We start from the raw sequence: 288,358 nt of genomic DNA on the forward strand, positions 1-288,358 counted from the left end.
AGTTCTGCTTTATTTATAACTACCCATTTAAATATAAACTTTGACTCTCAAAATATTTAAAAGTAATCTATTAGTAGAAGATTTGAATTACTACAATACTATAAGTCAGTAACATTTCCTTTTACACACACACACGCACACACAGATACACACGTACACCCACGCAGCATAGTTACATCCATAGATTATACACTTATATACTGGTTACATCACTCTCCTGTGTGTCTGCACACACGTGCAATAGGGCGCAGCCTATGTGTCACTAAGACGAAATCTAGATATGTAAATATAACTTAGATATTACAAAAACATTAACAATTAAATTTAGACTATTAAAACGTAAGGCATGAATCCTTTATTTTTTATGTCTTTTATGTGAAAAAGGTTATTCTAATTTGACTTTAATTGGCTTCAATATTTAAAAAAAAGTAACCGAATATTTTTTTTTACCAACTAAACAAAAGTGCATGTAATTATATTTCATATTATTAGAAATATTAGGTACTACCTATAATAAATAGGTACCTAACAAAAAATAGAAGCTTTGTTGAATGTCGAACAATCAAACTTTGCATTACCGACTGATTTCAATAATTACATAGAATTATGTACTACAACCTTACATTTATAGTATTTTATGTTACGAATTAATTTAAATAATTAAATAATAATTTCCTCCTTCTTCGCCCATTGTATAGCTTGAATGTTGCGTTTGGGACAAGTAAAAAACAATGCAATTTTTGACGAATTTTTTAATGAATGACTTTGTTTTTGACAATATGTTATCACATGATTGTTTCATTTTTTTTCTGTCATTACAAGTGAATACTGGGTATGCAAAAAAGAAACCCACATTAATAATGTTTTTATGGAAGTAGCGAGTAAATAAATGACTTCTATGATTTAGCCGCCTCTGAACATTTGCAGCACCAGGAAGTATCTTTAAGTACTATAGTAGTTATTATCTCTGGAATTATATAAAAAATATTTAAATCCAATGCTATCTTCCACAATTTAATCTTAATACTTATTCAAATAAATCTTTGAACATTTAATACTCATTGAAATTGTCTTTTGCTGTATTTAACTGAATGACAATGACATTAATTAATTTAATTGAATGAACTTATCATGTCGTATTATTTTGTGACTGTGCGAAATCATTCGCTAGTGTTAGATAAAACGCTACACGCTTAACACTTATGTTTAAAATAGGCGTTGGCTAAAGGTCGGTTACATTCCAAAATTGTGAGTCCAGTCCAGTCACCACCTGGTACGGCGCTAGTTGTTCTAAAGCTGTTGTAGGAACTCCATATTATTTACTGGCCTTTACCGGTGAATATTAACATATCGATTTAAGCGTAGCTCGGTCACTGATTGGATTTTTAGGAATATCTACTACATCTTTTTTAAGCTAAGGAAAGTGATAATCAAAATAATTTGAATGTCTAGCAGCTATTTACCTAATAAATTCTAATTACTATATTATTATCGCATGGGCCGCGTTGGCGCAACGGTGACAGCCATGGATTGTATCTTTTGCGCTGGCGGTTGCGGGTTCGATCCCCGCACATGACAAACATTTGTATTGGCCATACAGGTGTTTGCCGTGGTCTGGGTGTTTGTGCAGTCCTTGTGGGTTTCCCCACCGTGCCTCGGAGAGCATGTTAAGCCGTCGGTCCCGGTTGTTATCATGTAAACCTGATAGCGATCGTTACTCATAGTAGGGAATATATCCGCCAACCCGCATTGGAGCAGCGTGGTGGATTAAGCTCTGATCCTTCTCCTACATGCGGAAAGGGGCCTATGCCCAGCAGTGGGATATTACAGGCTGAAGCTTATCGCAGGGGAACCCATGGGTGACCAGGGGTGATATCCAGGAAGCCTGGGTAGGCAGTCCTAGACCGTATGTTGGCCTCAGCACTTGGGGGTGCAGTACCGACCGAACCTCTACGGGAGCCTTCAGCCGCTTTAGTTGGAGGGTCCCGGATCTGCAGGCAACAGAATCTCTCCAGCGATAGACTGGCCTCGGTGAAAAGGCCAGACTTTTCCTCCATGGGGACTGTCCGGCTCACCTCTGAACAAACCTAACGACGCCATGTTTAGCAGGACCGGTTCCATCCTGGCCCGACACGGGCACAGGGGCGTTACTGGAGGTGCATTAAGTAGTGAAGGGCTTGCGCATCCACCGCTCAAGGACCGGGCGCAAGGCAACCGTTACACGTTTGCCATATGGCTGCTCCTCTCCCCTCATTAGTGCTTCTTTCCCCATCAAACTAAATTAAAGTTAATTAGTTTTTTTTTTCTATTTTTTCTACTACTTAAAGTAGTCAAAATAAATAAAAGTTCCTTAAAATAAAACACAAGCTGTAAAAAATAATTTAAGAATTTAAAACTAATAGTGGTCGCCCAGTAGTCGAAATTCGACCATAATTCAATTAAATTATAAGTTTGCATTTAAATTATAAATTATGAGTTTTCAAATATAAAATGATGATTTGTATGGAAGTTATTGTAAACTAGGTGTTTGTTTGAAACAGGGATTCCAAAATTTTCGTACTGTTTTCATACAATTTTTATCTGAATCCAGATAGCACATAATGAAAACACACAATAGTAAACACAAAAAAAAATCTTAATAGTCAACAATATGGTTTTCGTTCAAAATCGAGCACTCTTACCGCCGCCATAGACTTAGTTGAAGAAATAAGGTCACAAATCGATAAAAAAATAATTTGTATTTGGGGACCTTTATCGACCTGAAGAAGGCTTTCGATACGGTAAGCCGCAGTAAACTACTGTTGAAATTAGGGTATATGTGAAAAGAATTAGGGTATATTGGTATCACGGTCAGGGCTTTCAAAATCTTCGAATCATACTTACAAAACAGGTCGCAAGTTGTAAAAATAGATAACTTTACCAGTTCTATGAAAAGTGTTACGTACAGAATTCTACTAGGCTCCATAGTTGGTCCCTTACTGTTTTTAATTTACGTTAACAATATTATTAACATTAATCTAATTGGAATACTAACTCTATACGCGGATGACACATGTCTTTTTTATTACGGCAGCTCTATTCAGATCTTAATAAGCAAAGCTCAAAATGATCTTGACAGCCTGAGTGAGTGGTTACAGTACAATTTGCTTACAATAAATATAAATAAAACTTCATATATGACTTTTTGTGCAAAAAATAAATGTATACCTAATTTCACACCCCTTACAATTAACACTAAGATCATACGATGCTCAGCAAAAGAAAAATATCTGGGCTTATGGATAGATGATAAATTGACCTGACACATAGAACATGTTAGAACCAAACTACTACCTATACTGGATGCATTGAGAAATGTATCAAATTGCATACCAAATAAAGTATGAATGACAGTTTATAACACCTTAGTTAAATCTAACATTGAATATTTAATAAAAGTGTGGGGATGTGCCGCTAGGACAAATTTAATGCCGTTACAAAGCATTCAAAATAAATTTATCAAAGTACTATTTCGCTATCCCTATTTCACATCAACCAATAAATTGTATCAGGAAACAAAATTGTTAAATATAACACAGTTATACACCTATTACACCTGCATACTGATCAGGAACATTATCAGCAATTGAGTATACTCCAACATAAAAATTGATAAAAAAATACTAAACATAATTTTTAAGAAACAAGGATAAATTAATGCTGACTAGTGTACTTACAAAGTATGGTAAGAAAACAATATTGTTTGAAGGAGTGCAGCTATATAATAATTTACCAAATCATCTTCGAGATTCGGATAGCATGAATATTTTTAAATCAAAATTAAAAGAACGCGTATATACAATGTAATTGTAAATATTTCAATTAGGCGCTCCAGAGGTAAAAATTGTTACATCCTATAGTATATTGATTGTATCTCATTATAAGTTATGTGAACGTTACGTTTTTATGAGAAATAAATTCTTAAAATTTTTGAATATCATATCAAAAATTGACCGCTCCAGCGGGGTTCGAACCCGCGCCTCCGACATACCGTGTCGGCGCTCTAGCCAATTAAGCTATGGAACGATGCACCCGCTCGAGCGAAATTTTCGATATGATAATTTTTAATTTCGGTTTAAGCGAACCGTGGCGCCGTCTATAGTGAGCTCTTTACAGAATAAATTCTTTAAACCTAAGACTATACTTCTATAATGATAACCAAAAGAGTATATAAAATATGCATGTGTGTCAAATACATGGTTGTGTGTGTAATGTTTTCTTCTTAATGATTTGATGTATTTTTATGCATAATTAAAAAAAAATTAGCATTCTGCACTCCTTCTAATAATATAACTATAAACTATAAGTGTGCGAAATTTCATACTTCTTCGTTCGCGCAGTTTTTGTAAAAGGGGATACAAAGTTTTTGCTTCACGTATTAATATATATGTAGATTACATCGTTAATATACGAATCGTCTTACAAGTTGTACCGTCGGCCAAGAAAGTGGTGTACCACCCTAAGGTTGAATGCCGCTTGTAGATTCATAGGTGATAAAGATTAGTTTCGCTTGCAGATCGATCTGACAACTTCTGTTTCCGTCTTTATCTGATTATTGACAACGATATTATTTATATCTAATAGAGTTTAAAATGTTATGTATAATAATGACGTATGACGAATATACTTATGAAATAGGTTTACGTCATTATTATATGTCTCTTTCAGTAATATCTTTTAATAACGAACCTTGTTGCAATTTTCGATGACCAGGAAACTAAATCAAAACTAGTACACCACTTTCTTGGCCGACGTACCTATATAATCTTAATTCAAACTATATGACGTAAAGTTTGAAGTAAGTTTAAATTTAAATTAATTTCATTCATTAATTTTATTAATATCAAATATAATATATAACTATATTTATATATTAACAACGGCTATTATTTTATATTACAAATCTAATTTATACAATTAAAAACATTAAATTTTCGTAAAAACATCGCAAGTAGTAAAATTATTTAACTAATCCGTGGAACGAAACGCATGTTTTGGAATGACGTCACGATGACGTCATTGGCGATTGACATTTGATATTTAAGTACTACAAAGTTCCTTTGTTTTTAATCTGAGCAAAGTTATTCTAAGATGTATAAAAATAGTAAAAATGTTACAAACTATGTAAAGGCGTAAACAAACATGTAAATAAATATAAGTTATATTAATACTAATTTAGTTTATTAGTTTACATCGCGGGTCATTTGAATAATATTGTGTGTGGGTGTTAGATTTATTAAATATGAAGCCAGGAAAGAGCGTAGAAACGAAGGAAGAGATAGTAGAAGTCCATACGACGGCTCGTTCTCCTTCTCCAAACCAAAAAGGCAAGGAAAGCTCAAGAAGTCGTTCAGGATCACGTAAGTTATCCAACGGTCATGTCCATCAGGAAAAACCAGAAGATAATACTGAAGGACCCTCAGATAAGTCAAAATCGCGAGAAAACTGGACGAAATCTGAACAAGAATCTCTCGATACAGAGTTACCAATTCACGATCAAATTAAAATGGGCATATTAGGTTTTGTTGAGAAGGAAATCAAGAAATCTGATAAGAATCCATCTTTCGTGTTTTATTCCCACGATCCTAATGGCTTGGATGAGAAGTTCATGAAGACGTTATCCAGACCTTCGAGCGGTCATAAGGAGAAACGTAGTCCGTCTTACAGAAAAAAGAAACGGCATTCATCCAAACATAGGGATAGAGATTTGCATGATTTTGAAATACCCGGTTCCAGTCTTATTGCTTTAGAAAAAGTAAGAACTAAGTTATATTCTAATGTATATTTTTATGAAATATAACTAAAATTATCTATATTTTTATATTAATGCTAAAATTGGTTAAAAATTGACATGAAACTTTTCTCAATTTTATTACTATGTAAATTATTAAATTGAAAATATATTAAATTCCAATTTTATTAATGTTAAATATTTTAAAAACTTCTAAGAAATAAACTTTTCTTAAGAAACGATACATATTACTTAAAAAATATTTACATTTTCAGGTTGACGACTACTTAAAAGAATATAATAAAGAAGAAGTGGTAACACTGAGCGGAGAATTGGAAATTGAGGCAAACGATCTTGAAAATAACAATGGTATGTCGAAAGAGTTACGTCACAAACCAAGAAAGACTCGCCGGAAAGTGAGAGATGAGAAGCAGGACTCTAATGCTAACGGCAGGGAAGTCAGCCCAAAAGTATTTAAGACTGGTACCCGAGCTAAGACAGGAGCTAAAGCAAGTGAGTTCGTTTTAACAATTATTACAATTTTGTTCATTTTGAATTATAGCATTAAGATATTTAAATAAGAAAATTAAGTTAATTTTAAACAGTTTAAATAAAAAAAGAATTATAAATTGAAAAATTAAAATACATTAAAATAATAATATATATGTATTTAAGAAGTTACAACATTAACTAATGTTTACAAGAAAAAAATATTTAAACTTGAAATTATATTAAAAATGTCCCTTTTTATTATTTGTATTATACTATAAAACTTGACATCATAAAATTGTTTGAAGTAGTTTTAATTTGTTTAATAAATTATATTTTTTGCATGAAATTGTTTCAAATAATTTATATTTTTGCATAATACTTTCCAGCCCGCCCAACTGATCTAACGACAATGCTAGAAAGCCTGGAAGCAAGCGTTCCTTATCATGATCAGTACATAGATAATCCGTTTTCATCACCATCACCTCTTACATCACCCAACGATGAACGAATAGACCCATTCAGCCATAGACCTGAGAAAATATACTTGCAAGGTGGTGGTACGTTCAGAGCTGTGTCTCGGGATAGAATATTGGAATCGCAGCAATCCAGGGAGGGTGATAAGTACTTAAGGTAATTTTGGTTTTATCTCAACTTACCTTTGTTTTTGTCTAAGTAAAACGTAATAGCAGCATAGGATCCACACCTTTACAAAAATAAAGCCAGCCTTGTAATACCATCTGAAAGTTAATAACGGTCAAAAGAAAATCTTTTCTAAATTGATTTGTTCTGACCTGAATTGTTTTGGAAATTAGCCATAACCGATAAATGAACACTTACAAAAATATTATTATGTATTAGATTGTATAAACTTTGTACAATTACATATTTAGGATAAATATAACTTATTTGACTAATTAAAATAAAATAAAATAATTATCTTGTTTTTGTTAAAAAAACTTTATCTTCAAGCATTTTAATTATTATTATGCATGAATTTTCAATTAAAATGTTAGATTTTTACTTCATAGTGGTTTCATTTTGAAATATGGTAGAAAACTTTCCCACATTCATTTTGATTATTGTATTACATTACTTCTCAATTAAAATGGTATAATGTTTAACCAAGACTGTCAAAAAAGGAGGAGGCTCTCAATTCGATTGTATTTTTTTAAATATATATATAAAATAAAAAATATATGTATTATTTGTCGATGTATTTGAAGTCTGTTTTCATTTGCGAGCAAACACAACTATTTAAATTATTCACTATGAAAACATGTTATAGTTACAGGCTCGGTGACCTAACGCCGTTGGACGTAGCGCTGACAGTACAGAAAAGTTGGCGTAATTTCTCACCAGCGTGTCACGGTATACTCGGTGGACTATCTCTGATGCACTTACTACTGATTAGTTATTCAGATAGTCTGGACGCTGGACATTTGTCGTTCCACGCTGTGGTTACAATGCCATACGTAGCGACGTATTATTTATTCTGTGTGCTGTGTTTGTTGTCTGTTCTGGATAGGTGAGTTCTTGTGATTTTTTTATTATATGTTATATAATAATGTGGCAGTGGTGTGACTAATATACTTATATATTGTAATATTAAAATAAACGCTTTTTACTAAATGCATATGGATGTATACACGGTACATATACCAAAATAACATTTTTTTTACAAGTTTTGTCTGTCTGTCTGCTTGTTCCGACTAATCTCTGAAACGGCAGCACCGATTTTGTCGGGACTTTCACTTTTCACACGCGGACGAAGTCGCGGGCACAGCTAGTAAAGAATATATAATTATTATTTTTTATTTAATAAACTCTGAAATAAGCAACGTTGTGTAACACAATATTACAAATTAATATTACATAGGATATCACAATTTGGTAAATTAACTTTGGGGTGAACTCTGTGTATATATGCAGTACTCATAACGAAGAGCTTTCCATGTAATTGTGTCAAATGCCTAATCTGAAGAAAAAATGTGTGTATGTGTGTCAGCTGTGCATTTAATAAAAAGCGGTTATTTTAATATTACAAACAGACACTCCAATTTTATTTATTTGCATAGATTACTAGATTACCAATAAAACTTCAACTTGACCAATAAAAGACACAAAAAAAGTTAGTATAATTAGAGAAAGATGTACAAAGGCAGTCTCATCGCTAAAGACAACCTTTTAGTATATGTAAAGGCATAGAAAAGCGGTTAGGAAGTGTACAAATAATTGTTATATAAATCAGAATAAAAATAAAATAGACAAGGAAATTATCCATTGCTTGATTTCTCTCCTTTCTAATTTCTAACATTTTCTTCTGAACTTCAAAATAAAATCATATACAAAGAGTATATAATATATAAATATGTCTTTACAGTAATTTTTTATGAAACTTAAATTTCTTGTATAAAGTTAATATTTCTTTTCAGGCTAGATATAACCAGTATAGATTTAACCCGTGGTCTGCAGCCGTGGTTCCAACCGATAGTTCTTGTTATACTGTACACAGCATGTTTGTTGGTTTGTACAGCTGCAAGGATGTATGACGAATTAATGGTATACCAGTACACACCCCTGGTGGCCAATTTGACTGGTAATGTTACAACTGTGAGTATTTTTATGTTTTACTGTTTTTTCTTCATATGTTTCTTTCCAAAGGGACGGAGTTTCTACCTTTATCGCTAAACCAATTTTTATTAAAATGGGCTCTATAGTTTTTGATCTTTGACTAAATAGGTACATACCTAACAATATGAAAAAAAAAAAAAAAATTGCTTCTTCAAAAAATGTCAATAGGACATTAAAAAATATTTTGTTGAAGACTAGAGTGCAAAGAGAGTAGAGTGAAATAAAATGAAGAAATAAAAATAATTTTTTTATGTATGTTTTTGTTGTATGTTTAATAAATATTTATTACATCTGTAGCTGTAGCATCTGTAGACACGCGTTAGCACAACAATCACAGCCATGGATTGTACCTGTTGCGCTGGCGGTTGCGGGTTCGATCCCCGCACATGACAAACATTTGTATTGGACATACAGGAGTTTGTGGTGGTCTGGATGTTTGTGCAGTGCTAGTGGGTCTCCCCACTGTGCCTCGGAGAGCACGTTAAGCCGTCGGTCCCGGTTGATATCATGTACACCTGATAGCGATCGTTACTCATAGTAGGGAATATATCATCACATACGTCAACGTCAAGTCGCGCGAAGTATTTCCGTATTTTGTTCGTTATTACAATTAAATTCATAGCGTAAATAATAAAACAGTGTTCATAAAGTGTTAATATAGTTCTAAAGCCTAAGTATAAATGCTATCTCAGTGTGAAATTAGGGGGAAGTACGTTTAATTACGAAGTTGTATCAGTGCAAGTGAGTGTCAATAAAAACTTACATCGAACTTCTCAAGCCCTGTTATTGCGCACTATTCGACTTAAATCAGAGCATTAACATCAATATCACTCCTAAAACAATAGAAAAATAAATAATCTGCTAACAATAACACTCAAATAAACAGTGACAAACAAGATTTTTTTGTGTACCCTCAACCTTAATAACATTCATCTAGCGTGCAGTGTGAGCGGGGCGCCTGCAAAAAAATTAAGGCAATACCGTATATGCGCACATTTGTCTAAACAAATCTTCAGGTTTCGTCCTACGTGTAGTATAAAACGGCGCCTACCTATCCTACAACTTACAAGAACATCATAGGAGTTCAAAATGAGCACAAAAATACCTAAAGCTAAGAAATGTGCTGCCTGTCTAAAGGACCTCTCAACGGCTGAACAACTTAAATGCGTTACATGTGGCCTGAAATATCACTTTGATTGCATCAATGCGCCAGGCAAAAAATTCAAGGAGCTCACCAATGAGTTCAAATCCGAATGGATGTGTCCTTCCTGTCGCCCCAAACAACCAAGGGGAGACAATACTAATACGCCTGTGCATGCCCCGGCTGGCATGTCTTTCGATACAAGCCCATCGGCCAATATCACGCTGAGGCGCACGCAGGCATCGTCTCAATCCCAGACACAGGAACTCATTGCGATCGAAAACGTCAAGCAACTAATAAGGGAAGAATTAGATATCTTACTGGTGAAAATGGAAAAAAAACTGGACGAAAATACTTGAAGATAAAACTAAAGAAATGGTTAACGAAATAAACCAGATAAAAGATTCCGTGAATTTTATTAACAACCAATACGAAGACTTAAAAAACGAGATACAAGGAAAATTAACCCAGATTAAAGAACTAAAAAAGGAAAACGAAACTCTTAAATCTACAGTTAAAGACCTCAACAGCAGACTAGGTATAATGGAGCAACACTCGAGAATGTGTAACCTGGAGATACAATGTTTGCCGGAGCATAAAGCTGAAAACCTCCCAAACATCATTCAACAAATTGGCAAAGCAACCGGCAGCAGCATTATGGACGCCGACATTCATAAATGCACCAGAATCGGTAAATTAAATCCTGAAAATGCGCGCCCGCGATCTGTCATTGTTAAGTTCTCGAGTCCACGTATCCGGGACACATTTCTAGCCGGAGTTATTAAATTTAACATGAAAAACAAAGAGGATAAACTAAACACGAGTCATGTTGGAATAGGAGGTGATAAAAGACTAATTTATGTAGTTGATCACTTAACCCCAGAATTGAAGAAAATACACGCACTCGCCAGGTCAACAGCTAAAAAATTAAACTATAAGTTTGTATGGATAAAGAATGGACGTGTCTTTCTGAGGAAATCGGTCGACTCCGAACACATCGCTGTGAGAAGTATCGAACAGCTGGAACAGTTAAAATCTTGATTCAGCTATCTTTTTTTATTTTGTTTTTTATTTGGTGTCTAGTCTATTTTTACGATACTGTTAGCATACGATAATTTAAAAATATATTACCAAAATGTTAGGGGAATCAAGAGTAAGACACAAGATGTAAAACTTAATATTTTATGTAATGATTATGATATCCTTATATTCACTGAGACATGGCTCAACGATGGGGTTTTAGATGGAGAGTTTATCGATGGCCGCTACAATGTGTATCGGAGAGATAGGGAACAAACAGATATTAATAGGTTAAAGAATGGAGGTGGCGTCATGATTGCAGTCAATAACAACCTTAAATCTAATCGGGTATCACATTGGGAGAGCAAATGCGAAGACTTGTGGGTGACAGTAGAAATACTCGTTCAAAATAAGCCAAGCCACTTAGCCATTTGCTCTGTGTATCTGCCACCACCCGTTAAAAAAGATACACTCAATGATTTCCTTTCAAATACCTCCAAAATTATCAACACCAACAAACACGTGCTTATTATAGGAGATCTTAATATGAGTGGTCTATCATGGTCCAAATTGCCGGAATTAAACTACTTAAATCCATCGTGTAGTTGTTGTCTGGATTCCACCTTCGTGGACTTTATTGAAGAACACGATCTGAAACAATTTAACTCCATACCCAACACTAATAACAGAATACTTGATCTGGTCTTATCGAACAACGCCCAAATTACAGTCAACAATACTCCCAACCCCATCAGCACAGTCGATAATCACCATCCACCTTTACTTATAAGCCTAAAGCTAGGTATGATATCTAACATTAATGAAAAAGTTGTGGAAAAGTATAATTTCTATAAAGCCGATTATGATGCTATCTCAAAGGATTTGAACAGCACGCCATGGTTAGATCTATTTCAAAATTGCGACAATAATAAACTTACGCGTATAATAATAAACTTACTTCGTTGTTGAAACTCAAAAACAAATATAGATTAAAAGTCAAGATTTATAAAAATCCTCTAGACATATTGAAGTTTCAATCCTTAAGAACCGAATGTAATAATCTAATCAGGGAGTGCTACAATAGTTACATTGAATCAATCAAAAATAATCTGACAAAGAATCCAAAATATTTCTGGACTCATTTAAAAAATTTAAAACAATCAACTAACACGTATCCAGCCAGAATGGTTTATAATGATAAGGTCGCTACTGATGGCCCCAACCTGTGCAACATGTTCGCTGATTACTTCGCCTCAGTCTACGATACTAATGATCCTCCCTACGCCAATACGTATGTACCTTCCAATTCAGAAAACTCCCTCTGTCATGTTAATATCACCGTGAAGGAAGTTATTATAAAATTAAAAAGACTTGATACGAGCAAGGGGGCTGACCCAGACGAGCTCCCCCCATTACTTATTAACAAATGTGCTATCTCATTTTCAAAGCCAGTCTGCATGATATTTAACAAATCATTGTGCACTGGATCATTCCCGGATTTATGGAAACGAGCAAGGATAGTGCCAATCTACAAAAAGGGTGGTCGCGATAACATTACCAACTACAGGCCAATTTCAATATTGTCAGCTCTGTCGAAGGTTTTTGAGTCTCTCGTGCACCCAATACTCTCACGCCATGTACTGCATATGCTTTCTGAGGCTCAGCATGGTTTTATTAGTTCTAGATCAACTGTCACAAATTTATCAAATTTCATAAATTTCGTCACAGCCGCCGTGGATTCTAAACTAGAAGTAGATGCTATTTACACCGATCTCTCAAAGGCCTTCGACAGAGTTAATCATAAACTGTTAATAAAAAAACTATCGTCTTTTGGACTCGGTGGATCGCTCCTATCGTGGCTATCGTCGTATCTCGTCGATAGAAAATCTTATGTAGCTATAAAAGGATATTCTTCCCAGTTATATAACGCACTGTCAGGTGTCCCCCAGGGTTCTATATTGGGGCCACTTCTATTCAACATTTTTATAAATGACGTCACGGATTGTATACTTAATTCTAAGTGTTTAATCTTTGCGGATGATCTAAAACTAGTAAAGCAGATTGTGAAAGATAACGACGCTCTTTCCCTTCAGGAAGACGTAGATAGATTTGCTAGTTGGTGCAAACTAAATGGCATGGATCTAAATCCCTCTAAGTGTTCATATATCAGTTTTAGTCGCAAACGCTCTGTAATAGAAAGAAAGTACACTATTAACAACTGCCCACTGCAGCGGGTTGAATCTGTCCGGGATCTGGGGATAACTATAGATGCAAAATTACGTTTTAATGTATATATCGAAAACATCTGCAGATTGGCACGTAAAATGCTGGGGTTCGTGATCAGAAATACTAAGCCTTTCAAAAAACTCAGCACCATTAAAACTCTTCGCAACTTTAGTAAGAAGCAAACTTGAGTATGGCACGGTGATATGGAACCCTAGCTATCAGGTACATAAAGATCGTATAGAAAGCATACAGAGGCGATTTACCCAATTCTATTCCATTGGAAAACATAAAAGATCACCTTATTGTACTCGTATCAAAACCTTCAAATTGCTCTCACTGTCAGATAGACGCAAAATTCACGACATGGTCTTTTTGCACAAGCTCGTAAACGGTACATCGAACAACTCAGAGTTGTTGGGCCAAATCTCTTTAAAGGTTCCCATCCGAACACCGCGCTACCCTGTTCCACTCTTCACCCACCGATTCTGTAGAACCAATCTTGGGCGTCACTCTTTGATACCCAGATTAAGTAATTTATACAAACATTTTGTTGATAAGGATAACTTCAATTGATATATTTAAAGACAAACTGCCAAATTTCAAAGATAAAATACTAAAAACTCTTGGCTAGCCAGATTCTAATTATAATTTATTGTACTGCTTTTTTCCATCATTCTTTTTTTAAATTAATATAAAGTTCTTTATTGTTACTTTTGTTTGATTAGTTTTTATTTGTTTTATGTACTATTAGTTACTTTAAGATGATGTAGTTTTTAATTTCACTCAGCGTCGACTTGAATAATTACTATGCATGCTGTAGCTACCTTTAAGTTGAATCATATGTTTATATAGCACCTAAGGCTACTATATATATTATGTTTGTATTATATATGATTCTGTTGGTGGCGCTTTAAATAAATAAATAAATAAATAAATAAATAAATAAAATATCCGCCAACCCGCATTGGAGGAGCGTGGTGGATTAAACTGATCCTTCTCCTGGGAACATGGGGAAAGAGGCTTGTGCCCAGTAGTGAGATATTACAGGCTGAAGCGTAAGCGTACATCTGTAGCTTGTTATAATATGAAATTTAAATTTACTAGCATTCATGAAATAATTAATATGAAATTCAATTATGTAGTACTGAAAAGGAAATAAAAGTCTAAGATTTGACTGAAAATCAGTAACTATTCGGTGACATTACATCAGCTTATGTTTTGTTCTTGGTATCTGTTTACTGAAGTAAAACTTCTTTACGCACGCTTTATTTGGGGAGTAAGCTGATGAATGTGTGACGAGAGCGTTACGAAAAGCGTGATCGGGTGAGGCGAACGGAAGTTGAGAGGGAGATATAAGTTATATGGACCTAGTTATATGGACCTAAAGAAGTTTTACTTCAGTTGTGTGGTCTAAAGCACACTCGCTGATTTAAGGCTTAGTTCCTAAATAAACCCATTTATTATTAATTGATTTAATTTTTTTTTCAGCCGACAATACCAACGTTTTACCATACATGGACGCACTTTTCAATATGGCGAGCGGTCTTGTCTATATTGGGGTTAGTTTATTTCATAATATCTAATCCTCCGGACTTGGTTCACATGAATCTCAGTAAATTGTTACAATTTAAACCTACGTTACAAAGTATTGGATGATCGATTCATATATTGGAAAAACTATTACTTCTTTAGATATAAGGCTTAACAGAGTGCCTAGTGCGGGTTTTGTTTAATCCGTCTCGCAATAACGGGCGTAAATTTTAACTTTATTTTGTATGGGAAATTCGGCATTTCAACCTAGTTCTCGCGTTTGCCGCTAGATGACTCTGTGTCGATTGTATCGTATACTATTCTTTATCGTCTAGGCTGCACTGTTTAAATTCCCATGCAAAATAATCTTCACGTATAAACGCGTTTCTGTCATGTTTCTGTGAATAAAATCGCACTAGGCACTCAGGAATAAATATGACGGATTTTTTATTTTTTAGGTCTTATGTTTTGATTTTAAAAAGAGAACAATTTTTTTTTTAAATCCGATCTTTAATTTTAATTGACAGTGCAATATAAAATATGCGAATAATATGCTTATTGTGATAAGTTTATATCATTCTTAGTAAAAAGAGTATTCAGTACTTTTCTGAATAATCGACACAGTATTAAATCACTTCATTTAAACCGCATTTAAATTTGAGTTTACATAATTATATAAATTAAAAAATGTCTAAACGATTGCACGAGTACCTGAATAAATAAAATACATTTTTATCTCCATATCTTTATATTAAAATACTCAGGGCCCGTTTCACCAATTGTGTATAACGCTATTTGACGGATGAAAGTATCCGACAGTAAATAGTTTTTGATTCATTATTCTTTTTTTACCTCTAAATTCTACTTTATTTATGACATATTTCTATTCGCATATATTAATCTTAATGTCGCAAATGTTGTAAATGTTGATGTTTATTAATTGAGGAGAAACAACCCTACTGGCTTATTTTACCTCCCGCTGTCAAAGTCTATTAGTATCGTCATCCGTCAAATAGCGTTATCCACAACTGCTGAAATAGCCCGTAAGAATCTATTCAAATGCAAATTTAAACCTCATGTACTTAAAAAAAGATTCATTTTACATTCCTACTGTAATATTATGCTTGATTTTCCTTATATTATATTAAAAAATAGGTATAGTTAATGGCAAAAGTTAAATGAAATATTTAATAAAATAATAAATGTTAATCAATATTTTACATAAATTTAATATTATCACTTATATTACAAGAATATAATAAAAATACATTCCATAGATCGTCAAGGCTGATGTACATTCAAAATAATTATTTCAGTTAAACAGGCATATCAGTTCTTTGTAAATATAAATGTATGAATAAAAAGTGTGTGTGTCAATTTCAACACGCGACTGTAGTTTACTCTTTAAAGAACGAGTAAGTTTGAGACCACACAATTAGAGTAAAACTTTTTTAGCAATAGGTCTGCATTGTGTCTTAGATATACGAAACGTAACTAGCTTCGAGAGGAAGAGAGAAAGAAAATGTGTGCTGGCATCTCTCTCTCTCTCTCTTTTTTTATATCACTAGGTCTGCAAACAAGCGTACGGCTCACCTGATGGTAAGCGATTACCATAGCTTATAGACGCCTGCAACACCAGAAACATCGCAAGCGCGTTGCCGACCAAATCCCCAATCCCCCCAGGAGCTCTGGTCACCTTACTCACCAACAGGAACACAATACTGCTTGAAAACAGTATTATTTTGCTGTGATCTTCTGCAAGGTCGAGGTACTACCCCAGTCGGTCTCTTGCTCCGTTCGATCAAATTCAGTACCGATATTTCTAAATGAAGGGCTTATATCGTTTCTTAAGTAGTAAACACCAAGAAATAAATATCTTTCACACACACACACGGTCGTCTGTTACTAAGGTAGGCAACTTAATACCCGTTATGGGTAACAGTCAACTGATATATCACTATAGTATGAAAATAAATATATTAATATTAGCCATTTTATATTAAGCGTCGGTTATACGCTCATTGATGTATACCGGGAGGCGATCGAATAAGTATTGTTACTGCGTTTTTCTCGCAACAATCATTGGATGTTCGATGTTGTGTTGGTGGCTAGCGTTTGTATAGGCCATACAGATATTTGCCGTGATCTGAGTGTTTGTGCTTGTGTATTGTGTGTGATTCCGGATCTCTGACACAGGCGGGAATCCTTGTGGGTGCCTTTAGTGTGTGTCGTTTATTTATTTATTTCTAGGGTTTTCTAACTAAATTACTATTCGTATCATTTGCTTGTCTGTTATCCACACATTAGGGAATTCTAAACATTATTTGAATATCATATCAAAAACGACCGTTCCGTTCGTAGTTTGATATGATATTTCAAAAAAAAAAATTATATTAATATTTTTTGAAGTAAAATTTCTTTACGCACGCTTGACTTGGGGTGTAAGCTGGTGAATACGTGACAAGAGGGTTACGAAAAGTGTGATCAGAAAAAAGCGAACGGAAGTTAAAAGGAAGATATAAGTTAGATGGAGATAAAGAAGTTTTACTTCAGTCGTGTCGTCTGAAGCACAATCGTTTTTTTTTTTTAAACTAGTGTGACTTTAATCAAGATGTCAGGCTTAAACTTTGGGAGGTCTATGTCTTGCACTGGGCTGCGATAGGCTAAACTGATGATGACTGACTGAATGTGACGTAGATTGAACAATTATTCTTTTATTTCAGTAATTTAACGAATGCTTAAATTTATATACTAAAATTCAAAGAAATTTATATAATTGTTAATAAATTAAATAACCCGTCGGTATTAAGGTAACAATAAAATTATGATACATTTTTAATTATCAAGTATGGTTGAAAAATACATTTTTTTTAACTTTTCATCGCCTCTTGGATTGTTTTGACTGAAGAAAAAACGTGATTGTTTGTTCGAGAAATGTTTCAATGAGCATATACTGGTCATTATTAAATGTGGCAATAATTATACTTAAGCTTATATATTACATGTTTATATTACAATACTAAAATTATATTAAATTAGATAAATCTACTTCCACTAATATATATATGAAAATTATATTTAAGGACCAGATAATGTAAACATGCCAAAACTTAAACAATATATTTATTTTCAAAAATGCTTTTCTGTCCATATTTTTCATGACAATATATATGAATCCAAGTTTGCCACATCATATTTTTATATGCAGTGAAAAAAAAAATTATACATAAAAAAAATATAGTCGCAAAATATGCAATATATTATAGTAGAAAATTATCTATCATTAGCACAAAAATGAAATGTACCAAATTACCTCCTTAAAGCACAAAGCACTATAAAGCACAATCTCTGTGTTTTTGAATGCTGTTATTATTAACACTTAATTTTTTAAATTTCATTTACAGTGTTGCAATAGAAAATAACCGTTAATGCTTCCCGTCCATTATTTTTAAAATTATTTTGTAAAATGTGACACACGAAAGCTGTTTCTATAAAATTTGTGTGATATCCCAAAATTTAGTACACCGCTTAATATCTGAGAATGTTAATTATGAATGTTATTATAGTTCGCGTCATGTAAAAAGAACGCTGGCCTTGAAGCTGCACAGAAGCGATTTATCGGTCTATTTGGTGGTACGGGGTAGGGGGACGGGAGAGTTTATCACATGTCGCATGCTTGCCGGTGTGCTATTGGTTGAACAGTTCGAGTAGTTCGACGTCGACTCAAAATATTATCGCGCACAAAAGTTTTAAATTACAAAATTCTCCATTTACTATTTATTTCACTAAAAACAAATATCAATTTATCATTTTAAATTTAAATACATAAAAACTATTAAGATACGAATATCGAGAGTACAGATAATTAATATTTTTGAATACGACATTTCAATAAGTAAAAAATTTGTTATTGCTTTTGTTTGTGATTTTTATTCTTTGTTATCTTTATGTATTTAGCTGATAATAAATAATGCTTTTAATTTGATTAAGTGTCTGTGAAAATGTATTTGAATAAAATACATACAGTAGATAATATAGATTTGAGCTATAAAAATAATATAATAAAGTCTTAGAGGTTATTCGTGAAACTGTACAGTAACGATATATACTGTACATTACTGTCTTTTGTACCAATATATATTCTAAAGATACTCGTTTTTGTGACATTATTTTTAATATTGCCATCATTTATTATCTCACAGTAAATTTTCGTGTGTCAGTCTTCATTTTTTTTTTGTGCAAAATAAACAGAAAAAAAAGTCACTTTCATGCAAAGTTTATATTTTTGAGCTGAGAATATAATTTCTAGTCACATATAACTAATATAAAAGATTATAAATTCCAATCGAATTTTGAAGAAACCAAAGTAAATTTTTGTACTAGACAAAAATACTAAATAAGTCTTGTGCGATTACATTTTTTTTATTCAAGATTATGTTTCAACACATAATCTATAAATCCTATGTTGACTTCAAGTATTCATTATTTGTAGACTATAAATGTATGATCTAAACAGCTGGAAAAATATTTTTTGGTGTATGTCTGGTAATTGCACAGAAATCTAAATAATAAGTCAATATTATTTAGATTTCTGTGGGTAATTATATTTGTTTTGTTCTAATTTGTGTTCCATAAGATACATTCTAGTCGTAGATTAAAAAATAAAAATGTATGTATTCATATATTTACCGTTATAAAAATAAATATTTCTGGTAAAAATTTTGTCTTTTCATTTACTGTTTATTAATACCACCTTTAAAACAGAAACAGAAAAAAAATTAAAGAAAATAATAAAATTTGCATTCCCTAACTACTTAATTTCATAAAAACTAATAAAAACACTACAATAAATTTATTTATTAAATTAAAACTCGTTCATAATTTTATCAAGATATTCGTAAAATAGAAGTTATTATTAAAATTTACAAAACGAAACAATTATTGTTTCACTCAATTAGGAGTTCTTAACTTAAATAAACAATTCGACAACAGTTCATTGACCGTCTGTTTAATGGCTGTTATTTTTAGATATGATTTCAGTAAATTGAAATTAGTTTCTTACGAATTATCTAGATAATTTTAATAATAAATTAATACAAACATTTGTTAAATTTTATGATAAATAAATTACTTTTGCTAAACTGGAAATGAACGTTGTATTTATTTATAATAAAAAAAAATCCAGAATGAATGAAATGACCGTATTATTAAAATTTTTTATTAATCATGTAAATACATATTTAAATAATTATACTATAGATTCTTATAAAATTCAAGAAAACCGCGTAATAAGTTCCGTTACTGACGAGTAACATCCAGATATTAATACTATCAAGTAAAATATAATAAGAAAAATATTTTTCCATAGAATATAGTTACACTTTCCTAGACCTCTATCCCACTTGTGCACAGTTTGCACAATAACTGGTATGAAAAGGCCAAGAGTTGAAAAGAAAATGGCACCCACTAGCCCAATAAGCATTTCCAAGTCTGGTACAGCTACTGCCAAAATTACTGGAAACAAAAAAAAATATGTTTTATAATTTATGTGATAGTTATTTATGTATATGACCGTTTTATAGTAGTGATAAAATTGTCATTAATAGAGCAGATTGTATTTGTATAAATATTTTTCCCGTCTTACTAAGCAGTAAGTCTTAGTTAGTATTACGAAAACTAAACTCTTTTATAAAGAAGAAGAGCTGTTTGTTCAAATGAAAAGTTACAACGTAAATCCAAAACAATACATGGTCACATAGTGACAAACTTCCGTAATACGTATATAGATATTGTGTCAGTGGAGAATGCGCCTTCGACTTGTGTAATATTTGAAATTGGAACCATGATAAATACATACATGTCTGATTTTTTTTTTTACCAGAAAATGATTATCAATAGCACTAGCCCCTGATAATCTGACTCAACTTATTTGAATTCTATGTAAAGTTGAAAATTAAGTTATTAACCCGGCACAAAGTTATGGCATAATTAGAATTTAAGTTGGAATTCCAGAAAGGATTTTGGTCTGTCCATATTGTTTTCATTTGGTACAACGTTTATGGTACGCAAACTTTATTTCTTCGTGTATTACTAATGTTTGGTAAATTATTCTCAAGTGACGATTTTCGAAGATTAAAAGAATTTCCTTTTTCCACTTACAATTAATTTTCGCATCAATGAGCTGAACAGCTTATATTTATATGAGGTAATGATGCTTCAATTGTGCCTAAAAATTATTTTAACTTGTTAGGTGAAATGTATAGCCATTTCGGGTTCCTATCAGAATGATATTAGTAATATAGTATGATATAATTTTTTTAATTTAACATCGTAAGATGAATGCGTAAGAAATAAAGCATATCCATGTTCATTCGTATACCGTTCGATATGTGATTTATAAAGAAAGGAAATTTATATAGTAATTTTTCTTACTGGAGACCTTTTCTTTCGCACGAATAACTTACGTATTTGAGTAACCATACATTAAGATTCACCCTGTGTTTTTCGCGAAATACGTGCTCAGAGAAACGAATAGATACATCGCATCCAAAACTAATATGAAATAGAAATTTAACAATCAAAGGCTACTTCCATTACAGTTTGTGTGTAAAAATATTCAGTGGTAAGGTGAGAAACGTCAAAGAAAATATAACAATAGGAATGAGAAAGTGTGAAATTAGAAAAAAGGGTCATCTTTGATACTTAATATATGTTTATTTTGTTTACAGTAGTCCTTGGAATTATTTTTTGTGAGATATTCATGGACGAGTTTTTTGTATTTGGTTTTTCAAATAATGTGTTGACTAGATAGAAACAATTTGAAATAAATAAGAGACTCGTAGTTTGTTTAGTTTCTGTATTTATATTGATAAATTATATTTTGGTATTTTTGTATTTCATGCTATTAAACAGTTTAAAATCAAATTCAAAAATTAAATTATTCAAGTAGGCTTCAAAATCATTTTTTAATAGTCATTTTAAAAAATAAAAATATTTTTTTAATTGTCCGCCAATCCGCAGTGCAGCAGCGTGGTGGATTAAGCTCCAATACTTCCTTACGGAGAAAGGTCTATGCTTAGTTGTTATTTATTTATAATGTTACAGGCTGAATCGTTGTTGTTGTTAACTTGTTTTAATTAATTAATTGTAGTTAAAAGTGATAATTTCTCGTGTCATCTTAGTGTCAATTTATGTAAATTCAAAAAAACAAAAAACGAAATAATCCATAATCCTTGTTGAGTCTGGTTAAAAGTACTACTACATAGCACTTTTTCTTTGTGGGCCGGTGTAATTCTAATCATGTGTTAACTGTAATGTGCACATTAAAATTAGAAAATGTTTCAACATGAGAATGCTATGCCATCACTGAATAATGGTGACATTTTAAGGGGAGAAAATGGGACAGTCAAATCGTGTAGTCAACGAAGCCGCAGCAAAAAACTAGTATGTACAAAATCATTGAAAAGTTTGTGTATGTATGATGACGGATGATGCGTCATTGTGCTAATAGGCTATCGTTGATGTGACAAATGTCTCTAGGCTGAAACTAAATATGTTTGTGGTGGTCTGAGTATTGCGCTTCCGGACTAGCTGACATAGTACCCTATTTATCGGGAGGCTTGAGTGTAATTTATATATATTGTTTGTTTGATTAACTTCCTCATTTTTTTTTTCTACAGAATGTCACATTTTAATTCATAGGAGCGTAACCATAAACGTCAAGATATACCAAATGTGAGTTTCAAAAATCAAGATTTCATATATTACAAAGTTAAACAACATTCTTAGAGACAGCTATTAACCCTGGGTTGTACTGTTTGGTTACATCTACAGATTAACTCTTCATACAATAAATAATGTTGAAAATTATTTTTGTCAAAAACCAAATTCATCAGTATTTTACAAAGTCGTTCTTACACGAATAAAAAAAAGAGTGTATTAGCTCCGATGCACAACTGGAGTTTACTCCTTCAGATTGACTGTCTAAATAGGAACAAAAGGCTTACTAATCTAAGAAAAAGATTAATACGATATCAAATGGTAAATAAACGTATCAAATAACGACATCTATCAGAACCCTAATGGGCTCCGATAGATGGCGTTAACGAAATCGTAACGAGGTCATTCGTTCAGCAGATTTTACCCTTCATATTTTTTTCATACCGGGAGCCTTATATGAAAATCGATTCATAAAGAGTAAACTTTTTAAAGTTAAGAAACTACATTAAACATTATTCAGACTAAATGGTTTCTTACATATACAAATTAATCGACCTTCAAAGCCATCAGTTTCGTTACAAATCATTATTTTCACAAACATTATTGTTGTAAAAATGACAATTTCAGTATTTATAGCGATTTACTTAAATAAATTATGTCATAGCTTACCAGTGAGCACAACACTTAAAGATCTCATCAAAATCTGTCCTCCATTTTGGAACCTCTGACTTATTTTGCTCTTTAGTCTTGTCCACAATATATCCATTGGCGCATACATTTGTAGAAAATATGTGAAGAAAACTGCTACAGCAACAAGAATTTTTGCTGCTAGTGCTAATCTGTGAATAGAAATATTTAATACATAATAATACATATACATAACATGTTCTTAAGTTAAAAAAAGCAAAATTTTCAATTAAATAATGAATGAATTTCTATTTAAAAATACTTTATACATAATATAGTGAACTAATTATATGTATTGAATATATACAACAAAAATAATATTTTGATAAATAGCAATAATGCGTGTATGTTATAGAATATTATTGTGTAGGTAAAAGTGACATAGGCTATATTTTAACTGGAGAAAACTGGTCATTCAAAATCGTGTAGAATACATGAGCGAAGCTGCGTGGTAAAGCCTTTTAATAACAAGCTACATGCGCCAGATATTCAATTTAGATTTTCTTTTATTATAAAATCTCGCGGCAATATATCTTTCTTTTTTACTTCATACATATGTTGGATACTAAAGTAATATATTCGTCGTAAGCGTTTTCCACATATTTTATGTAGCCTCATTCGAAATCAATATTCTTTGGCTTAGTATTCGTTGAATATTAAAAAGTACTTTTACATTCAAGAGAGATTTAGATATCAAGCGATTTATTACATATGTGATCCAGTCTTTATTTTAGTTTTATGACCTGAAAAGTCACACTTACATGTGACATGTTGATCTTTATATAATATCAATTTATAACGCTGTACGTTACTCTACTTCACACGGCGTGCTTCCTATATAGCGTAATAGTAGGTGAGATGTCTGATGTATGGGAGTGTGAGGTGGTCTTAAAAAATAAAAAAGTTTTGTTAAACTTAACTTGATCTAAAGAGATTAGATACTGCTCAGTTATAACTTAATTTAAAAGTTCTATTTAAGGGGTAAAAGTTTATCTGTGGTTGATAGCTGCTGTCATCTCGTGATAATTTGACAGTTCGTGAATAAATTACGTGTATGAAACTACACTCACGGTATGGACGGAAGAGGGAGGAAAATCATCTCATATGGGAGAAAAGTTGAAAAAGTGTCCAGCTGTACACTATTAATAGCATTTCGAAAACCTTCCACAATCGCGCTGGTGTAGACAAAGGGTATTATACAATTATTATAAGGAAGCGTGCACCGAGAGTGATTTTATTTCGTAAGCTGTGAATAGTACGCTTATTTATTTATTAACTTTCAATTTTATGAACAAGTATCTGAATAACAGAAACCTAACTCTAATAATATTTGTCACTTCCTTTAAGATTGACCTTTATGTTAATGTAGCGTCACCCTAATTCAATGCAATTCGACGGATACTTTCTGATATATAACGATGATTATCCTCCCCTCTACTTTTTTAGAAATCGTTAATTTTGTATTACATTTTATGAGAAATAAATAAAATGATGAAGTCTGCAAAAGAGTAGGTACCGCAGTTACCAGTTAGAAATTTTATATGCAGGTAACAGGGCTTTATTTTAATTGAGCTCCAAGACATTTCTTCGAACACGTCAGACAAAACTCAATTAAAATAAAGTTTTAATGAAATACTACGTAAACTGTTTGCAATGAAAATTGTTTGGTAATCAAAAGCCGCAATTCATCGAATATTTTATTATAAAAATATCCAAAATATAACCAAAAGCAGGAACGCTTACGACTGAAAACTTAATTTCTATGAATTAAAAATAATTAATCGTGCTAAGTAACAACATTATTATTTTCTATAATTTATAATTATGTTTTTATTTTAATAATTTCTTGTATACTAGCTGTAATTGAGACTTTGTGAGTGATTGCCATTATTTTCATGAAGCCTTTAAAATTACGTACCTAATCTAGTTTGAGATGGGCCGTTGCATTCGAGGGATTTGTATATTCTGGATTTCAATGTATTTGGATTTTAATCGGAGGGTCAAGATTGCAAGCTATTTCTGAACTAATAAATCAAAGACATTGAAATATTGAAACTTTTAATACCTACTCACACTTCATCTTCTGGCAGGTTCAAGGTTATGCTTCCAAGTACATCGTTTCCATACTTCAAATACCCAAATAGTCCGACCACAGAGTAGAGACCGGCAACAAGACACATCGTTATGTTGAGGACTCCAGGGCAGCCCAAGAAATGTTTAGGATTTGCCATTTCATTCTCAACGGGCATTACAACATTAATGCCTTCCATTGCAAATATTGCTGTGCTGGAAATAGAAAAATTAAACATGATTATGAAGACGGTTTAACTAAATTTCTTTTTATTAGATGTCCTACCGTATTATTAGTTACTAAAAAAAGTTTATGTTAAACTAATGTCTTTGAAACAATAAAAAACGATTCGCAGAATTTAAGAAAAAAAAATATTTAGCTTTGTTTAATCTCAGATAACTAATTCTTAGTAAAATTATTTCGAATTAATCTTTCTGATAATGATAATAATTTCTGAGCTTCGCGGTTTCACCCTCGTAATTTCTAATCCCGCGGATTTGTTGAGATAAAAAGTAGCCCATATGTCAATCTAGATCTCAATCTAAGTATCAATTCATTACGATCACTTCAGTAATCAGGTTTCGCGTGAAAGAGTAGAAATAAAAAAAATTGGATATCTGTAAAGTTGGCTTACGGATGATAGTTTAACGTGACAACGTGATAACAAAACATCTCTTCGGACGTCTTCGCCAATTGAGTGGAAGAGATAGATGCACTATGTGTCATTCTTTTTCGTATATGCCACTGGCGTTCATCGATTTATTAGATGTAGTTACGTTAAAAAAATGAATGTATATACATTTATCCATCCTCACAAACTTACACACACTAATATTGTTTTTTACATCAAATAAAAAATAAATATTATAAATGCTGACATCGGATATCACTTGATATCATAATATCTAAAATATTAATATTTATATTAATGTTTAGGTTTAATGAACCAGTAGCTTTGATGAAATTTTTATGAAATTATACCGACTATAAAGTTGTTATTCTGTTATTAAAATCTCGAGTTACTTTTAATTTAAAACATGAAATATATTATCGTAAATATAAAATTGAAAAGTATTTGAAATTTTCTTAAGATTCTGCAAATTTGTTTTATAATGTGAGTGTTGGCTTTTATATTTAAAGACATGCCGTTTGATTATTTGCTGTGGCCCACGATTTCGTTCAACAACCTCTATTAAGAGGAGTGACATAATTTTCAACAAATTCACCAGCCTATTTCATAGGTAAAAAAGCAGATCTTTCGTAGAACGAGGGTAAATTTATTGGTTTTTGGGAAATTTGGCAAGCCAAGTCAAATTTGCATAAAAAATTACGTTTTCTAATAAGGTTATATTTAACCTTGACAAATAAAAGTGTACTTCTGTGGTTAAAAGCAAAAACTTTTAATTTTAAATTTTTATTACAAATACTGAAACACTAAACTTTAATAAAATTATATAACTTATTTGAAAATTTGACTATCATGGAAGTGCGATGTGGGTCCAAATATTGTACGAAAGTTACGTTAATTTTGACTTCTGCTGTATCAGCTTCTCATGAATTTGTATTTTCAACACTAACTTTTAGTGTCACATTTGTGTGACAACAAACAGAGGCTTTTTGATATAGGATCGTCATTTCATCACACTGGATTTTCATATATTTTTATATTAATCAAAAAAGAGATTACCTTAAAAATAGAGGCCACTCCATTACATTTGTCACCAACTCCTTATCTGACGTATCCGGAATATCAACGAAGGTATAATAACAGGTGATAGCAAATGTTAAAAGAAGGCAAATGTTAGCTAGCATTGAGAAAGGGACGAGAAATTTGAGATGTCGCACTTGGGTAAACACGATTAATGGTAACATGAGAATTGCACAGTAGACTTCGACTGGAAGAACGTGAGATGGGCAGAAGTAGTCGAAAATCTAAAAAGAAGAAAAAGCTCAATAAGCTCATAGTATTAATAAAATAAGAAAATTTACCACAAAACAATAACAACTAAATTACACAATATTTTATTTCAATATATATTTAAATTTAGTCTTACAGTAAAAACCTACTTAAGGTTTAAAGTGTAATGTATTATAACAATAACAATAATAACTGAGGTCAGCCACAGCAGGAAATTTCCTGCTCAAAATCTGGAGCAGCCCGACTGGGGAAGTACCTCGACCTTAGAGACGATCACATCTAAATAATACTGTTTTCAAGCAGTAATTTGTTCCTGTCGTAAGTAAGGTGATCAGAGCTCCTGGGGGATTGGGTGTAGGGTCGGCAACGCGCTTGCGATGCTTATGTGTTTTGCAGGCGTCTGTAAACTACGGTAATCGCTTGCCATCAGGTGAGCTGCACGAGTGTTTGCCCACCTAGTTGTATTAAAAAAAGAGATAAATATAAGTATTCAATATATATTATGCGCTATTAGCTTTATTATAGTTTTAACTATTTTATAAGTAAGTAAAGCCAAGTGGAGATGAAGTGCAGGGAAAGCAGTAAATGTTTTATAACTGAATAAAACTTAGGAGTTTATTCGCTTAAGCGCGTTAGTGCACCATCAGTTTTATTTGGTAAAACTCTTTTAACTTTAGAATTCTTGTACAAAGAAAAAAAATGTAAAAAAGTATGAAAACATTTTAGGATTTGTGTAGTTAAAGAATAAAACAAGTTAAGAGGTATAATTAAATATGCTAAATAACTTTAATTTATTCGTATCTGAGAGGACATCACGCAAGGTCGACGTTAAGATGCGTTTTTAAAGGAGTCAAAATATCATCTGAAAATATAAATGAATAAATAGTCGACGTTAAAATGCGTTTTTAAAGGAGTCAAAATATCGTAAATATAAATGAATAAATATAAATAAATATCTTATAGCACATACACGGGCGTCTGTTCCTAAGGTAAGCAACTTAATGCTTGTGTTATAGGTAACAGCCAGCTGATACAGCTAAATACTTTTTTTAAATAAATATACATAGAAATATATGAATATACTAGCTGACCCCGCAATCGTTGTTTTGCCATATATGTTATTAACCCCCTTTAATCCCTCCCCCTTATAACTTAGGAGTATGAAAAGTAGATGTTGGTTGATTCTCAGACCTATCCGATATGCACACAAAATTTCATAAAAATCAGTCCAGCCGTTTCGGAGGAGTATTGAAACTAACATTGTGACACGAGAATTTTATATATAAGATAAATACAAATATTACATCCAGACTAAGGCGGGAATCGAACCCGTAATCCACGGAGCAGAAAGCAGCGTCACTACAAACTACGCTAACGAGCTAGTTATAGTAATATTGACTTCATCCTACGAATTTGTAACACAGTAAGTATGACTATTTTTTGAAATATCGAAATAAAACACTTATTAGTTATGCTTATTTTTATAGTCTGTATATATTATTCAGACTTATTCATTCGAAATTAAGAGAAAGAAAATACTGTGAAATTTGTACTATTGGAATTATAATCCTTGTACAGTTGTCGTGGTCAGTTATCATTTTATTATGATAATGTAGGCAACTAGGATAAAATTAGTGTTATTATAAAACTTTAATGAATATTGAATTTGTATTAATTCACGATAAAAGTGTTGTTAATTGTACATAATTACAAACAACATTTGTTCCTAAATTGCTGTTAACTATTTCGTTAATTTTCTCGCAACAATTTACTTTTTAGGTTACACAGTTACTGTGATCATTATTACAAAAATTCTTTAAACGAAATTGCGCAAAATGTGCGTTGAATCGTATTTTGGTATTTATTATAAATTTAGGTAAAATAAATGTTTATGTATGTTATTTTTGCTATTCATGTGTAGTATTGGTGTCGCAAGAGGCTACTATGGGATAACAAAGTTCGACTACACCGTGGAACATATGAAGCCGACCGATGGCGGGGTAACCAACTGCTGGCTTTGAAGTACACAGGCCGAAGACGCGCAGCATCGTCTTCGGTGCGACAAAGCCAGCCCTGCGTTCGCCAACTCGCCTGCCCAGCGTGGTGAATATGGGCAAAACACACGAGTTCACGCCATAATGTCTGTCGCGAACTTGGGAAGGCCTATGTCCAGCAGTGGACTGCGATAGGTAGAAGTGATGTGATGATGTTATATTGTACTGATGACACAAGCCTATTAATGAAATGATTTTAATATTATTCCTAAAATCTATATTTATAAGTTTTGTGTCTTATAACAGTAGTGTTGTGACCATTTAGATGATAGTTGATTAGATAATTTTCTAATCAATTAATCTAATATTTTATAAGTATTTTTTTATAATTTTTTTTTTTCGTATTCTTTAGCTAGCCTTTATCCTCATGGTCATCAGAAACCATGGTAATTTAAACCTTGCGCGCAGAATCTTTCAGTTCAAAGAATATTCATTGTTCCATCTTTTATTATTAATGAAACTCACGAACTTCTCCACGAGTTGAGACAAATTTTGTGACGCGTGCCCACGTAATACATCAACGAACGTGGCTGTTTATTTCCATTCTCTTTACTTGGAGGCCTTTACCCCAAGGTCTTAATCAATCAATCAATCTATTGGAAAAAATTAGTACAAGTACAAGTATTGTTTTTTTTTCATACAACCAGGTTGGAAGACAAACGTACGGCTCACCTAATGGTAAGCGATTACCGTAGTTTATAGACGCCTGCAAACAGAAGCATAGCAAGCGCATTGCCGACCCCAATCCCTTGATCCCCAAATATGAGCTCTGGTCACCTTACTCACCACCGGAACACAAAACTGTTCGAAAGCACTGAATATTGTTTTGTTCGTTATAAAATCGTATTTATGTGTATATGTTAAGATAATTTATAATTCAATATATTTAAAGATACCACAACTGCAGGAAATTTTTAACAATTTATCAATAATCCAAAAACAGCCTTAGCTTTCTGGTTTTAGCATCTTGGTTCATACAGTTTTACTAACATCGAAATGGGTAAGATACTTTTAGCCAGTACTGGGATATTAGAAATCGTTTCAGTTAAGCTTATTATTTATTACTTTAAATTTTATGTTACTCTTCGTAAATAAGGAAATTAAGTGCTACATAAGAAAACATCTTCCTAAAATCTTGAGTAGCTCGACTAGCGAAGTCGATACCTCATCTCCACAGAAGCCTAAGAATACTTCTTTCAGGAACTGTTGTCTAAGGTGAGTAAGTCAGAGCTCATGTGCGTATACTCTGTTATTACAAGCATTCATAGACTTCGGAAGCGCTTGCAATAAAGTGTACTCTAAGATTGATGTAGTAAGCAATATTAAAAATTTCCTAGTACGTAGTGTTTTAATATTAGATATAAATTACTTACATTTTTCAAGGAAGCAGCGATAAAAATAACGTAGACACTTGTGCCACCAAGGCAGACTCCAGCCATCGCGTAATCTACAAAGTGCCTGAGAACAAATGAGATGCATTACAAAATAGCATAAATTTTGAATAATTTATTTGAAGGGAAAAAGTTTTCCATAAACAATTATTATGATAACTGCATTAGCGTTTCCTGTGATAGTGGTAAAAGTATACTTTATGGTTCTATTAGGTTATTACTCAAAATTTAATTATCTAGAATATAAATAAAACATTACGCTTCTCCGCCAAACTACTCCAATAACATTAAAATCAAGGCGACCAAGAACGTGTTAATTGACGAGTAATAAAGGACATATAAGTGTTTATGCGTCTTTTTCTCTTTATTAGCAATTAGCTGGACCCTGCGCGCGTTGCTACGCTTTTTTTGGTCGTACCAACTCAGAAACCTTTGTGGGCTCATGCACAACACTTTGCTGAAGATCATGAGATGATCAAATGCATAGTTTACGATTCTATAAAGGACATACTGACAAACATTCATTTTATCACTAGATCGGTAAATAAGCGCACGGCTCACCTGATGGTAAGAGATTACCGTAGCTTATAGACGCCTGTAACACCAGAAGCATCGCAAGCGCGTTGCCGACTCAATCCCCAATCCCCCAGGAGCTCTGGTCACCTTACTCACCAACAGTAACACAATACTGCTTGAAAACAGTATTATTTAGCTGTGATCTTCTGTAAGGTTGAAGTACTACGCCAGTCGGGCTGCTCCAGATATATATAGATAAAGCATTATAAAAATACATCAAGAATATGTACAAAAATTTTATTTTATTATTTTTGTAGTTAATGAAACGTCAAAAGATCAGAAGGAAATTAATATCGGTACTAAAATGTTATTATATTTTATTCTATATAAAGAATAAACGCCCCCTCATTTTAATAAAGTAATAAGCGTGCGCGCGACTGATTTACCAAAGACTAGTAAACGATTACGATATGTTGCTAGTGATACAGACTCAACATTATCGGTAAATACAGACAAATCTTCGTCAAAGTTCTAACACAAAATATGTTAAAATTGTTAACTTTTCGGGTTAGAGATTTTACAGTTACTACTTCTGTAAAATACATTAACTTAAATCGTTACTGTGCAACCCGGGCGACTTACACCAGTCGTCGTTTCATTTGATTTTGTATTATCTCCTAAATCATGCGTCAGAAAGTTTTTTTCATTCGTAAGGATTCGTACATTAAGAGTAATTCCATAAAAAACGTTTTAATTTTATGTGATTATTAATTTGTTGCAGAGTTATTTCAAAACTAATTATATCCTAATGTTAATCAAAATAAAATTATTGATGAACATAAGCCTCTTTTCCCGTGTAGAAGAAGAATCAGAGCTTAATCCACCACGTTGCTCCAATGCGGGTTGGCGGATATATTCCCTGCTATGAGTAACGATCGCTATCAGGTGTACATGATAACGACCGGGACCGACGGCTTAACGTGCTCTCCGAGGCACAGTGGGGAGACCCACAAGTACTGCACAAACACCCAGACCACGGCAAACACCTTTAATTGTATTTGTATGGCCAATAAAAATATTTGTCATGTTCGGGGATCGAACCCGCTCCCGCCAATAAAATCATGTCAAGGACAATTTTGTTAAGCTGGAAATAAGTTGGAAACACTTTCTCTTCAAATTTACGTTGTCATTTTATTCTAACTTTTTGGACACTTACAAATATATGTATAACAATTTGGGGATTTTCAATAAATATATAATTCTGAAATAAAACTTTTGAAATTAGCATATATTACTTCAACTTCTTTTGGTTTGATTATGGCTTTCGATCGCGATTTTTTAAATAAGAATAGACCCCAGAAGGTCTGGCCACCTCACTCATCATAGGAATATAACACTGCTTGAGAGTATCGTTAATTAGTTTTGATCTTCTGTAAGGTTGTGGTACTACTAAAGACGGGCTGTTCCAGAATTTGAGCAGGACCTACCTAAAAACCAATGAGGCTAAATGCAATGATATATTATTATTATTTATTTTGATTATTGATATATTATAGCATATTTACAATTGCAAAACAAATCTCCACCACCATCAGCTCAGGTTTTTTTTTTTCGTATAAAGAGTAATCAGGATTAATTTACTCACACATCACGCTATAAGAATTAATTTCAATATTATAAATGGAATAAAAACGAAATTAAGGAAATTCAAAATGGTATAGAAAACGAAGAATGTATTAATACGGTATTTAGACCAAAAAAAAAAAAAAAATACCTGACGAATTCCGTATACGGTCTCAAATTTTTCGGTCCATGTTTGAAGACCTTCACACAAGTGTCGGTATAGCTCAAGGATCCTACACGGCGTTCCTTGCATATATCCCTTGAAGTTTGTACCTGGAACATTTACCTTTTGTTTTAACCAAAATTAAAAAAAAAGAAGATCCTATTTCACTCGTTGCTGATAAAGGGTTTCCTATTAGGTAAAAAATTAGAAAGTAGCAAAAAAGTAGGCTTCCAAAGTAGGCTCTACTAACAGGTTAAACAGATCCTTAGATTCTATTATTACCTAGACTGATAAATTAACTTCCTACTATACTTCCATGCCTATTGTATAATTCTATAATAGTTTGCCTGTTTATTGAATTGTTACTGGTTATAAGTGGATTGATCCGAATATAAGTAGTAGTACTAGTAGTTCAAGTAAATAAAATAGAGTAAAGTAGTTACTACTACTATTGAATTACTATTCAAGTTCGAGTTTTTGTTTTTGCCGGATATATTTATTCCCTACTGTAAATAACGATCGCCATCAGGTGTATATGATAACAACCTGGGGAGACCCACAAAGACAGACATATTTGTACCGCCGGTGTTTAGGTGCGTCCATTGCACAGGCACCACTACACAAGACCGGTTGTTATTATTTTGTCGTAAAAGACTTATTATGTTGTCGATGACACAATAATCATCTATTGTTTTGTTAAATCTTCATGGCACAAAGTCATCATTCATATAGTTAAAAGAAATTACAATTTTCTCTGTACAGTTCTTTAAATATCCTTTAAGTAAAAACCTTAAAAGGTAAAGTATATGGATCGTTAAAGTCAGCTTTTATTTAAAAAGCATTTTAGCCGTATTAAAAACTTATTATTAGCTTTTTTATGTCTGTTCGAGGGAAAATCGTGTAAAAAATTTATTATTTATGAAAGCATAATTTATGACATTCATAAACAGTATCCAATTATTTCCTTATTATACCCATTAAATTCAGGTAATGTATCGCCTATTAAATAACACGAGTATTAATAATCTTAATTTTATAAATGATTATAAGTCGCACCTAATTTACGGCTATTAATTTCAATTTTATAGAAAGAAATACTAGACTTATTTGCGAATTCAGCTGTTATAACTTAGCAGTATGTATAATACATAAAAATACAAAATAAATACATTCAATATCAAGGTCAGTGACCTTTTAAGGTAGGCGATTTAAAGCTTATGATTTACTACCGGCTGATACAGGTACATACTATTTGAAAAATGTTCGCTTAAATTATATGTATCATAGCAAGAAAAAAGCTATAATAACGCCAATTACACTAACGTGCAGACAAAGTAAAGTAAGTATAGCGGTAAAATGACCAAGTGCGTTCTGAAGTAGTTTTTGATGAGGCTGTCTGTCGGGTCAGTTGGCATTGAAATAACATTGAAAATATATCAACGACCGTATGCTTTGATCTTAATGTACAGTTGTTCATTTTTTATATAAGTTATTATATTTCTTTATATACTAGCCGACCCGTGCCCACTTCGTTGGGCGTTAATTATTATCTTTACGATGCAATTATGTTGTGTTTCAATTTTGTCGACGTCTGCTAACGCGTGCACGTTAAGCCGTCAGTCCCGGTTGCTATCAAGTACCTGATAGCGATCGTTACTCATAGTAGAGAATATATCCGCCAACCCGCATTGGAGCAGCGTGGTGGATTGAGCTCTGATCCTTCTCCTACACGGGGAAAGAGGCCTATGCCCAGTAGTATATACAACCCATGTGTTCACAAAAATTATTTTACATCATAGTTCTTCTTCTTCTTCTTAAGGGTTAATGGCTTTCGATAGTGCCAAATGAGCACAGTTGATTTCGCCAATGTCACGTAGAATGGAGAATATACGAAGGAGATTGATCGGTGCGGTCGAGATTACAACCTTCGTTAGTTTATTTAAAAAGTATATCGGAAATAGTAGCAGTTAGTGTGAAATAAAATATCTCTTCTACCTCATAGTTGTCTATGTTCTGTATACGGTGACACTATATTTTAGTGACACAGTATATTATTAAGTGCCATAATTTTTTATCATTATCCTATAAAAACAAATATACTAAATTGCCATCAGTACAAAAAGAAAACGTTATTATATTTAAAAAAATGAATCAATTTACGAATTTATCAATCTCAACGTATGCAAAGATAAATTCCGCCGGCTGCGGCGCGATAGAATGACACGGCAAAACTAGACCGTGAAATTTGGCTACCAAATTTAACTTAGGAGGCCTTTGTCCAGCTGTTGTCTGCGACGGACTGTGAAATGTGAGAATGGGTGTGTTTTTTTTTTTTTGTTTAAGTACAGCATTTTAAGCAAATTTTATTATACATATATATACGTAGAGCCCATTTTAATTTTATAAATTATGGCTTTAGTGGTTAATTAATTTTTTTTTTACATAATCAGTTAATTTAGTTGTATAAAATTGCACTATGGGACGGGGCTATTGATACATTTCGACAATCAACGTGGATTATGAAACGAAACTATTTTTGTTCAGAAAATAAATAATATTTTGCGTTGAGGATTACGTGTGAAATGAAATTCACTACACACACACGTGTACACTACACCCGTATGGCCATAGCGTCAAAATTACTTCATCAAAATGATCGCAGTATTAGTAAAAGCATACATACATTTATACTTTTACATACATATAAATGTAAATTTATTTTTAAGTAAAAGGTCTTTACGCACGCTTAAATTAGGGAGTAAGCTAGTGAAGGCGTGACGAGAGCGTTACGAGTAATGTGATCGGGCGATGCAAATGGAAGTTGAGAGGGATATAAGTTAGTGAAGATAGAAAGAGATAGAGAGAGAGTTACGTTTCGTATATGACTAGCCCGTTGGCGCAGTTTGTAGTGACCCTGCTTTCTGCTCCGAGGGTTGTGGGTTCGATTCCCACCCCGAGTCTGGGTGTAATATAAATATTTATTTATATATTTATATATGTATTATTTATAAGTATGTTTATCGAAAAAAAAAATATGTAGCTATATACCAGTCGGCTGTTACCTATAACACAAGCATTAAGTTGCTTACTTTAGGAACAGACGACCGTGTGTGTATTGTGTAAATATTTATAATATTATTATATTACTGTAGGAGCTAAAGAAGTTTTACTTCATTCGTGTGGTCTAAAGCACACTCGTTCGAAAATATTTTTTTAGGCATTTTGAAGAAAATTCTATTGTTTACTTATATTATATACGTTATACAAAATAAAGTAGGGAATTAATTTCTTGTACACGGTCATTCTCCAATTCGGCGTTCTTTGCCTAATTACCGTGACGTTTTTTATTTTTCACTGATTTGACTTAAACACATTAAAATATGAAACAAATCAAAAATACGAATTCAATAATTAATTTGGCATGTAACAGTTAATTGTGGTTTTCTAGATAATGAGACTTAAAAAATTTATGGGTACGGTAATTAGAAATTTTTTATATTTAATGTAACGGTAATTAGAAAATATGCTGTGTGGTTACGGCAGTAAGAATATAGCCACTCCCTCTCTTCCCGTGAGTATCGTAACAGGCGACTAAGGGATTACACAGTTCCACTACCACCCTGGAACTTGAAAGTGCCGACCGATGGCGGGATAATCATCCAACTACTGGTTTTGAAATACACAGGCCGAAGACGGGCAGCAGCGTCTTAGGTGCAACAAAGCCAGCCTTGCGGTCTCCAACCCGCCTGCCCAGGGTGGTGACTATGGGCAAGACAAGACAAGACACATGAGTTCACGCCACGTTTTTCTTGAAATATATTCTCTCTTGCCAGGACAAATGCGACTGTTCTCATCTTGCTCTACAAAAATTTGGACGTCTTGTTTGGTTTTCTCTACAGTAGTCCCTATATTATTATTATGTAAATACTTTGGTTCTATTTCTTTATCATGACTTTGTTTTGGTTTTGGATGTAGCGTGTAATATTTCAGTCTTAATGCTTGCTTCCTGTACTTTTCTTTTGCTCTTCTTAGCTCTATTGTTTTGTCTCAAATATGAAATTTCTTTATTTGTTTTCTATACATGCCTTCTAAATAACAATAAGAGTGAGATTTTTTTACGTATCTATTTCTCGACAGTTATCTTTGAAGATGGTGAAGTTGGTGTTGAACACAAGGAAGACGCTCGTTCCGTAATATTCACACTTGTATCTTTATTTTCGGTCAAATGCTCATTATTGATTAATAATAAAATAACATACTTTCAGTAGAAGATGATGACAGAGCACTAGATGGACGCGGCGTTGATGTGGTTAAAGAAGGTTTAAAATTTGGTGTCTTTTTTAAGGGAACTAATTCTTTTTCAAAAGAAGTCGACTGCAGAAAAATTTCGTCTTGCTGATTATCCTCTTTTTTTGATTTGGGATTTTCGGGACAATTTTGTACTCTTTTAGTGTACTTTTTAGCGCAGCGAGTATGATAAATCATTAAGATGTGGTGTGACAAAGTTTCAAGAGGATCTGTTATATTGTTATCAAGCACCTCTATATCTAAGGTCACTTCTTCCTCGATTGTTTTCAATTTTCCCTTTTCCTTTTGTCTTTATAGTAAGCTCTGAAATTTTCTCTACTTCTTTTTTGAGTTTTCTTCCGGCTTTTGGTGACATTTCGCAGATAGGCAGTATTTTTTTATTTTTTTCATTGTACCCTTCTTTCTCCTTTTTTTTTGATTGCTAATACAAAAAGGGGCATTTTTAATTCGTTCTCGGCATTGTCGCGCGGCAAGCCTTCTATTTTCTTTAACTTCCTCTTTGGTCTTTTTAGGTTTTCCTATCTTATAAATTAAATAATTTGACGAATATAGACATATTTACGGACAATAATAATAATAATCTACGAAAACCGCGCTAAACAAGTATTACTTTTTCATACAACGGTAATTATAAACATATGGTAATTAGTATACGGTAATTAGAAAACGATAAATTTTCATAAAAATGTTTAAAACCGACACAGTTTACAAATTCTAGCTTATTACAACGTACGGAGGCCAAAGTACTGTCTCCATTTACATGATTAACTTGGTTCTATCTTAAAAATCTAGTATTAAAATAAGAACAACGGTAATTAGAAAAGTTTTTAACCAAGGCTACGGTAATTATATACTCACGTGCTTCATTGGCGGTACACTAACATGAGAGTCATACAACTGCTGATGGACCTCGGTACACACTGAGGAGACGTGATGCGTACGGTAGTGATATGCCAAATACTTTTATTTAGGGATGTGCACTCGAGAACAGCAGAAGTTACGGCAATTAGAAGTTTCCATTGGACATACGATTACTTCATAATAATTATTTGTAGACTGGTTCTATTGAGTTGATATTTTGTTATGCGATACACGCTGCTTAATATCGTTTAAAACGTTGAATGGATCAAAGTAAATCTATACGCTATAAAAATTACAAGCAAGTTTTAAGATTAAGTTGGTGTGTGGACACGCCACGGTAATTAGAGAACAGAGGTTTTTTGAACATAAGTTAAATTAATTTAGTCTTAATTACTTAAAACAGAAGCCAATATTTTTTTTACAGCTAGGTACGGATGCTATCTAAAATATATAAAAAAGTGCATGATTGAATATGATGATATAACGGTTTAAACAAGCCCGGAAACGAAAAATTTGCTAATCGGAGAATGGCCGTACAATGCCAGCGTTCTTATTTCAAAAATTTGCAGTACGCGTCAAAGACGAATTAAGGAGGAAATTTATGTTACTTTTTTGACGTCCAGCATTTTTTTTTAATCGTATGTTGACACTCAATAGCAATAAAGATTTTATATCTTGCGATAAATCAAATGATTATGAATGTTCTAAAGATCTCGAATAAAAACATTATTATTACTCTTTTCGATATAGGGTATGACATTTATAGTGAATTGAGTCGGACATAATCTTCGTATTCGTTAAGGAAATTTGAATGATGTGCCTGCTATTAAATACACTGTGGATTATAATGAAAGTTTTTTTTATACAACTAGGTCGGCAAACAACTATACGGTTCACCTTCAGCGGTTATCGTGGTTTATACACGATATACTTATACAACAGAAGCATAGCAAGCACCTACCCCTAATATGCTGGAGCTCTGGTCATCTTACTCACCGCAGTAAGCAAATACTGCATAAAAACAATATTATTTAGCTGTGATCTTCTGTAAGTTGCATAAATATTATATATAAATATTAAGTAAAATGTGACAATATTATTTCATTTGGGTTTATTCTTTCGTTTTTGTATTATTCAATTTTTATTTTTATTTATATTTATTTTCATTAAAAAATGCAAATTGGTTAAGAATGTTGAACACATTTTTTAATATTAAATCTTAAAATTGATACATTCGTTTACTACATAATTCAAAAAGAAGATATAACCAATACTTTTATGAAATTGTGAAATACATGTCTGTTCAAATTAGTTATAGATTGAACTGTAACGATCCGAATCAAAGTAATAAATCATGTATGAAAATATTCCGAATCTCAGAAACAATAAACGAAATAAGGCACCAGAATATATCGATATGGTAATGAGGCGTTCAACCCCAGCAAACGCAATAAAGCTAAGCTCAAATCGAAAAAGTACTATTGAGTTGAGCGAGGACGTTGTCAAATATACACACGCAATAAAATCATTATGATGTTAGTTTTATATATTGAATACTTATATATAACCTTAAATAAAAAAATATATCTGTAAAGTTGTTTTACGGACGATAGTTTAACGTGACAACGTCATAACAAAAGATCTCCTCGGACACATAGACCAATCGAATGGAAGAGAGATAGTTGCGGCGCAAGCGTAAAATGAGCGTAACGCTACAATGTGTCATCCTTTTTCGTGCGTGTATTCGGCCTTCACCTATTTATTAGACGTTGTCACGCCAAAACTGTGTGGCTACGGCATTAAAGAATACAGCCACCCCCTCTCTTCTCGTGGGTGTCGTAAGAGGCGACTAAGGGATAACACAGTTCCACTACCACCTTGGAACTTATAAAGCCGACCGATGACGGGATAACCATCCTACTGCTGGCTTTAAAATGCACGGGCCGAAGACGGGCAGCAGCGTCTTCGGTGTGACAAAGCCAGCCCTGCGGTTACCAACCCGCCTGCCCAGCGTGGTGACTATGGACAACACACATGAGTTCACGCCATTTTTGGCGAGAAGTTGTGGAGGCCTATGTCCAGCAGTGTACTGTAGATAATGCAATAGGCTGTAGTGATGATGAGTGATGTCACGCCAAAATGTTTTGTCATATTTTGTAGGTACTTATGTCACTATTGGCAGAATAATGATAACCTATTGGATTTTCGTCTATTTCTGTATACTAATGGGATATAAAGTACACTGACGTGTAGACATGATTCATACAAGCATTGAAAATATGAGTAAAAATGCGTGGCTAAGCAAGTATTATTTAAAAAGATAAACAAGTATAAGCGGCATATTATATCTGTGTTGTAACACGTGCATTTGATTTATCTTCCAATAGATATAATCGCATTCGTTTACATAAAGCAATGAAATTTAAACTCGTATAAATATTTTTTAAAGATTTATTGTGTCATTTTCATTGATATAGGGATTACTATTTTCTATTTTATTTTCGCCTGTCATATATACTCGTATTTACCTTCATTTAACATTTAGTGTTTGGATCACGTTGAACATGTAGATACCCAAACGGCATATCCAAAATATGTCGTTATAATCGACGATATAATCCAAAATAAACAATATGTGTATATATATATATATATATATATATATATATATATAATAATAATAATAATAATAATACACTTTATTGTACACCAAAAACAGAAATAATATATATCAAAGAAAGAAAGAAAATATTGACAATATATTCATTAGGTACAAAGGGCGGCCTTATCGCTAAAAAGCGATCTCTTCCAGGCAACCTTAGGGCAAAGGAAATGGTCTAGCGTCAGCATAGGTGTACAAGTTACAAAAAAAAAATTATTATAAATATTCAAATAATTAAACATATACATACATACATACATAAATAGATACATAAATACATACATACATACTACATACTATACTAGATACATAAATACATACATACATACATACATACATATATGTATCCATTATAATTATGAATTACTTGTTTATTGTTGAGTTTGAAGAAAATGCTTCCAAACAGTCTTTTTAAAAAGTGCAGGTGTTTGTACACGTCTGATATTCAAGGGCAAGGTATTCCATAAGCGAGAGGCTTGAACTGTAAAAGATTTGTCATAAAAGGAAGAGGAGTGAGAAGGAATTTCAAGAAGAAAATTACTGTCAGAACGAAGACAGCGTTCGTGAGAATCACCAAGGAATTTGAAACGTTCTTTCAGATAGGAAGGGGTAAAGGGATTAAATAAAATGGAGTAAAGTAGGGTAAGGATATGAGTATTCCTGCGAAGGCGAATTGGGAGCCACTTGAGTTTTTTGCGAAATTCCGAAATATGGTCATATTTGCGTAGTCCAAAGATAAATCTTATACATACATTCTGAATGCGCTCAAGCTTATTAAGCTGCTCCTCTGTAATGTCAAGATAGCAAGTATCAGCATAATCAAGAATTGGTAATAGGAGACTATGTGCAAGAGCAATTTTAGTAGGAATGGGCAGAAGATTACGCAATCTGCGGAGAGACCCAACCGAAGCGAACAGTCTGCGACTAATTTCACATATTTGAGGACCCCAAGAGAGATGTTGGTCAAAGATAACACCTAAATTTCTCACGCTTTCGCTATATGGAATGGTGAATCCATTAAATGTAACAGGAGATAGCTCAGATTTATCAATGCGGCTGAGCAGTCTGGAGCTTCCTATAATAATAGCTTTCGTTTTATTTGGATTTATATTTAGGCCATAGGCTTTACTCCATTTACCAATGGCTAAAAGGTCATTGTTTATACGCGATACACACTGAGATAGGTTATAAACAGTGGAGTGAGAGTATATCTGGAGATCATCTGCATAGAGGTGGTAGAAAGAAGATATTACATTACAGATAGAGTTTATAAATACTGAAAACAAAAGAGGGGAGAGCACGCCACCTTGCGGGACACCGGTATTGACCATTGACCAATTGGAGTATGAGTCATTCAATTTAACTCGCTGCCGGCGACCCTGCAAGTAACTAAGAAACCAATCAGCAACTTCAGGAGATATGTTAAGAGAACGTAAAATATCACATAGTATATCAAAGTCCACGGTATTAAAGGCGTTACTAAAATCGAGTAACGTTAATACCGTGACCTGTTGGTTTTCCATATTTGATCGTATATCATCAGTTATTTTTACAAGCGCAGTAGTCGTACTGTGACCAGGACGAAAACCGGATTGCATGGGATTCAACAGACGGTGTTTTAAAAGGAAACTGCTGAGCTGTTGATGCACAAGCCGTTCGAGTGCTTTGGACAGAAAAGGGAGGATGGAAATAGGACGATATTCGGATAAGGACGTCGGATTAGTTTTTTTTGGGAGAGGTACAATTTCAGCATCTTTCCACATCGATGGGAAAGTGCAGGTAGAGATGGAAGTATTAAAAATGGATGTAATTACCGGTGTTAGTATATCAAGGAGAGGAATGATCATTTTCCGACTAATGCTATCAGAACCAACGGAATTTGAAGTTATTGCTAATATATTCTTCTTAACATCACATTCAGAAAGCTGATCAAGAAAGAAAATGGGAGAATCAGGAACTGACAAAGCTGAAAGTTGATTTCTTGTATGGGCTTTAGTTGCACTATCTATGGCAACAGACGAAGAGAAGTGGAGATTTAACTCGTCAAGATTAAGATTTTGAGAACTATTATCCAGACGCGCTTTGCCAATTCCAAGAGATTTAAGAAAATTCCAGACTTTGCTAGAATCTTCTATATATATATATACACATACAAATACATAATATACATTATATATAAATAAAACGGGGATCTGATGATAGGATCCCAGAGAAATCGAGGGAAACTCGAAAATCCGCATAACTTTTTACTAGGTGTACCGATTTTGATGATTTTTAACTTAATCGAAAGCCGATGTTTATCATGTGGTCACATTTCATCGAGATCTGATTACAACTTTATATATATACGGTCGAATTGAGTAACCTGCTCATTTTTTGAAGTCGGTTAAAAAAGACTTCATCCAAACCGGTAGCGAATCATTTTAACTCTCTCTTCTACTAATCCTTCATTCTAAAAATACCAAGCTAAGCTCGGTCACCCAGGTACTATCATATTATACTATTAACAACCGCTTTTAAATATGTAGTGGTCCGTGCGCCCTGTAGGAGGTGATTCGCGGGTTCGATTCCCGGTCGAAATGTATATTTGTATTCGTGCAAGTATTTGTTTCCAGTTTGGATGTCTGTTCTTGTCGTTGGTCCGGTTGTTATCAAATACTCACATACACTCGTTACTCAAACTAAGGAATGTATCCGCTAACCCGTAGTGGAGCAGCGTGGTGGCTGATTAAGCTCCGACCCCTATCTCCTACATGGAGAAATCGGCCCAGCAGTGGGATGCTCCAGGCTGAATCAATCAATCAATTATAAGGGACGCTTTTCTTTATTTTAGGATTTGAGATAGTATTCCAAAAGCGCTTACTTATTTATCTGTGCTGGATGTCAGTTTAAAAAATAACTTTAATTGCCATAATTTATACTTCATAGTTTTAATACGACTCGAAAATATTTTTATGAACTTGGTTGTGTAACCTACATTAAGTAAAAACTTGTCCACACTGATAAGATCAGTAGAAATACGAATGAACATAAACAGACACTATGTAAATTTCTTATCTAAAGATATTTAAGTTTTACCATTAAAGTTTACTTTAAGACTGGTTTAAGGACCTAATGAGTACACGCATTCACTAATAAAATACAGTGTTTTTAAGTAACTGCGCAGTTTCTTGCCGATTCTGGTCTGCAGAATCTACATCTGAATTGTTGATAGTTTCACTTTTAACTATAGTTAATTAATTAAAACAATATACAACGATAATATATATAAACGAAAAATTACAAAAGTTTATTAAACATTATACATATTTACAATTCAAAACTTAAGAACTAAATATTTACAGATAGTTTTGGTACAAATCATGTCCGCGTGGAATTGTGCCAAGAATGCTGGCAGCATGTCCCCGTTGAATCGCTATGCCGATTCTCTGGGATAAACACACACACACACACAAACACAAACACACATCGGGCAAAATGAGTATAAACGTTCTCATGCTTGACATTTATTTTATTTATTTATTTATTTACAGAAGAAAAAAAGATACAATTTATGTGATAAACAGTGCAGCAAAAACAATGAATAGTTTAACAGTGCACTGTGTTTCTAAAGTAATAATACTAAAGTACATACTATATTATTTACTAACATAAAAATATGATATAAAGCTATACAAATATAGATTATTATACATGTGAATATAATTGGAAAGAAAAAAAAAATAACATTAAGTGGTTAAAAAAAAAAAAAGTAATAATCATAATAAAAATAATAAATGTGGTCATGTCAATCTCTCTCTTTAAGTTGTTCTAAAAAGAATTTTTTAAATATGTTTTTATAGTTATTATTTTGAATTTTTTTTTTAAATTCTATGGCAGATTATTTATTAGGAAAGGAATAATATATTCAAGCGTACGTTTTCCATAAAAATTACTATGCCTAGGTATTTTTAATGTGTGATTTGTAATATTTCTTGTTAGTTTATAGTGACTCATTTTTATTTGAATGTTTGAATTAAAATATTGTTCTATTAATAATGTATATTTTATTTTAGTGTGTATTGGCATTACTTTGCAGTAGTTAAATAATTTCAAGGCGTTGTTTTTGTATTTATTTCTTATGTATATGGGTACGATTGTTTTTAAGATTCGTAATTGGAGATGATAGATTCTATCGAGATGTGATTTAAATGTAAGACCGTAGGTGCTTAGTCCATAAGATATAATAGATTCACCTAAAGATTTATAAAACATTAATAGTATTGAGAATGGAATTTTGGGTTTAATTATGGTTAATTTGGCTAAAAGGGCACGTAATTTGTCACAGACATTGTTTATATGTTCTTTCCAATTGAGGTTAGTATCTATAGTAATACCAAGGTAACGCTGAGTTTTAACAAAGTCAATGTGGTTACAGTTGCAGGTACCAGTATATGAATTATGAAAACATTGATGGCTATGTGCAGTGATTTGTATGTCCCCAGAGAATCTATTTTGCGTTGAGCTTATATAGATGGCTTTTGTTTTTTCTCTATTTATTACTAGGCCAACATCATGGGACCATTTTGAAAGTTGGTCAAAATCATATTGAATTTTTTTAATTGCTTGTTTTATATCATGATGGGCCAACAGAAGACATATATCATCCGCATATTGATACATTTCACAGGTTTTTACAACGTTTTTAAGATCGTTAACATATGTTAAGTAATGAAGGGGTCCTAAAACTGAACCCTGTGCAGTTCCTTCTGTTATTGCTATTTCGTCACTGAGGGTATCAGTAATTTTAACGCGATATGTTCTATTTGAAAGATAATTATAACACCAATTTAGAAGTGGGCCCCTGATTCCGTTATTTTCTAATTTTTCAAGAAGAATGTTATGTTGTAGAGTATCAAATGCTTTGCTATAATCTATAAATATTACTAAAATGTGCTTTTTATCGTTCAAGTGTTTATTTACAGAATTTGAAAATATTGATAAAAGTTGTGTAGTACTTTTTTTTGGCTGAAAACCGAATTGATTACTATATAATATGTTATTTTTATTATAGAAATTTTGGATTTGTTGATGAATGTATTTTTCCGTTATTTTATCAATTATTGGTAAAATAGTTACAGGTCTATAATTATCATATGAGTCAAAGTTTCCTTTTTTTATTATAGGTCTTACAGTACCTGTTTTTAAATATTTAGGGTACATTCCTGACATGACACTACCGTTTATAAATTTCACAAGAATTGGAGTTAATTTTTCACATAGTTCTACGATATCAACTGCGCGAATATTATCTATCCCGGGTGCTTTTTTAGTATTGAGTGATTTTATTATTTTAGATATATTACAATTGTCGGCTTTAATGAATCTACATGTAACATCAATTGAATTTTTATAAATATTTTTGTCAAGTAACGGTACTTGACATGTATTTAATATATTTTTAACGTTATTATTAAAAGATTTTGCGAAATTATTAGAAATATCTTTGATCGAGGCATGTTTTTTATCGAAGGCTTGCAGTATAAATTCATCTAAAGATTTTTTTATCCTACCGGTAAGTGTATTTAACAATTGCCATAGTTTTCTGGGGTCATTTTTATTTTTAATAATTTCATTTTTATAGTATTTATTTTTAAAGTGATTTATTTTATAATTAGCATAATTTCTTGCTTTTTTATACTCAATTCTTAATATCATATTATTAACATCTTTTTTCCATTTTCTATATAATTTATCTCTAAATTTACATGCTTTGATTACACTTTCATTTATCCAATTATTATGAGTACGCTTCGGATTGGTGTTTAATTTTATTTCGACTTTTGATTTATCATAACAATCATTAATTCTTTTATTAAGTTGTGTGTAGATTTCTAATGGGCATTTTATATTTTCAATCGCTTTCCAATTAATATTTTTTAAAAGGCGTTTTAGGCGGTCGTTTTTAATAATAGTGTTTTTTTTTGTTTTTTTAGTGTTTGCTTGTATATATTTGTATAATATTGATGCACAACTTGTAACATCCCACTGCTGGGGATAGGCCTTTTTCTCTAGGTAAGAGAAGAGTCAGGGCTTAATCCATCACACTGCCCCTATTCGAGTTGGTGGATATATTCCACACTATGATAAACGACCCCGATCAGTTGCCTGAATTTTTGCTTACTAAAAATAGAATTTGACATATAAACTCAAACTAGATTATTGAAAACGGCCGTATGATGACAGCTTTTATTGGGATGCATTGTTGTATCATATCGACATTGGATTTCTTAAGATAATAGTTTTTGCGTTATAAAACTCAGCACTAAATAATGCAACTCTAAAGACATTATGCAACGTATGATGAATTCACTCAAACTCGTTTAGAAACACTTATATAATAGAAGCTGTTCTCTTTGGTGTTTACATTTGTATGTAGTAGGCACGTTTTATATCCTTTGACCTCCCTCAATAAACTTGTTGTCTATTCGAGAATTTTTCTAATCCCAACAATCAATATTAGCGCGATTAAATAATAAAACATTTTTCTATTATACTGGGTGTAAAACGTTTTATTTATTACGATAGGAATATATTGTTTGTAAAAAAATCCTGAATAAAAACTTAAAAAAAACGAGTGTGCTTTAGACTACACGATTGAAGTAAAACTTCTGTACAGTAGGCCTGCACTGTGTTTTAGATATACGAAACATAACTAGCTATGATAGGAAGAGAGAAAGAAAATGTGACAAACCTCTCTTGCTCCGTTCGCTTCGCCTGATCATACTTTTTGTGACGCTCTCGTTACGTATTCACCAGCTTATTCCCTAAGTCGTAAAGAAGTTTTACTCGAATATAGTACCGATTCTTCTTCGGTTACAATAACCAATATGCGTTAACTTAAACTTACCAATATATGAACGCAATGAGCTGCAATTACAGCTACTAGAAACGTCCCGATGCAGCCTGGTATCAATCCCGTGTGCTTGAAGGCAGCTGGCATCGCAAGCAGTCCTGTTCCTAGCGATGACTTTAATAAGTGGAAAAAGGCACCTGAAGTCCTGTGAAATAAAAAGTCCGTATAAATACTATAAATAAGGCAATAAACCGTAATAACCAGTAAAGACGTCGTTACTGCTTAATTTTTATATTTTATAGCCAGCTTTAATGTTCATTTTATTTGACTTCAGTCACTTTTTAACAGACTTCCAAAAAAGGAGGAAGTTCTCAATTTGATTGTATTTTTTTTTTAATTCAAACATTCAAGTTAAGTTGACATAGTAATTAATTTATTCTATAAAGCTACATATTAAAAATTTCATTTAATTTCCTTCGTAAAAATTGTAAAAAAAATGTTTGAAAATCTTTCTATAAATAATATCTAATCTCGCGACGTGCATATTGTGAGGAAAAGATAAAAAAATATGTGTTCAGTAAAAAAAAAAAATTAACGATACGTAATTCGCGAGGTCAGCTAGTTCACAATTAATTACACAATGTGATTTACGTAATATTAGGCATGGATACTACTTACGATGTTGGATGTGTAACTTTTCTGTGCTCAAAGGGATTGTAGTCGTCATTTTCTTCCACGCTGGCATCCAGAGTGACGGTCGACTCCATTCGTAAAACATCATTCTTTTTATCCGAACTGTTAAAAAAAAACAATATATGACTCGTATTTCCTTACTTTAAAATATAACATAGTCAAAAGGCCTTGATTTGATTCGTTGGATGAAGGTAGTAAATGATTTCCCCAAAATAAGGAAAAGGATAAAAAGAGCACATTTCGTTTCGACTTCTTACAAAGAAATAGAGAATGAATGTAAAGAATGCTGATTTCCCATTTCTTAACATCCTCAAGCTTTCTCATAAATAATAAAAGACATTTTTATGACCAAATAAGCCACAAAACTTGACAACAACCCACATTTTCCTCCCTTTCTCATCTTTAACTTTTAGTATCTTTAGTTTTCTTATAGTATATTTAATTTTAGTTATAATTTCTGATCATTGTTAGGATAGATTCACGTAATCGTTGGTGATGTCTTGACATCAAGTGACCAACCATCTATTTTTGACATGGTTCAACACAGTGACAAACCTCCGGACTTATCCTTCTCATTGTAGATAGACAAAGTGAAAAAAACACGTTTTCAGTTACAAAACTCCGATTACTTTGTCGCGGTATTTTTATTATGTTTTTACTAGCTGACCCCGCAAACATTGTTTTTCCATATATGTTATTAACCCTCTTAATCCTTTATTTCTTAGGTGTATGAAAAATAGATGTTGGCCGATTCCCATACCTATTCGATATGCACACAAAATTTCATAAAACTCGGTCCAGCCGTTTCGACGAATAAATAATTTAACACAATAACACGACTGAAAGAAACAAATTAAAAATTATAAATTGTTTATTTAATGTCTACATTATTCTCTAGTGAAGGATATGGGTGGACCATCGAGTGCACTATAATCTTTACTAATATTATAAAGCTGAAGAGTTTGTTTGTTTGTTTGTTTAAACGCGCTAATCTCAGAAACTGCTGTTTCGATTTGAAAAATTCTTTTTGTGTTAGATAGCCCATTTATCGAAAAAGGTTATAGGCTATATATCATCACGCTAAGACCAAGTGGAGCAAAGCACCAATGAAGAATGTTTCAAAATCGGGGGTTCTTTTTTCCCTTTTGAGAGTTTCCGCTGCGTGCGCTGTGAAAAAAGTTAAAGTTTCGCAAATATCGTGTATGACTGAATTAATCATCTTTAAAAGTTCTAAAAAAAAGTCTGCGACCAACGCGATCTTTTAAGGTTGGCTCACTATAACCTTTTTTATGCTAACCAAGTTTGTTCTAAAATAATGCATTATTTGCGAAGATGCTATTATAAACATGATATTAATCCTTATCGTGAACTCATGTGTTTTGCCCATAGTCACCACGCTGGGCAGGCGGGTTGGTGACCGCAGTACTGGCTTTGTCGCACCGAAGACGCTGCTGCCCGTCTTCGGCCTGTGTATTTCAAAGCCAGCAGTTGGATGGTTATTCCGCCATCGCTCGGCTTCTTAAGTTCCAAGGTGGTTGTGGAACCTTGTTATCCCTTAGTCGCCTCTTACGACACCCACGGGAAGAGAGGAGGTGGCTAAATTCTTTAGTGCCGTAGCCACACAGCACATGAGTTCACGTTATTTTTGGCGTAAACTTGTGGAGGCCTATGTCCAGCAGTGGACTGTATAGGTAATGAAGTAATCCTTATCTAAATAAATACGTTATTCATCACAATAATTTAATTTAAAACATAAGAGCCTTTTACATAATTCGATTTTAATGAGTATCTCAAGAGATATCGCAGTTTTAAAATAACATCGCAGCAAAATAATGATCAAGTATTGCGCGCGCCTCTGTTCCACGCGGACGAAGTCGCGCACAGAAGCTATACCTAATAAAAAAGGTTTTTACTAGCTCCAGTATACGAACAAATTTCTTTGGGCACGCGTAGTGCCTGCATTTCCTGGTCATTAGATGCTAAAAATCAAACTTGACGTTCTAGCTTTACGTGAAAAATTGTGTGCACCGTCAAACCCTTAGATTCGACAAGTCGCACAGCCACGATATTATCTATTTCGAAATGTCGAGCTGTATTTAGGACCAAATCCTATTTATTGCACATGTCTTGAAATGCACGTTTTGCATGCCACACTGCGACACGTTCTCTGACGATCTGTTCTTTTCATTTTCGTAGTTACTATTATTATTATAATCATCATTTCACGTATCGTACTGTAGTCTCTGATTTTTGTCTGTCTATCTCTCTTTCTGTTGGCTTATCTTCGGAGCGGCTGAACCGATTTTTATGGGATGGTCATTAGAAGACAAAAAAGGTTGGGGGGCAAAACATAGGCTCCTTTTTATTCCAAAATTTCCTCTAAATCGGGGTTTTACGCAAGAAAAACCATATTTACCGTATCCGAGTACCTAACGCCCAGATAGGTAGATATGGAATACCCAATCATTTTTTATTAAATAAGACAATTTTTACAATAATTGTGTTGAATTTTTATGGGACAATCATAAGAAGGTATAAAGATATAGTGATGAAAGTTATAGGCAACTAGTTTCCTCAAATTAACGCGGGCGAAACCGTAGTGCACAGCTAGTAATTAATAATACGCCACATCGATATTTAGAATTGTAAGATATGTGACATTGATCTCGTCATAGCTTCGATTATTAACTCACAGGCATGCATGTGAGATAGGCGGAATGAGTACGCACTGAGATGGAAGAATTGCTTTGAATAGTACTGTCTACTGAAAATGGCATGCTCAACGTGCTATACACATGTACGTTCTAAATTTAAATCTACATTTCACCACTAGATACTAGAAAATGTATAATTAAGATAACCGGTTATAATGCATTCAAGGGTTTTATGTGACTTTTTCAGGTTCTGTACAAAAGTGGCAGCAACGAAACGTCCTTATTAAGCTAATTTTCTAACTGCCATATTCTTGCAAATGCAATATATGAGATGCTTAGACTAGCACTAATGGAAAGCATTACTATCACTGCTATCGTTATAAATAATATATTTTTTAAATTAAAAAACAAAAACCCGTCTGCAACAAATAACCACTAAAAAAAAGGAAAAACAAGCTTAACAATTTAGTGTAAAGTGTATTCAGTATCAGTCAGTACAGCCTATTGCAGTTCGCTGCTAGACATAGGCCTGCCCAGTTCGTGACAGACATCCCGGCTTTCCAAAATTTTCATCCAGCTTACACTGGAAATCTTACGGAAATCGTCGGTCCAACGGGTCGGAGGATGTCCCACACTGCGTTTCCTAAGACGCGGTCTCCACTTCAGGGCACGTCTGCTCCAAAGGCATCGGTTCCGCGACACAGGTGGCTAGCCCACTGGCACTTCAACTTGCTAATTCTGTGGGCTATACTGGTTACTTTCGTTCTCTCGTGGATAGTCTCATTTCTAATCCAACTCAAATCATCTAGTGATATGTATTCAATTTTGTACCCACATTTTTTTTTTATTTATTTACATAAAGCAAGTGGTTGAATAATTTTATGATTGGGTCAAAAATACTCAAGCTTATGTCAATGTTAAGTCTACGTGATGAATATCCCAAATAGGATCAAATGAAACGAGGGACTGAGTGAATAAATATTAATTCAGTATATTTCTGGAATTTTGAAAGTAATGTAGATTTTAAGTATTTTTCAGACACTTCTCTAAATAAAAATGAAATATATATATCAGCGATTACCTAATTACGTTTATAATCCGTTGTAGGTATAATTAAAATAAAGTAAGTTATACTAACTACAAAGAAGATGGCACTGCGGTCGCTTAGAACTGAATACAAAATCATTTCAATCAAAAAAATTTCAACCTAACGGTTACATCGTTCCATAGCTTAATCGGCTAGAGCACCGACACAGTGAGTCGGAGATGCAGGTTCCATCCTCACTGAAACGGTAGATTTTTGATATGATATTAAAAATGTTTAGAATTTCCTTCCAATGTGTGGGTACACAAAAAATAAATAATACGAACTACAAAGAAACTTCATATGTACGTAACAAACAAAACGACGTGGTGTGAAACCGATATACAGTTTTAAATTTGCTTCAATTTAACACTAAGTTCATAACAAAGATAACATACCTAATGTATTCAGCTACCTTCATTTATTTACATTTTATTTCCATTCCATTAAAATATTCGAGGAACTAAGCTAATCTAGAGATTATTTACGCTAGAGCGTCTTGGTAGACATCAACTTTTATTAAGTCATCGGCATTATTAAATTTTGATGATGTTATTGTTCCAACCTGTAATATCATCCTGTTGAACATGGGCCTCTTTCTCCATGTGGGAGAAGTATTAGTAGCTTAATTTACCACGCTACTCCACTGAGAGTTGGATATATTCTATAGTACGAGTAACGATCGCTGTGAGGTATCTATGATAGCAACCAGGACAGTCAGCTTAATATGCTGGTTGTACAGAAGAGATACCCGTAAGTGCAGACATTCAGACGGGAATCAAATATTTTTACAAATACAAATATTCACTTCGAGCGGGAATCGAACCTGCGACCACCGATGTTTAGACACTTAGGCGCTTACATGGCATGCGCATCACTACACCAGAAGGGTCGTTAAGCGTGATAAATATTACTTAAGTGTTAATCTGTTTAAGAGAGAGTGTAGTACAGTTCAGTTACACGTGACTTAACCGTATGTATTACATTTTTAATATACCTCTGTTCTATGACTGATAGCTAAATTCCTACATATTTTATACTGTTTCAATACGTTTAACATCTTGGGAACAAGTATCTGGTTACGGACAAGATTACTATTACGATCTGTTTACAGTCGACAAATACGTGACTCGCTACTCGCTATGAATACCTGTCGGTTATTTCAATACCAAGAGCGTATGCCTTCTAATCAGTTATTAACCCTGTTTGTAACATTTCCCTTTTGTATAACCAGGTCGACAAACAAGCGTACGGCTTGTCTGATGGTAAGCGACTACCGTAGCTTATAGACATTTGCAACACCAGAATCATCGCAAGCACGTTGCCGACCTTATTCCCAATTCCCTCCAGGAGCTCTGGTCACCTTACTCACCATCAGAAACACAACAATGCTTAAAAACAGTACTGTTTAGCTGTGGTCTTCTGTAAGGTCGAGGTACTTCCCAGTTCGGCTGCTCCATGTTTTGAACAGGAAATTTCCCGCTCTGCTCTACCTCAGTTAAGGTTAGGTTACTTCAAGTTATCCTTTGGTATACTTTTCTTGACATGTAACTATTTACAAAACCAAGTCACTTTCACTATATATAATAACTGTCACTTTTACTATAGGTACTGATAATATTTTATACTGAGTTGTAAACAATAATAATTATTTTTTGATGGTTAATTCAGTTTGTAAAGTCCCATTGTTGGGCATTGGTCTATTTCTCCATGTTGGAGAAGGGTATTTCTTACTATTTTTGTGTTTTCATTACCATCACTATCACGTGGGGAGACCCACAAGGACAGGCAGCCCAGACCGCGAAGAAATAATTATACCAATATTTCCCCACCGAGCGGAAATATAACACGCAACTGCTAGTATTTAGGCACCTTCAAGCAACTCTATAGCAGAGTGGTGTCATTAAATAATGTTTAAGGATAAAACACGCTCTACCAGTTGACCTTAGAACGTGCAATAGCGAACGCTTACAAATGAAAAAATCGAAAACTAACAATAACACATAAAAAAAACTGACAAAAGAAGATAACAATTAACAGACAGAATTAAATTAAATACACGAGAAATAAATACATATAAATAGATTTATAAAAACAAATATAGGCACATAAATATAATTTAAAAATATAATATAAAAATATAATATTGTTGAACACTTTTGTAAAAATGAAATTCAAACATTTGTAAAGATGAATTTCAATTGTTTTTTTTCCTAGTAATATTGAAATTACCTCTCTTCCTTCATATTGATGTTAACATGTAAAATAAATCCTGTAAATTAATTATCACTTTTTACTATAAGGACACTCAAATAACTATAACAACACACTATAATCACTTAAACATTGCAAATAAACGTGTTGTTTACTATAAAGGTAAGAAAGGACTGAGCGTATTTGTGTTATAACTTACAATCGTCATTGAGATTTAATTGTCAGTAGAGTGACTAGAATCTACAAGTCTTTAAGATAATCCAAGTAAAAAGGTAAGTACACTTTTAATTTGAAAGTTTTAATGCAGGAAATGAAACCGGTTTTTTGTTTTTAACTTGATTTCGAAATTGGAATACCGAATTAATGTTAAATAAAACGGACATATCGACTTTTTATTTAACACGTTTACTATGTAAATAATACTTAATAAAAAACTTTGTACAAAAAAAAGAACGGTTATCTAAATTTGATATATAGATTATAGGGAGTTGGCGCGATAGTTATATGGAGATCACGGTCATCCGTGCCTATGGCGTAATGTTGACAAAATATCGGGAATTTCACAATAACAAACACGGAAAATCCTATACATCCAAAACATTAGTAGATCTATATAAATAAAAATGAATGTTGCTAAGCGCATAACTCGAGAATGGCTCGACTAATTCGGTTAATTTATGTTTTTGGATGTTCCTTAAGGCCCACGAAAAGTTTTAATACAAAAAAAAGAATAATTAATAAAAATATTTGTACTATTAACTTTTGATAGAACGAAGTCTGTCCGGGCAGCTAGTTATAAATAAAACAGTCAATTGTAAAGAGTTGACATTGTAGTGTAACTAATGACTTACTAATACTAAATACTAATTAATGGAGAACCGGTTTTTTTTTGTTCATTTATACTGCGAAATACTGAATCGATCGGAATAATACTTATACCATAACATGCAGCGTATTTCTGAGAAGGTTTTAGTATATAATATGTTGGTTATTACTTATCGCGTAAGAGAACATAGACGGACAGAGGTCGCTAGTTACAAATAAAACTAATTATTACGAATGTTAAGAGGTATTTTATGTCATAGCACTGTGGTCAACAAATTATGTATGTAATTAGCAATATCAATGTAAGTGTTGCTTGAATGATATTAAATATACGCTTAGAATTATTGAAGTATGGCTATGCTATTGGCGCAGTTTGACCTTGCTGTCTGTTCCTACGTTGTGGGTAAGATTTATTCCCTAGCCATGTAAAATTTAATTGTTTGTTCATTCACACATGGTCGTGTGTTCCTAAGCTAAGCCACCTAATGCTTGTGTTATAGGTAGCAGCCGACTGCCATAGCTATTTTTTTGGATAAATATACATGGAAATAATACATATATACATAAATACTAATATTACAACCCAGACTAAGTCGGGAATCGAAACCCACCACCCGCGGAACAGAAAGCAGGGCCACTATAAACCGCGCCAACGGGCTAGTTGTTTATATATGTATTATTACGAGTACGTACATTTATTAATGCCGACTGTTACTTAATACTCAGACACTAAAATGCCTACCTTAGAAACAGACGACAATGTGTATGTGCTTAATTTATTTATTAACTTGTAGTCTTTCGACTTTCGGAAGCTCGTTTTCTATATTCGCAGGGCGCGGGCGTAGGTTATACTCGCACTCTTTACAATATTATGTAGGTAGTACTTAAAATGATTATAACAAAATTGTAATACGATCCGATCCAATCTATCGTGTGGCATAGGGAGTAACTCAGAGCAGTGCCTAGGACTTGCGACCCAGGTGTAGGTTTAAGGAGATCTCCTTTGGGATACGTATCAACGCTCACCTTCACTGCTCGAGTTATCCGCCATAATATGTAACAATTAATTCGTATGCACAAATTAATTATCGAATGAGTCTAGGTTAAGCTACTAGCAGGATACAACAAGTGCATCGTGCCAAGCCAGAGCCAGGACTGCCTTAGCGGCGGTTGCACTGTTCATTTTATACACGTCAGAATAACTCGAGTAATATAATAAATGAGGGTAGATGACTATCGAACGATGTGCTAGGTGGCGCGATCGTTGCATCTGTTGTTTACAAATTCCTTTGTAATTGCGTATGACAGTACTAGTGTTGACAAACTAAATATTTAATAAGCTGTTTTCATTTACTTGTATATACTTTGAAATAACATCACGTCAATGCTATTTTACTTTCATATCAACAGTTTTAGATCATTGTTGTCAAGCCGTTGTCAGTCGTTGACAGGCGTTATCATGATAGTAATAATATCGTATATATTCGCATTCGCATTCGCATGAAGCCTGTAATATCCCACTGTTGGGTATAGGCCTCTTTCTCTACGTAGGAAGGCTAAAAAGCGTCAACTGGTATAGGCGTAGTTTTGTTCTTTTTTTACTATATACATCCATTGTATCTGTATAAATGGAAAAATATTAAGTTAATTTATAATATCAAAAAAAGTATTTTGTTTAGTAGTAAAATTTATTTTAAAAGATTTACTTACTGTTATTCTTTAATGTAAGTAGAAAGCTGTATATTTTCATAGAATAATTTAATTTAAATATTCCGTTTTGGGATATGCTCACTCTACTCGATAAACAGAGATAAATATACGTTTCAACGCCGTGAATGATCTCTATCGCACAGTTTCTTGATCTATGTCAATAGCAAGAAAGATAAAACAATTGTAAAACAAAAAAAATACAGTATATGTAAAAATCTACATCGTTCTATTATAACGTATAAATATGCCATCTATTTTTATATATTTTTTTATAAAGTGATGTAAAATGTATGTTAGGCGTTTTATTGTATTTTCCTTACGGAATAACCTTGCTTATACTTTTATAAACAGGGTCATTAATTAGTTTTGGGCTAAAAAAATTTATATTTTACGTAATACTAGTACAAAGATTATGTTTGTCAGATTTTTATAAATGCTTATAATATAGTTACTTATGTGAAATTCGACCTTTAATAATAAAATATAATGGTGTACACTTTCCGAGCTCAAGTGTCTCTTTGGATCGTTTTTAGTACAATGGATAATTACGGTACGATAATATAATTTATATCCACGAAGTAATGTATGTTACATTCATAAAAATAAATATAAAATACAAGTAATGATAAAATTTATATTTCAAGTTTTCGACATCTTAATTAAACGTTTTTTTTTCTGGGACAAGGTGAACGTGTGTAAAATTAGATGGCAGAAGCCACTTCACAGTTATAGACATACAAATTCAAATATTATTATTAACTTTCCATGATATGCAAAATATTTTATTAATTATTATTATAATATAAATGTTATATGTGTTATCCTTATGTGTAGAACGATAAGTTTTGTAATAATAAAAAAACTAGCTTTTAATCCGGCTTCGCCCGCAAAGATCTAGATTTGAAAGACCAGAAACATGTAGACCTATCTAGATATAATAGACCATACGATTTTAAGATGTTAAGTCTAAAAATAATAATTACTTAAAATTAGCAAAATTTTTATATTTTGTAAATTATCGTTAAAACAAATGTTAATGTTAGACATAGTTTATAGAGAGTACGTTAAGACGTCGGTTTCGGTTGTTATCGTATACACCTGATTGCGATCGTTACTCATAGTAGGGAATATATCCGACAACCCGTATTGGAGCAGCGTGGTGGATTAAGCTCTGATCCTTCTCCTACACGGGGAAAGAGGCCTATGCCCAGTAGTGGGATATTACAGAATGAGGCTGGCTGAATTGTTTACAGGACCTACAGTAAAGCTAGCGTCTTTTCTATAACGTAAAATCAAGTGATTCAACTAAAATTAGTGAATAAACATATCGTTTTGGAGTTCTAAGCTATGCGCATGCCAAATTTCATTGTGATTGATACTAATAGTTAATATATGTGTTACGTGTGAGTGCTATATGTGTTATGTATGTATAAACTAGTTGTGCCTGCGACTTCTTACGCGTTGAATAAAAAAAAATAATAATTGTTCAGTTCGCAGAGTTACAAAATTAATAAATTTCTAAAATAAAAGTAGCCTAGTAAACTACGCCTCATTGCTTGCCAGTGAAAGTCCCGTCAAAATCGGTCGAGCCATTTCAGAGACTAGCTGGAACAAACAGACAGACAGACAGACAAAAAATGTAAAAAATGTTATTTTGGTATATGTACCGTGTGGTCCGGCCATATGCATATCCATATGCATATATGCATATCCATATGCTGCCATATCCATATGCATTTAGTAAAAAGCGGTTATTTTAATATAACAAACAGACACTCCAATTTTATTTATTTGCATAGATATAATATACATAAATAAATAATTAATGATAGGTACCTACTGAAACCTATATTATATTATAACAAACAACCGAAACAGGTACATTGGTACACCTTGCCCAAAGATTGTCTGGAAGAGATCGCTCTTGTAGCGATAACTTTTTATACTTTGGTTTATTTTGTTATTATTTTATTTTTTCTATGTTTATTTATCAAATCCTGTATCAAATGACGTTTACAGTATAAAAAATCAATTAATATAAAATTTTCAAACTTTGTCTTAGGAAGTGAATTGATATGTCAGTCGTAACATTGCATTATGCTCAATTTTGATTTTGTAAATGTTTATTTTCTGAGTAGACCAGATAAAGAGAAGGTTGAAGATTGTTGTAATGACCCAGCGAGCATTGTCATAGTTTTTGTGTTAATTTTAGAATATTGATATTGGGCACTTACTACATTAAATTTCTTGTATTTCTTAATGAATTCAAGCTAAGAAAGTCCTTGCACTAAAAGAAATCACGAGATTCCTAATGAAACGCATCGTGTTACGCTCGTTAACTCACTTAAATGTATCTAGTGGAAGCTATTGGGCAAAAAAATAAATTTGGTTCGCGATTTGAGATAGTGTGATAATAATAATCGATAAACGAGAAATTAAAACAGCAAATACACTTAACGTCATGCCTACAATTAGATTGCTTATTCGTTGCAGTATTATGATTATATTATTCTTTCTTTTTATTTCTATATAATTTTGTACATTGTATTTCTCAGCTGTTGTTCCTCCCAAAAAATAAATAAATAAATAAAATAAATAAATAAATTATTATGATGGACATTGAACTAGGTTATTAATAATTGATTAAATTTATTTTTGTCAGCATCGTTTGAGTCTATGTTCAATCTTTTCTCTTTTAAACTTAGTATTACATTAAACTGTATTTTAGTAAATGTTACTACTCATTACAGTTTTAGTATACTTAAATGGATTTTAATCTAAAATAAACGACTTTGAATATTCCACGGTGGACAGTTACTATTTATAACGTCATTAACTCTCTGCATGCGGCACCACAGTTTCTTTGTCACCATTTGCATAAAGTTTTAAATAAGTTAATAAGGAATAGTTTGCAGAACTCATCGAAATCGGTCCCCCCAGTCAAAAAGTATGAGGTAAAATACATGAAAAAAAAAATACTGTCGAATTGAGAACCTTCTTTTTTTAAAGTCCGTTAAAAATATAATTTTTTGTCATCCTACATACAGGTACAGGTTGCTGTGTGGTTACGGCATTAAGAATATGTCACCCTCTAGGCGACTAGGGGATAACACAGTTCCACTACCACCTTGGAACTTAAAAAGCCGACCGATGGCGGGATAACCATCCAACTGCTCGCTTTGAAATACACAGGTCGAAGACGGGCAGCAGCGTCTTCGGCGCGACAAAACCAGCCCTGCTGTCACTAACCCGCCTGCCCAGCATGGTGACTATGGGCAAAACACATGAGTTCACTCCATTTTTGGCGCGAAGTTGTGGAGGCCTCTGTCCAGCAGTGGACTGTAATAGGCTGAAATGATGGCGATGATGATGACATACAGGTCATGAGCAATAGTTTTTGGTATTTTCTTTTTGAAAGTTTGAGATTCACCCGAAAAAATATTCTTTTTTCTTGATGTTTTTCGAAGCTTCTAACCCAAACCTCCTAGGATTAGGTAAACTTTCCGTGTACAGCATTTTAAAAATCGAATATCAGGATTTGAAGTAACTCGCTTTATTCTTTAATTCGTCTTGAGTCTGTTTCTACTTTTCTAATTAAAACGACAATCTTTATACCTGTTCTCTGATAATATCGATTGACGTAACTTATCTCGCATTCTTGCAATTTTACGCCGAATTTCCTCCGAAAAGCATATTTTTGCTATTTATTTCATATAAATATCACGTCTGTGTATTTTGATAATAATGCTTGTTTGGTAGTCGTTCGCAAATGTTATAAAACGAAAATTCGAGTTCGTTAATTTCGTTAAGTCCAATTCCAGGAAGGCCATATGGTTCTCGAAAATTCTGCGTATAAATTTAAGTGGCATTTACAATGCGGAGGCCACGCTGTAATTAGATCTCACGATTGTCTTTGCGTGTTTCTTTGAATGAGTAATAAGTATGAATTAAGTTAGCTTAAATAATAGTAATTTATTAAAAACTAGCTGTGCCCGCGACTTCGTCCGCGTGGAATTTAGCAAAATAATTATTGTTCAGTTTGCAGAGTTATAAACTAAAAAAAAACCGGTCAAGTGCGAGTTTAGATTCCCTTGCGAGTGTCGAAATTTGAAGCATAAACGACTGTTATCTTTTGATTCCGTTAGTTTAAAAGTTTGATTTTTTCATAGCTCTAAGGGACAGTAGACCTAAGTATTGTGTATGAATTTCAGCTTGATACCTCCACGTGTCAGAATAAGGGTCTTGACAGACAGACAGACAACAAAGTGATCCTAAAAAGTTCCGTGTTTTCCTTTTGAGGTACAGAACCCTAAAAATATCTAAAATAAAAGTAGCATAAGTTACTCCTTATCACATCAGCTATCTACCAGTGAAAGTCAAAAATGTTCACCTTACTCACCACACAACACTCCTTGACAACAAAGATATTTGATTGTAATCTTCTATAAGGTTGAGGTCCCAGTCGGGTTGCTCTAATTTTTGAGCAAAATATGTATTTCTCGCTCCTACTACTGGTACCTCAATAAAAAATATACAAAGGGGGCTCAATAAAAGGGGCTAATGCTCAAATGCTTCCCCTAGCCAACCATAGGGTGTAAACAGGCAATCGTTAGATGCATCGAATAAAAAGTGCGGTAAGTCAAAGTACAGAACAGAAAGCATAAATGAAGCAGTTAAGGATTCTAGTATTTCAGTAGATTCAACACGAAAATAACTTTAAAAATAAAACACTAGGTACGTGTACAGCTCTACGTAAAAAAAAATTGTGGTTGCTTTTCCAGATGTTATTGCTCCTGTTAACAGTATTAAACAAATTCGGTCACTTCATAATTTCACTCACAAAGAATTACGGACGCTACTTATAAAGCGCAATAATAGGAAAATGGAACTCAAAATTATTTGAGTTCGTTAAGTAAATAAAATGAGAAATTGAATCATTGGTTCATTTTAGTTTAAGATATAAAATTATGAATTAATAGGTTGAATCATCATCATCATCATTTCAGCCTATTACAGTCCACTGCTGGACTGGTGTTTTAATAGATTGAATGTAATACGAATATTAACAATACCAAATTTTTCTTCTCATTGAGGAATATCAATTATAAAGATAACTAGTAGTTTCCCGCGGCTTCGCTAGCATGAAAATTGATAATATTTATATGTGTATATTCTTATAAGGATAAAAATAGTGTATAATCATTATATTATAGCAATCATGACCTCTTTGAACTTGTATTTCGTGCATTAGAACTACCAGATCACGTTTCATGGAACAGTCATGCGAAAAGAAGTCTTCCCATAGATTTCTCTAACCGTTTTTAGGTAATTTTAGTAATATGAACTAATCTTCATTTTGCCCATTTTTTAAATTTAAGACTCTAGCATTTAAAACCCTAAAATAAAATTATATTCTTCTAATATTTTCTACTTTACGTTGAAGCAGACGTCGGATCGACGATATATGTAAGATTGCGGATTTAGGCTGGATGAGGATTGCGGAAAAGAGGGATGTGTGGTGTGAACTTGCGAGGCCTATGTCCAGCAGCTGACTGCAATAGGCTAAAGTGCTGATGACGATATGATGAAAATTTCTACTTCCGATATGACTAGAAAACGAAAATATATTGAGGCGTAAAAATTACACCAATACTATACATATTACAACATTTTAACTAATACTGCGTCACCAATAACCGCGCGTATAACCGCGTTTAAACATAAGGGTAAAATAATATTTATACAAAAATAAGACGCCCTTTTATACGAAATGTCAATAGTTTCGATGTGAGTGATTTTCCGTCAATTTCATAAATGCTGATAAAACGTCCATGGAAAAAGTTTAAGGCGACTCCAGAAATAACGGATTTCCATACAAATTTCCGGCTTCAGTCATTTAATGTTAGAATTTTCACACGTGTTTACTTATTTTTAATTAGTAGTCTAGAACTAAAATTTGATGTTTTCACCTCCAAAAATGACGAAATTCTTATTTGAATTTTCAATCCTTATTTCATCAATCAAATACCCCGGCCGAAGACAGGCAGCAGCGTCTTCGGTGTGACAAAGGCAACCCTGCAGTGACCAACCCGCCTACTATTTTTGGCTCCAACTTGTGGAGGCCTATGTCCAGTAGTGGACTGTGATAGGCTGATGTGATGTGATGATTTCATCAATCATTAATGGTAGATTGTCCACTAATGCTGAAATGCATATTTTTTCGTTTTTAATCAATAGTACAAAAATTAAGTTTATGTTTATAATTAAAAATAAAATACGGATGGACGGATTTTTCTGCCCTATTTGACGCCCTTAGAGGTATAATTTTTCAAAATCTGTTCTTATTGAACGTCTATTACAATCAATGTGTAACGTTTGTAGTACAAAAATGAAGGACTTTTATGCAAACTTCTTAAAGCCCTTAGACCTTTAAGAAGACCTTTCGAAAAATTCGTTATAAGCGAAAGTCAACAAACTATATACTACCTACCTGCAAAATTTCGTCTCTATACATCCAGCGGTTTTTGAGATTTCGTAATGAGTAATTGACCTAACGATATTCTATATATATAGACTAGCTGAGCCCGCAAACGTTGTTTTGCCGTATATGTTATTAATCCCCTTAATTCCCCATTCTCCTATAACTTAGGGGTATAAAAAATAGATGTTGGCTAATTCTCAGACCTACCCGATATCCACACAAAATTTCATAAAAATCGGTCCAACCGTTTCGGAAGAGTATGTTAACTAGCACTGTGACACGAGAATTTTATATATAAAATAACGAAAATTAAAGACGGATTCATCGTTTAAGAGCAATTCGTTACTTTATTTTCTTCTTAAAACTGAATGTTCTAAAATTCATCAGTAAAGGTAATTTTACACAAATGTACTGTGCTATATTATTTGAGATGTAAAACAAAAACAATAACACCAAGACACTAGCTTTATTTAAAAAAGTAATAGTTTTATGAGTATCATTTAATTATTTTTTTATTTTATTTATTCACAACATCGTGTATTGTCTACGAACTATAAAAGTTTTATTATGTGACGCTCCTTCGAAAGCCCCATAAAAGATGCTTTATGGTTTTTACTGATATTATTCCTAATGCTTTCTATTCACGTAGTAAATGTTACGTTTAATTTTCATGGCTATGATTTAGAATTTTCTATATGGTGACATACAGTCATTTAACATAATCAAAAAATTTGGACTTAAACTATATCGCGATAGTAGTAGAAAAAACTATTCTCATAAAATACCGTTGAAATAAATCAGTTTTAATAAAAAATATTGGTATAAGCATTTGCGTTTACATTGATTGATCGATTCAGAGTGTAACGTCCCACTGTTGGGCATAGTTGTCTTCCTCCATGTAGGAGAAAGCTCGGAGCTTAATCCACCACGCTGCTCCTATGCAGTTTGGCGCATGTGTCCCTACTACGAGTAATGATTGGATCGCAGGTGTCTTTGATAACAAACCGGGGCCTACAACTTAATGTGCTCTCTGAGGTACGGTACTCACCAGAACAGGCACTAAGATCGAAAAAAAAAAATTGTAAAAATACAAATATTCACTGCAACATGCACACGCTTCACCGATTGGTGGTCATTGTATTTATCCCTTATTATCTTGTAAGAAATAAACGTAAATTAACAAAATCGGCACATTTCTTGTAATTTCAATCTTTCTTCAGCATACATTAAATAATTCTGAATTGTAAACATGTATAATGTTTATTAAACTATTGTTATTAAAAAAAAATCAATTTCTAGCATTGAATAGTTTTACATATACATAAATGCGATTGCAAATAAATCTACGCCATTTTTCATTAAAAAAAAAAACGAATGTAAAAGACATGCCAGTCACGTACGTATATGTATATAAAAAGTTACTCAGAATATATACTCATCATTACATCATTACAGCCTATACAGTCCACTGCTGGACATAGGCCTCCACAAGTTTACGCCAATAATACGTGAACTCATGTGTTTTGCCCATAGTCACCACGCTGGGCAGGCGGGTTGGTGACCGCAGTACTGGCTTTGTCGCACCGAAGACGCTGCTGCCCGTCTTCGGCCTGTGTATTTCAAAGCCAGCAGTTGGATGGTTATCCCGCCATCGGTCGGCTTCTTAAGTTCCAATGTGGTTGTGGAACCTTGTTATCCCTTAGTCGCCTCTTACGACACCCACGAGAAGAGAGGGGGTGGCTAAATTCTTTAGTGCCGTAGCCACACAGCACAAAATATAATATAATATATACTCAGTTTATATGAAAAAATATAGTCTATACAATTAACGTTTCGTACCTTTATATATATACTAGCTGCTGCCCGCGACGTCGTCTGCGTGAGCGCTATACAGCACCAAAAATCCCTTCGATTATACCTTTTAAAATTACATTCATTTACCCGTTTCTTATTTACATTTCATATCTACAGAAAAATTTCATAGATGGCGCTGCTTTAATATTGCCTTGTCTACTTATATTCATTTAATTATGTTTATCGGCTTAGTTACTTATATTGCGTGATTTTTATAGTGTGAAGCTAGCTTATATAGCATGGCTATTAACATAATAACAACATTAAAATATGCGTCATTAGATTACACGTTGTTACAGAATGCGTTGAGGAAATAAAGGTTCATTGCTCGTTCCCGGTAGGTGATAGCATGATAATATGTAGCCTATATGTTGACCCGACTTCTTAATAATATTCGCGCCAAATTTGAAGTAAATCCATGCGGTACTTTTTGAGTTTATCTCGGACATACATACAGACAAACAGATAAACAGACAAAAATTCTAAAAACTATATTTTTGGCATTTCTGGAAGAAATAAAAGGCTTTTTTATATATATTACAGTACTCATAAAACTGTTTAATATTCTACAAGCTCGGACAGTGGCATGTGTCTCGAAGGATACATTTATAACTAACTAGCTGACCCGGTGAACTTCGTATCGCCTAACACAAACTTTATCGTAAGGTATTAAAGTTCAAATTGACTTTTAAGTATTATCACAAATCTTTTGTATGGGAGTATAGAAAAGTGTTGTTTTTAGACTTTTTCAGGAAATTTAAATTTTATTTTTGTGTTACCCTCACGTGAGGAATTCTAAACATTTTTGAATATCATATCAAAAATTGACCGCTCCAGCAGGATTCGAACCCGCGTCTCCGACTGACCGTGTCGGCGCTCTAGCCAATTAAGCTATGGAACGATGTACCCGCCAGAGCGAAATTTTTGATATGATGATTTTTATTTTCGGTTTAAGCGAACCATGGCGCCGTCTATAGTGAGTTCTTTACAGAGACCCGTAACTATTTAAAGTTTCATATTACAATGAAAATATTTGACAGGAGACGACACCATGCTATTTATAATACGTACGATTTTATTTTTGTGTTACCCTCACATTAGGAATTCTAAACATTTATGAATATCATATCAAAAATGGACCGCTCCAGCGGGATTCGAACCCGCGTCTCCGCCACGGTGGAGAACTCACTATAGACGGCGCCACGGTTCGCTTAAACCGAAAATAAAAATCATCATATCAAAAATTTCGCTCTGGCGGGTACATCGTTCCATAGCTTAATTGGCTAGAGCGCCGACACGGTCAGTCGACGCGGACAGTTCAGACGCGGGTTCGAATCCCGCTGGAGCGGTCAATTTTTGATATGATATTCAAAAATGTTTAGAATTCCTAATGTGAGGGTAACACAAAAATAAAATCGTACGTATTAAAAATAGCATGGTGTCGTCTCGTGTCAAAGATTTTCATTGTAATATGAAACTTTGAATAGTTACGGGTCTCTGTAAAGAACTCACTATAGACGGCGCCACGGTTTCGCTTAAACCGAAAATAAAAATCATCATATCAAAAATTTCGCTCTGGCGGGTACATCGTTCCATAGCTTAATTGGCTAGAGCGCCGACACGGTCAGTCGGAGACGAGGGTTCGAATCCCGCTGGAGCGGTCAATTTTTGATATGATATTCAAAAATGTTTAAATTTAAATTTTTTTTTTAGAATTTTTCTCTCCGTAAGAACCATCCTCGTACTTCAAGGAATATTTTAAAAAAAGAATTAGCGAAATCGGTCCAACCGTTCTCGAGTTTTGCGCTTAGCAACACATTCAGCGATTCATTTTTATATTATAGATATTCAATAAAAGTTCCCTAAATGTTGGTTGAGAGATGAGTAGCTCACAATTGTGTTTTAGGGTTTTATAAATGTTTTATAACTACTTTCATTTCAAAATTTAAGTTTGTTTAAAACGTGAGTTGCTAATGTTGAGGTAGTTTTAATATTTCTGAGTTATTTTCTAAAGCTCCACCTTTGTAGTGTAAAATTTGGACCATGTATTCAACATCATCAGTACATCCATTATATACACCTATGTACGGTCAAGCATAAATATATATTATATTAGTTATTTATCTAGTTATAAATGCTATTTACAATGTCATAGGCGTAGAGTACAAAACAAGAGTAAGTGAAAATAGAATTCTTCTTTGTCATAAAATTAATTGAAATATTTGAAGAATAGAAATTTGATAATATTTGAGAGTTAACTTCTAAATATTTTGTTTTTATTCTAATGAATCTAATTCTTGGAGTGGACATTTCTTAATAAGATTATAATCAAAAGTTTAAAATAATAGCAAAATAACATTATTATTCTATATTCAATATAATTATATTTTTAATTGCCTTTTAAAAACACTCGTCAGATAACTCTGGAACTATATAAAAGCGATTCTATGACATAGTAATTATTTAAATTTTTAACGTAATTATTTAACACTTCACTGATATTTTATAAGGTACCGCATTCCCATCATATCTCAACTTCAGCAGTAAGGAACAAAAAATTATGCATGGAATCAATCAAATATGGAAAGCAGTGACTTTTTTAAAGGTAAATGACTGTGATTTTAAAGTAGAGCGGTAAATTTTCCAGTATTATTTACTTAAAATTTACAAACAATAGTCACCAACAATGATATCTTTGTTTCTTCCCAATAAAAAAAGAAAAAAAAAACTAGTTAACTGCAGCATACAAAGATTACGGTAGGCGAAAACTGCTTCTCTGCTTATAGAAATAGCTCTGAGATACAGAGAAGTATCTAGTGACATTATACAGTGTTTCGAAAATCTTTGTAAACTATTATTTAACTTTTTTATTTGAATGCAATCGTTCAAGTATTTTCAAGTTTATACCGAAGCTTACTAGACTGCAAAGTTTTCAACTGTAAATAGTAAAGTACTCGCAATTTACAAAGTTAATAAAGACTCTTTTCAATGGGTTTATTTGAAAAGAAACCAATGGCTCTATTATACAAGTACTGGATTGAATAAAAATGGAAAATTTCCATTTATATATACAGTAAAGTATAGTTTCTTAGATATATTAAACACATTAAATTAGTCCTAATATATTTAAAGAGACTTGTTGATTTAGTTAAGAACGTGGTCGCTGTGTGACAAAACCTCCTATTTTTTTTAAGAATAAAAAAAAAATTAAGCACATTAGCAGTTTGAAGAATCACTCATACAAATTTGGTTGTACTATAAAGTCCAGACGATAACAATCAGAAAAGTGCTCTTCGATGTAATGGTTAGCTGTTCGACATTTCGACATCGTAAAATTACGCTTAATTCGAACTGAAATGGCATAATGGGACACTTAAGAATTAAGTGTCGATAGTTAACTGAGAGTAATGCAATATGTAACAAAATTTTGTGTCTAAAATTGATAATATCGTAGAACTAATTTATGTTAAGTCTATATTTAGATAAAAAAACCTACTTTAATCTAGGAATTTCAAAGAACTGCATTCGTTTTATCCAGTTACAATATAATTATGTCTGTAGCAATTGCTTGACTGAGAACTATTGTATGTTTGGAGTAGAACTCTCTTGGAGTACGGCGACTTTGGAACTATTTAACCAAAAGATTATCAATAAATATTGCTTCTTAAGTACTGTTGTGTCTCTGTGAGTTGCGGCAGACGAGCGGCGGAGCTTCTAAAGATGCGTTGTTTTAACAGCGAAGATATGTTTGGCAACGCGCAGTGGCGTTCATATGCTATGGTAACTCTAGTGAGGATTGTGTACCACCCTAGTGGTATAAAAATTAAACATAAAACGAGATAATTTCTTTATTTCGCTTATAACGATATCCTACATTACTTCTTCTCATGACCAAGACCACATAGGCTTTCACATAGAATCCATAAAAGCCTGTCGACGTCGAGATGATAGTCTTATTTTTCACATTATAAATGCGAAAGGAATCTGTTTCGATTCTTTGATTTTATTTCTTTGTTGGAATGAAACATGTGATATAAAATGTGGTCTCGATATTTCGCCGTATCGGAGAGGATTTTTGTGTAGAAAATGATGCCGTTATCCGCTACATATTTTATCGTTTTCATATTCGTACATTTTTCGTTTTTTTATTTCCCGCGATCGTTTTGTGAAAATATTGTATTGTATAAGTCCGCCTTGCAGATTACCATTGTAACTTTCAATACGTATGTATATTAAGACGTATATCTATACATCCTAATTGTATTATCCATAAAACAATATTTTTTTCATATTAATACATAAAAAAAAACAAAAAAAAAATATTATGATCAATCACCAATTGATTGTAAGCTATTTTATTAAAAAAAAAGATAAAAACATTTACAAATGTAATAGATTAAAAAAAAAAAAATCGACAAATAAAGTGCTACACGGTTTTATAGTTTTAGCAACTTTCTCTTCAAATATTGTCAAATCCAAATCTGATAATGAATAAATATAAATTAAGGATGATAAAAATATAATGATAGTAAAAAAAATAATCTTATTACGTAACGATCTTGCTGCAATAACCAAATATATGTATGTATAATAAAATCTGAGCTACACTCTGTCGATGTATATCAATCACGCAAAGATTCCAATGTATCCAAGAATGTTCGATGTGAAAATTAAACAAGAAAGCTTTATTTATTGTCAGGAATTCACAAAAGTAAATGAGATATATTCTTTTAAACATTCTTTCAATAAAATTTGTATACTATTTAATACTGCACATTCTATCTTTATTTTTTATATCGAGCTAAGAATGAGCAGTCATAAACAAAAAACAAAAATGGAGTTCAATAAAAAAAAGTTTCCATAAAATTGTGACATTTATTTTTTCATAGTACATACAAATACAAGAGAAATGGACACGCTTAGTACTAATATTATAAAATGGACATCATATATAAAAAAATAAAACGAGTGTTCCTTAGACCACACGACTAAAGTAAAACATCTTTAGCTCCATCTAACTTTTATCTCTTACTCAACTTTCGTTCGCCTCACTCGATCACACTCTTCGTAACGCTCTCATCACGCATTCACCGACTCCCCAAGTCGTGTGAAAGGAAGTTGTACTTCAAAAATTAAGCATACTCAATAAATGAATTAATCGATTCATAATCGAAATTACAATATGGGCATTGCCCTTAATAAATATAATCATAAATTTTACTGTATTATAACTTAGTGTCAACAATAATTTAAAAAATGTAACACAGTCGATCAAAAACTTTTTTCCTGAGAGCGCGTTCAAACAAACGAAAAACAAATTCTTAAGCTTTATAATACTAGTATAGATTTAAAATTCACAATAACAAGGAATTTATTATAAATCTTAATAACAAAATACATATAGTTTTAAAAAAATTTTGACTAGCCCGTTGGCGCAGTTTGTAGTCACCCTGATTTCTGCTCCGAGGGTTGTGGGTTCGATTCCCACCCCGAGTCTGGGTGTAATATAAATATTTGTTTATATATTTATATATGTATTATTTATAAGTATGTTTATCGAAAAAAAAAATATATATATGTAGCTATATACCAGTCAGCTGTTACCTATAACACAAGCATTAAGTTGCTTACTTTAGGAACAGACGACCGTGTGTGTATTGTGTAGATATTTATTTATTTATTATTTATTTATTTATTAAATTACAGTGTTGGTCAAAAAGATGCGTTGTTCACATATAATGCTTTTATAGTTTAATAGCTGACCCCGCAAACGTTGTTTTGCCATATATGTTACTAACCCCCTTAATCCCCCCCCCCCTATAACTTAGGGGTATGAAAAATAGATGTTAGCCGATTCTCAGACTTACAAAACATGTACACAAAATTTCATAAAAAAAAATCTCCACCCGTTCGGAGGAGTATTTTAACTAACATTGTGACACAATAATTTTATATATATAAGATAAGCGACAAGTATATCTTAATAATAGTAACCTGTAACTTTACACACTTTAGAATCACGAAAACGAGCATCTAGTTTACCATTCGAACTCGTTTGTCAGGTCTGTATATTCCTTAATATGTTACAATACAAAAAAGTAAGGATATTAAATTACAAATTAAACATAGTTATACACGCTTGTTTTTCATACACACACTACAAAAAAAAAAAAACAATCATTCGCAACATAAGAATCATAATACAATTCTTAATTAAAATAAAACAACATAATTATGAAGAAAATAAAACAACATATTATTAAAAGAAATCCGGTAAGCTGGCTCATATCATCTCATATCAAGCATAGGTACCCTATTACATTATAATAATTTTGGTCTTAACCAGATCTTAAATATATTTTCTTTTAAAATATAACACACAAATATGAATGAAATTTCTCACATCAATATAACAATTTTGAGTGTTTATAACATGACACACGAAACTTAAAACAAAGTTAAAACTTTACGTGGTAACAAAAGCGCGTCATAGATCATTCAACCATAGATCATAAAATTTTGACATTCAAATAAATAAACTCTTTCACTCCCGGTTAACTCTACAAGTACTTACAATAATAAAAATAGTTATTAGGTACTGTATTATGTACATCCTTAAAATAGATAAAATTAATTAAAAAAAAATACAAGTATCAAACTTAAGTAAACGTATAACAGTGATTTTAATTTTCCCTATGAAAGATGTTCTTTAATTTTTATATAGTTTTTAAAATTTCTCTTTATTATATTTTTTACAATTTCACCCACATAATAATTTATAGTCAAATACCCACTTTTAAATCTTTGTACACATAAGTTACACATAGCTATATACAGCAATATAATTACAGGATTTTTCATTCAAAGATTTCTGATTTACAACATCAAATCGATGTACATATATTAAAAATATTCTATTTAAAATTTTTTATATTACACTAATTCGTAAGTAAAATATTTACAGTCTAAATTTTTTAACGCAATGAAATTTTCGTTGTATATTCATCGAAAGTATATTTATATTTTTTTATTACATTACACATATTTTATAAATCAAAAAACAAAAAAAATTAATACATTATCATTAGACTGAGTTCCTAGGTTAAAATGGTAGAGCACACATTTGGTGTAGAACCCTGGTGGATAACGGTGTTAAAGTCTCGTCAAAGTTAATAATATATAAATATATGTATTTATAGATAAAATAAATACATAATTAGTAGGTAGTGTTTATGGATATGTGATTATATTCCATTAAATACATATGAATAGTTATCCAAGCTAACTACACCTAATCAATTTTATTTACTTTCCAAAGGGATTCAAAGTCGACTTTTCAAAGGGCTTTTTGAATGCATACCAATTTTTCTTTGGTTCCCATTTTAATAATCCAGTATTTATTTATTTTAATTAGCAATTCATTTAATTTAATTTTTAATATAGTCGATATATTATATGGTTTTTAGTATAATATCAATTTATTAACATTTTGAAATTTTCTTACGTAGAGCCTCGCTAATACGTACGTATAATAAATATATAGCTTTGTACCACTTAGTAGGGATTACAAACATATCATACAAAATTGGCTTTTACCAAACAACTTAGTTTAAAGCATTTAGCAGGTCAAACCTGTTGTATTCGTTTTATATTCATATATATGTCAATAATAATTAAAAATTAATAAGAAAATACATTTTAATTGTTGAAATTGTATTGATTCTTTACTACTATAATTTTAAAATAGAGTTATTTACATAAATACTTAATATTTGAGCTCGAGTTTAAGAATAAAATAAAAAAAGAGGTTAAGAATGTATGCATGAGTATTTGTCGTTATAATGATATCACGGTAAATTCAGAGTAATAAAATCATTAATACAGGAAGAACGTTTTAGGCCTAAAAGTTAATATCTCTTGTCTAGGTCAAGATATATATGAAAAAAGTCTCAAAAACAGTTTCTCAGTAATAAATCATTACAAAGTATAAAAAAAGTCGCTTCCCGCTGTCTGTATGCTTATATCTTTAAAACTACGCAACGGATTTTGATGCGGTTTTCATTAGTAAATAGAGTGATTCCAGAGGAAGGTTTATATGTATAATACATGCATAATATAGTAGAGGAACACTAATAGTTTGCAACCAAGCGAAGCCGGGTCGGGTCGCTAGTAAATAAATAAATAAATTATATTAATATCATTTAATTATTCAAAGTCAATTCAGTACAAGATTAAATAAATTAAAAAAGTGCGTGAGCTTCGTAGCGCTTGTTTAAATTATATCTGTAGTTAGTTATAAGAATTTTAATTAATTTTATAAAGAAAAAAATTGTCCTTTTGAACGTGCTTATCTATGGATCAACGGAACCGACTTTTTTTTCGCGCTACAAAGCCTTTGCGTCGATCGCATAAGGTTTATACAACTTATAACACAGTAAAATTTGACCACTACCGCACTCTTCCACTTTACAGTTACATATAATTATCTGTACGGGAGAAGCCATGAGCGTTACACATTTATTTTATACCGTACATATATATTTTATCATAAAATTATTAAGTTTAAAGCTCATTTCCAAAATCGTTTGAAAACGTGTAACCGCTACTTATATATGACATTATGACGTATTATGACATTATTTGTCTTGTCCTGCCATTACTCTAAATTTAAATTAAAAAAAAATGGTCAGTCGGTTAAGTGAACCCAGTTAGTATTAAATTTGATAAATGTTTATATATCCTATTTTACTTATGAGTTTTTATTTTTGTATTATTTACATTTTTTTAAATAAATCGATAACTAATTTTTTTTGTAAAAACAAATATGATCTTATTTATTAATTTTATTACTTTATTTACATAATAGATTAGTAAACAAGCGTACAGCTCACCTGATGGTAAGCGATTATCATAGCTTATAGACGCCTACAACATCGCAAGCGCGTTGCCGGCCCTATATTTGGAATGCTTATGTCTTGTGTGCGTTACTTTTTTAACTATGATTGAAGAAATTGAAGTAAAAAAAAAGAAAGGTTAATCTGACTTAATTTTATCATTTCATTATTTCATCTAGTCAAACAGATGAAATCAGATTTTCCTTTAGTATTAGATATTTCAGCAAATAGGTAGATAAAGCTGGGGCTAAGGGTAACTTTATAATTCACATTTTTTTATTAGATAACTACAATTAAACTTCTAAAATAAGCCGACCCAAGTATTATATATGATTATTATATATTTTTAGTTACAATATGTAGAAATGGTAAAAATTTATTAACATCGAGATTCTTATATCACTATATCATATACGCACATTTACCGCATAAATCACACGATTCAAAGAAACTCAAAAAGTTTCGTTATAGTAAACAACTTTAGTTCACTTTTCACATAAAATCTTACTCATATAGAGGCTGGGTCGGTGCAGTATTCTTTGCCTGCCCTGTCCTGGGCCACGTGATGCGGTACAGGAACTGGCTTCCTTCCTCGCCTGTTTCGATGACCTGCGCAACGTGAATAGATATTTAAATAATAATAATTTGTGAGTGTTTGTTTGTAAATATAAATCATATTTTATTTTGATATCATCATTAATTCTACTGAACAAATTTGGATTGTAACGTGTGGTGTTTTCAAACATCGTAATATTTGTAAATTTTATTTTTAGGAAGGATATTTTTTAGGATATTTAACCGTATCTAATAAATTATATTGCAAAAAAAAAATGATATAAAATAAGAAAAATGTTATTGTATCGTATGTGTATGCGTGTATGTATAAGTATCATATTATTACATCTACGTGTGTATACATTATTATGTGTGTGTGTATTTATACATTGTATAGTTATGTATTTATTATATATTATATTTTTATTCTCAATACGTTTAGATTGTTCACGCTAATTTTGCGATTGTTTTATAAGTTTCCTGTAGCAGGACTACTAGAAGAGATTCCATCATGGGTTAAGTAGTGCCTTTGTACCAGCATTGTTTATAAGAGCTATTTCCTATTGCTATCCTAGTGTACATAAATTGTTAAATAAAATAATAAAAAGAATAGCACGAAAATCACTTCAAATCTATCACACTAATATAAATGAAAAATATTTTACAATTCACAAATCTTTACAAATTGAATAGGCACTGAAACTCAAAATGTTTTCAATTGAAGTAGGTCTCTACAAGTACTTTTAAGTCATCACTTTACGGAGCTGTTATATTATTCCTGCACGAAGATACCGACATCTTTAAAATCAGATAGTAAAATACAGCCAACTGCCTTTTTTGAAGTCTTTTCAATACATTAATTCATCGTTCATTTCTACTTCTAACTGCTATTAACCCAAAAAAGATAGCAGACGTCTGAAAGGCGCACATTTTTAATGTATTTTTAACTTTAATTTAGTTTTACATTATCAATTATTTTAATTAGCAAAAAAATAAAAAATAAAAAAATAAATTAATATGTAATATTATTAATTTATTGTTAGAAATTATGTTGACAAAGCCTATACACTTGTGAGGTATGCGGGTGATAAGTCGTCCAACGTTACATACACGTGTTTGCGCTTTGACGAAAGATAATCAATCGTGTGTTGTCATTGAGTGATTACGTTTCACATGGTGCTTTCATTTTAAACCAACATGCACATACGAATACCGCGAATACAAATATTTACGTATGGCTGAAAAATAAAGTTCTTAACAAGTAAATTTAATTAACGTTTAATTTACGTATTGCCGTAAATTAAAGTTTTTAATAAGTAAATTTATTTTCGAATAGGCGAATGGGCAAACGATTTCTTTACCACAAAAGTATTTTTATGAACGAAAAACAATCCTTGCGTTTTCGTTAGCATAAGCAGTTAAATGCTATGACGATAATACCAACATATCAATAAGTAATGGAATCAGTACATAGCGAATATCATATTTTCAATACTTATGAATCTAGACATTTTATATTATATAAAAATAATTGAATGCAAACTCATCCTACATTTATTTATATAGACTTCTTCATACCAATCCAAAAGCTGGCTCGTTGCGTGGACACAGTCTACAGTGGCCCGGTGCTGTTTAAACTTTATATAACAAATTAAATTAGAAAAATTCTTACTTGAGTGACGGGCCTTGAGACGACCAGGACGGGTAAGGCGGGGTGGGCACCGCTTCCCAAAGCAGTACTTTGAGAACCGCTGCTAAACACAATCCTCTCCTTCCAGCTCTGTGGACAATATTTCGTTTTAGATCTTTGAATTAAAAGCAGGAAGAAAAAATATATATTAATTTTAATGTCTGGTGACGTAAACTTTTCTTACTTAAATAGTTCTGTGGTTGCTTTCTGATAAAAGTTTTGTTTTTTGTAAAAAAATTAACAAAATAATTGGTCATTGCAAAATCCAATCCAATCAAAATAACTAGGGAGCGTCCATAAATTACGTGAGGTGTTTTTTTAAATTTTCTGTCCCTCACTGAGATATCGTGTGATTTTATTCAACCCCCTCCCCTATCCCCAATCTCACGTGAGATTTTTCAAAATGTGGGTTTATAATAAAAATTTCTTGAAATTATTTTCTTTCGAATCTATTAGTGAATGATCTTAATCGTATTACGATTACGCTTAAGATTAAATCTTAAGCATGTACAATCTCGATTAAATGTACCAAAATAGTATTATTATTTTTTTGTTTTAATCAGAAAAAAAATTGCGTGATATTTGCCGAGCCCCTCCTCTCTCCAACGTAAGATTAGATGATAATTGACTCGACCCCCTCCCCCCCTTAAACATCTCACGTATTTTATGAAAGCCCCTACAACGCATATTGTAAAAAATTTACTACGCCCTAAGAGATGCAAGCTAAAACTTAAGTAAAATCTGTTTTTGATTAACGTAACGAGTAATTTTTTTTTTGAAATTAGCTTTTAAGAGAATCAATCTATATCTAACATATTATGATAATGAAAGAATCTCAGCGGTTGTAAAATTAGAATCAGTATATATCAGTCATTATATAATTATCAAATATTAATTACTAGCGACCTCTGTCCGTCAATATTTTTGTACGCGATAAATTATCACCATCATATCATCTATTAAAACCTTCTTCGAAACACGCTGCATCTTATGGTATAAGTATTATTGCGATCGGTTCAGTAGTTTTCGCAGTATAACCGAACAAAAAAAACGGCTCTCCATTTATTAGTATAGATAAATTATAATCATTACCTATATCAATATATAATAATCGAATATTAAATCAGTATATAATTATCTTATTTTTGACAAACGATTTTGAATTTTAGACAATTTGAATTTTTCTTGCTGTATATTACTAAGCTAATAATAGAATATTTTGCCGCAGCAAAAAAAAAACGAACTATATGTGTTTAAAGATGAAAATAAGAGGATATAAACAAATATTTTACAATTACTTTATACTGACATTCATTCATAGTAGGCAATTAAGTATGGTATGTAGAAAGCAAAATCCATTCTATATATTTTAACAATAAAATACAAATGTATCTCTTGACGATTCACGACCACCATCACAATTCATCCTGCAATATCCCACTGCTAGGAATAGGTCTCTTTTTCCATGTAGGAGAAAGATTGGAGCTTAACCCACCACGCTACTCTATTGCGGGTTGGTGGGTATTCCTAAAATGAATAACGATTGCTATCAGATATTTATGATAACAACCGAGACGGACAGCTTAAAGTGCTCTCCGAGGCACGGCGGGAAGTTCACAAGGACAGAAAACCAAATCGGAATGAAATCTTTACAGTTACAAATATCCACCCCGAGCGGAATCGAACCCGCAAACCGTCGGTGATGGTAATTTTAGGTGCCTATATGCACCACTACACCACCGCGGCTGTTGAACCGGAGCTCTTGAATTGAGTCAATAATTACTAGGCATGCTAAAAATAATTTTTCCTTCAACATTTTCTACAAAATAATATCAATCTATTATTCAAACGAAGAGTTGTGAATAATACAATGCAATAGAAATGTCTATTGTTTAATTAAGTAAATGCCGACTTAAACTTATATAGGTGTATGGCTTTATAAATAAAGAATAAAAAAAAAAATAAGTAAATAAATGAGAATACAATATGTACTATTTCGAGCATGATTCTAGGAAGGAATTTAATTAAACAAACACTCGAAATTACGAAAATTAAATGGTTTATGAATATTTTAATTGGCATTGGTTTTGTTTAGATGTTGGGAATTCTATTCTTGAAATTTATTAATTTGGCCTCATGTGTAAAGCAAAATGTTAAGATATTTTTTCATAGTTACGTTTTAGATAAAAATTTTGAAAAATTATCTATCACGTTTTTAATATGAATAATTTTTTTTTTCGATTAAATTAAAAATCATTTGCAAAATTATTTATTCAAATATTTTTTTTATAAGCTGTAAAAGTTTTGTGTATTTATTCATTAACTTATTTTTTTTTAAGCAACCAGGAAGGCAAACATGCGTTCGGCTCACCTGATGGTAAGCGCTTACCGTAGCTTATAGACGCCAGCGACACTAGAAGCATCGCAAGTGCGTTGCCGATTCCTTCCCCCAATGCCCCATAGAAGTTATGGTCAACTTATTCATCACAGGGACACAAAACTGCTTGAAAAAAGCTTTTTAGGATGACATTTAGTGTTGTGCTCTGCTTTTGTTAGAATTCTTGTGTTAGAACGAGAACAAAGGGTTTCGCGGAAAGTGTGCTACAATGAAATTTTTTTAATTTTCCAGCATGGGTTGCCACGTTTCTTCCTAGAAATATCCTAGCACATTTTCATACGGTTTATCTAGAAATATTAATAAGCTTCGCTAGCTTTAAAAGAATATAAAATCTATTTTAAAAATTGTTAATTAATATCGATTTTTTTATATCAAATATATTGTCAATATTACATTGTAATTATCATTGAAAAAAAGAATCAGTCATCACGGTTTTGCCTGGGTAAATATCAAATTAATAGAAAAGATGATAAAAAATAGTAAAAAAAATAGTTATGCAGGTATAAAAGATATAATAATATAATAAAGATATAATCAATATTTTATGAAATGTCTAAAAATATTGAAATAGTTTTTTTTAAAAACCAGTAACTTTGATATAAATAATATAATTGCTTTCTTTGAGTTGCTTAAATCGAAGCTTTATTATAAAAGCATAATTAGAATTCAGCACAAAAAAAGTAATGTAAATGAAATATTCCTTTTCTGTAAGAAGCTTAGGACTATTAGAGGTATTCTTTGTGTTTTTAATAAAATTTAAATCAAAAATAGTTATAATTTATACGATTTAAGAAAAAAAAGTGTATTATGCGGATAAAAATGATAATAACTTTCGCTATATTATGTTATTAATAACCGAAGTTCAGTAATTATTAATTTAAGTTAATTTATTTTAAATTTAACCAAGTTACTATTTATTATGACGTTATTTTTTTTACTGACTTAAGAAAGAGGGTTGGCAATGTGGTGGATTTAATCCAATTTTATTTATTTGTATAGATTTTGTTAAGAGACACATTTTTATCACGAAAAGACACATTTTTAGCGTTCAGGTATAGGTTGTTGTTATACGTATTTTTAGTAAGTTTATATTGAAAATTGTGTTTGTTTTAACACCAAGGCGCATACTTAATACAAATATAGAAATATAAAACGGTAAGAAGTTTATTTAAACCCTTACTAGTGGGATCTGAGCGTATAGAAATCTTCTATGTTGCAAAGCTCGTAGAACGTCGATATCTACTACAGGCAGGAGATTAGAATGCTACTACTAAATTGCTTCCGAAATCTGAATAAGCCCATACATTCGTTTATGCTAGACGCGAAAACAAAATGGAAAATGTGTCATCATCATCATCATCATTACAGCCTATACAGTCCACTTCTGGACATAAGCCTCTACAAGTTTACGTCAAAAATAACGTGAACTCATGTGTTTTGCCCATGTAAAATGTGTTGGGAAATGTGTAGCAAAGTAAAAAAAGACATAATAAAGGATAAACACCGTTGGAATCAGGACCACCTCCTAGCTTTTCTATTTTAACTTAGAACTATAGATATATGCAGTCATTTGAAAAATGGCCTAAAAAATATTCGAGCAGTTAATAGCTTGTGAAAGTCGTTTATTACAAACTTTGCCATGAGCTGGCGTCGACAGGATTACAGGTAACTCAATAAAAAATATTTGTACCTGTGCGTCCGGTGTGGCTGCCCCTGATTACGCACGCCGTGACCTCCTGGCTCGACGGCGGCGGGGTCACCTGCTTCCCACTCTCTGCTCTCTGCGGGAAACAGCACCTGAAATACTGATAATATTTAATTGATCCCCTTTTTATCAATATCATTGATTATGTTCAGAAATATTTGATTTTAATTTTTCTATTCACTGTCTCAACAGTATTCTACGGATTGCTAAGATCAATTTGTAATCTTAGTTTTTATAATAGATTTGATGATATTAATTAATAGTAGTAAGATAATTTTAATCTAATTGGTTACGTTTTCGTTTAAATAAAGTGTCCGTCAGATTAAAGACGCTTTGAGAAAATCAATCGCTGGTTAGATTTTTATTAAATTATAACTATCGGTAATATCAGAAAAATACTAGGTAATACTTAATCATCTGAAGTAAGCTCCAATCCTTCTCCTACATGGAGAAAGAGGCCTCCATAGCAGTGGGATGTTACAGGCTGAATCGATCTATCAATCGGTTTATTCAGACAAAATTAAGTTCTTGTCCTATTTCTAATGACATCTTTTGACCATTTCTAGCTGAAACTTTTTAGTCAGATCTAATAAAGGTAAAGTTTTTGGAACTTTTTCCATTTTCCCCAGCGGTCACAAATATATAAGCTCATTTTCAGTCTAGTTCGAGTATAGTGTTTCAGCAACGAAAACGATGATAAGTTTTTTTTTTCATTACTATATATGATAACAAGATTTTTATACTACAAAAATATGATTTTTATGTACAAGACACGTAATCGTTATGTAATGTTGATATTTAACGTAACATCAGTTAATATTGATAAACAATCAAAAAAATATTCAACCAAAGCAAATTTTACACATACGTTGTTTCACAAATTCCAATATATAGCAATTTACATGATATGTGTTTTTTTTTTGTATCGCAGGGGAACCCATTTACGGGTGATATCCCGGGTAGGCACTCCTAGACCGTATGTCGGCTTTAGCACTTGGGGGTGTAATACTGACCAAACCCTTGCGGGAGCCTTCAGCCGCTTTAATTTGAGATCCAGATCTGCAGGCAAAATGATCCCTCCAGCGAAATTATGTGGTTTTATTCTGTTCAATCCATACTAATATTATAAATGTTAAAGTGAGTTTTTTGCTTGTTTGTTTGGTTGACTTCCATGACATAGAACGGATATAGGCTATCTTTCGTCTCGGAAAAATACTTAGGTCCTGTGGGATGGCGAAATATTTTCAGAGGCCCAAAAGGCACACATTTCTATGAATGGAAAAATATGGTCTTATTGTCTTATTGGTTAATCATTTTCATAATTCCAAGAACATGTACTTACCTATTATTAATAATATTGTTAAGAGCCAATAAAAATTTAATGATAATATTTAGAGTGTAGATATAATAAATATTTATTTATTAAACTTTTTAATATTTCAAATAAACTCAACAAATATTTAGTACTTGTTTTTAAACTGAAACTCTTAAAATCTTATGATTTATTCTCTTTAGATAGATCTCTTTGCTCTTAAAATACAAATTGTCACGGGCGAAGCCGCGATAAAAGCTAGTCATAAATAGTAAATCGCCGAAATTTATGGTGTTCCTAAATTCTAAAGAACTATACCAAGTTGTAGAATTCTCTATTTTTGTGTTCATTTTCACGTATAAGCTTTGTTAAAAATTGGTACATTTATACAATTTCTTATTATTATAGTGACTTAACTACAGCCTAGCCTTAATTATACTTTGCCCTCTAATGTCCATTGAATAAAAGGTAGAATGACTCATTTGAATTCAATGAATCTCATTTTTCTTATTTTTAAGAGAAAGAGACTGATTCTTTATAAAAGACGGAATTGAGACAAAGTTAATAAGTGGCCATAATATCTGGAGCTCAGACTGAAAACTGTAAGAATTTTTTGTAAGGAATTTTAATGGCATTTAAAATATTGTTATTTTAGGATTTCTGTCATTTCTAACATCAGAATGTTATTAGTTTGTCTTACGTAAATTGACTATTTGAAAAAGAAAAATCTTTGTTGAACGTGACATTTTACTTTGAGAAAAATTATCATTATAATAATTGAAATGTACGAGATACTTTAGGCTTTCCTCAGCTACAACGTCAATTAGGAAAATGTGGAGAAACATTTTACTTGTAAAAATTATCTTTTACTGACTACCACCTGATTCTCTACTACAAAAACTATTACTGCTACTATTAGTTGATTCACTGAACTAGAGGAACGATCTCACACCAAGCATCTTAAAACACTTTCTAAAAAGTATTTCGAGAAAGCACGTCGAACGACAGTCTAACCCTCGTGTAGCAGAGACACCTACGTAGGTATGATAGACGTCCAATGCACGTCCTGGCAGACTCCGACGATAGAATAACCACCAACATTGCCCTCTACACAGGGAAAACCGCACACACAAACTGTTTCCGCCGGCGAGGACGAGGTCCCTGCGTTAGGATGGCTCAAACACGTTTAGGCGTATCGATCGACAATAACTCGTCACAGCGGCGGTGCGGCGCACCGTATAGCTCCTCGTCTATTCCGACGATGTCCAGGGCCAAGGTGTGATCTCGCTAGGAGACACCCTTAGAACTAGCGTCTTCCCTGAGCCCTCTTAAAGGGCTCCCATTTTACTTCGCGGCCGGAGTCTATAGTACCCGACCCCTCTCACCGATGACGCTGCAAAGTCAAGTAGCGTCAACAGCAACAATCATTTAAAAAAAAAAACTTTGTATAACCTTTTTTCGCAGGAATGTATCCATTTTTTTATTTCTTTCACAAAAATCAGATAGTATTTAAAAAATAATAAAAGTACCCAATTTCGTGCAGTCATTTGAAAGTTATGCGTGCATACATTTCAGCGATATATTTATTTTTCAATAAATTTTAAAGCTATTTTACTTACCGCAACAGTTTGCAATTCTTGAAGAGGCAGATGAAAGCTTGGCGAAATTTTCTATTCATGAAACAATAGGTGATGGGGTTGCAGCATGATGAGCAGTACGCGAGTAGCTGCAAGGAGACGATACCCTTGGACCCGATGTAGTAGTACAACTCCTCAGGATAAAAGAGGTATATCTGCAACAAATAATCTTTTTAACCGAGTTAAAAAAAGACGAGGTTCTAGATTCTGTACTTTTTATGTTTATACTGATTTCGATGATTCATTTAATTTTGATCAAGATCTGAAGATTAGTTTATCTGTGTAATTACTCACGACGGATTAAACGAGTACCATAAAATGGATTTTAAGTGGGTCCTAAAATGTTACTAAAATTAAACCGTCTTTTTTAAACATTGATTAATTTTAAACACTTAATCCTTAGAAGCTGTCAACGTTTGGAAATATTTTAGACTAGTAATTTATTCGGTAATTTTATACGTGTTCTGAATTTTTAGTTTAAGGGCTAAGTTGTCTCATAAGCCAGACTAAAAAACTCTGTCTATAGTTTAAAATCTTTTATAAATAAAAATTACCGTTACTTCAGAAAACAAAATCTAGAAGTCGGCTTTAAAGCTCATTAAAAGTACGTTTTACGTAGACTTCTAATATAAAATTATCATAATTACAATTTGTTATCAATACATATAATTAAAATGTATGAAATGTATAAAATATTATTAGGGCCTATTATCAACGCGGATAGCACCCAAAACAGTGATTGTCAGAATTTTTGTCTGTTTGTCTGTGCGTTTGTGCATGCTAATCTCAGAAATGGATTATCAGATTTAGATGTAGGTTTTACTAATATATTGTGGCAAGATTAACTTAACATTTAATGTTTGTTTCATGTCAATCGGTTCATAAACAAAAAAGTTATACCAATTTAAAGAATCACGTTGAACATGGAATGTCACTATTCCACGCGGACGAAGTCGCAAGCACAGCTAGTAAAACATATAAATAGAGATAAAATATAAAGAGAGAGAGATATTTATATAAAATTGAATTAGCTGTGCGGTTACGGCAGTAAGAATATAACCACACCCTCTCTTCCCATGGGTGTCGTAAGAGGCAACTAAGGGATATCACAGTTCCACTACCACCTTAGAACTTAAAAAAACGACTTTGAAATACACAGGCCAAAGACGGGTAGTAGCCTCTTCGGTGCAACAAAGCCAGCCGGTCACCATCCCGCCTGCCCTGCGTGGTGACTATGGGCAAAACACATGAGTTCACGCAATTTTTGGCCCGAACTTGTGGCCTTGTTCAGCAGTGAACTGTATTTGGCTGAAGTGAAGTGAGTCATTTATGTTAACAATGACTACAATGAAATCAATGAAAGGTAGTATTGGTAGACATATTAGTAGCCTACCAGGTAAATACACATTAATAAGAGGTTCTCCGGAAATTGATTACTTAAAAGAGCGCAAAGCGCTTTGGAAATCAAAGTAGAACCGCCATGTCCATTAGCAAATAAAAATTACCAACAAATAAATAAGATGATTTAAGGAAGAGAATTTTCACAAAACGAACGGGTTTCATAATTGGGTATCTGTGTAATGGAATGATAGGAGTTACATCGAGGTATAATTGGGAAAAATCTAGATATTGGCTTTTCTTTTATCTCTAACGTACCACGTAAAATCATTGATATAGTAGACTCTTTCGATTCTTCGAAAATTACAATTAACAATTTAAAATAATGATTAAATTGTATTTATCAGCAAAGTTATCAGTTTTTGGTATTTTTACAAATAATTTCTCTTTAATTCTTTGATTTTTTTTGTTTTATTCTTTTGTTGTAGTTAATTTAATTGTAAAAAACTATCTTAAGTTGTATACTTACCATATACATACCATGTGTATGTTATTTATGTATGTTATTAGTGTATGTTAGTCAAGTTTAATGTAGTTATCACCTGTAATTAAAGTTACACTCAGACTCTACTGGTATTGAATATGTACTTGAAATATGGTGTTCTATTAATAAATGAAATAAATAAACATTTGGTACGACGATATTATGGTCAAGCCAAGCAACCGTACACGAATACTCTTTAGTCTTTTTTTCCTGTTAGGAATTATAACTTACAGATAACAGTAAGTAATAACGTACGGGTAGGTTTATAACCTTTTTAGTGGTAAGACGAGACTTACCACTCAGTCCTTTTTGTTTTATAGCTTAACACTTATTGCTTTTATTAGTGACCATATTTTAGTTGACTAGCTCACCGCTATTATATTTTTATAAAGACTTTTTCTTTTTCAAAAAAATTTCAGTATTTTGTATTGTGAAGAAATATGGAAAGAGCATTTGTAATTTATAAATTTGAGGCTCTTAAAGGAACGATTGATTTTTCATCGACAAAGTATTGTGTTTGGGGATTATTGTATCAAATCATTGTAGAAAACGATTTGTAAATAATGTATACTGTACTTATATTATGTTTTTTTTTGTATTAATGAATGAATAATTCTTAACCTTTTATCACAGAGTATGATTATATTAAAGAGGTCGAGGACGTCTCGCTTAGGGAGAATTTATTTACCAGCGCCTTTTAAGACTTAACGACCAAGAAGCACAGTAAAAAGGGCTGAGGACATTTTCATATCACAAACCTAATCTGATAATCATTTCGTTAAGATTTTTGGTGAACAAACTTATTTATTAAATATACTAATATATAGTATTCCAGATTAATAAATTTTTTCCTAACGTTCCATATGATGTCTATAGGATGCAATTTTATGCATTTCTTCGCTAAATATAATTAAGAGTTAAAATATAAAACACAATAATAGTGAGATTATAATAACTACAAGCCAATCCAAAAGGATTTAAAGTAACTTAAAGTAATAAAGAACATTTGGGGGTAAAAAAATTTGAGTAATATTTTCTAAATAATCTACAAGTAAGTGAACAGCATCTGGCAGCAATATTCGCCGACAGTCGCTTTCTTTAATATATTTTTTTTACTCTGATAAATGTGAGAGATTCTTTACTGACCAATTTCTCTTGAAAAAGATGATACAGAATAAATTTTAACTTTCCTTGAAGTTATTTTACTATTGTATTTTATACGAGATGTTGCTTTTGCTGTTTTGATTTAAAAAACATTCTATAATGAAACCAAACGCTAGGATAATTTTTATTATTACGAACTATAACTAATGATAGGAAGATATCGAATGCTTACGTAAAAAATATAGCTAATTAAATATTACTTTTATAATGATACAAATTGTTTTAAAAAAAATTATTACATAAAACGTGCTAATCTTTTTTCGCATTTTAGGAATTAAGTTTTGGTAATTATATCTTTAAAAACATAAATTCCCAATTAACTGAGGTAGGGCACGGCAGGATCCTGCATATATCCTGCTCGAAATCTGGAGCAGCCCGACTGCAGAAGTATCTCGACCTTACAGAAGATTACAGCTAAATAGTACTGCTTTCTTTCAGTGTGGTGTTTCTGTGGTGAATAAGGCGACCAAAGCTCCGGAGGGGGGTTATATCACTAGGTCGGCAAACAAGCGTACGGGTCACCTGATGGTAAGCGATTACCGTAGCTTATAGACACCTGCAACACCAGAAGCATCGCAAGCGCGTTGCCGACCCAAATCCCCAATCCCCCCAGGAGCTCTGGTCACCTTACTCATCAACAGGAACACAATACTGCTTGAAAACAGTACTATTTTGCTGTGATCTTTTGTAAGGTCGAGGTACTACCCCAGTCGGGCTGCTACATATTTTGAGCAGGAAATTCCTGCTGTGCCCTACCTCAGTTAAAAGATCGGTAACACGCTTGCGATGCTTCAGGCGTCTATTAGCTACGGTAACCGCCTACCATCAGGTGATCCGTACGCTTCTTTTTTGACCTAGTTATATTAAAAAAAAATTGAAATCTTCATCATGAATTCCGTGTTATGTTTGTAAGAGACGGAAGGTATTCAGTGATATAATATATAACATGGACATTGTGGTATAGTAAAGGTGTTTCGTTGACTAAAATACCAAAGTGAAAATTATTTAGTTTATCACCTACAGTTTATTGAAATTTATAGGTTCGGCGAAGAAGGTATCGTGTACACTAAATTTCACTAGAGTAGACGGTAAGAGGTGGAAGTTGCTAAGGTACTCGTCGATTTTATTAGCTTTGCTAAAACTTTAAAACCCATTAACTATTATACGGTACTAAAATACGTGATTTATATATATATATATATATACAGGGTGGCCGATCACTTGACGTCATAAAAAAAAATTTAGGTCCGGTATGTTGTGGGGTATCCGAATCACCCCCATGTATGTTACGCGATTTTTTATAGTTTAGGAGTTATGAATTTTTTTCGATTTTATGAGAAATTTCGACTTGACCATCTTAAAAAATTTCTAAAAAAAAAAGAAAATTTTTTTTTAGAGTTTTATTTTTTGCAACTGAATTCGCATAAGTTGTACTTTTATGCATAAAATAATCAGCTTCGTAGCTTTGATGAAAGTTATGAAAATGTTGGTCTAAAGTCAAAAATCTACGTTCCGTGAATTAGGACTTAAATTTTCAACTTTAAATTAAAAATCTAAACAGGTGACCTTATGATTTCTTAGTTAGTCTTAAAAATGCGCCAGACTATCAGCTTTCATAATAATAATAAAAAAGCCGTACTTAATATGGAAAATTTGGCTAAAATCGGTCTTCAAAGACAGCAAGGTGGAGAATTCTTAAAATTTGCCTATTGATTAAAAAAAGTTTTTTATCATTCCTAAGGCTAATTAATGATTAGAAAATACTGGAAACCTATTGTGTTGGTTGGATAAGAAAAGTTTTAGGCTTTTAAGTAAGAACAAAATCATAATGTTAAAATCATTTAATATTTTTAAAATTTATAATAAATGTTCAACGTGGCCACCTTCAGCAGCAATGAAATAACGAATGGTGACACAAGTAGCAGTAAACACAATGTGAGCACAACTGAGATCAGTAACTAACGAACTAGCTTTGATCGGTTGCGATCGGCCTCTTATGCCACCGAGAGTGAGGGAGATAGCAATATAGTTTCTTATCCTTTCAGCCCATTGTTATTGTAGGTAAAATTTGCCGTTTTTTACGACGGTATAGAATTTGTATTGTTTCTGGAGGTGGCCATGTTGAACATTTATTATAAATTTTAAAAATATTAAATGATTTTAACATTATGATTTTGTTCTTACTTAAAAGCCTAAAACTTTTCTTATCCAACCAACACAATAGGTTTACAGCATTTTCTAATCATTAATTAGCCTTAGGAATGATAAAAAACTTTTTTTAATCAATAGGCAAATTTTAAGAATTCTCCACCTTGCTGTCTTTGAAGACCGATTTTAGCCAAATTTTCCATATTAAGTACGGCTTTTTTATTATTATTATGAAAGCTGATAGTCTGGCGCATTTTTAAGACTAACTAAGAAATCATAAGGTCACCTGTTTAGATTTTTAATTTAAAGTTGAAAATTTAAGTCCTAATTCACGGAACGTAGATTTTTGACTTTAGACCAACATTTTCATAACTTTCATCAAAGCTACGAAGCTGATTATTTTATGCATAAAAGTACAACTTATGCGAATTCAGTTGCAAAAAATAAAACTCTAAAAAAAAATTTTCTTTTTTTTTTAGAAATTTTTTAAGATGGTCAAGTCGAAATTTCTCATAAAATCGAAAAAAATTCATAACTCCTAAACTATAAAAAATCGCGTAACATACATGGGGGTGATTCGGATACCCCACAACATACCGGACCTAAATTTTTTTTTATGACGTCAAGTGATCGGCCACCCTGTATATATATATATATATATATATATATATATATATATATATATATATATATATATATATATATATATATATCCTTATTTAATGTGCGTGTCTTCCTAAAGACCTTTCGCATTATAATATGATTAATTACTTTATTAGGCTTTGTACGAAACCCTTTGACGTTTTTAATAAACTCAAAACTTGAACGAATTAAGTTAAAATCACTCAAAACTTCAATGTAGGTTTCATAAGCATTTTTGGAGTTGTCATTTAATAGAGTATATATTCGTAATATTTAGTAATTACTTAATATAGTTAATGCGAATGTACCATTGCTTAGTAAAATTGATTCTCTTGAAAAGAATCAGCAAATAAATCAGATGTCATTCAAAGCAAAAATAGTAACCGTTAGTTTATTATTCACTCATTAAAAATCGTCGTATTTTCTAGAAAAATAGTGGCTTCGTAGTGCACACACATCATTGTATTTTATATGATTTTGTATATATGCTTTGGTAGGTCCAATTTTGTAAGTAAAAAATCAATTCACTAATTTTTATTGTACACTAAATATATTTATTATTTATTTTCACAAATTCTTGAGACACTGAATATTCTAGAAAATATAAAATAATATTACAAAACAAAAGATGTACGCTATAGGAATAAAAGATCAAACTATTCTTCAATGGAATATAAATTTAAAAAAAAATTACATCAACGAAATTAAGAGGCTAAAGAAGGGTTATTTTTCTCTTTTTAGATTTTTATAATAAACATTAGTGTATTTCTATAAGTATAAGAACTTTTTTACTTATTATTAGATGATTACTAGCTGACCCCGCAAAAGTTGTTTTTCCATATATGTTATTAACCCTCTTAATCCCCCCCTCTTATAACTTAGGGGCATGAAAATAGATATCAGCCGATTCTCAGACCTTCTCGATATGCACACAAAATTTTATAAAAACCGATCTAGCCGTTTCGGAGGAGTATTGTAACTAACATTGTGACACGAGAATTTTATACATAAGATTTAAAATCAATTCACTCCTTAGAGAGCATTAATCGATTGTGTTAAACTATCGAATCAATAATCAAATACCTATTTAATTTACATAGCTATTAACTCGGTAACAGACGAGTTGGACAATTATTGTAATAGTTGAATTCTCAGTAGGTCTGAATTTAGTTTTAATCGTCAGACGTTTAAAGTTTAACACCGAATATTAGATAGCTAAGCAAATATCTAAAATGAAGTTTATGGTACTCTGACGATAGCAAAATTTATTGAGGAGCAAAATACTTAAATTATATAAATTATTAATGTGTGTACTTAGTTTTGATTGCATATAAGTAAAGCTTAAAAAAAGTCTAAATTAGAACTTAAGAATGTCAGAAGTCCTTTACGAACTTTACACATACTACCATTCCGAACATTTTCATTTCCTTCTTATTACGCCAAGCCAAACAAAAATTATTATTAAGTTAGAGATCTTTATGCTCAAAAGACACGAATATTTTTTTTAATCTTAAATGATATAAACATATAGTCTAAGAATATTTTTGTTTTGGATGGCTGGATCAAGTGTCACGAGTAGCTTCGTAAGTTGAAGCATCCTTGCATTTATAAAAAAAAAGAAATAAAAATCGTCCAAAGTCCTCCGAAACGACTAGACCGGTTTTTATGTAATTTTGTGTGTAGGAGGTCTGAGAATTGGCCGATATCTATTTTTCATACCCCTTAGTTATAAGGGGGGGGGGGATTAAGGGGTTAATAACATATATGGCAAAACAACGTTTGCCGGGTCAGGTAGTATATCTATAATAAACAAATAATAATAATCGATATCTTACTAAGTCAAGTTGAAGAAAACAAGTATTAGTTAACAGTAGATTAATTGCAAAGTAATTATGGAATTAAAAATATTTATCATAATATGAGCTCCGTGCTAAACTTGTTAATTTGAAAAAAAAAATCTTACCGTATTTATGACATGCAGAGGAGTCCAACATACGAAGAACTCCAAAATGATCACAAACAGCATTCGGATTACCTGAAAAATGAAGGAATATTATAGGTGTTGTATTGTATTTTAGTACGTGTAATGAATTAATTCAATACAAAAGGGAAATTTTATATTAAATTAATTCATCAAATTTAGAAATTATTATGATAACTTTAAATGTTTTGCGTTTAATTATTTCTAAATCATCTTTGCTTATATATTATAATATCTATATATATAAAACTTTTGTGTCACGATGTATGTTAGCGATAAACTCCGAAACTACTGAACCAAATTTTAGCATCTGTAATTTGGTCCAACTTGGGAGATAGGATAGTTTTTATCTCAATTATTGATCTCAATATTTATTATTCCGAATTAAATGTCTATTATACGACTTTAATGTTTATTTATTGGTTAGTTCTATAAAATCCTAATAGATGGCGGGTTGGCATCTAAGTTGCTCAGATATCCGGTAGATGGCGCCGTATTTCTACTTCTAGATTATAGATGGTGCGTTTGAATATATAATTTACATATATTTTAATAAATTATAATTTCTGAGCCACATTAGGTGACTCAGTTACACGCTAGTTACATATTGATACTATTTGCTGTATTACTTGGAAGGCTTATATTATGTTTTTTTAATTGTAAAAAAGTTAGAATTTTAGTATATTATACAATATTTAAAGCTATTATTTTCTCTTTTCATTTTATCAGCTGTTTATTATCTATAAATGTTGACAGTTGTTGTAAATGTTGCCCATATCCTTTGTAAAGAATCTTATGTCTCGGGAGAAATTCCAAAATATGTTCTGTTGGCAGTCAAGATTACTCTTCCTTATTACGTGCCGACCTTTGTCTAACATCGGAAAATGTATTTATAGTACATTCCTAATTTATTGCGTACAATTGAATTTCTACTGAGGTAGGGCACATCAGGAAATACCCTGCTCAAAATGTGGAGCAGCCCGACTGGGAGAGTATTTTTTTTATACATTACATAAACATCCATGGGCTCTTAAGTGCCCAAGACTTTTTCACTTATTTACATTTTAATTGTCAAACATTCAGGCGTATTGATTTCAACATTGCATGCTTCAACTAAAGTTTAGTATTTCTAATTTTATGGTGAGTCCAATTTGAGGTGAGTTGAGTGAGATTAGGGATAGGTATACGACTATAGTAATTTTTTTTTAATTTAAAATTTTCAATTATATAACACACTATATGCTCTATAATGTTACTTCACCACATTGTCGACGTCCACACTAACTTTTTTAAAACAGCGTCCGCAGCAAGCTTCGCGAGCACATCCTCAATAGCGTCAGCATCCTTATTATGGATCGCCATTTTGAGGCTGTGCTCTAGGATCTGCTTACGGTTTGTCTCTACCGCCCTTCTGACGAAGAAACCGATCGCTTCGTCTTTGACGTCGATGTAATAGACACAGGTGTTGGTGTGTCTAGTCACCGCGACCACCGCATGCGAGGCACTATCATGGAGTCGGTGCCTCTCTGCCCTTGTCTGAATAATAATGGCCTTTTCACTCGTCTGCCCCTGCGTCTCATGGATGATCATGATTATCAACCCCTCCCCGGTACCGTATCTCCGACTCATCAACGCCTTCTTCTCCTCTTGCGTAAAAGTCAGGTACTGGGTCCGGTTTTGCTATGCTGGAATTAGTGAGCTGGTAAATCCTTCCAGGCGCAGAGAGTTGATAATCGGGCTCGGGTTGCAGATCATGTCATACACCTCATTGATGGCGAAAGCAGCGTCTTTTGGGTTTTGATGCGTGCAAGACAGCTCACATGAGATACCCACTGTCAGGTAAGGTCTGCCGCCCTTGCGCGGTTCTTTTTACCTCTGCCTTTTGTTGCAGTCTAGGAGAAATATTTATATACTGGGAAAGTATTTAGACCTTAGAGAATATCATAGCTAAATAATACTGCTTTCAATCAGTGTTGTGTTCCTATGGAAGATGACCAGACCTTTTGGGAGAGATTGTAGGTAGAATCGGTAATGCGCTTGCAATTCTTCTGGCATGCGTCTATAAACAAAGGTAATCGCTAGCCTTCAGGCGAACCCGTACGCTTATTTGCCGACCTAGTTGTATAAATAAAATGTAATTCATCATTACATAAAAAGGCGTTGTTTATGCGTAATAAACATGTAAAGTTTAATAAAGTCTACATTTAGAATCTAGATTTATTTTAATCTTAGAATGAAATATAATGGATATGAATTCTGTAATATTATAATTGTAAAAATGTATATCGTAACAGAGATTATATACCGAGTGTTTCAATTGTGTCTTTATTTCGTTTGTGGTCTGCCTAACTTGTGTATTATTCATTTCATATCTATGTTAACGTGTCCGGATAATATTAATTGGTTAAACAACACATACACTGTTCAAATTATGATTTTAATTATGTGAAATTGAATACAATATTCGTATCTCATTTTAGATGTATTAACTGAACTTATATTTAGACGATGCACATGATCTCCAAATATACTCCCATTCTAAGCTATCTATGTTCTTTGGTTTATTTATACGTATAAATCTTATTAATAATGACTTGAAATTAACAGTTAAGTTACTCATAAATATTTACCCCCCCATTTTTTTTATATACGAAGAACAAGCTTATTAAATATCGAGTGATCAACACTGTAAAACAGGCATGACAGTTAATTACTTACTTAGCACTTTTTATGAATTAACTCAATAAGTGGGAAATGGAAATAGAGTGAGCGCAATGACACAACTCTGTCCAAGATAATGCCGCTCCGTTGCTAACTCTATTTTAAGAAGGAGCTCCAATACAGCTTTATAGTGAGTTGAAATAATTGACGGCTGATAACTGCAATAGTTTTTACGCATACGAGAATTGTGAATAAGTGGTGAAAAAGCTCGAACTATTTCGAAAATGTGACTAAAATTGTATTTCGAGCACTTTAAATGAAACATTTCAACGCCATTTGTATGAACCTCGACGGAAAAATATTCACAGTCAGAATATATTTGTAAATATTTTCACATTGCGATGTCGAAAATGTGTCCCATGGAGACAGTTATGTTTTTGGTTGATGATGTGCAGGTTTGTTGTGAATTTAGCGAAAATGTGCACTCGTTTAAACTAGTGCTGCATGAAATGGAACAAAAAGTCGAATTTGAATAAACTTTGTGTCGTGGCAGTGGAATGATGAGATAATGATGATGAATGAGTACACATATATTCCTCTGCCGCGAAACTTGTATTATTTACGAAATCGTATTACTTCAACAATTTTTTACAAAATGGCACAATTGATCGTTATCTTTGAACGTCCCAGAACAACCAAGTGTTATATATATATATATATATATATATATATATATATATATATATATATATATATATATATATATATATATGGCATAGTTGTATTTGCTAACAAACGAATTTCGTATTACGTAGACATATATGAGAAAAAAATAGTCAAGTAAATACGCGTAAGCACCAGATTTCTATTAAAACAATAATTATTAAAATCGATACAACCATTAAAAAATATGCGGTATAATACAAATTCCAATAAATATATCACATATAAAAATATTTTACTCATGCATTAAAAATAAATTGTCAACTTCACTAAAAAGTTATGAATAATACGGAAGTTTGTATAAAATTATGCTTGATTTACTATAGAATACACATACTTGTATTTTGATATATATATATTTTTTGAAAAATATGTTAATGTTATCTTGTATTTGTATTAACAGTATTTAAGTTCTTTGTGGCTCAATTTTGTCTTGCGGGTGTTTTGACTAAAATATCATTTCTTAGTCGATTGAACGTTTTTTATTTATTTCATTATTGTTTCAATGAGTAAAGAGTGCATTCATCATTGAGCTACAAAGCAAGTTGGTTGTTTCAACTAAAAATTGGTGTTAAAAGGAATTATAATAAAAGTGTATTTGAAGAAGAACAGTCTTTTTAATTCTAAAATACAACAAAAGTTGAACGTTTTTTACAGTAGGTAGACGATTTTTTTTTAAATAAATACATACATTACAATATTAGACACAACTCGAAAACTACTTGACAAATCTCAACTAAATTAAAATGAAACCACATGATACCCACATGAAAATTAATTCTTATCCACCAACTCGCAGTGAAGCAGATTGAAATTTAATCATACTCTCATTTCGAGAATAGGTTCAGCAAAAAAAAAAAAACGGTTCAAATATGTATATATTATTTTTATTTCGTATTATACTGTCAAGCAAAACTTTACGAACCTAATGCTAAGCGATCACCATAGCTTATAGACGCCTGCTACATAAGAAGCAACGCGAGCGCGTTGCTAAACCTGCCCCCGATCCCCTCGCAGGAGCTCTGGTCACCTAACTGACCACAGGAACACATAACTGCTTAAAAGTAGTATTATTTAGCTATGATCTTCTGTAAGGTCGAGGTACTACCCCAGTCGGGCTGCTCCATATTTTGCGCAGTAAATTTCTTGCTATGCCCAACCTCAGTTTCTGTTTGAACGTCCTAGTCGGTCTGCTCCTGATTTTGAGCAGGATATTTTCTGCTGTGAAATACTTCAGATAAAATTAGTTATTTTGCATCATAACGGTATGTTCTCAGAATTGAATATTGTACATAATAAAATTGTTATAGTAAAAGTAAAACTACCAGCAGAAGTTAATAAAGTTTAGTTTTTGTTTTAGTACGTTTCAAATACGATATGAAAATCTTACATTCAAGGAAACTATTCCGAATATTATATTGAGCGTAGAAGCGATCTATTGCTTGGATAATGGGGTACATTTAACTCTATTGGATTTGTACACGTAGATAGAACGTCGGTTATTTTACTTTTTGATCCCTACTAGTAAATCATATTACTAAATAAATTTATAGAAGCATCGTATTTTGATAGTAACGCTTTGGAGACAGAGACTTTTTTGTACTTGCAGAATTAAGTATAGCGTATACTAAACACAAATATTTTCTCAGATAATAATATCTTGCTTTCTATTGTCTTCATGCGGATGTAAATCGGTAATCGGTAATCAGTGTAATCGGTAATGTGTCGAGATCTCTTATTATTACACAGCGTACAAGCACAAACACCAAGATTATGACAAAAATATCTAGTGCCTAAAAAGTGTTTCACGCGCGTAAGTCAGTCCTGTATCCGTTAACGCCTCAGCCAATTGTTTAGACCACTGCATCGATTTGTGCTTTTAAGGCTATCGTATTGTGTGAAAAAAGAGAATGTAATTTATTTTACTTCAATATTATTACAGAAATATTTGCTTTTCTTATTCAATGAATGCGTTCATTTTAATATATTTTTTTTCGATTCAAGACTTGTAATAACATGGTATTTTAAATATCATGCTGAAATTAAATGAAAAATAAAAATCTACATATTTTCGCGAAGATGTAAGATGATTTTAATAAATTGAAATATTAATTTACGATGGACATAAAAAAAAGATGAGGTTCTCAATTCGACAGTGTTTATTTTACCACATTTTTTTTATCGATCTGACGAGTCGTTTTTGAGTTACCTCCAATAATGCGCGCGTTGAATTCGACTGCTTTGATGGTGTCCGCATTTTATTTCTTATCGATGTTATTTGAAATCAGCGTTTCTTTTGTTTTAGAACAAACAAAATTAGTAACAAACAATAATTACGTTAGCGTTTTGTTGATCACGTGTTGAATGACTATTTTTTGGTTTGGTTGATTTAAACGAACAATACATACGGAACATGCGAATTATATACACACACATGGAAATACTTTTTAAGCCTGTTTTTTATGCTATAAAATCGAAGGGTACAGAAGTAAAGCCTTTTTTAACCGACTTCCAAAAAAGGAGGAGGTTCTCAATTCGACTGTATTTTTTTTTATGTATGTTACATCAGAATTTTTGACTGGGTGGAGCGATTTCGACAAATTTTCTTTTAATCGAAAGGTGGTGTGTGCCAATTGGTCCCATTTAAATTTATTTGAGATCTAACAACTACTTTTCGAGCTATATCTAATAATGCGTTTTTACATGACGCTTTTTTCGTCGACCTACGTTCTATTATACCACATAACTTTTTACTGGATATACCGATTTTGATAATTCTTTTTTTGTTGGAAAGAAGATATCCCAAGTTTAGTACCGTGATAAGGAAACCAGGATCTGATGATGGGATCCCAGAGAAATTGATGGAAATTCTTGAAAATCCGCAATAACTTTTTACTGGGTGTACCGATTTTGATAATTCTTTTTTTGATGGAAAGAAGATATCCCTGGTTTGGTACCATGATAAGGAAACCAGGATCTGATGATGGGATCCCAGAGAAATCGAGGGAACTTCTTGAAAATCCGCAATAACTTTTTACTGGGTGTACCGATTTCAATAATTTTTAATTTAATCGAAAGCTGATGTTTGTCATGTGGTCACATATAAATTTTATTGAGATCTGATAACTGCTTTTTGAGTAATCTTTGATAACGCGCAGTTACTTGACTATTTTTTCGTCGATCTACGTTGTACTACTCGTCGATGTAATTGAAGTCGGTTTTTTTTCGTTTGCGAGCAAACACAATTATTGGATGTATGAACTGAGCTCTAAGTAGTTGTTGTAGGGAAATCCAACGAATTAGTTCAAATGCCAAATCCAATTGAGACTAAGTGGTTTTGTCGCACCCTCTATTGCAATATAAATTATAAACTCGGGCAATTTATTTGCGTATTCACTGTTCTATTTGAATTTAGCTCAAAGCTGCGAATCGGCTGTGTGATATCCAAAACGCTTTGACGTCTAACGCATCGTTAAGTACGCGTCCAGTTACGTTTCACGTCACAAACTTTGAAGATACATTTAAAGTATGTAATAAATGTAAACAGTATGCTAAGCTTCAGCCTGAAATATCCCACAGCTGGGCACAGGTCAGTTTCCCCATGTAGGAGAAGGATCAGAGATTAATTCACCGCGCTGCTCCAATGTGGATTGGCAGATATATTCCCTACTATAAGTAACGGTCGCTATCAGGTGTACACGATGAACGTACTGAACGTACTCTCCAAGGCACGGTGGAGAGACCCACAAGGACTAAACAAACACCCAGACCACAGCAAACATCTATATGGCCTATACAAGGTTTGTCATGTTCGGGGATCGCACCCGTAACTACCAGCTCAACAGCCACATACCAGTGCTGTGACCGTTGCGCCAACGTGTCGTCTGTAAAAAATATGAATATCTAAATCCGGCCATAGTTCCTATTAAAATTGTATACTTGTTTCGGTAATTTGTGCAATTACAAAGTTACTATGTACAATTTTATTTTTGTGTTACCCACACATTAGGAATTCTAAACATAAAAAAATGTTCCCCGAATCCCGCTGGAGCGGTCAATTTTTGATATGATATTCAAAAATGTTTAGAATTCCTAATGTGTGGGTAACACAAAAATAAAATCGTACATATTAAAAATAGCATGGTGTCGTCTCCTGTCAAAGATTTTCATTGTAATATGAAACTTTGAATAGTTACGGGTCTCTGTAAAGAACTCACTATAGACGGCGCCACGGTTCGCTTAAACCGAAAATAAAAAACATCATATCAAAAATTTCGCTCTAGCGGGTACATCGTTCCATAGCTTAATTGGCTAGAGCGCCGACACGGTCAGTCGGAGACGCGGGTTCGAATCCCGCTGGAGCGGTCAATTTTTGATATGATATTCAAAAATGTTTAGAATTCCTAATGTGTGGGTAACACAAAAATAAAATCGTACATATTAAAAATAGCATGGTGTCGTCTCCTGTCAAAGATTTTCATTGTAATATGAAACTTTGAATAGTTACGGGTCTCTGTAAAGAACTCACTATAGACGGCGCCACGGTTCGCTTAAACCGAAAATAAAAAACATTATATCAAAAATTTCGCTCTAGCGGGTACATCGTTCCATAGCTTAATTGGCTAGAGCGCCGACACGGTCAGTCGGAGACGCGGGTTCGAATCCCGCTGGAGCGGTCAATTTTTGATATGATATTCAAAAATGTTTAGAATACAAATAATAATAAAAAACCACAAAAGTGTAGTATTTTTTTACTACAATTCATTTATGGTATATGATGAAATACAAGAATAAATACTGGATGGTTACAGCCTTTAAGCCGGTATAGTTATGCCGATTTGAAAGGCACAAAATGATGTGACGAAAAGCGTCATCAAAAAATCTCTGATAAATCAAAGATATTCTCAGACATTTATTTGTTTTGATTGATTGATTGATTTAAATTATATAGAAGAAAATTATTATACTATAGAGACTGCTAAATTATATCTTTGTAGCAAAATGAAATATTTTGAATTTAAACAGTGACAAATTGTATGCAAACATAAATAAAATCTCTCAGTATTAGTCTCAATTCGCAAACGTTTTCGGTGAATGAGTTTGTAACGAAATAAAGCGATCGTGATTAGAAGAACGAAATAAAGAAGAACCTTATACTTATTTTTTGAATTGCTATTTAATTTAGTCGCCTAGACCTAACTATATTATGACGTCTTACTCACACAACAAAGTAGTCATAAAGATTTTATAACCATATTTATATCAACTTCATACATAAAGATTATGGCACTAAATTAGAGAGTTAATCTTTATCCATCAAAACATAACGTATACTCTTTAATTTGTATTCAGTTGCAAAATTTTAGAATAATAGAGACCTTTTAAACGTTTTCCCTTTTCTACATACCTTTCGTTTTGCCTCGATGCTTTTATCTATGTGAGTCGATCTGACCACGTGTCTGAACTCAAACTCGTTGTGTATGCAGCAATTTTGGGTTTTTTTCTCAGCTTCCAGCTTCACCTCATTTTCCTGTAAATTCGTAACTTTAGTTAAAACTATTCTTTATTATACATCAGTTTCATATAATTCTAGATTTACAAATCTCTATAATATTAAGACAATGTTATCCGTCACATATCCTTGGGCATTCATTTGCGGAGGCTTATGTCCAGCATTAGACTTTGATAGGCTGAAGCAAAGCGAACCAATTTTCTTTCAAAATCATACTTATTTAACACCCGATTTTATAAGAGAATCGTATTAAGATTGAATCAATCCATAAGCCTTTAAAAGTTAACTAGTGGATATAGACCTTCCTAAAATGTTCGTCACTCCGCCCGGTCCTGTGCCCTTTGAATTCAAGGACTTCCCACTGTCTTCTTCGGGTCTTTAGTTCACCCGTTTGATTTAAGATTTAACGATATATATTATAGAATATTTGTAAAATTGCGTTAAAAGTCAAACGAAATATACAATTAAACTTTCAAATTTTATTCGTATACGTTTCCTTAAAGGTTTGGTTCTATATAAATTATTGAAAAATTTATTCATTCATTTAGTATAATGGCTTGGAAGACTGCCAGAGTCACGAATACGACGATCACAATTCAAACTATAGCTTCGCACTGCTTATTTTTCTACGTAGGAGAAGGTTCGTAGCTTAATCCACCACGCTGCTCCACTGTGGGTTGGCGGTTATTTCGCAACTATGAGAAGCACTCTTTAGTAACGATATGTCAGGTGTATATGATAACAACCGGAACCGTCAGTTTTTGACTAAAGTACACTTGTTTTTTACAATGACTAAAAACTTACAAAAAAAAAAAAACAATTTTCACATTTAATTAGCCGTATAAAATTATATGCTATAATATGATAAAAATCAGTATTTCGTGTATGCTTGTAAAGTTAAAAGTACGGCTATTTTAAAATTATACATTGCACTGCAAAAATAATTTAGAATAATTTTAATTCTACGTTTATAATTTACAATATGTTATTTCATCCTATTACTTTGGCATTTTTCATCTGAATTTAAATAAAAAAACAGCGATTGTCACCTGATACCCGTACAAACGATTTATTGGTCTACGCTTACAAGAACAAAGGTAACGTAATAACTCATTAAATTCGAATTATTATGATTATTCTGATATATGTTATTACAAAATTTATAACATCTATACATATAAATAAAATTAAAGTGTCTGTCTGTGATTTCAAAATAACTGTATTTTTAACTGCTTATAGTTGTTTGCCCGATATTACAATACAAACTAGGTAACGATTTTGAAATTTTTGTCTGTTTGTCTGTTTTTCTGTTTGTCCGGGCTAATCTTCAGAACGGATAAACGAATTTTATGGGATTTTTATTTATTATTTTATTTTTATACTTTATTGTACACCGCAAATATATTACAAACAAAGCATAAAGATAGTTACAGACAGTGAAGTACAATGGGTGGACTTATGGCTAATTAGCCATTTCTTCCAGATAACCCAGATTTTCACTAGAAGATAGAGGTGAACTTATACATAACAACTTTTTATTCCGAAATCACCGCGAAAAACAATGTTTACCGCGCCCGAGTAAACGAAAGTAAATTAAGCTAACCGAGTAACGAGAAATAACGAAATTTTTCTAATTAATACGACAATTTTTGCGAGCAAATCTATACTTTTGTACTAATATGGTGGTAGCTTCACTTTTAAAAGTAATAATAATTTTAAAATTTTAATTTGTGAAATGACGATTCGAAAGTGCTTTTAAAGCCTATTTGAATAAAGTTGTTTTTGATTTTCATTTAATACTATAAAGCTGAAAAATTTGTTTGTTTGTTTAAATGAGCTAATTCTCAGGAAATACTGGTTCGATTGGAAAAATTCTTTTTCTGTCGGATAACCCATTAACTTAGGTAGGCTATAGGCTATTTTGGTAAAACTGCGAAGCTCAGCTACATAGTTTTATTATAAATTTATGTAAATAGGTAGATTTAGATAAATTTATTTATTAATTTACAGTTTTTTAAGATTGCTGTATACTGGCATAAGTAATTTCCAAATACTAAATTGAGGTTGAGTTTGAGCTAATGAAACATTGTATCAGCTCAGGATTCCTCATTAATAATCATAGATTTATCTTCATTAAGAAGATAATGAAATAAATTGTAATAGATTTTATTTTTAATGGAATATTATTAATAAATAACACTTGCCCACAAAAAAGTGCAAGTATCTTTGACCATTTCAATCTATGTATGTAAATGTATTTCGATGCGCCGAATTCGAAATTGAGGTCCGTTTTATCCGTACATCTCCTAATTGTGAGTTAATTCCAATAGTCCGTCAAAAATTGCTAGAAATCGCAAAAAATGCATATTTACAAATTAATTTCCTAGGGGATTGGGGATTGGGTCGGCAACGCGCTTTCGATGCTTCTGGTATTGTAGGCGTCTAATCTCTTACCATCAGGTGAGCCGTACGCTTGTTTGCCGACCTGGTGATATATATTAAAAAAAAAATAACTAGCACGAGTATGTTTCTTGTGTATTTTGTACTCAAATTTAAAAGATGATTTAGCTCGTCAGCCCTCCAAATCTAGGTCCAGTCAAAGATGTAGAGCACTTTTTTGTGTACCCGTGTAATTTCTTTTGGAACCCTTTAGTGCTGTTAACGTAATTAACTATTTGTTAAAGTTTGTCAGCTTGTTCGCTGGTTATTGTCACGAACAGCGAAAGCAAATAAAAAGATAAAGAACTTATTTATTTGTTTATTATTACGTAGTATAAAACAAAGTAGCTTCCCGCTGTCTGTATGCTTAGACCTTTAGAACTACGTATTGGATTTTGATGCGGTTTTTTATTTATTAAATAGAGTGATCAGAGGAAGGTTTATATGTATGTATACGTGCATGATATAGTAGAGGAACACTGATAGTTTATAGGTTTCTAATGTGATGTCTTAAATAAACACGTTTTTTGTTTTTTCAACATACATTGCAAATATTTATTTTATATTTGATATTTAGTATCAGCATTGCACCCCTACAAGGCCGGGGTTGCTAGTATTCTATAGTATTAAAAAAAATGCACTTGGGAGTATATTCAATATCTTTATAGAAGACGATAATTTAAAACTTAAAACTGATACAGTTGGTGTATTTAATAATAATAATAATATAAATTTATTTTAATTTATTTTATTTAATTTAAATTTATTGTTTTATCCCTAAAAATGACCCTCATTATTAATACTTTCAAATGTAAACAACTTTAATGTGAACCATACTTATAATTTTAGTAAATGGATGATTCCGTTAGAGTTTCTTTATTCTATTTTGCTTCTTTTTATAGCTTAAACGTAAAATTATTTCAATTAAAGCAACAATTGAATTTAACAATGGAGAAATTTGTACGGCTTTCAACTTTACGTACCTACTCCAATTATATATAACGCAGACGGTAAACGAATTGTATAATAAAGACGTTGTGAAAAATGTTTACAAAGTGACTCGTTAATCAAAACGATAGCTACGTCCTTTGCATTGAAAACATAAAAGACAACAGTCGTATAGGCTAAGCGTACGCAAGCAATGGTGAATTTTGGTTCTATGCATCGCAATACAATGCATGTACTGCATACAGTGCAGTCCCGATATATATAAAGTTTGTACGATTTTATTTTTGTGTTACCCACATATTAGGAAATTCTAAACATTTTTTAATATCATATCAAAAATCGACCGTTCCAGCGGGGATCGAACCTGCATCTCCGACTGACCGTGTCGGTGCTCTAGCCAATTAAGTTATGGAACGATGTACTCGCTAGATCGAAATTTCGATTTTTGATATGAAATTAAAAAATGTTTAGATTATATACAGTTTTTAAAAAAATTACAAGAAAGGCGCGGAATATACATCCAAACTTTTCTATTAAAATTTGTTTAATACAGTTCAAGGTAGATCAGGTATTCCATAAATTGTCATCTGATATATAAAATTCTCATGTCATAATGTTAATTAACTTACTCCTCCGAAACGGCTGGACCGATTTTTATGAAATTTTGTGTGCATAACGAATAGGTCTGAGAATCGACCAACATCTATTTTTGATACCCCTAAGTTATATTGTTCTATAGTTATATAGTATTTATGGGGAGAGTAAGGGGGTTAATAACATATATGGCAAAACTACTTTTACGGGGTCAGCTAGTAAATCAAGAACAGTCTACCAGCAAGCAAACAGACAATAGACCTAATTGAAATAGATTAAAATACAAAAATATCAAGCTAAAGATGATTAAATTTTCGTAATATTATACCTATGTCTTGACTCTTCTACCAACAAATTACATAATCATTAATCTAACTCTGCAGTGACCTAATTTTACAAATCAACTTATTATAACATTAATTTGCGTATTCATTAAAACAAACTTTCTGCTTGTATATAATATTAATATAATTTCGTTCATTCGTTCATTCTAAAGATAGAATATATTTATAGAGTACAGTATCACCATCATACGTTTATTTCAATACGGGTTTAGTAAACAAACTCTTTGAATTCACTCGTTCATTTGGTTTTACGCAACATTCGAGTTTCACTATTATATATATTGTTTTGCTTTGTATAAAGCGGAAAGGGATCGAATATCTATTACCTTTATAGTTGTAAAATGAATACAAAGAAATTCTGTATTTTATAAACGTTAAGTAGTAAAATTATGCTAACAATTTGAGAGTATATTGATTTGAATAGCTTGTTAAGAAAATAATCGTGTTTGCCCTCAAATTAAAAAAAAAATAGAGCTAGATAAATTTGGAAAATATTAGATCATATGCTTAATACTGGAACACTTTCTGTAATGCAAATCTACTGCGCATTTACAGAAAGCTTTTTTATTAGTAAAAAACAAAAAAAAAAATCAAGTAGAACGATTATCGAAAAATGAACGAAACACTACAAGGGTCTTAAGACAACATGACATGTCGGTTATAAATTTTACCGGTATATCGACATTCGTATTTTATATGTAAAACGACAAATTTATATAGCTAGATAATATTACGTTTTAGGGTCGACAAAGGAGTTCTTTCATCTATACATATAAATAAAATTAGAGTGTCTGTTTGTAATATTAAAATAACTGCATTTTAATTAATGCATATAGAGATATACACGGTACAAACCAAATAACATTTGTTTAACAAATAACATTTTTTATAATTTTTGCCTGTCTGTCTGTTTGTTCCAGCTAATTTCTGAAAAGGCTGGCCCGATTTTGACGGAATTTCACTGGCAGATATCTGATGTAATAAGGAGTAACTTAGGCTACTTTTAGTTTGGAAATTTATTAATTTTATAACTCTGCGATCAAAACAAAAACTTTTTTATTAAATTCCATGCGGACGAAGTCGTGGGCTCAGCTAGTTTCACAATAAATTGTCTCCAATACAGATTCAGTGATATCGCTGGACACGTAACGCTACGAATTTGCCTATAACACTTTTTTCACCAATTATTTATCAGTCATTTTTTTTCCAAAACTGTATTTTTGTAAGGAAACTCACTTCTTCCTCATATGAAAATTAAGAATGTTATATGGGGGGGGGGGACTGCAATACCAAATAAAGTCTAAAATTAAATTCCAAGTTTTATATCACATTGTTTTAAAAAAACACTTGAAGCATCTTTTTTTATGTAGCTGAATCGGCTCACCTGGTGGTAAGCGATTACCGTAGATTATAGACGCCTGACACCAGTATCGCAAGCGTGTTGTCGACCCCATCCCTAGTCCCCGCAGGAGCTCTGGTCACCTACTCACCAACAAGAACACAACACTACTTGAAAACAGTGGTGGGGTCGAGGTACTACCCCCACCGGGCCGCTCCACATTTTGAGCAGGAAGTCTCCTGCTGTGCCCTACCTAAGTTTGTTTGCGAGAGGTGTTTCATCGTAGATGTTAAGAAATATTTCACTCATGTTTATGACTCTATTCTGCTACTACAATTCATAATCCAATTTTTTATAGGGTATTATATTTTTCATCTAGATAATATATTTTTCTAATAGTAAAATTAAAAATCGTATGCTTAGTTTAATTATTTTAACCACAAAGGCTTTCATTTTTAATTAAATTTAATCCAATATTTTACTGTGTATGGAACTTGGTTCCCATTAAATTTTCTCAAAAAGCTATTAACTCCACATTCATTCTCATTTCCTTTTATTTCACGCAGCGAAACGTCTTAATTCTTGTAAAATTATATCAAATTGAAAAGTAGATTAAATAATATTGAGAAAAAAAATCATAATACGATGATAACAAAATCTGTCCGTGTGGCTATCCATAAATTTGTTAATCTTCAACAATACTTTTTATAATCTCAGGTGACCCGTGACTATAACATTACATTAGGTTGGAGGAAAAATAAGAATTTAGATTTTTTTTTAAAATATTAATTATGATATTTCATTTTGTTCGACAACTTGCTGCCATCTCGTAGGTAGTGACAGGATTCCATTGCTGTAGAAGTTTTGGGAATTATTTTTAAGTAGTTTTGACAGTCCACTTTTGATGTTAACTTAACACTACCCAAAGTATTCTGAAGAGATCGAAACAGATGGAAATCTGAGGGTGTATGATCGGGACTATATGTCAGATGCATTAAGATTTCCCAGTCAAACTATCTTAATATAATATGTTAAGTGGCTAAAGACATACATATGTAGTCAGGCGTTGCCGCGATAAAAGACAAAACCTTTTTTGTTGATCAATGTTGACCGCCTATTCTAATTTTTACTTAAGTGTTAGCAGCTGTTGATAGTAGAAACTCGAATCGATGGTTTTGCCCGGCGTTAAGAGGTCATATTGAATGATGCCCTACCAATCACATAATACTCTCAACATCACCTTTCATTCATTCATCATCGTCTGTGCAGCTTGCCCGACTTTTACTACGATCTCCTTCGTACATTCTTATTGTAGGTGATCCACTTTTCGTCAGCAGTGATCTATCTCTTCAAAAATGGTTTGATATCATTACGTCTAAAGGTTACTTCCGTGAGTTCGTGTGGCACCTAATATCGAGCCTTTTTATTGAGCCTGTCTTTTTCAAATAGGTTAAAACTGTTTTATGATTAGTTCTCAGATCTTCAGCTATATCGTAACTATTCAAATGTCAATCTAGCTCCACTTTTTCAAAACTATCATCACATTCATTCGTAACTGTGACGACATTTTTGAAAAAGTGACATCAAAATTTCCTGACTTAAAACGCTTAAATCAGTTTTGTGTTACTTTTACTGAGACTGTATTAGGTCCATAAACGTAACAACTTTGTAGTAATATTGAAAACTGTGCCGACTTTGTTCGTTGGATTTACATATTTTGGCGGACATAAAACAAACAAAAAGTGGCGGGAAATTGGTTTTTACTTTTTACTTTCATTTTTCAAATGCCACTTTTCATGGTATCAAAATCAGCCAGTTACCAACAATATATATATAATCACGCCTCTTTCCCGTAGGGGTAGGCAGAGACCACTTCTTTCCACTTGCTACGATCCTTACATACTTCTTTCGCTTCGTCCACTTTCATTACTCCCTTCATACATGCTCTTCGGTTTAGGGTTCATGACCTGGCCTTTTTTCAAGACGTCCCTTATTGTCCTTGGTGTTACCAACAATATCATTAAAAAATTTTCGCCTACCTATGTTGTATTACTTATCGATGTAATTGAAGTCTTTTTTTTTTCGTTTGCGAGCACAAAATTATTATATACAAAAAGCGATTATGTGGTTCTAACGTTTCGCAAGCTGTAACATTTGTTTGCAGAAAAATATTACTGTTTACACAAAATTATAACACGGATGCTGCTTAAAATCAGTAAATTTTTTCAATTTTTATTTCCATAGTATTTCTATAAGTATTATAGTTATATTTACTTGTAGTTGAGTTAAAAGTTGAGTTTGAGTTAAAGTGTTAGTTTTAAAGAAGTTACTAGCTGCGATTCAGTCGATGAGCGGATTCAATCTCTTTACTGCTTTAACACCAGTAATAATAATAATAATGCTTTTTATTGTACACTACAAAGAAACGTTACAAAAAAGTAATACATACGAAGAAAAATGTACAAAGGCGCTCTTATCACTAAGAGCGATTTCTTCCAGACAATCATGTAACAAGTAATGTAAAATTGAAAAAGTGTTCTAAAGTATTATAAAGCCCATAGCCTTTCTAGCAAAATGGACTGATAAATAAATAAATAAATATTGTTACGTGTTAGGGTTCGAAGGATTTGGAGAGAAAGACCTGCTGACTCTTTTCAAGACTTTATTCACTAGCACTAGGTCCAACACAAAGCACTAGGTTCAAACACTAAGCACTAACGATGTCCTAAGTCGTAGCCACTGTCGTAGGTTTCAATGGTTGCCGCTAGATGGCGCTAGTTTCTTTGTGTGTCCTTAACAATATCTTATAACATACGGTACACTGTCGACTGTTCCTATGATAAGCAACTTAATGCTTGTGTTAGGCAACATCCGACTGTTATAACTATATTTTTTAATATAAATAGAAATAATACATATATAAATATATAAATACAAATATCACACCCAGACTTAGGCGGGAATCGAACCTGATCCCGAGGAACAGAAAGCACGTTAACTACACACTGCGCCAACGGGCTAATCAAAACTGATGATGGAGATTAGTGTGTTTAATAAACAAACAGAATCTTCCGCTTTATAATATTAGTTATACATTTACGTTACTATAAAAGGCTGTATACTGGCTTTATATTCTAGGTATGAAAACTTAAGATCAAACTTAACTCTCAACGGATGAAAACATTTTATACGCGTATAGTAAACTGTTACGAACAATCTTTTCACTTATCCACTATTGCATTTTAGGTTTTCTGTTTCTAGATATGAATATTTCTGTTATTAATATTACTTTTTTTTAAAGTAATCCTGACTGATCGTGTATGACAAATGATTGTGTTTGTTTGGAAACGGTAAGGTACAAGAACGACCTCAATATACCCATCGACAAATAATAAAATGAGACAAAAAAATTCCAGTATCAATGATAACACAAAAATTCTTTCTCAGATCTTCAATTCAAATGAACCCATAAGAGCACTAGGATTCGAATAAAAAATGAACCATCAAAACACAACCGAAACACAACCATCAAAATACAGTCGAATTGAGAATCTACCCCTTTTTTGAAGTTTATTTATTTATTTATTTATTTAACATTAACAAGACATACACTAATAAGAACAGAAAAAGAATAAATTGTTACAATATTAAGTATAAGTGTTGCCTTAATTATAGGTGTTACACACAATTCGCAAAAAGAAAACAGACGCACAATATACAAATAAAGTTATATATAACAAATTCATATTAAATTAAATCACAGAAAAAAAAATCGACTACAAAAATCATAGAAAATATAACACAATTAAATTTAACATTAAAATTTATCACAAAATATTGAAAAATTTATAAGGAATTCCAAGGACATTAATTAATAATCACAATATTACTTTACAAATCAACATTCATTCACACACATAATAGATAATAACAATAAAAATCATCATCATACTTAATCATATAGCTTAAAGGAACCACAATACAAACATCATAATCAAGAATCATTAAAATTATAAAAATTTAACAAATTGTACTTAAATTTAAAAAGATTGTCTGAAAAAATATCGATATCCGCTTTTGTGTTTTTTTGTTGATCATTAGGAGTTGATGCACGAAAACCATTCCGCTGAATTGATTTATAAACGGAGTTGTAACTCAACATTAACCTATTAATCGGAGAATATCGGCCCTGACGTGAGCGTGTACGTTTTTCCACGAAAGGTGTAAAAGCTGACGGTCTTATAGTTCTAGTTTGGGCACGAATATTTAATTGAGCCAGTAAGTTGGGACAGTCAATGGCGCCATTCATTAATTTGTGCAAGAATGTAAGATCGAGAAGTCGTCTCCGACTCGAAAGTGACTGGAGTTGAAAGTACTCAAGCTTATCCTCATAATGTCTAAGATCTTTAAGTACCCTATTTTCGTACGAGATGTGCCAAATAAATCTTTTTTGGATTCTTTCTATTCTCTGCGAATATACATTAAAGTGGGGATTCCAAACAACGCTGCAGTATTCCAAAATACTTCGTACCAAGGCCGAATAAATAATTATTTTAGTGTGAGAATCTCTGAATTGCTTACAATTACGCAAGAGGAAACCAAGTGCCTTAAAACTACTGCTGACAATGTTATCAACATGAATATTGAAACGGAGTTTACTATCAAGTGTAACTCCTAGATCACGTATGTGAGAGATAATATATAAGAGACTTCCGACAGTGCACTACTACCAATAAAATACGTTCTCGAGATTGATGTTTTTTTCCTAGAATATCTTATAACGCGACATTTATCAATGTTCAAAACCATCCCGTTATCACGACACCATAAAATCAAGCTATTCAAATCCGCTAGGAGTAATTCAGCATCAAAATCTGAGGTAACTTGTCGAAATATTTTAAGATCATCAGCAAACAGATAATATTTTGAATATTTAATGCAACTACTGACATCGTTGATGAATATGTTAAACAGCAAGGGCCCAAGATGTGAGCCCTGGGGTACTCCTGAAACAGCATAAAACGGGTCAGATGCATAACCATCAACGACGACCGTAGAAGATCGCATAGTAAGATATGACTTTAGCCAATCCAGCAATGGACCCGCCACACCTATCACCTCAAGCTTTTTGATTAAGATACCGTGATTAACTTTGTCAAAGGCCTTACTGAAGTCTGTATAAATTGTGTCAACGGAATTACCACTATCAAGAATTTCAGTAATGTCTTCAACAAAGGAAACGAGATTAGTGACCGTCGATCGAGCTTTCACAAACCCATGCTGTTCTTGAGCCACGAATTGCTTAAAGTGCCATGAAACAACGGGATAAATAAGCAACTCAAATACTTTTGCAAAAACCGAAACAATGGAAATGGGTCGATAGTTTTTGGCTTCTTCTCTATCACCTGCTTTAAATAAGGGTAGCACAAGAGCCTCTTTCCACAATGTTGGATATGTACCAGTAGTAAGAGATTTATTAAAAATTAATGTAAGTGGCAAAGCCAATGAACCAGCGCAGTTACGGACAAACACCGATGGAACGCCATCTGCACCTGGGCCTTTATTTATGTCAAGTATTTTTAAAACATTGTAAACTTGATCCACTGTAAAGCTTATGTTATCAAGGTACAAATTACTACTTGGAATCGCAAGATTATACTCATTATTATTACTATTGCCATGACCAACAGCATCATTTTCACCATTTCCGACATATACTGACGAAAAATGGTCAGCAAGAATATTGCAGATGTGCGTCCCATCGGCAGTAAATCCATCACTACCTCTTAGTCTCGAAGGATAAGAGCTTCTGCCTTTCTTTTGCTTTATGAATGACCAAATTAACTTTGGATTAGACTTTAAAGAAAGCTCGAGTCGTTCTATATATTTATAATAAGAGAGCTTTAGCAATCTGTCGCACCTTTTCTTTAACAGTTCAAAAGCAAGTTTATCACGAGGATTGTCGTATTTCCGAACCCTTATCCTAGAAGTCGGTTATAAGTCTTGTGGAAAGGTAACAATTAATCTTTGAAAGGTGATTTATATCCGTGTCAAGCCCAACAGTAAATTACTTTCGGGAAATGAAAGCTAGTGTTTTCACACCCTATATTTTTTTGTTGAAGACCTACCCAATTGTTAATAATGGAATTGATCTTGAGATAGTTATTGGTGAGAAACTAATTACATTGTCAGTACCTATAAGTATATTTATTTTCTTTGTGTGCCGCATTTAAAGGACCATAAACAATACCGCATAAGCCTTATTTGTAAAATACTTAACTGTGAATTTGATTTGATAGATTAATTCGTTACTTACTCGGTATTTTTCCTCTTTTTTATACAACTAGGTCGGAAAATAAGCGTATGGATCATCTAATGTTAAGCAATTACCATAGCCTATAGACGCCTATAAAACTACAAGCATCACAAGCGCGTTATCGACCCTACCCCCAATCCCCCAAAAACTCTGGTCACCTTATACACCACCGGAACATAACCAAAATAAGGTTAAAAATAATATAATAAGGTTATAAATAATAAGGTTAAAGCAGTATTATTTAGCTGTGATCTTCTGTAAGGTCGAGGTTTTTCCCTAGTTAGGCTGATCCAGATTTTGAGCAGGTTATTTCCCGCTGTAAGTCCTAACGTAACCTTAACCTAAGTTAAAAGCTACTTTTTAAATATTGAAAGCTTACTTCACTGTAAAATCCTGTGTATTTTAGGAATTAATAAAACATGATTTGATACAGTCTGATTAATTTCAAAAGGCTTTAACAATACTATATAAAACTGAATTGTAACGAAATAAACTGTTTATTTTCGCTTTTTATCAAAGATCGCTTTTTAATATAAACGTATTGTTGGAGTTTACATATTAAATAAAATACCACCGTCAAATGACTTTTTAACCTCAACTTTTACTTTTAACCTTCAAAATTCTTTCGAAACACACAGTTTTATTTTTTATCTTTTACCACACCTTTACAAACGAGTTACTACCCTATTGTTTTCTAATGTTAAAGCGAATTTTACTCATTTAATGTAACAACTTTTTTCGGATTTTATCGCGGTTTATCATTAACTTTTGATTCCCGACGTTTCGGATACTTTACGTCGGGGTACGTTATGTCGGGTTTCGAATAACTTTGTAACGTTAGGACGTCTGACACCTCAGTCCTCCCGTGACCATGGTTGCTGTAAAGTATCCGGAACGTCGGGAATCAAAAATTAATAATAAACCGCGATAAAATCCGAAAAATTTTGTTTCATTAAATGAGATACTACCCTTACATTAAACTTAAATTAATAAAGATAATTGAAGGACAAGCAAACTCAGTGGTACTAGTAACCAGATATCCTAGTGTAAGTCAGTTGTGTGTAAGTAATATCCATCGCAATATGGTTGCCTGGTAGAAACTGCTATTTATAGATGTTTAATACAGATCTTTAAGTATGTAGTTCTAATTATAAAAAAAAATCAATTTTAAATAATTTGATAAATAGGCTTTGTTGAATTTTCTAATTGAGGATCCTACCCATTAAAACAAAATTGATTGTAATATTGATCCAAGTTCTTAACTGTGCCGATAGATGTCACTAAAATAATTAGATCTCGTTTGTGCGTAAATGTTAATAGATGTTGCTAGTATATAATTAAATCGAGTTAACGTTTTATTTTGATTGTAATAATTATATAGGCTGGAATATTAATCGAATAAATGAGTTCCAACAGCAGTGCTTTTTATTACGTGAGTGAGAGTAAAGTGTTACGCAACTACAACCGATAAGGTTGCTAAATTAACACGGGTAACAACCCTATATAAGTTTCAATAATTCCACCACTATTGACTTTTTTTTTGGTGTACAATAAAGTATATATTTTTTTAGCGTATGGTCCACCCGATGGTAAGTAGTTACCGTTGGCTACTCACCACGGGAACACAGCACTACTCGAGAGCAGAATTATTTAGCTTTGATCTTCTATTAGGTTGAGGTACTTCCCCAGACGGGTAGCTCCAGATTTTGATCAGGATATATGCTCCTAAATCGTACTATCATATAATTAAACTATTGTCTATACGTGTTAAGAAAATAGTGACTCATTGCTGTCAATTATCTAATCATTAAATCGTAGTTAATGAGAACGCATACCTATATAACTTCAACTAATCAATATAAACACGAAATTCTAGTTTAATTTAATCTGATTAGTCTAGGAGCTAAGCTGAGTGAATATGCTTTAGCTCTACATTCAAAATTTTGTTCAGATTAAGTCAATAAATACAGATATATACGTATTAAGTATAAAACGCCGAATGTAGTCAAATAGCTATTAATAATATTCAAAATGGATCCACTGAAACATGAGCCGTTTTGCTTTGGGAAAATATGATTTACATCTGTGTACAGTTCTGCCTTTGAGAAATAAGAAATTAATATTTTCTTATTAATAATATCGAATACCTAATTGTATTTGACCTAAAACAAAAAAATTCGATTGAGGCTCAGCAATATAAAATTACATTGAATTTTTACTGCGGTAAAGCACAGTAGAAAATATCTTACAAAATCTGGAGCAGCCCGTCTTAGGAAGTACCTCGACCTTGCAAAAACTTACAGCTACATAATACTGCTTTCAAGCAGTGTTACATAATATGTTCCGATGGTGAGTAAGGTGACTAACTCTTTATCAAGGATAACTCAATAACCGAGTAGTTTTTGAATTATCTGATCTGACGTATGACAGATATCTCTCAATGGTCCCACGTGATGAGCACCAACTTACGGATATAAAAGAATTATCAAAACAGTAATCGGTGTGACCTGCAAAAATTTATGAGAAAATACGCATAAAAACAATCAAATTGTGAACATTCTCCATCTGAAGTCGACCTCTATGATGGTTCGGTTCTCGCTCGCTTAGTATTTGACTTAATAAATACTTAAAAACATTACGGAGTTTTAAATAAATTACAGTTAAAAGCCGTTAATTCACTGTTACCGGTAAATACAATTAATACAAAACATGCGTATACAGCTTAATAGCGATAAAACAGAAAAACCTACTTTATTTAAAAACATACCTACAACCTTCATTCACGTAACATTTTTACGTCACGATTAATCAAATCGTAGTGATAAATGTGATTTTCGTGACTGCACATGGAAATAGGGCACGCGACATATTTTGCTATTTTAAGGAAATTTGGATATAATGGTTTATTATGATTAGCATAATACATAATCCATGTTGAAGTAGTTTATAACACAAAATTGACTGTATCGTTAAGCTTAATACAAATGTTACTTTTCAATATACGGTGAAATATAGATGAGCTTGAAATAAGTTAACTTAAATGTCGTAGAAATCAGTTTGATAATTCCTAGCGAGTTATTGTTTACATTACCTTAACAAGGAGTATGAAAAATAAATAAAGGTAATTCATACAGAGGTCAATTTCTCCTATATAAAGTTAAAATTAATATATTTTATTATTACAGCCTATACAATCCACTGCTGGACATAGGCCTCCACAAGTTTACACCGAAAATAACGTGAAATCATAGTTTTTGCCCATAGTCACCACGCTGGGCAGGCGGGTTGGTGACCGCAGTACTGGCTTTGTCGCACCGAAGACGCTGCTGCCCGTCTTCGGCCTGTGTTAAAATTAATATATAATATGTATATATATTAAATAAATAACTTTTAAACTGAATGAATTGATATAAAGTGGCATAGTGTGTGTATAAGAAGAATTTTTCAAACTACAGGTATTAAAATAAAACTGTACTCGTGTAACACGAAACTCTAAGGAAAAATAGTAAAACGACTAACAAATTAAGAGTTTGGGCAAAGCGTTGGAAGGCCTTAAAGTAAATTAATATTAAAGTCTCGTTTTGGTATTAGATACCATTAATTTGAAAGTAAGATGTCACATAAAATATAGTTTAATCAAAGTTCTACTGAAATATATACCGGAGTTAAAAGCGCGTAGAACATAATGTGGATCCTAATATCCAGTACATCGCAATAATTTTGTTAGTCTTATTAAGAATAATCCGTTCTGCATATTAAGGCTATGTTGTAATATTTTCTTCTTTTGGGCACGAATGTATGAATCGTAAACTTATCTATTTTGCTCTCTTTTAAATGACGAAAAAAGGCGAAGGTTTTACTCTGATCATTTGACTAGGTGGACCGAATTCGATTATCTTTTTTAATCAAAAGGTGGCGCATGTCACGTGGTCACATTTAAATTTAATCGAGATCTGACAAGTACTTTTCCAGTTGTATCTAAGTAGCGGGCCGCCTCGGCTTCGGTGCAATGCTGATAGTAAATATAAAATATAAAATAAATATTTGCAATGTAAGCGCAAAACGATGTGTTTATTCACGACATCACGATAGAAACCTCTAAAACTATCAGTGTTCCTCTACTATATTATGCATGTATAAAAAAATTTTTTTCTTTCATCAATAACCAACATAATTATTACAATAATAACACAAGGTTGACTTCTTTTGAGTGCAATAAGCTCCCGTGCCAGAAGGAGTCACTCTTCCTTAACACACTCATACTTAATAGAAAGTTATAAGACGAAGCAAACTAAGCTTTACAGAGAATACAATTAAATAAAAGAAAAAAGAAAATTGTTAGTAATAACCTGTGTGTGTGTTTGTGTGGTTTTTGTGTATAAAGACTAAGTATTTAGATAGCCAAACCTATTTACAAAATAAGCTTAAATAAAACTTCTGTATCTTCATAATTTAGACTTGTTTTATATATTGAAATCACTCTATTTATTAAAGAAAACCAATCGCATTAAAATTCGTTGCGTAGTTTTAAAGATCTAAGCATACAGATAGCAGGAAGTGACTTTGTTTTATAGTATGGAATGATATTACATGCTATTTACATGACTATTTTTTGTATGTTTTATACCGTTGTATTATAATACCACATAATTTTATACTGGGTATAAGGATTTGATGATTTTTGTTTTATTTGAAACCTGATGTTTGTCTTGTGGTCCCATTTAAATAATTGATCCCATTTAATTGTTTGAGGTCTGACGAATACTTTTTGGGTAATGTTTGATAACGTATATTGACTTGACTATTTTATACCTACGTTGTATAACTTGTCGATGTAATTTAAGTCGGTTTTTTTTTCGTTTCCGAGCAATCACAATTATTGTGTAAAAATATCTGCATGCCTATTTAAAACATCAAGTACTTGCATAATTAGTAGTTTGCGTACTTTTTTACAGTATGAAGAATAGATCATTGCAATTCTGTCTCATTGTGTTGTGGATATTGGAATAAAAAATAGAATGTATCTTTGAATTCAACTAATTGTTATTTTTGCGTGCAATCATTTATATGTTAAGTAATACTTTATGTTAAAGAAAAGAGTGTACTTTAGACTACACGACTGCAGTAAAACTTCTTTAGCGCCATCCAACTTATATCTCTCTTTCAACTTCCGTTCGCCTCAATCAATCACACTTTTCGTAACGCTCGTCGTCTATTCACCAGCTTACTCTCCAAGTCAAGCGCGCGTAAAAAAGTTTAACTTCAATAAGATTCTTATATTTAAATTGGCATAAATGTTGCTAATTTAATCGGAATAAATACGAATTGTAACTATAAGCTGGTTAAGCTCCAAAAGACATTCATTATTTTATGATTAGTTCGAGTTAAATTTAACTTTAATGCTTTTCTCCTCCCACGCAACGGTAAACATATTTCACAAGAGCTTAACTGAACTTTAAGTCTGTAAGTTAACATTAAGTTAGCGAAATGTTATGAAATGTTTATGTCACGTTAGCACAGCGGTCACGGCGCTTAATTACTTTGACAGATTCTGATTAGTTAATGCAGTACAAATACGCGTTCAGTAAACGTTATACTCGTATACTTAGTACTTGTGTAATAAAAAATGATTCCATACGACTAATAACCGAAACCTAATAAAAAACTAACTAAATTAAGTACTCTTAAGTAAAAGAAGCACTTTGATAAATTATGGAGGCACGCAAGTCGCCTTTTATCAAACTTAACATAATGTTTTGACTTAATCTAAACTATATAACTATATATCTATAAAAATAACATGTAATAAAATTTACGAGCAATCGTAACAGCTAATTCAGGGAAAGAAATTGTCGCAACAAGGTCATGTAAACACGTCTTTACACAATCATATTCACCACTTATCAAAGCTCCCGGCCGTAATTAACCGCTAAACTTGTTGTGTTGTAATTTTATACATTATTTATTATTTTTCGCTTTGACGTTTGTTATTAAAATAGTAATTACGCTAAGAGCAGACTTATTTACTTTTATCATACAGAAATTCTTACCATGTTAACTTAAGGTAGAGGCAGAGGTAGGGCGCAGTGGGAAATTTCTTACATAAAATATGGAGCAGCCCGACTAGGGTAGTACCTTGACATTACAGAAGGTCACAACTAAATAATACTGTTTTCAAGGAGTGTTGTGTTCCTGTTGGTGAATAAGTTGACCTTTAATAAGTTGACTCTTTGGCATATTGGGGATGGGATTGGCAACGCTCTTGTGATGCTTCGGGTGTTGCAGAAGTCTATAAGCTACGTTAATCACTTACCATCAGGTGTGCCGAACGCTTGCTTGCCGGCTTAGTTATAAAAAAATACAAAGTGACTAAAAATAAAAAGGCTGGCAGGCTGTCTATGACGTATGATTGCGTGATATCACGCTTACAGAACTGGTATTTTTAGCTAGCCAATCATAGCTAATGCTATTTTCTTTACTCGAACCCGTATTTTAAGGTCATCCCTTATACATTTAACGGGATTAAGGTCAAGGTTTCATGCTAGCCATGGTATTGTTTGTACTCGCGAACTCAACTATGAAGTCAGTCACTACATTAGCGATAGAGCTTTTGTTTTCATGCATTGGATTGAAACATAGATTGAAATGGTACCTAAAAATATAAATAATATGGACAACATTATTGACAAAGGAGTAGTTATGTAAATTCTATCAAACCGAATGAGGTTAGTATGAGCTTCGTAATTGCTACTATCCCGAATCATTGCTCATCTCTAATAACTTAACCTACGATTTCTACAATAGTACATGGTGTGACCCTCTGATTTCTTTCATCTTTTTACTATCGTCAGTGTATTAGGTCGTGCTCTCGTTTAGGGAAAAACAATATTTCTCTGTGATGCTCCATGTATTAAAGTTTGTAGGTATACATGATTATAAGTAATTTGAAGTCGTACCTAGTGGAGTGCAATTTGTTCGTCCGCAATAATGTTTAGATGTCTTTAAAACAAATAACATATTTTTTTAGAAATTTATATATTTAATTATGTTTAATGTTTAGCGAACAAGGAAAGCTGTGTGGCTACGGCAGTAAAGTATATAGCCACCCCCTCTCTTCTCGTGGCTGTCGTTAATGGCTTGGAACTTAAAAGGCCGACCGATGGCGGGATAACCATCCAACTGCTGACTTTGAAATACAAAGGTCGAAGACGGGCAGCAGCGTCTTCGGCGCGACAAAGTCAGCCCTGCGGTCACCAATCCGCCTGCCCTGCGTGGTGACTATGGGCAACACACATGACTTCGCGCTATTTTTGGCGTGAACTTGTGGAGGCCTATGTCCAGCAGTGGACTGCGAAAGGTTGAAGTGATGTTCAGCGAATAATAAATTTCGTTTTTAGAAACATCAAATACATACCCTGGTTGACTTTTTTGCAGTGCATCCGTTCCTGCAACACATTTCTGCAGCATTGCCTTGTAAGATAGGCGTCGTGGGAAGTAAGTGATTGGTCTTGCAAGATTCTTCCCTCGACACTGTAAATAAAGAAAATAGCATAAGCATAATATAAATAGTAGCTTTAGATGGAAGTTAGTTAAGGCACAATTTTATCTGTGTTAATAATCAATAAACAATAATAATAATTTATCGTCATCTCTGATTCTTATGATCAGGATTCGGCCTGTAACATCTTACTGCTGGGCATCGGCCTTTTTCTCCATGTATGTTTTAGTGTGGTTGGGCGACTCTTTCTCTGATTCTAATGTGGTGAAAATATTCTACGCAAAATGTAAAAATAAAACTTAGTTTTTCAACATACTTACTTAAAAGGTTACTTGAACAAAATATTATAAAATTTTGTTCTAGATATGGTAATTAATTTACTAAAAATTTTGTACAACTTAGACACTATTGTATAATGACAATAAAAGTCTAAATAGCATTGAAGAATAAAAATTTTTTATAACTGATTTTTATTTTGTAACAAAATTATTATAATACAAATTCTAATTTAAGCTTACTACGAGTATCCTTTGTAGGAGGCTACGATGAATAAATTAAACTGTTCATTTATAAAGAAGAAATATTTCTAGGAAGTCCAAAAGCTATTTTGCATTAAATTTTCTAATTAAATTTTTAATTTGAAGATAGAAAGTAAAAGCTAAGTCGTTTTTTATTTTAAATTTAGTTTTTGTTCTACAAACACGTACTTACATTGCAATGTGTTTCAGGTTAATTTTAAATCTTGGTTATCTATAATATAAAAATGAGTCGCTGAATGTGTTGCTAAGCGCAAAACTCGAGAACGGTTGGACCGATTTCGCTAATTCTTTTTTTTAAATATTTCTTGAAGTACGAGGATGGTTCTTACGGAGAGAAAAATTCTAAAAAAAAAAAATTTTAAATTTCCTGAAAAAGTCTAAAAACAACACTTTTCTATACTCCCATACAAAAGATTTGTGATAATATCTACTTAAAAGTCACTGTTATGCGATACGAAGTTCGCCGGGTCAGCTAGTATATTATAAAACCATAATCTTCAGACCCGAAATTATCAAAATAAATTAATTAGAATGGTGGTTTCCATTTTTTGTTTTTGTCACATATTTTTGTAATAAAAAAAAAATGCAGTTAAGACTATTTAGGCGTGTAAATTAACTTAAAATTATTGCTAAAATATTAAATGTTGAAAAATGTAAATTTACCTAATAAATGAAGTTAGAAAAGCGTGTGTGTCTCCGACGCACTAATGGAGTTTACTCCTTTAGATCGACTATTTAGACAATAGGCAAAAAAGGACTAGTCTAAGAAAAAGATTAATGCCATATGAAATGGTAAATAAATGAAACAAATAACGCCATCTATCGATCGATGGATGGAGTTATTAGAATTTTTCTTAGTACTATATCTTTCCGATAGAGGGCGTAACGAGAAACGGAACGAGGTCATTCGTTCAGTAGATTTTACTCCTCATGTTCTTTTCATACCAAGGGCCTTATATGAAAATCGATTATTAAGGAGTAAACTCCAAAGAATAAATGAGTTACTCTAGTGAATTGATCAATCACTCTTAAGCTGTAGATTACTACGATGGATGGATGACGAAAACAAGAGCTTTTATACGTTTATACTGCTGCATTAATTTGGTATTACTACAATTATAGAAACTAGCTACTCGGACCGACTTCGTTCTGTCAAAATGTTATAGTAAAAAATTTTTTGTTTTTAATTTTTTTAAATATTTTTTTGTGTTAAAACCTGCCATGGGCCTTAAGGAAATATAAAAAATTAACTCTGCCCGCTACTTCGTTCGCGCGGAATTTAAAAAAATATATTGTTCAGTTCGCAGAGTTACAAAAAATAAAAAAATAATAAAAGTAGCCTAAGTACAGAGTAGCCTTATTACATCAGCTATCTGCCAGTAAAGGTCCCGTCAACAACGGCCGAGCCGTTTCAGAGATTAGCCAGAACAAACAGACAGACAGCCAGGCAAAAATGTTATTTTGGTATATGTACTATATGCATTTAGTAAAAACCGGTTATTTTAATATTACAAACAGACTCTCAAATTTTATTTATTTGTATAGATAAATTAGCCGAACTGGTCGAGCCATTCTCGACTTATGCGCTTAGCAACGTTCATTTTTATTTATATATTTTATTTTTATATTTATAGAAGAAGAAAGTTAAGAATCATATTTCTTACACAATATAAAGTTTTAAATTATATATAATTGTAAAAAATCCGTATAGTCCCCGAAGTTATTATACGCAATACAAAATGTATTGTCATACTAAAATGAATATATAAAATAACGCTTTTGTTAGAAGCTGTCCAGGTGTGGACAGTATTTCTTAGTATTCTCTCTGAAAAGTTTACTTTCAATGCAATAAATGCACGTGCACGTACTAGGTATCAGTGCCATTAATGTGTTTACAAACTATTCTTGAATAAATGGGGGTAAATTCAAATGATCCTACGTTGCTTAACACAAGCCATTCTAACATAGTAGTGGTTTGATTGCTGGTATTATTATTATTAGCTCATTATAGAGGTGTTAGCGGTGGGGCACAGTAGGAACCAGAACCTTACACAATTATTTATTTTACATAATTGTGTAAGGTTCTGGTTCCATTACATAGTTATTTACACTTTCGCACACCAATATAAGGTTTTAACAGTATTACAAATGATATATAAAAATATAATTTGTATCACTTGCAACAGGCGACCTTATCGCTAATACAGCAATCTCCTCCAGGCAAACTTTGGGCAGAGGACTAAATAAGGAGTGTGGGATGGGGCGCAAAAAGTTAATTAACATACACATGAACATATACTCATATACGTACATATACACCACATTGTACATATACATACATATACTATGACTAGCCCGTTGGTGCAGTTTTTAGTGGCCCTACTTTCTGTTTCGCGGGTTGCGGGTTCGATTCCCGCCTAAGTCTGGGTGTAATATTTGTATTTATATATTTATGTATGTATTACATGTGTGTATATTAAATAATTGTGTTTGCTCGCAAACGAAAAAAAAACCGACTTCAATTACATCGACCAGTAATATACAACGTAGATCGACGAAAAGATAGTCAAGCAACTACGCGTTATTAAAGATTACTCAAAAAGTAGTCATCAGATCTCAATAAAATTTATATGTGACCACATGATAAACATCAGCTTTCGATTAAATTAAAAATTATCAAAATCAGTACACCCAGTAAAAAGTTATTACGGATTTTCGAGAGTTTCCCTCGATTCCTCTGGGATCCCATCATCAGATCCTAGTTTCCTTATCACAGTACCAAACTAGAGATATCCCCTTTCCAACAAAAAAATAATTATCAAAATCGATACATCCAGTAGAAAGTTATGCGGTATAATACAACGTAGGTCGACGAAAAAAGCGTCAAGTAAAAACACATTATTAGATATAACTCGAAAAGTAGTTGTTAGATCTCAAATAAATTTAAATGGGACCAATTGGCGCACACCACCTTTCGATTAAAACAAAATTTGTCGAAATCGGTCCACACGGGCAAAAGTTCTGATGTAACATACATAAAAAAAAAATAAAAAAAAAATACAATCGAATTGAGAACCTCCTCCTTTTTTGGAAGTCGGTTAAAAATAGTTCTGACAGTCGGATGTCACCTGTAACACAAGCATTAAGTAGCTTATCATAGGAACAGACGACCGTGTGTGTATGTTACAAGATAAGATAAGGTATACGTACACACAGATATATATAGATACATATATAGATACATATACATATACATATACATATACATATACATATACATATACATATACATATACATATACATATACATATACATATACATATACATATACATATACATATACATATACATATACATATACATATACATATACATATACATATACATATACATATACATATACATATACATATACATATACATATACATATACATATACATATACATATACATATACATATACATATACATATACATATACATATACATACACATACACATACACATACACATATACATATACATATACTTACATATACATAATAATACTACTCACAAGTATTTTTCTTTTCAGAGCTTCTGGATAAGCTTGGCAACACACTTTCGATGCTTTTAGTATTGTAGGGTCTACAGGCTATGGTGACTGCTTACCATCAGGTGAGTCATACGCTTGTTTACCGCCCTTTTCCTCAATAAAACTTAAATCACAAGCCTTATACATGTTTTATTCCTTTATTTACAAACCAAGCTTTAAACAATAGAATTTATTTCAAAGAAAAAGGCGAGCGCAAAACATTTCATTTATATAAATGGTTAAAAGCTAGTAAGCTTTTACCCGCGGGTTTGCTCGCATTGAATTTTTTTTCAATAAAAAGTATCCAAAGTTTCATGATGATCAGCTGAGTAGTTTTTGCGTGAAAACGTAACAAACAAACTCAAACTCACATTTATAATATTAAAAAAATAGCGATTTCATAACTCTTGTTCTTTTTTTTTCATTTTCATGATGCTTTTTATTACAAAGTGTATATCACTAATAATTGATAGATGAGCTAACAATTGTTCTAGCACTCATAACTCAGGATTGGGTTTTAGAAATTAATAATTATTTGAACACAAAAGTCTGCCCTGAGAGTAAAAAAAATATGGAAATGTTTACAATAGAATAAACGTTACGAAATTCATCAAAAGTATTCTGAAACGTTACCAAATAATTTACTTTATCATAATTAAACTTGTCAGAAACTTTATTGTTTGTAAGGATTACAACATTTCGAAGGTACAATAATGTCAAAGTTAATGTTGATTGCGACTTGTTTCCTACATGGTATAGTAGTACACTAAGAAATATATATGTATAGTTTTAGATTCCTAACTGCGTAAATAAAAATTCCTAGCCCTTTTTAAAAAATTACTTTGTCTTAATATTATATTGCTATTCATGCCACGTACTTCTGCTTAACTTGCCGTTCTATATTGACAGTCGAGTATGAAATTTGGCACACTTGTAGTTTATATAGAGACTAGCTGACCGTGCCCACTTCGTTGGGTGTTAATTATTATTATATTAACCAAATAACATACTTTAAAGAACAAATTTTATAGCACTTAAATAAATAATATGTTGCTCCAACGCCATCTATCAAAAATCGAGAAAACGTCGTCGATAGACTAAAATAACATTAAAATAATAACGTCGAAAGACTAATACCTATTTTAATCTTTTTCTTATTTACTGAATTTTTTATTTAATTACAATAAAATTTAGCCTATAGCATTTCTGAATAGTGTAGCTTTCTGTTAGTGAAAGAATTTTCATGATCGGATCAGTATTTGCGAAGATTACCCCCTACATACAAACAAAGATATAAACTTCACCTCTATATAATATTAGTATAGAAGGAGTGCAGAATGCTAGTATTTGTTTAAAATTATGCATAAAAATAAATTTATTTAATAAAAAATCACTACACACACTACCATGAATTGGACATACATACTCTTTTGTTTAATGTTCGAACTTACTTATAATTTAAATTAATTATGATCGAATTTCGATCACTAGGCAACCACTAGTTTCATTAAAGATATAAGTGATTAAGCCTATATCTGCAGCTTTAAAATTGTTTCAAGGACATTTAGTACGTACCGGTCATGTAGAGACGGAGTGTTTAAATTTTGTAAATAATACTTGCGATGTTTTCATATTTCTAAGCTCTTGAAACACTGTGATACGGTTAAAGAAAGATATTATTAATTTCAAGGATTGTTACTTGTTAGCAGTATATGTCTTGCTATCAGTATAGGAGATCGTCCTACTCTTAGTAATTACTGTCACCCACGTTTGCACGTTCGAAGTATGCTTGCAATGTTTGCAGTATTAGATTAGCCACGTATTAATAGCTAAATTAATGAAGAAGAGTAAAAGGATGATGGAGATGGAATAATTAGTCTTGATATTAAATATCTAGTGATAGTCGTATAAAAAAAACTTATCAATGGAATCAGAAATTGTTCCAGTAAAACTGCGAGGCGCAGCTTATAATATCTAAACCAATGTTAGAAGTGCTTACGCTTAAAACTTATCCTATGAGAGCATTGTAATAGTTTCATGAAACTTAGTTTTACCTTATATTGTAACACGAAGTTCTATTCTTTCGGCGAATAATTTTAGTGTTAACGTTTCATATATAGTGTGCTAGTTTCAATAGACAAAAGTGATGTCTACGAATAATGAACTTAGAAATAACATATTCTAGTACATTAAAGTCTATGGTTCTAGGGGTTGCTTTCTGCAACCGAAATATAATTGGATAAGTAAGTTCTTGATTAATTAATTCTACTACTACTACTGTAATTAATGTACAAGTAAATTAAAAATATATAGGAATCAATTAGCAAAGTAAATTATACTGAGGTAAGGCAAAGCAGGATATATCCTGCTGAAAAGCTGGAGCAGCCCGACTGGGGTAGTACTTCGACCTTACAGAAGATCACAGATAAATAATACTGCTTTCAAGCAGTGTTGTGTTCCTCTGGTAAGTGAGTTGAACAGAGTTCCTGAGGGGATTAGGTCGACAACGCGCTTGCGATGCTACTGGTGTCTTGTAATGTTTTTACTGGGTGTATTGACTTTGATGATTTTTAATTTAACCGAGATATGACTACAACTTTTTGAGTAATCTTTCATAACGCGTATTTACTTGACAATTTTTTCGTTTACTTGTCGATGTAATTGAAGTCGTCCTTTTTTAGTTTGCGAGCAAAAACAATTATTGTAATACGTAATAATAATAGTTAAAATTTAAAGAATTATTTTATTTAAAACTCTTTCTTAAAAAAATTGCAAAACACTGATTAATTATAATAATTTTCAAGAACCATTGGCCTGGAAAATGAAATATTGTCTTTGATATGTTCAGCAGCCCAGTTAAAATTACTTAGCAATTTATTCAAATTATTTTCAAAGCTGTCAGTAAAACTAAAATTTAATATTTCGTTGGACTGTAAAATGTCGCTTGTGCTTAAACTTCGCACTAACTTACAGTAAGTGTGTCATATAAAAAACAAAAAAAAAACCAAACATTTATTATACAATTTTATGCATCTAGTTTTTTCATGTACTTTGCCATCTATTTCATGAACTCTTTCCATTTTTCAGCTACTTTACCATTGCCAGTATCTAACTTTTGTTTTGACAGTATTTTAGCGTGGATCTTGAAGCATTTGATCGTGCATATTTACTTTCAGCTATACTTTTCCAATATTGTGACACAGTGGCGATGATTTCAAGCAAAAGTTGATCTCATCAAACTTTTTAAACGACGAATGACGGAAATCGTTTGTCTGAAATCACCTGATAGGAGTAGCAGAGTGCCGTTAAAAAGATTTTCATTTTTTAATGTCTTTCAATGTCCAGTTAAATGCCTCAAGCAAATGTTTAAGTGCATTCATCCCAGATGATAATTTTACACTGTTTCAGCTTTTTATATTGCCCGCTGAGTTTTAATTATTTTGAATATTTCGTGCCAGCTTAGATGCTGAATGAGCTATTCTATCTCCATCCAATATAATTGCTGCGATGCCAGATTATTTACTATGAGAATATACTTCATACGAAAGTTGCACTGAGAAAGTAAAGTGATAAGTATAACCGTCAATGCTACGATCGAGGCACAACTAATAATAAACGTCGAAAACGATTTAGGCCCTAAAATTTAGTGAGTGAAAGAAAGCTTATTGTGTAATAAAGATAGGAGACCGGCTCTGTGAGAAATGACACTGCCTGGCGCCTGGGTCTAATTGATCGAGTGGTAACAAATCAATTACTGACAGCCACGCTGAGAGTAGAAAATTATTGAAGACATATATCGCTTTTAAAAAATAGGGGTTAGTGGGGAAAGGGTGAGAAATTTCAGTTACATCTATTTTTAATGCCATTCGGCATATAAAAATAGAAATGAAAATTCTTGTCCAAAAAAAAAATAATTAAAATTTTGGGTCAGACTGGGATGGGGGTTCATCACTTGGGGGTATGAAAACTAGTTTACGTCCTGTTCTCAGACCTATTAAACAAAAACGTAAAATTTCATAAGAATCAATAAAGACACGTCGGAGGAGTTGTGTTACAAAAACTGTAATACGAGAAGTTTATATATTAGAACTAGCTGTGCCCGCGGCTTCGCCCGCGTTGAAATTAGTGTGTCACAAAGTTTTGCAACAAAGTTGTGCTGTGTGGCTACGGCACTAAAGAATTTAGCCACCCCCTCTCTTCCCGTGGGTGTCGTAAGAGGCGACTAAGGGATAACAAGGTTCCACAACCATCTTGGAACTTAAGAAGCCGACCGATGGCGGGATAACCATCCAACTGCTGGCTTTGAAATACACAGGCCGAAGACGGGCAGCAGCGTCTTTGGTGCGACAAAGCCAGTACTGCGGTCACCAACCCGCCTGCCCAGCGTGGTGACTATGGGCAAAACACATGAGTTCACGTTATTTTTGACGTAAACTTGTGGAGGCCTATGTCCAGCAGTGGACTGTATAGGCTGTAATGATGAAAGTTTTGCCGGCAAACTTCTAGTGAAACTCTAATCAAAATCGGGTTAGCCTTTCCGTAAATCTTCCTCTTGCCAATGGTGGAGCCCTCTCTGCAATGGTGAAACCGCATGAAAATCCGTTCACACTAACTGTTGCCCGCGATTACGTCCTCATGGTTATGAAGATATGTATTACTATTAAGATGTTTAACGCAAATTATTTTTTATTTCAGTCACTTGAAATGCTTATCAAACTGAGTAACTTTTTAAAAGGCACAATTTATTATAATTTAATAGTTATTTTTATAAAACCTCTCTATACACCACATTTTTGGTTTTATTTTCTGGCTGTATATGTTTCATACAAACTATCAACCCCAATTAAACCCCCTTAGCGATGGAATATCGTAAAATCCGTTCTTAGCGGACGTCTGCTAACTATAATCTACATCCCTGCCAAACTTTATCTTTGTCCAACCTGGATGGATAGACCATCCAGCGGTTTTTGAGTTCTCATGATGAGTGAGTCAGTGACCTTTCTCTTTTTTATATATAGAGAACGATGCATTATTTGGACACCTCGTCACCATCTATAGAGCATATATTTTAAATTTCAAGTCTCTTACTTCAAAAACATATGACTTTCATACAAAATTCCAACCCCCGTTTTACCCCATTAGGGGTCGTGTTTCGTAAAATTCGTTCTTACCGGATGTTTATATCTTGTAAAGAGCCTACCTGCCAAATTTCAAGTTTGTACCTGTTATAGTTTCGGAGGTTTCGTGATGAGTGCGTCGACCTACCATCCCCCGTTTTAACTCCAAAAGAGAGTTGATTTCTAAAGATACATTATTTGGTCACCTTTCTACCATCTATAGAGTATACATTTTAAATTTCAAGTCTCTTACTTCAAAAACATAGGACTTTCATACAAACTTCCAACCCCCGTTTTATCCTTTAAGGGTCGAGTTTCATAAAATCAGTTCTTAGCGGATGTTTACGCCCCACAAGGAACCTATCTGCCAAATTTCAAGTTTGTAGCTGTTATAGTTTCGGAGGTTTCGTGATGAGTGTGTCAACCTACCATTCCCCGTTTTAAATCCAAAAGAGAGTTGATTTCTAAAGATACATTATTTGATCACCTTTCCACCATCTATAGAGCATACATTTTAAATTTCAAGTCTCTTACTTCAAAAACATAGGACTTTCATACAAACTTCCAACCCCCGTTTTATCCCTTTAAGGGTCGAGTTTCATAAAACCAGCTCTTAGCGGATGTTTACGCCCTATAAGGAACCTACTTGCCAAATTTCAAGTTTGTAGCTGTTATAGTTTCGGAGATTTCGTAATGAAGGAGTCAACCTACCATCCCCCGTTTTAACCCCAAAAAGGAGTTGATTTCGAAAGATACATTATTTGGACACCTTCTCATCATCTATAAGGCATACATTTTAAATTTTAAGTCTCTTACTTCAAAAACATGGGACTTTCACACAAACTTTCAACCCCCGTTTTACCCCTTTAAGGGTCGAATTTTGTAAAATCAGTTCTTAACTGATGTCTACGCTCTACAAGGAGCCTTCTTGCCAAATTTCAAGTTTGTAGCTATTATAGTTTCGGAGATTTCGCGATGAGTGAGTCAGCCTACCATCCCCCGTTTTAACCCCAAAAGGGAGTTAATTTCTAAAGATACATTATTTGGACACCTTTTCAGCATCTATAGAGATTACATTTTAAATTTCAAGTCTCTTACTTCAAAAACATAGGACTTTCATACAAACTTCCAACCCCCGTTTTACCCCCTTAGGGGTCGAGTTTCGTAAAATCCGTTCTTAGCGGATGCCTACGTCTTATAAGGAACCCACCTGCCAAATTTCAAGTTTGTAGGTGTTATAGTTTCGGAGATTTCGTGATGAGTGAGTGACCTTTCGCTTTTATATATATTATATGATAATAATAAAACAAATAATAACAATTTTACCTTTTATAGAAAACGTAACAACCAATATCTGTAATACACGTGCGTGAAGTCGTGGACATTACAATTGTGACAAATATAATTATTTTATCGCAGATATTTTGAATATTTACCAGTACAAGATCGTAATGAACTATGCCTTCCAATTCCATTCTGTATCATTCATGTTTCACTACAGTCTGTGGAGCTTAGTCAAACTCCTTTTGAATGTGATTTTTTTACACGTTCTAGTCGTAGATGATCCACCTTTCATCACCAGTGATCAATCTTTTCAACAATGATTCAATTTCATGTCCGTATATAATCGCAAATAACTACATCGTTTACGCAAATAACTACACCATTTTTCGTGTTCGCTGTTTTTTCGCGTTTTCTTTCAGTGAACTCATTCGTCACCCAAATTTAGAACTTTTTTGAATGGATCAAATCTGTTTCGTAATCAAATGGGTCAAGTTTGTTCCGTGGTCAATGCTTAGTTCTCCAGCTATGTTCTAGTTACTTATTTGTTCATGTTCCTTTACTTTTTCAAACTTGACAAAATTTACGCATATGAAGGTGACATGAACAAGCTACATTTTTGACATCGAAATTCCTAAACTGGAAATACTTGTTTTTTTTTTACACTAACTTTGTGCTATGCTTAATAATAATAATAATGATAATAATAATAATTTACTCTTTATTGTACACATAAATAGAAGTTTACAATTTATTAAACTATTCACAAAAAGAAATGTACAACAGGTGGTCTTATCGTTAAACAGCAATCTCATCCAAACAACCATCTTGGAGGAGATAATGTGAAAAAAGTGGAAAGGGTACAGACTTAAATTAGAAGAAAAAAAAGAAAAAATTGAAGAAAACAGGAAGAAAATTAAATATACATTCAAATATACATATTAAAATTAAAGAAAAAATGAAGAAAATCAAATATACACACATACATGCATACATATATACTGACACTGCATTAGTTCCACAATGGTCACAATTTTTTTAACGTGGCTTGATTTACAATTTTTCTTTTATTTAAATAAAGCTTCAGAATCAATCAAATTTGCTCGCAAAATTCATTAATTTATTCATTTTTAATTTCCTATATCAATTGATATGAAAAACAGGCAAATACAAAGAGTACAATCAAAGATATATTTATTCAATTTTACATACAAAATACAAAAAGAAATTTTCCCGGACCTATTTATACAATTGTGCGGAATAAAATCAATGTATGTCCTGGGCCCCAAATTTACTAATAAAGTTACGTTATCACCGCATGGTTGTTACACTGGAAGAGAAAAGGTTGATTATTATCATCGTAATGGATTGTTTGCTTGTCACATCAACAATGCTCTCGTCCTATAATATTCTGAAACGTTGACCAAGTTTGTGGATTTTTGCTCAAGCTTATTCAGTGATAAGCTTTATGAACGGACAAAATAAAATGTACAAAAAACGAAAGCCGTACGAACTCGAAACGTATTGGCCATCGAACCAGGCAAAGCGTAATCATTAAAATATATTCGCGACATGAAAATAATTTTAGATGAGTTATTATTTTTGAAGTAAAACTTGTTTACGCACGCTTGACTTGGGGAGTAAGCTGGTGAATGCGTGACGAGGGCGTTACGAAAAGTGTGATTGGGCGAGGTGAACGGAGTAAGAGAGAGGTAAGAACACACATTTTCTTTCTCTCTTTCTTTCTTATAGCCAGTTACGTTTCGTATTTATAAGACACAGTTCAAGCCTATTTTGCAGAAGATTAACTTCATTCGTGTGGTCTAAAGCACAATCGTTTTATTAGAATATATTCGTTTTTTTAGAATAATTAACTAGTTATAAAATCTTCAATAATAATACAAAAAATTAAAGGCCTTTCTTGAAGAGATAATTGATATGTTTTTATAATTGATTACGTTACGTTACGTCCTTAATGTGGATTTCTTAAAATAAAATACTTCGTCAGATAAATCACTACTGCTAAATTCGTTTAAGCATTAATGCCGTAGGCATTATCGTCTAAAGCTGAGAAAAATTTCGACATGAACTCCCGTCATAACAATAAAGAAGATAATTTCATATCTTTTTCTCGAGATAATTGTATCAGACATTTTCCTCAAAACAAGCGTAACAAATCGCACAGCTTAGACGTTATCAGCAATTCTTCCTTTTATATACGTTTTCTATATAAAATACATACAAGTTAATATTCTATTTTTAAGTTAATATAAATACAATACAATATAAGTTATACGGAGACGCTTAGCCTATTCAAATATAGGTAATGAAAATCTGTTTGGCAAATATGAAATACGTTTCGAATCAAGAATGCAACAATCTTTTTTTTTTCTTATTGACACAACACACATATTTACCAAGATATGTTATTAATTTATTTATTTAAGGTTTAAAGAACATTACAGTTCACTTATGAGTATTGTACAAATAGATATTTTATTAAATATGTAACAAACAGTTCGACCGTATTTGTTTAAATAGGTAATGACTCAAAAAGGGAAAGGTAGCGATAAGGAATCATGTTTATTTATTTGTTTACTACGAGTATTATGAAATTTAATACGATCATGGTTTAGTTTGTGTTTACGTTTGATTGAAGGTAGTTGATAAATTAATGTGTAAGTTTATGAGTAATTTTTTGTTGTGATTGTATTTTGTTTTTTGTTTATTTGTTATAATTAATTGCATCAATATATAATTATACGAAAAAAAACGCCAAAATTAAAGGTCTCATAAAAAGCACACATTTATTATTACAAAAGGACACCATGTAAGTAGTATAAATAACAAAAAGCCATAATAGGTGTACACGTATCAAAAATATAATTTTATTTCTATGTCAAAGTAATCGAATGTCTAAAGGTTAGGACTCAGTTCTCTAAATTGGAATGTCAGAGGTGAAATGAAAACGTTTATTCTTTTCTTATAATTAATATGATTTATTATAATTCATTTCTTTATTTATTATTTTCTTTATTCATAATAATTATGTAAATATTTACAATAAGTAGTAATTTTGACTATTTTTGGTGCTGTGGATCTGTGTTTAGTTTTGAATGAATTGTTTGTAAAATCAAATTTATTTTGTATTTACATTTTATTTTATTTTTTCATACTTATTGTAAGTAAATAATTGTTTGAGAAGATTGCCTTTTTATTTGGTTAAATACGGATTGTCGAAAGCATTTGTTCCCTTTCATTGGCTATAAATAGTTTGTTGACATTTTAAAAAGGGTAGTCATTTTATATCAACGGTACAGACTAGAAGTCGGTAAAAGAAATTGTATTAGTAAAGTTGAAGTAAGGTGTGTTAAGTGGAAGATATCAAATGTGAATAAAGTTATTTATAACAACTGGATTTTGTTATTTCTAAACAATTGTATTAAATAAACATATAAAAAAAATCATCACACGTCCACCGTTTTCTAATTCGAACTGCGTACACTTTACATTCAAATTAGCTTTCAAGAAAGCTTTTGACTCACGATTTTCGTAATCTTACACCGTGACAACTCAAATACCTGCTCTTGATATTATTAATGTGTCCTTTGAATGAATAAATGAAATTTATCATCATTTTTGCTGTGATAAACTATGTTGAAAAATAAATTATAGGATACCAATAGAAAACAGTACAAACTTTTATAATTGTGTTTGCAGGCAAACGAAAAAAACTCGACTTTGACTCTATAACGACTTCAATTATCATCATCATCATCATCATCATCACAGCCTATACAATCCACTGCTGGACATAGGCCTCCACAAGTTTACGCCAAAAATAACGTGAATTCATGTGTTTTGCCCATAGTCACTACGCCGTGCTGAGCAGGCGGGTTGATGACCGTGGGGCTGGCTTTGTCGCACCGAAGACGCTGCTGCCCGTCTTCGTCCTGTGTATTTCAAAGCCAGCAGTTGGATGGTTATCCCACCACCGGTCGGCTTTTTAAGTTCCAAGGTGGTAGGCAGCGGAACTGTTTTATCCCTTAGTCGGCTATATTCTTTAGTACCGTAGCCAGACAGTACGACATCAATTATATCGAGTAATAGAAGTAGACGAAAAAATAGTCAAGTAAGTTATCAAAGATTACTCCAAAAGTTGTAATCGGATCTCGATGAAATTTAAATGTGACCACATGATAGACATCGGCTTTCGATTAAATTATAAATTATCAAAATCGATACACCCGATAAAAAGTTATGCGGATTTTCGAGTTTCCCTCGATTTCTCTGGGATCCCATCATCAGATCCGGGTATCCTTATCATGGTACTAAACTAGGGATATCTCCTTTCCAACAAAAACGACGAATTTATCCCTGAACATACATTTATATATATATATATATATATATATATATATATATATATATATATATATATATATATATATATATATATATATATATATATATATATGAGTAACCTCCTCCTTTTTTGAAGTCGGTTAAAAAATAGTTGCTATAATTGTTATTTATTGGGTCTCTGGTGACATCGTATAGTAACATAGTATAAATTTGAATATTGGAATAAATTTTACTTGAACAAAAAAGGAATTAATGTAATTAATACAACGAATGATAATCAAGAGTTTAAATACGAGTCAGATTAAATCATGTTTATGTTCACTGGCTACAAATAATTACATATATTTAAAAAAAAGTAAGAATTTTTAATACAGAAAAAAGGGACTTTCACTTATCTTGAGTAATTTTTCATTATTTTTGAATTCACATATTTAAATATTAAAGACTGTTAGACTCATAAATTTCCCTTTCTGCAGACAGAATGAGATGCTCAAGTACTAGTGAGATCCGAGTTTACGAGATCTCATAATACTTTGCATAAATTTCATTATTTTTTTGACATTTTTTTTCTTTTAAACTAAATATAAATTTACGCTAATAAATTCTTACATGTCATTTATTTTTCAATTTGTCTTCTTTGTGTTTATATATAAAATATTTCTAAAGAGCTGAATGTTATTTTAGGAAATACTTCATATACACTTGACCTTTACTAGTGTCATTGTCCTTTGTCAAAATCTAAACCTTCTTTCCGTTTGTTCAACATTTCTCCGAAACTTCACACCAGAAAAAAAAAATTAAATAATAATTGAAGTTTTCCTTTATACTTTTATATTTCTGTCTTCAATTTTTTTGTTTGTTTTACATACACTATATTAGCCCTAAAGGGTTCAAAAACACATACTATCAGACCATGAGAAATATCAATGTGATACTTTATATTTTACCCACTTACTGTGACTACTGTTTTAAAAATACTTATAGTTCCGTACATTGCCACCTTTATTTAGGCTGGTTATCTGGTTATCTCGTTTTCCCGTTGCTTAGTTTTAAAATGAGAAGTTAGAGGATGTGGCCAATAAAGAAAGCTAGACTTATTATTTCCCCTTTTTAAATATAGGTTAATATATGCAATATATATGCAACGCAACTATACCAACGCAACCAATACTAGGTACTTGTTGGGCATTTGTTCAAAAAAACCCCTAAGGGATTCTCTACGTCCAATATTATTCTAAACAGCTTGAATAAGCTTAGTAACAAGCTTCTTATTTAAATTATAAGAATTGTGTCATTTCCTGAGGTATTACTCTAGAGTAATACCCAATAAAATATGAAATTGCGAAAATAGGTAAATTATACCACTAAATGTATTTTTTTCTTTAATTCTTCTGATTAATCTGATCAAGTATTAAATATTAAGGAACTGAGTGTTCCATCAGGTGATAACAAACGAGTGATGATGAAGATTTATAATAGGTCCCATTTGTGGTGGGCTTTTAAAATAACTTCGCTCTTTGTCTTCCTAATTAAATTTATTGAACAGGTGTAAACTCCTGCTGAGAAATTAATGGTCTAATAAAAATATTTCCATGAACTTCACTTTTACTTAAATTTTTCTGACAAACAATAATAAATGTACCATCAATTTAAGTGAAAAAATAGATACCAATTTATTTAACACCTACCTCTACTCATGTTAGACTTTTCTAACTTCATTTATTATATATATTTACATATGTTACATGATTATACAGAATAAATCGAATGATCGACATTTTAAAATATAATATTATAAATGTAGATTGACGTCACACGCAGCTTATAAAGCGACAACTTTTTGTACCAAATAATACAATATCTAAATGAATATAACTAACATACCATGTGAAGACGCCGCGTTGGCGCAACAGTCACAGCCATGGATTGTACCTGTTGCGCTACCGGTTGCGGGTTCAATCCCCGCACACGAGAAACCTTTGTATTGGCCATACAGGTGTTTGACGTGGTCTGGTTGTTTGTGCAGTCCTTGTGGGTCTCCCCACCGTGCCTCGGAGAGCACGTTAAGCCGTCGGTCCCGGTTGTTATCATGTACACCTGATAGCGATCATTGCTCATAGTGGGGAATATATCCGCCAACCCGCATTGGAGCAGCGTGGTGGATTAAGTTCTGATCCTTCTCCTATATCGGGAAAGAGGCCTATGCCCAGTAGTGGGATATTACAGGTTGAAGCGAACATGCGGGGTAGGAATCGAACCTGGAATTGAAGTGTAGTTAAAGCGGGATGACTACGAACATGGCTAAAAAACTATTTAACCCTATACTTGGCAAGAAAAAATATTTTAGAAATATTTAAAAAAACATAATAAAACACGTTTATATATGGTTATTGAAGGTATAAAAAATAATAAAAAAAAAATATAATATAAGTAATTCAACATATATTGAGTGTATCACATTAGATACATTGCCAGGCCCTTAACAATCAACACTATAAAGTCTACGTATCTAATTTGCTACACTGCCAGTCTTTGAGTGAAGCTAATAAATGAGTTTTAAACATAATAATTGTAACAAAATAAAACCTAAAATGTCAATATTCTCTGTGAAATAACAAAATATAAAACATAATTATTTTATACTTCTACATAGTTATAAAAATTAACATCAAAAACAGCCTTTGTATATTATAAATCTAAATTTTTGGTAAATTGAGATCAATCATTAAAATCAAGTCAAAAATCAGTGTCATATTCTATGAAACAATTACGTTCTGGCAATAAGCACAACCTCAATTTGCAATTTTGACAAAAAAAAAATTTAGTCAACCCTTTTGTGCAACCTTCCTCTGCTGGTTATTACAGTTGGATAATGAGTAACTTGATCATACCAAACACTATCTGACGGTCTTTCAGCTACTGGGTTCTAAATAGTCTTGGTTGATTTCATACCAAGCCTGCTGATATCGCTCATATCAGTTCTTTCAAACCTCCGTAGGCTTTCAAAAATTTCAATTTTAAAGGTTTTTAGGGTTTTTTGTTTTTTGTCCATCCATCCTCGCTTTTCTATCACGCCGATATAGAAGCCAGGAATTGTTTATACAAATATCGAGCATTTGAGAAAATATTGGTAAATACCAACGATGGCCTCGGGATGGTGTACGATATAGAGTGATCATCATATCGGCGAGATCAACATCGCCCATGTAAGAAGTGTTAACTTTTTTATTAAATTGGGGCAAGTCACTGGCATTTTTCTACTTTGTTCTATCTTGTAACAAACCACAGTCTGGTTAGGATACGCATCTACAAAATTATTTGCAGCAGTGACACATTTGTTATCTAACCATTTAACGACAGCAATCTTATTTTTATTGTATATGACTTGTGCTCTACCCTTTTTTTAGATTTTTATCCGTGGGTAGTTTTTTCTCCGCTCCTCGTAGCCTATTAGCTCGGATTGTACCCATTGCAAAAATGCCTGCATTCATTGCGTAAATATTGTAACAGCTCAATAGATGTGAATAATTGTGTTTGCTCGCAAACGAAAAAAAACCGACTTCAGTTACAACGACAAGTAATACAACGTAGATCGACGAAAAAATAGTCGAGCAACTACGCGTTATCAAAGATTACTCAAAAATTAGTTATCAGATCTCGATAAAATTTATATGTGACATGATAAACATCAGCTTTCGATTAAATTAAAAATTATCAAAATCGGTATACCCAGTAAAAAGTTATTACGGATTTTCGAGAGTTTCCCTCGATTTCTCTGGGATCCCATCATCAGATCCTGATTTCCTTATCACGGTACCAAACTAGGGTTATCCCCTTTCCAACAAAAAAAGAATTATCAAAATCGGTACATCCAGTAGAAAGTTATGTGGTATAATACAACGTAGGTCGACGAAAAAAGCGTCAAGTAAAAACGCATTATTAGATATATCTCGAAAAGTAGTTGTTAGATCTCAAATAAATTTAAATGGGACCAATCGGCACACACCACATTTCGATTAAAACAAAATTTGTCGAAATCGGTCTACCCGGTCAAAAGTTCTGATGTAACATACATAAAAAAAAAAATACAGTCGAATTGAGAACCTCCTCCTTTTTTGGAAGTCGGTTAAAAAGTTATCGAAACATAGGACTTTGCAAGCAGGTTGTCGAATAGATTTTGACTGTGAAAAGCGCAGGTCTCTTTGAACGAGTAGCCGTTGAAGGAAAATATGCAAATAATGGCGACGACGATGATGACTGATGATGCCGCTTCAAGTTACTAACTCGTGGTGCAGGTACATGTGAGGGAGTAGCCAGTACAGATGGAGATGAGGGTGATGGTATCGGACACCAAGGTCTAGTCTCATTTGCTGATGAATTAGGCGATAAAATTGACGGTGAATAAGGGTTGATCGATGGTGATGACTCTTGACTGTATGACTGTACCAAAGACTGAAGTAAGCACTTGATTAAACTCAATATCGTCATCAGAGAGGAGGTTAGGTTTTCTATTGAAGATGGCAATGATAGAGGTGGTGAACTGCTGTCAGAGTGCGTAAGGCGGGTGTAGTATCGAACTTCAACCTCAGATGATTCACTTTCGTCCCAATCTGATTTTGCTCCCAGTTTCGGAACAAGAGCTACGAGTTACCGAGCTCTTCTTTGCCGTTGCATAATAAGGTGAGGAAGTACCTTCGAATGAAAATAAGAAATAATTATAATAAAATTATCATCTTGACCACATTCTGGTCACAATAGCCAATCCAATCGTAGCCTAGTTATAAGTGTGGTTAGGAAAGCAAACTCAAGTATTATCTTTACAAATCAAGCAATGTCACATATTTGATACACAGCAAAAAATGTCTAGACTGTTCGCCATCTGGCAATGTATCATATTTGCTACACTTGAAAAACACAAAAGATTACATGCAGTTACAATTCATTTAGGTACATGAAAATAACGTTAATGATTAGAGTATATAATAAGCTTTGGCAATTGGACTACTTTTGAAAACAATTTGAACAAAATATAATAAATAATGATTATTTTTACCTTGCGATGCGTAGACGCATTCGATCGGTCCACCATTTTGCGCTCTTACGGCTGATTTTTCGTTGCAAGCACTTAAATAGTATTTTTGGTAGAAATATATGTGTATTTTCTATCATATTAAACAACAAAAGTTTTAAAAACTCGTTAGAGAAATTCTCGGGATTTTCTAAAAGTTGAACGTATCAAATTGTATACAGTGTCAAGAATAGGGTTAAGAAACAGTATGTATCTTTACGAACCGTAGCTGAGTAATCTAATATTAAAACTAATTATTATTTCTTATAAGTCAACTGTCTTTAAAATATCTATTTCCATGGGGTGAAGTACTTTTGAAATAAATCACGAATAATGATCAAAATATTGAACAAATCCCAGAACCTAAATATCTGATTATAAAATCGATCTTGTATTGATTCTTAGTTTCAATTTTTGATTTTGGTTTTACGGTGATAGTTTGTGATAATTTAATATATTGAATTTTTTTAAACTTAATTTAAATTGAATAAGTCATTATTTCTTAAGCATTTCTATTGATTGAATTTTGATTTTAGTTTTTTTTTTAATTTTAATTTTGATTGAATTTTAATATTGATTTCATTTTATTTTTTTAATTTTTTATTATTGTAATTTTGAAGTTTAGTATTTATTTTAATTTTTTTTTTAATTTTAATTATTGTAATATTGATCGAATTTTAGTATTGAATTTGGCTATCATTTTAATTTTGGGTTTGATTGAATTTTAGTATATTGATTTTGATGTTAGTGTTATTTTTATTGATTTTTGACTTGGTATAATTTGTTTGGTCACAATTGTTGGAACTAACATAGTTTAGGAAAAAATGTAACTAACAAAAATATGGACATACGTCTGAAATAAATTTAAATTATTATTATTATTATAAAAGGAAAATCTAAAAAAATATGCAAGGGAAGAGAAATCCGAAAATCCATACGTCGAAATTGCTTAAGCTGGCGTTTGTTTTTTAGAGAAAAAGGCTTAACGGTACATACAAACTTACATAATAAATTTGTGGAAAACTTAAAGCAAAATCGAATCATATAATTCACTTAGTTAGCCTATTGGAATTTAATCTAAATTATTTGTCGAATCGAAGTAGCTTGGCTAAACTGATTTATTTTGAGGTAACCAATATCTAGCGACGTACTTTCAAATGCCGACTTTGTCTTTATCAAAAGGATATTGGATAGTTCGGAAACTTTGAAGAATAACAAAAACTTCAGTAGATTACCGATATGCATTAGGCACCAGATATTCTCATTTATAGAAGAAAATACCTTTATCACTTTAGGAATCTAGTTACAAGACGAGTTTTTTGAAGTAGTCATTATTCAAAAAAAAAAAAAAAAACGTTAGTGACGTCATATAGTGACGTCATTTAATGCGTGAAATACACGTTCCCGTACAACTTGTGTATACGTATATTCGACGGCGCGTTGCCACAGCGGTCAAAAGCACTGGCTGTTGCGCTGGCTGTCACGGGTTCGATCCCCGCTCACGAGAGATGTTTCTATTGGTTATTTAGATGTTTGTCGTGGTCTGAGCACTTGAGGTTGTTTTTTTGTGCTTGTGTCTGTATCCTACTGGGGGTCGTTGAGTGTGAAGCGTTTAATTATATATATATATATATATATATATATATATATATATATATATATATATATATATATATATATATTCAAGTGCCTTTCTGTTACGTACTTTTTTCTTTATTGTTATATACTTAATCCTAAAGATAGATTTGTTACAAATGGACGAATAGACATAATAAAATACTCGAACGCCGTTAAGAGGCTTACCTACCCACACTGACAAAATTCTTAACAATATATATGACATTATTTGATATAATAAAAATGTTATTTTGTAGATATTGTTTGATAATATTTTATTTTATGTAATTTGATTACTTTAAATGTTAAACATTCTTCTTTCTACTTTCGAGTTTCAAATAGGTACAAAAAAGGCTTACTAGTCTAAGAAAATATTGTTACTATATCAAATCTATACGTCTGTACAAATAAATGAAATTGGAGTGTCTGTTTATAATATTAAAATAACCGCTTTTTACTAAATGCATATAGATGTAAACATGATACATATGCAAAAATAACATTTTTTTACTAGTTTTGTCTGTCTGTTTGTTCCTGCTAATCTCTGAAACGGCTGGACTGATTTTGACGAGACTTTCACTGGCAGATATCTGATGTAATAAGGAGTAATACATGCTACTTTTACTTTAACTCTGCGAACTGAATAATATTTTTTTTAAATACACGCGGACGAAGTCGCGGGCACTGCTAGTGGTAAACAAGCGAATCAAATAATGCCATCTATCCATATGTTACGACGAGATGCCGTTATTAGAAAACGTCGTTACGCTTTTAGATTAGAGAGGTAATTCGTTCAGTAGAATAGAAAATGAATCGTAAAATGTGTTGGTAAGCGTATAACTCAACAACGCCTGGACCAATTTTACCAATTCTTTTTTTAAATGTTCGTTGAAGTCCAGGAATTGTTTTTACGGCGAGAAAAATTCGCATAATTTCCGGGAAAACCCTAAAAACAGCTTCTATCTTTTCCTCATATAAACGTTTTCTAATTAAAACGTAGAGAAAATTGAACTTTATTGCTATTCAATAAAGTTCATATTAAATAATATATTAGGGCGCATTTTACGTAAGCTATTAATTATTAAATTGATCTTAATCGTAGACCGCATTTTAATTTAATTTACATACAGTAAAAATGGTATTAACTAGCAATTTCACATTACTTATTATACTGTTGCGGGGGCGTTAATAATAGAAAAATTCCCGTTTTTAAACTATAGCTCCTATCGATTTAAAATTTGGTACGAATCTCCTATATGTGATGTAGAAATGATCGATGAGCGAAATTTCGGATAACTCATGCCCAATAAGGATTACGGGGGTGGGCGTTAACAATGAAAATTTTAAATGTATGTAACTCCGAAACTACTGAACCAATTTTTATCAAACTTTGTAAGCATCTGTAATTTGGTCCAACTTGGGAGATAGGGTAGTTTTTATCTTAATTGAACCCGATAGGTGGCGCTTCTATTGGTGTGTAACTCCGAAACTACTGAACCAATTTTTATCAAATTTTGTACGCATCTATAATTTGGTCCAACTTGGGAGATAGAATAGTTTTTATCTCAATCGGACCTGGTAGGTGGCGCTGCTATCGGTATGTAACTCCGAAACTACTGAACCAATTTTTATCAAATTTTGTACGCATCTGTAATTTTGTCTGAGTTGGAAGATATGGTAGTTTTTATCTCAATTGGACCCTATAGGTAGCGCTGCTATCGGTATGTAAGCTATTAAATGTTGTAGCTTTTTTCCGAGCAGGACAACGTCTGCCGGGTTCGTTAGTCTAAAGAATAGATATGTATATGCTATATGACTTAAATTTCGTAATGTGATAGATTTTATTTTTAAGCTTTCACCATCAGTAATAATCGTTGTCTGTCACGTCCGTCGTGCAAGTCGCCCTTGAACACGGTGTATGGCAGTTCGTCGATATAATTATATCGGCAAATAAAATGACAGTCATAATGAAAATCACTATAAGTCCCGTGTAAATAGTATATCTTTATACCTTAATATCTACTAATTTTTGATACAACGTAAGTAGATGAAAAAAAATTAACAAACGCACTAGTTGTCACTACGATTTTCGAGGGTTCGCATCGATTTCTCTGGGATTCCATCATCAGACCCTGGTTTCATTATCATAGTACTACTCTTTTGATATCTTTTTTCCAACAAAAAAAAAAAAAAAAAGAATTAACAAAATCGGTTCATAAACAACGAAGTTATCCCCGAAAATATATATTTATGTACGGTCGAATTGAATATCCAATTATAATATGATTTACAGTGAATGCGTAACAAAAGTTTTAGACTACTACTACTAGACGATCTGCCTCGTTGTTTAAGCATATATTTTCTTATGAGAATAACGATTGATAATATGTATATATATATATATATACTGCTACGCTGCACCAATGCGGAAAAAAAATATATTTAGCCCATACATTAGTGCATCGATATAAATAAAAAATCTGATATAGCTCTAAAACGAATTTGTAAGTTTTGTCACTTAAACGGTACTTATTGTTATTATTATTTAAAAAATCGTATAAATATAAATTGTAAGTTATTTTATGTTTCATTTTATATAAAAAAATAATACACTTATTCATTTTTTTAAAAGTAAAAACGTATCATTATTTTACTTTATCATTTGTATATAATTTTAGTATTTTATTACATGTGTACCAATTTTTCAAATTTATTATTATTACAGTTTTATTAATATATTTTATAACAACTGCTTCCGTTACCTTCTTGCTGGCTCAAAGGTGACGCTGAAAATCGGCGTTGAAGAATCTTGATTCTCTAACAAATGCCGAGCGTCATCCATTTCAATGCTCCCAACAATGCATCGCTATGCAGATTGCCGCTTTCTTTCATTTTTTTAATATTTTTTTTTTATTATTGTTGTTTTTATGTGGGTAGTTACTGTTATTATTATTTTTAAATTTATTATGTTTTATTTTAGTTGTATTTTATGTTCGTTGTTTTCAATGTAATTATTTGTAATAATATATATACTTAGGTTTTAATAGAGTTGTTATGCTGTGATTTTTATTTTTTGTCTAGTCTTTAATTTATTGTATATCGAGGTATGTGTGCGAGTGTGAATAAATGATTATTATTATTATTATTTAGTACGCGTCACAAACTTTTATCACGATCTTTAAAAAATTTTTTTTTCTATTTCAGAATCAAATCATTATTATTCCATTCCTGTTATCAAATATTTGATATTTTATTATCTCTGTCTGATAAATCTGCAGAGGCCAGATTCGGAAGTATTACATTTAACAAACATTTCTTTATTACAACAGAAAATTAAATTTTGCTATCGCAAATATTGATTTACCAATATGGTAGTAAAAGTATTCCATCGATATGAGTATAAGGAATACCTTATACTCATATCGATGGAATACTTTTTAAGTGCTGGTCGAAATATGGGTGATACCCATACCCTTTTTTTTATATTTTTGCGCTAAAGTGCACGAACTATTTTCGATGCTATTTAGTATAGTAATTTTGCAGTTATGAGTTAAAAAGTGAGGTAATTCAATTTCTTTATTTTAATAGGATCTAGACTTATGTGAGTAAAGCCGTAGCCACAAGATTTATTATCATTCTATATAGTTTTGCTATTTCAACAACTAATACAGTTTTTAATCATATTTTATATTAAAGGAGTATAGGCGTAAATGATACAAAAATTTTTTCATTACCAAGAATGAAAACGTGTTCGACTCCTCGAAGTCGATATAAGTAAATGTTCAAATACTTGTATCATATGATATTTGTCTTTATGGATCTACCCATCACGCTTTCGTGATCTTCCAAACTTATCAGACTCGTTATCACACATATAGTATACTAGCTTCTGCCCGTGACTTCGTCCGTGAAGAATAGGAACAATTCTGTCATACATGATTTTTGCGAAACTGTAGCGCACGCAGCGGAAGCTCCCAAAAGGAAAAAAAAAATCCGATTTTGAAACATTCTTTATTGGTGCTCAACTTCTATTAGCCTTAGCGTGATGATATATAGCCTTCCTAGATAAATGGGCTATCTGATCTGATTTTGATGGGACTTTCACTGGTAGATAGCGGATGTGATAGGGAGTAACTTAGGCTACTTTTATTTTAGAAATATTTTTATTTTGTAATTCAGCGAGCTGAAAATATATTTTTTAAATTCCACGCGGACGAAGTCGGGGGCACAGCAAGTATTAAAATAAATTTTTATTATACTGTTAATATATAACAATGTTATAATTTTTAGGAACAAAGCGTGAAGGCTGCGTGAGGCGTGGTACAATAAAGAGAAAAAATTTCTTTTGTTGTTATGTAGCTTTAACTCTTAGTTACTTACAATGTTTCTGCCAATTGAAGTTGTGTTGTATCTCGTGCCTCATCCCTCGCCAGAGTTTCTTAACTATGAGGGAATACGCGAAGGACATGATGAAGAACGGAATTAGCAGGAGAGCAGCGTCCAGACCCAGATTAAACGCCCTCTCCAGTTCCAGGCCAGTCCAAACTTCTCTGCATTTGTAGGCTGTACGAACAAATTTGATTGTTAATTAAAATGTATTGAATAGAAAATAATTAATGCAAAGTAAACTGAGAAACGCTTTCAATTTAACAGCAATAACAAGACATGATTAATGACCTTAGTGTTGTGGACTAAAATATTATAAAGCTGAAGAGTCACTTTGTTTGTTCATCAAACTTTGTTTTGGAGCTTTCGTGTCCTACATTTCCTTGTGTTTGACTGTATAGTGTAGGTTGTATGAACGTTTTAGAAGAAATTCTGATAAAATTATATCCATCAAGAAAAAGTAAAACATTCCAGCGGTGGGACGTTAACGTGACCACATCAGTTTAAACTTTACCCACGTGATGCAATATATATGTATAGTTACTGTGCGAACAACGTTGTATTAATATGAATCAAAACTTGTTTGCTGAAATACCATAATTATCATACAAGATGAAAACGTTTAATTTGGTTGGAAGTTGTATATTTCTATTATGTTTTATTATTTTCTATTAGTCATTCTGTATTAATTTAACTATTATTTTACATTAAAATTATTATCTAGGTGGGTAGCAAAACTTAACTTAAATATATATATATATATATATATATATATATATATATAAGTCAGATTAATTAAAAAATGTCTAATATCTTAGCACTACAGTTGTAATTTCGTGACAGAGTAGTTTAAACTAAGTTCAAAAATCATTTGTGTGACAGGTCTCTAAGTAATACCAACCGCTGATAAGCAAACGCTGCTTTAATGAATTCTATCTAGCGGAAACTCTTTGAAATGAAAATTACCCGTTCCTATCTATATTTCATTCTGTAATTCTTGGGAAAAATAAAGAACTTGGGATATTCGAATATTGAAGTAAGATTAGGGTTAACGATTTCTAGACTTTTTTTTTGTTAGAATCCCTATACCTAAGGGCAAAAGTCAAAGCTTTAAAGTAATTCATTGAAGGTAAAAGAAGATATTTGTACATTACGAATGATGGCAGTTGTGGATAATTGATGACCGAACTAACTTTATTTGATAATGAAATTGCAAGCAGTCTCTAATACAGCTAACTACATTATAAAGACTTGAAAGTAATCAATCTTCCTGTTTATAATCAATGTAAATTCAACTGATCAATATAAATAATTTTGTATTTGACAATGAACTGTAAAAGCTTTAAAAATATATATTGTATTTTATTTTACTGAAACGGAATTTTAATTATAATGGAAATGTCGAATTGAATGTAAATACAGAAAGAGGGACAGAGAATTTCATTTCGATCTCACTATTATGTAAATTTATTACTATCCAATTGAACATTGTCAACATTGTTTAGACGACGCATTGGCGCAACGGTCACAGCCATGGATTGTGGCTGTTGCGCTGACGGTTGCGGGTTCGATCCCCGCACATGATAAATATTTGTATTGGTGTAGTAGTAAATGTTAATAGTAATTTTTATTTTTATTTTTTTAATTTTTTTTTTAGTTTTAAAAACTTCCAAAACTACTTAAAGCAAAGAATTATACATGACTAGTTGCCCGGTCAGACTTCGTTCTATCCAAAGTTAATAGATTTTATTTATATAATTTTTTTAAAATTATTTTTTTTTTAAAGTATTACAACCTTCCGTGGGCCTTAAGGAACATACAAAAAATATATAAGCCGAATTGGTAGAGCCATTCTTGAGTTATGCGCTTAGCAACATTCTTTTTATTTATATAGATTTAATTATTTATTTTCATTTGGTATCTCAAATTCGAGAGTTCTTACACTCGTGTAGGAGAGGTAAAATTTTAATCCCTAAATTTAGTTTTAAAACATTTTTTTTTTCTATTTAATAACGTTTTAAGATTTTCTACAGCTTTCACTTGGTCCGGCCCTCAGGGCAATAAGTTTCGTGACAATATTGTTACTGATTTAATACCCCGATAATATATGCTATATGTCATCATCACGTTACGAAGATCAAACACTACTTGACATTTTCAAATTAGATCTATATCAAATTCCGATCACGCCTCTCCCTTCTTCAATAAATTTGACATACATGACATAATATGAATTTTCAATTGGTTGTGATACGTGTCTCAAACACTTGTAATTAATAAGTACCAAAAGCGATTTCTCATTTGTACTCTCTTTTTTTAAATGTACTTTCTTTATTATTTTTGCGTAAGAACGTATATTACGTATTCATTTGACGGTTGGATTTAAATTGTCTAATTGTAGCTTTTTGGTGTTGGATCACCTGACTTGATCGTATTTAATCGAATAAAGTAAAATCGATATGTCAGAACGCTAACAGCCCTATTATAATCGCCTGGTATCGTATTGCAAAACAATGATACAGAATACTGGCAAAATAATTTTTCTTTTGTTTTTCGAAAAGACAATGTCGGGAAAAGAACGAGACATCATTTTTGTTAAAATTGAAGTTATTCTAAATTATAAATTTACTTATGTTATGTATGAAATATAATCTCAAACCAAATAATATGGTGTTGCTATTAAAAAAATAGCCTAATTTTTTAAATAATTAATATTTATAATAAATAAATTAGTATAGATTAAAATAACAAAAGGTTTTTGAAAAAGGAGTTTCAAGTTAAAAAATATAAGATGACGAATCAATCAACAATTTAATCAAAATTTGTTTCCGAAATACTAACTAATAACAGTTAACAGTATATGTTAGTAAACATTAACGTTGATAATTTCACAAAGAATGATTAGTACCTATCCAACTTTTTCTTATACGACTACGTCGGCAAACAAGCATACGGCTCACGTCTTAATGGTAAGTGATTATCGTAGCTAGTATAGACGCCAGCAACACCAGAAGCATTGCAAGCGTATATCGACCGTAGCGCCAATACCCGCAGGATTTCTGGTCACCATCCTCACCATAGGAACACAACACTGCTTGACAGCAATATTTAGTAATGTTTTTCTGTAAGGCCGAAGTACTTCTCCAGTCGGACTGCTACGGACTTTTTACAAGATATTTCCTACTGTGTCCTCATTTAAACCAAATGTTTTAATATTCTCAGATGCTATGTCTAATGAGTGCTATTCGGGTGATTATAAATAGCTTATTTTTTATAAAGCTTGTTAAGTATAAGCATTGGTCTATGATTCGATAACGGACCAATAAAAAAATATTGATGTTTCGAAAATGTTGTTGATTTTCATATTAATATTTTAATATATTTATATTTGATTCGAACAAAATATGAAATAATTACGCTTTACGAAATGACGAAGATAGTTGGCACTTTATACGCCTTTGTAGGTAGCAAACCTAGTATTTACCAAAGCCACATGAGTCAAATTTCATATTTGGCCATTGCTTCCATGTTAGGACCATGTGCTAAGGAACTTTCAGCTTTCTGGCCCTCGAGGGCTCTTGGTCTACTAAGAAATTAGTGACACATTGTTGTCACTCGTATGCAATAATTAAATAATTGTGTTTATTGACATATTCTGAATAGAATATTGAATATAGAGCTATAGTACTCAATCAACAAGCCCTTTGACCAATAAAATTGCAGTAAATTAGAACTATATGCTCATTCGCCCACTTGACTTAAGCCCTTTAGACAGGCGACTGTCATTACATTAGAACTCTCACATTAACGCAGCAATTAGATTGGTTAATCATTCTTGTGCAACTCAAATTACATTGAAACACGTTGGAATTTGCAAATTAAATTCATCGAATTAAATCATGTTCATTATCAAATTACCTGCGGTCACCAACCCGCCTCAGACGAGCTCACGCCATTTTTGGCGCGAACTTGCGCAGGTCTATGTCCAGCTGTGGACTGCGATAGGCTGATGTGTGTATAAAATTACTTTATAAAAAGACGATTTTTTAAAAATACCTCTGTTTTTATCGTCTCAACACTAAAATTTTTGAAAAGAAAAATAAAAATAGACATAACATTGTTATTATTAAAAACCAATAAACGTTCTGGCATCTAAAGTTGTTAAAAGATTAGAGAAAAATAGCTTTATTTCCAAATAATTTTATTGTTCGTTGTGACAACAATCTGTATTTGGAACCTTATCTTACTTGGTCTGTAAATCTAAATAAAACGAATAAAGAGAACGCATCTTAGTCGACAAAGATATCATGTTAAACAAAAGCGCTTAATTCAAAACATCAGTTTGAAATTTATCAAAACTAACTATAACCCGCGGTTTTACTCGCGTTTATTTCAGGCAAAAAATAGTCAATTGCCTCCCCCGGTTATCGGCCTATCCAATCGAAAAATTTTTGGAACGAATTTCCGTATCGCGCTGTACACGCACTGAGCGGGATGGCAGCGAGACTGAGGAAAGCGTAACTAACAAGACTTTTTGTTGAGACTTCTTGCTATAGTATGTAGTACGTTAGCCGTGTATGAAATAAAACAATTATTACTTTGAAAATGATGATTAAATATATTTTAACTTTTGTTTATTCTTATAATAAATAATAATTAATGTTTATTTATTGAATTAAAAAAGTAATATATTATAGTATTAATAAAATAAAATTATATAAAAATATAATATAATATAAAATAATAAAATAAAATATATAGTATTAATAAAATAAAATTTATTCACTTCTTTTTTTTTTTGAAATTTTAATTATTTATTCCATGTACAGCTTTATGCTTTTTACATATACCCTTTAAAAGTAAGGACTTACCTTACCCATTTGTCTAAATTAAATCATTATATAGAAATAAATATATTTTATTAGAAAATTTTAATAAAGCTCTGTTCATTTGATATATATACAAATAAATAAAACCGGAGTGTCTGTTTGTAATATTAAAATAGCCGCTTTTTACTTAATGCATATGGATGGTATAAACGGTCTGTTTGTTCCGGCTAATAAATTTTTTAAATATTACATTATTCAATGATTAACATATCATACTATTTCATAGAATACGACGTTAATAAAAAAGGACGATATGATTATATTACAAACTGTGTTGAATGTCATTTACGTAGCACAGGAAAAGTGGTTTTAAGGAAATATTATGTTAAGTTATCGTCTTCAATGTTTTACCTTCTTGGTTTAGACAACTTTCCTCAAAACAAATAAATACAATTATTCAAATATGATCAGAAATTATTTATATTTATATGTAGGTATACTGTATTTTTTTCTTCAACTTATTTTTAATATTAATGGCAAGGGCTGAAAACGTTTATACAACTGCGAGTCAGACGTCATGTCGTGGACTTAATACACGTCTAAGCGAAATATTTACCTTTGAAATTGTTTTGCGAATGTCACTTTGTAAAAAAACCTTTAATAATGTACGACGCAAATACAAATTGATGAATATGAGAACATTTTTCTTTATAGGTATACGTAAAGGAGGAGGTTCTCAATTCGATTATTTTTTTATTAACCGATTTCAAAAAAAGGTGGAGGTTACTCAATTCGACCGTATATATATATATTTTTTTTTATGTATGTTCGGGGATAACTCCGTCGTTTATGGACCAATTTCGATAATTATTTTTTTGTTGGAAAGGAGATATTCCTAGTTTGGTACCATGATAAGGAAACCAGGATCTGATGATGGGATCCCAAAGAAATCGAGGGAAACTCTCGAAAATCCGCATAACTTTTTACTGGGTGTACTGATTTTGATTTTTTTTAATTTAATCGAAAGCCGATGTTTATCATGTGGTCATATTTAAATTTCAAAAAATATATATATACGATCGAATTGAGTAACCTCTTCTTTTTTGAAGTCGGTTAAAAATGAATGTTGCTAAGCGCATAACTTGTGAATGGCTCAACCAATTCGGCTAATTTATTTTTTTTGTATGTTACTTAAGGCCCACGGTAGGTTTTATTACTTAAAAAAAATTAAAAAATCTATTTAAATAAAATCTATTTACTTTGGATTGAACAGTCTGTCCGGGTTACTAGTCACGTATAATTCTTTGTTTTTTAAGTAACGACCGACGGATATATATTATATATTTGCATACATTTTCAATAAAATAATGTCATACAGACACCCAAAGCGAGATTAGAACTATAACTTTTGAACGAAAGCCATGCAGCAGGTAAGCATCTTAATGCTTATGTTTTTCGATGAATACATATTAATAATCTTATCGTTAGTCAAAATACTCCTCCGAAACGGCTGGACCGATTTTTATAAAATTTTGTGTGCATATCGGGTAGGTCTGAGAATCGGCCAACATCTATTTTTCATACCTCTGAGTTATAAGGGGGGTGGGGGATCTATGGGATTAATAACATATATGGAAAAGCAACGTTTGCGGGGTCAGCTAGTACTCATATAAATACATGTAGGTATATGTATATCACACATAGCCTCGAAGCGGTAATCGAACCAATAATACAAAATGTTAATGTTTATTTAGACAGCGTGAAAAAATGGAAAAAATTATCATATATTTTAACAAATATAAGTGTTCTTATTAAATTATATTTGTCATAATATGAATAATTAAAAAAAAAAGAAAAAATTACTTAGCTTCAGTGTAATGACATAATATGAAACATGAAATAACAGATAAGGTCTTAATATTTATATCATTTTCCTATAATTTCCGTTTGAAAGGAAAAACAATTTTATATCAGTCAAATAAAATTTATTCTATTATGTCTTGATGTTTGATATTGGATTTCGTACTTTTAACATTAACATTATTTTCGGATTATCCCAATTTCCATGTTCACTTCGAACTGTACGAAACATTTCTAGAATGATGATACAAAAAAAAAAATGCTCACAAAAGTCCTTTACATATGGTATGAGTATAGTTTTTTTATATGGTATATCTATAAAAATAAATAAAATTGGAGCGTCTGGTTGTAATATTAAAGTAACTGCTTTTTACTAAATACATATGGATGTATACACGGTACAAATACCAAAATAACATTTTTTACAATATTTGTCTGTCTGTCTGTCTGTCTGTCTGTCTGTTTGTTTCGGCTAATCTCTAAAACAGCTTGACCGATTTTGAGGGGGCTTTCACTGGCATACCTGATGTAATAAGAACTGAACAATAACTTTTTTGTTAATTTCCACGCGGAAAAAGGCGCGGGCACAGCTAGTATACATATATATTGCTGAGAACCACTTAAAAATTAGTCGAAATCTTCTAAAACTATACTAACGACGCACATTTGACGACTTGTAGAATGGCCGTTCAAAGTGTCTACGGATGTATCTTTGTAAATTTATGTAAATGGGCCATGAAACAACAAACGCTTATTCAAATGAGGCTTAAGTACATACCGCTTCCTTTCATTGGTTGTAGAGTTGAGACGATTAGAATCGGCGAATTCAGCGCCACGGAGAAAACCCAGACCATTGCTATCATCTTGTATGCGTGGCACTGCGTCTGCCACTTTCTTGATTTCAGTGGTCTGCATATCGCGAAGTACCTCTCTAGCGAAATGGCTACCAGCGTCCAAACGTCCACGGATACCGAAACCGCTGCAAAAAAAAAATTAAAATTAGCACTTCCTTTAAGGTAGGATCAAACATTTTTTGTAACACGTAACACTGTATACTTGACACAATCATACACAAAAAATTTCTAAAGTAAGGCACTTTTACTAATTTATTACCCTCAACCCGTTTTAACCCGTACACACATTTTGTCATAATTATATTATTAGTCTAAAGGTGCTGAATCTTAACTCAATATTTCAAAAAGAATAACCTGTAAGAACTGAAGTTCTCTTAATTAGCTCAACTAATGTGCAGCGAGCGTTTTCTTCTGTGTCGATATCCCACTATTGGACGAACGCCTTATGTCTATTAAAAGTTATCCGTCAAGTTTATTTTCTACTGAATGATTTATAGTAATGATGTAATATGCATTTATTCTCTTTCATGATATTTTCATTTTCAGTTAAATTCCCTTAAAATTTTAATTAATTTATACTCAAGAAAATTTATTTGCTTAGTTGGCTGAGTTACTAAGCTGCTGTTTGGTTACGGCATCAAAGAACATAGCCACCCCCTCTCTTCCCGTGGGTGTCGTAAGAGGCGACTAAGGGATAACACAGTTCCACTGTGTTGGAATTTAAAAAGCTGACCGATGGCGGGATAGCCATCCAACTGCTGGCTTTGAAATACACAGGCCGAAGACGGGCAACAGCGTCTTCGGTGTGACAAAGCCAGCCCTGCGGTCACCAACCTGCCTGTTCAGCGTGGTGACAATGGGCAAAACACATCAGTTAACGCTATTTTTGGCGTGAGCTTGTGAAGGCCTATGTCCAGTAGTGGACTGCGAAAGGCTGCTGTGATGATGATGTGATGAGTAAGCTATATAAATTTGTTAAACGAAGTCAATGAGAACAATAAAGACAGTGGCACAATTTTCAAGAGAACGAATATTTTACTAATCATCAAATCAAATCAAATCAAACAGTTTATGTAAAAATATGTAGTGTAAATAAGTGTCGTAATAAATCTACAAGATATAAACAAGTCTCAAATATCACTTACAATGTTAATGGTCTAAGAGAATTTACTGTTATTTTACCATTACGTCCTCTATATAGCTAACGCTTGTTGCTCGCAATAAAATGATATCGGAGAAATTGGAACTAGACATTCTACACATTATATTTTCTTTAGTTCAAGAGGTGCTAAATTGTAACCATAGAGAACCATTGTTATATAAAACCTGCGATAATGTTTCACGTAAGAAAGTGGTGAGATAGTTACGTAATTATGACCTATTTATATTAGATTTAGAGATTAGGATACTATGGAACGATGGCTCAAAGATCAGTGTATTCTATACAACAAGTTGTACCCTTGATTTCGTTTAGAATCAAACACTTTAACTTTCATTTTCTCTTCTATGACATCCGTACTGAATTTGATATTAAAAATATACTTGGTTCATTGTATAGATTTGTCATTCATCATGTGACATGTGACCATGATAGAAACAAAAAAAAAAAAAACAGGAAAACGAACAAAAATGAAAAATTCCGAACTATTGTGGCTCCAGTTTTGAATATATAAAGTCACTGATAAAATTTTAACTAAATATTAGTTTTAGTTCAAGTTTTATTCAATAACCTCTGCTTAGAAGCCAAGGCCAACACTCGTATAGCTGTAGAATTAAATTACTTCACTCTATAAATGTCCAGTCCTTGACATGAACTTTGCATTCGCATTCAACTTCTAATAGGGCATATCAGTACCGGAAGGACAGCGTTTTATGTGACACTCTTGTAATAATGAAAGATTAATTTATGCGATATTCGTAACTTGGTCCTTAATTTCAAAGAAATGCGTTTGACGCATTGGCAACAGCTCTTTAAGCATTGAAGGAATCAAATTAATAAACCCTAGGGCAAAGAACACCATCATAGTCACTACCATCTGTTCAATTACTATGAAAATGTCGAAAAAATAAATGAGAATATGCCTCTATCTGTAACATCATATGTTTATTTATTATAGATAATAAAAATCTAATAATATAATTAGTGATTTCCGCCGTAATAATTTCTATGATTTCCAATGTGACTTAAGTGGTATACAACAATTTTGGCCATTTTTTTAAGACACTGAGGTAGGGCACCATAAGAAATTTCCTGCTCAAAATATGGAGCAGTCGGACTTTGGTAGTACCTTCACCTTACAGAAGATCACAGCTTGATAATACTGCTTTCAAGCAGTGTTGTGTTCCTGTTGGTGAGTAAGTTTACCAGAACTCCAGGGGGAATTAGGGATAGGGTCGGCAACGCGCTTGTGTTGCAGATGACTAAAAGCTACGGTAATCGCTTACCATCAGGTGAGCTGTACGTTTGTTCGCCGACTTAGTTGTCTAAAAAGTCATAACGCAAATAAACAATAATGACTGTATCTCAATAGATATGTTCTTCAGATTATTAACAACGCAGAGTATTACATAAGAATAATCTCATACGTACTTATATAGTAATATAAGCTATGCCATATGAGTTTTTAAGGATATTTTGTGTTATTTAAGTATTAAATTTTAACTTATAATAAAATGTAAGAGATATAAAGAATTTTCGTGTATTGATATTTTTGCTCACGCAGGAGCTGCACGATATTGCTTGCACTTTTAACACTTTCAATTCTCGAGGACTGTTGTAATTTTTAAGTTTTTACATTAACGTGACATTAACTCTACTACTAAAACTATTCAAAAACGGGATATTTATCATGTATTTTATTTTTATTTTGCGGAGCTCGATACTTCGACATTAACTGCGAATGTCTTGTCCATCTTATATACCCCGACTGGTACGAGACGTTACGTGATTTGCTAAAGCCCTCAAAAGCTACCCGCAAATTTCAGTCTCGAGAACAAGAAACCCCGTAAACATTCCGTTTTTGAATAGTTTTAGTAATCTAAAATTTGTTATAGTTTTCCTCTAGATACACCAGACTGTGACGATATTGCTCTATAAATAATTTCCGTAAAATAGTAACTTTCCACTCATATCATAAGCAACGACGCCGCGTTGGCGCAACGGTCTCAGTCATGCATTGTGCCTGTTGCGCTGGCGGTTGTGGGTTCGATCCCCGCACATGACAAACATTTGTATTGGCCATACAGCTGTTTGCCATAGTCTGGGTGTTTGTGCAGTCCTTGTGGGTCTCCCCACCGTGCCTCGGAGAGCACGTTAAGCCGTCGGTCCCGGTTGTTATCATCTACGCCTGATAGCGATCGTTACTCATAGTAGGGAATATATCCGCCAACCCGCATTGGAGCAGCGTGGTGGATTAAGCTCTGATCCTTCCCCAACATGGGGAAAGAGGCCTATGCCCAGTAGTGGGATATTACAGGCTGAAGCGCGCATAAGCAATACAGAAAAAGTTATGAATATCAAGTAGTTTTTGATCACACTATATTAAATCAAGAGAAGGTACTCATCATAAAGTTACTGCTTATGATCGTCAATTCCTACAACATGTAAAAATCGAGTGATATAAAAAAAACTTTATTTAATATTCTATCTCAAAGAAATATTAACATTGACTTGAGACCTTAGATTTATTTACTTTAAGAAATAACAACATACAATAATATAAGAGACTTATAAAGAGGCTTTACTTGAAGTAGTTACCTAAAAATATATTAAAAACAAACCCCATAAACACATATAGACACATACAGACACACAAAAAAAACACACACACACGCACACACAGAACCATACATAAATAAACTCATTTTTTTAATAATGTTAAATTTTAATTTTATTAGTAACGATATAGAAGAGCAGGACACCCTGAAACAGGTAAAACACCTACTTAAAAGAATATCACAACAACGGTTTCATATTGTGTAAACGTTTTTCTAAATATATTTTTTTAATTTTTTTTTTATTATAAAATTACTAAAAGATAAACTTCTTTGTGCCTTTTTTATGTTGCTTACTCGTTTTAAGTTCTGTTATCCAGTATTCCGGTCATTGTGAAAAAGTCCAGTAGACTTTTATTTGTTCTAACTTTTGTCACTGACATTGTCACTTCTGTTCAACTGATCCATATTTTGCGCGTCTTTTCCATTCTGTGTGACATTGGGAAAATCAACTATGTCATTGGTACACATGAACGCCAATAAACATACCAATCTCTCTGTTTTTAAAAAATGTTTTAAAACTGTCTTTGCCTAAAAAACCTAACTAATTTTTATTTTAGATATAGCCTTCTAAATGATCCGTCTTATTTTCTCATTTATCGTTTCATGCGCTAAAATCGTGAAACGATTTCCTTTGAAATTTTTCAACAAAAACTTATTACACGCATTTTACAGTCCATTTATTTTTTAAATCTATGTATTAATTTATGTTAGAATTATTTTTAGAAAGCCTTTTGTAATAAAAAATAAAGATAAATGTTTTATTACATCATAACATAAAATCTTTATTACGAAGTATAAAACATTTAATAATTACATTTTACGTTTACAGCTGTCTCTTCATCTTTCAATATCGTGACCATCAGTAATGTGAGACTTATTACATAACGTTTATAAAATTAATACTTATTTTGTTTTAGTATTTTATTGAGTTTATCAAACATTATAGATAATTATTTACAATTCACAACTTAAGAACTAAGCATTTACAGATAGTTATGGTACAAATCATGTCCGCGTGGAATCGTGCCAAGAATGCTGGCAGCATTTCCCTGTTGAATCGCTATGCCGATTCTCTGGGCGAAAAATGCACCAGCCCTCTTGTCACCGGTGGAGGCAATAAGGCGAGGAGTTGTCTCATTTAAAAAAAAATAAAGAGATAACTCCTTATAATTCCTTTATTATCGTGTTTCTAACTCATAAAATGCTAAAAAACTGTCACGAGACTTGCAAACGTATTGACAATTTTTTCTTATTTTTTGCCTCTAGAAGTCTGGAGCTTGAGCGACATTTCATATATATAGCCATTTCATAAACAAATTAGACCGTCTACTAATTTATATTATATATTAATATTAAAATGTGGGATATTCTTCAATAATATTATTATTAATAATCGACTTAATTACAGTACTATACACAGTAATAATAATAATACTAATATAATAAAATTAAATTAAAGCAAATATACAGAATCAAATTATGATGAAGATTTAAAAATTGTCGCAATACAAATGGCGGCAGTGTGATTTATATTTAAAAAAAAAGTAAGAGTAAGACACATTAGAACAGTAGTTCTTACAATATAAAATCTTACTGACAACCTATTGTTTGTAAATAAATCTCGATCGGTGTTCTACGAGTTAAAAAATTAAATTTCTCATTCCTTACAGCATTGATTGCAAAGTCAGTCTGTGAAGTTAATATCGTAACAGATAGAGCGTAATCCTGTCGAACAATTAAATTTTAAAACCTTTTTGACGGACTATAAATTAAATTAAATCGAGGAATATTAGAATTTCGTTGTCAGCGATATCTCGTCAATTCGAATAAATTGCTTGAATTAATGCTAATGCATTAGACGAAGTAAAATTGTGTCAACAATTTAATTTTTATCTGTGGAAAATAATTTTTCAATGTTTGAAATTTGATAGTTAAGAACGATTTCACTCTTGTCGTGCGGCATTAATTCTAGAGTAATACTAGCTGACTCGGCAAACGTTGTCTTGCCCCTAAACGCTATTTAAAAATAGGGATTGGTGGTAGAAGGATGAAAATTTAGGGTTGGGGGTGGACTACCCTTAACATTTAGGAGAATGAAAAATAGATGTTGTCCGATTCTTAGACCTACCCAATATGCACACAAAATTTCATGAAAATCGGTCAAGCTCTTTTGGAGGAGTTTAACTACAAACACCGCGACACGAGAATTTTATATATTAGATATTATGAAGGCGAAAGTATGTAAGGATTGATGGATGGTTGTTAACCTTTTACGCAAAAACTACTTTACTTAAAGATAGTTTAGGTAACTCTTTACCTTATAATTAATACGAGATCAAAATAATAAATTCCCCTTTGCTCTAAAAATTTACATGTAATCAAAAGCTGTGTAACACGAGTAGAATACAGAACAGTACAAATCAAGACCAGTGCTCAACTAACACATACTGTATTTACTTTAATTTTACAGTTGTCTAACTAATTTGTTAGATTATTATGCTAGTAGCTTGGCTTGTTTATTCTGTATGATTTACATATCGCTAAGATACAAGATGATGTATTTTATACAATTATTTGCTAATAGACTATATATATTTAAAACACAGCCTACGTAAATAGCACAAAAATGAACTTCAAACTTATTATGATTGTGTTATAAATATCAATAACTCGACACTTATAGGCTTTAGATACAATTTTCTTTCACGCTATAAATATACGCGTTTATATAAGTGGCTAATAATAGGGCTTTACAGAGGAGTCTTTCACCTCACACCTCAAAATAATTGTCTGTGTAGGTTGTGAGATACTAATACATTTTAACAGGTTTTACGGGTCATTAAAACTAAGCATCCATGACATGATCATGACGCCCGGTCTGACGTAACGGTGCGTGTTCCGTGTCGGCGGCGCCTAAACACCGACTTTCGCTGGTTCGATTCCCACTCAGAGTGATGTGTGTGGAGTGGTCTAGTTGTTAGTCCTTGTGGGACTACCAACTTACCTTGGAGAGCACGTTAAGCTGTCGGTTTTGGTTGTTATCATGTAGCGATTGACGAAGATTACTCATTGTAGGATTTTTTTTTTTTTTTTATGTCACTAGGTCGGCAAACAAGCGTACGGCTCACCTGATGGTAAGCGATTACCGTATCTTATAGACGCCTGCAACACCAGAAGCATTGCAAGCGCGTTGCCGACCCAATCCCCAATCCCCCCCAGGAGCTCTGGTCACCTTACTCACCAACAGGAACACAATACTGCTTGAAAACAGTATTATTTAGCTGTGGTCTTCTGTAAGGTCGAGGTACTACCCCAGTCGGGCTGCTCCATATTTTGAGCAGGATATTTCCTGCTGGGCCCTACCTCAGTTAAATAATATAATATATCCGCCAACCCGCATTGGAGCAACGTGGTGGATTAAGCTTTGATCATTCTTCTACATGTAGAAAGAGGCCTTTGCCCAGCAGTAGGATATTATAGGCTGATACGTGAAGCGTAAAACTAAGCATAATGTTCTTTATCAGTAGAACAGTTAAAGCCTAAGTACCTGGGTGACCGAGCTTAGCTCGATATTTTTTGGAAATCATATTTAAATACGAATTACATATTGATTAAATATTAACGGTTATTTAAATAAAAAGTCATGAGTGCAATTAGAAAAAAAGGCAAAAAAGCGATGTGGAGACATGGGGACTTGAGCCGTGGTCTTATCGGTCCCACCAGAGCTATTACAACTTTATAGACAATTGCGTTTACCTTCGTATTCTAACGATATTGTAGCTATTTTTTCATTGCCTGAAAATAGGGATAAAATGACATTTTCTAAAAATGAGTCCTAGCTATATCGATTTATCGCCCCTGAAATCCCCTGCATACTAAATTTCATAAAAATCGTTGGAGCCGTATCCGATATTCAGATTATATATATACAAGAATTGCTCGTTTAATAGTATTAGCTATAATATGTTGGCCTTCTGTGAGTTGGCTATATTATTATAACGAATTTTAGTAGCAAAAACCGTTCGTTATCATATTCTTATGGTAACAAGCAGGACCGACGTCAATACGTGCTTTTCGAAGCACAGTGAAGCGTTACAAAGTTCCAGGTTTCAAAAATATTACTTTTTCTATTAGTAACAAATTCGAACAGTCCAGACCAGATCTTAAATGACAACATAATTCACGATAAGGTCCAGGCTTACTTTTCAAAGTCGTTCGAATTAATCGCCGTGTTTTAACAAAGCTTAAATAAACATTAAATTAAGTGATGGACGACTCGTAAACGAGTTTTTGTTTTAATTGAGACTTACCGTCGATGGCAAATGGGATTGAAAAAAGTATCACGATGTATATATTTGTGTAATCTAATGTTGCGCTTAGATATACACGCTAAATTTTTATTACGACTAGCTGTGCCCGCGACTTCGTTCGCGTGGAATTTGACAAAAAATTAGTAAAGGATTGTTCGAGTTATAAAATATATAAATTTCTAAAATAAAAAGTAGCCTAAGTTTCTCTTTACTATATCAGCTATCTGCCAGTGAAAGTCCCGTCAAAATCGGTCCAGCCATTTCAGAGATTAGCCGGAACAAAAAGAGAGACAGACAAAAATTGTAAAAAATGTTATTTTGGTATATGTACCGTGTATGGATGTATATCCATGTTCAGTTAGTAAAAAGCGGTTATTTTAGTATTACAAACAGACACTCCAATTAAATTTGTTTGAATAGATTAAAGTTCTGTTTTATATATAAAATAATCAGCCAAAATTTAAGAACGCGTGTAACTTTCGAACGGCTGTATAATGTTGAATAATTGTTTTTTTTTTTGTTTGATATTGTTCAGACAAGGTTTTTGTAAAAAGTTTTTATAAAAATTAAAAAAAAAAAATAAAGTACAGGATATCTTTTAAATGTAAGTAATCAAATGTTGTCTTTGACAAATCGCTATCTTGTAAGTTACAACTTGTAACGAATACAATTTTGTTAATTTTATGTTTTACGAGATGATTTGCGAATTTTTTTTTTGTTTCTATGGATTTTTTAAAATTAATTTATTATAAACATATCTTGACTTAAACAAACACAAAAAATATAGAATTATATAATTTGATGTAATAAATTCTCTTCCCGTGGGTGTCGTAAGAGGCGACTAAGGGATAACACAGTTCCACTACCACCTTGGAACTTGAAAAGTCAAGCAGAAAATTTCAAAGCCAGCACTAGGATGGTTATCTCGCTATCAATACACAGGCCGAAGACGGGCAGCAGCCCGCCTGCCCGGCGTGATAACTATGGGCAAAATACATGAGTTCGCGCCATTTTTGGCACGAACTTGTGGGGGCCTATATCCAGAAGTAGACTGCGATAAACTGAAGTGAGTGAGTGAATTTGATGCAGTAGATTCATTTTTCATCATTATTATTATTAATTAATTATATTAAATTATATTGAATGAAACATATTAAGAAAATATTGAATAAAATATTGATTGATTGATATAAATTCTATATAGATGCATTTTCTCCATCTATAGGTCGTAATACATCTTCTGATTTTTTTCAAGATTTTTTTTTTTCTAAAAATCCATGAAGTTATAGCTATTTATATTCTTATTCACCGGAAATCATATCAAAATTATAACCTATATTAATATCGTAGTCACATAATACGGAACGAACTTCTATCTCAATAAGCTGGTAAGCCGTCATTTTATTCAAGTAAAAAATAATGGATAACTACTCGTAATTTCCGTAACACACGTTACCGCAAAGCGTTTGGTAAGTGTTTGTCGGTAAACGTACATTACTGCTTTATTATTAGCTTAATTCTCGATACAATTCCATGTACGATACGAATACAATTTCACGTACGGCACAATTTACGAATTTCATTACGAATTTTAAGTGATGTATTCGTTTTTTTTTTTTTTTTTTTTTAGTGTAACTAGGTCGGCAAACAACCGTATGGCTAGCCTGATGGTAAGCGATTACCGTAGCTTATAGACGCCTGCAACACCAGGAGTATTACAAATGCGTTGCCGGCCCTAACTCTTGCTCACCTTACTCACCAACAGGAACACAACACTGCTTGAAAGCAGTATTATATAACTGTGATCTTCTGTAAGGTGGAAGTATTTCTCCAGTCGGGCTGCTCCATATTTTGAGCAGGAAATATTCTGCTGTGCCCTACCTTTTGTGACTTTAAAAGTGACGTGATATTTAATTTATTTTTATAGCTACATGTTACGTAAAAATGCTGAAAGTAGACACGCGATATAACAAAAAAACTGCTTATTGCTCGTCCTGTGCAATTTACTTTTCGCTATCAAGATTTTCTTCTCCGAGGGCGTCGATATGTTTGTACATATACAGTACTATTGGGTTAAGGTTTGAATTAATTTTAACTGACTAAAATTTCTGATATGAAATTAACTTTTACTAGTGGTCGCCCATTGGTCGAAATTCGACCATAATTAAAAATTATTATAAGAAAACACAATAAATAATGTAAATAAAGATCCTTTTTTTTAAATTTTGCAATTTGGCTACAGACTGACAATCAACAAAATAGTATAACATGCACACGTATACAAAATTCGTCAAATACATGGTAGTCTGTGTGATGTTTTTTTTTTTAATTGATTTAATATTTTTTATGCATTATCTTAAAAAAAATATTAATATACTGCACTGCTTCTCTATATAAACTATAAGTGTACAAAATTTTATACTCATCCGTCCGCACAATTTCCGTAAAAAGGGGTACAAAGTTTTTACTCCTCGTATTAATATATAGATTAGAATGGGAAATATTACAAGATCACACAATAATAGACAAGTAATAGACAACAGAACAAACCAGAAACACTTCTAGCGGCAAGACTCTTTTTTTTTATAGGCATGGGCATAATAAAATTTATCACTTAATAAATACAATAGTTTTTTTTTCTGGTATATAATGAAGTAAAAGAAAAGACTATTATTATGCAAAAATTTTAGATTAAGATTTTTAAAGATTTTTATCATCAAAAAAGGCAAAAGTGACTTACATGAAAACATAAGTTACATCTCGTTAATAACTAACATAATATTTGTACGGGTCAACGCACGTTGAGCAATATGATTGTCTTGCAAACTAACAACCTCCTTAATTTAGCTTATTTATTACGCAATTATTATTTGCCTGATGCAGATTTCTAATGAAATTTTTATTTGTCTGATGTGGATGACATCTGTACTTCTGCCTATATATACTTAAAATGATCTCAATCTACTTAGAGTTAGATCAATTTTGATTGGGTTTGGTTTCCCTCATGACCTTCCCTAACATGTCATCTCTCACTCAACCATAGACTGTACCATACAATATTAATCGTACGTATCACGAAACCACAAAATTAACACAGTACTAAACTTTTTATACATACTTGTCAACAGTATATCCTGCCAGTTTAGTTGTAAATTCATGAAATATAGCTGCGTTTAAAACATCTGTTGGTATTTTGTTATAAAGCTGTGATCTTTCAAACTTAACATAAAGATGTGGTTTTTATTTACTTAGCACTTTGACGTACAACATGTATTCAACCAAGCGAATTAAAATTCACAACAACATATTTCTACAGGAGACCTTTGTTTTATTTTTATTTTTATTTCAATTGTTTATTTAAATTTTATGTTCTAGTTCTTTGTGAATATAATAAACAGTATTAAAAATCGTAGTTTGCAGAAAAGTAGAAAACGAATTTAAATACCTCACAATCATCTAAACATTACGATCATCTTTTCTTTTTAAATATAACTAGGTCGACAAACAAGCGTACGGCTCACCTGATTGTAAGTGAACACCGTAGCTTATATAGACATCTGCAACACCAGGCGCATCGCAAGCGCGTTGCCGACCCTATCTCCACTTCCCCCAGGAGCTCTGGTCACCATACTTACCAACAGGAACACAACACTGCTTGACAGCAGTATTATATAACTGTGATCTTCTGTAAGGTGGAAGTATTTCTCCAGTCGGGCTGCTCCATTTTTAGCAGGAAATTTTCTGTTACGCCCTACCTCAATTATCATTAAATTAGTCATCTTTAAATAAGAAATAGTTTTACCCGCCCGAAAATAGGGTCTGTAATTGATTAACTAAATGATAGATTACTTCATATGTTAAGACTTCAAAAATCAGATTGAAACTTCTTCTTCTTCCTCGTTCCTTCAATGATGACGATCGCGACCACGAATGATACGTCTCCATTGAAGGTGATCGTAAGCAGGATGTGTTGCACGGTGCAAGATTGAAACAATTTCACATAATATATTTTAGATTATAATAAAATGATTTAAATAACAACAATGATTGCAAAAGTTCTTTGTAGTGTCGTTATAAAAAGCAATGTTCTTTGAAACGGTTTTTATGGGCCCTGGGCCTCAACTTACCTCCAGAGGAATAATTTTTACCAATGTGAAATATATTTTTTGTTTCTTTTTATATCAATTTTAAAATAGATGCGATATGATAAATCTATACACATAAAAAAAATTAAAATTTCTGTCTGTAATTTCCAAAATAAATATGTTTTTTTCTAGTACATATAGCTATTTTTTCAACTCTGCGTTTTCCTGAAGAGTGTCCTAGGCGACGCAGTGTCTGTCTGACACTGTCTAAATTGTCTGCAATAGACGGACTAAGGCCAATGAGTGAGTGAGTATCGTTATTTACACGAAACTATAACACAAACAAATGATTTTAAACTTTTGGCTGTCTGTCTGTATGCCTATCTGTCTGTCTTTCTGTTTGTCAGGGCTAATCTACGGAACGGTCAGACTGATTTTTACTGGACTTTCACTGGAAGATAGGGGAGGTTATGTAGCAACAAAGAGGTTACTTTTTATCCCGGAATCAGATCGCCGGAATCCCGTGAAATCGGGATATACGCGGGAAAAACCATGTTTTTCGCGTTCGAGTATCTATTCGATCACACGGACACAGATAGATATAAATAACCAAAAATTTTTCAATTAAATACGACAATTTTGGCGTGTAAAACAACTAAAAAAGTTAAAGGAGGTTAAATATCATCATATACTTTTTATTCCATAATTCCTACGAGATCAGGATCACGCCGTAAAAGGATAATGGTTATCCAGATACCCCACGCGAACGAAGTCGCGACGTACAGCTAGTATAGAACTAAAAGAAAACGATGACGTAAACTAATTAAATATTCATTAAGAAACTCAAGCTAAACAACACCTAAGCTTAGTAAATATGTCAGCTTTATTTACTTTGCATATATTTCCACTTCGCTGCGGCACGAGAAATCTTTGCGAAATAGGGCCAGTATTGTTTTATTTATATCGTTACTTATAATAATAACTATGAATAAGTAATTTTGCGTATGAATAGTTTACCCGCTTCAACGACTCCGATAACACGTGGGACAGCCGTAATATAGGTACCATATATTACGCGTAACTTGAAGTTTTACCTATATCAAATTATCTCTGAGAGTTAGCTGTGATTTTTATGGATTGAACCTTATTTCAGTTAAATAAATTAACATTGTATGATTTGTTACACAACTTAATAATATTGCTACAATAAAGTAAGGAAAGGTAAAAAACCTTAATTTCAAATTAACTTATATTGAGACCCCGATATTTATAATGGAAACAATAAAACCTTTTTTTATTTCAAGTGGAAGTATTATTGATATGATGTTGAGATTGAATTTGGGTAAATTTTGTTCCGGTACCATGACATAAAATTACAGCGTTGCACACTTTTTGTAACAAAGTCGATATAGTGGTCATAGCAATTGCCCGGTCACATTTTCATCTCAGCACACGACTTATAGTACGCTATGTAGATTGCCTCGCTCTCAGCGTTTGTTGTAGTATTATTTTGACTCCTAGATCTATCTCATTTACATAAAACCGTTTCCACCCACAGTATCACCTAGTTCACTATTTAATATTTTAGAAGTAGATATACATAAATGAAAAAACTAAATTTCCAAATTATAATATTTTGGGATAGCTTACATATTTATCAATAGTTATAAAATTTGTTGTATTTTATTTGATAAATAATTGTTACAAAACTATCTGGTTCAAAACAACTGGTTTTTTACTCAGTTTTTTAGAACAAAATTTTATACATATCCGTCATATATTAATGGAATGAAGTAGTTACGAGCAACAAGGGTTGAGGATAAAAGATAGGAACATAATGGATGAAGAGCTAGGGATGGGAATAGGAATTTTGTATTGTGACACCTTTATCTTATATTGACTCACAGTGACTTTACTACGATTCATTCTACAAAGCAGTTATACTCGTACAATTACGCTTCAGCCTGTAATATCCCACTACTGGGCATAGGCCTCTTTTACCATGTAGGAGAAGGATCAGAGCTTAATCCACCACGCTGTTCCAATGTGGATTAGCGGATATATTCCCTACTATGAGTAACGATCGCTATCAGGTGTACATGATAACAACCGGGACCGACGGCTTAACGTGCTCTCCGAGTCACGGTGGGGAGACCCACGAGGACTGCACAAACACCTAGACCACGGCAAACACCTGTATGGCCAATACAAATGTTTGTCATGTGCGGAGATCGAATTCGCAACCGCCAGCGCAACATGTACAATCCATGGTTGTAACCGTTGCGCCAACGCGGTGTCACTCGTACAATTATAGTCGATTAATAACAGACTTTTATTTATTAAGTTATATTGTCTAATGTTATTTTCAACGTATACGTGTTTAGATTTCATCTTTACGAAGGCACAGTAATTTAATTGAATAATAAAAATAATGAATTGATTTTGGGTAGACGCACTAATGGGTACCTTCGCTCTAAGCGGTCAGGTTTGTCCGTAGCAATCTGTGTACTAGTATTAAGGTGTCATGTCACTAACACCACTTGAACCAAGTGATTTACATTATTTGTCTAGGCTGTAAATAAAAGAATAAAATCTTGACATGGCTTGTGAGTAAAAATCACGCCATATGTATGGTGGGTCTGACGTTCTTATTATTTAAAAACATGTTTTTAGTAAAAGACAGTCATAGTTCAATACAATATAACATTTTATTTTCACTCTTTCGAGGTATTGAAATACTTTTTATGACATTAACTGAGGTAGGATTACAGCAGGAAATTTCCTGCTCAAAATATGGAGCAGCCTGACGGGGGTAGTAGTATCTCGACCTGGCAGAAGACCACAGCTAAATAATGCTGTATATATATATATATATATATATATATATATATATATATATATATATATATATATATATATATAATATTGGCATATAAAGGAAACGTTTACTTTGCGAAGATGGAAACTTGAATTTACAATTTTATTATTTCTTCTTGTGTTTATTATATATTTTTATATTGTTGCATTTGGTAAATTGAAGCGATACAGATTTTTTAATTACACAACAAGATCATAATTATATTTCCTTAATTATAATTACAGCGCACCATTTGATTACTTTTATATATTGAAGAGTAAATACTTTTTGCGTGATACGGAAATTTCCTGAAACGGTTCTTCACAAAGCGAACGGCTTTTGTTAGCTTAGGAATTTGACATCAAAGGATGTCTGCATATGACGCCGATGATAGACTTCTTTCACGGACAGTCATGGGTGAAGTCTCGAGTGTCGAGTTTTAATTAGTTTTCCTTAATTGTTTTACGCAAAATAGTTTCGCTATTTCTAATTATCTATTTCATTTCTTTCTATATAAAATGAAAATACTCGTATGAGCAACTGATTAAATAAATTAATCAAATCTGAAGTAGCTTAGTATATTGTATAGGTAACAGTAAATCTGAATAATCTTAATTCAGTGATTTAACAATTATTAAATTTATTGGTTAATATCTAAAATGGTTAGCGAATTCTTCTGCTTCACTTGAATAAAATTCATTAGTCGATGGCAGGTACATTTAAACTTCGAAACATTTATTAAGTCTCCAAGGTTCAGTATAAGATATTTAAAAAAAAGTATTACTAGGTTAATATTCTTATACAATAATGAATATAATATTCCCGACCGACTTCAATTACATCGACAAGTAATTTATACAACGTAGTTAGACGAAAAAATAGTCAAATAAATACGCATTATCAAAGATTACTCCAAAAGTTGTAATCAGATCTCAATGAAATTTAAATGAGACCACATGATAAATGAGGCCGGTGTACGACAAGGATGCATCTTATCGTCATTACTCTTTAACACCTACACAGAGTACATTATGCGTATTGTCAACAAAGAAATATCGGTTAGGGGACACGTGATAAATAACCTTAGATACGCTGATGACACTGCCCTTCTCGCACAGACTAGAGAAGATATTGAAAATCTTTTGACCCGTCTAGAAAATATCAGCCTCCAATTCGGACTTGCTATCAACCGGGACAAGACGAAGATGATGATAGTGGACCGGGCTGAACAAAGTGGAAGCATTATACACAAAATAGCTAATTGCGAAGTGGTACAGAACTATATTTAGCTCGGCTCCACTATATCAAGTACTGGAGGATGTGGCGACGAAATAAGGCGAAGGTGTGCTATGACCAGGTCTGCTGTGGAACGACTGGGAAAGATTTGGAGAGACAGAAGAATTACCAAGAAGACTAATGTCAGGTTGATGAAATGCCTTGTGTTTCCAATCTTTCTCTATGGAGCCGAAACTTGGTCTCTGAGACTGCAGGATCGCCGTAAAGTCGATGCATTAGAGATGTGGTGCTGTAGACGCCTCCTAAAGATCCCGTGGACGGCGTTTCGCACCAACGTATCCATCCTCAGAGAACTTCGTATTGAAGACAGACTATCAGCAACTGTACAACTACGAATACTGAAGTTCTTTGGGCACATCTCTAGAAATGAAAACTCGATGGAGAAACTAGTGTTGTTGGTGGAAGTCATCACAAGGGTTACTGAGTCCACCATGGTCCAGTGTACTCGCGACGCCTCCAACAGAGGGAAATGGAAGCACATCGCCAGGAGAGCTACCCTCGAAAATATTATCGACCCACCAAACACCCCACTATGTACCTCGTCAGCGCAGCCACGACCACTCTGACAAGAGTGTGCGACTAAGAAGAAGACATGATAAATATCGGCTTTTTTTTTCGGTTTCCCTCGATTTCTCTGAGATCCAATATTCAGATCCTGGTTTCCTTTCCAACAACAAAGAATTATCAAAATCGGTTCATTAAAGACGAAATTATCCTCGAATATACATAAAAAATATATATACATATATACGGTCGAATTTAGTAACCTCCTCCTTTTTTTAAGTCTGTTAAAAAGTTTGAGTGAGTCAATTAGGTATTGCATTTGTAATTATCGTTCAACAAACTACGTAAATTAATGCATTTAGGATTTCCAATTGTTCAGTAGTAATTTCTAAAAATATATCAAATAAAAAAAAAAGAAATTTAAAAACAGGAAAAAAACTTTTTTCTAATCATTGGAAAAATAAAAAGAACATTTGATTTTATTTAAAATACTAGATAGAGGATATTATTCAAAGTGAAATGTAAATATTCTATTTTATAGGAAGCTATAGGAACAAAAATTAAAAACATTATTTTGTCGACTAACTAAGAAAAAATAACGGAATTTCATACAAAATATTAGTTAGAAAAATAGTAAATAAGGAATATCCAGTAGAGTAAGGTAGAAAAGAAATTAAAAAGATCTAACTTACCTTGTAAGTAAGGTATGAGTTTGCAAAGTGCGGCGCCAAACAGAAACCTCCGATAAATTTGCCCCACGAGCGTGAAAGGGAGGCAGAAAACTCCAAGCAGAAAATCCGATATTGCCTGTAATGAAAAACAATTATTAAATTTATAATGATGGTGAGATTTTGATAGCATATATAACCAGCATCCATATGAACCGAAAAAATACTTTTATAAGTTATTATATTGAAAAGTTTACATCAAATCAATGTCGAAATTTAAAAGCAATGTTACTACAGTAATTGAAATAAAATAGATAGTTAAAATAATTTAGTAAAAAACAATATAATGTAATTTATTTGAAATAATATGATGCAAAAAAATATATGTGTAAAAATAGTTCAGCTTAGCATATGCTGTGGAGGTCTCAACGGTTGTATTTCTGCTAATACATTTAGAGATTATGTGCTCCTCAACTGATCATTTTGAAATATTTGTATTTGACATACACAAACGGTCGTCTGTTCCTATGCTAATAAACTTAAAGCTTGTGTTATAGATAACAGTCGACTGTTATAGCTAAACGTTTTTTTCCTCCAAACAATATTAAATATATAAATACAAATATTACACTCAACTCAGGCTGGAATTGAACGTGCAACCCGTGGAGCATAAAACAGAGCCACTACAACAGAGGTGGGGCACAGCAGGAATTTTCTGCTCAAAATATGGAGCAGCCCGATAGGGTAGTACCTCGACCCTACAGAAGATCACAACTAAATAATACTGTTTTCAAGCAGTATTGTGTTCCTGTTGGTGAGTAAGGTGACCATAGCTCCTGGGGGGATTGGGGATTGGGTCGGCAACGCGCTTGCGATGCTTCTGGTGTTGCAGGCGTTTATAAGCTACGGTAATCGCTTACCATCAGGTGAGCCGTACGCTTGTTTGCCGACCTATTGACATAAAAAAAAAAACAAACTACGCCAACGCGCTGGTCTCGTACGTAAATATGTAATAATAATTACAATAATAATAATAATTTAGTACACGTTTTTGGGTTAATAATAATTATGATATTGTTAGAAGAAGTGACTCAACCTCCAAGTTAGAAGGGGGTAAAGCGATCGACGTGTACATGTTTCGACATGTTTTCTACGTCTCAACATCACGCGATCATCAGGCGATGCATGGAGGTGAAGCCTCAAGTCGACGGCAAGACGCATGACATCATTCTTTGGAGGGCTCTCGGCTAGCTAACTTGTGTCAGACTCGCTACAATTTTTCATTGAAATTCCTTTGTTGTAATTACATAATTTTTCTTTGTCGATTATTTTTATGAATTGTAATTATTTTTTGAATTTTAGTTTTTATTTAAAAATCCGCTCAATTTATACAAACATATTATAAATAATGTTACAAGGAGTAATTTAAGAGTATTCCTGTACAAGAAATTCATTATCTGCAGTGTTTTGAAAGAGAAGTTTTTATTACGTTACCAAGTTCTTTAGGTTTTATGATAATCTTGTTGAAGAATGAAGTTCGAAACATGAGAATATTGATGATAATATTAAGAAAAGTAAAAAAAACAAGTTTTAGTTATCCATTACTAATTTTAGATGCACTTAAAGTACCAACACTTAAATGTCTCCAATAAAATACGAGTAAAATAAATATAATATTATTCAAGTTAGGTGTTGAAATTAATTAAATGAGTTTTAGTTTATTTGTTATAGATTTGAAATTATATAAAGTAATATTTTAAAAAACACAAAAATACACTCATCTCTTAATGGTTCTAAATTTATCGAACAAATAAATTTAAAAAGGAAGGGAAAAAATATATATATTTATATTATTAATTAATGTGTAAATTTTGTCGACGTTAGCGAAGTGTAGCGATCTGGAATTATCCAGATTGTACGATTCTATCTTGACTGATATTTTACAATTGAAGCGATAGATGAAAGATAGATGAGAAGCGAAGACATTTTTACTTAATGGTGGAAAATAAATTATAATTTCTATTTAAAAACGGATAAATATTACTTTATCTGAGACTACTATATTGGTAGGAGTAAATTTACAACTAATGTACTTTTAATGCTAGTAAAACTTTGCTCATAAATCAATCAATGTTAACTTCGTTGTTTGAAGTTAGGGAAAAATTTCTCACTTGCGGAAAAAAAATTGTGTAAACAAAACATCCATCGTAGCGTGGCACGTGACAAAAATATGGCGCAATAAACGTTAGCACAGCCAAAGAGATCACGCGGAAATTTTGTTGATAGTACCGGCACAGTTTACTAATACATACCAACTAACCGACGCCTTTGATCTTTGATAACGTGACGAGCACACACGAGGGTTGTTTTTAATATAATATAGTAATTTACTGAAGACTTAATAGTCATTTATTGAAGTTCTTCATAGAATACTAAAAGGGATTTCATGGAGACAAATTCAAATAGTGTTTTTTATAATATAACCAGCCGACCCGTGCCCACTTTATTGGGCGTTAATTATTATTATATTAACCAAATAACATACTTTAAAGAACGCATTTTATAGCACTTAAATAAATAATATGTTGCTTCCACGCCATCTATCAAAAATCGAGAAAACGTCGTCGATAGACTAAAATAAGACTAAATTAATAACGTCGAAAGACTAATAAACTGTTTTCTAATAGTGATAGATGGCGCTAGTTTATTTATTTATTTTTTTATGCCACTAGGTCGGCAAACAAGCGTACGGCTCACCCGATGGTAAGCGATTACCGTAGCTTATAGACACCTGCAACACCAGAAGCATCGCAAGCGCGTTGCCGACCCAATCCCCAATCCCCCCAGGAGCTCTGGTCACCTTACTCACCAACAGGAACACAATACTGCTTGAAAACAGTATTATTTTGCTGTGATCTTCTGTAAGGTCGCGGTACTACCCCAGTCGGGCTGCTCCATATTTTGAGCAGGAAATTTCTGCTGTGCCCTACCTCAGTTAAGTTATTTACCATTTTGATATTATATTTTAATCTTTTTCTTATTTACTGAATTTTTTGTTCAATTACAATAAAATATAGCCTATGTCACTCCTGAATAGTGTAGCTTTCTGTTAGTGAAAGAATTTTCATGATCGGATCAGTATTTGCGAAGATTACCCCCTACATAAAAACTTTACATCTTTATAATATTAATATAGATATAATTAATGAATAATAAATAAAATTTCCAAATCACGTGTTATAAATAGGCAACGGACAAATATTAATCTAAAAACCGAAGTTTCTAGATTTACTGGATTTGAAATTCATTTTATCGAACTTAATTATTATTAAAGATTCAACCCTAACAAACATACATACGATACTTAAATACTTGTATACATTATTAGTTAAATAAAAGCTTAAAAAAATCGAAAGTTTTCTCTATTTATGCGGGATGACGATGTGTAATCCAACAGCACAGGTAGTATAAACTATTTTGATTGCTTACAAATTAAAACAAACACACGTTTACACTCAAATGCGTGTCCCGAACTACGATTTCAAGCGGCAGCGGCGTATACAGTTCGGGCCTACCTGCATCTGACCTTTCCACACCCTGCACGATTGACCTGTCTAGATGGCTTCGTTGGACGACTGTGAGGACTATGATACAGTGGCTGAATGTATGCGAGTAAGCCATTTTTGTGTAACATGATCTTGGATGAATCTAAGGCCAATTTATCTATACTTTTAAAAATAATGATAAATTAACAATTTGAAAGACAATTTTAGTATTTAATTTTAGGTTTTGATTGATCTGTAACTTTGTTATATTTAATTTACAACCTTTTTTAACTGACTTAAAAATCGAGTTTTTCAATTCGTGTGTATATTTTGTATCTGTTACCGTTACAATTTTTTACTGGTTTTACCGATTTTGAAGTTTTTTCCACTGATGCTTTTAGTGTGATCAAATATTTTTCCACTAAGATCTGATGTGTAATTTTGTGTTATCCCTAATAATCTCTATTGTACTGTGCTTATCAATGTAATTTGAAGTAGGTTTCTTTTTGTTTATGAACAAACACAATTGTTACCATTTAACAATATTTTAGCATTTTCATCTATCAGCAGTTGTGCTGACAAATCTTGCATTAGCGATAATGGTGAGGCGTTTTCTATACGCCGCGTTGGCGCAACGGTCACAGCACTAGTTTGTGGCTGTTGCGTTGGCGGTTTCGGGTTTGATCCCCGCATATGACAAACATTTGTATTCGCTATACATATGTTTGCCGTAATCTCGGTGTTTGTGCAATCCTTGTGGGTCTCCCCTCCGTTCCGGAGAGCACGTTAAGTCGTCGTACACCTGACAGCGATCGTTACTCATAGTAGGGAATATATCTGCCAACCCGCATTGGAGTAGCGTGGTGGATTAAGGTCTGATCCTTTTCCTACATGGGGAAAGAGGCTTATGCCCAGGAGTGGAATATTACAGGCTGAAGCGTAGCGTACGCGTCTCTATATCCCCTAGGACCAATTTATGAGCAAGTCTACAACTGTATAGGTAATATATATTTCATAGGAGCAATTATCGTCTGGTCCGGTGGAAATAAAGTTAGCCGATGCGTAATATCTATCCTGAAAATTTACTTTTAACTTTGTGTCACAAAGAGAATTGAATAAGATTTTTATTTCGAAAATATAAACGTTCATTTCAATTAAGTAAATATATGTTTGCTTTTGGATTAACATTTTATACAGAAGTAATAAAATATAACCCCAATTAAAACACAGTCTCTTTTAGAGAAAAATGATTTAGTACATTGTCCATGTTAAGTTTTTTAATACATTTTTGTAAAAGTGCGAAAGCTTTCTTTTTTTTAGTGTCAAAGCGTAACTTTATATTGAGAAAGTTTTTGAGTCAGAGTATTTTTCGATGTTATCTTATATTTTAAATTGTAAAATATATCAGGTTTATTTTTAATATCATTTCAGCCTATCACAGTCTATTGCTGGACATAGGCATCCAAAAATTCACGCCAAAAATAGCGTGAACTCATGTGTTGTGCCCATACTGCAGGTGTGGTAGTGGAACTGTGTTAACCCTCAGTCGCCTCTTACGACACCCACGGGAATAGAGAAGGTGGCTATATTCTTTAATGCCGTAGCCACACAGCAACATATTTATATACAAAGTATTAATACCTACGATTTTATTTTTGTGTTACCCCCACATTAAGAATTCTAAACATTTTTGAATATCATATCAAAAATTGACCGCTCCAGCGGGATTCGAACCCGCGTCTCCGACTGACCGTGTCGGCGCTCTAGCCAATTAAGCTATGGAACGATGTACCCGCTAGAGCGAAATTCTTGATATGATGATTTTTATTTTCGGTTTAAGCGAACCGTGGCAAAGTATTATTAAACTAACATCCTTCCGTTTAGGGCCATATAGAGATCCATTTAGACATACCACAGCCGAAATTATTCTTGAAAAAAAAAAGTGAAGTAGTAAGCTCATCACTTCGTAAAATTGACATATAAAAAATGTTTAGAAGACGTGGGTAAAGAAGATAGAACTCATTCATTGATACGGCGCTCAAAGTAACCGCCAATTAATGGTCTCTTAGTGGTGTAACAGAGTCAATTTTCAAATAAATATATACAAATAAATAAAATTTGAGTGTCTGTTTGTAATATTAAAATAACCGCTTTTTAGTAAATGAATACGGGTGTCTGTCTGTCTGTCTGTCTTGTTTGTTCCGGCTAATCTCTAAAATGGTTGGACTGGTTTTGACGGGAATTTTACTGACAGATAGCAGATATAATAAGGATCCACTTAGGCTACTTTTGTATGCTATATTTTTTAAATTCCACGCGGACGAAGTCGCGGGCACAGCTATTTTTTAAAATATCACTTTAATATTTTACATTTTCCAAAATTTAATAAATTAAAAAGTTTGCTTAGTTAACCCGTGAGAAGGCAAGCTATGAGCATTCACAAAACAATAACAGAATCAACAATAACGTATATCCGCATAAAGTACCGTAAACTTACGTTACATTTTCACAAAATACAATATAAGGGATTCATATACACACTTTATTGTGGTCCAGGAAAATGGAACGGAGTAAAATCTATTCTCTTCCATCCTCTGGACATAATTTATGATTCCTGTGGAATTAGTCTCAAAGCGATTTCCGTTTTATTTTTATTTATTTTTATGCGAATTCTACACAAACCTGGATAAAGTAGCTAGTTATCACAACCGCTTCGTTATGCATGTCGATTTTAGTTTCAGCGTAATATACATTCCAATAATTGGTCCCGATCGCGGACTTTCATCAATTAATTCAAACTAATTAGGCACTAAATAATGAAGTTGTAACTACAATTTTGATTTTAGGAATATCCTTAAAAGTTGGTATTTACTTTCTCGTTTCGTTAATCTTAATACACATATAAAATACGCGTTACGTTTTTTTATTCGGTCAGTCGGAGATGCAGGTTCGATCCCCGCTGGAACGGTCGATTTGATATTTGATATGATATGAAAAAATGTTTAGAATGTGTGGGTAACACAAAAATAAAACCGTACAAACTACGCATCACGTTGTTTGTCCGCGATGGACTTATAAACTCTGATCCTGGCAATTCCGCAAGGGTGCTAAAGCCAAAGAAGAAGAAGAAGACTTATAAACTACTTAACCGATTTTAATCAAATTTGTACACCACGGTGCACCGGCAGTTTGATCCATCTCGAAAGATATCTATATCCATCTATATTTTATTTCGATATAAATAATTATTAAATTCACAAAAATAAATAAATAAGGCGTCCATAGTTACCAGACCACCTAGTTTAACATAAAAATATTATTATCATATAAACTATTTCAAATTCCTAATATTCCTAGTGTAATAAAATAAAACATTCCAGGTATCAGGTATTCCAGGTATCTTGTAACATTTTTTTACCCTTTTGCGTGTGGGATTCTCATAAAACCTTTTTTATCAGGTATTTATATTATTGAATATATTAGAGTATGTTATTTTGATATCATAACATAATATCAATAAGCTCGAGCTCTACATAATGGAAGGAACTAACATTAATGTTTATTTCTCTGCTTTTGAAGTAGAAATATAGTAAATATAGAATATATATTAAGCAAATGAGTCATTGACTTCAGCGTATAAATTAACCTTAGTCGTTTTACTTTGAAGTTACGCAGAATGACATTCCGTGTTATTATTGTAGAGTACTCGTGTTTTTTGTTTATTATTCATATTATTTATGTTTTTGTTATTTTATTACAATAAATTGTTTTATTATAAAAAACAGTTTACAAGTGCTAAAATCATGTGTATTTAAAATACTATACTAAGATATGTAAATAAAACAAGATGTAGCCACAGTGATACTAAACCAAAAATAAAAAATAAAATAACCACTTTTTACTAAATGCATATGGATGTATACACCGTACATATCACTTCACTTCACTTCAGCCTATCGCAGTCCACTGCTGGACATAGGCCTCCCCAAGTTCGCGCCAGACACCCCGGTCTTCCGCAATCCTCATCCAGCCGACACCGGCAATCTTACGTATATCGTCGGTCCAACGGGTCGGAGGACATCCCACACTGCGTTTGCCAAGACGCGGTCTCCACTCTAGGACCCGTCTACTCCAACGGCCATCGGTCCTGCGACACAAATGACCAGCCCACTGCCACTTCAACTTGCTAATTCTGTAGGCTACGTCGGTTACTTTCGTTCTCTCGCGGATAGTCTTATTTCTAATCCTATTTTTAAGAGAAACCCCAAGCATAGCCCGTTCCATTGCACGTTGAGCGACCCTAAACTTGTGGACCAGTCCCTTCGTCAGTGTCCACGTCTCGGCTGCGTATGTTAACACAGGCAGGACGCACCGTACATATACTCGTGCTAAAATAACATTTACTATTACTATTCTTATTTACTATTTACTATTTTTGTCCGTCTCTCTGTCTGTCTGTTCCAGGTAATCTCTAAAACGGCCTGAACGGACAGAAGGGGTAACTTAGGCTACTTTTATTTTAGAAATATTTTTATTTTATAACTCTGCGAGCTGAAAATAGCTTTTTTTGTTAAATTCCACGCGGACGAAGTCGTGGACACAGCTAGTATTTTAATAAAATTTAGAAATGGTAATTCGTAACTGATGCATGCCCATTATTAATATGGCTTCTCAGTTTCTTATTTAAAATATAAATTACTTTTTAAATAAAATAATACAAACACCTATAATACTTTTTTACAAATAATATTACAAAATTAATTTATCCTTAATATTAATTAATTATTATTATAATATTATTAAGATCGAATTATTACTTAATTCATTCAATAAACGTAATGAAATAGAAAATATTGAATCTTAATTTATATGGGAATGTAATATTATAGTAAAAATTGAATCTTAATTTATGTAGGAATGTATGTAATTAGAAGCAATTAAATCTCAGTACTAGACTTTTCTTTGTTTGATATTAAAGATGAGGCTTCACTAACGTACTTTTTTATCGCTTTTTGGGAGAGTGGGTATAGAGACAAGTTTTTCAGATACAGACAAGAAAAGTCCTTAATTCTATTATACCTTTTCAACTAGTTTATTTACAGTAATTTGATTACAAAGGTTTTTACATGAACTGATTAGTTTATCATTGTAGAACAATGTCAAAATTAGTTATCTTTAAGTGTAATTAGTTACCTACATATTAAAAATTTATTATTAGACACCTTGTACCCGATAACCGTACCCGATATGTATGATAATGTTTTCCGGATGTATGTAGGAAAGGCAAGTTTGCTGTTCCATATTCCTGATTTTACAAGATTTGTACTGCTAATGGAAAAATTCTGCACATTTTTCTTAGGATACATTTAGCCCTTCTATTATGCTATGCATGTGTGTACATAAAACAATGTTAGGGAGATGTCAAAGAATCTTATTTATAATTATACCTACAGGAAAGAGTTAATAATGTGTTCAACACATTGCTTGTAAGTAATTAAACAAATACATAGTACGTTGTTTACGTAATTTTACGATCTGAATAATATTTTGTTTTCAACATTGGCTATATAAAAATACCTAAAATCACCTTGTAATTTTGAAAACAAAAAAGAGTGTGTATTTTTTATCGAGCAAATATTCGTTATTAACATAAGAAATTTTTTTATGGTACCAACTGTTTACAAAATATCGTTAAGGGTCGAGTGGAAGTCTAACTTTTTATAATATCGTTAACAGTTTCATTGTTTCATTATGAAAAAAGTTTTCGTTCTCAAAGTTACGTACATCGTCGAAGTACAAAAAAAAATGTTAATTTTTTCTGAGTATTAATTTATATGAAATTTATTTTTATAAACTTCATATAAATTATTATATTTACATTCTTTTAATATTAAGGAACTAAAAGATTAGAAAACAAAATACTTTACTAAACAAAAATAATACGTAAGAATCGGTAGGTTAAAGCTGAAGGAAGACAATCACTTGTTCAATGATAGAAAGTGTCTATCTGTGAGTAGCCTTTGTTCGTACTGTCACGGTGTCATGTACTTTTCTTTCATGGCTTTTAACCCAGATAATTTGATTTCCTTTTAATACAAGGTGCAGCCTTTTGTTCTTATTTTTGTTACGGAATACGTATTTTTCGCTGTGTGACTACGGTAGTAAAGAATATGGGCGACTAAGGGATAAAACAGTTCCACTACATCTTGGAACTTAAAAAGCCGACCGATGGTGGGATAACCAAGACGGGCAGCAGCATCTTCGGTGGGACAAATTCACCCCTGCGGTCACCAACCCGCCTACGCTTAAAAACCTTTTTGTCTGAATGAAAAGCTTGACTAAATTGTATACACATCTTGACCTTCAAAACAATCGAGTGCACTGACTAGCTACGAGTATTTGCCAAAATGAAGGTAGAGAGTTTAAGATAATTATGGAATATATTTATTTATTTTTTATTTATTTACTCTTTATTGTACACCACAATATACAAATACAAAATAATAATAATACAGACAACTTAAGAATGTGTAGTACAAGAGGCGGTCTTATGGCTAGTTAGCCATTTCTTCCAGACAACCCGAAATAGGATTGAGTATTATTTATTTGAAGATCGGGTAGGTGGTGCAGCTATATTATAATAAACTTACATACAAATATCTACACATTAATACTTACAGGCAATGCATATATACATGTGAATAATATAATAAACTAATAAATATAACAACAATATATCATAGCACTTACAATCAATTTCGCTATAAATTGAAAATTAAAAAAAAATAATAAATAAAATAAATAAATAAATTTAACTGGAATCGCCTTCAGTATTAAGGTAACGCTTTTTAACAAATTTTTTGAACGTTGGGAGTGATTTGTCTTCTTTTATATATAATGGCAAATTATTCCATAGCTTAACTGCCCGAATGTACCTATCACCTCCCCTGCTATCATGGCCCACACTCATGAATGTTTCCATAGTAGTCGTTTTAGTTCGAATTGTCAATGTCCACTGTTAGAAAAAGTAAATCAACATACTTATCTCGGCATCGTTATTGATGATAGATTTAGCTGGAAGCCTCACATAGACCTCGTCTGCTCTAAATTAAGATCTCTACTTAGTAGATTGTTTATATTGAAACATAAGCTCCCATATAAAATTTGTAGAACACTGTATCTAGCCCTGGCTCAATCTGTTATCGGTTATGGACTGAGTAGCTACGGTAGGACCTATAAAACACATTTAAATAGTATTTATGCTTTACAGATACGTTTATTAAAAACCATTATCCCAAAATTTGAAAATGAACGTATCTTGAATGAAAGTGATATTTTTAAATATTGTAATGTCATGGATGTATTTACTTTGGTGAAATTCAATATTCTAAATGAAGTCAATGATCCATCTTTATTAATCGAAAAATGTAGACCCAATACCCTAAGACATATCCAAAACTCAAAAAAATTTGTTGTGCCGAATGCTAGGAATTTTTACGGAGCTAGAATGTTAAACACTATTATACCTGCATTTGTTAATGAACTTCCCGAAGACCTACAAGAGCTATACCTGGACAAGCGAAAATATAGAAGATCACTAAAAGAACATTTACTAAAATCTTTAAGCGTTTAATAGTTACAAAATTTTGGTAATTACCTTAGTTTAAATTAAATGACTATAACATGGTACGGTACGATAAAGATATCATATGATAATATGATATGCGACGCGGCGGCTTGTCCGGATAAGCTCTTGTGAGTTTTCGTGGCAGGCTTATGTATAAGTCTTAAGTATGTATTTTTTTGTATTTTGAACAAATAAAAAAAAAAAAAAATGGTGAAAGACTGACTGAAAAATTTTGTTTTATGAACAGGCAATTTTAACATTAGTCTCCTCGAAGATCTTAGGGAAGAAGGGTCCCCGAGAAATTCAAATTTATCTTTTAAATAAAACGGAGCCTTAGAGTCAAACAACGCACAGTACAGAAGAGACAAAGTATGTAGGTTTCGGCGAGAACGTATTGGAAGCCACTTGAGCTTGGAACGAAATTCAGAAACATGGTCATATTTGCGAAGGCAGAATTTAAACCGTATAGTAAAGTTTTGAAGACGCTCAAGCCTATTAAGTTGGTTTTCTGTTAGATTAATATAGCTTACATCTGCATAGACGAAAATTGATAGGAGGAGAGGAATTCGCCAACATAATTTTGGTAGGAATTGGTAAAAAAGACATGAGGCGCCGTAGGGAGCTCAGCGCAGCGAAGGTTTTTCTTCTAACTTCTTTTAATTGTACTGACCACGACAAAGTCCGATCGATTTGTATACAAAGGTCCCTTACGGTGGCACAGTAAGGCAGACTAATAAGTAAAATCATATAAGATAGTAGGTAGTGTTGAGCTATCAACCCCTGCAATCAAACTTGGACTACCAATAATTCGCCCATGACTATTAAAAACGTCGGATGTGAAAAACAGCAACTTTACAGGAGAGCGATTCAAAGTGTAAATTGCGTGTATCTTTTTACTTATTTTAAGCAGGATCATGAAATTTTAGAGTAATGCTGTACAGGCTATTTATATTTTGGACAATATTATTACTAGCCGGTATTTAATGTGTAAATATGAGAAAAGTCACTTGTTACATTTTTAACGGGTTAAGACTAATACTGATTTGTCATAAGTACCATAACCGACATTGTTGCTTGTACGAAATTGATGATTGCTTGTCGGAAATGCCATTTACGTCATTGTTCATTGTTAGTATTTATAACAAATGTATGTCGTAGGTAAATATTACTAAAGAAGAAACACCAAAAATTAAAAAAAGTGAATATATTTATTGAGAAATAACAAAGAAAAGTTTGTTGAATAAAGGCAAACCTCAAAATAAATACAAAATGTTTCTTTTGACGTAAATATCTCAACCACCCTCTCACCCTAGCCCTCTTCCCGTGGGTGTCGTAAGAGGCGACTAAGGGATAACATAGTTCCACTACTACCTTGGAACTAACAAAGCCGACCGATGGCGGTATAACCATCCAACTGCTGGCTTTGAAATACACAGGCCGAAGACGGGCAGTAGCGTCTTCGGTGCGACAAAGCCAGCCCTGCGGTCACCAACCCCCTGCCCAGCGTGGTGACTATGGGCAAAACACACGAGTTAACTTATGGAAGCCTATGTCCAGCAGTGGACTGTGAACGGCTGAGATGATGAAATAACTCAACAAATAATTACAGCTTTTGTTTTTATTAAACTAATATTCAGATTAACTAAATCAAATCAATCTCCTTATTGACAATGAACAAAGAGCACTAATTGGTGGCATAACTAAAATCTACTGAACAAAACACAAAATCTTCTATAATAATTATCTAGATTTAATAAGACACTTGGGCAGTAATCAAAGATTTCGTTAAATCTATAACTTATATTAATATGTTTTAGATTAATCAATGAAAATCAGTCTTCTTCATCCAAGATTCCTTCCGATACATTATAGAATTCTAATAAAAATTGTGATATCTTTTGGGGATTAGTTACTTAGTAAATGCATCCTAAAAATTATATTCATATTAAATTCTGTCAAAACTGTGTCATAACTGTTACATATTTCATATGTGTCCAGTGTAATTAATATAATTCAAAGCAAGGATTTAAAATCCAATATTTCTGGAGTTATCATCACTTTAACTTCATGAGGTTCACCTTCAGCTTTGGCCCAGCGAACGAGGCAGCACCATTCCTCTGGTATATAATATAGCATCTTGCGTTCACTAGCGCGCTCGATGATTGAATGCACACTATCCCCTTCATTTTGAGTATGACCCTTCTCCATGAAACAGTGAGTAATCGGACTCCAAATTCTTTTACTGTAAGTAAGTATAGAAAAAAACCTTCATTCCGTTCCTGTTCTGACCTGGGCTATAGTCGGACCAAAATTTCTGCCTAGATTATATGCGTTTTCTTATATATATATATATATTGATAAAGTCAACCTGAAACTTCATTTGCACAACGTTTTGCAATAGCTTCGTGGCACATAAAACATGTAGCTATTTTGTTAGACAAATTATATAACGTACTCTACGTTAGACAGTAAGGTAGACAATTTCATTTTATAGTAAGACACGCTTACATATCTATGTGGTGTTATCAAAACTTTTTCAAAATCAAAAGTAGCTGCTAATACTTCCTCATTCGACTTAGCTTCATCTTTATCTACTGATTACTTTTCTTTTGCTGGTAATTCTTTACTTTCGTATATGTGTGACAAGTATCTTAGAGATCTTTTTTAGGCTTATGAAAGCCAATATTAAAATTTGTGTTAAGTATATTCCTATTTATTTGCTTTGTCACTATATTTTTTTAGAATCAAACCATTCCGTGTATATTCTATACATCCGAGAAGCACTATCCACATCTTCTAAATATAGTTTCTTTGAATTTTTGCTGACACAATATGATACTATCAATGAAAATGATTTGACATCATCACACACACTTCTCGTAATCTCTTTATCTATAATTCAGTTCTTGTGCTAATATTTGCCACGTTGATCTCCTAAAACTGAAATTCGTTCCTCAAATTTTTTCCATTATGTAGTGAGATGATGCGCTTACCTGCAGATATTGTAGTTAAGAACATTACACACTATAACTTTTTATGGTCTGGATGGAAATAGTAAAATTTTATGACCATACTTAGTAGTTATTGAGGTAGGGCACAGCAAGAAATATCCTGCTCAAAATATGGAGCAGCCCGACTGGGGTAGTACCTCGACCTTACAGAAGATCAAAGCTAAATAACGCTGCTTTCAAGCAGTTTTGTGTTCCTATTAGTGAGTAGGTTGCAGACGTCTATAAGCTACGGTAATCGCTTACCACCAAGTGAGCCTTACGCTTGTTGGGTGATCTAGTTATATATAAAAAAAATTGAGTTCACTCATCTTGAAAAGTTATCGGTATTGGAAACTCAATAGGAAATAATAATAAAAAAACAAAAGTTAAAATTAACTGTTTTATATGTTTGGGTGTTATATTTGGCACTAAAGACATTTTAAGTCATCTGCATAACCTTAAAGAACTTCAAATGTAATATATCCGACATTTAATTAATTAAAAAAAAAAAAGTTAAAAACGTTGGACATGGTACTACTGACATTGAACCCATTTGATAAACCGATAAACAACGTCAGATGTGGTACTAATGACATTTAACTCATATTGAAAACCGATTAACAACGTCGGATATGGTACTAACGACATTTAACTCCTTTCAAAAACCGGTTAACAAAGTTGGACGAGGTACATCCTACAATTTTAAATTACTTACTGTAAATGGCTCCTGTGATTTCTATTATGTATTATTAAATTTGCAATAGTATTAAACTATGAATTTTATTGTTAGAAATCGTAAAAGTAATATAATAAGTAAAAATTAATACCTGTTTCTCACTAGGTTTTGCTTTGCTCAAAATGTTTTCATCGGCATTTTTACTTCTATTACTATGTTTTTCTTTACCACGTCCAGTAGCTAGTATGATTAAACGTGCTTATCTACTATACATTGTGAACGGTGTTATAAAGTAAAGGATTAACAATAAAATGTCCTAAAAATAAGTGTCAAAGCAACATCAGTTAATCCCGCTAACAAAGTCTGAAGTGGGAGATCGTGCGCATTCACCCGCTCCTGCGCACCGCTAACAACGTTGGTAATTATCATCTGACATTGTTAGCGGGCTAGCCAGGTAATATCCGACATTTTTAAATTAAGTAATTCATAAACTATGCATAAAATAAAAATTTTCTCTTCAGCTGATGATAGACTTGGTCATTTGGGGACGTTTTATGAAATAATTAAAAAAACGCGATTTTGCAGTTCCGACTATGTTAATAGTCACTAGCGAATTATGACCTGTGATTTGCTCGGGTTAACATTAAGCTCGTAGCGTCTGCTCCACTTAGAAATGTTCGTTCGAATTACGTTCCGTAATTCAAGCTTAAAATGTAAAATTTAATATATAATTACACATTCACAAAATAAACGTTTAATTGTGTACAAAATTTTAATTAAAATTTTCAATTTTGACGGAAACATACCAATTCAGGAAGATAAATACGGATATTTATCTTCCTGAATTGTATAATGTTAACCATCTTGCGGTTTTATTCGTTTAAAATCATGGAGAAACTTCGCGATAATAGTATTTTTAAACAACTTAAAAAAAAGAGGTTCGACTGTTTTCATTTTTATTATTTTTTTATGTGTGTCAGTAACCTTATAAATTTTAGCTGCGTGTGCCGATTTGTTCGCCGCTTGTCGTCTGGTCATTAAATTTTTTTATCATTTCAATTTGATCACGATCTAACGAATACTTTTTGAATTATTTCTAATTATGTATATAATTGACTATTTTTTTGACTACCTATATTGTATTACTTGTCAGTGTAAATAGAAATTTTTTTTTTCAATTACAAGGTAGCACAATAATTATTACTTGTTTTATTATATACTAGGTATCTAGCTACTTACTAAGTAGTTTTAACTGAGTTAGGTCACATCAAGACATCCTGGTTAAAATCTGGAGCAGCTTGACTGGGGAAATACTTTGGCCTTATAGAGAATCACAGCTAAATAATGCTTTCAAGCAGTATTGTGTCCCTTTGGTGAGTAAGGTGACCAGAGCTCCTGCGAGGGATTGTTTATAAGCTACGGTAATCGCTTACTATCAGGTGAGCCGTACGCTTGTTTCCGACCAAGCTATATATATATATAAAAGGAATCACGAAGAACATGTAAAATCACGATTCTACTCCGACAAAGTCTCGCGCGTAGCTAGTAAATAAAATAAATGTGATTTTATTGAAGTGGTGACAGCTATTTTGTATTCTATTTAAACACATTTAATATTTATTAATTAAACATCAAAATGAACGACTTACTTCGACCACAAATATATTTGATTTACTTTGCGGGCCATTATGTTTTACGTTAATGACAATAGGCATTGTTTCGCTAAAACGTTAATCCAGATAACAAAGAGATAAACAACACAAAACGAAAATAATGATTTACACGACTAATAACAAAACATGGTTACCGACTTATTGATTAGTTTAGTTGAAATAGACTGAAAAGAAAGAATTGTACTTTTTTTCTATTTCCTTTATATAATGAAACTCGATAAGCTTTTTTTTTCTTCTAATAATTTTTGAACTTTGTCTTTCCCGCTAAATGATATTTTTTCACAAGAGCCTGAGTTGACAGGAAGAGATCTGTTTTAGAGATAAGCCACCTTTGTGATCAAGGTTCACAGTAAAACTCCTAGAGATCGTTAAGTATCGAAAGTTAAATCACATAATATGCTTTGTTGAATCCATTGGACTACGTTTTAATTTTAAATAATATATATAAATGTGTTTGCAGGCAAATGAAAAAAAACTGACTTCAATTATATCGACAAGTATTGTTTAACTCGTAGGTAGACGAAAAAATAGTCAAGTAAATACGCATTATCAAAAATTACTCCAAAAGTTGTAATCAGATTTCGATGAAATTTAAATGTGACTACGTGATAAACATCAGCTTTCGTTAAATTAAAAATCATCAAAATCGGTACACCCAGTAAAAAGTTATGCGAATTTTCGAGTTTCCCTTGATTTCTCTGGGATCCCATCATCAGATCCTGGTTTCCTTATCATGGTACCACACCAGGGCTATCTCCTTTCTAACAAAAAAAGAATTATCAAAATCGGTTCATAAAAGACGAAGTTATCCTCGAACATACATATATATATATATATATATATATATATATATATATATATATATATATATATATATATATATATATATATATATATATATATATATATATATATATATATATATATATATATATTGTTGGATTAAAAGACGTAGCTCAGGTTTTAATCACTATATATTCAGAAATAGAAAAATTAATTGTAATACGCCGGTCGCTAGATGTAACAGATTATAAGAGAGAGACTTATTTATTAAAGCGCACAGACTGCACAAATAGGCGCGAAATTCAAATTAAGAACATTATGTTCAACACCCTACCTGAATTTAAGCCTCAATGCCAAAAATAAAATAAAATAAAAACTATCTAAACTAAACAGTGTAGTTAACTCACAGGTTGACAAAAAGACATTGAATTACCTACACATTATTCATCATAACAAAAGTAAATCTTACAATAACATTTTAAACTGTAAATTTAAATCAAGTACTGAGTTAACATAAAACTGTATTATGTAATATCATTCCAAGCTTTGACCTTAAATGTTGAAATTTATCTTTAGACAATGCTTTTGTAAGTATATCTGCAAACTGACAATCACTACTAACAAACTTTAATACAATTATCTTTTGATGATACTTTTCTTTAATAAAGTGATATTTAATTTCAATATGCTTACATCTCTTATGGAAATTAATATTTTTAATGACACTAATAGCACTTTGGTTATCTAAATTAAGACACATAGAGTCCTGTTTATATTCACTTATGTCACTTAAAAATTGTTTGATCCACATTGTCTCTTTGGTAGCAGCACAGGCTGCCATAAATTCGGCCTCTGTAGTAGACAGAGCCACTGTTTGTTGTCTTTGGCTGGACCAAGTCACAGCCGCTCCATTCTTAATGAATACATAACCAGTGACTGAACGGCGTGTGTCCATATCATTTGCATAGTCTGCATCGCTGTAGCCTGTGACGTCTGATGTTTGTAGAGATTGTGTATAGCACAATCCATACTCTTTTGTACCATTCAAGTACTTGAAAATTCGTTTTACTGCATTCCAATGGGTCCGATTGTAACAATTAAGAAAACGACTCACCAGACTGACGGCAAACATGATATCTGGTCGACTCACAATAGCTAGATGCATCAGAGAGCCCACAGCTTCTCTGTAGGGTACATCCTTCTCATCTTCTTCATGGCCTCTTTGCAACTTCATATGGGGATCAACTGGAACACTGTTAGAATTAGCATTAGTCATGTTAAATTTAGCCAAAATTTGTTCTACATATTTAGTTTGATGGATAAATATGCCTTTACTAAATCTCTGTTTCCTTCACTTTTAAAAGGTAGCCGGGTTTGCTTACCTTCTTTACAGGTGACACATGTCACACTTTCTGTATTTGCTGAGAAAGTTACATGGTCAGCATTTTCAGGCATTTTCTTTAAACTGTTGAAATTAAGGTGTCCCATTCTTTGATGCCACAGGAAAATATCTTGCTCTTCAACATCAGACATGCATGCATAGCCTCCTCCTGGAGTGTTCAGCTGGTACATGTTGTTGATTATACTAGCTGTTGCTACTATCTGATTTTCATCATTCATAATAATACATCCGGTTTTATCAAATTTTACTTGGCCACCATTTTGAATAATCTGACTCACAGATAGCAGGTTAGTCGCTAGTTCGGGAACATATAAAACATTATTAAACAGGACCTTCTTCTCATGACCTTTATCATTATAAGTTTCTAAACTTACTTGCCCGGAGGACTGCACGGATAATTCCTTATTATCTGCAACTCTTATTTTCTTAATGGAAGAGGTTGACTCATTCTGAAGCAATCCTTGTGTTTGGTCATGTGCGAGGTTGCACCGGAGTCCACATACCAGGCATCATTTTGTGAGTATGATGCTACAAATACAGCAGCATAAGACGAGCTACTTAGTTTCTGTGCGTCTTTAGCTTTAGATTTGCATTCTGAACTTTTATGACCATATTTATTGCAAGTATAGCACCTTGGTCCTTTTGATGGCTTCTTGTTGTTTTTCTGAGACTTTTTATTTACTAAAAATGCCTTGGAGTTATTTTCAGACAATCTTATATCTTGTAACAACTTTGCCTTAACAGAATCTGAGGTAATTTTCATTCCGGAGCTCTCTATGGACATTATCATAGGCTGATACGTATCAGGAAGACCGGAGAGTAACAATGTTCCCAGCCACTCGTCATCTACCTTAAAGCCTATGTTCCTGAGCTTATGAGCAGTACCCATTATTTTACTTACATATTCTTCTACATTTTTACATTCACTTAGCGATGTATTACATAGATCACGCAGCAGACCAACTCGGCGTGTCAACCCAGAGTCGTCGAACGCTGAAGACAATTTTTCCCATACTTCTTTGGCAGTGCCAGCCTCTTGAATGTGCACGTAATTTATAGGATCGACTGAGAGTATTATTTTTGTTTTAGCTTTGATGTCTCGTTTACTATCTAAGCTTTCTGATTCTATGCAATCCCAGAGATCTTCGTGTTGTAAGTAAGTTTGCATGGCAAAACGCCACGTTGCATAATTTTCACGGCCAGACAGCTTTTCAGTATATGCGGATGTATTATTAAATGCCATCTTTTACCAAAACTCAGTTTCAAATACGTAAATACTTCACAAAAAGTTGTAAAAGGTCAAACAAAGAAAAATTTACACGAAGCACGTTACGTTTTGAGGTTAAGTTCACTGTAATGTCTTTGATCACTAATATTATTACGATTGATTTTGCACTGTCTTTATTTCTGAGCTTTTCTGGGCCCATAACCTGTTGGATTAAAAGACGTAGCTCAGGTTTTAATCACTATATATTCAGAAATAGAAAAATTAATTGTAATACGCCGGTCGCTAGATGTAACAGATTATAAGAGAGAGACTTATTTATTAAAGCGCACAGACTGCACAAATAGGCACGAAATTCAAATTAAGAACATTATGTTCAACATATATATATGTATATATATATAAATATAATATAAATAGATACGGTCGAATTGAGTAAGCTCTTCCTTTTTTGAATTTGGTTAAAAAATAGTTGATGTAGTCATTGATACCGAATATCTAGTATATCTACATTTAGTGTAATAAATCATAGGATTTTGGAGAACACTCCTAAAAATGGATTTTTATATAAGGCCTCTGGTATGAAAAAAAATATGAGGAGTAAAATTTACTGAACTAATGACCTCGTTACGTTTTGTGCGCCATCTATCGGAATCCAATAGGGTGATATATAGATGGCGCATGCAAACGACGAGGTTTCCGATACGACGTTTTCTAATAACCCTATTGGGTTCTAATATATGTCGTTATTTGATTCGTTTATTTACCATTTGATATGGTATTAATCTTTTTCTTAGACTAATAAGCCTTTTTTGTACCTATTTGGACAGTCGATCTGAAAGAATAAACGCCAGTCATGCATTCCGATGCGTCCTCCGGGATTGCATTGATACTTCCAAGGAATTGTTTTAAACTCTTTTCTTTTATATGCCCAATTATCATCATAAGCACCTAAACGCGATTAATTTTATTCCAAATTATTTGATGAAAAAAGGAAAAAAAAAAAATAAAATTAAAAATAAAAACAATAAGTTAGGATAGTTTGAAATATGCATTTATGTATTAAAATGTCTACAAGTTTAAAATTATTCAACAAAAATTTTATTAGAATAGAACGTGCATGTTCAAATAGAAACGTACTTCACGTATGAAGTCATTGTGACTAACGTTTTCAAATATTTTAAACTCATACAGATGTAATAATCTGAATGGAATTCCAACTTTGTAGCTAGTCAATGTATTACGAGTATTGGTCTTTGATCTGTGCTCTTTGTTTTGTTGAGTTTTGTGCTTAACATTAACAGAGCTACTAACGTAGGTATAAATATGTTTATTGGAATATTATAAAAGGAAGTTTTAAAAAACTTTTTTTTTTATTTAAACTCTTTTTCTGAAGGCTACGAAATAGTATTCACATTTGTTTTTGTAAGAAGCGTATTCCGAGTTATGTAATTACTAATTCAGTCGAATATTTTTGTACATTTTCGCTATACTTTTTCTAATCAACAATTATGTATCTTCTAAATTTTTGTTTAATTTACTGTTCCTTGTTGGTATTATTTGTAATGAGTTCAAGACTTTTTTTTGAGAGAAAAGAACAGTGTTTAAAAACAAATACATCAGTATATCTATACCATAGAAATCTATACAAATAAATAAAATTGGAGTGTCTGTTTGTAATATTAAAATGATACGGTATATATACATGGTACATATGCCAAAATAACATTTTTTATAATTTTTTTTTGCCTGTCTGTCTGTCTGTTTCGGCTAATCTCTGAAACAGGTGACCCGATTTTGATGGGACTTTCACTGACATATAGCTAATATAAACAAGGAGTAACTTGGCTACTTTTATTTTAGAAATTTATTTATTTAATAACTCTGCGAACTGAACAATAACTTTTCTGTCAAATTCCACGTGGACGAAGTCGCGCGCACAGCTAGTATGTGCATAAAAATAAAAGGTTAGAATCGTCTAACGAGATAATGAGGGAGTTGACCTTTATCTAACACGTGTCAATCGCGTGTGCAGTAATTTCTCCCTTAATCCATTCAGGATTCATTCAATTGGTTTTCAATTTCAACTGTTGATTAAAATCACGATTCCTTAGACACTGTTAGTAGTTTCTGTTTGTAGAGCTTTTCAATAATTCTAAGGATTACTACATCCTAATCTAAAGTACTTCTCATCTCATGCTTATGACAAACCGCATAAGGACCGCATAACCGACCGGACTCCTGATCGACTCATGGTCACAACGCTGAAGTAGAAGAGAAACTTCAACATTGGCCATCAAGTTCAGCACCCAAGTTTCAAAATACGTTGGGAATTTGTTTTTACGGCTTCTTCGTGAACTTTAAAATCTATCTTTTAAATGAATCAACTTTTTCGAATTTTATCGCGGTTTTTTATTTTTTTAGATTCCCGACGTTTCGGATACTTTACAGCAACCATTAATAAAATTAAATCAAAAACCAAGCATAATTTGCCACAGATTAAAGACTCAATTAGCACATTCTACGTAGATGGGACTAAATAAAATATTGATGTATGTCGGGTATGTTTCGAATGACTTTGTAACATTAAGACGTCTGACACCTCAGTCCTCCCGTGACCATGGTTGCTGTAAAGTATCCGAAACGTCGGGAATCTAAAAAGTTAATAAACCGCGATAAAATCTGAAAAAGTTGTTTCATTTAAATGAGTAAAATTCGCGTAAACATTAGAAAACAATATTAAAACTATCTACTTAACTTATGGGCTCGATTTCTAGACAAGTGTTTGTGTAAGTCATACGGCTGTTTGTATATCGCAAGTGTTCGTCTCGTATTCGTTTTCAGTCGTTTGATAAGCGAATCTCAGAAACAGGAGCTTGATAATAGTGAGGATTTTATTTATTTATATTTTCAAACTGTATGGACGAACATAGTTTGTGTCCTTCACATCTATGCATCTAGCTAGCTGGTCAAGTATTCTAGACTATCATTGACAAATATTAAAAATCATTTATTTGTTTTCTCATTAAACAATTTTGATTCAAGTTTGTCTATCGTAACACATAAGAACTATCTAAGCCATCAAGTGTGGTTTAGTGTGTGTAACACATTGTTATCGTCTTATATGTGTTACGAAACAAAAAATGAAATCAAATGAAAACATTTTTATGCTTCTGAACCTTCGTAAACATAAAGCTAAATTTTAAGACAATTACTCAAAATTTTGGAATACAATTTTAAATACTTACCAAATTTAGTAAATACACGTTCGTAACTGTCCTCATCCGCCTGTTGCTAGCTAGGGTAGCTATGACGAGGCAGTTCCCAGATATTGACAGCATGAAGATAAGAAAGTATGGTGGTAGAACGAACCGCCACTCATAAGCATTGCTGGCAATATTTACGTTTCGTACTGTGACATTCGTAAAGCTCGATGTTGCTTTTCGTACAAGGAAGCTGGCGTTATATAGTGTCACGTTAGATTCCATTTTCGGGATCTGAAACAAAAGAGAAATTATTAAGTTTTTTGTGTTACTGACAAAGCTTTTTGAGCTCAGGCACAACACTTAGCTACACATCATGATTAATCAAATGCATAGTTTACGATTCTATAAAGGCCAAACAGACAAACATTCATTTATAAATATATAGTTGGCGCATCGGTTACAGCCATGGATTGTATCTGTTGGTGGTTGCGGGTTCGATCCCCACACAATATGATAAACATTTGTATTGGCCATCCAGGTGTTCGCAGTGATCTGGGTATTTGTGCAGTCCTTGTGGGCCTTCCCACCTCGGAGAGCACGTTAAGCCGTCGGTCCCGGTTGTTATCATGTACACCTGATAGCGATCGTTACTCGTAGTAGGGAATATATCCGCCAACCCGCAATGGAGCGGCGTGGTGGATTGAGCTCTGATCCTTCTCCTACATGGGGAAAGAGGCCTATGCCCAGTAGTGGGATATTACAGACTGAAGCGAGATATAAATTGACTTTAATTTCTGAAAATTTTAATGGTACAGTCTACGTTTGAAATCTCTAATAGCATGATTGAATATATAAAATATTATACCACTTGATAATTTTGTTATTTTATTGTTGTCTAAAAAGTGCAAGTAATAAATAAACAATTAAATATTGTATAATTATATGTAATATTTGTGCGGTCGAATTGAAATCAGCTCAATACCGATATCGTTTCTATGTGTGTTTTTAAATTAAAATTTGTAATTGAAATTTGTGGAAAATGTTATATCACATACGAATAAATAAAATTTTACATATAGAATTATTTGTTTAATCAATGCAACAAATACTCATCATACCAGTGTAAATAAATAATAAAAAACAGACAATTATTAGAAATATATCAATGAAAATTGACATAGCCTCCGTTTTACATAATAGAGACCCCCATTTTTCCTTTTGTTTTTTTTTTTCTATCAGGAGTAAAGAGTTGTTGAGGAGGTGTTTGTGACAATTAAAGAAACTGACAGAATTTTTTACTCTCCAAGGCACGTTATGTATACGAAACAACAATTAGTTATGTCAGAAAAAAAAGGTTGATACATACATATAAAAATATTCGCACCGAGGAAAACCCATTGCATGATTAAAACTTTCATCGCCTAAACCGGAACTCATTCAAACTTCTTAGTATTTTCGTAGATTTTCAAAATTACATGTTATTTATTCGGGACCTGGCAAATTTCGTACGTAGCAATTTTTTCTTTTTGTCAATACCTCTTTTTATCTTTATACAAATTTTATCCTGACATTGAAGAACACACAAAAAAATCCAATAAGGTGCAGTATTCAAAGGTGACGCATTCGTATATTTTGGCAAGTCATTTTAATTTATGTAAATAAAAATTATCACTACTATTCTCTTCTCTTTGCAAAGAAAAAGACTGGAGTAAAATAATTCCTCCAAGTAGGTTTATCATGTATTCAGAAACACTCAATAAAAGGAAATACTCTGGCCATAATATACATCGTTATGGCTTATATATAAACATTATTTATAGAGATCTCACTTACGATAGCTTTTTTTACGTGGGGAAAATCCATCATGGATACCCTCCGGCGCTGAGGTACCAGAGGGTTATGTCAGACTCCTACTGACTAAAACCCACGTGTGAGCAGTCGTCCGCCTGGGTGGGGTGAGATGGAGTCGCGCTAGCATTCGCCATCTCAAATTTTCGATCCCTACCTTAACAGCCATTTGCTGTCATCATTTTGTCATCTTATTGCCAATATGTAACATTCTTAAACTTTTTCTCTTTGTATTTTTGTAGTAAAAATTCTTGCCTTGTGACCATATTTCGGTCAAAATTACACAAAAAAAATCGCATAAGATATCATTTAGTTTTGGATCAAGTACATTATTTGTATTAGCTTTAAAAATTCAAATGATAATTTTAATTTCATTTCGACAATTTTAAAGTTAAGTTGCAAATAATACGCAATACAGACGAATGAAAAAAAAATGTATGTTTACGGCGACGGCTTGACCTCGGCTATACCACAAACGAAAATGAAAAATATGTTGTTAAATAATATTAAGAATATACTTTCAACTGAATATTACCATTAGTGTCTGCTTCCGACCGACCAACTTTGGATGGTTATCCCGCCATCCAGGTTTGGGGGTGTATTAGTGATCTGGCGGCATCCAGTTTGGGGGTGTAGTGATTGGGTTTTAGGGTCCTCATCCACCACTGAAAAGGGAGGATCCTCCGACCGACGACAGACGGATGTTGTGTCTGGTGGGCCACTGCCCCAACGGTTGTTGTCAGGTTCTTGTATAGGTATGTGTTCAATTGCTCAAATAACTTAGATATCGCGATGTAGGATACGTCAGTTCTTAGTTCGTAGTTCGTAGTTTACGCTATAGATGTCGCCAAATCACTCCCATCCGAGACCGGAGATCGATAGCAGGTGGAGTCGTCCATAGATCTTCTGATGCTTGCCGAGCCAACGGAATCTTCCAGTCAGTCGGAACCAGATACCGCTTAATTCATAATTCAAATTCAAATTATAACAATATTATGTATATTCAAATTCGAATTCGATATTCAATTCAAATTCGAATCATAACAACATTATGTAGGTATATTCACCAAAATATTCATTATTTTGAAATAAATAGTAATAATCACATTGTAAACACGAGAAGGAATAACAAAATTGTAATTCCAAGTTTCCGACTGCGCAAAGTATATGTTTCCTTTCTGGGTCATGGTATTCGCATGTATAATAAAATTACTCTTATTACTCGGTGCAGGATTACATAGTTGATAAAGATGTGTGGACTTAGTGACGCTGTATTTTATGCAACATGTTACTAATTTCGTACTAAAACACAAACTTTACTTATACAAATATAATAATAATTTATTTTCAAAGTTTTAATTTGTAAAATGATGATTCGAAAGTGCTCTTGGAGCCTATTTGAATAAAGCTGTTTTTGATTTTGTTTTTTTTTTTTTATTTTCACGGTGAGTCGGAACTATCTGCGGTGATGCCTCAGTGAGTCGGGGTTATGCTGCAAATGCACCAGTGAGTCGGAGTCGTGCGGTGCTGCATAGTGGCTGGCTGCTGCGTCGAACAGGAGAGAACTGCGTCTCTGCTTGCTAACCGGCCGAAGTGCATTGTGCTGTGCCAATGTCGCTGTGAAGGCTGTGGGTGATAACCAGGAATGCGCGTCCGCTGCATGCTGGTGGTCAGGATAACCGTAGTAGCCGTGGATGCTGGCTGGCTGTATAACTCGCTGCTCGAAAGCTTGAGGAAGTGATGATGACGATGAAGGTTGTGCTGATGTTCATGTTCGGGGTCACCAGTTTTGAGGTGCGAAGAACAGCGGGACCGATGGTGGGATTACCATCCAAAGTTGGATGGTTATCTCGCCATCGTACGGCATTTTAAGTTCCAATGTGGTACTGGAACTGTGTTGTCCCTTAGTCACCTCTTATTATACCCACGGGAAGAGAGGGGTGGCTATATTCTTAATGCCGTAAGCACACAGCAAGTCAGCGGAATAAGTTTGAAATTTTATAAAATTAATTTTAACACGCAGATTTGGAACATTATAAATAAATAATAAATAAATATTTACACAATACACACACGGTCGTCTGTTCCTAAAGTAAGCAACTTAATGCTTGTGTTATAGGTAACAGCCGACTGGTATATAGCTACATATTTTTTTTTCGATAAACATACTTATAAATAATACATATATAAATATATAAATAAATATTTATATTACACCCAGACTCGGGGTGGGAATCGAACCCACAACCCTCGGAGCAGAAAGCAGGGTCACTACAAACTGCGCCAACGGGCTAGTCAAAACATTATATACACTAACACAATAACAAACATTATACACTATAACAATAACAAACATTATATAGACTGTGTAAGTACTTTTAAAATGTTTCTTTTATTGAATAAAACTAAAATTGATTTTAATTACATTATGGCACGTACATTGTTCTCGTCAGCATCACATTCAGAATTGTAAGGACTTATTATTAAAAACAGTTAAAAATCGCTGCCTTTCTAACTTAGCAGTAGAGCTATCCCTAGTGCGATATCTACATATGACAAATATTTATACAGGCAACTTGTTGAAGTGAGGAATTTTTTTTTGTTAATTGTGTAATTGAACATTTATTTATTTAATCTGTATAATATATTCCCTCGACAATAAAACATCTACTTTGTTATCGTCCACGACAGCTTATTATAAATAAATAATTGTGTTTGCTCGCAAACGAAAAAAAAACCGACTTCAATTACATCGACGAGTAATACAGCGTAGACTACGCGTTATCAAAGATTACTCAAAAAGTGGTAATTAGATCTCTATAAAATTTATATGTGACCACATAATAAACATCAGCTTTCGATTAAATTAAAAATTATCAAAATCGGTATACCCAGTAAAAAGTTATTGCAGATTTTCAAGAGTTTCCCTCGATACCTCTAAGATCCCCTCATCAGATCCTAGTTTTCTTATCATGGTACCAAACTAGGGATATTCCCTTTCCAACAAAAAAAGAATTCTCAAAATCGGTACACCTAGTAGAAAGTTATGCGGTATAATACAACGTAGGTCGACGAAAAAAGCGTCAAGTAAAAACGCATTATTAGATGTAACTCGAAAAGTAGTTGTTAGATCTCAAACAAATTTAAATGGGACCAATCGACACACACCACCGTTCGATTAAAAAAATTTTTGTCGAAATCGGTCCACCCGGTCAAAAGTTCTGATGTAACATACATAAAAAAAATGCAGTCGAATTGAGAACCTCCTCCTTTTTTGGAAGTCGGTTAAAAATTATAAGAATCAATTCAAATTCTTCAGGAGTGTATAATAAACTGTTTTTACATTTTCCATGAAAATGTAAGAATAAAAACAAAAGAACAGAAAAATGAAACTTTTCAAAAGGAAAATCTCTCGATTTTCCAATACGAATTTATATTAACTACGTAGTATAAAATAATTCCAAGAATCACACGTCACATCGTTGAATATTGTTTTTATTTATTAGTTTGATTACCAAGTTAAACAATGAACTTGGTAAGCACCCAAACAAATATAAATTTAAAGATAATATATTTTGTCATATTTATCGATTGTCTTAAAAGTAGATCTTTTCATTCAAAATTAAGTCAATTCTTTGTTTATAATATTTAATTTTCAAAGATTGAAAAGGTCTCTTTTAGGTCAGATAGGTAGCTAAAACATGTTATTTGATACAAGATAACTAAATAAATCAGTTTATTGGCGTTGGTTGTAATACGGGACATAATGACTATATTGACTGAATTTTTTGTGACAAATAATTCTTTAAAGGAGTAAACGTCGAGTTTCTTGCCGAGTTTTACAGCAGATATATATTCCAAATTGACGGTAGCTTCACGTTAATTATAATAAACTTGTTGAGAAATATTGTGTAAGATGATTGATTAAAAGTGTTTTTAAAGCCCATTTGGGATAAAGAAAATTTTGTAATATACCTTTCCCTGAAGAGTTGTATTCTATTAAATAATAGAGATTACTGCAGTCTTTAGAGAACACGCTATACAGGTTATATTTCGGAGAGTGCGCTCTAGAACTATACAATTTGGTTCCACCATCACCTTTCTACCACCGAACCGCAAGGCATCGCATGAATCTGCACCGCTATGTGGTTGAAATCCCACGATCTCGCACTAAACGATTTGCTTCCTCGTTCCTAATACGCACCGCAAAAATTTGGAATGCCCTTCCGGCTTCCGTTTTTCCAACGAACTATAACTTGGGTATCTTTAAATCAAGAGTGAATAGGCATCTTCTAGGCAAGCGCGCACCACCTTAGGCTGCATCTTCACTTGACTTCAGGTGAGATCGCAGTCAAGCGCTAGTCTATATATTTAAAGAAAAAAAAAAACGCCATATTGATACAATTAATACCATAAAAACTTTTAAGTGTACGGGACAAAACTCTCATAAGTTCAGCATAAGTAAAAGGTTTAATGACGACGAAAGATTTTCGTTAATAGAATATATTTTTATACATGGCTTTATTTACTGACGACGAGAGTTTAAATGCGTATATTTATAATTGACTCGTTTTGAACATTGCTGTTTCTGGTATTTTGGTGGTTATCTGGTTGGTTTAACAAAGTTACTACACACTCTAATTAAATATTTAAAGCTAATTTTATAATCAATTAATTATATTGAATGATTTTAAAGCTCTAACATAATTTATTGTTCTAAAATAAATGAATCGTAATTTTTAGTAACAATATATTAAAACTGAGGAGCTTTTGAAAAATACTATTTTAAAAGCAGGTAGTGGTCGCGGGCCCGCGGGTGGTTAATGTTTGTATACGTCATAGATGTTCGTCTTAACCTGGATGTTTGTGATGGTATTTTGTGTATTTCTGGACACCTAAAAAGACACCACATACATCCTTTAGCTTTCTTAGTGTTACTAAATCTAAAACCATATAGACAAATAAAGGGTAAGTTAGTTTTAAGCTTAATAATTATTGTTTTTATTAAGTACATAAAATTTTAAAGAAGAAGCAGTTTCAGTATTAAAATCTAATTTAGTTTATTATCTTAAATAGATACAATTGCTACAAACGGGTACAAATGTACTGTGTTCAATTGAAGGAGGCCATAGCAGGTAATCATTACAGCCTATACAGTCCACTGCTGGACATAGGCCTCCACAAGTTTACGCCAAAAATAACGTGAACTCATGTGTTTTGCCCATAGTCACCACGCTGGGCAGGCGGGTTGGTGACCGCAGTACTGGCTTTGTCGCACCGAAGACGCTGCTGCCCGTCTTCGGCCTGTGTATTTCAAAGCCGGTAATGTCGTGTTCAAAATTCGAAGAAGCTCTGCTTAGGGAGTATCTAAATCTAACAGAATATCATAGCTAAATATAATTGCTTAAGTAGTGTTTTGTCCCTGTGGTGAGTAAAGAAACCAGAGCTTCTAGGGAGGGTTGCGAATGGGGTTAGCAACGCACTTGCCATGCTTCTGCCCGCTTGCCTAGTGTGGTGACTATGGGCAAAACACACGAGTTCACCCCATTTTTGGCTTGTAATAATATTTCAAAAAAACCTGGCAGCTGTCAACTGAAATGACGCTTTTTTATCTTGTCATTTAATTTATTATTTTAAAATATGTTTAAATATGAAAATACAATTAAAATATCACAAAAATGACTAATAAGAAGAAGATAAAATGAATAAAGCCAGAGGACGACGCGCACAAAAAAGACCAAAGGTTCCATCGAGCTCCGAAACACAGTCGTCAACGACTGACGACGAGTATCAAACACCGCCGTCTACCGCGGAATCGGATGCTGACGATGCTGACTCATCTACGAGACCATCTAACCGTCGACGAGTCATACGCCCGCCACCAGCTTGCTTGGAGGTTCAGGGACAACGCGTTCCCACAAGAAATCCCGCTGCCGGTGGTGCTGTGCGCCGCATGAGATGGACTCAAAAAATGAATGAGAGTGTCATGCGAGCGTACTATGAGGCAACAGGTGGGGGAATTAACCTCACTGCGTATCGTTCAACGATGTTGTCTCTGTTTCAGGCGCTTGAACCAACCGTCACCGTAACCGCACAACGACTATCGGATCAAGTGCGAGCCATTCAGCGTTTTCACCTACTGGATGAATCAGTACTTGAGCGGCTGCGTACAAATTTACCACAACTTAATACTGTTAGTCACATTCGTGCTATACAAACATCGCAAAAAGAGCAAAGAGAGGTAATAAATTTTAATTTTAATCATATATCTCCTAACAGTGTTGATTTGTCGGTAAACGAACAGGATAATGAGCCTATGAGTAGAGCTTTGGAGGATGCTATCTTGAGATATAGATCCTTGCCACCCAATATTAGGCCACAGCTACCTCGTTTGCCTATTCACAGACGTAATTTGGCTTTAGTAGGTGTTATGGATAAAATTTTACAACAATATTTAGACAGCACTCAAAATTTATCCGATACTCACTCACTTTTGTACTGTGGAGCTGCAGCCGTTTGTAATGTAGCTAAAGTGAAGTTTACATCAAATAAAGTTACTTTACCACCCTACACGGCTCCAGCTTGGCAGGCCAGAATTGAAAAACGAATAAATTTAACCAGAACACTAATAGCCAAATTAACATGTTTCAGGGCAGGTAACAGGCGTCCAAAAATCATGCGGTTTGTACACCAGGCTTTTGCGGGTACAAATATAAGATCCAACGAGTACATAACATCAGTCTCAGACCTCATAGATTTTCTGAAACAAAAACTCTGTGCATGGGCAAAACGCATTAAGAGGTATAAAAAACGCAGGGATCGATATCATCAAAATAGAATATTTCAAAGCGACCAACGAAAGGTATACAGGAATTGGGAACAGTGCACTACTAATGTGGTTAATGGTGATTTACCGACCCGAGAATCGATTAATAATTTTTGGCGAAATATTTGGTCGAACCCCATTGATCACATTGAGAGTGATTGGATGGATGTTGTCAGAAGGAGGTGCAGCTCACTTCCACAAATGGAACAAATTAAGATAAATTCAGAAGATATAAGTTATGCAATCCGTTCAACGTCGAATTGGAAATGTCCTGGACTGGACGGATTGCATAACTTTTGGCTTAAATGGTTTCATAGTTCGCACCCCATCCTGGCATCACAATTCCAAAATGCAATTTCTACTAATTCATTACCAAAATTTATGACGACTGGTACCACATTCCTGTTATACAAATCGGGATGTACCGCTGATCCTAAAAACTACCGCCCTATAACTTGCTTACCCACCATCTATAAGCTACTTACATCTGTTCTCGTCGCAAAAATTACAAAACATATTACTACAAATAATATTTTGGCTACGACTCAGAACGGATGTAAGTCTGGTAGTCGCGGTACCAAGGAACTTCTCCTCATAGACATGACCATATGCCAACAGGTACGTCGAAACCGGAAAAATCTGGCTGCCGCTTGGATTGACTACAAGAAAGCGTATGATTCAGTGCCTCATACATGGCTTATGAAAGTAATGGAGCTATACAAAATTGATGCTGCTTTGTGCTCTTTTCTGAGTACGTGTATGAGACAGTGGAACACTTTTTTGCGTCATCCGGGTGCTGTCGATGTTTCAGGATCGACTGAACCGATAAGGATTATGCGGGGTATTTTTCAAGGTGATAGTTTGAGTCCATTGTGGTTTTGTCTAGCCTTGAACCCTTTAAGCACTTTATTGGAGGATTCAACGTTGGGCTTTCACCTTCGTAGAGGAAGCAAAGCAATCTCTCACCTACTTTATATGGATGATTTGAAGCTTTTCGCATCCAAACTACCAGACTTATACAAGTTGTTAAAAATAACAGAAACCTTTAGCACTTGTATAAGAATGGAGTTTGGTGTGGATAAATGCGCTGTCATCCATGTAGAAAGAGGTAGAATTGTATCATCAGAAAATTTACAACTTAACAACTCTTTGTCTTTTAGATCTCTCAACGAAGGTGAAACCTATAAATATCTCGGAATGTCAGAGGCATTGGGCATTGATGACGGAGCCATGGAACAACTGGTAAAGGAAAGATTCTTTGGCCGGCTGAAGAAAGTTCTCCACAGCTTTCTTTCGGGCGGTAACAAGGTGCGTGCCTTTAACAGTTGGGTTATGCCCTTAATCGTCTATACCTTTGGCATTTTGAGATGGACTCAAACGGAATTAGATACCCTTGATCGCCAAGTCCGTAAACTGTTAACAGCGTACCGAATACACCATCCTCGATCGTCTGTGATGAGATTATACATCCCACGAAAATGTGGGGGTCGTGGCTTTTTAAACGCTAAAAATCTCCACAATCGTGAGGTGTGTAATCTCAGAGAGTATTTTTTAAATATGAAAAACGATATGCACATGCACGTTGTTGCAGTTGATAGGGGCTTTACTCCGCTGTCCTTAGGCAAAGAGAAATGGCGTAAGCCTATATAAAGCGTACCGTTGACCGCGTGGCCGTATGGAAGAGCAAGGAATTACATGGCCGGTTCTACAAAGTTCTGACAGACCCAGATGTAGACCAGCCATCCTGGTTACAACACGGGAACCTCTTCGGAGAAACCGAAGGTTTTGTCTGTGCAATTATGGACGAAGTTATTAAGACGAATAACTACCGGAAACATATCATGAAAGATGGAACTCCAGACATATGCCGAGCTTGCCATAAGCCTGGAGAATCCATTAGACATGTTGTTTCCGGTTGTAGTCATCTTGCTAACGGTGAGTACTTGCATAGACATAACCAAGTAGCCAGGATTATACACCAACAACTTGCAATTCGGTACGGCCTCGTTGAAAATGAGTTGCCTTATTATAGGTATAGCCCAACGCCATTTCTTGAGAATGGTCGTGCATTGCTCTACTGGGATCGATCTATTGTCACTGACAGGTTTATTGCAGCCAATAAACCTGATATAGTGCTAGTAGACCGATCAGCGCGCCGAGCAATTATTGTTGACATTACAGTTCCACATGACGATAATCTCGTAAAGGCCGAAAAAGAAAAATTAAGTAAATATTTAGACCTTGCCCACGAGATTACCGGCATGTGGAATGTAGACTCAACAATAATTGTTCCTATTGTTGTATCGGTTAATGGTCTATTAGCGAAGAGTTTCGACCAACACCTTAAGAAACTCTCACTTGACTGTTGGATCAAGGGTCAGATACAAAAGGCAGTGTTGCTTGAAACGGCCCGCATTGTGAGGAGGTTCCTCAGCCTGGAACCTTAACTACCGGTGGCCTGAGCCTCAACCTGCCATCGGAGGACTACTATTTTTATATTTTTAAATATTTTTATTTGTCTTTTTTATAAATATATTTAAAAATGTAATCATAAGAAAATATACTGAATAAAAGAAATAATAATAATAAATCCTTTATTTCACCAATTACTGTACAATTTCATAATCCGCCAAACTGCGTGGCAGTTTATCGGATTTTTATTGTGGAGGCCTATGTCTAGCAGTGGACTGTGATAGGCTGAAATGATGATGATGAGTGATGATAATATATGTATAAAAACTTTCAATAAGTATTATTAAGTGTCATAATTTATATTTTGAGTTAAAAGACGTCGAGTAGAATTTTTTTTTTAAATATTAATTATGCTTCAGCTTCAACACATTCTAAAAACTTTATTTCAATTATTTACCTGAAAATATTTTTAAGAAAAACAACTTTCAACATGTGTTAATTTTTAAAGCTTGAACTTATTATTTGGACGCAAGTATGAACTTGTTTTGGTGCCGCAAAAATTCAAATGACTTTAGACTTGCGACTTTGAGTTTCTTTTTAACTATACCTTTCTCAATCCAATTAATTAATGTACTTATAAAATATTAAAGAAGGAAACCAAAAAATCAAAATCAAAAACAACTTTGTTCAATTCAACTTCAGTCATTTTATAAATTACAAACTTTAAAAATAATTATTATCTTTGTAAAAATAAGGCTACCACCGATTCGGAATGTAGATTCTGCAGAGAAGAATCGGCAAGAAACTCCGCAGCAGATTTGAATATAAACATATTGCAAGTATGTAATTACTTAACAGCAGATATTTCCGCTATATAAAACCGCTCTGGTGTAGTAATGCGACATGCGTGTGGCGGTCAAGGTCACCGATACTATCATACAAAATAGAAGGTACGAAAATCGAGTACTAGATCAAAGTCTAAGGTCAGATATAGTAAAGTACATTTCCGAAGCTATTTTACTAACGAGATGTTAAGGGCTAACGGCCTATTAATCCTTAATCACGTACCGAGCAAGTATTATGGACGTTATATTTTATTTTATTTATATATACGGTGTTCGACTCCTAACTGCCTTCCTTCAAATACGTGTATTAGGTGTAATAGATTAGGATCCGTGGGAAAAAAAATCCTAGCCCATTTTTACATTTGACTTTGTTTAAATAGACAAGCTAGAAATATGAAATATTAATGCAGGATTTACTTAAAAAAAAAGAAAATTGCACTTAATGAATAACACTTTTTAGAATAGTAAATTAATAATGATTCACTTGTTTTTTTATTTATGCCATCCTCATTTGCTTGTAATTTATTTTTAAATGTAAACGACTTTTTTAAAATATGCAAGATTCCTTCAACTTAAGAAAATGTCTTTTGAACGAATGAAAAACTTGTGCTATTAAAGCATTTCTTTGAGTAAATGTAGTAATAAAAGTATTGCTTTCAGAAAATTGTTGTATACACTTAGTGCCTTGGAAATGTTAGTTTTTTTTAATCTTTGCCAAATATCGTATATCAATTTAGCTGACCTAGCTAATTATAACTGTTTGTATTTTATTTATGTTACATTGTAACTTTATATTACAGATTTGGAGTGGTGGTGTAGTTTCCTAAGTTCTGTAAGTATTTTTGAGTCTACTCATTATGCCTCGTACAATACGTAAAGGTGTTTGTCACGGTTGTATTCACAGCCACCTGATAGCGACCATTACTCCGTGATAAGAAAATTATCCGCAAACTTGCAACAGAGCAGGGTGGTAGATTAATGTCCGACCCTTGAACTGTATAAGGAACGAGGCGTTTGCCCAACTAATGCTAATTAAATTCCGTTCTTCCGTTCATTGTATCACACTGTTGTTATTTGAATAAATAAAAAGGACTTTTTATCGATTTAAGAAAAGGATGACGCTCTCAAACCCTTTAATCAAAATGTTTAAATAAGTGTTACCTCATATTTTTTTACTGGAAGTACCGATTTTCATGATTTCTTTTGCACTAAAATGCTGGTGTTTGTCATGTTGTCACATTTACTATAATTTGAATGAGATCTGACGACTAGTTTTTAAGTTATACATAATAATACGTATCTGAAGTTTTTTTTTAAATAATTTCGCATAAGTACGTTACGTACTAATAAGACCAACTGATAAAAACTAAGCGACGAAGCAGTGATAAACGTGATTATAATAAGCCTTCTTCTAGTTAAGTCCCAGTCTTCACATATAAATCAGTTTTTTCGCTGTCGACAAAAAATGCGTAAAAAGTTTTATTGAATTTGAGATCACTTTGGATATTTTTCGATTTTTTCCGAAACAACAGTTGTAACACATCAATACAAATGAATAAAATTGGAGTGTCTGTTTGTAATATTATAATTGTGTTTGCAGGCAAACGAAGAAAAACCGACTTCAATTATATCGACAAGTAATACAACTTAGGTAGACGAAAAAATAGTCAAGTAAATACACATTATCAAAGATTACTCTAAAATTTGTAATCAGATCTCGATGAAATTTAAATGTGACCACATGATAAACATCGGTTTTCGATTAAATTAAAAATCATCAAAATCGGTCTCTCATCGATTTCTCTAGGATCTCATCATTAGATCCTGGTTTCCTTATCATGGTACTAAACTAAGGATATCTCCTTTCTCTCCTTTCCAACAAAAAAGAATTCTCAAAATCGGTTCATGAGCGACGGAGTTATCCCCGAACATACATAAATATTTATACGGTCGGATTAAGTAACCTCCTCCTTTTTTTGAAGTCGGTTAAAAATAACCGGTTTTAACTGATTCATATGCATATATATACGGTACATATACCAAAATAACATTTTTTTATAATTTTTGTCTGTCTGTCTGTCTGTCACTCTCTTCCAGCTAATCTCTGAAACGGACGGGACTGAAAAGGAAAAAACGGAACTCTTATAGGCTCTTTTTGTTGTCCTGTCAAGACCCTTTTTCTCAGGAACGCGTGGAGGTTTCAAGCTGAAATTCATATCAAATAACACACAATACAATAGTAGTCAATAGTAGTCCTGAGGACTACTATTGTCCCTTGGGTATGTGAAAAAATTTTAGTACGAAGACACGTCTTATAGCATAGATAAGTTTGACGACGCGTTGGCGCAGCGGCCAGTTCTTACTGTTGTGCTGGCGGTCGCGGGTTCGATCCCCGCTCACGACAGATATTTGTATTGGCCATATAGATGTTTGTCGTGGTCTGGGCGTTTGTGTTTGTGTATTGTGTGTGTTTCCGGACCCCCGATACAGGAGAAAATCCTACTGGGGGCAGTTGAGTGTGAAGCGTTTATCTATTTATTTATTTATTTATTAAAGGGAAATTTGCAAATCGCATAAATTTTCAGTTAGATCATATAATAAAAATACCGCACTTGAATTTCTAAGCCAAGATATTTATTGACTTTGATCCATTATTCATAATTTGACTCTATATTCACCTCGACAGAATAAACATTACTCTACGCAAAGTCCCTCTTTTACTGTCTTCCTCTCTGTCCGTTCGTCGTTTCTTCGTGTAGTCGTACCCGTGTCTCCGTGTCTTTACGTCGTCGTGCTGCAACTGTATCACTGGCGTTCTCCTGACTGCGACTCTTCGTCAAAAGTCTAATATTCAAACCGTTCGAAGTGCTTAATGAAATTGGATTTTCTTGTATCATTTAGTCACGCGCAAGATTCGTGTGAGGCGTGAGGTAGCTTAACCGAAGAAAAATCAGGTGGAATAAAATGAAAGTGGTATTTTAGTCTAACTAATCTATAAATATGAAATAATTTATCATAGAGCCTGCCTGACCTGCCTGAGTCAATAATATAGTCTTAAGAAATCTATTCTGTTATATTAACCACATCTATAATTTATTTTGGCCCTTTTTAATCCATGTTATGTTGGCGAATTCGTCCACACCATTTTGGCGTTATTAAAGCTTAAACCCAAATGACTGCGCATTTTTGCCAAGCTGTTGTAGCTAGTTTCATGACATTTGAAAAGAAAGGCTCTTTTGAACTGTATGCATACAATAAAGAAAATTTTCCGTAAATCCTATCACCAACAGGGAAGAAAGGATAAATTTAATTAAAGTTTATTAATTATAGTTATTATAGTTAAGTTTATTATTTAATTAAAGTTTGTAAGAAGCAAACGATAAAAGTTTATAAGAAAGTCGTTTTGAAGTTTTGAATGCAAGTTTACTTTTGGGATTTGCTTTTAGAAAATAAAAATCTTAGTTTATTTTGAGTTTATTTAAATTATCTATATATTATTATCTACTTCTATGCGAAAAAAGCTTCAAAACATTTCAAGTAATAAGCGTATTTCTCGTACCTATTCCATTCGTAAAATACCTACATGAGTAGTGCGGTCTAAATAATTAAGTCTCTTATCTAATGAATGCAGGAAACAGGGTGAATGGAGCTTTGCACTACTTTATGAGCAGTCGGAGGGTGTCTAACAAGGCTCGTTTGGCTTTGCATGAGGGGGTGTTGGTTCCGACACTCATGTACGAAAGTGAAAGTTGGGTATGGCAGAAGAAACATGAAAGCAGAATAAATGCAGTTGAGATGAGAGCGTTAAGAAGTATGATAGGAATTAAACTGAGTGACAGGATAAGAAATAGTGAGATAAGGAAACATTGTGGTCTGAAAGAAGATGTAGTGACAAAAATTGAGAAAGGTGAAGAGGAAGAATGAGTGAAGAATGATTGACGAAAAAAGTGTATAAGGCGAGTGTGGATGGAAGGATTGGAAGGGGTAGACCTAGGCGGACGTTTCGATACCAAATAAGGGACGTCATGAAAAAAGGCCAGGCCAAAAGTACCCTAAACCGTAGAGCATGTATGAAGGGAATAATGAAAGTGGACGAAGCGAAAGAAGTATGTAAGGATCGTAGCAAGTGGAAAGGAGTGGTCTCTGCCTACCCCTACGGGAAAGAGGTGTGATTATATGTATGTATGTATGTATCTAATTGAATACGCTATTTAATTTTTTTAATACAATTAACCCTATTTGACATCAATATTATCGAGGTAGGGTAGGTATCAGTATAATGCTCAAAATCAGGAGTAGACCCTTTGGGTAAGTACATCGATCTTACAGAAGATCACTGCTAAATAATACTACTCGCAAGTAGTGTTGTGCTCCTGACCGCTTACCGGTAGGCCGAACTTTTGTTTGCTGACATATAAAAAAATTTACAATTCAATAGTTCAGTTTGACCTCGCGAAAGTCGAATCAAAAACTTTAGCAAGATACTTAATGCTACCAAAACATTCAAAGTTCTCTCGCAGTTTAATAAGATAAATGAATAAATAAATAACGATGAAGTTTAAATTAGGTAACAGTAAGTCGTGTATTATTTAAATTTATCGAGTTTTGCAAGATTTTCGACATTTTACCACGGCCCAAAATAGTTAAACCGTGGATTTACTAGTACGAATACGCGTTTGCTTAGCATGGGTTGTATTGTTTGTTTTATTTGGGTGTAGTGTGCACTTGAAGTGTGATGAATAATTTTATTGAAAAATAAAAGAATTTATCAAATACCTACTAAGCATTTTTCGTATGTCTAGTAAATTTTAGAACGTCTTTCAATCTTTGGATAGCATGCGACAGCAATCCCGTAGAGGCTGCTATGACGATGAGGGCACTGCTGGGTTTTAGTAGATATTCTAGGTCGTTCAGTCCGGGTCGGGAGCCCCACACTCCTGCCGGCCTCGTCGTCAGCTGCGTCAAAGTATTTCCCAGCGATAAAATAAAAAAAAGGTTTCTGAGAGTTTATTTACGTACTTTTTTAAGATTTTTGTCAAATTCATCACCCTAATTCAGTAATCTTTTATAGCTATATTCGATTCGTCCTTTGGAATATTTTTTAGCCAAAGTTTCTCACTGATCATAATATTATATCACATAGACATATATGACAAAAATTTGCATTTCCGAGTATATGGAAAACGCGATTTATGTTTAAACCCACTGTTGCGATGATAATGACATACCACTGATCACGCACTGTACCAACACTAACTGCAGCACTATAACGTACAACAGCATTGTAACAATTGCAGCAGTGATTTAGAAAAAAATAAATTGAATTTATTTCGTACAATAATACACTATATTACAAGCCAGGTGGCTTTATTTTTTGGTTTCGTATAACTTTGAAATATTTTAAATTTGTTATTTAATTTTTGTTATTATTATTAATTCATTTATTTATTTATTTATAGGTCAACATCAACAAGCAGTACAACAACAAATATAATATTTACAAAATAAGCAACGGTATTTAGATAATTTCCTACTTATTTAATACCTAATAGATGTATTTTAATCTCGATAAAATGGCACATTTTACAATTATATTTATTGGAATAAATAAAATAAATAGTTGAATGTGTTTTTAAAAATAACCAAAAAAATGTTAACTATGAACAAACGTTTCCTTAAAAACTGTAAAACAATCAAATTAACACTTAACTAGTTATCAAAGTTCTGAAAAATCTGCAAACTGTTAATGTGAATAACAACATTATATCAAAAGAAAATGACTATATTTTGTATATTTATATATATAAAAAATCTTTGTGTAAAATCATACACAACTCTACGTATAACAAAAAAAATATATAATAAAATAAACTAAGTCATAACTTCGAGATCAAGAAAGGACAGAGTAATATCCATACCGAACTACAATGAACGGATAAAATGAAGGTTTTATAGTAATTTATTTGTTAATTCGCAAATATTGGCTTTAGATTTATACTTCACAAATTATGTATGAAATACTTTTTTCTAAAAAATCTACCGAAACAAATAGTTTTTTGAATACTTTTTATTTCAGGAAAATCCACAACAATTTTTTGTTATATAAGTATAAACTAAAGAAAAGATGTTAGCAAGTACAAAAGAAAATAAATATTTTTTTACAAGTACACATTGTCATCTTAATCAAATAAGCTTAAAAAGACAGATATTTTCAATATCATACTTGTGTCTGTCAAAAAAAAAACAATTTCAGTAAATACTGAAACCAAGAAAATTATTCCAAATACGTTAATCAATATACAAAGAAGCAACCTACTCTAAAGTATTTAATTAAATTATTTTACTTACAAATGAGTTTGATAATAAAAAATAAAATTAAAACTTTTATTTTGAAAACAGGGGGAGGTCCTTAAATTGTTTTTTTTAATATATGAACTTTTTACTGTGTCTGACAAATTTATATGGTGATAACGCATATTTATTTGACTCTTTTTTCGTTTAACTTCGTTGTATTAATTTTATTGTCGATGTAATTGAAGTCGGTTTTTTTTCGTTTGTGAGCAAACAAAATCATTTATTTATGATAAAGCTGTTTTGATTAAACGGATGACATCTCCTTAAACTTATTTCCTAGAAATATTATGTTTTTTTTTTAATTTTTTAATATTTTTATAATTATTTTATTAACGTAATAACTTAAGTGGTCAAACAAGATATCATCATCATCATCATCATTACAGCCTATACAGTCCACTGCTGGGCATAGGCCTCCACAAGTTCACGCCAAAAATAACGTGAACTCATGTGTTTTGCCCATAGTCACCAGGCTGGGCAGGCGGGTTGGTGACCGCAGTACGGGCTTTGTCGCACCGAAGACGCTGCTGCCCGTCTTCGGCCTGTGTATTTCAAAGCCAGCAGTTGGATGGTTATCCCGCCATCGGTCGGCTTCTTAAGTTCCAAGGTGGTTGTGGAACCTTGTTATCCCTTAGTTGCCTCTTACGACACCCACGGGAAGAGAGAGGGTGGTTAAATTCTTTAGTGTCGTAGCCACACAGCACAAAAACAAGATATATTAATATGAAACAACAATAGATACGATAATGTCAATGTATATGAGAAAATACAGTAAATAAGCACATAAAAATTAAGTATTTAAATGTTTAAAGTTAAGATAAAATTTATAATTAAATTAAAATAAATCATTTACTAATTAATCACGACTAATTTATTTTAATTTAATTACAATTTTTGTTAAATAAATGCGTTATGAATTAAATGTAACGTACCTTCTAAATAATCCTTAAAAGTTAGAGGTAAAAGTTTTAATCATTGTTAAAGATTTTCTTCACTTCATAATCACTATTTTTTTTTACAAATGTAAAATCCATTTAACGCTAAAAACATTTTAAAAAAGTTACACAGTACACACTAATATTTATCCATTCCACTTTTTATTTACGCACCCACAAACATTTTTTTCGTCCACATCAGTATTTACACTTATCTAATTAGAATAATATAGAATAATTAATTTAACTGACTATAATTTATTATGAAGTTCAAAAGTTATCGGAACTTTTAGAGTAAACCGAAGCTTACAGGTGTAGGGAACGCGAGACTCCACAGTTTTGAAACAACTGCTCTGTCGGGTAGGATCACGTTGTCAGTACAATACGCATGCGTCTACGTACTCTCGTTGAAGCATTTCCCCAACATTTACTTAAGCCGGAAATACATTTCCTCATTTTTATTATGAAGTGATTTTATTCTTCCATTATTCTAGGTTTGTCGAGTGCAAACTACTCATTCAAAATTGAAACTTAGTTTGTTATGATTGGTTCAGTTTTTATCATAGATATCTCATAGCAATTTTTATTTATGGTGGAAAAAATCATCAGTCAGTCAGTCAGTTCAGCTTATTGCAGTCCACTACTGGACATAGGCTTCACTATGTTCGCACCAACTATCTCGTTTTTTTTTAAAAACAAACTTACGTAGATCACCGGTTCAGCGGGCCGGAGGACGTCCCACACTGCGTTTGCTAACATGCGGTCTCCACTCCAGTACATCTCAAAGATATAATTAGAAATGAGACTATTCACGAGAGCATGAAAGTTACCGACGTAGCCTACAGAATTAGCAAGTTGAAGTGGCAGTGGGCTGGTCATCTGTGTCGCAGGACCGTCGACCGTTGGAACAGACGGGTCCTGGAGTGGAGACCGCGTCTTGGCAAATGCAGTGTGGGACGTCCTCCGGCCCATTGGACCGACGATCTATGTAAGATTGCCGGTGTAGGCTGGATGAGGATTGTGGAAAACCGAGATGTCTGGCGCGAACTTGGGGAGGCCTATGTCCAGCAGTGGACTGCAATAGGCTGAGCTGACGGACTGACTGGTGTTAATTATGTCATAACAACCGCTCTGGTGCGAGTAGTCACCTAAAACACCGATGGTTTGCTGGTTCGATTCCCGCAAGGGATTGGTATTTGAATTTGTACAAAATATTTATTTCCGGTTTGGATAAAAATACCTGATAGCGATCGTTAGTTATAGTAGGGAATATATCTGCTAACTTGCAGTGGAACAGCGTGGTAGAATAAGCTCCAATCCTTCTTCTACATGGAGAACGAGGCCTATTCCTAAAAATCGATGGTACAGGCTGAATGCGTGTCATGTTATATCTGCGTTCGTTTTAAATAACGTACAATTTTTATGTACACTGTAATTTATCAAACTCATAAAAAAATTGGCTATTACAGAGCTACTGCAAGATTGGCAAGGAACTAGTTGGCAAGATTGGTACCTATTAGTTGGCAAGGATCTTCAGCAAAAACAGTAATTTTGCATACGTATTCGAGTTTGTTAGAATATTTTATGCTTTTCTACTTCATACATGATGTAAAGGTTCAGGATATGTTAAATTTTACTACGTACATAAAAAATGAAGCTTTAGTGAGTACCTAATCGAATTTGAGTTGTCCCATTTTACGATCTGTCAAATGCGTTAAGCTTAACTGATATTTAAGTTGTGTGATATATTCTACGTTCTGCGTAATATTTCATTCAGTGAAAATCTGTCGTTAAGTATAATAATTGTATTTGCTCGCAAACGAAAAATAACCGACTTTAATTACATCGACAAGTAATACAACGTAGGTCGACGAGAAAATAGTCAAGTAAATACGCGTTATCAAAGATTACTTAAAAAGTAGTTATCAGATCTCAATGAAATTTAAATGCGACCACATGATAAACATCAGCTCTAGATTAAATTAAAACTCATCTAAATCGGTACATCCAGTAAAAAGATCATCCAGAAAAAATAGTTAATATAACTCAAAAAGTATTTGTTAGATCTCAAATAAATTTAAATGGGACCAAATGACACACATCACCTTTCGATTAATTTTTTTTTGTCGAAATACATATAATAACATACATAAAAAAAAACTTGAATTGAGAACCTCCTCCTTTTTTGGAAGTCGGTTAAAAAGTCGGTTGGAAAGGTGAACGCAATCAATAAAGTCATTCTTGAGTTGTGGCGTAACCAAGGGAAAGTAGGAATGTATTATGTAATCTATAAATAATTTAACATACTATATATACACAATAAAAACTACATAATACATCTAGAACAAAATCACCTTGATGAAAACATATGTATGAAATGCGTATTTTTCCGATCAGTAGCTCAATGTGAGATTAAACCAAATGAATTTTACAAAAGACGTAGAGACCAGCAAGAGGCGTAGCGTCTGAATAATTAAATATACTTTTTACTCTTTTGGCTTTGTTTTTGTAAATCTTTAGGCTCGTATGGTCTTAAAGCCTACTAGACATAGTGTTAAGCCTCTTTACTTTTGACTAAACTAAAACTTTAAGGATTCCAGATATTTTGGTGACGAAAAAGAAAGTAAAACTATTTTTCTAATTTTAGAATCCAAAAAATATACGCTTCAGCCTGTAACATCCCGCTGCTGGGCATAGGTCTCTTTCCCCGTGTAGGGGAAGGATCAAGTTCAATCCACCACGCTGCTCCAGTGCAGGTGGTGGATATATACCCTACTTTGAGTAGTGACCGCTATCAAGTGTACATGGTAACAACCGAGACCGACAACTTAACGTGATCTCCGAGACACGGTCGAGAGACTCACAAGGACTAACAACCAGATCGGAAATAAATGTTTGTATAAACACTAATATCTGAATACACTGAGCGGGAATTGAACTCGCGACCGTCGGTGTTTAGGCGGCGCCGACACGGCACACTTACCATTACACCAGGGAGGTCGTCAAAAAACATAAACAAACAAATATTTTCTATTTAAATATCGGAGTTGAAAAAGGTCAAAATAATGTTTTCGCGCTTAATTTTCAAATATTTCTGATTTTTGGGTACTTCGGGCACACTTTATTTGGTTTTTGAATATCTATTAGTATTGTGTGTACAATTATTAATGATTTGCATTATATTCATCATCATCATCATCATTCCAGCCTATTGCACTGCACTGCTGGACATAGGCCTCCACAAGTTCGCGCCAAAAATGCGTGAACTCATGTGCATTATTTTATTTATTATATGTGCATTATTTGCATTATTTTATTGTTGTTAGATTATGTTGATGTATTGTTTAAAATGTTATAATATGTTTTTGTAATTTTTGAAGGTAACCTGTATGACTTGACCATTAAGAATTATTGGTTCCGATATTGACATCTACGAATGGGCGACTATTGGTGACACTAAGATTAAGCTTGATAAATGTACGAGAGTGGCTGACTCCTAGATTGAACTCTGCGACTGGAAAAAAGCTACCGTCTTTAAGATATAGCTCTGCGACAGAATAATAATGACTTAGTTTCCTCGTGATTTTGACTTTAAATACCAAGTGCCACTTGCCGCTTTATCGTTAGATTTTATTGACGAGGCGTTGTGGTGAAATATTTTGGCGCTACTGTCACAATAAATGTGTGTCAATCAATTCGGATCTTTGTTTCACGTATTCCTTTTGTGTGAATAGAACAAAGCATGTTTCACTAATGACACGAATAATAGAAAGACATTAAGGAGATCGATGACGAGGTTGCCTCAAGTAGCAAGCCTCAGCAAAATTTTATTTAGTCTAGTCACCGACGACTTCTTGGGATTGATGGCTTAAAAATTAATAATTTTCAATATCAGATAAGATATTATATAAATTGATAAATATTTCCATATCAGATAACTAACTAAAATTTCCTAAATTGTTGTATTTGTTTTATTTAATTTAGTTACGCACGAATAAAATGACAGCTCGTTCTTGGTCTGATCTCGGTTGCTGTCAATTATCGGCTCTATCGTGCGTTATGATTTTTTTTGTTAGACGCATTTTCATTGTTCACGTTATCGATAGCTCGTCAAAAACATTATTGACATAAAATTGAAATCACTCAAGTGTTCATACGTTACTACTTCACTGAATTATGGGAAAATATATCCTTAAAAAGAAAACGATAAACAAATAGCAATGATAGACTTCAAAACATTGCCCAATAGTGGTTTTATATTCGTCTTTAATGTGTTTTTGTATTACATAAGATTTTTGGTACTTAAATATTATATCTATATATATTTTTTAACGTACCTTATTGTTTATGTTATAAATATTTTCTCTGTAGTTTCACTATTAGTGATAAAACCGCCTTTGCACTTTTTTAGTTAGAATATTGGTATATTTTTATATTCAATGTGTGTAATGTTAATACATCTATCTATCATCGGTCTATGTTCAGCAGTGGACTGCAATAGGCTGAGCTGACTGACTGATGTATTAAGTGAATAAATAAATTTTAAAATGTTGTGGATTTTTTACTTCGGCCGAGCACTTTGAAATTGGCACTATGTAGCTAACTGTAAACACTCACCTTACTGTAGCTTTCGCAGAATAACAAAGTCTGCTAATTAAGGAAAGCTTGGAAATTGTAACTGATTAACACAGTAAATAAAGTGTTTACATACTCAGACTACCTATTACCCTACACCTTCCCGCTTTTTGGTCATGAAAATAAACCGAATGTAAATAAGACACTTTACACATTAACTCGCTGAGTTTTGTGTCACTGTTGATTTAAATCACTCTGAAAGCTTATAAGTAAACCTTTAATGTACGATGTGAAATATTCATTATGATATTTTACACTATATTATACAAAAAGTAACTTATAACTAATTACGCAATACAAAACTTAATTCGATTATCATTAACTTTCATAGAACTCTTAAAAATTAAATCTCTACGAGTTAAACATTATTAAGCAAATAAAAACATTATAGTTACTACATAATCTTACATTTATTTAAGAGAACAAAACTTATTGGATACTAGCTGTGCTCACGGCTTCGTCCGCGTGGAATAGAGACTTTACATGTTCAATGTGATTCTTTAAATTGAATTTTTTTTATTTTTTTTTTATTTAACAGGTTTACCTACAGCCATTTACATTAATATAACTTAAAATTAATTACAAATATTACAAAATTAAATGTAATAACTAATTAAAGGTAAACACGACATGTATACATAACTTTTTTATCTGTGAACCGATTGATATGAAACAACAACAAATAATACTAAATGTTAAGCTAAGCCTACCACAATATATTAGTAAAAAACACATCTAAATCGGGCAAGCCGTTTCTGAGATTGGCGTGCACAAACGCACAGACAAACAGACAAAAATTCTGGCAATCATTGTTTTGGGTGTGATTTGCGTTGATAAAGGTCCCAATAATATTTTTTCACATGTATCGTACATGACCCGTTACGTTTTTAGTATGTGTTGTTACTTACAGACGTTGATTCTAATTTTGCTTTAATTGGTTAAAACAACGAAGTATTATTTTATTACAATAAATATGTAATACGTAAATTTTAGACACCAAATTTAAATTTAGATTAAATCCGTTCGTAAAATCCATCGCCTCCATACTAAAATCATCTTTTTATTAACCCTTTATACGACACTCAGTAACGTTAATGTTTGTCATATATTTGAATAGTAATATTTCAAATGTTACGTTAAAATTAATATAGGACACCTTGATAAAGAAAATATAAGCTAAATGAATGAAATAAAATACCATTACATTATTTGAGATATACAAAATAAAGAAAATAGAATTCGAGGGTTCTTGTAACAAAGTCTATCAGAAAATTGTGTTGAGCTATTTACTACTACCAATGACTACATCCTGATACTTCGCCGGATTCACTCTGATGCTTTGATAAGTTATCTATTGTAACAGGCTCAGAATACAATCAGTATTAATAAAACCATCAGGAGTAGTGGTACTCGTATTTTGACAACTTGACTTGCATAAAGACATCCTACTCAGCTGTGATGATTGTAGATGTATTAAAATATGAGATTAGTATGAAATATTGTAAATACAGTTAAAGGCTAAACTTACGCTCACTCGGGGTAACTTTAATTGACTAGGTAACTTTGATTGACCAGGTAACTTTGACAGTCAAATCGCAAAAGTAATTTTATTATTTTTTACGTTGTCCACATTTAGTGCGTAACATTATATTTACAAAATTTGTTTTCTTAGCAAACTGCTTACACCCTTTAATATTTTCTACGTGACATTGGCGAAATCATCTGTACTCATTTGGCACTATTGAAAGCCATTAACCCTAAAGAAGAAGAAGAGGAACCTTTAATATGTCTATTTTAAAATCTCATCTGTGTCTAAGTTACCCAGGGTAGCTTTGACACACAACAAAATTGCCATTTTTTGATACATTTAATTATTTTTTTTTTGTTTATTCGTTAAATAACTTGAGAGTATGAAAACCAACCTGAGAGCACATATTAAGTTAACTCTTGTGTCTCATATTTAACATTGTCAATGTTAGGTATTAAAATATAGTAATGATCTGTCAAAGTTACCCTGATTGACTGTAATGTAAACAGATAATAGTTCTTAGATATATAAATAAATACTAATGCACTGGTTTTAATTATTCTATGTTATAAATAATGTATTCACGTCGTGATACTTGTCATCATTCCAGCCTATTGCAGTCCACTGCTGGACATAGGCCTCCACAAGTTCGCGCCAAAAATGCGCGAACTCATGTGTGCCGCCCATAGTCACCACGCTGGGCAGGCTAGTTGGTGACCGCAGTGCTGGCTTTGTCGCACTTAAGACGCTGCTGCCCGTCTTCGGCATGTGTGTTTCAAAGCCAGCGGTTAGATGGTTATGCCGCCCTCGGTCGGTTCCAAGGTAGTAGTGGAACTGTGTTATCCCTTAGTCGCCTCTTACGACACCCACGGGAACGGGGTGGCTATACTCTTTGGTGCCGTAGTCACACAGCACAACGTATATGAAAATTTGGCGGAGCCCATAACGCTGCGTTATGAACTCCACGAAATTTTCAGATACTTGTCACTTACGCTTATTAACCGACTTCTTTCCTTCCTTCCTTCCTAAAAAAGGAGATTTGGTGATTTTTTTTAAATTCGAATGCTGATGCTTGTCATGTGGTCACATTTGATGAGATAAGTTTTTAAGTTACACTATTAATGAGTATTTGAATTCATTTTACTCTGAGAATTGACATAATTGTTTTTATTTTGGTTCAAAGAAAAATGTTATAATTTAAATTGGCACAAAAAAAAAACGATTACAAAATGTTTTGTAGGGTGGGTAGTAATTACTGAGGCAAAAAAAGCATTTCAGTAACGAAACAATCGCTCTCGGGCATTTTTAACAAAAAACCCTTTAATCTTAAATTTAAAAATAAATACCAATAGCTATAAAAGATCCTCAGAAAATAATCACTCTTCAAATTATTGTTATTCATATTTAAAAGAAAACCTTTAGTCAAAGTAACGAAAAAATGATAAAGTGTGAAGTAGACACGTAAAAAGAAATATTTCTTTTATTGAGATATAAATTGCTTTCCTTTAATTGATAACAAAATAATGTTAGTTATTAACTAATTTATAATATTGGTCTATTTAAAACTTAAAAAAAAAAACTTGTATAGTATAAGCCAACAATTTGGCCTAGTACTAACTAGTCCCAGTTTTATGAAGGTAGGGCAGAAGAAGCCCCCTTCTTTTATAGAAGAAAATATCATCCTTAAGTTTTGAGCAGCAGGAGAAGAACAAAACTCTCTATCAGCGTCTGTGTTTCTGGAAAACTATAACCTGAGGATCTTTAAGTTGCGAATGAATAGGTTACTTTTAGGTAAGCATCTTCAATCCTAGACTGCATTTTCACTTAGCATCAGGAAAACATTGGTCAAACACAAGCCTATCATAATGTAAAGAGCAGGACACGGCTGTCTCAAACCTTTCAGAAAATTACAACCATGTAATACTGCTCTCAAGAAGTGTTGCAATTATCTTTGAGCGAGGTGGAGTCGTCAAAATCAAAATCGAAAACAGCTTTATTCAAATAGGCTGCATGAGCACTTTCCAAGATCGTAAATGCCGCGAATAGCCCTTTTTGCGAGATAAATATAGTGAACGCGCGTCATCGCGCTTGTCATATTCTTGGTGTTGCTAATGTCCATAAGCTAAGGTAACCACTTACCTTCAGGCTAACTGATGCATTTTTGTCAAATTAGTAGTATACATTTTTTTTTTTTTTTGAAGAATCACTCCCAGGTTTACCAAGTTTCAAGATTATCCTTCTATTTGAGATATCATTGTCATTAATTTTTAGATACTTTTTAAATGACTTAAAAAAAGAAGAAAGTTCTCGATTCGACTGCCTTTTTTATTGTATGTTACGATTTCGATGTTTTTTTTTTCAATCAAAAGGTTGCGCGTGTCGTGTGGTCCTACTTAAATTTAATCGAGATCTGACATTTTAAGTAATCTTTAGTAATGCGTACTTACTTGACTATATTTTCGTCCTCATAACTTTTTATTTGATAGACAAATATCAATGATTCTTTTTTTAATCGATACTTGGTGCTTGTCGCATAGTCACATTCATATTTCATTAAGATCTGATTAGTACTTTTTGAGTAACCTTTGATAACGCGTATTTACTTTACTACTTTTTCCACTTCCTACGTTGTATAGGCGTATTACGGCATTATTAGGCGTATTACACTGTCTCATAAATACGCGTCATCAAAGATTACTCAAAACGTATGATATAAAATAAATGAAATCACATGACGAGTATTATAAAAGAAACATCAAAATCGGTACACCCACTTAAAAGTTATGAGGTTGATATACTACAAAAAAAAACAGTCAAGTAAATACGTGTTATCAAAATCTACACATAAAATACTAATCAGATCTCAATCAAATTTAAATGAGACTACACGACAAACATTAGCTTTTGATTAAAGTAAAAATCATCAAAGTCGGTAATCTGTCGGTAATCTGATCAGGATGAGATGAGATTTCCTGATCTGGACCCGATCAGGAAATCTCATCTCATCCTAATCAGGTCCAGACAAATCTTCTGTGTTACATACCTTATCCGGTCCGGATCAGGCATGCCCGGTCCGGTCCTTCTAAGGAACACGAAAAAATTTCTACTCGGGAATTTTGATGATTCTCGTTTCAATCGAAAGCGAATGCTTGTCTCGTGGTTCCATTTAAATTTCATCGAGTTTTGATGACTAATTTTTGAGTGATCTTTGATAGCGCATATTTAATTGACAATTTTTGCGTCTACTTATGTTGTATTACTTGTCGATGTAATTGAAGTCGGTTTTTTTTCATTTGCGAGCAAACACAATTATTTGTTTCTATTTTATTTTATTTCTGCTCGAATTCTTAAATGATTCAAAGTGAAATCGCCTTACAGATAGTGTATATATATCTCTTTAATAACATAAATAAAAGTAATTTAACATTTATTAAAAATTAAATGTCTCAAATTCTTGTAAAAAATTTCTTCCGATACTACTAGGAACAAAATGCAGAAGTGTTTTGCAATATCTCGCTCCTTGATGTGTATGAAATGGCGCAAGATATCGTGAAGCTGCTAGCCTTGTTTTCTTGCAAATTGAAAATATTGTGAAGTGATCTCAAAAGAAAATGTTTTCTATGAAAGTTGTAGGTCAAAATCTAAACATATAATAAAATGGCAGGAAAGTCAAAATTGTACATTGAATATTTTTTTTAAAGAACACTTGGGGTGATCTACAACCGATACGGAAGTCAAAAATATAGTTTTTAGAATTTTTGTCTGTTTGTCTGTATGTCCGGGATAAACTCAAAAAGTAATTCATGCATTTACTTCAAATTTGGCACGAATAGTATTAAGAAGTCAGGTCAACATATAAGCTACATATTATCACGCATTCTGTTATAACGTGTAATCTAACGACGCATATTTGAATCTTGTTGTTATTATGTTAATAACCATGCTATAAGCTAGCTTCACACTATAAATAAAGACATATTTAGTATCAGCATTGCACCCGTGCGAAGCCGGGGCGGGTCGCTAGTATCCAATAAAACATTTTTACTACACACTGAATGAATGAATTTCAAAAAAGGCCGTGAATTTGCTTTATTTTGTTATCAGTAGACAATTTAACTGTTCACAAGGAATAAATTACTATTGCGTTATTACTATTAACACTAATGATGTTATAATTATGTAAACAGTTATGAATAACAAATATTTTTTTAAATATTTTATTTAATGGAAGTTTAATCACTTAGTGATTATGTAACCCCTGTAACAGAAATTATACGAAATGACAACAACGAAAATATAGCCATATAACAATGAGTAACATTATATTGAGTTTAAAAAAATAATAATAATACACAGCGGACCAAGATTAAAGCCACAGTTGTGTGTGATTTGTTCTCTGTAGTGTTATTAACAAATAAGATGATTTCATTGGAAGCGCTCTTTGAAATATGGTCCACAAACTTTAATTTCAAAATAAAATGTAGGCATACATTAAATAAAATCCTGAATATCATAAAAGAAAGTTCTGATTTGGCGTCTATGTCAAGATTGACATTATGCAAAGCACTGAACATTTGGGTTTTTTCTCTAATAAAAGAGGTAGAATTAGTATTTTAGCAGAAAGACCGGATATAGTTTTATGGCTATAAAAATATTTAGGCGAAGTAAAGGTAGTAAGACAAAACGGAACAGCTATATATTATTTAGATAAGACGTGGGTAAATGCCGGTCATAAAAATTAAAAGTCTCGGTATACAATACAGTGAATCCGTCAGGTAAGATATTATGTTGCATTTTTTTTTTTTTTTATAAATAAATCTATACGTGTCTTGTAAATAATACGCCATATATACGTTAAAAATTACATACTTTATTTCACTCAACATCATCATCATCATTACAGCCTATACAGTCCACTGCTGGACATAGGCCTCCACAAGTTTACGCTAAAAATAACGTGAACTCATGGGTTTTGCCCATAGTCACCACGCTGGGCAGGCGGGTTGGTGACCGCAGGGCTGACTTTGTCGTACCGAAGACGCTGCTGCCCGCCTTCGGCCTGTGTATTTCAAAGCCAGCAAAGTCGGCTTCTTAAGTTCCAAGGTGGTTGTGGAACCTTGTTATCCCTTAGTCGCCTCTTACGACACCCACGGGAAGAGAGGGGGTGGCTAAATTCTTTAGTGCCGTAGCCACACAGCACTCACTATTTCACTCAACAATGCTTTATTATTGTTATGGCAAGAAAAGGCAAGCGAATAATATTAGATTTGTAGAAGGAGGATCAGTAAGGAGTTTTTAATCTATTAAAATCGGTGACTATCACCAAGATATGGACGCTAAGGTGTTTGAAAATTGGTTCCAAGACGTTTTACCTAAATTGGATGAAAATGCAGTAATTGTTTAAGATAATGCATCTTATCATTTTAAAAAACTTGACAAGGCTCCAAACCCTTTATTTCGCAAACATAATTGAATGACTACAGTCGAAAAATATTGATTGAGACGTGTCAATCTTAAAGTTGCAACTTTTGGATTTAGTTAAGCGAAAAATTTCTCGTAGATGAGGTAGGTGCCTGAGTCCACAAATTGTCGCATCAAACGTTTGCCACCGTATCACCGTGAGCTTAACCTAATTGAGCTTGTTTGGGCTAAAGTGAAGGGCTACGTGGCAGCAAATAACAAAAGTTACAAAATTGACAAAGTTCGATTTTTTTTTTGCTAAATTATATAGCCAAAAAAGTAACAATCAACAAAAATATGATACAACAACAAATATGTTAGTGCAGTTATTATTTACGTAAATCTGCATAAATATCATAAGGGACATCCTGACACGGGTAAAACACTTACTTAAAATGATGTCCCAACAACGGTATGTATACGTTTTTCTAAATAAATAATTTTTTATTTTATTTGTTTTTTTTTTTATAAGAAGGAAGCGATGACAATAGTTTTTAATATTACCAGAATTATATAATAATTATTTTATTTATAAGTTCTTCTGAATAATAATTATATTTATATTATATTCAATATTGTTTTATTGCTATTTATTTATGAAATTATTTACATAAAATAACTGTATATTTACTACAGTAAATATTATAAGTGTTTAATATGAACGGGCCTTTACAATTCGAAACAAGAACAAAGGCGTAGGCCCCATCCATAAAACAATGACCCCTTTCACTCTGTCACTATCGGTGTGTCAGTATCTAAATGTGCGAAAGACATACTCTGTACTTGTTTGTTAAAAAAAAAGACTATAGGAACATTTTTCGAGTGATAGCTAGTCATGTTTATTATTAAGTACTTTATGGTACCATAAGAATTACATGAAAGAAAATAACAATATTCTAACATAACAAAACTCAAAGTTGGTATTTTTATAATAGTCATCTCTTATATACGATACAGTTCAGCCTGTAATATCCCCTTGCTGGGATAAAGCCTCTTTCTCCATGTAGGAGATCAATCCTTGTTGATTTATTATTATAAATTTATAATATCAAGACGTTGGGCTAAGTTTTAGGCTCTATTGTGTACTTTAACGTAGCTTCTTCACTAACAAACATATCAATTTACATTGTAAAACATGAATTTCTATTCAAATTATCATAAACCTACATGGTGTCTGTTATGTTTGTAACAATGTAACAAAACGCTGTTGTTCCAATATGAGCTGATTTCATGTAGTAATAATAACAACAAAACCTGTTTTCAATAAAATTTACTGATGTCATAAATGACTGAATTGGGTCTTACAAAGTTATATTGAGACATGAGTGTGCATTGAGTATATCCGGAAAACTAAATTGAGAAAAAAGACAACCTTTTTAGAGTATGAACTTTTTCAAATTCCTTCTTGTGAAATATTAATAAGTATTTTCATATAATTAGATTAGAAAAAATTCAAAACGATCATTTAATTGATGACGTAAATGATTTATCTCAATAATATTTATCTAAATATTTTTAATTACCTTTTAATTTTTATCTTTATTAATAAATTAAAAGACTATCAATTTTATGAGTACTTGTATGATTGTGTTTGTATCGTATTATTATCGTATCGTATATGTATACAGGCTGTAATGATGTAATGATATGTATACATTATCATTTATAATGTTTAAAATTTTATGAGATATAAAAAGTTGTTTGTAAAAATCCATTTCTTGCCTCCAATAGCATGAACGCAAATAAATGTTTTATTGTATGACACGTGCCTCTGGACTCCTTTATCTGCGTCTTTCTCTATTCTGGATAATTCTTTATTTTCATATTGTAAGCATAATTCGTGCCCATCTTTTTTTTGGCTTGAAAAAAACTGATATTGGATTGAACATTAAATGTCCTCGAATACAAAGTTGGGCTTCTACCACCACTTACCATACGTTATTAAATTCACAAAGATATTTAGGTCTTGTTGTCTTTCTCTATTCTGGATAATTCTTTATTTTCATATTGTAAGCATAATTCGTGCCCATCTTTTTTTTGGCTTGAAAAAAACTGATATTGGATTGAACATTAAATGTCCTCGAATACAAAGTTGGGCTTCTACCACCACTTACCATACGTTATTAAATTCACAAAGAGATTTAGGTCTTGTTTCATCAGTTGAGTATAAAAGTTATCCTGCAAATAAGTTAAGTGTTATCTTCAACAGCAGAGGATTTAATAGTTCAGTAGTACTTGTTTTACTTCATTTAGTAAACTAAAAGTTTTAGATACATATTTGCTAATAGAAATGTCTCACAAATAGAGTGAAATGCAGCGGTGAAAATAATAATAATAATAATAATAATAAAAATGTTTATTTCAGAATAAGTCTTACAAGTTGCTTTTATACAATACTTCTGCCAAACTGTAAAACAGTTTGTTGGCAAATGTAGCTCCTAATTTACATTGTAGGTAATACTTATTCTTACTGACTATTGTTAGTTTATTTTACACTACTTAAAATTATTTACAAGAAAATACATACTTAAGTTAGATATTATATAATTCGATAATTCTTTCCTTGAGAACACTTAAAAGGCTCTTTTGTAGTTGATTTTTAAAAGATCTTTTTGTTAATTTATTGTTTTTTAATGTTAGTGGCAAATTATTAAAAATTATAGGCACCATATATTTCCTTTTACGTTGACCGAAATAATTACTATATGTAGGTACTTCATATACTTTTTTGCTGACTGTTTTACGCCCCATAGGTTTATTAATACAAATTTTAAATTCATCGCTACAAAATTGCTGAACAGCTATCAACAAAGTTACCTTGTCATGGACTGGCAGCATATTACACTCGATGAATAATTCCTCGTAATCACTGGATTTACATTTCTTTTTGACTTTATTGTTAACTAGCTGTTTTAAGAACCTAGTCTGTATTAATTTTAATTTGTCTAAATATGTCTTAAACGTGCGTCCGTAACTAGTCAGTCCATAACAAAGCAACGAGTCTACTAGCGCGTAATAAACAGTGTACATAGTTGACCTATCTAATATAAAACTTAAATGATGGAATTTAGTAAGCACGATCCTTAGTTTTTCACATAAGTTGTTAATGTGCGTTCGCCACGAGAAATTCCGGTCTATGGTTAAGCCCAAGTATTTGTATTCATGCACTACCTCAATAGGTAAACAATTGCAGTATGAATGTGCTTGATGCAGACACTCATAGCTATGCCCCACTATTTTTGGCGCGGTATCTACAATCCTGGAATAAGGTGATCGTATGTACATACATTTTGTTTTTTCCATATTGATTAATATTCCGTTGTCATGCGCCCACCGTACAATATTGGTGAAATCCTGCTGGATTTTATTTTCTATGACACTGAATTCCTTATCTGCGTATAATAGACAGGTATCATCCGCATACATATATATACTACAGTTGCTGACAACATTGCACATATTGTTCACATGCATAATATAGCCAACGGGGCCGAACACGGAACCGGTTGGTACGCCACAGCTGATTTGCGCCGGGTCGCCGGTAGCCCCGCTCACTGCCGTTATCAATGTTCTCTCGCTCAGATACGCTCGGAGCCAATTATTTAAGGGTCCTGCAACACCACACTCCCGCATAGCTTGCAACAGCTGGTGGTGTTCCAGGGTATCGAAGGCTTTTTTAAAATCGATATAGACCACCCCCACCTGCTTCCTTTGATCTAGTGCTTCATTTATTTCATCTGTGAAGCGGGCTAACACCGTCTCCGTGCTACGACCACGCCGGAAACCATGCTGTGCGCTTGTTAATATGTTATATTTTTCTAGGAAGTTACTTATTTGGTTGACTATGTACTTTTCTACTATTTTATTAATAACTGATAATATGGCTATAGGTCTATAGTTAGTATAATCTGTGTGCGAGCCTTGCTTGTAAATTGGCCGAATTAATGCGGTTTTTAATTTTTCTGGATACGTTCCCTTTTCTACACATAAATTAATAAACAATGCTAAAATCGGACTTATTTTATTTTTTAATAACTTAATTTCTCTAACTCTTATTCTATCCACTCCTGGTGATTTATCACAACTCAAATTATTTATTATTTTTTCTACATCCACAGGAGATGCTTTTTGAAATCTCAGTGACACTAAGTTTTCTTTTACATACGTTGATCTATCGAGAAACTTACAATCACACACATGCTTAATATTCATAATTTCTTGGGTAAATGTATAAGAAAAGTTGGTACACACCTCTATCATCGTATTGGATCTGCCTAAATATTTTAATATAATGTCATCTATACTTTTTTTACTCTGACCTGTCCAGTTATTTATTTTAGCCCACACTTTTTTTAGGTTATTTTTACATTTTAATATTTCTTCTTTTTGAAACTTATTTTTTGCTTTATTTATTTCTTTATTTAGTCTATTTCTATATTTATTATATTGACTTCTCAAGTTCATATCATTAGGTTTCTGTTTCCAATATTTAAATAGTTTATCTCTAGTCAAAATCATGTTTATTAATCTTTTATTAATCCATCCTTTTGGTTTTCGTTTTTTAGTTACAAATTGTGTTACTTGAGACCGATCATAAACATTAGAAAAAATTGAACATAGTTTATCATATAAAAGTAAAGGGCACTTACAGTCCATTAATTCAGTCCAAGAAACAGCTTCGAATAGTTCACGCACTTTATTATCACAAATTTTTGTTACCTGAGTTTTTCTATTCGTCACAGAGTTATTCACATAACAGTCGTCGCAGCTGATGCCTAGTCCTATCAAATAATGGTCGGATAATTTGCTATTTAACACATACGCTGCCGTCCCCATTGTAGATCGCACCCACACATGATCGATACATGTCTTCGTGACTATGCCTCCATATACCTCCTCGCGCGTAGTGTCGATGATCGCACACTCTAAACCTAGTTCGCACATGTTGGTTTTGTAGATACTAGCAATGTTGCTCGTACTCGTCAACAAATCAATGTTTGTATCCCCGATAGTTACCGTCTCACAGTCATAAGGCACACTGGTTAACATTTGTTGTAATTCTTTTATGAAACCCTGTTTATTTGTTTTGGGTGGTCGGTATACACCCAAAATATGCATTGGTCGTTTGCCAGGTCGGAACAATTCGCACTTAATTGTTTCGCAATAGTTAAGTTTTAAAATGTCAGTGGTAAAGTTGTGAACATTCTTAACATACATTAAGATTCCACCTCCTCTTGTACTTTCTCTTGTGTTTACACACATCTCAAACCCCTCCAATTTGTACAAATACAGTTCATGTTTTTTAATATTGATTTCCGTGAGAATAATAACATCTAGTTTATCCATACTATCTTGTATTAGTGCTTGAAATTCATTAAATTTCTTTCTTAAAGAACGTATATTTAAGTGTATAATATTAAAACTTGTTTTTTGTTGTTTTAAGTCCTGATGCCAGCTATTTAAATTTAAATATTTTTTATACTTAGTTTTAGGTTCTACATCCAAAGTATATTGATCGAATTATGATTATAGCGATATTCTATGTGTTGCATAATCACGGATACATAAAGAAGTGGCCCTAGTTGTTCGCGTACTTGTCTATATCAGATAGTGTACGAATAGCTCTGATCTTTTTATCCTTAGGGTCATCTTTCTTAATGAGCACTTTACCCGCTTGTGTCCATATGTATTTATATAGCGGTTTCAGTTCAATCTTTGCAGTCCAGAATAAATTACGCATGTACTTAGTTAGATCCTCGTTTATATAAATCCGGTTTTTATTTCCATGCTCGAATAAGTCATTATTACTTAGCCTTACTGTTTTTCTTGTAGCTAGCCATTGATCACGCGCATTACGTGTGGTCATAGTGACTATAACCGGTCTCGGTTTATTCTCACGCTGCTGCTCGCCCGCTGCTGAGTTCTTTTTTTCTTCGCCTACCCTCTTTATTTCACATATGGTTTTGGTATCCATGCCCAATTTATTAGCCAGCACTTTTATAGTATCCTCTAACTTCTCTTTACCCTCTTCTTCCAAACCTATTATTTCCACGTTTCTCTCTTTCTCTTTAATCTCAAGATACATAATTCGTTCCTCCAACGCCTTGTTGCTTGTTTCAAGGTGAACATTCTTATGCTCCAGCGCCTTGATCTTCTTATCGGTTTTTTCTTTTTCTTCCATGAGTTCTTGATATTTCTCTGCGTAAAAACTAATATCGTTTGACATTGACTCAAGTGTCTTCTTCATAGTGAAAACAATAGCCAGCTTCTCGTTTACTTCTGCCAGCACTTTCTCCGGTGTAGCTCTTGACAGGTCCATTGTAATAGGTGATCCCACAGTTGGTGATATTTGGCATTCATCACACATACCAGTTTCGCAAAAAAACTCAATTTTTGCCGCACATTTTTTATGGAATACACCCTCACATGTCCCATTGCATCTCATAGTGCTATCACTCTTTACCCGTGCCAGAGATAGCTTGCACAACTTACACTGCACCATTTTGCTAGGTATTTCACCTGATCAGTTACCTATCGAATCAACACTGCGAATTATCTCCTTAAACACAAGCACAACGGACGCGATGTAATAGCGATAAGATAAGGCACGTCCGCGCGAAAGGAGCTTACGCACACGTTTTTTTTTTGAAAGAATATTATAAAAAAAAAATCTTTTACCTCTTGGATATCGTCTTCCGTCAAATAGCGTTATCCACAGCTGGTGAAACAGGCCCTTATAATCTCTATAAAGATCACTGTGAGAGTTTCCTCCGTCAATATATTCCCTTGATGACTCATTTCGATGTGGAAAAGGAAATCTCAAATGGTATTCTCGATTCCAAAGGTAGCATTGGTTTGACATGACCTCTAATACCCTATCGAATAGATTACCCAAAATTATTTTATGGTTTTCGTTCTTACCTCTAACATCTTGATTGAAGAAACCACCTTTTGATTTTATAATCAGAGTTCTGACAACGCGATTATTAGTATATATTGACAAAATCACAACTCTCTAGAATTTAAATACCAACAAAAATTACCATAATATGTTAGAAGCTCATTAAAATACATTGTGATTATGTTACACGATCAAACGTGTATATAAGCAGCTTATCGATACGAAAATTCATTCAACTCTTGTTGTATCTATCGCAACGATGTATACTTGTTGCTACATTATATTACTTTTGTCTTTATTATTTAAAACCTACGCTGAAGTTAATGACCTATACTATCCTCGATACCATTTGGCTCCTCCGCGAGGATGGATGAACGATCCTAATGGTTTTTGTAAATTTGAAAACGAATATCACTTGTTTTATCAGCACAACCCAGACAGCAGCACGGCACCAGGAGATATTAGTTGGGGACACGCTAAAAGCAATGACCTTTTCCACTGGGAACACCTACCTATAGCGATGCATCCAGACCAAGACTACGATAGATCTGGTGTATTTTCAGGTAGTGCCCTTGTTGAAAATAACACAATGTACCTTTTCTACACAGGCCATGTAAATCACCCCGGAGAGTCACCTGACCATATAGAGCGCCAGGCTCTTGCAACTAGCACAGATGGAATTAATTTTATTAAATATGAAAATAATCCGATTATATTAGCTGAAGAACATCAACCTGATATCAGGGATCCAAAAGTTTGGAAACATGGTAATACATATTATATGGTGTTAGGTAATTCTTTTAACAACAGTACTCTAGGACGAGTCCTTTTGTATACTTCAAAGGACAAAATTTCGTGGAACCAAGTTTCAATAATTGATGAATCTAATGGAACTCTTGGGTACATGTGGGAATGTCCTGACTTCTTTGAGCTTAACGGACATTTTGTTCTTTTGTTTTCACCACAAGGTGTAAAACCTGAAGGCGACAAATACAAAAATCTTTATCAAACTGGGTATATCATTGGCGATTTTGATTATTCTACTAATACTTTTAAGCCGTTACAAGAATTCCAGGAGTTGGATCATGGACATGATTTCTACGCTACGCAAACCATTCTCGACAATTCGGGACGCAGAATAGTTATAGCTTGGATGGATATGTGGGAGAAAAAGTACCCTGAACAGGATGATGGTTTTAACGGACAAATGACAATTCCAAGAGTATTGTTTCTTACTAGAAGCGGAAGGATAATTCAGAAACCAGTAAGGGAAGTAAAAAGAGTGCAAGGCAAAACAATTCATTCACGAAAGGCTGATGGTGGTACTAGTGTATTACTAAATAATAATGCTGCTGAGGTTAGTATTATAGCGTCAAAGTCAAATGACTTAGAATTATTTATCGAATCACGAAACTCATCAAAAGCAGTTAGTATCATGTTCGACTCCCGAAATGGTAAAGTGAGTCTTGACCGTGGAGGTGACGATGGTCTTCGCCGCACAGACTGGCAACCGAAGGATAATTTGAGAATGAAAATATACATTGATGCAAGTTCTATCGAAGTTTTCTGTGGAAAAGGAGAAGTCACTTTCTCCAGCCGATTCTTTCCTGAAGGACCTGTACAAGTTCGCTTAGGTGACGAAAGTACAGTTAAACTACTTCAAGTTGTAGATTTGAAACAAACAGTATTTGTTGATAATAATAATAACTAGAAAGAATAAATAAAAACATGAAACCAACCTAAATTATGATTTTATTTATTTTTGTATTTATTCATTGAAGCACCAATAATTCAATTAATTGCAAACTCCATAAAAACACACTAATAAAAGCAATTTGCTCTATATATTTAATGCTATATCTCCACTTCCATATATATAATAAAAAAACGTATTTAGAATAAAAAATAAGAAATCGGTCAAGTATGAGTCGGACTCTCGCAACGAGGGTTCCGTACAAACAAAATTATTAAAAATATTTTTATAATTGATTAATGATTTAACTAAAATTTTATGTTTTCGAATTTTTTTAATCTATACTTATAATCTGTTGCTTTTTTTTAAATTTTGAGTTCACAGGAAGTACCATGTAGGTTTTGATTCTTTTAGGAGAGTCAAAAATTTGCAGCATAAATAGCTGTACATTTTGATTGCTTTGCCCTAGAAGTTTGATTTTTAAACGACTCTAAGGAAAAGTACACTTGAGTATTTGGTAAGAATTTCAGCTTTATACCTCCCCACGCATTCCCGAAAAAAAGGATATTGACAGACAGACTGACAACAAAGTGATCCTATGAGGGTTCCGTTTTTTCCTTTTGAGGTACGGAACCCTAAAACGACTGTTCTTTAGACCACAAGACTAAATAAAAGATTTTTAGCTTTATCTAACTTATATCTCCCTTTCAACTTCCATTCGCTTCACCCGATCACACTTTTCGTAACGCTCTTATCACGTATTCACCAGCTTACTCCCCAAGTCAAGCGTGCGCAAAGAGGTGTTATTATTTTATTAATTTATTTCAATAAAGAACGGTATCGAATTGTAAGTACACGTCATGAAATATCGAGTTCATAAAATACGACTAATATAATTAGATTAAAGACTTTAGTAGTAAAAAAAATTATATATTTATTTATACGTTTCAGCCTGTAATATGCATGGCATGGCATGCAGCCGGCGTTTCTCGATTTATTAAACGTGGTCATGTCAAAAAATAAAAATTGTTAATTATCTAAAAAAATATCAGATCACAATGAAAATTGTTTTTACAGTAGAATAAAAGTAATTGAGTTGATAACAAATTTTTAGTAATGTCGCTTCAGCCTGTAATATCCCACTACTGGGCATAGGCCTCTTTCCCCATGTAGGAGAAGGATCAGAGCTTAATCCACCACGCTGTTCCAATGCGGGTTGGCGGATATATTCCCTTCTATGAGTAACGATCGCTATCAGGTGTACATGGTAACAACCGGGACCGACGGCTTAACGTGCTCTCCTAGGCACGGTGGGAAGACCCATAAGGACTGCACAAACACCCAGACCACAGCAAATACCTGTATGGCCAATACAAATGTTTGTCATGTGTGGGGATCGAACCCGCAACCACCAGCGCAACAGATACAATCCATGGCTGTAACGGTTGCGCCAACGCGACGTATATCTATTTATGTTATAAGTTATTTACTATTCAAATAAAATTCTAATATGTTTCTTACGTATTAAACTTACAAATATATACGTAATACAATTGCACACTCATTAATTTAAAAGTGTCTATCTAAATATAAAGTGAAGATTACTTTGTCTCATCCGCTCCACTAACGAAGGTAAAATCGAATTATTTAAAGTGCTCGGGAAGGTTACGTGTGATCTGTTTGCCGATGGATGGAACTCATGGATACATGTGGAAATGTCCTGACTTCTTAGAACTTAACAGACGTTTTGTTCTTCTTTTTTAAAGACAATGTGTCAATTCTGAATGCGACAAATACAAAAATCGTTATCAACTTATATCTATACATTGACGAAAAATTGAAGTGTCTGTTTGTATTATTAAAATAACCGCTTTTACTAAATGCATATGGATTTATACACGGTACATATAACAAAATAACATTTTTTACAATTTTTGTGTCTATCTGTCTGTCTCTTTGTTTTTGCTAATCCCTGAAATGGCTAGACCGATTTTGACGGGACTTTCACTGGCAGATAGCTGATGTAGTAAGGAGTAACTTTTATTTTAGAAATTTATTTATATTATAACTCTGCGAACTAAACAATAACTTTTTTGTTAAATTTCACGCGGACGAAGTCACGGGCAGAACTAGTATAAAATATAATTGACGACTGAACACAGACAAAGATTTACTGTGACGTGCTTAGACGACGCGTTAACATTATTTCAACTGATAGTTCACTTCGATTTCTTTGTCGATCGAGAAGGTTATGTTGAAATATAAATATTAAAATTTTAACTCATATAATAATAAAAGGTAGGTTAAAATAGACGGAATGTTTTAACTTGCTCTCTCAAATGAAAAAAAAAAACTACTTCAATTACATCGACATGTAAATTACCACGTAGGAGACGAAAAAGTAGTCTAGTAATACGCGTTATCAAAGATTACGCAAAATGTAGTAACCAGATCTCGATCAAATTTAATGGAACCACAAATCAAGCATCACCTTTCGATTAAAAAAAAAACATCATGAAAATTGGTCCATCCAGTAAAAAAGTTCTGTGATAAATACAATGGAAATATATTTCTGCTGTGCAAAAACTTTTTCTACACAGAGAAGAAGCACTTAGGAAGAACATGCCCATGTTATGCTATCTTCCTAAAAAAGGCAACTCTAACCGGAAAAGTAAGCCTACTCCGGAATCTGAAAGTTTCACTGCAAACGACGCTAAAGCCACAGGGTAGTCGAGTAGCGTAAAACTAATATACCACACTTTATATACAATAAAATACAATACAATACAAATATACTTTATTGTACAACCAAAAACAATACAAGTAACATAAACCAAAAGAAACAATAATAATAATAATAATAACAAAAAAAAAATGTACAAAATACAAATGTCTTATCGCTAAAGAGCGATGTCTTCCAGACAACCTTTAGAAAAAGGACACCATATACCATATTTAACCTCTCGAGAAATATTTAATTTGATTGAATCCGAGAAAAAATTGAAGCAAGATAAAACATACACGCGGAATAGTCGATCCGCAGCATAAGAGTCATCGTTATGTTAGGAGTGCCAAGTGTTATGAATAATGTCAATGTTTCTATGTTACGCTGAATATTACTCAACCCATTAATCGTTGTTCACTCTCTTGTAAATAAAATATATTGGTATACTGCATGTTTTTTGTAAAATAAAAGATAATAAACATGTATTCTGTTTATATAATTTTGATTGAGGTTTTACACGCAGAATCGATAAATTTATACAGCAAACGTGCGGCGAAATCTGAATGTCTTCTTGAAGCAAAAAGCGCTACACACGCTTACCATTATTTAGCATAAAACAAGTCCAGTCCTCCTAAAAAAGCAAATTTAAAGCTAAAGCCTAAAGCGCTTTTTAACGTTAAACTTTAAAGTTAATGTTCACCTTCTATATTTATGAACTCGTATGTAAAAGTTTTTTAACCTTTGACGTTAGAAGTTTGAAATTTTGAGAGTATAATGATTTAATTCTGTAGATGTAATTTTAGAAAGGGTGTAAATTCAAGGGTAAGGGATGAAAGTTTCTATTAATCTCCTAGATATGGTATTTGACCTCATAATACATAACGCCAGTAAAGATTATTTATATTATTTAATAAATTAAAAAAAAATTATTTTTAATTTTTTTTTTTTGAATGTTATATTATTATCATTTTGGCGGCTATATATTTTATTGCCGTAACAACACAGATATTTGGTCCAAATGAAAGTCCAGTAATAAAATAAAAAATAAAAAATAAATAAAACAACTACCGCAGGTTAGCTGGAAGAGACTTCTTCTAGAGTTATATCTACCGGCTTTCTACATATAAATTATATAATGTGTATAACGCCTGACTGAGCGCAGTAGTCAGTGGTCGTCGTCCGAGCTACACCTGACGCTCGTTAGCAATAGTTTTCATTCATTCGTTTTGTTTCATTGCATATTGGAAAATTACTAAAATCGGAAACATCGACATTTTTTTTATTATCCGCTTAACTTAAACACGCCAACACACCAATACGCCAACACGCCAATGCGCCAATACGCCAACACGCCAACAGTCCAACACGCCAACATGCCAACACGCCAACACGCCAACACGCCAACACGCCAACACGCCAACACGCCAACACGCCAATACGCCAATACGCCAATGCGCCAACACGCCAACACGCCAATGTGCCAATACGCCAACACGCCAACACGCCAACACGCCAATACGCCAACACGCAAATACGCCAACACGCCAATACGCCAACCCGCCAATACGCCAACACGCCAATACGCCAACACGCCAATACGCCAACACGCCAACACTCCAACATGCCAACACGCCAATACGCCAATACGCCTATACGCCAACACGACAACACGCCAACAGGTCAACACCCCAATACGCCAATGCGCCAACACGCCTATGTGCCAATACGCCAACACGCCAACATGCCAGCACGCCAACAGTCCAAAACGCCAACATGCCAACATGCCAACACGCCAATACGCCAATGCGCCAACACGCCAACACGCCAACACGCCAACACTCCAACACGCCAACACGCCAATGTGCCAATACGCTAACACGACAACACGCCAACAGGTCAACACGCCAATACGCCAATGCACCAACACGCCAATGTGCCAATACTCCAACACGCCAACACCCCAGCACGCCAACAGTCCAACACGCCAACATGCCAACACGTCAACACTCGAGTTATACCTAATAATGCGTATTTACTTTTGACTATTCTTTCCTCGACATGCGTTGTATTAAACCGCATAATCTTTCACTAGGTTTACCGATTTTATTGATTTTTACTTTAATTGAAAGCTAATTTTTATCATGAAGTCTCATTTTAATTTGATTTAGATCCGTTTATTACTTTTTGAGTAATCTTTGATAACGCGTATTTATGGGACATTGACAAGATTTTATCGCAACGCCATCTATCAGAATTCAGTAAAAATACCTCGGCTCGAACTGCCGATATAATAATATAACGAACCAGATGGGTAAAGTTTGTTTCTAGTTTGGATTTCCTGCTATTAGAACTTCTGGCCATAGAGAATCTTTCAGAGTAATAATAAATATTTATACGAGTATACCGCAACAGTAGACTATGTATACGTTGAATCTTATCAATATTAGCGAGTGAAATCATGTAGATCAACTTTATGAACTTGAGATTAGTACAATTTAAAACTTAAAAATTTAGTAGTTAGTAGTTAGTTTTAATTTTAAAATATCCAACATGGGGATGAAAAATAAGAAAAAAAGTGTGTGTCCGACGCACGACTGGAATTGATTCCTTCAGATTGTCTATCTAAATTGGCACAAAAAAGGCTTATTAGTCTAAGAAAAAGATAATACCATATCAAATTTTTAATAAACGAATCAAATAACAAAAACGCAACGAGGTCATTAGTTCAGTGGATTTTACTCCTCCAATTTTGTCATATCAAGATAATTGTTGAAACTGATTCTTAAGAAGAGAACTCTTGACTTCTTGACTTCTTTTCAGCTCTAACAAATTATTGAAAGAACTCTTTTCGGACACTCACCAGTAATTGTTACAAGAACCGTCCTTACACTGACTTGAACAAGATTTTCAAATCTGTTCGAGGACCGCTTTTGTAGAAGTCGGTTCATCATTTCCATTGACACGTAGAATTGAAGAGCAAAGGAAAAATATATAACCAAAGCCATTAAAAGTTTAGCACCTCGCGTGATCCTGAAAAGCAAAGTTCCTGTTTGATTTTAAGCTATAATAATCTCGTTAAGGGATTTGCCTCTGTTCCCGTTAATGTTTATATTTTATATAGGAACCAAGCATAGAAATGATATTAAATTTTATATCCTGATATAAATCTCTATTTATTAAAAGTTTTTGAAAAATTATTACTTTAATAAATATTAAAAATAATAAATTTAATGTGACTATGATTGCATTAAAATATAGTGGTTACAGAGGAACGTTTATATGTATAATATAGTAGAGGAACACTGATAGCTTTAGAGGTATACATAATTTATTTTATTTTATATTTTGTATCAGCATTGCACCCGTGCGAAACCGGGGCGGTTCGCTACTTTAAATAATAAAAAGAAACACATGACATTTTTGTCAGTAATAAGTTCTGTAAAGAAAATAATATATTAAATTAGGCTTAACAAATTGTAGTGGGGAGAGACGCAAGACGACGCAGTTGTGGCACGAGGACATGGAGATACAGCCATGACGACAGAATGAAGATGCGACGACACGACGACACGATGACACGACACACAAGGACAGGGAGGAGGCAGTAAAGAAGAACTTTGCGTAGAATAATATTTATCCTACTGGAGACTTTCTGAGATTGTGCACGAACTAAGCGCTAGAGACTATTGTACCACCAGAAGTACATTTCCTCATTTTGACAATAGTTAGCCAGGAAAGTATTTTGATTCCTCTGTACAAATTTTAATAGCATTATCTAGCTGAGTGCGTTACTTAACAATGTCATCTTATTTTAATAAGGTTGGTTTATATTGATTCTTATGGCTAAAGTCCGAACCTAAGTCGACTTATCGTTAAACCGACTTAGGTCGACTTTGGTAGTCGGCGAAGGTCGAATTATAACGTAGTTACAATAACATATATAAATAAATCTTAAGAGTTGAATCAATGAAGATACAGAATTTTTACAAGTACTTGCTACGCAATACATCTTTTGCTTGGTCTTTGCAAGTATCCTTAGAAATTGCTACCTTTACTTCATTCAAAGATGTATATTTTTAAAAAGCGCGATGGAATAAGCTTTATTTTTATTTTCCTCGAACGGACAAAATGACCAAAATGTGTAAAAGTTATTTACAATATTTTACCGAATATCGCTGGTCTCTAGACTAAATAAACTTCATTTAATATTTTGGTTCAATCAATGTCTTAAAATTTGAAATTGCAACTATCTGTAACATTTTCGTTGTTAAGTTGTGAATTGTAAACACCTATAATAATTTTAAATTTAAAATATTTTCTTAGTAATGAAAAGAAATTAATATGATCAATAATGTTTGATTACTTATGAATTCGGACGTACGATCTGTCTGTGTTCAAAAGGATTGTAAGCCTTTTCAGCCCCGATGTTGTCCTTTGAATCAATGCTCAGTGTGGATTGAAAGCCAGCATGACTCGTCAAATTTGCTCTGAACAAAATATATCATATGAAATAAAATGAATGTCATAAAGCAATTTACGAAAGAATCTGAATCTCTCATTTTTTATTATTTGTTTTGTATTATTGCTAATGGCAAATGACTATTCAATTTATTTTGTACATTGATAAAAGAAAAATAACTTGCCTACTAACTAAGCCTATCTATGATAGTAAAATAATTCGACATTTTTTTAAACTTATCAAATAGTGGAAGATTACATTTTTTTTACGAAATTACCATATAAAATGTCTAAAAATATGTTATCAGTAATTTCAAGTGATCCATATCATGTTAGAACAAAATTGACACAGAAAACGTATCTAAGTTTTATCTGATAAATAAAAAAAAACGAGCCAAGTGCAAGACAACTTCGCATACGAACAGTTTTTTTTTATACTACTAGAGTACCAAATAATCGTAACGAGTGCCTGATGATATGATAACTATAATAATTATAGACGTCTATAGTGTTCTGTAGACGTATGTAGCACTAGAAGTATTGCAATTGCGTTGTCGACTATACCCCCAAACTCCCTCGGGAGCTAAGGTTACATCAGTTCAGAATTATCACTATATTAAAAAGATATTCACGCTAAAAATGTAAACACACACACACACTCATGAGTCTAAACATGCTCACATAAATACACACGCACAACACGCACGTACGCATACATACATGAACGACATACACGCGCACAAACACAAAACATCAAACAACAACATCTAAACGTACAAACAATAGTATGCATAAAATATAAATATATGTATATGGAAAATCTGTAAGAAATACATAGTAAGTATATCTAAACATAATTTGAAATAAATAATATATAGAAACGTGTTTAAGTTCATAGTTATTTAACTATACATTTCGGTTAACACAATGTAATTGTTACTTTACCCTCGCATTAATTATTGTCATTTCGCACCTTCGGTGGAACAAGGGCTCAACTCCACTTTTTGTAATTTTACAGGACAGCCATTTTAAAGTTTTTTTTACATTCCGAGTCGTATTATTCGTCTTTGTACTGCTTCAAAGTGTTTGTTCTTTGCATGAAATACGACCTATTTATTTGTGAATATGGCCATGTAGTTTGCAAGTGCCAAATATTTTTTGTTAATTGCTATTAATATTTTTTTCAAAATAAGGTGTACATTTATGCCTTTGTTCCACCAACATTTAAATCGTTTTGTAATTATGACCATATTTATCGTTCGTGTTTTAAAGATTTTGAAAAATAGAAACTAGTTTATTTGTTGCAAAAAATGTTTTATTTTATAATTAAACATCTTTTTTAGGAACTTCTGTTGAAAAATCTTAAAAAACTCTAGCGAAACTCTTTGGAATTTGCCTTTAAAATTAGCGTCAATATTAACGTTATAAAATCTTTGTCCATAGTAATCAGTCCGTTTTTACTTTACTCTTACAAATCAAACTCACTTACTAACTCCACTTGAACAAATCAAAACTAACAAACATAAAACTACAAACAATCTTCATAGTTATTGTTGTAGCATTTTGGCATTTTACAGTAAATATTTAACAAAAAAAAAAAACGATAAAAAGAAAACGTATCTAAGAAACTAAAATAATAATAGCAACGATGCTTTCATAGAAAACAAATGAATCACGTAGCACGAGATCTATCCCTTAAAGAGGTATCTGTAATTTCACCCCATCTCATCCCGTGGGTATCGTAAGAGGCGATAGAGGAAAAACCATTAGAGGGTGGGCAGCAGCGCCTTCTAAGCACAGCCTAGCAAGCGTGGCGATTACGCCAAATCCCCCTAAATGGCAGACATGACAAACGGTGGAGGCCACGATAACGGCGGGGCAGGAGGCTATAATCTCCGGCAGAAGCCAGGCCACCACACCCAACGACGACACTTGGCCCTGGCAACATATAACGCTAGGACGCTGCAGACCGACGCGAAGCTTATTGAGTTGAAAGAAGCTCTCAGCAGGTTGAGCTGGGATATTATAGGCTTATCTGAAGTCCGAAGAGAGGGAGAGGACTCGATGTCTCAAGTCTGGCAACCTGCTGTACTATCGGGAGGGCGACCAACAGTCCCAGGGTGGTGTCAGGTTCCTCGTCCGCAAGGCTCTCGTCAACAACATCGACGTCGTCAGGAGAGTGTCGAGCAGGGTGGCGTACCTTATACTCAGAATATCCAAGCGGTATTCGCTAAAGGTCATACAGGTTTACGCACCGACCTGGACACATCCATATGACGAAGTGGAAGCTATGTATGAGGAAATCTCTACAGCCATACATAGCTCTACATGCCACTACGCTGCTGTGATGGGGGACTTCAATGCGAAGCTAAGCAGACGATGCGGTGATGAGTTGTGAGTGGAGCAATTTGGATACGAGCAACGGAACTCCCGGGACTGGCTACTGACTGACTTCATGGAGAAGGAGGGACTCTTTATAATGAACTCCTTCTTCAGGAAGCCGGAAACGGTGCAAATGGACCTGGTTGAGTCCCGACGACACCGTCAGGAACGAGATAGACTTTATCATGTCGACGAACAAGCACATATTTAGTGATGTCTCAGTGATTAATGCTGTAAAAACAGGAAGTGATCACCGACTTGTCCGAGGCACATTGAATATCGATGTCAAGTTTGAGAGGGGTCGGCTGATAGGGTCTGCGCTCCGACTTGCGCCTGCTCAGATTCAAAACCACGAGGGCTTTAAACTCGAACTCCAAAATCGCTTTGGCCTGTCGCCTGGCCGACTTCGTAAATGTGGACGAGCTCAACGACGGGCTGGTGGAAATTGCCCGTGCGGTGGGGTCTAAGTTCTTCAAGACCCGCTGCCAAAAAAAAAAAGAACCAACGCAGGACCGATCGTCGTCGAAAGCATTAGGGGAGGCTTATGCTCAGCAGTGGGCGTCCATGAGCTGGTATGATGATGATGATGATGATTTTTTTATTCTGGTGGTCTTCAATGAAGTTGGCTTGGATGCTATCAATTTGAGGCACATGCATTTCTTCGATATTCTGAATGTCTTTGTCATCATTTAACATCATCAAAACTTTTCGGCTTCGGGATCCCATTTTTCCCTGAAAATTTAACTGTATAACTTAGAATAAAGCTTCAGAGTTTAAACAGCAACACCATTTTAAAATTAAAAAAAAAAGAAATATTTGTCACAGTGTAATCAACTACTCAGAGTTAGAAAGAAATTCGGTATGAGAAAGTATGAATTGTTTTTATGCCTATTTTATAAAACATGTATTGGAATAACAACACCATATTTGTTCATAAGACTATAAAATAATAAAAATGTTGGAAGTACAAAGTCACAAATGTTGCAATGGCTTTGTCTTTCCCAGCATTTGCTCACGAAAAAGGCATAAGTGTGCTAAATATGACTTTGTCTCTCCAGGAATATCAAATATCAAAAGGCATATTTACGTTCGCGGCTTTGGCGCTCCAAGATAAAAATATTGCGCGCGGGGGCAACGGCGCAACTGACCAATGAGACGATGTCGCGCCAAAACGCCCACCAATTCGATCCAAAATGACTAAGACACTATTGCCGTGTAGCGACTTTTAAAGTGAATCTGATGGGAGTCTTTGTCCCACTAGATACTAGAGTGTTTTTTGGGCATTTCTGCATATTTAACTCATTTTACGATTTTTTGTAAGATACGCCCTTGTTCCACCGAAGGTGCGATTTGTTTACATGTTATTACAAATAGTGTAATTGTGATGAGCATGCAAATTTTTGCTTAAATATGTAACGAAAGAGACTTACATCTAAGTAACAAGGCTATGTCTAGTTTTGATGTCATGATGATTAATAAAGAAATGCAATGTAAATGTATTTAGCTACATAAATAAATCAGTTATCGCTGTAATACAACAGTACTTGAGAGCATTATTAGGTTGTAATCATCTGTAAGATTTAGGGAGTCCTCAGTCGGGCTACTCTAAACTACGAGCAAGATATTGCCTGCAGTGCCTACTACGAGCGGGCGGGCGTGCGTGCGTGCATGCTTGCGTGCGTGCGTGCGTGCGTGCGTGCGAACTTGCGTGCGTGCATGCATGCGTGTGTGCGTGCGTGCGTACGTGCGTGCATGTATGTACCCACAGCTGTGTCGGTATTGTAAGTATCTTTTACTTCCCTTTTTTTGTTCCCAATGTTTTACTTTTTTAACGAAAAAAAAAAAACAAATTTGTAAGCGATAAAAATAATAATAAAAATGAACAAATAAATTAATTTAATTCAAAGGAGACTAATTAATTTTTTCATCCAGCGTATTTGCAATTTTAATTATATTATTATTTTTTGCGAATAATATAATTATAAACTTAAGCAGTAATGTGATTTTTATAATGGATTGTTAGCGGTTGAAGGCTTTGCATATAATACTCACGTATCACACCTGGCTGTGTGGCTATGGCACTATAGAATTTAGCTACTCCCTCTCATCTCGTGGGTGTCGTAAGAGGTGACTAAGTGATATCAAAGTTCCAATACCACCATGGAACTAGCAAAGCCGACCGATGGCGGGATAGCCATTCTACAGCTGGCTTTTTAAATGCACAGACCGAGGACGGGCAGCAGTGTCGTCGGCGCGACAAAGTCAGCCCTGCGGTCACCAGCTCGCCTGCCCAGCGTGGTGACTATGGGCAACACACATGAGTTCACGCATTTTTGGCGCGAACTTGTGGGGGCCTATGTCCAGCAGTGGACTGCAATAAGCTGGGATGGTGATGATTATTATTATTATTGTTATTTTGTGGGTAGAAATGAGATTGAAAAGAAAAAAAATTTGGACTGGGGAGGTTAAGATGTAATTAGAGACAAGACGAAAGTGGAATGAGTAGTGAAAGATTATTTCTGTTAAGAATGGAAAAAAATATTGTTTTTAATTTAATCATATGTAAATATGTGACGATCTAGAAAATCACTCTGTGAAATGTGAAACCCTTCCTTCTTTCATGACAAAATAGCTCGTTTTTTAAATTTAAAAACAGATTCGTCTTAGAATCATAAAATAACAAAATCTTGTCATTAATGTCACGACGCGCATTTATTACACCGACGTCAGCGTTGACAAGACTTGCCAAATTCATTAGAAAACAAAAGCAGTTGTTGTTAAAGACAACAAGCTAAAAAAAAAATAACACAAACAAGTTTAGAAGACGTCGCGTTGGCACAACGGTTACTACCATGGATTGTACCTGTTGCGCTGGCGGTTGCGGGTTCGATCCCCGCACATGACAAACATTTGTATTGTCTGGGTGTTTGTGTAGTCCTTATGGGTCTCCCCGCCGCGCCTCGGAGAGCACATTAATCCGTCGGTCCCGGTTGTTATCGTGTACACCTGATAGCGATCGTTATTCATAATAGGGAATATATCTGCCAACCCGCATTAGAGCAGCGTGGTGGATTAAGCTCTGATCCTTCTCCTACATGTGGAAAGAGGCCTATGCCCAGTTGTGGGACATTACAGGCTGAAGCGAAGTTTAGAACAAGCTTATAATCTAGATTACTTTATATTTTATGATTAATTAATGAGTACAACTTAAATTTATGTTTTAAAGCTTTGTACTAATGTTTGTTGTTTAATTTTAAGTTTGTTCGAAAACGAATCTAATGTTGTGATATGAAAATAAATAATTAAAAAATTTATGTGTCATCTCTGACAAGCGATTGGAGTTAACTCTTTAAGGGCGATGACGGTGAAATTCGAAACTTAAAACGTTCTTTTAATTGAAATTAAAATTGGTGAAAATATAAATCGATGGGGTGTATTATTATACCTAAAGCTTACACAAACTGCTAACAGCTGTAAAGCGTTATCCTACGTACTACTGTTTTGTTATTTCATACGATTTTAATACCCATCTCTTTAACATACAACGGGTCTTATAATATTTCTGAAAAGCTAAGACCCAAGGAAAAAAAACTCTCCTTCTGAGCATTATTAGCTTTAGTTTTTATAATAAAAAACAAGGGGCGAAATTCAATTGCAAAAATGATATTTAGTATCGTTCATAAAATATCTGGGCTTACTTTTTGATAGTATTAAGTTATTTCATACCATGTACACCACATACTAAGTGAATGTTATAAATACGAAACGGAGAGAGAATCATTGATGAAACGATTTAGTATAAATAAATTTGATATGGGTACTTTTCTGTGTTAACAGAGCCTTTGTCTGATGCAGCAAATTTGTTAGTTAATATGATCTTACATCATCTTCATTCTTTCCCCATTTCTTAGACATAGTGAGAATTAGGGTATGATGGGGCATGTCTGTGTAGACAAAAGTCCCTAAAAAAAAATTAAAGAAAAAAAAAGTTATTTCATAGTAATCCTTGTTATATATTTGTTTCATAAAAAGACAACGAAAGTCCAAAGTTTAAACTAGAAGCTATGTAAATGAAATAACTTAAAGTTTTGGTTCGAGCTCTCGAAAGCTGAAATTGCTGACATCGTTACGGAAATTAAATTTCCAGAATTTTGGAATAGTTAAGACTTTTAATTTAATCTTTAACCGACTTCCAAAAAAGGAGGAGGTTCTCAATTCGACTGTATTTTTTTTTTTTTATGTATGTTACATCAGAACTTTTGACCGGGTAGACCGATTTCGACAAATTTTGTTTTAATCGAAAGGTTGTGTGTGCCAATTGGTCCCATTTAAATCTATTTGAGATCTAACAACTACTTTTCGAGCTATATCTAATAATGGGTTTTTACTTGACGCTTTTTTCGTCGACCTACGTTGTATTATACCGCATAACTTTCTACTGGATGTACCGATTTTGATAATTCTTTTTTTGTTGGAAAGGGGATATCCTTAGTTTGGTACTATGATGAGGAAACCAGGATCTGATGATGGGATCCCAGATAAATCGAGGGAAACTCTCGAAAATCCGCAATAACTTTTTACTGGGTGTACCGATTTTGATAATTTTTAATTTAATCGAAAGCTGATATTTATCATGTGGTCACATATAAATTTTATTGAGATCTGATAACAACTTTTTGAGTAATCTTTGATAACGCGTAGTTGCTTGACTATTTGTTCGTCGATCTACGTTGTATTACTTGTCGATGTAATTGAAGTCGGTTTTTTTTCGTTTGCGAGCAAACACAATTATTTATTGTATATTGCTCATTGTATACCAAAAGAGCAAAAACGCTTTAATTCGGATATGTCTTTTAAATTAATTGGACATTTTTTTTTTTTCGAAAATTGCAGTAAATTTTCCCTAAAAAGCATAAGATGATTTTGATGACATTCGTGTTGACTTTTAAAGCAGTTTTGAGTAGTTATTTTTTTTGAATATATTAATTATAGGAACGCGAACGCGACACCACGTTGGCGCAACGGTTACAGCCATGGATACTTGTTGCGCTGGCGTTTGCGGGTTCGATCCCCGCACATGACAAACATTTGTATTGGCCATACAGGTGTTTGCCGTGGTCTGAGTATTTGTGTAGTCCTTGTGGGTCTCCCCACCGTGCCTCGGAGAGCACGTTAAGCCGTCGGTCCCAGTTGTTATCATGTACACCTGATAGCGATCGTTACTCATAGTAGGGAATATATCCGCCAACCCGCATTGGAGCAGCGTGGTGGATTAAGTTCTGATCCTTCTCCTACATGGGGAAAGAGGCCTATGCCCAGTAGTGGGATATTACAGGCTGAAGCGTAATTATAGTGAAAGTGAAGCTACCACCGATTCGGAACGTATATTCTCTAGAGAGGAATTGACAAGAAACTCCACAGCTACTTTTTTTAAAAACACAGCGTTTTTTCGTCTTCCTACGTGACTTATTTTTGCTCTATGTAATTATGTGTTGTTATTGATTGTCACCATTTAGTTAACAAAAGAAAAATATCTTAATTTTAGAACTTTTATTTAAGGTCTGTGAATGTGTGTAGCTGCTGGCACAGCACCCTCTATGTTTTTTAACTTGCCAATTAAATACGCCTTAATAAAGATTACTCGAAAATTGGTCAACAGATCTTTACAAAACTTAAATTTGATATTAACGATTGAACAAGAATCATCAAATTCGGAACCCCCAATGAAAAATTCGCGTTTTTAGATATAACTCGAAAAGTACTTCTCAAATCTCAATTAAATTGAAATAAGAATATATGACATTCACCACCTTTTTTAAAAAAAAAATATATTAAAATCGGTCCATCCGGTCAAGACTTCTGATGTAACAAACATAAAAACATAAACAATCGAATTGTGAACCTCCTCTTTTTTAGGTATCGGTTAATAAAGTATAGATATTAATGACACATAGAAATCATATAATTGTGTTTGCAGGCAAACGAAGAAAAATCGACTTCAATTATATCGACAAGTGATACAACGTAGGTAGACAAAAAAATTGTCAAGTAAATACGCATTATCAAAGATTACTCCAAAAGTTCTAATCAGATCTCAATGAAATTTAAATTTAACCACACGATAAACATCGGCTTTCAATTAATTTAAAAATCATCAAAATCGGTACACCCAGTAAAAAGTTATGCGGATTTTCAAAAGTTTCCCTTGATTTCTCTGGGATCTCATCATCAGATTCTGGTTTCCTTATCAATATCTATATATACAAAACAAGGGGGATATTTCCTTTCCAACGAAATAAGAATTATCAAAATCGGTTCATAAGCGACGAAGTTATCCCCGAACATACATATATACGGTCGAATTGAGTAACCTCCTCCTTTTTTGAAGTCGGCTAAAAATTTATATTAATTATTTTTCAAGAATTAAAACAAATCAAATGAAGTATAAAAACTTAATTATTTTAATGAATGGTATTCAAATTATATCATCAATATTTGAGTAATATGATAATCTGCTGACTATTAGACAGACTTGTGATCACATATAATATAACATAAAAGTACAACTTTGTAAAGTTCTCGCAATAGTTCTCCATTTGTTTCAAAGCAAATGTCTCAATCTCAAATCGATGTCGGACTAAGAACGAAAATGGTGCTAGAAATGGTATGTACATAAGTTATATATCTATGTATTTCTTATCGACGATTGCAAACGTACGTAATATTTTATATATTAGCTCACATTGTCATAAAGATAAATTGGTAAAGTCGAGTTAATGAGCCTTAGCAGCAACAATGGAAAGTGTTTTCAAGACGTAAATTATAACAGAAATATAAATAAAATTTGACTTATGGTAATTCCATCTTCGTCGATTGAAGCTTAACGTTACAAGGGTTTGTTAAACAACAAAAAGAAGGGTTTATTTAGTGACATTACCTGTCAGTTTAAAAAAAATAAAATAAAATAGATGTAAAAAAAAACTCAGCCATAAATCAATGATGATTACCTTAAGTGATGTGTAATCTGTATCGAAGGCATTTTATACAAGTTTTTAGTCTTAGTGTCTCTATACTGTAATAGTAAATTGGCTATACTTACGTAGAATTGAAGTTGTCTATGGGTTGTTTTCCTTTCGTCTCAATGTTGCCAATTTATCTGAAAAAAGAAAATTAATTTGAGAAAATAGTAAGAAGTAGAATAATAATACTGTTAACTAATGATTGAGGGTAAAAGTTAATAATAGTTTTTAACAAAACTCTAACTGTGAAAGTTTCTTTGTTGTACCATTTTAATAATTAGTCTAGTTTCGTTGTGAGAAACTACTTTATTTTATTTTTAACCGACTTCCAAAAGGAGGTTCTCAATTCGACTGTATTTTTATTTTTTAACCGACTTCCAAAAAAGGAGGAGGTTCTCAATTCGACTGTATTTTTTTTTTTTTTTTTTTTTTTTTTTTTATGTATGTTACATCAGAACTTTTGCCCGTGTGGACCGATTTCGACAAATTTTGTTTTAATTGAAAGGTGGTGTGTGCCAATTGGTCCAATTTAAATTTATTTGAGATCTAACAACTACTTTTCGAGTTATATCTAATAATGTGTTTTTACTTGACGCTTTTTTCGTCGACCTACGTTGTATTATACCGCATAACTTTCTACTGGATGTACTGATTTTGATAATTCATTTTTTGTTGGAAAAGGGATATCCCTAGTTTAGTACTGTGATAAGGAAACTAGGATCTGAAGATGGGATCCCAGAGGAATCGAGGGAAACTCTCGAAAATCCGTAATAACTTTTTACTGGGTGTACCGATTTTGATAATTTTTAATTTAATCGAAAGCTGATGTTTATCATGTGGTCACATATAAATTTTATCGAGATCTGATAACTACTTTTTGAGTAATCTTTAATAACGCGTAGTTGCTTGACCATTTTTTCGTCGATCTACGTTGTATTACTTGTCGATGTAATTGAAGTCGGTTTTTTTTTCGTTTGCGTGCAAACACAATTATTTTTTGTATGTTACATCAGAACTTTTGACCGGGTAGACCGATTTCGACAAATTTTATTTTAATCGAAAGGTGGTGTGTGCCAATTGGTCCCATTTAAATTTATTTGAGATCTAACAATTACTTTTCGAGTTATATCTAATAATGCGTTTTTACTTGACGCTTTTTTCGTCGACCTACGTTGTATTATACCGCATAACTTTCTATTGGGTGTACCGATTTTGATAATTCTTTTTTTGTTGGAAAAGAGATATCCCTAGTTTGGTACCGTGATAAGGAAACCAGGATCTGATGATAAGATGCCAGAGAAATCGAGGGAAACTCTCGAAAATCCGTAATAACTTATTACTGGGTGTACCGATTTTGATAATTTTTAATTTAATCGAAAGCTGATGTTTATCATGTGGTCACATATAAATTTTATCGAGATCTGATAACTACTTTTTGAGTAATCTTTGATAACGCGTAGTTGCTTGACTATTTTTTCGTCGATCTACGTTGTATTACTTGTCGATGTAATTGAAGTCGGTTTTTTTTTTCGTTTGCGAGCAAACACAATTATTTTTATGTATGTTACATCAGAACTTTTGACCGGGTGGACCAATTTCGACAATTTTTTTTAAATCGAAAGGTGGTGTGTGTCAATTGGTCCCATTTAAATTTATTTGAGATCTAACAACTACTTTTCGAGTTATATCTAATAATGCGTTTTTACTTGACGCTTTTTTCGTCGACCTGCGTTGTATTATACCGCATAACTTTCTACTGGATGTACCGATTTTGATAATTCTTTTTTTGTTGGAAAGGGAATATCCCTAGTTTGTTACCATGATAAGAAAACTAGGATCTGATGATGGGATCCTAAAGAAATCGAGGGAAACTCTCGAAAATCTGTAATAATTTTTTACTGGGTGTACCGATTTTGATAATTTTTAATTTAATCGAAAGCTAATGTTTATCACGTGGTCACATATAAATTTTATTGAGATCTGATTACTACTTTTTGAGTAATCTTTGATAACGCGTAGTAACTTGACTATTTTTTTGTCGATCTACGTTTTATTACTCTTCGATGTAATTGAAGTCGGTTTTTTTTTTTTTTCGTTTGCGAGCAAACACAATTATTTATTAATTTGTCGCGAACTTTATGATTCCTGTGTCCAGTAGTGGCCTGCGATAGGCTTAAGGGAAGATATATAAGTAACATAGAAAATGTTAATTTTTTTTTAATCTTATAATAGCGTAATATCTTGTAACTTGTATATGCCACCAAATCAAAAATGCCTTTCTTCAAGTAGATCTTACAAGCTCTTTTGAATATACATTAAAAAAAATTAAAATTATATACATATAGGTTACCTATTAATAAAATGTTTCAATAAATGGGACAAAGACAAAAGATAATATTCAACCACTTAAATGATTTTAATTCTCCATATAACTAAATGTGTTTTTCTTAAAAATATTTTCGAACACGTGTTTCGTACACGTCTTTTTATTTTCTGATAATTTTATAATTTTATTATAATAAAACAATTTTAAATTAATACTTATGTATGTGTAATCGTATTATGATTTTGCCGGTTACTTAAGCAAAATTCTTATATTGACAAGTAATACACACAGAAATTAAAAATAGTAGTCAATAAAACACATATTATCAGAGATAACTCAAAAATTAACAACTTAGTAAAAGTTATATCGTTTTTTTGAAGTTGCCTAAAATGGTTTTAAAACAGCTTTTGAATTGAAAAATAAAATATAAATTTATGTCTGTCATTGTTTTTCGATTTAGATTGGAATTGGATTGAGGGTAAATAAATTATTTCTAACTATACATTTCGAATTTCGTTCACTCTCCCAAAGATGTCCTAAGGAGTAATCGGATTAAAAGTATCGAGTCCTCCTTATTATGAATTCAATTCATGTCCAGTTTGATTTGAGTTCGCTGTTGTTTTAGATACGTGGCTTTAATCAAGACAGACAGACGAATATTTAAAATATATTTGTTTGCTCCAGTATCAGTTTTTATAATCGATATCTTGCCAGTAGAAGATCTGAACCGAAGTTGATCTTCACCGAGCTGATAATAGAATGAAACCTACTTTATAACCAATTTAGTATAATAGATTATCTATATATCTAGACTTTGGATGGATAGCCCGAAGCACAGTAAGTAAAATAAACCTTAAAGCTCTGAATACTTGACTCTTATCCAGAGTAGGATGATCTTGTTCTACTGTAACTAAGAAAAAGGTGATCGTGGGAATAACTCTATTTATATTATACAAAAACCTTAAATTGCCCGAAGATACTACTATCTAAAGGACTTGTAGCTGTAAGACTTAAATGTCCGATTGAGTATCTGTTCTCTCTCTTAATGATACTATTCCCAGACTCTATTGCTGACTTTGTTGCACCGAGGACTAAATATGAACAAAAAAGGCTTACTAGTCTAAGAAAAATATTAAGACCATATTAAATTAAATATAGAAATATAAAAATTAATTATTATTATTTATTATTATTTATATAAAAATTAATGTTTGTCTGTATCTTCTTGCTTGCTTTGTGCTTTGTGAATTTAGCCACCCCCTCTCTTCACATGGGTGTCGTAAGAGGCGACTAAGGGATAACACAGTTCCGCTACCACCTTGGAACTTAAAAAGCCGACCGGTGGCGGGATAACCATCCAACTGCTGGCTTTGAAATACACAGGCCGAAGACGGGCAGTAGCGTCTTCGGTGAGACAAAGCCAGCCCTGCGGTCACCAACCCGCCTGCCCAGCGTGGTGACTATGGGCAAAACACATGAGTTCACGCTATTTTTGACGTAAACTCGTGGAGGCTTATGTCTAGCTGTGGAGTGTATAGGCTGTAATGATAATGATGATGATAATTATATTACCACGTGAAGCAAAAACGTTGTAACCCTTTTTACGAAAATTGCGCGGACGCAGGAGTGTAAAATTTTACGCAGTTAGAGTTTATATAGAGAAAGAGTGCAGAATGTTAATATATATTTTTTAAATATTGTATTTCACATACACGCATATATATGTATACTCTTTTGTTTAACGTTCAAACTTATAATTTAAATTAATTATGGTCGAATTTCGACCACTGGGCGGCCACTAGTTTGTTATAATTATACACACTAACTAACCGCTCTTTTGTAGTTGTGCGTGTAGGTGGCTAAAACATCGGCGGTTTGTATTGGAATACTATTTGCTTCCAGTTTGGATTTCTGTCCTTGTGGATCATCCCATCGTGCCTCGAAGGGCATATTAATCGGTCGGTCCCGGTTGATTTCATATACACCGTATACACAAACGTGATCGTGACGATATTAAAGCAGTATTGTGGATTAAATTCCGACCCTTCTCCCACATGGAGAAAGAGGCTTATGCGTTGGGATGTTAATGGCTGAATCGACATAAGTGGAACATCTACTAATTGCTTGAGAAAAAACATAGTCTTTGTATTTAATAAATATAATGTTACATGTAGATTTTTTATACGATTTTTTACATGATCTCATTTATTCGATAGATTTTTTTTTGATCCAGAGGAAATCCCACATGGACCACAGTCCAACCCGCACGGACGAAAACTTCTGGACTGTTCCTTCGTCCTGTTTATGGTGGAATCGCGGGGACGCTACAGCAACTTCGCAATCCAGCGATTGAGGAGTAAATCTCCCCACTTCCTGCGCTGTTTCAGTGATACACCTTCACCATCCGCACCTGTGTGCTATCCAAAACCACATACTCACCCCCGAACCGACCCATCCGAGCCGTGAGACGAGTCTGCCGAGACCCACCCCCGGTGGTCCAGGACTACAAGGGACTACTGGGATTCGATACATAGCTATCACGACGTTATCTCAAGTGTTTATAGAACTCTCAACAGCAAGTAGTAGTTTAAAGAAATATTTTATTCTTCTTACTTTAACATTATAATAATAAAATATTTTAAATTAGGGTAAAACCGGGATAGATGCCTCACTTTTTGAAATAGCCACCTAATTTTAAAAATATGATTTTTATACTAATAATTTTTATTAATGTAGCTAGCTCAATCCTTTATGTTGAATTATGACTATTTTTTTTCAACCTAGTCAATGCAGATTAAGCAGAAATTAGCTTTTTGTGAACCCTTTTATTTGAGGATAGATGCCTACCTATATGGATAGTTGCCTCACCATGAAAATAGTGAGTAGGATAGATGCCCTTTAAACCGTGTAAACGAAAAACCAAAAACTAAATGTTAGGTTAGGTTAGTTCTACTCCTAAAACATCGATTGTCTCCAAGAAACATGGGCCATAGCAATGAAAAAAAAATTGTGTTTTTTTTATATCTTTTAATTGTTATAATTAGAATATTAAAATTAAACTGTATATAAAATTTAAACTGCAAATTGACTTCTGACAATCTTTTAAGCTGTAGTACAGGCTCGGCGCGTGCTAGGCTTTTGGCCGTGGGTACGCATGAGGCCGGCTACTGGCTTCACGCGTACCCTTCAACAAATACAGGAACATTTCTTGAGCCTGACACGCTCCGAATCGCAACCTGTCTACGGCTTGGGGTTCCGGTCTGCGCTCCTCATAAATATCCCTGTGGCAGTGATGTCGATAAGGTAGGACATCACGGTCTGTCATGCCTAAAAAGTGCAGGCCGCTTCTCGAGACATGCCGCACTTAACGATATCATACTCCGGTCCCTTGCCACCGTCAACGTGCCAAGTCTACTTGAGCCGACTGGTATTGCAAGAGACGATGACAAGAGACCGGACGGTATGAGTTTGATTCCATGGAAGATGGCCCATGTGTGGGTGCTGGTATGGGATGCAACCTGTTCAGACACGCTAGCCCCTTCCCATCTACATGGAACAAACAACAGAGCTGGTGCGGCTTGTGAAGCGGCTGAAAAAACAAAAGCAGACAAATACAGGGGTCTAGGCCCCGAATATGATTTTGTCCCATTCGGTGTCGAGACCCTTGGTCCGTGGGGTCCTAGTGCTATAACACTATTTAAGGAAATAGCAAAAATGTTAGTCGACGTCACAGGAGACCGAAGAGCTGGCAGCTACTTCGGACAAAGAATTAGTCTAGCTATTCAAAGGGGGAACGCTGCCAGTATCTTCGGAACCTTGCCTAAAGGGACTCCTTTTAATAATATTTTTAGTTATTATATTATGTATATATAATATACTTAAGGATTTTTTTTAATTTAATGTAATTTATCTGTTAAATATAGTTGTATATTAGTCGCCCTAAAATATTTGCAAACCTATATCAACGTTCGCTTCAAATACAATGCTTGAGATACTGTCCCTCCAGAAGAGAACGTCTCATTAGAATATAATTTTTATATATGTGAGTCTCTGATATAAATTTAATTAAATTTTACAAGCATTTATTCAACAAAAGTATAAATTCTTAATTGTTGGTCTAAAATATTCATATCAAGTGTCAAAATGCACATTGCACAATCATACTTTCTCATCGAAAGCTGACTGTAGGTTTTCTATAGTCCAAGAACATACTCGAGCTCGCATTTCTTCCTTTCTTTTATATTTTCGTGGCATAGTTCTGCTAGAATAAGTAAAACATCCAAACATAAATATCTCTCTCTCTTGTCGGTCCCTCATGTCTGAGGATCGTGGTCAGCATCAGGGTTGCATCTGGAGCGGATGATGTGCCTCCACCGGTCTCTGTCCATGGCGTCTCTTACGACCGTGTATAACCTAGTGGCAGATGAGTTCTTGACCTGGTCTACCCATCTCGTTGGTAAACGACCGCGCGATCTTTTGCCGTCCGTGTTCCCAACCACAATCAGTCTCTCCAGATTTTTATCGCCTCTGCGCATCGTGTGGCCGAAGTACGACAAAATACGCCGTCGGCATATGGTGGACAACCTGGTTTTGATATGGAGCTGGGCCAGGATCGACGCATTAGTGCGTTTCGCAGTCCAAGGTATTCTCAGCATTCGCCTCCAGCACCACATTTCGAATGCATCAATCCTTTGCCTTTCTCGGGCCAGGATTGTCCATGTCTCAACTCCATACAGGAAGATAGGGAAAACAAGGGCTCGTACCAGCCTGGTCTTGGTTCTGATACCGATTCCCCTTTTCTTCCAGATGTTGTTCAAACGCGCCATAGCATCCTTTGCCATCCCAATACGCCTTCTTATTTCGGGGACACAACTGCCGTCATTGCAGATTTGGGCACCTAGGTAAATGTAGCGATCGACAGTGTCAATGCCCGGAATGTTGAGAGTATCTTTTGATAGGTTTCCGGCTCGATCCACTATCATAACCTTGGTTTTCGTTCGATTTACTGCAAACCCCATATTTAGACTTTCCGACTCCAGCCTATGGAACAGCTCTCTCATATCTTCTACGGATGTTGCGAAAAGAATGGTGTCGTCAGCATACCTGAGATTTGATAGTCTTTTTCCACCTATAGGAAAACCTTTCCTCCAATTTTCAATCGTCTTTCTAATAATGTACTCTCCGTATATGTTAAAAAGTGCGGGGGACAGAATACAACCCTGTCTCACACCTTTCTTTGTTTGGAACATACTGGAGCATTCCGTACCAATCCTGACGAAAGAACGGTTCTCAGTGTACAGATTGTGAATAAGCGCAACGAGGTGTTCCGGAGTTCCCATCTCAAGTAGCACACTCCACAGTTTGTCCCATTGGACGCAATCAAAGGCTTTAGTGTAGTCAATGAAGCATAGGACCACGGGGCTATTAAATTCTCTACTCTTCTCAATGATTTGCCGAACGTTGAGTATCTGCTCTCGTGTTCCTCTGCCTCTCACAAATCCTGCCTGTTCTTCGGGCATTTGACGGCTCAAAAAGTAGTTCAGGCGTCGGTTAATCACATGGAGGAGGATCTTGCTCGCATGAGATATTAACGCTATCGTCCTGTAGTTACCACTGTCTTTCGAAGAACCTTTTTTATGTAAGGGTATGAACACCGATTCCGTCCAGTCTTTTGGCCACCTTCCAGTCTTCCAGATGGTGTTACAAATTTCAGTAATCGCGTGCGTGCCTCGCCGACCTAAATTTTGAAGTATTTCGGCTGTTATGGCATCCTTACCCGGTGACTTCTTACACTTAAGAGCTTTGATGGCATGCTCAATTTCAGATGGAAGGATATCTGGTTCTTCTTCCGACCATGAAATATTAGCGTTACTGGACTCTCCCGTGTATAACCCTGCGCAGTAGTTTCTCCAGCGCTCTAACACTTGGTCCATATTAGTAAGTAGACGCCCGTCTTTGTCTTCAATGGCGCAGGCTTTTGGCTTACGAGTTCCAGTTAATTCTTTTATTTTTTGAAAAAGATATCTGGTTTCGTTATTCATCGCGTGTTGTTCAATTTCGAGACAGATTTCATTGATGTATTTCTCATAATCTTTCCGACAGCGAAGTTGAACTAGGCGGTTGAGTTCCGCGTAGCGCTGCATATCTTCAGTTGAGCGTATACCGTTCTCCTTAAGTTCACGTCTTTTCTGGATGACTAGTGCTGTCTCTGGTGTTATAAATTCTTTCATAGGTGGTTTCACCAGCCTATTATCCCTAGCTGTTTCTTCTATAATTCTTTTGAGATATTCCCATTTAGTGTCGCTGTCTGCGATGTTTTTTGGTAGGTCTTCTATTTTCTGTTCAAAACCTTTTTTGAAGCCATTGATGTTTAGACGGTGTATATTTGGAACTACTTTAGGTTTTTGTATCCTCTTTAGTCGCACCCTGAATGTTGCCACAAGAAGCTGGTGATCGGAGCCGCAGTCAGCACCGGGGATAGTTACTGCATTTGTCACTGAGCTTCTCCACCGCGTCCCTACCAATATGTAGTCAATTTGATTCCTACATCTATCTCCAGGAGATATCCATGTGTATAGTCTACGGACATGATGTTTGAAGCAGGTGTTGGTGATGGTAAGATTCTCTTCACAGCAGAACTGTATCAGACGCTCGCCCCTGATATTTCGTTCCCCGATGCCGTGTTTGCCCATAACGCGACTAAGGTGATCATTGTCTGTTGTGTCGCCAACTTTGGCATTGAAGTCCCCTATTAAGATACTGATTTCTCGCTTTGGTTGTCTTTTCAGTGTCGCAGTCAGCGTATCGTAGAAGTCTTCCACCTCCTCTTCAGTTGATTGTGACGTGGGGGCATATACTTGCACGATGTTAAGTTTGCATGGTATTGTGTTAATTTTGAGTGTTATTATACGATCGCTGACCGGCTCATATCCTATGACACACTTGTTCAAAGATCGAGGCACGATGATAGCCACTCCTCTGCTGCTACCATTTTCTGGTCCCGAAAAATACACGGCATTTCCCAGGTCAGATGTAAAATGACCCTGACCGTTCCAATGTGTTTCGCTAATTCCTAGCAGGTGAACGTTTTTTCTCTCCATTTCGCTTTCTACGATTCGGAGTTTTCCTGGTTGGTTAAGGCCGCGTACATTCCACGTTCCGATGCGGTGAGGTATTCGGAATGACTTAAATGTATTTGTTTCGTCAGTAGCTGAATTTCCATGCGGGGCCTGACGAGTAACGGGCGCATGGCCGGTAGCATATTTCACACCACCTCTCCCGGGAAGATGGCGCCGGGCGTCAGCCGGGTCGCCAGACATACTATTTCCTGTTCTTTTGCCTTTCATGCTGACTCTCTTGGGAAGATAGAAGCAGTGGTTTCCCGTTGCCTTCTGCCCCAGACATTTTAGAAGTTATTTAGACTTCAAGGTCGCTGTTGCCTCTTCAGTCAGTTGCCTGACTGGTGGTATGGTTATACCGCCATTGCTCGGTCGCCAGAGCCTCGTCCGTTGTCTAGCAGGGAGCACCACGACGCCCAGTGAGCGCCGCCGCCAGCCATTCATGTCGAACCGCCGACGCGTGCAGGTGAGGTTGACTATTGGGTCGGATACAGATGTTATTTCCGTTCTCCCCTTACTCCCCATAATACAATACATAAATATACGTAAATACATAAAAAATATAACAGACACAAAAAAAATTATACATATAAACTTACGCTGTATATGGTGAATGAAGGGATAGATCTAAGAGAGAGGCTAGATAAGGGCATTTCTAAGGGCACCTATACCTCAAAAAATCAGGGCAACTATCCTTTGTGATTGGGATAGATGCCCACGTATTATTTAAATAAATTATAAACAAAATAGCATCTATTTACAACTATATGCAGACTCAATGACCCAGTATATAGACAAGATAAAAAATATAATGGAATTTATTACTATTTATAAAATTATACAACCTTAAATACTAACCTTTAAAACTTTGACGTGTTTGTAAATTTCGCCACGGAGAAAATTACACACACGATCCAAACGCGTCCTTGCCACACGAATATCTGTGGATATCTGAGGTACGGGGTGTCTTCGACTCCTACTTATGCGATTAATTTTTATTTGTGAGTTCGGGATGTTAGGTTTTTAGAACATGAGGCATCTATCCCACTGCGGCATCTCTCCCGGTTTTACCATATACTTTTTGGTCAATTATTTTCATAAGTCCAAGAACATATACTTACCTATTTAAAAAAAATATTATTGAAAGAAAATAAAAACATAATGGAGATATTTGGCAAATATGTATACATTTAAAACAGCAAGGGCAGATATATATATAAATTATTATTTGTTTCTCTTAAAGTAATATATAATATACAAACATTAGCAATTGTACATCGAAAAAGTCTCTCATTATTTATTTAACTGTCTTAACACTTGTCATTCTGAAAACTCTGATGAGGTATGAGTAGAGAGTCAAAACCTCTAATTCCCAGCTCTACAGTCACCCGTGAGCGTGACTTCCGACGCAACTTCGGGAGTTTCGAAATGACAATCGCGGTAAGTGTCGGAGAATCAAAAGTCAATTTGAATACTTGTAAAAACGCTTCTTTATATTATTTTTTATTTTATATTAATATTAATTATTATTAATATAATTATTTGAAGCAGTTATACTTTGTCTACAAAGAAATATAGTGTAACAAAAAAAAAAAAAACGCTATTCTGTTTACTATGCTATAAAATCTGATTTTTTTTAAATATATTTAGTATTATCGATTCTAAAATCAATTAAAAATAAGACATTTTTTGTAAAGAATTTATCACGCAGTATTGCGAATAAATTATAAAAAAAAATATTTTAACTGATTGACAGCTTATTCCATACATACTAATAATAAATAATTATTTTACGATAATATTCGAAAACGAAAATTGATTAATTTGTTTTTAAGAAAATCTTAAACTAAACTTACATCTACTGTACATTTTATATTAAAAAAAAAATTCGTAACTTGACCAGAAAAATAAATTATATCAACATTTTGTACTCTAGTACAAATACTTAAATTTTATAGAAATATTCTCTACAAATATATATGATAAATGTTTATGTTAAATTTGAGTTTTCGTAACTAAATTCATTGATAATACCAAGTATAGATGCATAAGAACCAGATACGAGAGCAATGATCGATATTATTACAATTATAGAGTTTTTAATAACAACGTAGTTAAATTTGCCCAAATCTTTATCCCAAAGATAAACAGTGTTGATTACAGCAGGAACCAGAAGACCAAGATTCGAGAAGAAAATAGCACCAACAAAACTGATGACCAGCTCCAAGTTAGGGAAAGCTACCGCAACAGCAACTGGAAAAAATATTAGTAGATCTATCTATACCAATATAAAAAATAGTTCATTCTCAAAAACTATTTTGGTCTAAGATACAAACTAGTCGAGACCTTAATCACCCATTTGTTTAATAAATAAAAATCAAATAATTATCTTTTTTAGTATGTTAAAGACGAATCGCAACAAAGTTTACTGAAGAATTCCTGGCCAGGTTATATAATATTCGGCAACAATTATTCAAACTTTTAGCAGGTCATGTCACCCTATGTCATCGTATTTGCAATTAAACAGCGCTCGTTTTGATGTAAGATTTATTAATTAAATATGTGGGTGAAAATAACTAGAACAATATATATAAATAAACTTATTTATATTTGCCACCCAGTGGTTACGCCAGTAAATAATAGATACCTCAACATTTGCATTTTCCACAAGTTTCATGCTGTCGATAGCTATTAAATTTATTCTTTGAAATCGCAGGTGCATAAAAAAAAAGTCGATTTTGAATTAAATATGGCTTGGCCAGGATTTTTCAGTCGAGTCTTTTCCGATTATTTTCCTAATATACTAAAATAAATGTAAAATAATTTTCACTTATCAAGCAAATGGGTAAAATTTGTAACTAGTTCGGATCCCCAGCTATTAGAACTTCTGGCCATAGATAACTTTATAGAGTAATAATAAAAATTTATACGAGCATACCGTAACAATACGTTGTTTAGACGTTGAATCTTATCGATATTAGCGAGTGAAACCATGTAGATCCACTTAAAGTATTTGATATTAGTACAATTGAGAAAATCGAAAAAATTAGGAATCCTAAATCAATTTCATTTGCTTTCTAGCGAATTATTGATAGAACTGTCTTCGGACACTCACCAGTAATTGTTACAAGAACCGTCCTTATGCTGACTTGAATAAGATTTTCAAATCTGTTAGAGGACCTCTTTTGTAGAAGTCGGTTTATCATTTCCATCGGCACGTAGAACTGAAGAGTGAAGGAAAAGTATATGACCAAAGCCATTAAAATTTTAGCACTTTGGGCGATCCTGGAAGTAATTTTATATTTATGAGATACCTGTAAAAATTTAAGCTATAATAATCTCATTAAGGGATTTGCCTCTGTTCGGGATTCATCACATCAGCCTTTTGCAGTCCACTACTAGACATATAGGCCTCCATAAGTTCACGCCAAAAATGGCGTGAAGTCATGTGTTTTGCTCATAGTCACCACACTGGGCAGGCGGGTTGGTGATCGCAGTACTGGCTTTGTCGCACCGAAGACGCTGCTGCCCGTGTTCGGCCTGTGTATTTCAAAGCCACCATTTTGATGCATTGGATGGTTATCCGACCATCGGTCGGCTTTTTAAGTTTCAAGGTAGTAGTGGAACTGTGTTATCCCTTAGTCGCCTCTTACGGCACCCACGGCAAGAGAGGGGGTGGCTGTATTCTTTAATACCGTAACCACACAGCATTCGTTTCGTTCGGGATGATGTTGATATTATATCGCTTCAGCCTGTAATATACCACTGCTGAGCAAAGGCCTCATTCTCCATGTACGAGAAGGATTGCAGCTTAATCCACCATACTGTTCCACTGGTTGGCGAATATTCCTTACTACATGTAACGATCGCAGGTGTATATGATAACAACCGGGCCGACAGCTTAACGTGCTTTCCGAGGCACGGTGGGGAGACCTACAAGAACAACCAACCAGATCGGAAACATATATTTATACAAACTCCACTAATACTAAATATCTACTCCGAGCGGGAATCGAAGCTCTTGAAAAATTCTTAATTTTATAAATATTTGAATAATAAATTTAATGTGACTTGACTATAGTAACTGAATAGACAAAATTATATTAATTATTTTAAATTGGATGAAATGGGTTATTCTTCTATAGTATCGAATTTAAAATAATTCAAGAATAAAAATAAACAAATTTTAAAAGTTTTATTTCTATCTAATTGATAATTTCATTTAATAAAAGCAACAGTTACTACAAGAACCTAAAATAGAAGTAATATAATGGAAAATATTAATTCAAGATCTCATTGGGCTGACTTTAGGTTGGGAAAATACAGTAAAATGTAAACAAAGTGTCTAGTTAATGGTTTAGTATTCTGACTACGAGTAGAAATAACTTTACCAATCTATTTAATACATAAAATAATGTAAATATTTTGTGTTTACGATACTTTTAACATTCGAATAATTTTAACCTTTAATGAGGGGCTCAAGGTCTCCATAAAGAATTCAATTTTTTTATTTAAGGACGTAGTTTTCATTCAATGCAAAGGTTATCATACCATTTGTCTTGTGGCAGGTTCAATGTAATACTTCCTTGGACGGCATTACCAAACTGTACGTATCCGAAGAATCCAAAAACACTATACAAAGTGATCACAATAAACATCGATATATTTAGTACTCCAGGACAGCCCAAAAATTGTTCAGGTTTAGCCATTTCATTCTCAACTGGCATTACCACGCCGATGGCCACCATAGCGAATGTCACTGTGCTGAAATATGAATGTTACGACCTGTTATCATCTTATGAAACAAATCAGAAACCATGAATTGAATGAAAACATTTATTTCGCTATACGGTGATATGTATGTATAAGTAAAAATAAATTGAATTAAAAAAATCACCTTAAGAAAAGCGGCCATTGTGTGACACTAGCGACAGCCTCTCTTTCGCTCAAAGGTGGTAAATCAACGAACATATAGTACATCGTCACAGCGAATACAATTATAACGAGAAAATTGGCAATCGCTGAAAACGGCACCAAGTATTTTAGATTCCTTATCTGACAAATCAATATAAGCGGAATCCATGCCATTAAACAATACATCCGTATTGAAATGTCGTAGTTCGGTAGATATACATCCACGACCTGAAAATTTCATGAATATAATTATAGCCATTGTTTCTTTATTGCAAAAATATGATAAAATTATTGTTAATGGCGATAATAAAATTTAAAACCATTCGGGTATGCATTTATTATTATAATTTTTTATCGATAACAATCAAAAAAACTAATAACGAATTCACTTTAATATTTAAATACTATCATACAATTTCGAACAAATATTTTTTTCTTATTTATCGTATTACCAGACAGACTTCGTTCCGTCAAAAGATAATAGTAAAAATAGGTTTTTTTTTTAAATTTTTTTTAGTATTAAAACCTTCTGTGGGCCATAAAGAACATACAAAAAATTATACTAGCCGACCTAGCCGACCTATAAGTGACCGATTACATTGTCGAGCTGAAAAGAACGTTTTTCGACATCAAGGACTCAATGAATCTTGAACTTGAACTTTAAATAATGATTACTTATGTAGTATTAGTATTTTAATCTGAAAACCGGTTGCTTAGTCATAACTAAAGATGATGTTAGTCGACATTTAAGAATTCCCTTAAATAAATAAACACCTCAGACTCATTGACTTAAATTCCAACTAAATCATGTGTCAAGAGATATGGGATATATTTGACTATCACAAATTATTTAAAACAAAATATTTCTCACCCCTTTAAAAGACGAAGCTATGAACACAATGTACACACAAAGTACACTTGAATATGTCAAAGCCATAGAGTAATCTATCAGAGTTCTGCAAACAAATAAAGATTGAAAAAAATAGTTTGTATAATATATTTAACAGAAAGTAATTATAAATTATATTTTATTAAGCCAAACTTTACATTCTTTATACATATATAAGGTCGGCAAACAAGCGTACGGCTCACCTGATAGTAAGCGATTACCGTAGCTTATAGACGCCCGACGGCTTAACGTGCTCTCCGACGCACGGTGGGGAGACCCACAAGGACTGCCCAAACACCCAGACCACGGCAAACACATGTGTGGCCAATACAAATGTTTGTTATGTGCGGGGATCGAACCCGTAACCGCCAGCGCAATAGGTACAATCCATAGCTGTAACCGTTGCGCCAACGCGGCGTCTATATAGATGCCCGCAACACCAAAAAAGGTACAAATACTTTATCAACCCTATCTCCGACTGTCTAGGAGTTCTGGTCACCTTACTTACCATAAAAATACAACACTGCTTGAGTTTGGTCACTTCCCCAGTCGGGCTGTTCCAGACTTTGCGCAGGATATTTCCTACTATGGCCTACCTCAAGCAAATGAAGTTCTTTAACTTACTTGACCAATCCACCCCAGCGTCGTGCGCCCTTAGGACCGTAAGTAAATGCAGCTTCACATGTTTCAGCATAACCCATTGAAGGTTTCTTAGCTAGAAAGCAAATTTCTTGAGAGGTTTTTACCTGAAAAAAAATTTTTTTATGAATAATTCGAAAGGCACTTACGCTTTACATATCTAATACTACAACAAATTTTCATACATATTATTAATATATTATAAATATGAATAAATATAATAAAATATATTACACAATACACATATGGTCGTCTGTTCCTAAGGTAAGCAACTTAATGCTTGTGTTATAGGTAACAGCCAACTGTTATAGCTACATAGTCTTTTTTTTTGATAACTATACATAGAAATAATACATTTATAAATAAATATAAATACTACATCCAGACTCAGGTGAGATTCGAATCCACAACCCGCGGAGCAGAAAGCAGGACCATTACAAACTGCGTCAACGGGCTAGTCAATTGGTCGGGAAAAAAGATTCTTCATATTTTATATAGAGATTCAAGCTACCATTTTACAAACTTTATCGATAATTAGTTTGAAAGGAGCTTTAATAATACTCTCTTGAAGCTAACAACATTATCTTTCTGCCCTTATCCCACTTATTAGGGTCAGCACAACATGTTTTCCTCTTCCATTCCTCTCTATTATTCGTCACTTCAGCGCTTACTCCTTTCTTCCTCATATCCTCACTCACAAATCCATACATCGCTTTTTTGGTCTCCCGATCGCTCTTCGTCCTTCGACATTCATCCCTAACATTCTTTTACCAATATAGCGTTCATCCTTCCTCATTACATGCCCATACCACGCTATCATATTGTTCCTCATTTTCTCCGTCACGGGTGCTACTTTCAAACTTCCTGAAGTTAACAACATTAAAATCAAAAACAATTTCGAATAGCCATTTTACAAATTAAAATTTTAAAACGTTTACTATTTAAAGTGAAGCTACCACCGATTCAGAACGTAGACTCTGCAAAGAAGAATTGACAAGAAACTTCGCAATTACTCTTTTGAAAAAATACACAAACTGTGTTTTAGTACAAAATTAGCCGCATTGAATACAGCGTCACTAAAAACAACAATATTTATCAACTATTTGTCAATCAATTTTATTTTGTCAAGAATAGACGAGCCAATATTAATTTAAAATATTGTCATTTCTGTAATATTAAGCGTCATTTCTGTTAGCACACTTTTTTAGTTTTTTGCCATTTTCTTACATTTTAACAAGAAATGAGCTGTCTCTCATACTTATGTTGATATTTTCTTTAAATAAATGTGATAAATATAAAACCTGAATAAAATTGAGATTTTTATACTTTTTTTTTCCCCGTCAAAAGTAGAATGACCCTTAAACACTATACTGTTGTTATATTCTAGAGTATCTTTATACGATAATGCACGTAATAAATGTTTTTGTACTCTGTCTTATATCTAACAATCTAATATCCAAGATGGCGGTTTAGGTAAAAGGTGAAAAAGTAACATAGCACCAAATAGCCTGGCTTGTGGTGTTATACCAGTTCTCAGATCAAGTGAGTTCATTTGCTCATTTCATAAAAAATAGGATTTATTTGAATTAAGAGAATGCTCACAACCATATGAACCGTGTGCGTGCAAATCAGACCAGCAAACAGTGTCCCAATAACTCCAATAACAAAACCTGAATTCTTAAAAGCTGCTGGCATCGCCAGGATTCCAGTCCCAAGACATGCTTTCAAAAGATGCAAAATGGAGCCAAATGTTCTGCAATGAAGATAATTTATTAAATTTTACTAATATTGATTCCTTATGATATAAATTTTGAAAATAAGACTACTTATCACTAAATCGTATTATGTTGACCTTGGCAGTCAGTGAAGGTTGAATTAGGACATATTTAAAATAATGTAATCTATATATTAATACGTGAAGCAAAAACTTTGTATCCCTTTTAACGAAAATTGTGCGAACGGAGAAGTGTGAAATTTTGCACACTTATAGTTTATGTAGAGTAGGAGTATAGAATGCTAATATTTTTTTTTTATTATTTATAAAAAAATTAATTACATCAATAAAAAGTACATTACACACACTACCATGTATTTGACACACACACGCATATACTCTTTTGTTTATTATTATTTGTTTATTATTATTTGTTTATTATTTATGGTCCGCGAGCCAGTTACAACATTGGTCAATAATTTTTTTCTCATTCGAAACTTCGTAAAATGCATCAGGGATTTATATTATGAATATTCGCGACCGTCAGCTGCAATTCCGTGGTGGCAGCCTCCCACGCATAAAGAAAAAAAAAGTTTTTTAGTAATTTCCTCCCACTTAAAAATTTTTCGGATTATAGTTTACCTAATATTTGGAAGGAAAAATCAAGTCAGCTGACCATACATGGTGATTAAAAGAACATTAACATATTAAGCTAACAAAACTGTAATAGTAATAAATTAATGCTACGTGCAATATATATATATATATATTTCTTCTTCATAACAATATTGAGAAAAAGTTAGGAATTTTAAGTGAATATAACCAGGATGTCTAGCTTAAGCTTCGAAAGCCTATATTCAGCCGTGAACAGTAATAGTCTGAACTGACTGACTTACTGAAAACGTGCATAGTAAGACTAAATTTATACTGGTCTGGTGCATTTTTTGTGAGGAGATTCAGTATAGCTATTACATGTGCTTATGATTTATATCGCAACTATATGTATTTAGTTCCTAAGTAGTGATTTGCACATATGTATAATAATTTCTATTAAGAAATATTTGCTATAAATTAAAATATTATTTGTTTACTTACGAATTCGGATGTTTGATCTGTCTATGTTCAAAAGGGTTGTACGCCTTATCAGCTCCGATGACATCCTTTGAATCAATGCTCAGTGTAGATTGAAAACCAGCATTACTCGTCATATTCTCTCTGAAATAAAATAAATTACATAAAATAAAATAAATATTATTGTGTAGATAGATAGGTATATGATTTCTCCATAATTGAGAGTAAATAAAGGTATAAGAAGAGCGCATAATTAAAAATTAAAGTTGCAATTGCTGCAATTGACTCTGTTGCTGTCTGTGCCTCGAGGCAAAGAACTTTTCTGATACAATAAAATTGTGTTAACCATTCAACAACAGCTAGATTTTCCAAAATATTGATTTTTCTTCTTACAATTCCAAAAGCAAAGTGTTCCAATAATCATTGTTATCCTTTGAGTGTGAAATCCTAAAAAATATTTTTCATTTTTTATTATTTTCAAACAGATGAGTACGTTATTATTCACATATTTTCATAATTAGTTACGCCTTGTTGCATTGAAGAGAAAAATGCGTTATATGTCAAAAGAATTCAAGTGACAAGGAAGCGTAAATTTACATTTTAAAAATTTAAAAGAATAAATTTAAATTTGATTTCATTATTATTTTAAAAGAAATATCATTCAAAAAAAATATTAAATGTAAAATTTGTTTTAAAAGGTGTTGCTAATTCATTTATATTTACATTAATAAAAAAAACATACATTTAATAATTTTCTATTCTAAGTAAATTGATTCAAATTGCAAATAAAGTATACTAATTTTATATTCTGTAAAATGAATTTCAACATATTCATTCAACATTTTCATCAATTCATAGCACAGATGATTTCGCCAACGTCAGGTAGACTGAAAACACGAAGAAGATTAGTCGGCACGATTGAGATTACAGCCTCAATTGAATCTTGAAGACTTAATGTGACATTTGAATAAAAGAAGCTTACACGCAGTCAATTATATTACAATACTAGTTGTGCCCGCGACTTCGCCCGTGTGGAATTTAACAAAAAAGTAATTGTTCATTTCACAGAGTTATAAAATAAATATTTTTTAAAATAAAAGTAGCCTAGATTACTCGTTACAAAATGAGCTATCTGCCAGTGAAAATCCCGTCAAAATCGGTCCAGCCATTCCATAGATTAACCGGAACAAACAGGCAGACAGACAAACATACAGATAGACAAACAGACATTCTTCGCGTGAGACAGGTTTACATATCATCGGTACTTGTCCGCTTTCATAAAGTTGCGAAGACGCCACATGCCGAACTCTTAAATGGGACCTACCAAGAGCTCGTTCCTCTTTTGCTCGTCAATCTTTTACTTTTATGGGACCCTTTCTTTACAATAAATTCTTTAAAAGTAATAACAGTATAATAAACCTGACATCGTCCAATCTCAAAACCACCATTCAAAAATGGTTACTACCAAACATTTATAATCGATGTTTATAAATCTGTCTTGTCCCCTCTGTTCAGTGGGTTAATCACACACACACGCACGCACGCACGCTCAAACGCACGCACGCACGCACGCACGCACGCACGCACGCACGCACGCACGCACTCACGCACGCACGCACGCACGCACGTACGCACGGACACACACACACACACACACACACTCACTTGCAGCAGGCACACATCACCATTTAACATTAACACTTTACTACTTTAGATGTCGGGGCATAAAATACAGTATACAAATATATTATCAGAAAATTAAAATACGCAGTTACACATGTAGCTTTACAAAGAAAAAAAATAATTTATAGAAATTTTATTAAAACTAATATACTGTCATAGTCTCCAGTTACAGCAAGTCGGATATCGCTTATAAGCGGTCGGTCCTGACAGCCGTGTATTTACAATTACCCGCAATTTACAAAAATTGTTTACAATGACGATGCGTTTGCTCTTTATTTACGCACTTGTGTAAATCATTTATCCTTTCATCCAAGTATCCACTCAGTTGTCCTTTGTTCTTATGTCATTGACAATTATTTTGATCCCATAAATAATGTACCTTCTAAAGTCATATTTCCTGTATCTAATATATAAATATATGTTAACTGTAATGCACATGTTTCAGATATCTGTATGCTATAGTTTGTAAATGATTAGCTAGAATAAAGAATTGATTTATTATTATTTATTTATTATTCATATATACAATGACACCGATATACACGCACACACTCGCACTCAAACACATACACTCATCATTTCTTGCCTTAGCTCTTGTATGTTCCAATACAAATTAAGTAATAATAAAATACAAAATGTAAACTTTAAACGCATTTCTTTTCACAAATGTTTTAAACTAACGAATAGGACCACGACACACGGAATGAGACCAGAGATATATTGTTTTTTTTTTTTTTTAGTGACTAAGTATAATTGATGTAATATGTGTTTATGTGATGTACTAATATTTGAAGGAATAAAGATTACCTATTAAAGATATATTATTAAAAACAGACAGACAAAATTATAAAAAATGTTATTTTGGTATAATTATGTACTGTGTAAACATCCATATGTATTTAGTTATAAGCGGTTATTTTAATATTACAAACAGACACTCCAATTTCTATAGATTTCAAAAGTTTCAATAGTGAAGTTTAACTTCTTAAGTTACATACCAACTCTGAAGTTTCGAAAAACTCTTATACCTTTTATTTGATAGTTTCGGCAGATTGAAATCCGTTTTAAACACATTCTTAGAGAAAATGGGTCTTGCATCGGAGAGTACGTTAAGCCATCGGTCCCGCTTATTATCATGTACACCTAGTAGCGATCGTTACTCATGGTGGGGAATATATCTGCCAACCCGCATTAGAGCAGCGTGGTGGATTAAGCTCTGATCCTTCTTCTACATGTCTAGCAGTAGGATATTACAGGCTGAAGCGAAAAAAATTCTAACGGAAATAAATTTTTAAGTGTTCAGAATCCACCATAGTTTATTCAAATTAAAAAAAATATATATTCAATATCTTAAAAAAAAATAATCAATGCGTCGCTTTTGACGGCGCGAGCGCAACCTAAAATGTAACGCGGAGACCCATTATCAGCGTTACATTAAAATTATAAATAATGTAGACAGAGTTTCAAAAGCTTGAAGTTTATGATTGGAAATTTCCTCCTCTTTAAGAATCTTCTTTTGAATTTTGTTATAATTTCATTTTGCGGAGCTCGATATTTCGACGTTAACTGCGAATATCTTGTTCGCGAGCCTGAAATTTGCGGGTAGATTTTGATGGCTTTAGCAATGTCCATACCTGACTACCTCCTTTCTCATGCGTTTGTTGCGCACTGGTCACCGCTACTATTGTTACTTTTACCCCTACCAATGTCCTTTGCTTTACACACACTCGACACTCGATCCGTGTTTTACAGACGACACCCATCGTCAACGACATTCGAAAGGATTTCATTATTTTTGACTAAATTTTTTGCTCACGGTTTCCTCATGGTAGCATATTATCGTTTAACGCTTGTTTATTACATCAAAAATTTGTCAAGATTAAGTTTTCTTACCTATTTGTTCTTACACTTTTGACTAGCCCGTTGGCGCAGTTTGTAGTGACCCTGCTTTCTGCTCCGAGGGTTGTAGGTTCGATTCCCACCCCGAGTCTGGGTGTAATATAAATATTTATTTATATATTTACATATGTATTATTTATAAGAATGTTTATCGAAAAAAAAATATATAGCTATATACCAGTCGGCTGTTACCTATAACACAAGCATTAAGTTGCATACTTTAGGAACAGACGACCGTGTGTGTATTGTGTAGATAATTATTTCTTTATTTATTTATTTACAAAACTCAGTTACAATAACAAAGGTGTACAACAAGAAAAACTTTTAAAAATATTTTTCCTACATTGACTTTTATATTTCTACACACGAGGTATAATTAAAAATTATACAGGCAACATTTGTAGTAATTCAATTGGAACACGTAGCAACCCACAAAAGTAAGTTCTCTATTAACAAGTATTTTCTAACTATATCAAAGTTGATATCAGAAATAACGCATAAAATTCAAGCACTTCCAGGTTTTTTTCTTTCTTATAAAGATTAAATAGAAGCTTCGTTAAAATAAGTGAATTTTATGATTAATACCTCTTGTTAAAATGTCAATTGAAATAAAATTTATTATTATTATTAAACTTTTAAGAAAGCCATCAAAAGGAACACATGACCTTCTTGTGTCAATCTACGCGTTCTATCTCAGAGTATTAGCATTATATCTCGTTGTCTTAGTTTATCAGTAGCACTTAAGCCAATACTTAAGAAAATAAAAATATTATAGAGTTTGTTTCCTTTGTTTGTTTACATTGCTCAAAAGATCTCAGGTTTTAGTTTGTCAGCAATAGCACTGTCGTACGCAATTATTCGATAGTCAACTACCCTCACTTGTGTATAAAATGAGCAGTGCAACTGCCGCTAAGGCAGTCTTGGCTCTGGCTTGGCACGATATACTTGTTGTATCCTGCTAGTAGCTTAACCTAGACTCATTCAATAATTAATTTGTGCAAACGGATTAATTGTTATCTATTACGATTAATTTGGCTAGGCGAGGCGTATAACTCGAGCAGTGAAGGTGAGCGTTGATGCGCATCTCAAAGGAGATCTCCTTAAACCTACACCTGGGTCGCAAGTCCTAGGCACTGCTCTGAGTTACTCCCTATGCCACACGATAGATTGGATCGGATCGCATTACAATTTTGTTATAATCATTTTAAGTACTACCTACATAGTATTGTAAAGAGTGCGAGTATAACCTACGCCCGTGCCTTGCAAATATAGAAAAGGAGCCTTCCAATTCAGTCGAAAGACTACAAGTTTTTATTTTAGAGTATTGTTGACATAATAAGAAACATCCATTATATTTTGATCTGTTTATCCCACGAAAATAGGAAACGTGGAATTTTAATGGAATAACTCGAAAATTACTTGTCAGATCACAATTAACATTAAATGGGATAACATGACACGCATCACCTTTTGATTTAAAACAAAATCATTGAAATCAGTTATGAGTTAAAATAAACAATCGAATTGAGAACCCCTTCCTTTTTAACCGACTTCCAAAAAAGGAGGAGGTTCTCAATTCGACTGTATTTTTTTTTTTTTTTTTTTTTATGTATGTTACATCAGAACTTTTGACCGGGTAGACCGATTTCGACAAATTTTGTTTTAATCGAAAGAAGGTGTGTGCCAATTGGTCCCATTTAAATTTATTTGAGATCTAACAACTACTTTTCGAGTTATATCTAATAATGCGTTTTTACTTGACGCTTTTTTCGTCGACCTACGTTGTATTATACCGCATAACTTTCTACTGGATGTACCGATTTTGATAATTCTTTTTTTGTTGGAAAGGGGATATCCCTAGTTTGGTACCGTGATAATAAAACCAGGATCTGATGATGGGATCCTAGAGAAATCGAGCGAAACTCTCGAAAATCCATAATAACTTTTTACTGGGTGTTCCGATTTTGATAATTTTTAATTTAATCGAAAGCTGATGTTTATCATTTGGTCACATATAAATTTTATTGAGATGATAACTACTTTTTGAATAATCTTTGATAACGCGTAGTTACTTGACTATTTTTTCGTTGATCTACGTTGTATTACTTGTCGATGTAATTGAAGTAGGTTTTTTTTTCGTTTGCGAGCAAACACAATTATTTGAAAGTTGGTTAATAATATCCACAACACGTTGAAATCATAAAATTTGTATTAATTATTTTTTAAGAATTTTAAAAAAATCAATTAAAATCAAAAACTGAAAACTTAATTGTTTTAATGAATGGTATTCAAAATAGTGTTGTGTGTTTGAGTAATATCACATATCTGCTGACTATTAGACAGACTTGTGATCATAATAAAATTACAATTTTTCAGAGGTCACAATAAAAGGTTGCAAGAGTCCACCATTTTTAACCGACTTCCAAAAAAGGAGGAGGTTCTCAATTCGACTGTATTTTTTTAATGTATGTTACATCAGAACTTTTGACCGGGTGGACCGATTTCGACAATTTTTTTTTAATCGAAAGGTGGTGTGTGTCAATTGGTCCCATTTAAATTTATTTGAGATCTAACAACTACTTTTTGAGTTATATCTAATAATGCGTTTTTACTTGACGCTTTTTTCGTCGACCTACGTTGTATTAAACCGCATAACTTTCTACTGGATGTACCGATTTTGATAATTCTTTTTTTGTTAGAAAGGGGATATCTCTAGTTTGGTACCATGATAAGGAAACCAGGATCTGATGATGGGATCCTAGAGAAATCGAGGGAAACTCTCAAAAATCCGCAATAACTTTTTACTGGGTGTACTGATTTTGATAAGTTTTAATATAATCGAAAGCTGATGTTTATCATGTGGTCACATATAAATTTTATCGAGATGATAACTACTTTTTGAGTAATCTTTGATAACGCGTAGTTACTTGACTATTTTTTCGTCGATCTACGTTGTATTACTCGTCGATGTAATTGAAGTCGGTTTTTTTTTCGTTTGCGAGAATACACAATTATTTTCAAAGAAAATCGATGCAGTATTCTCAAATTTATGAAAACGAAACTATTACTAAGAACGAAAATGGTTCTAAAAATGTTATTTACATAAGTTGTATATCTATTTCTAATCGACGATTACAAACGTACGTGATATTTTATACATTAGCTCCCAATTAATAAATAGAATTTGGTAAAATAGAGTTAATAAGCCTTAGAATCAACAATGGAAAGATGACGTATTTGGATATAAAAGTATTTACAAAACGTAAAATAAAACACACACACATAAAATTTGAACTATTAACATCCATTATCTGATTGAGTAGTAGATAAAATAATATTGAGAAAAAACCTACGTTTGTAATAAGCATATGTGATGTTGATTTGTAAAACTATCTATTTCAAAATGTAAATATCTAAATATGTAACACAATTATGCGCCTAAAATACAAAAAAGTGTATATCCAATAGCTAGTGATTACTGTTGTTTATGATCAGTTCAGTAAGTAAGGAGAGACATGTAGTGGCAGTTTGGAAAAAAAATATAGACCATAATTATGTAAAAATAATGTTTAACAATCGACTAACATGAACTACATCATGTGATGGAACTAATTCCACTACTTAATCAACCGTTCTCTATTTTAAATTTCTTTTTGTTTTAAAGTGGCTCCTGTGATGGTGTGACATATAAATATTATTAGGAAGGCATTTTATACAAGTTTTTAATCTTAACGTCTTATACTAGTTAATTTACTATACCTACATGGAATTGAATTTATCTACGAGTTGTTTTTCTTTCGTTGCCATGTTGCCAATTTATCTGAAACAAGAGGGTGAGATTGAGAAAAAATAAAGTTGACATAAATAGGTACACTAATGTGTGTACACTGTACAGTGAGATCAGTTCGTAATTCTTTAAGAGTGACTTATCATCTCGTAGATAACGTAGACTTTGTTGGGCCAATACAATGTAAATAATCGCCGGAAAATCAACAAGCTGTATTATATAATTATATCCTAAATATTATCCTTGATATTTAGTTGTCACAATAATTTAAGATTAACATCCGATCACTTAAATAATTTCAATATTTGAAAATATTTGGATTCTATTCGTATCTTCGCTCACTTCAATACGATACACTAAATACTTTTTAAGTGTTGTTTACTAAGAAGTATAATAATTTGATTAATTGAAATCTTCAGATAGTCCTGTTACAAATAGTTACTTGTTGTTTGAAAATAAAATTATTTTTTGTATTTTAATTTAAATTTCGCTGACTCTAAAGGGAAAAAAATAATTAAATAGTATTTAAAATGGAACTTATAATCAAACTTAATGCTATTATAATTAATAAAAAAAATAACATACCATTAAAAAATCGGTAGTGAAATACTTATGTAATTTTCACGCAAAAAGCTAATTTAAAATAATATATATATCAACTGTGCGAATGTCGCTACGTTTGAGAACAAACTGAATTGACAATTGAAATGCGTGCACTTGAGTTATTATAGAACATTACTTGACATGAAAATTACCACCTTATCATGATTCTATGAAGTTTAAAATCATGTCAAAATATATGAAAAAAATTTTTTTTTGAAATATCTGCTTGAAAAGAAAAATCCAACCAGAATCAATAAAGTCTAAAATATATTTTCACGATTATGACTCCTATTATGTAATAACATAAATATATAAATTCGAAGATACTTGCGTTGGCGCAACGGTCACAGCACTGGTTTGTGGCTGTTGCGCTAGCGGTTGCGGGTTTCGCCCCCGCACATGACAAACATTTGTATTGGCCATACAGATGTTTGACGTGGTCTGGCTGTTTTTACAGTCCTTGTGGGTCTCCACATCGTGCCTCGGAGCGTACGTTAAGGCATCGGTCCCGGTAGTTATCATGTAGAGAATATATCCGCCAACCCGCATTGGAGCAGTGTGCTGGATTAAGCTCTGATCCTTCTCCTACAAGGGGAAAGAGGCCTATACCTGGCAATAAGACGTTACAGACTGAAATGTATAAATTCTTAGAAATTCGTTCGTCAGAAATAATAACCGTTACTTAAAGGGGTTGAATCGACAACACGCTTTCAGTGCTCTTGGTAAGGAAGGTATAGGTCAATGAACCGATTTAATTATACCTAATTTTTTTTTGTTTTAAAAAAATTTTGCACTAAAATAGGTAACCCGTTTAATTTCACCAGTATTTGGAATTGCTGCTCGCTTCTACGAGTCTCTGCGTATAAATTTTTTTAAAGGAACAATTATTATTAATAGGCACGATGTTGACTGGTATTTTAGAAAAAATATAATATATACGGTTTTAAAACTGTGGATTTAAATTTTGCTTGAAGATGATACTGTCTTGAAGATAAAATTTAGGTCGAAATATGGTCGCCTAACAAATTTTATTAGGTACCTACAACAATAGCTCAACAATTTAACCTATGTCAGAAATGTTGATAGACGCACGACAACGCATACACGCACATAACTCGCACACGCCCACGCAAGAATAAACGAATACGTTATGGTATAGAAATAACCCACAATAACCATTTTTTTATCCTTTACTTTTAACTAGAAATAATGGCTTATATACGAAGCGATTTTAAGCTTTACAGTATTAATTCTTATCCAATTAAGTACCATAAATGCATTGTGCATTTAATATAGATGAATAGGGCCCTTAACAGCATGTAATTTAAATGAATATTTTCGAAGATAATACAGATTTAAAATGCAGGAACATAAAGTTTGCAGGGGTACCTGCCGGGGGCCGCGGCCGCCACGCCATTTTTTTCTAAAATGGAATGTTCTTACTTTAGTCGGTATTAAGGTTAATTTTTAAACTGCGTTTATAGTAAGTACATTAGGTTGGATAGAATTAGACTAAAATCATAATTTATCAATTTAAGAGTAACCTCTTAATCAAACATGCTTGTATTGTCTAATAACAAAAAAGCTGTAACATAATTATATAGGTATAATGTTACTAACTTTCTTTAACTTCTTTTTTCGTAACTGCTCTTTTCTTTTGCTAGGCGTTGTTGTATATTATTAGCACGGTCTTTGTGACGTGTGGTTTTGCGTATAGGGCCATTGGTGGGGATTAAGAGAATATGGTTTAGCCCATGAGTATATAAGCGCTTGTGGCGAGTGGCTCCTGCTTTTCCCTTGTTTTCAGCCACGGCCAGGTTCAGGGTGCAATTTCTTGGTGAGGTAGTCACGAGTGGTGCCGGATGCTTCTGGTATGACCACGTGGCGAGTAATTTTACCAACGTTTCCGGTTCTGTTGTTGTTGACTCTGTGGCAGTCGGCGACGCTTGATTCACGTCGCCAGAAATTGTGGGCAGCTGCGTGAGCCTAACCACGTGGTGCTACGGGCGCTACCACGTGGCGCTTCGGAGCATAAAGCGTGACCTTTTTTAATCTCCAACCATGTGCCAGGAATAAGTCGAACCTTAGATAGCTAGTGCTATAGTTTTTTTTTTTTTTTTTATTACGAGTTTGTGTATTCATAATTATAATTTTAATATTAAAAATTTGTCATCTTTTATTAAACTCAGCAATAAATTAATTTCAATCTGTTATCTTTTTGATTTCATAATCCCTTAATTGAATTATAGTTAATTTTTTATTTAATTTTGTTTAGTTCGTCGCGATAAAAATTTAATTTCTCTCTAGATTATTTTTTTTAACGCGCAATAGTGGCGCCCAACGTGGGGCTCGACCACGACCCACGACCCTGAGATTAAGAGTCTCATGTTCTTCCGACTGAGCTAGCCTAGCTTTAGCTTATGAGTATAGGGCGTTACTGTCGCGCGTTAAAAAAAAATCGATAGAGAGAAATTAAATTTTAAGAAATTTTAAGTCTTGTAAATACGCAGATTTTAATGAAAATTATAGTTTCGTAAATAAAACTGCAAGTCTTATATAAATTATTATTTTTTTCTCTTAAAATAATACATTACAGTTGTACATCGACAAAAAGTGTGCTCCGACGTACGACTGGAGTTTACTCCTTCAGATCGATTGTCTAAATAGGCACAAAAAGGCTTATTAGTCTAAGAAAAGATTAATACCATACCAAATGGTAAATAAATTTATTGAATAATTTCATCTATCGGAACCCAATAGGGAATCAATAGGAATCGGAACCCGTTACATTCGTTGTCGTTGTCGTCGTCTATCGAAACCTTATTAAGTTCCGATAGATGGCGATAGTAGAAACGTAACGAGGTCATTCCTTCTGTAGCTTTAACTCCTCATATTTTTTTCGTACCGATGAATGAAAATCAATTTTTAAGAATTAAACTCCAAGTCTCTCGTTATTTATTTCACTGTCACTATGGCCACTTTTGACTTTATGGGACTTACCGCGCTTGTCATATTGAAAACTCCGATGAGTTAGAAGTAGAATGTCAGAACATCTAATTAGCAGCTCTACAGTCACCCGTGAGCATGTCGTCTGCAACGTCGGCGTAACATCGGAAGTTTCAAAATGACAATCGTGGCAAGTCCCGTAGAATCAACAGTGTCAATTTGAATACTTGTAAAAACGCTTGTTTATATTATCTTTTATTTTGTACTTATTTATTCAAAGCAGTTATACTTTTTTACAAAGAAATATAGTGTAACAAAAAAACCTTTATTTTATTTACTATTGTATATTATAAAATCTAATATTTTTTTACATACATTAAGTATTATCGATTCTTGAAATAAATAAGATAAAGCATTTTTTGTACCTACAGAATTTATCACACTTGACATTGACTGACATTGACAGCTATTTAAATACATATTAATTAAAAATCTACTTAAACTACACTTATAATATTCGAAAACGAACACTTACATCTACTGTTCATTTTATATTAAAAATAAATAACACAACTTCAACAGAAAATTTTGACTGCAATCTAATTTTCTGTATCAAACATTTAAGTACTTAAATTTTCTAGAAATATTCTCTACAAATATATAAAATTAATTTTTATGTTAAAGTTGAATTTGAACTTTCGTGACTAGATTCATTAATCATACCAAGTATAGATGCATAAGAACCAGATACGAGAGCAATGATCGATATTATTACAATTATAGAGTTTTTAATAACAACGTAGTTAAATTTGCCCAAATCTTTATCCCAAAGATAAACAGTGTTGATTACAGCAGGAACCAGAAGACCAAGATTCGAAAAGAAAATAGCACCGACTAAACTGATGACCAGCTCCAAGTTAGGGAAAGCTACCGCAACAGCAACTGGAAAAAATTAGTAGATCTATCTATACTAATATAAAAAATAGTTTTTAAATAAAAACTTTTTTAAACTAAGATACGAAATAAACGAGCTTTTTCACCCATTTGCTTAATAGACAAAAATTAAATAATTGTATTTTTTTGTATGTTAAAAATATCATTCATCATCATAATCATTTGAGCCTATGTCAGTCTATTGCTGGACATAGGCCTCCTCAAGATCGCACCAAAAATGGCGCAAACTCACGTGCTTTGCCCACAGTCACCATGCTGGGCAGATGGGTTAGTGTTCAGGTCCAGCAGTGGACTGCGATAGGCTGAAGTGATAATGATGATAATGAGTAATATAATAATTTTCACTTGCAAATGGGTGAAGTTCGTTACTAGTTCGGATCTCCTGTTATTAGATTACTTCTGGCCATCAACAACTTTTTAGAGTAATAATAAATATTTATACAAGTATACCGTAACAGTACATTATTTAAACGTTGAATCTTATCGATATTAGCGAGTGAAACTATGTAGATCCACTTAGTGTGTGTATGAGATTTAAGAAATATACAGTCTGAGGATGGATCAAAAAATAAGTCTTAAATCAATTCCAAATCATTTCTAACGAATTATTGACAGAACTGTCTTCGGACACTCACCAGTAATTGTTACAAGAACCGTCCTTATGCTGACTTGAATAAGATTTTCAAATCTTTTTGAGGACCTCTTTTGTAGAAGTCGGTTTATCATTTCCATTGGCACGTAGAACTGAAGAGCAAAGGAAAAATACATGACCAATGCCATTAAAAGTTTAGCAGCTTGGGCAATCCTGAAAAGTAATGTTATATTTATGATATTCCTGTTAAATTTTAAACTATAATAATCTCGTTAAGGGATTTTCCTGTGTTTAGGTTTATGTATGATATTTATGATATTATATATAGGAACTAAGCATAGAAATTGTATGAAATTTTATATACTAAACATTTTTGAATATCATATCAAAAATTGACCGCTCCAGCGGGATTCGAACCCGCGTCTTCGACATACCGTGTCGACGCTCTAGCCAATTAAGCTATGGAACGATATACTCGCTAGAGCGAAACTTTTGACATGATGATTTTTACTTTCGGTTTAAGCGAACCGTGGCGCCGTCTATAGTGAGTTCTTTACAGAGACTCGTAACTATTCAAAGTTTCATATTACAATGAAAATCTTTGACAGGAGACGACACCATGCTATTTTTAATATGTACGATTTTTATTTTTGTGTTACCCACAATTAGGAATTCTAAACATTTTTGAATATCATATCAAAAATTGACCGCTCCAGCGGGATTCGAACCCGCGTCTTCGACGCGACGTTCGCTTAAACCGAAAGTAAAAATCATCATGTCAAAAGTTTCGCTCTAGCGAGTATATCGTTCCATAGCTTAATTGGCTAGAGCGTCGACACGGTATGTCGAAGACGCGGGTTCGAATCCCGCTGGAGCGGTCAATTTTTGATATGATATTCAAAAATGTTTAGAATTCCTAATTGTGGGTAACACAAAAATAAAAATCGTACATATTTTATATACTGTTGTAAATCTCTAATTAATAAACGATCTTAATTTTATAAAGATTAAAAAAAATAATAATGTGAGTATGATTGTATTAAAATTTAGAGAAATGTAAAGTTATAGTATATGATAATATCATGTCATCAACAACAACATCAACAATATCATTCCTTACAGTACAGAAGTGAAAAATTTAGGCGTCATTTTTGACCGAAATTTAGCTTGGAATTCACAAGTAAAGGAACTAAGCCGTAAGATGTTTTGTGCGATCATTTCTTTGCGCGGGTTACGAAATATTTTACCTATCCCCACAAAGATTGTGTTAGCAAAAACGATCCTTCTACCTATCCTTGATTATGCCGACACCTGTTATCTTGACCTAAGGGAAGACCAACTTAATAAACTCGAACGTATTCAAAATCTCTCTATTCGGTTTATTTTTGGGATAAGGAAATATGACCACATCTCTGATTTTCGAAAGCATCTCGGGTGGCTCCCAATTAGATTCCGCCGAAATACTCACTCTCTATCGCTTCTCTACTGTTCACTGTTCAATCCGAAGACGCCTTGTTACTTAAAAGAACGCTTTGAATTATTATCGAATTCTCACGATCGGTCTCTCCGCTCTGATAGTAACCTCCTTCTTAAAATTCCATCTCATTCTTTTTCTTTTTACTCTAACTCATTCTCTGTCCAAGCGGCCCGACTGTGAAATTCTTTACCCGTAAGTATACGGCGTGCACCATCATTACAGTCATTTAAGAACCATTTGAAAGACCATTACTTAAAGTTGCTATAATATCGTTACTGATTTAGTGCATATATATATGCATATTACTGATTTATATTTCTCTTGTACTCGGTCGTTTATATTCATAATATCTATTAGTTGTTTATATTGTATGTATGTATATATGTATGTATATGTATGTTTATGTATGTACTCTTATATGTAGTTTCATGCCTGTAATTACATATATCTATTTAAGTGTATGTATAGTTATATATGTGTTTACATATATTATTTTAAAGTACACCTCTATGCCGCTTTATTCTTTTTCATGTCCTTTTTCTAAAGGTTGTCTGGAAGAGATCGCTCCTTAGCGATAAGACCGCCTTTTGTACATTCCTTTTTTTTGTTATTATTAATATTATTATTATTTCTCGCTTGTTTCTTTTTCTTTTATGTTACTTGTATTGTTTTTGGTTGTACAATAAAGTATATTTGTATTGTATTGTATTGTCATCATAATCAGATATCCCTTGTTCCAGTGTCATGTGTTCCTTATAATTTTTCAAATAACTTAAATTCATATTATTATTATTTTAAAAGTTTTATTTCTATCACATTGATAGTTTGATTTAACAAAGCAAAGCAAACAGTTACTAAAATTATCTTATTAAAATGAAAGTAAAATATGAATTCAAGATCTGATTGGATGACTTTATGTGAAAATACAGTAAAATCTATTTAATACATAAAACAATTCAATTATTTTTCGATAGTTTTAACTTTTGAATAATTTTAACCTTTAATTAGGCGCTCAGGGTGGTAAAAATTTAATCTCTCATTAAGAAAGTAGTTTTCATTTATGTAGAATTCTTAAAGAAGCTTATCACATACCATTTGTCTTGTGGTAGGTTTAATGTTACACTTCCTTGGACGGCATCACCAAATTGTACGTATCCGAAGAATCCAAAAACACCATACAAAGTGATCACAATGAACATTGATATATTTAATACTCCAGGACAGCCCAAAAATTGTTGAGGTTTAGCCATTTCATTCTCAACTGGCATTACAACGCCGATGCCTTCCATGGCGAATATCACTGTGCTGAAAAATAAATATTACGAGTTGTCATATTTATGAAACAATTAGGCACGTTTTGTTAGATTTTTTTTTACTGTGAATTATTTTATATGTCAATAACTCTTTTATTTTTATTTTTATAATAATTAATCATAATAATAAGAAAATAAGAAACAGTGCTGGTAATATTTCTCTTTGGAATGTAAGTTGAAAGAATAATTTAATTCACAAACATAATTATGAAATGAAATGAAATGAAAACATTTATTTCGCCATACGGTGGTATATATGCATAGGTAAAAATAAATTGAGACAAAACATTCACCTTACGAAAAGCGGCCATTGTGTGACACTAGCGACAGCCTCTCTTTCGCTCAAAGGTGGTAAATCAACGAACATATAGTACATCGTCACAGCGAATACAATTATAATGAGAAAATTGGCAATCGCTGAAAACGGCACCAAGTATTTTAAATTCCTTATCTGACAAATCAATATAAGCGGAATCAACGCCATTAAACAATACATCCGTACTGAAATGTCGTAGTTTGGTAGATATACATCCACGACCTGGAAATTATATATATATATATATATATATATTTATATATATATATTATATATATATTTATATATTCATATATAACCATTGCTTCTTTACTAAAAATATGTTGTTAAAGCCTAAAATAAAATATAAAATAATTCAAGCTAATTCACCTTAAATCACACAATGAATTATTAACTCAGTAAAATACAAAAATTGACTAAGGCTCCCCTTTCTACGTGCTGACATAGAATAAAAAACACGTAAGTTTAATACCTAACACAAATTACTCATAGAATCTTGACTTGAAATTATGATTACTTATGTAGTGAGTTATGTCTGCATTCGTAACAATATTATCACATAGGTACAATTTTTGATATAAAATGTCCGTTTACCGTCGACGATTTACGATTACCATCAATTAGGTTGTTATCTATTCTATAAATAAATTAAAAATTTAAGAACTCAAAATATTATGTTGAAAAGTCGTGAAGACAAATAAATTTTTCTATCAGCTTAATTTTATTTTAATACAAAAAAAAAAAAAAAAAACGATGTTCAGGCACAAGTAAAGATGTTGTTAGTCAACACTTAAGAATTCCCGTAAATAAATAAGCACCTTAGACTCATTATTCGGTGCAGGATTACATAGTTGATAAAGATGTAAGAAAAGACGATAGTAAGTAAAACACGCTGTATTTTATGCAACATGTTACTAATTTTGTACTAAAACACAGTTTATATATTATTTTTCAAAAGAGTAATTGCGGAGTTCCTTGCCGATTCTTCTCTGCAGAATCAACATTCCGAATCAGTGGTAGCTTTACTTTTACAAAAATAATAATTTATTGTTAAAGTTTTATTTTGTAAAACGACGATGCGAAAGTGCTCTTGGCGCCTATTTGAATAAAGCTGTTTTTGATTTTGATTTTGATTTTTGACCATTGACTTCAATTCCAATTAAATCCTCTGTTAAGGGATATCTTATTATGATAAACAAACACACAAGTACAATAAAGAGTATTAATTATTATAATTATATTTCTCACCCCTTTAAAAGACGAAGCTATGAACACAATGTACACACAAAGTACGCTTATATATGTCACAAGCATGGAGTAATCCATCAGAGTTCTGCAAACAAATAAAGGTGAGCGTAAAATTTTATGCATATTAAATTTAGAAAGTAATAATTATCTATAATCTATAAACAAAACTTTTATAAGTTTTATACAACTTGGTCGGCAAATAAGCGTATGGTTCACCTGATGGTAAGCGATTACGGTACGGTACGACAACTTCAGCCTATCGCAGTCCACTGCTGGACATAGGCCTCCATAAGTTCGCGTCAAAAATAATGCGAATGCATGTGTTTTGCCCATAGTCATCATGCTGGGCAGGCGGGTTGGTGACCGCAGAGCTGGCTTTGTCGCACCGAAAACACTGCTGCCCGTCTTTAGCCTGTGTATTTCAAAGCCAACAGTTGGATGGTTATCCCGCTATCGGTCGGTTTACAAAAAATAGATCACTGCTTGAGAACAGTGCTATTTAGCTTGATCTTCTGTAAGGTTGGTTTACTTTTCCAGTCGGGCTGCTCCAGATTTGAGCAGGATATTTCCTACTGTGCCCTATCTCAAGGGAATGAAGTTATTTAACTTACTTGACAAATCCTCCCCAGCGTCGGACGCCTTTAGGACCGTAAGTAAATGCAGCTCCACATGTTTCAGCGAAACCCATTGATGGTTTCTTAGCTACAACGCAAATTTCTTGAGAGGTTTTAACCTGAAAATTATTTCATGTCTATAAATACTTAATACTACAACAATTTTTTTAACGTATAAATTTTCTTATTTAAATAGCCATTGAGATAGTTTGCGATTATGCGACTATTTTAAAACAAACATCAGCTATTTGAATTAAACGGGACTCCCCCTTCAGCTTGTTCAATTGAAGGAACTAGTCTCAAAAACATGGGTAAAGAAATATTATACCGAGTCTTATATTTTTAACCGACTTCTCGACCTTTTCGATTTTGATAATTATTTTTTTGTTGGAAAGAAACCCAAGGAAGATATCCCAAGTATGGTATCATGATAAGAAAACCAGGCAGTGATGATGAAATCCTAGAGAAATCGAGGGAAACCCTCGAAAATCGTAGTGACGACTAGTGCTTTGTTGATTTTTTTTTTTTTCGTCTACTTACGTTGTATTACTTGTCGATTTAATTGTAGTCGTTTTTTTTCATTTGCGAGTAAACACAGTATATTATACTATCTCATATCCAAGGTGGCGGTTTGGATAAAGGCTAAAAGAGCAGCATTATCCCAAACAGTCTGGCTTGTGGTGCTATACCGGTTCTTAGATCAAGTGACCTATTTGCTCCTTTCATAATAATTAAGATTTAATACTCACAACCAAATGAACCGTGTGCGTGCAAATCAAACCAGCAAACAGTGTACCAATAACTCCAATAGCAAGACCTGAATTCTTAAAAGCTGCTGGCATCGCAAGGATTCCAGACCCGAGACATGCTTTCAAAAGATGCAAAATGGAACCAAATGTTCTGTAACGATAAAAATATTTAAATAATTAGGCTTAAAATGTTTCTTATGGTCTAAATTCCGAACCTAAATCGACCTAAAAACCGACCGTTAAATTTTGCAGGTAAAGGTTGAGTCGAGTCGTTAGGGCATAGTTAAAATAGTGTAGTATAATTAAAAAATCCTTGAGAATTTAATCAATGAAGATACATAATTTTTGCAAATTGTTGCTAAACAATATATATTTTATTTGGCCATGAACAATTTTCCTTAGAAACTGCTACCTCTCCTTGATTCAAAGATGTATATATTTAATACAAGACACACTATACATTAAAGACGTATACAAGGCGCAGTGTAAGCTTTAGTATTTTCCTCGAACGGACAAAATTGCCTTTGTGTCTAAATTATTTGCAAAATTTTACCGAACAGGGCTGGTCTCTAAACTAAGTAAAATTTATTTAATATTTTGGTTCAATCAATGTCTTAAGCACTTAAAATCAATTGTAAATGTTTAAGTACCTTGAAACAGTTAATAGATACAACAATACCGTTAATTACATGGAAAATTTCGTGGAGTAGGAGCTTAACAATAATTAAAGCGTCCCTATTTATGAGTAATTATCATTGAATTGACCTTAGACCTTTATGATGATTACGATGAATAATATATTATTGTATAAATAAGTCTGAGAAGTTGTAACTACACTGTATTATTTGTTAATAAACATTGAAATAAGCATCTCTCAGAAACAAACGGCCACACATACATCAATCATACTCAACAAAGTATTGTTTAAGGCATAATTGCATAGACCATAATACAACAATTAAAATTTATAATATTATCTTGACGTATAAATAAGTATGAGAAGTTGTAACTATCCTATATTTTAATTTGTATATAATTTTGTGGTAGTAACTGTGTGGTTACGACAGTAAAGAATATAAGCTATATAGCTCTCTTCCCGTGGATATCGTAAGAGACGACCAAGGGATAACACAGTTCCACAACCACCTTGGAATTGTTAAAGCCAACCTATGGCGGGATAACCATTCAACTGCTGGCTTTTAAAATCATAGGTCGAAGACGGGCAGCAGCGTCTTCGGTGCGACAAAGCCAGCCCTGCGGTCACCAACCCGCCTGCCCAGCGTGGTGACTATGGGCAACACACATGAGTTCACGCCATTTTTGGCGACACAGGACTGCGATAGGCTGAACTGACTGAAAACGTGCATAGTAAGACTAAATTTATACTGGGCTGGATCGTTTCTTGTCAGGAGATTCGATGATCCACGCGGATATGATTTATCGCAACTATCTGTAATTTAAGTTCAGATTAAGTTGTGAATTGTAACAAAAGTACAATAATTTCGATTTCGAAATATTTTGATAATATTTGTTTACTTACGAATTCGGATGTTCGACATGTCTGTGTTCAAAAGGGTTGTACGCCTTATCAGTTCCGATGACATCCTTTGAATCAATGCTCAGTGTAGATTGGAAGCCAGCATTACTTGTCAAATTCGCTCTGTAATGTAATAAATTACATTAAATAAAATGAATGTTGTACATATACCACGGTACATATACCAAAATATGATTTTTTACAATTTTTGTCTGCCTGTCTGTCTGTTTGTTCCTGATAATTTCTGAAATGACTGGAACGATTTCAACGGGACTTTTACTGGTAGATAATTCATAAGGAGTAACTTAGGCTACTTTT

General features: G+C 33.1%; 6 protein-coding genes across 6 annotated transcripts in view; 2 read left to right on the forward strand and 4 right to left on the reverse strand.

The window, feature by feature from the left end:
* The first annotated feature begins 5,075 nt into the window (after window positions 1-5,075).
* On the forward strand, window positions 5,076-15,008 carry LOC123669961 (transmembrane protein 237-like). The gene is made up of 6 exons (XM_045603469.1): window positions 5,076-5,794; window positions 6,046-6,283; window positions 6,649-6,892; window positions 7,554-7,787; window positions 8,695-8,872; window positions 14,769-15,008. Exons 1-6 carry the CDS (start codon window positions 5,282-5,284, stop codon window positions 14,934-14,936), a joined length of 1,575 nt encoding a protein of 524 aa, XP_045459425.1. The 5' UTR covers window positions 5,076-5,281; the 3' UTR covers window positions 14,937-15,008.
* Window positions 15,009-20,014: 5,006 nt separating this feature from the next.
* LOC123670440 (proton-coupled amino acid transporter-like protein CG1139) lies at window positions 20,015-77,259 on the reverse strand. Its single transcript, XM_045603936.1, has 11 exons — window positions 77,218-77,259; window positions 76,255-76,362; window positions 74,536-74,636; window positions 48,297-48,413; window positions 47,673-47,823; window positions 32,941-33,062; window positions 30,633-30,717; window positions 26,975-27,219; window positions 25,290-25,502; window positions 23,199-23,368; window positions 20,015-20,324 (listed from the first exon to the last, which is right to left on the reverse strand). Exons 1-11 carry the CDS (start codon window positions 77,257-77,259, stop codon window positions 20,083-20,085), a joined length of 1,596 nt encoding a protein of 531 aa, XP_045459892.1. The 3' UTR covers window positions 20,015-20,082.
* A 1,663-nt stretch (window positions 77,260-78,922) lies between these two features.
* On the reverse strand, window positions 78,923-195,647 carry LOC123670441 (cholecystokinin receptor-like). Its single transcript, XM_045603937.1, has 11 exons — window positions 195,636-195,647; window positions 193,673-193,921; window positions 170,528-170,642; window positions 152,931-153,131; window positions 145,458-145,640; window positions 119,432-119,547; window positions 99,933-100,055; window positions 91,124-91,195; window positions 83,307-83,479; window positions 80,361-80,467; window positions 78,923-78,957 (listed from the first exon to the last, which is right to left on the reverse strand). Exons 1-11 carry the CDS (start codon window positions 195,645-195,647, stop codon window positions 78,923-78,925), a joined length of 1,386 nt encoding a protein of 461 aa, XP_045459893.1.
* Window positions 195,648-231,729: 36,082 nt separating this feature from the next.
* LOC123669962 (sucrose-6-phosphate hydrolase-like) lies at window positions 231,730-233,118 on the forward strand. Its single transcript, XM_045603470.1, has one exon. The coding sequence runs from the start codon at window positions 231,745-231,747 to the stop codon at window positions 233,083-233,085; it is 1,341 nt and encodes a 446-aa protein (XP_045459426.1). The 5' UTR covers window positions 231,730-231,744; the 3' UTR covers window positions 233,086-233,118.
* Window positions 233,119-261,085: 27,967 nt separating this feature from the next.
* Window positions 261,086-268,459, reverse strand: LOC123670443 (proton-coupled amino acid transporter-like protein pathetic). The gene is made up of 8 exons (XM_045603938.1): window positions 268,347-268,459; window positions 267,140-267,290; window positions 265,523-265,644; window positions 264,881-264,965; window positions 263,993-264,237; window positions 263,647-263,859; window positions 262,211-262,380; window positions 261,086-261,348 (listed from the first exon to the last, which is right to left on the reverse strand). The coding sequence occupies exons 1-8, from the start codon at window positions 268,457-268,459 to the stop codon at window positions 261,086-261,088; spliced, it is 1,362 nt and encodes a 453-aa protein (XP_045459894.1).
* An 11,428-nt stretch (window positions 268,460-279,887) lies between these two features.
* LOC123669964 (proton-coupled amino acid transporter-like protein pathetic) overlaps window positions 279,888-288,358 on the reverse strand; it is a 16,605-nt gene continuing 8,134 nt past the window's right edge. Inside the window, exons 2-9 of the mRNA XM_045603473.1 lie at window positions 288,044-288,163; window positions 286,504-286,654; window positions 285,752-285,873; window positions 285,141-285,225; window positions 283,870-284,114; window positions 283,356-283,568; window positions 280,830-280,999; window positions 279,888-280,182 (exon numbers count right to left, since the gene is read on the reverse strand). Coding sequence (XP_045459429.1) covers window positions 279,914-280,182; window positions 280,830-280,999; window positions 283,356-283,568; window positions 283,870-284,114; window positions 285,141-285,225; window positions 285,752-285,873; window positions 286,504-286,654; window positions 288,044-288,163 — 1,375 coding nt within the window. The 3' untranslated portion in view covers window positions 279,888-279,913. The remainder of the gene's footprint in view (window positions 280,183-280,829; window positions 281,000-283,355; window positions 283,569-283,869; window positions 284,115-285,140; window positions 285,226-285,751; window positions 285,874-286,503; window positions 286,655-288,043; window positions 288,164-288,358) is intronic.

Source organism: Melitaea cinxia, chromosome 4, assembly GCF_905220565.1.
Source record: "Melitaea cinxia chromosome 4, ilMelCinx1.1, whole genome shotgun sequence".
Lineage (NCBI taxonomy): Eukaryota > Metazoa > Arthropoda > Insecta > Lepidoptera > Nymphalidae > Melitaea > Melitaea cinxia.

Coding starts and splice junctions, on each gene's coding strand:
- LOC123669961 (XM_045603469.1), top strand. CDS start 5,282: ATGAAGCCAGGAAAGAGCGTAGAAACGAAGGAAGAGATAGTAGAAGTC. Junction 5,795..6,045: donor GTCTTATTGCTTTAGAAAAA/GTAAGAACTAAG, acceptor TTACATTTTCAG/GTTGACGACTACTTAAAAGA. Junction 7,788..8,694: donor TTGTTGTCTGTTCTGGATAG/GTGAGTTCTTGT, acceptor ATTTCTTTTCAG/GCTAGATATAACCAGTATAG.
- LOC123670443 (XM_045603938.1), bottom strand. CDS start 268,459: ATGACGAGTAATGCTGGTTTTCAATCTACACTGAGCATTGATTCAAAG. Junction 264,966..265,522: donor CGCTGGGGTGGATTGGTCAA/GTAAGTTAAAGA, acceptor ATTTGTTTGCAG/AACTCTGATAGATTACTCTA. Junction 264,238..264,880: donor TAGCTTCGTCTTTTAAAGGG/GTGAGAAATATT, acceptor TGAAATTTTCAG/GTCGTGGATGTATATCTACC.
- LOC123670441 (XM_045603937.1), bottom strand. Junction 153,132..170,527: donor ACTCATACCTTACTTACAAG/GTAAGTTAGATC, acceptor TTTTTTTTGCAG/CGGTTTCGGTATCCGTGGAC. Junction 100,056..119,431: donor CTGCAAAAAAGTCAACCAGG/GTATGTATTTGA, acceptor ACGAATTTACAG/GAAAATGAGGTGAAGCTGGA.
- LOC123669962 (XM_045603470.1), top strand. CDS start 231,745: ATGAACGATCCTAATGGTTTTTGTAAATTTGAAAACGAATATCACTTG.
- LOC123670440 (XM_045603936.1), bottom strand. CDS start 77,259: ATGCAGCGTGTTTCGAAGAAGGTTTTAATAGATGATATGATG. Junction 27,220..30,632: donor TCGCTGCTTCCTTGAAAAAT/GTAAGTAATTTA, acceptor TCTTCTTTTTAG/ATTTTCGACTACTTCTGCCC. Junction 20,325..23,198: donor TTTAAGTGTTGTGCTCACTG/GTAAGCTATGAC, acceptor TTTTGTTTCCAG/TAATTTTGGCAGTAGCTGTA.